A 288,358-nucleotide genomic window follows, 5' to 3' on the forward strand; every position below is an offset into this window, starting at 1 on the left:
ATGTTAAATGTCACAAACAGCACGGCGCTCTTTTCCCCATTCATGCTCACTTCTGTCATTTCTGTGTTGGTGTTAAAAGGCAAGATATCAAAATCTTTAAATCTTTGATTTATGCAGCCCGAACACTTCAGAGAACAAAGCAGCCCTGGGCGAGCTAGAGGTTTTTTTGACGGTACAGCCGCAATACAATGTTTGAAAAGGTCATTAATGACGGGCACGGACCCCCGCGGTCAAAACGCCGATATCTCTTTATAAGGCAAACAGGCCTGTGTCGGTCCCTGCTGCGCCTCTCTGTCAAACCCTGGTGTGTGTCACTTCACAACAATACCAAACAAAATCACACCCGTCACCCCCCATCTATCTAGTTATAAAAGATCAGAATCTCTGCAGCACTAAAGAGGAAAGGAAAAGGCTAAAATATATGCAAAGTGAGTGGAGAATGGGGCGTTTGATTCAGTCTGCTGCAACCTTGTTTCCATAGTGAATGAAATTCCCTCTCTGTTTGAAGAGAGGAAGTGGACAAAGAGAGCGGGTGAAGTGAGGAGAAGAGGCGGGAGAAGGTTGGTGCTGTCCACGAAGAAACGTTTTGGTAATTTATAGGTCCATAGATCTCTGTGAGGCTGTACTTAGGCACAGTGGTGTTTTGAGTTAAATGCTAATGTCAGCATGATAACATGCTTACAATGACAATGATAATGTTTGCTAATTAGCACTAAACACAAAAGTACAACTGAGGCTGATGGAAATGTCATTAGTTTTGCAGGTGTTTGGTCATAAACCAAAGTATTGGACAAATTATAATTATAATTGTCGGGTATTTATGCCTTTATTAGATGGTGCCAATCATAGACTGTATATAAGAAGTGGACGTAATCATTGTGACGTCATCTGTTGGGGTGTGAACTGCTGTTTTGAAGCCCTGAGTTTGACATTTGGGCTGTTGCCATCTTGGTCTTTTGCAACCAGAAGTGACATAAGAGGATGGATTTAAGTACAACCGAATGTTGAATAAGACATTTTTTAGTGACCAAAAAGGTTATACTGTAATTAACTTTCATGAACTGAAAACACACTGTGGTTAAAGGGTTAAAGTTGTAAGACGAAAACACGGACAACTCCCAGACCGGACAACTGCTGTATGGTCTATTTGACTCTAAATGGGACCATAATTTACAAGTGAACATCATGCTGTATTGAAGAAGTCTTGAAACTAGTGATTGAGACCATAAGATCATGTTTACAATGTTTACTGAGGTAATAAATCAAGTGAGAAGTAGGCTCATTTTCTCATAGACTTCTATACAATCTGACTTCTTTTTGCAACCAGAGGAGTCGCCCCCTGCTGGCTGTGAGAAATAATGAAAGTTTAAGGCACTTCAGCATTGGCTTCACCTCTCAGGCCTCGGAGTTACCCTCTGGTGCCAACAGAGAGATGCCAGGAAACCAGGGGGAAGATGAAACAAAAGTCCCCGACAGACTCGATCTGGGAACGCTGCAGTTCATCGTAACTCCTTCGCCTCTGCGGCGCCCAACAAATGAAAATTTTGACCTTATCATGCTGCTAGATAAAAAGATAAGGGATCATCAAAGTTATTACAATTCACCCAGAGGGAAACATGAATGTCTGTACTAATTTTTATTACAATCCATCAATTGTTGTGGATATTTCATTCAAAACCACAAACGTGAGCCTCATGTAGTGGCTCATTTGCAGAATAAAAGCCCGGAGATCACCAAAGTCTTTATAGGATATATCCTCTGGGAACCATGAATGTCTGTACCAGATGTTGTCCCAATCTATCCTGTAGATGTTGAGATGATTTAAAAGGATAATTTTTGACCTGCTGGTGGCGCAAGAGGAAAAGTCACAGTGAGATGGATTAATCCTCTGAGGACCATGAATGTCTCTACAGAATGTCAAGGCAATCTATCCAATGAATTTTGTCTGGACTAGGGGTGTCACAATAAACCGGTATTGACGATAACCGTGATATTTAAAAATTATATAATGATTTCATGTTAATAGAACACGTATGATAATACAGTGTAAATAATCCAACAACTCTTAAATGATTTGATACAGAGAGCGCTGCAGAGATGGCGTATTTTTGTAAGCCAACCAGGAAGTTAGCATCGCCCTGTGTTCCCTCGACAAAAAGCCAACAGGATTTTCCCATTGGATTATGGATTTTTGCAGGAAATAAGCTCTGTGGAAAACAAACGTTTATGATACACGCTTTGTTCAGCAAGATAATCTTCACAAATGAACACCACTTTTATGATTTTTGAGGCGTAAATGCAATCGCTAGAAGTCCAAAGCTAACGTTAGGCTATAAACCAACTACACCACGGTCTTATGACTTCAAGTCACCACCACTAAGCTAAAGGTAGACTAGTGTTCAGCGTGATGACGTTTAGTAGTCTCATTCAGTCTCATTTCTTCATTTTCTACAGATATTGCAATAACATCGTTATCGGATAATGGTCTAGTGAAAATCTGATATTATGACAGCCCTAGTCTGGACCAAAATGTTTGACCGACTGACTAACATTGCCACCCCTTAAAAACAGCTGTGCTTCGAGGTGAAACGGCTAATTTGGTGATAAAAGTTTAAGGTCTATTAAGCATTTACTGTTATTTCAACAGCAGTTCTGTGACTATTATTCAATGTGTGGTTATGACCTGCAACAGACTGAAATACAGTAATTTAAATGATGCATATATAATGTTATAATTATGGTAATATGTAACATAGCAGTCTAAAAAAAACCTTTCCTACCCATCACACATCTGAAACTTTTTCAACATGAAAAGAGAAGAGGGTGTCGCACTCGATGGCCTTGAATGCGGCTCCATTGATATTTACAGCTCTGTCGATAAGCACTTTCTCATGCATGTGTTTCGAGTCCAAGACACACTACTCCTGCTGTCTCATTGGATCTCTGTTTGACTGGATGGTCTGGATTTCCTCTTGAGTGAAAAGTGATGTTTCATTATGAAGATACCAGCTGTTAACGTCAGCTATCGTGTTGTTTCTGTTGCAGTTATGCTGCAGCTTTTATTGCTTTTGTTATTAATTATGTAGATGATAATGATGATGCTGATTAGTGACGGAGTTGCTAGCTGGGGTGGTGATGGGTGACGATAATAGTGTCAATAATGGCATTTAATCATACATGATCTAATGACATGAGAAACAATCCGTGACATTTTCATACCAGGAAAAGTCTTGTTTGCTGCTTTATTGCTGATTAATAAACAACGCAGTAAGTGAACAATGAACACTGATGCCAAAAAAAAAAGAAAACACATCACACCATCTGCAGAAAAGCTGTTTGAGTGACAAGCCCTCTCTGTAGAGAGCAAGAAAAAACATCACAGCAAAAGTTTATCTCACCATAATAAAAGAAAAATAATCTGATTTACCAGAGGACCGTCTTAGCTTTTATTTTCTGTCAGCACCGAGGTGCAATGCAGATTGTTTTGTGTTTTGTGATTTCGTGACCAGGGGTGCTTTACTGTGCTTGGCTTTTTCCCGAATTTGTACCTAAAGGCCTAAACACACCAACCCGACATCAAAGAACTAGCGGCAATGAAGGCTGACTCACGTTGTCTTTGTCTTGGCTGACAAGTTGCACTTGAACACACCGCAAAGACTACCGCCCAGTTAGTATGTACGTTCTGCGCCTGCATGAGAGGAAATAACTCTCCCTATCAGCAGGCAGTCTGTGGTCTGTATTTGTCATTCAAAAAGGGAAATCGGAAGACCGATGACGGCAGATATACAAAATATAAAATGAGAAAAGCCTTCTGTGTGTTTCCTCTTGACTCTTGTGCACTAATTCATTGAAGCTGAACAGCCAATCAGAGTGATATTATCACAGACGGGCTCCGCCGCCGATTCAACATGCCGAGTCGGCCAAAAGAGCTCCGACACAGGAACACTAGAGTCGACGGTGTGGGACACACCGACAAAACTAGGCCAACAGACGCTTACCGACGGCCCCAAACTGTCCGACAGCCGACTGTCAGCTCGGTGTGTCAGGGCCTTAAGTGAGTGAGTTTATCAGCACACACTAACACACAGTTTCAGTCTTGTTTTTGAAGCTGCCGAGATCATCAAACGGAATACGACACCCCCAAAATAAGCACTCACACACCGGAGCAACGTTCACAGGAGCTCATGAAACTGATGACGTGTTCGTGTATAACGATATTAATTAGCAAAAGAGAGAGGTGATGGTGAGATCCACCTAAAGCACAGAGGCGGAGGGGCGGGTCGGAGTACCGATATAGCATCCAGAGAAGAATGAGACGAGGCAGCGGTGAGGGGAGAGCTGAGGGATAGGAAAATCAGCATTTCAATTACATGAAAGCAATTGTTTTTTATCTTGAGTGCAAGTTAATGAAACTAATTAGTCTTTGCAGCATGAACCCTCTGGCACGTCAGATAATCGCCAGAGGCTTAGATAGTGCCAGTCAATTTTTAGCTTACTGCGGTGGAGGGGAAAAACAAACAAGGCCTTATCGCTCCAGCAGGCATTACACATGGGGTTTACATCAACTTCAAGACCTCTTTTCACCTTTCCAGGTTACTTACTGGCCATTTACATGAGGCATCCGCAACATAACACTTCACACAACTACAAGCCTCGGGGTCCTTAGAACAGCTCAATTAGCATTTGATTGAGAACTCCACCAGGAAATTTGAATATCTATCTGGAAATAGTACGTAGCAGCGCTTAGGAAAGCCGAGGCTCCTATCTGCTTTACAAAAGAGTGTGAATTTGATACATTGCTATTCAGCACAGGTAGACAAAGACCTGCACATTGCTATATCACAATAAGTGTATTAAGAATTTCACTGAAAGCCTGAACTACCCAGGAATGAAGACACCTGCAGCGGGCTTGTTTGTGTGACTCAAAGTGTCTACGAAGACGGTGAATCTGAGTCAGACAAAGCTGCGGAGCCGTGAAGGAGACTTGAATTCACAGCACACACAAGGTTAGACATATTATTCATGCTATTCAGGCTTGATCTTGGGAGGCTCTCAAATATTTCACTAGACAATTCATAATAATAATAATAACAGGGCTGCTCGATTATGGCAAAAATCATAATCACAATTATCTGACTTGATTACTCATTGATTTTGTAAACATCTTGCATTTAGAAAGAACATGTTGAACATTTTGAAGTTAAATGCATCAATCTGGTGCACTTTGAGAGCAAAATTAAGAGGCTAGATCTATGAAGAAATGAAGAAATTGTAAACAATTTAATCATACATACATTGGTTGTATAGATATGAATGGTGATGTCACGGCAAAAAAAAAAAAAAAATAATCACACCCACACAGCATGGTAAATGAGATGGGGTCCTTGTTTCAAGACGGGTCAGGTGGGCATCGCTGCACTGAGGAAGGGGACAGCAAGGAGACAGGGGACACTAAGCGGCGAGATCCGGGAGAGGGGATCCTCCCACACCGAGTGGCCGTCCCGCAGAGAGAAAAGGTACACCACAAGAAAGGAAAAGGGTGCGCTGGATCTACAGAGAGGCAAAGTCCGATTTGAAAAATGTTTTAGTGTGGGCCAGCCTTTAGCAGATCATAGAAGCAGGCAGTAGCCTGATCATTCAAGGCTTTTAGAACGAGCAGTAAAATCTTAAAATCAATGCTAAAAATCACAGCTGACCAGTGAAGGGCAGCGAGGATTGGCGCGATGTAGTTGCTTCACTTAGAGGGTGTTAAAAGCCCGGCGGCAGCATTTGTATAAGTGTTGCAGAGAATAAAGTGTGTTGCAATAGTCAAGTCTGGAGGAGATAAAAGCATGGATGATCTTTTTTAGGTCTATAGATGAAAAGGAATGACCTGATCGTGGTTAAATGTCTCAGTTGGACAAAGCAGGGATCACTTTAATCACCTGTGCGTCAGAAGACAACTCTGAGTACACCTAGGTTACGGGTCTCTTTTCTTTTTCTCTATTTTTTTTTTTTTTGGTAAACTGTCAATTTAAACATATTATAAGACCATTTGAAAAGGGTTCAGGTGGAACCCATCAAAGAGGTGTTGTGTGTGTGCACAGAGGGAAGGTCGTAATAACAGAAACGCAAAGAGCAAAGTGTTCCAGCTTAGCTTGGACAGGGCCGTAAGAGGTTAGCTACAAGGTCTGTGATGATGGTGTCTGGTCATGTAACAGGCCATGAGAGCATCACGGAGTCCGTCTCGTATCAGACAGTATGAGCAGAGGGAGCTGTCCGCGGTGCTGAATTCAAACTGCAGCATAAAGCAGCAGTTGGTGGAGAGCTGTCCGTGGTGCTGAACTACCGTACGCAGATACACAGAGGCCCGTCTCATTGGCAACGAAAATACAGACAACTGAAACGATAAACCTGACATCTAACATGAACTTTGGTTTATAGCATATTCATAAAACAGCTTCCTTACAGCTACATGGAGGATTCATGAATAATGAATCTCCTTTGTTGTAACCTAAGTTCATCTGGATTGTTATCCGGGCGTTTCAATGTGAATGTTAAAGCGCGTTAAATATGCTTCGAGCAAATATTTTATGCATTCAGTTTAATTTTTAAATTGATGCTTACAGAGAACTTGTTCAAAAACAGGCGAAAAAAAAAGAGGCACCCGGCGATGCAGAATTTAAGTGAAAAGGTCAGAACTGTGTGGAGTTACAGCAATAGATTGCCGGCACATTGATCCGACAAAGCATCACCTTGTGTTTCTTGTTTTAATACCGAGTATCGATCGGCTGACCTTCATGTATATAAATGGACACTACCCTCAATGTGGCCGGCATGGATTATTTCCACTTATATCTGTTTGTCAAAGCTCTTAGAACCCCCGGCTTGTCAATCAATAGTCAGAACTGCATGGGGATCTTTCGATCCACATCAGAAAGTAATGAAAAACAGTATTAAGTGCATCGGCTTCAGTCATATTGTTGAGTGCATGAGGGAGAGAGCTCTGTTTTTGCAATGCCTTTTATATAATAAAACGTTATTTCAAATAGCAGTTTGTGCAGAGATCTGAGCAATAGTATAGTCAAAATCTGTATTAAATTAATGACCATTAACAATGTAAGACAGGAGTTAGGGTTGGTCGATATGGTCAAAATCTTCTATCTCGGTATAGTTCATTTCATATCTCGATAATGATATATATCACATTATAGCATGTTTTCTGGTAATTCAATAAATAAATAGTCCATATTAACTACCACATGGTAAAGCCTATGCTTGTATACTCCTGTGTGAATTAAATACACGACAAATGAAAAGTACTCAGTACTTTCTCATTTAATTAAGGACTTTAGTGCAAAATTAACATTAAAATCAACAATTTTTTTAATAAATATTTCCAGCAATACACTGAATATGTTTACATACATGCACACAAATACAGAGTAATCAGATTAAGACAGTAGTTTGATTTAACTAATGTCTAGTTCACAGTACACGACTTTAACCCTGATTTTCCGCTCCCAGACAAAAACGCCAGATCAGAGGCAAATCAGCGTTGTCTCCCCGCTCGCACTTGCGGCACCTTGCAAACAAATTCCAGATATCTAGCATGCTAAATATCTGGACCTGTCCAAGACTCCGGCCACGAGCTGCAGCCAATGAGAGCGCGATACATGGGTTGAGGGGAAAGTTGTTGTTGCACCTCGAGGAATAAATAGTAAAAAAGAGTGTGGAAACCGGTGGGAACAGGCTATTTTGTGAACACGTGCAAACAAAAACATCAGCAATGTGTCTTTCGCATTGTACCACGTCATTTAAAGTGTATTTCTGTGTGTGTTTTCGTGACAAAAGTAGTTTGGAAACCTCATCAGGGATTCCTCCCGGTGAAAGATCTTGTAGTGCATGACCTCCTGTCGCCGGTCAGTCATGTAGTGTGAAAACTACAACGACTTAAAGACTCCCCATTACAAGACAGCAAGTTGTGTAGAGTGGACTTGGCTTTAGTTTGATCAGATTTTCTGAGAAATTTGAGTTAGAATGTGCTTGATTATCAACTAATTAATTAATTGTGTATCACGATATCTATATGATTTCATCACGATACGATAAATTATCATATTGAATTATCACCCAGCCCTTACAGAAAATTATATGACTATGTTTCAAATATTGTTAACAAGAAACCTTAGCTGTCCTACAGTGCAACTGCTTTGATTGGAGTTTATTATGAGCTTAGCTACAGACAGTAAAAAAACTGAGTACTTATTGAAGAGAACTACATAAAACGTTTAGGGTGATGTTAGCGAAGATATTTGGCTGTGAATCTAGAGGGAGATAGAAGTTTGATGGTGAAGTACAGAAGCTCCAACTAGGTCAGAACTATTCCTGGTCTCCCACCATATGCTAAAAGGTGCTCCAGCACACTGGCTGGTTGTGGAGAGGAAAAATATCAGTGAAGCTGCAAATTCATCAGCTGGCACGATGGGTAGTGCACACACCTCGGGGTGCTCACGGTGTCCAGCTGCTGGTCAGCCATCCAGCTCTATAATACCGGGCCTGCCTAAAACCCAGTCCCATAAAAACACAGAGAGATAGCCAGCATGCATCTACCACATGCTGGCTGATTTATCTATTCTTTGAAGCTGCGATATAACAACACGGTGCTATCTGAGTCAGAGCTTATTCCAAATCAATACATCAGGGGAAAAGTATCAGAAATATGCTAAAACTCTGAAATCTGAAAACGATTTCAACTTTATCTCTCTGGACTCGACTCATGTTTAAATCTGACATTAACCTAAAACCGCCGCTGCTGCTCCATCTCAAACACACGCACACACATGAGAAAAAGGATTGGATGGGATGAGATTGGTTGAGTCTATAAATGATATTCTGGAGCCAAAGGCCACTTCCATGTGAACCACAACCAGGTTGTTGTGTACAGAAGACATGAAAAGGCGGCTCATGCATTTTTATGTTCATGTTGTAACTGTGTAGGTACATTTCATGAATACATTGTGTTTTTCTACTATTAGTTATTTGCTGAAAAGCGTGCACAGTATACGATTAACTGTACGTTGACAGGAAAAGTTCAGAAATGAGAACATAACACTCCGTATGTAAATATGATATATGTAAATATGAAGCTACCACCAGCACGTCAACTAACTTAGCTCAGCACAAAGACTAGAAACAGCCTGGACACAGCTGTCCACAGGTAACAAAATCAGCCTAGTTGCCCAGCAACCAGCAGAAACTCCAGTAAGGCAACTCTCCCGGCACAAACATCTGTAAAACGGTGATTTGTCATTTTATATAAGATATAACGTGTTAATTAGTACACGTTAGAGGTGCTGGTGTCTTGTTAACTTTGGACAGAGCCAGGCTAATGGTTTCCCCGTTTCCAGGGGAGGCTGTGGCTCAGAGGTAGAGCCAACCAATCGGAAGGTCGGCGATTCGATCCCCGGCTCCTCCAGTCCACATGTCAAAGTGTCCTTGTGCAAGATACTGAACCCCAAATTGCTCCTGAAGGCTGTGCCATCGGTGTGTGAATGAGTATTTAGATGAGATCCTGATGGGCAGGTTGGCACCTTGCATGGCAGCCTCTGCCATCAATGTATGAATGTGTGGGTGAATGCTGACATGTAGTGTAAAGTGCTTTGAGTGGTCGACAGATCAGAAAGGAGCTATATAAATGCAAGTCCATTTACCATTCCAGTCTTTGTGCTAAGCTAAGTTAGCCAGCTGCTGGCTGGAGCTTCATATTTACCATACAGATATGAGATATCTTCTCATATAACGCTCGGCAAGAAAGTGAATAAGCATAATTCCCAAAATTACAAACTTTTACTCTCAACATAAGATGAAAAACAACAACATACGCTGTAGTGGTGGGAATCACCAGAGGCCCCGTGATACCATATTATCACGATACTTAAGTCACAATACAATCCTGTGATTTTAAACATTTTGCGATATATTGAGTATTGGGATGACATATATTCTGATATATTGTGATTTATTATCTTTTTTCAACTGCAAATAATGCATTCATCTGTTTTATTTAATAAGATGCAGTTTTCATTCTGTTCATCTCAGAGTTTTCATTCACATATCTTGAGGTCAGAGGTCAAGGGACCTCTTTGAAAATGGCCATGCCAGTTTTTCCTCACTCAAATTTAGTGTAACTTTGGAGCTTTATTTAGTCTCCTTCATGCCAAGCTAGCATGACATGACAAACCAATCGATTCCTTGGGTTTTTTCTAGTTTCATATGATACCAGTATTTTCACTCTAGCTTTAAGACTGAGCCCGCTACAACCTCTGAAAGACAGAATAACAGCTGAGCCCGCTGGTGGGCCATCGGATTGTTAGGAGGTTAATAGTTTATATAACAAAAGATCAATACTTCACGTCCGTGTATCGATATAATATCGTAATACTATGCTATGTCGGATTTTGCCCCCACCATTAATAAGTTGAGTTTTTTGTGTCCCTCAGACATCGTTAGTGACACCATGAACACAACAGTGTCTTATTATCCATGTACAATGCTGCCGTTACAACTGCCACCATCACAGAAACTAAACATTCCCATCAACCTGTTGTTTTCTCCTCTCTCTTGGTATCTCCCAAGATGTGTCCAGGATCTTTAATTAAGTCTGCAGTGTCAGGAGGGGATGTCCATATTACTCCTCTGACATTTCAGCTCCACTGATATGGAAACCAGAAGTGCACAGATTCCATTAAGTGTGCAGGGTGCGTGGCGGGAGAACACGGGGCACCCGCGGGATTCCTAAAGTGGCATTTCCTCGGCCTGTCATATCCGCTCTGCGAGTAATGAAATCAGTCTGGCTCCTTCACTCCTAGCTCAGCACTGTCTTGATATATTGTAGAGTTTTAGTGCAAAACTATAATGTGCAGCAGGAACGGTGATGAGGACAAAAAAAGTTAAAATGTTGATTTATACGTTGCTGTTTTAGAATTCAACAGCTTGCAATGATCGAGGCTATGATTAGATGGAAGATATCGCAATTGCTTAATTAATGAGGTGTTTCCACCGAAGTCTCATATTTTACTGTCTTGTTTATTTCTGCAGAAAAATTATATTCAAAGCACTACTTCTAACCAGACACCCACAAAGTGCAGCACACCTGACTGAGCTCTCCATCATTCCCGTTTCCAGCCCAACTGCCTCATTAGAGAAAAGCTTTCCTCACAGCTTCCATTAAATTATAGCATTGCCCGATTTCAGCCCAATTTAGAAATCATTAGATCCTCAGTGCTAGGGTTTTAATATTTACAGTGGAGAATCTTTCACCAGTACTGTTCTAAAACGCCTAAAACACGCCTGGTTAGCGTTCCTAAGTAAGAGAAGTCTGATGCATCGTAGTGTAAATCCCACATAGACCTGCTTAAGGTTTCTGAAGGGAGCCTCGTCTTTGTGTGTCAAGTCCCGACCAATAAATGAACCCCAACAACACCATCCTCAGACTAGAGGGCTGTGTCAGCCAAGCTGTCAGAGGAGCAGCTGGATCCTTTCTGAGCCGAATCTCTTGAAGACAATTGAACCCTTTGTGTGCTACCTCACCGGAATGAAGCTTGAAGTGGGATTATCTGGTTATCTGCTTATACCCTTGATATCTGCTGCCATGACTGACTCTGCAGCCAAAAGAGGGAAACAAAAATCTGAAGTGATGATAGCACAGAAAAATAAAGAAGACAGATTTTTGAGTCTTTCTCCTTGAAAAAAAAAAAAACAGCTGGTGCTACCTGTTCAGGCTGTTCTCATACACAGCTTGTAGTTATATCTCCAAAAAGTAACGCACTGTCATTCCTGTAATCCACGTACTCGTGAACCAGGAAGTATAAAGAGCGCCAAACGCCACATAGCAACAAGGTCGGGGTGGATAAGTGGGCCAAAAAACACTGGACTTTTGCCCAGAAGTCCGGTGTTCGTACCCCCTGTGAAACCAGAAGTCAATGTTGATTATTTGTTACATAACTTCTGTGCTTAGTAACGCCACTTCCGGTGTTATTTTAACCCAAATCACAATATTTTCCTAAACCTAACTAAGTAGTTTTGTCGCCGAAATCTAAGTAGTTTGTTGCCGAAACCTAACCAAGTTGATCTTTTCCTAGGACTAACTAAGTAGTTTTGTTGCCTAAACCTAAGTAGTCTTGTTGCCTAAACCTAACGAAGTCGATCTTTTCCTGAAACTAAGTAGTTTGTTGCCGAAACCTAACCAAGTTGATCTTTTCCTAAGACTAACTAAGTAGTTTTGTTGCCTAAACCTAAGTAGTTTGTTGCCTAAACCTAACCAAGTTGATCTCTTCCTAAACCTAACTAAGTATTTTTGTTGCCTAAACCTAACCAAGTCGATCTCTTCCTAAACCTAACTAAGTAGTTTTGTTGCCTAAACCTAACCAAGTCGATCTCTTCCTAAACCTAACTAAGTAGTTTTGTTGCCTAAACCTAAGTAGTTTTGTTACCTAAACCTAACCAAGTCGATCTCTTCCAAAACAAAACTAAGTAGTTTTGTTATCTAAACCTAAGTAGTTTGTTGCCTAAACCTAACCAAGTCGATCTCTTCCTAAACCTAATTAAGTAGTTTTGTTGCCTAAACCTAATCATGTTGATTCCTGTGAAGACAGAAATGTATTTTGAAAAGACTCTATGAATGTAACAAGCGGAAATTGACATATGCGTCACAAGTTGTTGGAAATTCATAGGAAAACGCATGAAAAATGAGGAATTACTTGTTGTAAGATATCATACAAACCGTTGTATGAGGATACGTTGAACTGCTAAAAGGCAGTAACAGCACAAAAGGATGACGCAGTTTTCAAGGCCACATGTCATTATACAGTAACAATTTTCAGTAATTGATTTTTTTCTAAGTGCAGTCAAGAGGATTTTATAACCATGGATTCTACAGTATGTGTATCTATGGTATGTTTACAAGACTTTACATAGCAGGTCAATAAAGGATGCCAACCTCATGAAGTTGCTGCTCAGTGCCTTAAAATATTCTCTACAAGGTGAGCAGAAATCTATCACTCTGTCCTGTTTTTACATGGAAACACTCCGGCTGGGTTTAAAAATGGGCTGCCGGCTCAGCGTCCTAAATTTCGCTGGACCTTGACAGGTCGCTGCCATATTTACTGTGTGAAATATAATGCAATGAGATGTGGCTATTAGAATGGCTGTAGCTCTTTTTGATCAGAGCCCTCCGCAGCACAGAGCTGTCAGCGGAGCTCGGCGAGTTTTTTATTGGGTCGGAGATGCACAGCTCATCAGGGAGCCGGAGTAACAGATAGATGGATCCTATGGGGTTCGCGTACACGAGTGCGACACAGGCGAGCTCAATAGGTTGTGGTTTCTGCGGCGTTGCTTCATTTATTGTTTAACGGCCCTTTACAGCGTGAAAACAGTCACAAACACACACTAAATTTCTTTCCCTCCAGTCAGATCTTTCTGAGTGCTTAAATGAGACGAGACATAACGTGAAGAATGTGTGACCTTGGGATTTTAAGTTTCTATCTGCAGTCTGAGTGTTGAGATATTGAGCTTTGAAGTTTTCACATCCTAAAAAGCAAAACACAGCAAAGTTCTATTTGTGAAAATAACAGGCACCCTGAAGGAACTCTTACAGATAAAACCTTCTAATGCCCCTAGAGGCAAATTTGTGATATTGGGCTGGATCAATAAAATTGACTTAACTTGACTAAAGGCCTTTTCACACCAGGGACAAAAGCAAAAACACAAAACGAAAGTGCGACATATTCACTGACGTTTTTTTGTGTTCAAACCTTTCACACCAAGGCTGACACGAATATTTGCGTTTCAAGCATTCCACCAAAAATGAAAGTTTTGCATCGAATAGTCCAAAGTTTCATAACGTTGACATTAAAATTATTATTATTAATAACTTACAGAAACAGTGCGTGCAAAAGTCCACCTTCTCTCTCTTACACACACTCACACACACAAAGAGTGAGCCACTTGGCGCTTGAACGAAATATTCTGCTTGAATCCAAATTTGTTGGCATTTAGCCTTTCAAAAACAACATTTTCACTGCGATCAAAAAACAATTTGTCCTTCGGCTTGACAATGACGTCAGAGAAAATCTATTGATCGCTTGAGTAAAAGTCATTATTTTATTGGTTGGCTTGTTTTTATCGGCATCTGAAATTCGCATTAATCAAAATAGCTGCAAAAAAAACGCTGCAATGCGAATTAGGAAAGTTTCGGATTTGGTGTGGATAGGCTCATAGAGATAGATGGGTTTGAATTTTTAAATTTATGTGTAATTTATTTGTACAAATTATTGGCATTTGGTCTGAAAAGATCTAAATGCTGTAAGGTAATTTTTCACTTGGAATTATAAGGGTCTATCTGCAGAGTAAGGCCTAAAATCAAGAGTTTTCTTGTTTTAATACACAAAATCAATGTATTCATTACTGAATATAGTTATTATACAAGATATTTGGGAACAGACAAGTCAGCATCAAGCTAAAATCAAAGACTTTATTTCTTTTTTCTGTTCCCAAATTTGCCTCCACTTTTCCATTTGGACAATCTAGAGTTAGTGTATTAATGTAATCCCTGTCATCAATGTATGTCTACTGAAATACACAAGTTACAAGCTAAACAGACAGGGACCCAGTAAGCAATGTTTAACTGGGTCTCTGGGTTTAACTGGGTAACTATTAGCAAAAAAAACCCACATCTGATCTTATATTTCTACATATTAAAACCATAATTTAATCAGACATAATTGCTTTCGTCTGAGTTATTAATGTTAACATTCATCTTTCTAACAAACATTAGCACGAGCAGTGCAATTAACTTTGTACTAACAGAGTAAGCTATCTTCCAAGCATGATAGCAAATGTTAAACATCAACTTTTCAAGTTCAAACAAAATAAAAAATGACTCTCAACTTAGTTGGCATCCGTAACAGTGTTGTTTACAATGTCTGTAATTCAATCAGCAAAGACTTAATTGAAAGAGATGCTTTAAGAGTAATCAAATTCAATTTATTGACATAGTGAGCTATAAGAAAAATGAGGAGTCTTTTGCGATTAGACTCCATCGTGATGTCATATTTTAAAGGGGTAATAATGCCATGAGCTGAACAACAGTGTAACAGCCTTTAAGAGACCTTTTTCAACAAGAACATTTTTTTTTTTGGAATAATTAACTCATATCAAGGAGTAAAGTGATACTTAAAAACTTATTGCATTATAGGTTTTGATTCAGGCTCGTCATCACTACTCAGAATATCCTCCATTTCTGTTGAACATTATGTGTATATAAGCAGTATGATGCATTATGAGCTGATTGTTTCATTAGAAAATCAAATTAGAACAGTCAGAATAAATCAAAACAGTATTTCTCTATGCGCTTCTGGTGATATTCAGACAGATGTTGATAAAATCCTGAGCTGAAGCTACAAATCTTGTGATATTTTGACATGTATAAGTAATATAACATCTCGTGTTTAATTCAAACACAGTTTAAACACAGATTACGTACTTTAACAGTAACTAACACAATTATTAATAGATTAAAATGCGCCTTCCTCCTTGCCTCGGTCGTGTCTAGAAGGTAACACACAAGTTGCGAAAATGTGTGAAAACTCTCGCAAGACTCGTTGCCCAACGACCTATCATAACCATAATTATTCAAGGTCAATGCTTAACCTTAACCATCTTGCGAGAGTTTCAACTTGTGGTTTACCTTCTAGACACGAGCCCTTGCCTCATGGTCGGACATGTTGGCTTAAAAAGAGGGTGTGGCTCTACCTGCAGTCCACTTTAGATGACGTTGAACACTGTGATTGGCTAATAGACATCCAATCAAATAAGGTTGTGCACTTGGGCGGAGTCAGATGAAATGACTTATAGATCTAAACATCCTAGAAATGTCGATTGGAACGGTCGGGGGATCTGAGCTTAACTGAAAGAGTGAACGCCCTCAGTCAGCTGATTGAGTTGGAGGGAAAACACAGAGAGTGAGAGTAAATAAATAGAGTAGGCATGAAGACAGTCTTCCTGATTGAACTTATGCTAAGCTTCATTAAAATCACCAGTTGTAAGATTTCACGCAATTTCATGAATTTTTCTGCTCCTTTAACCTCCGTCACAGAGCAGTGAGGTGACACAGTAAAGAGGCAGAACCTGATTGGTTCTCCTATAATCTTAACACTGATTGGTGCTTTGAACATATAACCTTTTCTTTTTTCAAATTAATAATGGATTTAACTAAAAAAACTAAAAACAGAAAATGTTAATTACTTGTCAAGGAACAGTTTCATGTACATAAAATAACTATAAAAATATCACATATAACCCTTACAATTCATAGATCTTGAATTGCAAACGTGTACTGTATTTTTAAGGAGGTCACCACACGACAGACATTCCAGTAACAACACCGCAGCGCCTCACATTTCTTTGGGGATAGTAGCCAGAGACGAAAAAGAACATCGTCTGAACCAAATAACAATGAAATAGGCGGCGAGTTCTCCAGCCCAGATCCAGCATCCATTGTGCCAGCTGACATTGACGGAAGCGCCGAGCCTTCCTATATGAGGAGCCTCTAATATCTCGCGGCCTGCTGATGACTGTGCCCTTTCTTCCCCTTTTCCCCATTGTGTCCAATCCACAGATTCGATTTACGGGCCTTTAAAAATGATTCAAACTTTTATTGCGCTGCTCACTGAACAGAACACCACCGAAATGAAAAATAGGAGGAACAAGGCAGACATATTTTATTTGAAAGTTTTACTCACCTCTAATGTCACAGCTGGTACACAGTGTGGGGTCAGCCTTTCATTGTTTTAGTTTTTTGAGCTCCATTTTTGGGAAGGCTGTTAAAACATGTTCTACTATTTTCACAGGGGAAATGGGCAGCGCTTTTAAAGGACACTGATATATATAGTAGACGGCCGTGAAGAGGTTTTGAATGAACAAACGTGTTTTTATCATTTCCCCTGCATCAACCGTCTCCTTTCACCACATTAATTGGATGAAAAAAAACCAAGGCTTCAGCAGGAAATAGCGTGAGGCCAGATATAGATTAATTTGAGACGAGATGCCAATAACCCATAGTTATGGTGCATTAACTTACTGTACTGGAGGTGATGGAAGTGGAGGAAAATGGTTTGAAAGCTACCTCTTAAGACGCGCTACATTATGTATATTAAGATAATTATTCAGACCTCACACTGCGTAAATACGGAGGAATTATTCTAAGAGCAGCAGACGATATCCAGCCTTGCCGAGGGGCACTGCATTATACATACACAGTATAGTAGGTTAGTAATGCATAAATGTATAGAGAGGTGTGAGTTGGTTGGTAAACTGCAGGTAGTGAGCAGTGAACACCTCTCATGGTGGCGATGCAGTGAGCTCATTGATCTGCTCACATGCAGAGGAGAGGGGCCGCCGAATCCCACTTGGGAAATCATCTTTGACCTAAAATGTCACCGTTGGAGTTTCCACGTATAAAATGGGCAGAAGGGAAATGAATGTTAAGGGAAGAGGACAGCCTTGAGAGGATTGTCAACATGGATTTCCTGGATTAGTGTTTGGGGGCAGTGGTGCGGAGTGACTGGAGCTGCGTTCGCGGCTACGGGAAGGTAATTAATTAAAAACATTTGTAACGCACCCTGCTCCATCTGATAACGCCAATGCCGATGCGATGTACTGAAGGGGGAGGTTATCTGAGCGGACCATGCCCAGAAACTCATTTCATTATCAATGCCTCTGCCATCTTTCCTCCACATCTCTCCGACTGTTATTATCTGCCTCTTCTGGAAATGCCGGACTGTGTTCCTTAACAGTCTCCGACCTCCACCACTTAAGATTCATCCCATTAAAGTCCAGAGCAGTCAATTTAGCAGCATGCTTTAATAGATGAGTCGGACTTAGCGGGAGATTGGAGCCGATTGCATCCTTGTTCTGTTCATTTGCACAGACCCCGGTTAATTGACTCCTGAGCAGCGATCCGTTGGACGCACACTATCTGCTGCCAGCCTCTTCCTGACCCCACTCACGGCAGGGAAACAAAAGAGCAGCGATTGTTTAAACAAACTCTTTGTTTTTCTCTGTGGCGTGCGTGCGCGCAGGTATAAACTTGTTTGTGTGTGTAAAACAGAGATAGGGAGAGAGACAGAGATGTTTTTATCTGCCGCGGGGATAATGAACAGGAAGATGAGATCAGCGGCAGGAAAGTAAGAGGTAAGATTGATGCGGATAGCAGAATGTGCTTAATGCAAGTCAGCAATTGATTCATATCTCTATAAAAGGAGAAAGTATGCAATGAACATGTCTAATTCTCAGCTGCAGCCTCTTATCTTACTAGTTGATGCATGACATGTAATGGACACTCAGAGAGCAGAATGATCACACTGTACTTTTCCAAAAGTTAGCTACGCTTTTAGTTCTGAAACGGTTTTACAAAAAAAACCAAGAGCAGTAAGTTGGAATCTCAGTTTACTCATGATTGGACAGTTTTGATGACAGTGATGCTTAGAGGCTGTCCTCAATCAAAGAAATTCTAGGTCGACTAAAGGCCCAGACACACCAACCCGACATCAAAGAACCAGTTTAGTCGCCTCACGTCGCCTTTGTCCTGGCCAAAAAGTTGCACTGGAACACACTGCAAAGTCTACAGCCGACGGCCAACAACCACGTACGTTCTGCACCTGTATGAGATGAAATAACTCTCCACATGAGCAGGTGGCAGTAGTCTGTATTTGTCATTCAAAAAGGGAAAACGGAAGACCGAGGACTGCAGACATACAAGTGTGTGATATATATGATATAAAGCGACGTCTGCCGACCATTTTTACACCACTCTCACTCACCGCTTCATTCCAGATGGCCATATCAATGTGAAAATATCCGTGTATTGGAATGATCAGATGAGATGAAGATGAAAACTGAGAAGAGCCTTCTGTATGTGTCGTCTTGACTTTACTCATTGGCTTGCTTTCCTCACTTCTGTTTCTCTTTTTGTGCACTGATTTGTTTAAGTATGAACCGCCAATCAGAGTAATTTCTCTCACCAACGGGCGCCGTCGCCAATTCAACTAGCTGAATCGGCCGAAAAAGCTCAGTCTAGGGTAGACTAGAGCCAACAGTACGGGACACACCGCAAAAACTAGGCCAACAGATGCTCAAAAATGGCCTCAAACTGTCTGACAGCTGACCGACGGCTTGGTGTGTCAGCGCCTTTACACTCATATTCATCGTGTTTCTCCAGAAAGAATCACACAAAAGCACCACTTTAAATCTTGTGTTTACCAGAGATGTGCTCACAATTTTCTTGGAAATAAGTCATTCAGCATGAAAAAAGCATAAAAAGTGATTAATCTACAAAATAAATCTTAGTTGACTAAGACAAAAACGACAAACCACTAATGGACTAAGAGGGGGCAGCCTTAGTGATGCTGCATCATCAGCGCTACGTGGACCCAAGTGGGGAAAACAAATTCCGGGGATGAAAGACAAGTCATGCAGCACATTACTGCACCTTATGTGTATATTTATCTTCTCTAGTGGTGACAAAGAGCTCATGAAAAGTGACTGATTATGAGCATTATTAGTTGAGAGACTGGAAATGGACAAAAACAAGAGACATTTATTACCGCAATATTACAGGAGGATCGTTACTGCGTGGTTTCTATGTCTCACTTATTTCACTCACTTAATATCCGGGAAGTGCTAAAATATAAGGAGTAGGACTCAGGATAGTTGTGCAGAATAGTTTGGGTGTTTTGAAGTGGGGTTGTCTGAGGTGCTTATCCATAGTCAGTATATTACTTACAGTCGTGAAGGTCGTTGTGCCTCCAGCTTGGAGAAACAGACAGAAGTACCGGCATGGAAGCAAAGCACTGCTGTGGACGGGGCAGTAGCAAAACGTATTGTAGCCACCTTAAAAAAGGCCCACCTAAAAAAACAAAAAACAATATCAGTTTAAAATCGCTATATTTAAAATATTTTCACAATTTGACCTTGCTGTCAGAAAGCCCTTTCAAACGGGGAACTGAAGCCACCTTATCCATCTATGCTCTCTTCAAAGCCACCAGACTCCTTTGACAAAAATAGCCATTTAAAAACTAACCGATCAAGGCAGTGGTAGACCAGCTAACTAGGTGGTTTTGTTGCCTAAATGTAAGTAAGTGGTTTTGTTGCCAATCTAACTGCGGACGTTTCCTTAGTTAACGTCAGGATAAAATGCGTCCTCATGACAAGCGTAATGTCATGCGTGCAATGTCATGCTATTTATACACCTTCCTGTGAGGCCCGATTTGGTGCTTTCACACCTAACCCGACAGCCCTTTCTGACGGGGAATTGAAGCCGTTAACTCTCTTCAAAGCCACCAGACTCCTTTAACAAAAACATTTCATTAATTTTACCTCGCACAACAAGGGAGTTGCTGGAAAGACGTCATGGTTCGGCTTAAAATGAGTACGTAAACTTAGTAAAATACGTACGGAAACATAGGTACGGAATAATACACACATCATAAACATCACTAAATACACGTGACAAACATCACTAACAAAAATTACAAAACAAAATACCGATCTTGAACACCAATCTCCTGGTTGAAAATCGTGTGTTTGTTGGGCCCATTCACCTCGACTCCACCCCGCCCGCCCAGTCTTTCTCACTTTTTATTCTACGTCACTAGCTCTGAGCATAGCATGTTCAAATGGATGCGTTTACATTGTACTCAGTACAGACTACATGCCGTACAAATGACACGCCAAAAGCAAGAAAGGCGTTCTTATTGCATGCTAAATGCCTTGCGTATTATCGTGGCATTCATTCGCCGTTTCGTGCAAACAGGCTGAAGCACCCTAAGCCTTCAACAGGGTGGTTACAAACAGAATTGTTTCCTTAAATCCCACCAGCAGCCAGCGACCTCTGTCAAACCACAACTGGTACGAAATTCTCTCTGACTGCAGCTCTACTGCCATGTACTGTAATTTTCACTCTTGCTTTCAATCTGAAAGCATATCATACAGCATTGACAGTATGTGAGTGTCCGGGATTTCACACATTGAGCCCTTGCTTAAATTTCTGCCAGGGGTCAAAGGTGACAGATGAGCTTGTGACAGGTGAAGCCGGCACTTGTCAGCAGCTGTGCCACAGAAACAGAAGTAACCATGGCAATTCGGCATGAACATGTCAGCTCTGGAAGCCTGAGCGCTCGCTGTTCTTCCTCTGTTATTATTCTGCTATGGATATGCCAGCTGGAGAAAGAGCCACAAAGTAGACTTCAAAACAACAACACATCTTGTAGAGTGAAACTGTAATTGATGTAGTTGTGCCGAGTCCAAATATTCTTTTTAACATGAGGCGTATATCTGGATCCAGCGCCACCGCCGCTTAGTGACTCACAATTTTGGAAGCAGGGCATTGGATTTCACTCATAAATGTTTTAGAATACAGCAATATTTATGATCATCCACTTTTATGGCTAATCTATAGCGGAGCCATTAGGCGTGCATTAGTGAGTGAAGTATATTTGACCTAATCCTGGTCCTCATGGAGAAGTCAATAGACTGCATTAAGCCTGCCTAAATAAAAACAATGGCCTGGCAATGTTTTTGCACCAGTTACTTGAGTACCTCTTTCAAGACCCTCTCCCTCCACCTCCTGCTAATTGGGACATTCATAACTTGAACATGATCCCTCTGTGACTATTTTAAACCTCAGGGACACAGAGGGAGAGGCAGGAGAGCGGGAACGAGAGACAGTCGAAGAGAAAGAGAGACGAAGAACAGACACATTAGGAACAGATGTATATTGCTACGAGTACAGTAAAAGGAAAAGTGACTATAAGTCCCTATAGCCGGTCTCCTCCACAGTAGTCCCAACAGTACGAGCAGGGTCCCAGATATAGCACCCGCCACCCGCCAAATGCAGGTAAATTGTAAGGAAATCATCAGGCCATCCGCCACTTTGGCAAACAGAGAAAGCACTAGGGATGGGAATAGAGAATCAGCTCCTAGTTGTCCGATTCCTTGTCATTTCATGCCTCTGTGACTAGCGATTCCTCTTATTGATGCTTTCCAAAAGTTACGCATGCACAGTAACGTATATGCACGCTATATCATGTTTCAGTTTATTTAGGACTGGAGCCACTGAAAATAAAAAAAGCGTTCAAAAGCATAACGCTATACTGCTAAACCTGAGAGGACGCACCCTATTTTTTTCCCTGATAATGCGACACTGTGAACAAAAAATCTGTGTTGGAATCAGCAGGAGGAGAGTTAGTTACGTTACCTGTTATTAGCAGGTGGAAAGCAGAATCCTGCTTGGCAAAATAACGGAGCTACTAACGTTAACAGAGGTGCCATTGAGTTAAGTTATGAGGCGATCAAGCTCTGTTCGGTAAAAATTACCATTGTGTTGTACTATGTGTTCAAATGTAATCTCGTAAAATGTAGTTTTTGGCAAGAAACTTGAATATATCCAGTTGTTTGTAGGAGATGTTTTCACATCAATATAAAAGAGATATTAGAGAGGGAATTATGAGCTGTTTAACTTCCTAACACTAGCTCTAAGCAGCTTTTAATACATCATTAAAACTACTAATGCCAAAATATACATTAAAAAGCAAACATTCAAATAATCATAATCATTTCAATTGTGTATTTTTATGCAAATAACCACTATAAATGTCAATAGCAAAGTACAGTATAGTACCCTCCCTCCCCCCAAAATAGGGCTCCCACGGAAGTTACGGTGTAATTATAACTCTGGAAATTACCATGGATATAATATTCTCCGGGAACCATCACCTTAACGTGGTGGAGAGGTTTGTGTGTCCCTATGACCCTGAGGGCTGTGTTGTCTGGAGCCTCGTGCTCCTGGTAGGGTCTCCCATGGCAAATTGGTCTTAGGTGAGGGGCCGGACTAAGAATGGTTCACAAAAAAACCCAATGACGACACGAGGCAGAGGAGGAGTTACCCGGCCCGGAGGAAGCCCGGGGCCCACGTCTGGAGCCAGGCCCAGACGGAGGGCCCGTCAACGAGCGTCTGGTGGCCGGGCTTGCCACGGAGCCCGGCCGGGGATACCCCGAAAAAGGAACGTGGCACCCCCCTCCTCTCCATCCTGTGGGCTCACCACCTGCGGGAAGAACCGCTTGGGTCGGGTGCGCTGCCACACGGGTGGCAGTGAAGGCCAGGGACCTCAACGGACTGGACCCGGGCGGCAGAGGCTGGCTCTGGGGACGTGGAACGTCACCTCTCTGTGGGGGAAGGAGCCGGAGCTTGTGCGGGAGGTGGAGCGCTATCAGTTGGATCTGGTAGGGCTTACCTCTACGCACAGCCTCGGTTCTGGAACCGTACTCTTGGATAGGGGTTGGACTCTATTCTTCTCTGGAGTTGCCCATGGTGTGAGGCGCCGGGCGGGTGTGGGGATACTCATAAATCCCCGGCTGAGTGCCGCTACGTTGGAGTTTACCCCGGTGGACGAGAGGGTCGCCTCCCTACGCCTTCGGGTTATGGGGGGGAAAACTCTGACTGTTGTTTGTGCGTATGCACCAAACAGCAGTTCGGAGTATTCGGCCTTCTTGGAGACCCTGAATGGAGTCCTGTATGGGGCTCCAGTAGGGGACTCCATAGTTCTCCTGGGAGACTTCAACGCGCACGTGGGCAACGATGGAGACACCTGGAGTGGCGTGATTGGGAGGAACGGCCTCCCTGATCTAAACCCGAGTGGTCGTTTGTTGTTGGACTTCTGTGCTAGTCATGGATTGTCCATAACGAACACCATGTTCGAACATAAGGATGCTCATAAGTGTACGTGGTACCAGAGCACCCTAGGCCGAAGGTCGATGATCGATTTTGTAATCGTATCATCTGATCTGAGGCCGCATGTTTTGGACACTCGGGTGAAGAGAGGGGCGGAGCTGTCAACTGATCACCATCTGGTGGTGAGTTGGGTCAGAGGGTGGGGGAAGACTCTGGACAGACCTGGTAAGCCCAAACGCGTAGTGAGGGTGAACTGGGAACGTCTGGAGGAGGCCCCTGTCCGAGAGATCTTCAACTCACACCTCCGGCGGAGCTTTTCTGGCATCCCTGTGGAGGTTGGGGGCATTGAACCCGAGTGGACGATGTTCAAAGCTTCCATTGCTGAAGCTGCGGCGGTGAGCTGTGGTTTTAAGGTCTTAGGTGCCTCAAGGGGCGGCAACCCTCGAACACCGTGGTGGACACCGGTGGTCAGGGAAGCCGTCCGACTGAAGAAGGAGGCCTTCCGGGATATGTTATCTCGGAGGTCTCCGGAGGCAGTTGCAGGGTACCGACGGGCCCGAAGAGCAGCAGCCACTGCCGTGACGGAGGCAAAGCAGCGGGTGTGGGAGGAGTTCGGAGTAGCCATGGAGAAGGACTTTCGGTCGGCACCAAAGTGCTTCTGGAAAACCATCCGGCACCTTAGGAGGGGGAAACGGGGAACCATCCAAGCTGTGTACAGTAAGGATGGGACACTGTTGACCTCAACTGAGGAGGTAATCGGGCGGTGGAAGGAGCACTTTGAGGAACTTCTGAATCCGACCAATACGCCCTCTATGGTAGAGGCAGAGCTGGAAGCTGATGGGGGACCATCATCAATTACCCTGGTGGAAGTCACTGAGGTAGTCAAACAACTCCACAGTGGCAAAGCCCCGGGGATTGATGAGATCCGCCCAGAAATGCTGAAGGCTCTGGGTGGGGAGGGGCTGTCTTGGATGACACGTCTCTTCAACACCGCGTGGAAGTCGGTGACAGTGCCTAAGGAGTGGCAGACCGGGGTGGTGGTTCCCCTTTTCAAAAAGGGGGACCAGAGAGTGTGTGCCAATTACAGGGGTATCACACTGCTCAGCCTCCCTGGTAAAGTCTACTCCAAGGTGCTGGAAAGGAGGGTTCGGCCGATAGTCGAACCTCAGATCGAAGAGGAACAATGCGGATTCCGTCCTGGCCGTGGAACAACGGACCAGCTCTTCACTCTCGCAAGGATCCTGGAGGGGGCCTGGGAGTATGCCCATCCAGTCTACATGTGTTTTGTGGACTTGGAGAAGGCATATGACCGGGTCCCCCGGGAGATACTGTGGGGGGTGCTGCGGGAGTATGGGGTGAGGGGGGCACTTCTCAGGGCCATCCAATCCCTGTACGCCCAAAGCGAGAGCTGTGTTCGGATCCTCGGCAGTAAGTCGGACTCGTTTCCGGTGGGGGTTGGCCTCCGCCAGGGCTGCGCTTTGTCACCAATCCTGTTCGTGATATTCATGGACAGGATATCGAGGCGTAGTCGGGTGGAGGAGGGTTTGCAGATCGGTGTGCTGAGGATCTCATCGCTGCTTTTTGCAGATGATGTGGTCCTGTTGGCATCATCGGTCTGCGACCTCCAGCACTCACTGGATCGGTTCGCAGCCGAGTGTGACGCAGTCGGGATGAGAATCAGCACCTCTAAATCTGAGGCCATGGTTCTCAGCAGGAAACCGGTGGATTGCCTACTCCGGGTAGGGAATGAGTCCTTACCCCAAGTGAAGGAGTTTAAGTATCTCGGGGTCTTGTTCGCGAGTGAGGGGACGATGGAACGTGAGATTGGTCGGAGAATCGGAGCAGCAGGGGCGGTATTGCATTCGCTTTACCGCACCGTTGTGACGAAAAGAGAGCTGAGCCAGAAGGCAAAGCTCTCGATCTACCGTTCAATCTTCGTTCCTACTCTCACCTATGGTCATGAGGGTTGGGTCATGACCGAAAGAACGAGGTCGCGGGTGCAAGCGGCCGAAATGGGTTTCCTCAGGAGGGTGGCTGGCGTCTCCCTTAGAGATAGGGTAAGAAGCTCAGTCATCCGTGAGGGACTCGGAGTAGAGTCCTTGCTCCTTTGCGTCGAAAGGAGCCAGTTGAGGTGGTTCGGGCATCTAGCACGGATGCCTCCTGGGCGCCTCCCTTGGGAGGTGTTCCAGGCACGACCAGCTGGGAGGAGACCACGGGGAAGACCCAGGACTAGGTGGAGAGATTATATCTCTACTCTGGCCTGGGAACGCCTCGGGATCCCCCAGTCAGAGCTGGTTAATGTGGCCCGGGAAAGGGAAGTTTGGGGTCCCCTGCTGGAGCTGTTGCCCCCGCGACCTGATCCCGGATAAGCGGTTGAAGATGGATGGATGGATAATATTTTTATGTAAAATATATCAAAGATTGAATGACATCAGATCTAAAATGTTATTCCTTCATTTAGCACATAGATTTCAAACGTGGCAGATAAAATGTCTGAGTGGCAGACGAAAAGAAATTTGCCTGACAGTGGCAGACAGTGAAAAAAGTTAATCTCCGACCCTGAGTACGAGTATATCTAATTACCTGACCTTCCAATGACCTTTATATTTACGAGTTTGAATATCATTTGAGCTACAGCTGGATTGTTAAAATGCTCCGAATGGGCTTATCAAATTTGTGTTTTGATAATTACATCAAAGCAAGGAGCAAATGTATAAAAACTGGATTAGCGGCGCCATGGCAGCTCCTATAAAAACAGCCTAATAGGCAATTTGGCGTCCAACTGAGTGCACTTCTAAGGTACAGAAATATGAATGCAACAGTTTTCAAATGCCACAATGTTCCTTTTTTCTTGTTATTTACTTCTGAGTCACGCAATATAACAAAAGGTCCAATCCCTGCATTCACAAGCAAAGGATGAAATCTTCTCAACTAACTCCTGATTTTCACTCTCGAGAAGAAAGAGAAGTCTGTCGGCGCGGTTCTCCGTTCTGACAGCTGGCTGGATGGTACAAACCAAAACTGTGCTGCAGTGTTGTAGCTTTGGGCGCATGTGCTGTGTTTTGGAGATAAATGGCGACATGTGGAAGACTCTCCACCTCCTTTGTCACCTAGTCAAACTCTCGGGCTGCTCTGGATCAGCTGTCTGGCTGAGGTGGATGGAGACATGAGGGGTGGGACGGCTGTCAGGAAGTGTTCCCAGCAGCCGTCGGCCACTGCGGCTTATCACACCCCCAAGTGTGTGATATCTGCGCTGCTCTCATCACGCCCAGGGATCTACTGAGAAGTACAAAGAAGAAACCTTCCGCCTCAGCTCCACCGAGATGTTTCACGTGGCTGCCTCCTAAAAAAATGCACCAGATATGTATCGGTTATGGCAACATTGTCAAGGCGGGCTAACGAGAAGAGACGTGTTAAACTGATTAAAATGCAAATGGACATTTTCTCCAGAGCTTTTAAATGTTTTTTTTTTCCCACAGTGCTTTTAAGTGGTTTGAGATGTTACATGTCTACAATTTGAATCCAATTTATAGACATATTGACCCATGAAAATCACATGCAAATGGGATCAGTCGCGCCCAGGTTAAGTGAGCGATCTTGGCAGCGAGTTCGGAACTTTACGGCTCACAAATAGCAAACGGATGGCTGGAGGTGGCCCGCCAGAGTCCCTCTTTCTCTCCCTCTCACTCTTCTTCCTCAATAACTCAGCCCTGGCATGAATATAAATGGAGACCGGCGAAGAGCAGGGGACCGGGTGCCGGTGAATGGCTTTCTGCTCGGCCTCCGACAGCAGCGCTCCCCTAATGGGTTCAGCCTGACTGGATTCAATCATGTCCCCTGATACCCTCTGAAGAGGATGCAAATTGTCAATCAGACCTCTCTCTCCCTCCCCTCACGCCGCCTCATCTTTCGCCGCTGCCTTCACCTCGTTCCCTGTGATCATCTCGCCATCATTCACCTTGCTCTTACTTCCCATTTCCCCTCCTTACATCCTTTTACATACTAGCCCCACCTCATGTTTTCCTGTCGGGCTTGTCTCCATCTGCCCAGGAGATATTGACACGAACTTCATCCAGGTTGAATGAAATAACGAGCGCGGAGAAGGTCGTGAACATGCAAGATTCATCAATCCATAGTAATGCGAGCTATAAAGAAAGCCTGTCTGGGAAGCATTTTTCAGTGTTTGCGCTGCACGTCTGTGGCATTTTAAGTAATAAAAGCATCCTTTCTGTCTAATAACATAATATTTTACATGAGCATTTCTATTATTTCCATTCAAGAGAGAAGAGTAACAGCCCAGTAAAAATGAAAGAGGATAATTATGTTTTTGTTTAATCCAACCATTTTGGGCAAACAGCTAGGAGGAGATGACATGTTTTGATTTGTAAAGGTTAATGTATTTATTGGATTGCCTCATAATGCAATCATATTTCATTAGCTTCATGTAAAAGCAATCAGACTGTGAAAGCTCTTGCTTGGGGGCAGACACAATGAGGAGAAAATTAAACATATTTGCACACCGGATGACAACTTATTCCACCCCGTGGGCTAACAGGTGCACCAGGCTTCCCTTCCACATAGAGGGACTTCTTCATGAGGCGTATTAGTTTGTGCCACACAATACTCAACAACAATGTGCACGCTGGGGTGTCCGGGACCTTTGTCTCCAACAAGTCGTCACACTTTCCCACTGCCTTTCAAAACAACCCATATACGTGTTTTCTGATCTGACGCCCCGATGGTTAAGGTTAGGATAAGTTTAGGCAACTAAAACTAAACTACTAAAACTACTTAGATCATGGCCTCCTCCCTAAAGGTGTCTTCTGGAAAAAAAATTAACAGATTTTTAGATGTGGCACACAAAGTCAATGAAGCAGGACGAGTGGGTGCGAACATATGCAAATTCGCTCTAGGCGCCACAAATTGGGGCGAAACACGTCTGTACTAATTGGAATTATTTCATCTTTGGTGTGAAAGATGGGGCTTTACGCCTCTACTTCATTAACAAACAAACGAAAGGAAAGAATAAAAAAAAAAAACAGAACTAAAGTTCTTGGTAAGTTCTGAAAGCAGTAAGAGAGTCGTCACACAAACACCCTCAAACGCACATTCGTTGTGTACGTTGCTTGCTATCTGCGGCGGATTGCGCGTGGCAAGTCTTTTCTTTTTGATTTGGTCCTGCAGTTTGCAAATCCTTTGTAGGGCGGTCTTTGATTTATTTGATAGGCGTGATTAAATAGTTCCATATTAAGTGTGGTCCAACACAACTCCATGGCTGGAAAAAAAATATGGAAGAGTTGGATGATGAGGAGGCTCCCATGCCTTGAATTAGTAAGGTTGTTGTTGTTGTTATGGATTTGAGATACTTGTCCGGATATGCCACCTCCACGGTGCCTGGCATGTAGTCACATTTTTCAGGAGGCGCGCGGTGTGTTTCCGCGGCGCTCTGCGAGCAAGCTTTTCCGCAAAAGTATAAATTAGGCATAACCGCTAACAGCAGCTAACGTGCAACCAAATTTGTGGTGCTAATAAAATGTCACCTATCTCACTTCTGACCACGATAGATTGCTTGTCAAGAAAACTTATTTTAAGTGATCAAATTGACCAATAGTGACATTTTTCTCTCAGGGGAGGAGACAAGGGTAGCCATTCGGTGCTGAGAAATGAAGCCAATGAAGAAGTGCCAAAAACTGCAGTTCCTCAAATGGCCACTTGAGGCTGGCTCCAAAAGTGAGTCAATCCCCAAAGACCCCCATGTTAAAATGTCCAACACTTTACAGCAGAAACATGTTTAACAGGCTGGTACAAAAAACTATTTTGGTCTCTATTGCTAATTTCACCACTCATGACAACTGTACGGGGGGTGAATTTTTACATAAATTATATTTTATACAGTCTATAGGAAGAGAGTCCCAATATCACACATATTTCCACTCTGGGTGACAACTGAATTTACCCTGTGGGTTACAGGTGCAGCCTGATTCCTTATGAAAGAATTCTTCACAAGTGTCTGTGCTGCATAATACAGAGGTCACAAGACACAGAGACAATAACTTATGACACGCAGGGGTGTCATTGTGCTCTACGACGAACATTTCTCAGCTCAGTTTCCACCAATTTCGCAGCTTGCACTGTCAGAAACGTTCACCACCGCTCCTCCTCCATCTACAACAAAGCTGAAATAGAACAAGATGCTGCTGCCATGATCGATGACGGTGGGTGATGCACTGCAATTAGCTGTGATGAATTGCAAGACTCTTTAGATGCTCTGTAAATAATTGATTTTTAAAAAGAAACATCAGATGTAGGCATTCCAAAACTACAAGCATCAGTGTCAGGAGGTGATGTATGGAAACCCAGTTAAGAGCCCATTTCCCTCCCATTCCACCGGGAGAGGAGAGGCCGCAGTAAATAACCACTACATCGCCAGAGGAGGGGAAAGGGAGCGAGGGGAGAAAATCCCCCCTGTACTCTCACCACCTTTTCTTTCTTTCCCTGCTTCCTACTTACGCTACTTCATGCATTCATTTCCTCCCCTCCTCCACCTTCCCTCATCTCTCCTCTGTATGTCTCAATCTCCTTTGCTTTCTTGCCCTCTCAATCCCGCTCCTTTCATTCCTGCGTGCCTGGCGGACGATTGCTGAAAGGAAGGTGGAATTGGATGCCTCCTTCACAGAGCTTTCCTTTGAGACTTGCAGGAGATTTTGTTTCTCTGGAGTGAGTTGTTACAGCTCGCCGGCTCATCGTCGTCCAAAACATCAACCGTGGTTCACGGTCAGCTGCGGCCCTCAAGAGTTCGAAGCATTTCAGGACAACAAACGTGCCTCCATCACGTCATTCACTGTATAGACTTGTGATATAACGCATGATGATTCATCTATGACATGCAGCACTATCGATGCTTTTCATTGATTCGTTTGCTGTTGTGATCGAAGGGGCTGAGAGAACATGTTGCATGCGCCTCTGGTCCTTTCCTGGATTAAATTGCAGTCGTTATTATCTAGATTTGGTGAGTCACTCCAGCAGATGTGCGCTCCATAATGCTGCTTTCAAGCATGGCTGAGTCATCCCTAGTACCTCTCAATGAAGAGCTAGAAGTCCCTCTCCAACTCCGCTAAATCGCATTGGAAAATGCAATCCTTTGTGGGTGGAACTCTTAGTGTTCGGCTGAATCTTTTCCTCAGGGCTTCAGCGCCACTTCTGACAGATCATAATTGTCAGCAGAGGAAAAAATGCTGGACACCCTTGTCTCATGGCTGATGTAAAAGGTCACCTCGGTTCCTCCATATTACCCTGACCTGCTGAGCCACCGGTACATATGGCGGCGGCGGTGGCTGACAACTCCCCACTTTTTCCTCCCCATCACTCCGCGGCGAAGCAACAGAGGGTTTAATCCCTTCCCACAGGTTGAACCCATCTCCTCTCTTATCTCCCTCTCTCTTTCTGCTTCTCTTTGAGTGATGGACAGGCAGCTTGAGCCGCCGTGGATGGCAGCCAGACAGGTCAAAGGTGAGCGAGCGGAATAATCCCTTTATGAAACCCCTCCTCCCCCCACTGAAGTAAAGCTGGCGTAAGGAAGGTCAGCGTGTAGGCTCCGTCCCTCCTCAACATCGGCCAAAGATTGTACTGCTCTATTCACTCTTACCTTGAGAAGCACACAGCTGGCTTATCGTCCTGGAATTGGCTGTGCAGCATGAATGCAGCAGAAGAGAGGAGCCGGATGAATGTTTGAATGGGGTTCGAGTGTGAATGCCTTACCTGTTTCACTTTATCTGCCGCCAGCTTCTCTCTGTCCTCTATCTCTTGTTTCTCTTGCTCTCACTTTCTATGACTGTGTGTGAGGGGGCATTGAATCTGTCTGTGCGTTTTTTTTGAGTGAAGAGTGAGTCCTGCTGAAAGGGATCATGCTCTTTTGTGCAGGTCAACTGAGGATCAAACCCGTTGTACTGCACCGCGTCCAGATGTATACAGTAAAAACCGGCTGAGAGAACATTCAAGCGACTCTAAACTTGTCCAGGTCTCCTCTCATGTCTGTTTTTGTTTTGCTTCTCCAATTTCTAAATGCAGGTACTAAACAAAACGGCAGACAGAAATAAAGACATAGAGACAAATGTGTTGCTTTAAAATTGCACTAATCAATATTTTTATATTAAAGTGGCAACAGATATCCCAACCCCTATCCTCCTAAGTGCGATGATTACTCTCCCTCTTTACTTTCTTTGCCTCCAGCTACAGTTTCCACAGTTGATGCTAACATTACTGCAGTTGTTTTTCTATCATTTAGATTCTAAAAACATGACAGTACTTGTTATTATGTTTTTACAGGTACAGGACTCAAGACTAACGGCGTCCTGTCGTCCTGGGGACAATAGAAAATGTGTTTGGGACGCAGTAAACTCACTATCGACCCGTCCAGGCACCCTATTTTTCCCCTGATAATGCTACATTGTGAACAACAAATTTGTTGATTTTGAAATCGGCAGGACAAGAGCTAGTTAACGTTAGCTGTTAGCTCGGTGCAGGACTGTGCTGCTTACCGGCTGCAAACAGCTAAAGTCAACTAGCTCTCGTCCTGCTGACTTCAACACGGGAGGTGCTATTGAGTTACATTATGATGCGTTCAGGTATTCAGAAGGTAAATTCTAATGTTATCATGATGTGTTCAATGTAATCTTGTAAAATTAAGGTTTTGTTGAGAAACTTGAACAAATATCGTTGTTTGAGGGAGATGTTTTCACACAATATAAAATAAATAATAGTAATAAGATACATATCTAACATCCCTAATTCCCACTGTAAGCTATTTGGTTGAGTTGCCTCTTAGCGAAATGCTCTCTGGCAAGCAGCGATGCAGTGTATATGTCTAGAGCTTTTATTGTGAAAGGTAAAAATGGATGAAGGGTAGCTGTAATGTTGTTAACAATGTGGGAGGCAATGAAGAGTTTGCCGTCTTGGTTCACACTTCATAAGTATAAACTCAACTCAAGCGCTATCCTCTTCCTTTGTGCCGTAAATCGAGCCTTTATTTTCCCAGAAAATGGCGACCTGGTTGTAGACAGAGTTGTATAGTGAAAGCGAAGCTTATAGGGAACCAATCTAAATGCCGATGGTGTCATTATTCGATAGCCATTACATTGTGCAATCAATATTTATATCATAATAATAAGTTAAAACAAAAAACTTGTCTATTGCCACTTTAACGATGTAATGAATTACTATGTGTAATGTGAAAGGGTATCTTGTAGTGATGAACCCATGCACAGAGAATTATCACACGACTGCACTTCCCCTCAGCACTACAGAGGCTTTGGTAATTGCTAAATAAGAAAGTTTGAAGGTAAAAGGAAAAACTTTTGTTCCACTCTCAAGGCTCTCATCAACACCATTTCCAGACACAGCAGGCAACTGTTTTGAGTGGAAAAGCTCTGACAAGCCCTCTGTACACCTATCCAGCACCAAACATCAGACAGACAGTTAGTGACTAGCTGGTGAACAAAGAGGAGTGAAAAAACAGCATCTTCAAATGAAAGGTAGTGCTGATCCATGTATGTTGGATGTGTAAATAGTAGGGCTGTCAAAGTTAATGCAATAATAACGTGTTAACGCAAATTTGTTTCAACGCCACTAATTTCTTTATCGCATTAACGCTGGTTGGCGTGGAGAGGAGGTCGTGTTGCTCTGGCTCTACCTGTTTGGCCATGCCAGGAAGCTGCTTGACATCCTCCTGAATCCAAACTTACACTAAATTTTGGCGAGGAAAAACTGGCATGGCCATTTTCAAAGGGGTCCCTTGACCTCTGACCTCCAGATATGTGAATGTAAATGGGTTCTATGGGTACCCACGAGTCTCCCCTTTACAGACATGCCAACTTTATGATAATCACATGCAGTTTGGGGCAAGTCATAGTCAAGTCAGCACACTGACACACTGACAGCTGTTGTTGCCATGTTATGATTTGAGCACATTATTTTATGCTAAATGCAGTACCTGTGAGGGGTTCTGGACAATATTTCTCATTGTTTAGTGTTGTTAATTGATTTCTAATAATAAATATATACATATATTTGCATAAAGCAGCATATTAGCCCACTCCCATGTTGATAAAAGTATTAAATACTTGACAAATCTCCCTTTAAGGTACATTTTGAACAGATGAACAACAAAACTGTGCATGATTAATCGCAAATAACTGTGGACAATCATGCGATTAATCACAAATATATTAATCGATTGACAGCCCTAATAAATAGGCAACGGTTTGCTAACATATCATCTTGTTAATATGTCGACGTCTTGTTTACAGCTTTTTGCACCCCGGGTGGCCAAAAATAAATCAATTGATGCAGGTTTAAAAATCAAGGCTAGTAGTTGGATGTGAAAATAAAGTAAAATGAATTTTTTTGCTGGGTAACTTATTATGGATGTTTACAAGGTACAGACAATTCTCCCCAAAAGGCTCACAGACTCAGCATCCGACTCTCCGTCACAATCTATTGTTAAGGTTTGAAGTTTGATTCATATGGTCGCTCTTAACCAGAGTTTTATCTCCAAATAGCCCGAATTATCAAGCAGTCGGATAAATCACTCACTCTTTAACACTCTGACTCCTTGATTAATTTGTGACCAGTGAGTTGAGGAAAATTGACAGCTGTCATTTTAAGGAAGCCTTGAGCAATTACACTTTTCCAATTTGAAAAGTAAAAAAACAGCGTGCGCATTTTATTTTATTTTTTGTCTCCTTGTTCTCATCAGCATTACTCTCTTTATCAGGCTTTTTTCTCTCAGCGAGTCCCCTGTCTCATCAGTTTAATAGTAGCGTATTGAGCAAAGCATTTCCACAGGTGGTCTCCTCGGGCCAGAACCCAACCCCACCGTCCCCGGTCCAATTACAGCAAGAAGGAGAGGACATTTTTATTGGTCTGCGAGGAGACATTTCCATGGCTGCCATCATCTCCAGGAGTAGAGTCGTCTAGCGCTCAATTACTCCTCCATCCTGAACTAGCAAGGGAAAGAAAGCGTCCCCTGCTGAGACTTGGTGAGTCCCAGCGCATTACCAGCACAGAATTTCTGACCTACTTCAAACACAAAAAACTCACAACTTATTTTCACTGTATATGATTGAATATGTGGCGGGTAATATTCCCTTGGAGTTTGGGTGGAGAGGCAGCAGCACACAGACTCTTTAATAACATACTTTTCCATACAACACATAAAGAAAGCATTTAAAACATACGTTTGAGCGCACCAATGCCACACGTAATACATTATCTCAAAGGTGCACATTAATAAACAAGTGAAGGGCCATTTAATATCTATAATAACTATAATCTGTATAGCACTTTACAAACAACATAGGCCTCCGAAAGTTCTTTATGTTCAAGCAACCAAAATAAATGAATAAATTCACGCTAGACTGGAAGTTTTCGTACGCAGATGATGTGGTTATTTCCTCCCTGCAGTGCTGGTTCCATACATTATGTGTAAAATAGCAACACATGTATGCAAAATGGCGATTTAGTTCCCAAAAAGAACAATTTAATAAGATGTAAAAAGAATGTAAAATGTATTTTTCATGATTCTACTTCAATAGAGTGTGTTAAAGGGAGCAGTGAAGTCAGATGTCTTTGGCAGCAATTTACATATGATTTACTGAATGACATATGTCAAAAATAAATTGCTCAGAGCAACACTTGTGAATTTCAATGTTCTCATTTGATGTCAAAGCGTTGCTTCTCCTGGTTTACTAGATGCTGCTTGGTGTGAAAATAACAGTATACAGAGGCTGACAGTGTCTGATTTGTTTGCCAAGATTTATAGCGCTAGTCATATGTTCATCAGCATAAATATGCCCACATGCCAGGCAGAAATAAGGAACCTCATTTATAAATGCATATGCAGATAGAGAACAATGTAATTGGTTTAAAGCAGCACACATTAATCTGAGATGTGGTGATGCTGGTGTAGGAGAATATACATTTCAAGAGTGGGTGACAACAATGGGTGAAGAGATAACGAAAAATATGATACCTGTAGATAGATAATCTAGATGGGATGCAAACTGCAAACAAATCTGAGCCTACTTCTCACTTGATTTATTACCTCAGTAAACATCGTAAACATGAGTTTATGGTCTCAATCGCTAGTTTCAAGTCTTCTTCAATACAGCATGATGTTCATTTAGTAAATTATGGTCCCATTTAGAGTCAAATAGACCATAAAGCAGGGTATGCTTTAGGGCGGGGCTACCTTGTGATTGACAGGTCGCTACCACGGCGTTGTCCAGTCTGGGAGTTGTCCGTGCTTTAAAACTTTAATCCTTTCACAGAGTGTTTTCTGTACATGAAAGTTAACCTTTATAGATGCTTAAAAATGTCTAATGCGGGGTTCGGTTGAACTTGGCTCCACTCTCTCGTGTCACATCTGGTTGCAAATAACCAAGATGGCAGCAGCCAAAAATGCCAAACTCGAGGCTTCAAAACGGTAGTCCACAAACCAATGGGTGACGTCACAGTGACGTAAGTCCACTTCTTATCTACAGTCTATGGTCTACCTGCCTGACACCATTGCATCGATGTCACTGAGGCCTGTCGCGGTCATACTGTCAGAAGTCCTGAAACAGGGGTTCATGTTTGAGCTGACAGTACAACGGCTGATCACAGAGCTGGAAACAAAAAGCAGACTCAAGAGACAGAGCAGCCGAGGTAAAAACAGTCCTCACCTTGTAGAGAGGCAGGCTTATGGTCGGGCAGTGTGAAGGCAGTCAGGACAAGCAAACAAATCGAACGAGATCATAACAGCAGGCAGAAGGCAACTAAAGCTCGAATGCCAAGACAACATACACAATCTGGCAGAGAAGCACCAGTGGCAACTATATATACGCTCTGCACTAATGGGATGGTAAGGGGCAGCTGTACATGACAGTTGATGCTTAGGGATATGAAATGGTATACTAAAAGCAATTTACCACTGACACACACATACCATCTAACCTAACCTCCTGTTGAAGACTTTATAAAGTGGTATAATGTCACACTAAGGCTGTCCCAAATACCATTTTTTGGGCTCCGCAGCTTCGGTAGTAATCAACAGCGAATATTCAAAACTTCGGCCATGGGGGGAACGCGGGACCGCCGTGACCGGAGGAGCGCTTTAACCTCTTGGTTAGCAGGCAGCACGGACTCCTCATTAAAGCAGCACAGTTCCTCTGTCACACAATCGGAGTCTTCCCCCACACAGGCTTTTTCAAACAAAAATATGTCACGATGAGTCCACGAGTGCTTCGGGTTTCGCTCCGACATAAGCAACGGCGACGAGGGCTCTGACTTGGCTCGTCTCTATGATATGGCTCGGGAAGGACTCAGCCAGACATTTCTCCATCCTGGGCTGAGCTGGACGGTATAGCGCTGCAACACGTGTCTTTAGGTTTAATTAAAGGCATTCTTTTTTAAGAATTCTGTTATTCTACAGTATTGTTGTTTGTATTATTTGATATTGAATAAGAAGCATTTTCCAAAAGTAGGGCTGTCAAAGTTAACGCATTAACGCAAATTTGTTTTAACGCCACTAATTTCATTAACGCAATCGATCTTCCGGAGGTTGTTGTGGGCTCCGTTTTAAAACTAAAGTGATGATACTGGCATCATATGAAACTAATAAAACCTAAAGAATTCATTGGTACCAACCATGTCATACTAGCTTGTCGCAAAGAAGGGTTTAAAAACACTAACGGAAAAACTGGCATGCCCATATTCAAAGGGGTCCCTTGACATCTGACCTCAAGATATGTGAATGAAAATGGGTTTCTCTGGGTACCCACGAGTCTCCCCTGTACAGACATGCCCACTTTATGATAATCACATGCAGTTTGGGGCAAGTCATAGTCAAGTCAGCACACTGACACACTGACAGCTGTTGTTGCCTGTTGGGCTTGAATTTACCATGCAATGATTTGAGCATATTTTTTATGCTAAAAGCAGTACCTGTGAGGGTTTCTGGACAATATTTGTCATGTTGTTAATTGATTTCCAATAATAAATATATACATACATTTGCATAAAGCAGCATATTTGCCCACTCTCATGTTGATAAAAGTATTAAATACATAACAAATCTCCCTTTAAGGTACATTTTGAACGGACAAAAAATGTGCAATTAATTTGCGATTACCTATGGACAATCATGTAATTAATCGCGATTAAACATTTTAATCAATTGACAGCCCTATCCAAAAGGTTTGTTGGGTTTTATGCATCCCGAGGGGTTAAAAAAACAACAACAACGAATATCTGACCAATTACCTATCCAACTAACGAATAACCGAATAGTCAAATATTCGGGTTTAGCCCTTCGTCACACTACATCTGCCTTTGCTTCTGAACACAAACATAAACAGCAGTGAATTCAAGATGGCCCAATTATAGAAGAGTGAAGTGTGTCAGTGACTAACTGACTTGAATTTGCCTCTTGATGAAAATGAGAAAGTAATTAGGGGCGCGGCAGCAAAAAATCATTTATATTTATGCCTATGAAATAACAATTTGCTCTTGTGTTGTTTTCCTGTTAGTGTTCGTACTGACATGTTATTCTTCCAGGATGTGCTGACAGCAGAGAAGATAAAGCCTGAGAGGTTTACGTGTGGAGAACTGTATATATATACTCTTTACACTTAAAATTCCTCTGTTACAAATCGACAATATCCTCAAAGCCAGGTCCCCTCGGTAATGAACACCTGAGAGCTAACGCAGGAAAAGGGACGCTCTGATAAATGTGAAATAAATTATTTCTACAGATCAGGCTCCTTCGTTTCATTAATCATCTTCTTCCCTTCACCCTCCACCACTGAGCAGGAGTTGCCGCTGCATACTTCTTCCAAATGAATTTTCTCTCCCTGCCTTAATCTTTCTTGCTATTTTCTTCCTCTCCCTCTGTGTTTGCCTCCCTGTGTCACTCTACTTTCCTCTCTCTGATAGAAAGTGTTATGGAGCGAGTGTCTATGGAGAGTAGCTTTACTAACACAACAGCTCCCCTCATCAGATGAAGAAACGCTTGGTTTGCTCCGGTGAGAAATGTTGAGACGTATGTGGGAATAATAGTGGACAAGGGCTCATTTTTTAAAGGGAAGCAGAAAGCGATTGAGGGAGGAGAGGGAGGGGGGGTTTAAAATGGTATTTTAGTACTGCTAACGGGTGCATATTGAAGCTTGTTGGCTGCACTGGAAGGAAGGGTTTTATTAGCCAGAGGGAGAAACAGAAAGAAAGAGAATGACAGAATGGGAAAGAAAGACAGAGAGCGAGAGAGCGGTATTGGCAAACCCCGCTGTTTAACAGGGCTGCCCAGATCCAAACACAGAGTTGGCCAGTGATTGGTCGGTTGTGGTTATGTCTTGGCACGGGCTGCAGCGACAGCTGTTTGGAAATGATGGAAGCCCCTGAGAGGGGAGACGGGGGAAGAGCGGGACCACGACAACAGTCCAGAATTACTGTGAAATTCTGTTGTCCCAGTCCATTCTCCCAACACGGCCCCGATTGTGTCAGCATGGAAAATAGGAGGCCGCGACAAATCAACAGAAAGGAAAAGATACAAATGGGGGGACTTGTGTTGGTGCCGCACATCGCTGAAAGCAACATGTAGTAATTGGATACCTTCAATCTTAAGTTCTCCTCTGAGGCTTGTTTGTGGACCTGTTTCATTTCACGCCTTCATCTCGGTCCAATGGGACAGATCGTAGAGACATTAAGCGGCGAAGACAAAATGAAATTCCGAGCGTGCATGCCATTAAAGCTCCATACAAAAGGAAACATCAACAACTACACGCAAATACCAATAAGCCTATTTATTGGTAATCAAGCCATTCTGTGCAAATATAGCTTGACAGTGTAGAAGCACTAATCAATGTGGTAATTACTCTGCGGTTCCTGCTTAATGTGAATCTGGTCACTTAACATGTGGCGCGCTTTAACCCAGCGGAGCCCAGATGGCAGCTTCGCTATCCATAACTCCATTCACATTAGATTATTGCAGAACGATGTGAATACAAAGGGCGCGGTCCAAAAGGCGAAAACAAATCGACACATGGCTTAAAACAGGAACCACACCACTCTTATTTTCTCGCCCAGTAAGAGGCGATCTTTGTTAACAACTACAATTTTGCCCACTCAGGTACTCACATCACACTTAAAGTAATCCAGCAGAGGGACTAACAATCTCTTTTTCCATTTCGTTGCATTGTGCTTTTCTACATTCAGCTCTTTTCTCCACTGCAGATTGTGACTCTGCGGGGCTGAGCACATCTGGTTGTCAAATCACACTATGGCGTGTAAAGAACAAGCAGAGGTAATAGCAGCAGCAGCAGATGATATGGTCCAGGATGCCCTGTGGCATGGCACAGTGACCAGCAATTTAAGGGCTTATTAACCATCTCAGTATCTATAGAGTGGTACAGAAATGAGTCATAAAACCTGGACATGAGTTAGTGTTTTAGCACCTCAGGTTCCCTCGTCTAGAAGTCCATGGGTTTTTAGTTACAGTTGATGCCTGAAATAAGGTCTGTGGTTAACACAAGCTTAAAGCTTCAGTAGGCAGAACATTTTTGGCATCATTTGGCAAAATAACATTTCAGTATATTGTAATGCAAGTCTTCTGAGAGAAAACTAGACTTCTGCACCTCCTCATGGCTCTGTTTTCAGGCTTTAAAAAATCGACTAGACTTTGGCAAATCACAGGTCATTTCAGAGAGAGCGTTTCTATTGAGCGTTCCTATTGGCTGTGCTCCGGCTGGTGGGAGGTGCTTGGTATTTCCTCGACTGGTCTCAACATGGCTGCTGGGTCACAAACTTTCTCATTTTACAGCTAAACAGTACACTACAAGATGTTTCTGAAAACATCGTTTGACCGTTTGGTCAGAGTTTGCGAGTGATTGACATCCGGCTCTCAGAGATGGCAGCTGGACGGCAGGCTCCAGCTGGTTGTTTTGTTCCGGTCTGTGAAATCCTGCAGATGTCATTAGGAGCACCGGAGGACACAGAGGCACATGATTTGTTTCAGATTACCTGTCTCATGTACTACTTTCAGGATATAGTGACTGTTTTATAAAAATAACTTTTTTTAATCATATTTGCTCCATTTCTATGCACTGCAGCTTTAAGAGATTTTACCGTTTTGTTCTACGACAAATATCCTACTCGTAAATTTTGAAACCTTTATGGGCAGTTTCTAAGAAGTGGCTAAATGAGACTACTAAATGTCATCACGCCGACTCGTCTGTTTTTACAGCCTCGTTGTCTATAGTGGCGCTCATGTGACCGTGGTGTAGTTCGTTTATAGTCTAATATTAGCTTTTTTACTTCTGGCGACTGCATTCATGCTTCAAAAATCATAAAAGTGGTGTTCATTCGTGAAGATTGTCTTGCTGAGCAAAAAGTATCATAAATGTTTGTTTGCCACAGAGTTTATTTTCTGCAATAATCCAAAACCCAAGGAAAAAATCCCATTGGCTTTTTGTCGAGGTAACCAGGGCGACGCTAACTTCCTGGTTGGCCTACAAAAATACGTCATCTCTGCAGCACTCTATTGTGCTAGGCAACTGCACAACAACCAGGAAGCTGATTATGTTGCACTATAGATATATATGTGTTCACATAAACCGTAACAACAGTTCTGAGACAAAGTTTCTCCAGATATTCATCATCAAGTTCATCTGTCTGTACTCCCCCACAGTACCAACGCTATCCTCACTGTCTGCCGGCTTATTTAGCCCCTCAGCTGTGTATTGTTGTGAGTAGCATAGGGTTCGTTTTCTGTGAAATGTCAGACTGTGAGTCAGCCATGGCAGGTGCGTGGGATTGGCACATACTGTAAATCTCTGGTTAACAGTATAATGAGTTAAAGGGGAGCTCCTCCACATGGAAGGAAATGTGTTGGAGGGAAAACATACTCCGCGCAAACAAAGACTGGTTGCCTTCACCTGCCTGCATGGCTCAGGTACAGAAACACACACACACACACACACACAAGCACACACAAGCACACACACGTGCATACACCCACACAAACAAACACACACGAAAAATACAAAAAACAAAAACACACAAAAGACAGTGGATGTCTTTCCTTCAGAGCCAGCAGGTTCAGATTGTGAGCATGTGACAGAAGGATGCTCACAGGCTCTTTCAGGCTGCTGATGCAAGTTGGTTTCGGTGCTGGGAAAACAAACAAAATGGGCAGGCTGTAAAAACAAATCCCCACAAAAACAGGTAGAAAGAAGCCAGCCGACTGTTGTCAGGCTATTAAATAGGCGTTATCAATCACCATGAGCCCCATAGATGTAGGTCAGATCACCAAAAGACGGTATAAAAGAACAAGACAGTGACTTCAAGTGACCTTAGTAATTATGACAGGAGCAGAAGCGGAAGTCAGGCGCTGTGGTATAGACAGTGTAAAACTCCATCAGGGGTGGAAGATGGGGACGATGGATGGGACACAAAACACAGGGCTTTCACCCAGGATACATGGAGTTTGCATCCCGTGTGAAACCGACAATGTGTAGTTGTCTTTGTGTTCTTAGTGGGGTTGTTTGCCTAAACCTAGAGAAGTTGTAGTTTTGTTGCCTCAACCTAAATAAATTGTAGTTTTGTTGCCTTAACCTAAAGAAGTTGTATTTTTTTGCCTAAACCTAAAGAAGTTGTAGTTTTATCGCCTAAACCCAACTGTTTTATTGCCTTAACCTAAAGAAGTTGTAGTTCTGTTGCCTAAACCCAAAGAAGCCTTTTTGTCTTCAAAACATGATGTTTCATGCAGTTTTATGTGTTAGAACGTGTTGCTTTTAAGTTTCACTTCCACTTTTACAACGTAGTAGGCCCCCTACTGAGCCACATCTAAAGGTGCTCATAGCTACTGATAACACCTATTTAATGGCCTGATAACAGTCGAATTGGGTGAAGAAGCACAGCCAGCTCATAATAGATAATATGGTGATTGCGGCGCCCTGATGAGGCACTCTGCCTTCTACTAAAAGTGCTGCGCTTGGAGCATATTTCACTCTCACCCCTCAAAGGCTGGCGGGCGATGACTAAAACAGGCGCACTCAGTCATCCTCCCTCCTCACCCTCGCCAACTCACACGCATACGTGTGCAGATGGATACACTCAGACACATTCACAAGTGAGCTGAAGGCTACGCTCGCGTGTCTTCCTGGCATTGTGGATGGGAAGGGGGGGAGGGGATGGGATGTAAAGAGGGGTGGGTTAATAAAGCATTCTTCATTTGCTGATGAAGTCTTGATGCAGAAGTGGGCAGTCTTGCTTTAAGACATGTGATCTCTCTCTCTCTCTCTCTTTCTCTCTCTCTTCCCAGCTGGGCTACATTGTAATACACACACACACGCGCACGTTCACTCACACACTCGCTCTCGCCGCTCTGACACACACTCTCTACTTAGTGCGCTGGAGAGAGGACTGAGGCTCACACTATCAGCGCAGCTTCTCAATGGGGGGACGCAGCCAAGAGCAGACAGAGCAGTCATTCCACTGGAGCCTTCCGCTGCACGCGTGAGAGGGAGCCGACAAGTGAGAGGGGCTAAATTAGCTCCCTGTCACCACACCACATAGGAGTCCTACTGACGGAGAGGAGGCACACACACTCGAGGAAGGAGAGGATGTTGCACGTATGTGGCTGATACAGCAGTGACATGATCAGCCTCAAATCCTGGTCAGTTTGTGACACAGACCCCCGGGTGTTTTGGTGACTGTGTTGGTAAGGATTTCAAAAGGAAGTGAGCAGCGGGGGGGACGGGGGACAGCTTTTCAGCCCCCTTTTGTGCGGTGGTCGGCTTATCTGGTACTGGAATTTCGGGCGGGAATCCCTGGCTTCAAAGTATGGATGGATTTAAGACAGAGGAGTGAGTCTGCTGGGCAGACAGTGATTCTGGCTGAGCTCCTTTCCTTCTGAACACACTGCTCAGGTAAGGGTGTGGGACTTTCGAGGAATACCTCTGGTGTTTTGAAGGGGCTCATTTACTAGGACATTAGGGATAGAGAATTGTGTCTGAGTTGAGTAAAGATGATGACTGGAAGACTGTAGTGAAATATGAAAAACAGCTTCCACTAAAAACACCCTCTATATCTCTATATTGACCAATGTTCTATAAGTTTTATTTGAAACTATACGTTGGCATACTATAGACATACTATAAGTGCACTGCATTTGATAAATTGCAAAAAAGTTCAAGATGGCAGCCCTGATAATGTTGTGACGCCTCAACCCTGAGTGCTTTCCTCCTGCTGTGTGACACATGCGTTTGTTGGGAGTCATCCCTGAAGTTGTCTCCACAGCAGAAGAATTAAAAGAAGAAGGAGAAGAAGTGCAGGCAGGGAGAAACAAAACGAGTCTCATTTTGTTAAATCAATGCTGCAGGCAGGTGCATCAGTGGGTTATTCTGCCTGCAGGTGTGTCTGCTGTTTTTACTCCTTCGACCGCATTTACCATCTCACGCTGCTGGACTTACCAATTATGCACAGAGGAGCTGTCCTCCCTCGTTCTGATGTGACAATACAAAACTGAGAGCTTTTAACGTCTTTCTTTTTCTCATGGAAAACAAGCTGACTATTTCTATAAAAGCTCTGAAAAAGAGGCTGCAACAGCGACTAGAGGAGTTGTTTTCCTGAAAGCTGTTCCTCCTGAAGTTCTTTTATAATGCTTGTTCCTTTTTATTTAAAGTCTGCCCTGCGTCTTTTTCTCTGGTAAAAAAAGAAACGCTGCTGGTAAGAACCACATTTTATTTTCGGCAAGAGTGCCTCCCGATAACCGGGGAGGAGCTCAGAGTATCCATGCAATATGCAGTTAACCATGCAAGCGCAACGCTTCTTATGAATATGAAGCCAGCCTCGGCGAACAGAAACACTGTGTGGTTTAAAAAAAAAGGAGAGGAAAACATACCCATGGGAGCAGTTCACATTTCCACAAAACCGCGGATTATGGTGGATTTAGTGCAGGGGAGGGGATTTACAATGTGCTGTTCATAATTATATGCTTAATTTTCGCTGAATATTAAGCAGTCTCAATGTCACCGAGGGCACAGAGCACATTTTAGTAGCCTAATGGCTTTAATCTCAGATGCACATCGAAACACAAAGTGGTCTAGCTGGGAGTAAGCTTTGGTGCTTTCTGGAAACAACTTATTGGATCAGGCCTGCTTTCATTCTTCACACATTTGAAACATATTATACAGACTCCTTGTTTAAATGTGATACTTCCACGGTTTGAAGTTCATATTGAAGAGACTCCCTGGGGCTCATAGTCTTGCTTCATAGTCTCCTGTGTATGGAGATATGGTAGAATCAAACATTAAAGGATTCACATTGTCACATTAAAGCATCAGATTCACTCAGAAAGTCACCACCTCGGTGAGGAATGACGAATGTAAAACAAATGCAGTCGGTGCCTGTGATATCTCAGTGATACAGTGAGTGAAATATATTCGTCTCTAAACTGATGATCAGTCCCAGGATTATTCATTTCTCTAAACAGTCTCACTGAACAGGATGTCGTCGACGGGGAGCCTAAAAGAGTCTTTAGAGGAGGTGGGCTGATGCTTTTAAATTTCCCACTGCGGAGTCCTGAATGGAGAGAAGCGCTAATAACACCTGGAAAGGAGGAGAGCCTCGTTATTCAATGAGGGGCTAAGGCGTGTCTCCATATGCTGGCCCTCAGCAGCCATTAGGCAGTCGCTGAACTCATCTGCGACAAGGCTGTTGGTGCTTAGAGATGTGATCTTTTAGGGCTGCAACTAACGACTATTTTCAGTGTTGATTATTTTCTCGATTATCGATTAGTTGTTTGGTCTTTAAAATGGTGAAAAATGTCGATCAGTGTTTCCCAAAGCACAAGATGACGTCTTGTTTTGTCCACAACTCAAAGATATTACAGTTTACTGTCACAGAGGAGAAAAGAAACCAGAAAACATTCACATTTAAGAAGCAGGAGATTAATTTAATAGTTGACAACTTATCAATTAATCGTTGCAGCTCTACAATCTTTTATAAACCTCAAGGCTTTAACGTTGCTGCTGTTGTTGTTAATAGAACTGTAATCTTCATACAATTATTGCAATCTGACAGAGGTTATTTTCCTTTTACTGCATTTCATTATTTATTTTTGGGTGGTATAAGTCCTTTTCAGACTACAGCAGACAGATATTGACAAGGTTAACTTTGTGTTTTGTCTGCAGGTTTTCTTTCATTGAAGCTTCTGTCTCCTCTTTTTCTTTTCATTCCTAGTGTTATTATTAAGAAAATACCAATGCACTTACCTTTAAATAAATCATGCTAGTGGGGATATTGGTCTGAATATTTCTTGGTTATATCAGAGGATAAAGTGGTATTGTTTCTTTTTGTTTGGTGCATTAAAGCGAACACAATGTGTTTTGTAAATATGTATGGAGACATGCTGTAATACAAAGTTCCCCTGTTTGTTTCCCACCTGCTGTGTGCCGCCCTGCAGACTCGGCCCTACCATGTCCTGGTTGTTGGCCATGTGGATTAGCCTCGGCTTCCTGCTGCTGTGCCAGGCCACGCTCTACCAGACCATCCAGCAGCACCACGTGGCACGGCCCGGTCGCACCGACATCCTCACCCTGGGTACGTTCACGCCTCTTTGTAAAGATTCCCGCTTTTGCGGCGCAGCGTTGCAGCGAGTGGAGACGTTGCCCTCTCGATGGGGCAGCAGCTCTCAGCTTTTGGCTGTTTAAAAAATCAACAGCGAGAGGCTGCTGCAGTATGTCACAATGATTTGTCGCGGTGCTGTACTGTAACATGATGATTCACCGCGCTCGCAGTCAAGCAAAGGAGACTGCTAATTGTGCTTCCAATTGCATGTTATGTACGTATATCAAGTCACATACATTTTGTTGCTATTTATGGAAGAAATATGTCGAGTGTCGCAGTGTTGGACTTTCTTTGGCTGAGCTGGACGCTAAATCTGAACAGGGACAAACACAAAGAGCGTCTTCAAACATTGTGAGTTAGATGTCAGGAGATGATTTGTGTGCAGCAAAGACTTCTTGACTACTACACCCTGAATCTTGCTGGCACACTGCTACGAGTAGGACAAGCTGAAGGCAAAAATCTCTATTACTGTGCTGGTAGCCGAGGGAGCTTTGATCACTGTGGCTTAGATGGAAATGACAATTATGTTTCCCTCTTTTGCACGAGGAACGTTTGGCAATTAAGCCCGGCGCCTTCTGCACCGTAGGGGCAAAAGGGGAGGGTAGACGCCGAGGCGGATCTAATTCTCTGATTATGGAAAAGCTTACCAGCGTTGCTTATGGTGTATGTGGGAGTGTTACAGGGAAGGCAAAAGGTTTTTCTTGAGCAAAGCGAAGGCTTTCTTTAAGCTTCTAACAATGAGTGCGACTCCCATATGCTGAACCCTCGTTCAGAGTGGGTCTCTCTTTCTCCAGAAGCCAAGCGGCTGTTAAACATTGATGCTATCTTCTGCTTGGTTCCCTTTTGTGTGTGTGTGTGTGTGTGTGGGTGTGTGTCGCATTGCCAAGCAAAAAGACAGTAATTGAAGCACAGCAAGAAGAAGAAGAAGAAAAAAAAAAGTCCAGCGTTGAATTCTCCGTGCTTGTGTTGAACATTGGTGACTTTAAGCGGCATGTCGGAGAATTGGCTTACTTTTGCTTTGGAACAGCTGACACAGGAAAATCCCAGCTATGATAGATAGAAAGTTCTCAAAGTATCCCGGGTCCCGTTAATTGGAACAAGAGGGTGAGGGATGAGCGACAGAGAGTTCCGGATGAATTTTTAAAGGCTGGCTTCCAGTTTTTCTGTTGTTTTTTTTTTTTTTTCCCTTTTTGACTGGTTGGCAAGTGGAGCTTGGTGCCAAAGATGTACAAGGAAGTGCAAGGCTCAGTAAGTGTCTCTTGAATAATGCAGTGGTCCCAAAGGGAAAGAGAGGAAAAAAATAAGAGCCCCCCCCCCACCCGCCCGCCCGCCCTTCCAACCACCACCCCCGGCGGTAGATCGAGAAGAGTCATCCAGGCAAAAGATAGTTATGGCTGAGGGTTCTCTGGAAGGTTCCCTGTCAGACAGATCAACTCATACAACACTAAGGTCGGTGCGGAGATGCACATGCTCACACAGTTATACACCATTTTCTCACCGAGGCCATTACGGTGTGGTGCTTTCATGGCTCCCTCTGGGGATACTGGAGCTGTGTTCAGGACACATCAGTCATCGTCTGAGAGGATGCGAGCTAACACTGTACAGACGGATGATAAACACTGTTGATTCGATCTTTTTAAGTCTCAGGTTTCGTTTATGTTAGTAGACCGATTTCAGCTGAGCCATTTCATTTTTAATAAAGTCACTAAGTAACACATTCTCACTCCCAACTCGTCAAATACCGCCACTTGGTTGGTGTCCCTCGACATCGGAGACCGACGCACACCCTCTTGTGTTACTTTTGGACGTGTCAGGGACGGCGTGTCAATAAACACGCGTTACATGTATAGTGTCTTTTCAATATAAAGCTGTTTTAACAGGAAGTTAGGTTTAGGCAACACAAAAACTTAGTTAAGGTTAGGAAACTGTGCCTCACACATGACTAACGAGACAAAATATGTCAACGTTACTTTTAGTTTTGCATGTGACACAAAAAGTGGTCTTCTGGTTAAAAGTCTTGTGTTTGTTTGACCCATCGGCCACCACTCCCGCCCACCCTTAGCAGTCTCTCATGCTATTAATCTCATGCTATTAATACTCAGCCCAGTCGCACAGCAGTTCGGGAAATAGTCACAAAATTGTATGTATTGATTTGTGTACATTGACACGAATTTCACTGTTTTTTCATAATGGTCAGCGCAAAATCAATTTGTATGTAATCCACGTAATTGTGAACTGGGAAGTATAGCGAGTGGCGAATGATGCATAAGGAGGCCGTCAGGGTGGATGGCTGGGTCAAAAAACACATGACTTTCGCCCAGGAGACCGGTTTTCGTGTCCAGTGTGAAACCACAAGTCAAAGTTGATTTATTTGCCCCGTAACTTCTGTACTTAAGTTACAGCACTTTGGGAGTTATTTGAACCCATGATCTTTTTTTAAATCTAACAAAGTAGTTTTTTTTTTTTTTAAACTGGACCGGAAATTGACATGGTTGTCAAGCGTTGCTGGACATTCGTAGGAAAATGCACGAAAAATACATTGTCGAAAGTCATGCTGAACGTCACGAAAAAAAAAAGGGTAATTCGTGTCTATGTACACAAAACAAATAGATTAAATTTGGTGACACTGCCGTGAGACTTCGTTGTGATACTACGTCCCTTCCTCCGACAGTCAAATAATGCTGCGGGTGGGTTTACATTGGAGTTAGTTGAAAGACCGGCTCATAACATACTGTTGCTAAAGGGTGCCTCAACTGACGAGTTGGGAGTGAGACCGGGTCACACTGAGAGGTAATCAAAGAGAGAAGTTTTACCGCCATTCCCACTGAGACTGATGGTCAGTGTTATGTTATGTTATACTCTCTCCAGAAAACTTTTAAAATCAAACAAACTGTGATGGATGACAGCCATAATTGGTGCTGACAATCATAAGCCGAGCGTATGTTGAGATATTCTACTCTCCTAATCAGCAGGCTTCCCAGGGATAATGGTCTATCACTGGGCGCTCGAAGAGAACACATCCCTGTCTGTTTTTTTCCCTCTGCTGCTCGGTTACTGTACAATTTACAGTATATCATGTTTTTTTAAGAGGATTAAACCGGCATCAATCTTACTCAGCCGCGGAGTGGCGTTAACCGATCTAACCAGAACTGCTCTCTCAGAATTGAAATGCTATGATGAATATTTGAATTAGAATTGATTTTATAATTTGAGAAGCTCTCTGGTTTCATTGAGGCCAGAACCCTCAGATATAAATAGATATGGCTATGTAGGACGTAGCAAAAAAAAAGAAAGAGATGTCTTGCCTTGAAAAATCCATTGGCTTTCATGCCTCGCTGTTTTTCCGTAATCAAATAATGTTTCTGTTGTTTCTAAAAGGACGATGAAAAGATGTGTGATATACTCTCTCTGCAATACAGAAAATTAATTGTAAAATGGTTTTGTTAATGAAGCATGAGAAATACAAGACTCAAAATGTCTGTGCTGATAAACAGATTAGTAGAAATAGTGTGTTATCTTAGACTCACACATGCCTTCCACTTGCTGAGGTTATTGATTCATTATCTTTAGAATTACTTGATGACAAGATAGGTAGATGTATTGTCTTCTGGACGGTCATAATCCAAGTTTTGATATAAAATAAGGGGTAGGCTTGCCGCGGTAGTCAGTGTGGTGTTATACGGTGGTTGGGCATACACCGATTACATTACTTGCCCACCGCCCCACCGTCGTTTTGCCTTTTTTTTTGTATCAGCGCCGTGTTATCAATACATATTGGGACGATGCCACTGTGAAAGTGTGACGAGAACGAGTTCACAGACAAGACGATGGCGGAGGATTTGGTGTCAAAGCGAAAAGCAAAAGCGCCTATTTGGCACACTTCAGATTTAAACCCAATGCTATAAGGAAACCATAACGTTAATGAGGTAATCGCCGTGCGGAGAACGGAGCAGTCAAAGCCGGTGTGTATGGTGTAGCAGCTCCAGGTGGAAACCTGTGGCCTCGCAGCGAAAGCTGGACCGGAGAGGCCAGACACACAGCGACCCCATCGGTAAACATCAAAGTAAGCGCTCTACATATATTGAGCGCCTTCTTTTCTTGTAAAATGTCCAGTGTCTGTAACACCGGTGTTGTCAGAAGTTTATTAACCGGTGGGAAAATTCCTCTCCGTGACATCCCTAATAGGGAGGTTGGTATTTTGTAAGAAAACATACATTACTGTGGATGTTGGCATGGAGCCCGGCTGACTGCCTGAGAGACAGAGTCTTACAAAAACTCACAAACCTTCCAACATAGACAAGGAGCTGTGCGGGTATCTGAGCAGGAAGTGAAGGTCATGTTGAGCTAGGTGCAGATGTAATCCTCCGGCCTGTTGAAGCATTTAACAATGTTTGAGAAATCAGCCAAATCCGCCTCCTGCAACAGTGAGCTGACGGTGCATACATAAATAAATAAATGTGACTGCCGAGATAAAGTTTCAAGATCGCATTTATATATTTATTTATTTATTTTCCTCTCTCTCAAACGTTTCCGTGACAAATCGGCACAGTCACCGCTGAGGCGGAGATTGAGTAACGAGTTGCCTGACTGCTTCGTCACCTGCTCAGGAAGCGGCGCCGCTCCCCCCCTTTCCCATGAGCCTCTCTGCTTCACACAGCCTCCCCTGCGTGTCCTGCTCGCGTGGCTGAAGATTGATGGCGGCCTGATTCTGGGCAGCCAATTCTGGTCTCTCAAGAAATAATCCACTACATTGACAGATGAGCCGAATGTGACATGACACACACACACACGGCCGGTTCTGCTCTCTCTCCACCTGCCAGCACAGCGAGCAGAAGTGCTCGCTGCCAAGACTGCCGCTGCATAAACCAGGCCACTCTTGACAGCACATAGTATTGGACTCCATCACAAGTCGGTAAAAGTGTAACCGATTTGCATTTTGGCAGTGCACCGCTGAAGTTACTGTAGATTCGGTGTTGAAATGAAAGGTGCTCCCTAATGTGTTGTCTGCTCAGTGTAATATAGTATAGTCACGCTTAGCAGGTGCTGTATTTATTTACCCTTGTTCAGCTGAAGTATGCATACAGTAGCCATGTTCATAATGTATCAATACCCAGAGGGGCAGTCTGAATATAACAACACTTTAGCTGCTGCTTTGTTTCATTATGACTCTGACAGGGCAGTTTAAGAGAGTCTCAGATCTAATAGAACAACACGATTCCTGTTCCAGGTGCAGCTGTAAAAAACTAACTCTGCCTCCCTGTTACACTTTGATGGCAGTCTGCTGCTGATGTTTTGTTTGACCTTTTTTTTTTTTGGCAGCCATGATGACAAGGCAGAGCTGTGTATATGTATGCACTGTTACAGAACTGTACTTCACATATTACCAAACCCATCATTGTGTAAATGAGTTCTATGGATACCCACGAGTCTTCACTTTGCAGACTTGCCCACTTTATGATAATTCTATGCAGTTTTGGGACAAAATCATGCACAAATGTATAAATGTGTTATTTTCACCTATTCTAAAATGATGTATTTGAATATTTCTGCATACTGCGGTCCCTAAACAGACTTGGAATTACATAAATTTGGTATGAGTGGAAAGCTGAGACTCTTGTGGATCCAATGAGTCCAACTGTATTCATGTTTAATGATGTTAGTCCCCATAGTAGCCATTTCACATTTGTTTTACTTAAATTCTATACATATGGTTTGTCTTTATACTATGACAGTTTTCCTAGAATTTGATTTTTTTTAGAAATCGTAATATATCGCCTTGCTTACAGTTTCGCAATATATATTGCAATATATTGAATCGTTACCCCTGTAACATGATACATATCGTATTGCCAGATTCTTGCCAATACACCGCCCTAAGTTAATCGCGATTAATCGCAAATTAATTTTATAAAATGTACCTTAAAGGGAGATTTGTCAAGTATTTAATACTCTTATCAACATGGGACTCAACATATATGCTTGCTTTATGCAAATTAATGTATATATCTATTATAGAGGAACAATTAACAACACAAAACAATGATAAATATTGTCCATATTGTCACAGGTACTGCATTTAGCATTAAAAATATGCTAAATTCATAACATGGCAAACTGAAGCCCAACAGGCAACAACAGCTGTCAGTGCTTCAGTGTGCTGAATTGACTATGACTTGCCCCAAAACTGCATGTGATTATCATAAAGTGGGCATGTTTACTCTCAGTATAATTAAAAGTGAATAATTGATAATTTCTTTTCAGACAGGATGTCAGAGTAGAGTAAGCTTGTATGCAATGGTTGGTACCAATTAGGTTTTCTAGTTTCATACGATGTCAGTATCTTCACTGTAGCTTTAAAACTGAGCCCACTACAACCTAAAAATCGCAAGTTGCGTTAATGCGTCAAAGAAATTAGTGGCGTTAAAACAAATTGAAGTGTTAACTTTGACAGTCCTAACTTATTTCTAAACCTGTGACAATTTCGGATGAAAAATACGGACATGTTTTGCAAAGGCCTTTTACACAGAACACAAAATGGGTGATAGCATGGCTGAAAAGGCTGATAACTAATGCAGCGGTGGTGGAGCTGCTGTTGTGTTTTCATCCACTAATTTGAAATGACTTGTAAAGTCTAATTACAGATGATTGGAAGGCATTTTAATGAGCTCATTGTTCAATGTGCCATAATGCTCCCTCAGTGTAAAAAACGCTTTGAGGTAGAAAAAAACATGTAATTACTTTGATTAGCCGGGATGCATCATATGGTCAAACAAGAGCTCATCGGCAATGACGTGTTTGGTAGATTAAGAAATGCATCTTCGGCTTTAAGAACACAACCTGTCAAAACACTGCAGCGCTCAACTTTAGCTTCTATTTAAGTTTCTTAACTTCAGATCTAAGGGAGAGGGGGAAAATCTGACAAGATACAGAGTGTTGAAATAAACCTTGAACTTGATTTAGGATAGCTGTCTTTTGGTAAATGAGGACGGGGGTAGAAGTCTGGAAGCCATACATACACACAGTATGAATTGATTTTTTTATTTGAATTATTTTTTTCTTTCCATTTGCCGAACGGATGGCTGCTTCAGAAGATTGATGATTTTTCTGGCAGTGTTTGGGAACGTGAAGAAATTAGCTCCACTGGCTCACAAACTGAATGCAACTCACACAACTCCTTTCCATCCGACTCCTCATTACAGATTGCTCAGCGTTAGCAGCAGAAATGCAAAAGTGAACACGCACTTTTTTTTCTTTTTTTTTACGCAGTCATCTTCAAAGCGTCTTAATCTCGCCGCTTCGCTTCGTCTGTGGAGGTGTAAGAGCGTTTACGAACGGCGAATCCATCCATACTACCCTGAGGAACAGCTGTAGGCTGTCTGTGTTTTTGTTTTGCCATTAAATCAGCTTTATTTACACCCCCATTAAACTGTGGGGACTAATTAGTGTGAGGATTGATGGTGAAAGAAAATTCAATTAAACTACAGTCACTTGAATGGATGACGCCGTAATCATATTTTTTTTTAACAGATCCAAGTCATTATGTCCAAGACTGAAGAGCCTTTTATGTGGCTGCAGTATGCATGTTTTCATTTATGTGTCATGTAAAACAGCTCTTTAAGAGCTAAAATATAACTATAGGGAAATGGAAATCAGAAATTCTCTACAACACAGATTTAATTACAAACATTTATATTTTTCCACATCTGCAAATCCTGCCAACAACGGGAGTGAAATCCCATAATCTACCTCCACATGGGATTATAATTGCTTTGAAAACTGTGGGCTTAGGTAGAGAGCTCATCGGCGCTATGTGATCTCACTTTCTATCACACAGCATGCCCTTCGAGGTAATGAAAGCAACCTTTCTAAAAACTAGGCAATAACTGCCTGATCATTCAGGTGCCGAGCAGCTCTTTCTCCGTGCCGGGCCTCTTCCTCCACCCCTCCATCGTCTTTCAACCTCCCCCACCCTCCCTCCATCTCCTCGTCTCTATCGGCCCCGCAGACGATTTGTCATGGATCAGATGAGACAATTTGTCATGGATTAGTGCACTTAAATGTCTGTGTGATAGTGGAAGCAGTCACTGGAAAAGCTTAGGAATCCTATTACATTGCGTTTTATGGCCGGCGAGAGGGGAGGTAGGAGTGGAGGTTGAATTGGCACTTTCTATGGCCTGTGTGCCATTTCTCGACTTTCTTCCTCCACACATTATCAGATATTCACTTAGAGGTGAGCTCCACGGATGTGTCTAAACTGGGAAAGTAGAACAGAAGTTATATGTTCTGTCTTGGTTCACCACTTGTTCAATATGTTGCCATTTAATTGACTGTTGGCTAAGCCCCGCCATGCCTCTCAAGCTTTCCTTCACATAAGCAGTTTACAATAGCTGTGTTTCCGTTAGAAAAAGCTGCATGGAAACGGCAAAATTCAATAAAACTTCCCCAATTGCGGTGGCTTGTGCCTTTTATCGAAAAATAGTTCATGCGCTTAATGTGTTATATATATTGCTGACGTAGATAACATTTAACTCACATGACTGATCAGCTGTTTCTGCTGTCGGCGTCTTCTCAGATATTACCATAACGTGGGAATGCTTGACTTCGTCTCCGGATAGTATGAAATTGGTTAATACTATCTGACGTGAAAGAACAATTACAACTTGCCCAATTGCTGAAACATCTTTCCATTTTTCTCTGGTAGATGGTTAGATGCATACACGGCCAAGCCAACTTGTTTTGTTTCCAGTTCGCATTCTCAACCTCTACTTCTGACCAAACTACGCTGTAGCCGACAAGCTGAGTTTATTCGCTCCAAACCAGTTGATGGAAACACATTTCAAAATTTTGCTTAAAATTCGCTCGACAATTGAATGGAAACACAGCTAATGATAACAGCGGTAGAGGTACCATTCAAAGTTTGTGGTCATTTTTAGAAACTATGGGTTCTTGATTTCACACAGAAGTGAACAAAAGCTGACTATGTTGAATTGTTTGCTAGCTGATTTGATCTAGCTGGCTAGCGTAAGCCAATATTAAAAAAGCCAGAGTTGTTTAAGCGAGCCGTGAATCAGGATGTGTTTTGCCTTTTGAAGATCGTTACACTACAAACCGTCTCTACCATAGACTGTATATATGTATAGATGGACGACACGTCTCCACTTCCTCCCACCGTAAAAAAGTGAAGCCAAAATATCCTGGATACTGGAGCTGCCATCTTGAGATTTTAATGTCATTTAGAGCCTGAGTCTGCACAGTAGTGATCGGGGGGGCTGGAGCCAGGGGAACAAGGTCCCGCCCACACACCCGCCCGAGCCAATCACAGGCCGAGCGCCGCCGCAGCTTGCTAGCGTGAGCCACCTAGCTACTACGTTAGCACCACGGTAACTGTTTGGCTAGAAAGACAACAACTAACCATAATATCTCTACATTTATGATCAAATTAACAGATGTTCTATTACAGTCCACAGACTGGTGACGGTTATGGAAAGATAAAGTTACATCTCTTTTCTCGTACAATTCCCGAGCCTCCGGCTCCGCGACTATTTCACTCAGAACAGCTGCCAATCATGACGTCTCAACCCCTTTTTATAGCATCAAATAACTCATTAAAACCAAACTTATCCGAAAAATGAACTCTTGAGCATGATAAGGGCTACCTAACTACCATTCTGACGCCTGTGTTCCTCAATATAGCAGAAGAGTAACCAAAGAACTTGTACTGCCAACATCAGCTAAGCTTCGCTTCCGCCAATTTGGACTGAAAGCGACTGCCGGACGCCAGTAAAACGTCCACCTACAAAGTGCCGTGCAAAAGTAAAACAAAATTATTTCTATTCTATTGTCATATTTATTGCCTCTAACAAAATGGCCTGTGTTGAACAATAAAATATTATAAATATAATAAGTGTTTTCAGTCCAAAGTTTCGTCTCTTTGCTTCTATACGCTTAGGAATAACTGTACATTTATGTGTAAACATGTAAAAAGTCCTGTTAGCAAGGTTATTAGGCCACGTCCGCCGTTCATGGATGTATTTATGCCTCCGTTGCACAACATGATGCCTCATTAATGTCGCCTCATAAAGGCACAAAAACTCTGTTTTTCCTATCCTATCTATACGCCAACACTGAGAACAGAGTTTCTGAAAATCCTCACCCTGGCGGGAGTCTTACAAGAGCTCAGTTTTCAGTGACCTAAAACACCGTTTGGGTGTGAACAAAAGACCAAAACGCACAGGAAAAGCTACATTTACAAAAAAAATACCCATGTACATGTGGACAAGGTCTGAGTCTGTGAGAAATAATCTGTTTCTCTCACTGTTTCATATTCTGTTTTAACAGATTCTGATTCACCCATGTGGCACCACTGTATCAATATCATTAGTATTTATTTACTCAGCTGCCGTTCTCATCTCGAGCCTTTAACTGCGTGTACTCTGGTGCATTTTCTGCCTCCTTGAGCAAGATTGGATTGCAGCAGATTAGATCCTATTCTTCTCTGATTTCAGATAATTGTATCAGACGGAGTGCACAGGTGCTGTTTAACACAGGTGGCTCATTCCCCCAATTATTCCCAATAAATGGAAAAAATATGAAAATAGACAAACCAGTCAGTGTTCAAACAACCCATCTGTCTTGCAAATACCTTGAGATACACCTCTGTGTGTCACAGCTAGTCTATTTTCAGCTGTCTGGTTTAAATAGTCCTCTATGTGTACTCTTTTTCTGTCAGATTTGATTCATGCCAACTCCCTCGCTGCACATCTTCAGAGCAGCAGCGGAAAGTTACTGTATCGTACATTTATTACCATCTTTATTCATACAAAAGGCCTTTCTTATGCAGCTTCTCCATCACCTCTAGGCCCCTCAAGCCCATTAGTAGCGTCTCAGTGAAGTGAAATAGCTTGCTTATGTTAATGGAGCAGAGAGACACACTGCCAGGTAATTGTGATGCAGCAGAGCTACTTTGTGGCATCATTTAGATCCACTGCAGGGGACAAATGTTACTCATTGAGTGTTTTGTTTGCAGAGGACTCACTTTGCCCCGGCAACTCATTTACCCAGTGGCAGTCAAATTAGGTTGTCTTAACCATACTACTAATTTACTTTCTAGATCGTTTCACTTCACTGCATTACTGTTTTTTCTTTTTTTGCAATCAGGAGCGCATCTATATATATAAAATTGATTTTTTTTATCACTTATATGTTGACCCCCATTGTCTTTCCCATATAGCTGGTTAATTCAGAGTGCCATGTTTTTCTCTTCGTTGAAAAGATATAGTGGCAGTTCACATGTTGCATGTTCCATCCTTTCATCCGAGGTGTTTGGGAGGTTGCGCTCCTGTCGCACCTGCGGTTACTAAGCAACAGTAGCTTTACTGCTTGATTTGTCTGTGTCAATTTGGTTCACCTTTGAACCGGATGTTGTGACGTTCTTGGACGGAAAGGGTGAAGCCAGTGAAATAGTCCGTGGGATAGATGGTGAAGCTCTAGGTAGCCCTGCACTAAAATGATTAACTTCTCCTCCATCTATTTACCATCGACTGATATTTACAGAAGAAAGAAAAGATGTCTGCAGGCTGTGATTGGTTGTTCTTCGTCATATGACATGTGGTGTGCGCTGCTGCATTACAAAAGTTTAACTATTTTCATCTCGGGGCGTAGCCGTCACGCCCTGAAAAATAAGAGCTTGTGTGCCGCTCTTGCCTTTGGGTGCACATTCTGCACGTCTACATTGACAACAAGGGATTTGAGGATGCAAACGCACCCCGTAGAATCATCGATTCTGAATTACAGCTTCTGCCTCTGGATTGATAAATTGTTTGTTCATTGGCATTTTAGCCTGTGAAAGTTTTATAATTAAATATCTGTATTTCTACTTCACAGCGGCTACAATAAATATTTTAATATCAATAATGGATCTCATGACTACTTGTATGTGCATATGGTTTCTCACAATGACAAACCCACAGACAATTATTACCCGATATTGGAGATTCATCAGGTGAACGATACAGACATCACTTCAAATGAATGCTAATGTTGCTCCATATCTCCAAAATCCCTTAAAGGTTTTCTATATGATATCCAGAGCATTAATATAGCAGCAAACAACTATTTCCTATGTAAAGATATAGAGGAGTAATGTCTACCTGAGCAGAGGATGAAGCCACTCTGAAGTCAGTGTGTTGTAATCCGAGCTTCTTGCATGCTTTTAGTGCATGTTTGTGCATGTGAGCGTGCCACACTGGCTAGCTCACGGCCGCTGCACTGCACTGCTCGCATACGGCGGTTACAGCCGATAACACCGTCCTGACCGATGGTGCCGTTGCAGAAGCGTAGCACCCACCCTCAGTTTCCCCTCCAGGTAAACACTGCTAGCTAGCTAGTTAGTTAGCTATGAGCCACCATGTTGAGAGCTGTGAGGAGGCAATAGAAATGCTCCCAATCTTGCATTTAGCATCTTTAACGCAGGTTTAAAGTTCATGTCTTTTTTTATCCCATCATTTCACCCCTCTAAATGAACACAAACAATGTGGGAAAAGCACTTCATCTTTGCACCTTCTGTGTTTCAGAATAGTTTTCACACTCGTGATAACATGAAATTCGAGCTGCATATATTCAGTTGGTTTAAGGTGACTTACTCTCTCAGTTTGGCCCCGTGAATCATTCATTCGAGCCCTGACAGGGGACAAAAAATGGATTACGGGGTTCGGAATTATGGAAACAGAAATCCTCTTGCTTGAATATGTCCCCACTTGTCAAGCGAATGATTGAAAGTCCGTCTAAATTTTCCACCCGGGGTGCTCTGTCAGCATTAGCCGAGGTCTATTTGTCTTGTCTGATGTGTCTGGATGAATCTCTGCGGCTGCTGTGCCGAGGCAGCACTGTATTGTCTTATCACAGCCTTATCTGACAGCAGACGCTCTAATAATGGAACTGGGGTTGAGATGTCACAGTTAACTGCTCATCGCTGCCATGCAGAACACGACACATGAGACGGACACCTGAATAAGTGGACAGGATATCTTATTTTAATCTGCATGTTGTGGTTTTCACACTATTGTGTATTCTGTATTAAATGTGACAGTCACTTGTACTGTACAGAACGAGAACGCTGACAGACCGGAGGACAATTAGTAGCCACTATCCCTGCAATGTATCTTCATTTGCCACAGTATCTCCGGCACATGTCAGGTTCAGTGAACATGGCTCGATGCCCTCATACCTTCACCAGGAGAGTGAGAGAATGAAGGATGAGGTGGCACTTGCATGTGTCTGTCTGTAGCCTAATGACCCAGAGGAGCTTTCTCTCTCACACATTGTCTCTCTCCTCACTTGTATGCTCTTTGTCTTTGTCGTTCTCTGGACACCTCGTCTGCCTATTAGCTCCGCAGCTCATCTGCCTCGGGACTTATCCCAATCTTATTCTTCTACTCCCAAACTCCTCAATACGACAGTTTCCTCTGTGGACTCGCCAAAAAAAGACACGTTTAACTTCAATTATCTTGGGAAACCGAGCAAAGTTGGCAATGTGTGTTCACAAGGAAATATTATTTAGAACCTCAGGCAGCCAGGCGAAGCTATGTAGGATTTTCTCTTCCTCATCTCACGTCCCAGAGGTTTAAGTGGTATGTGCTACCGAGCTCTTCCAACAAAAAGACCTTTTGACCCGCTTTCTGTAACTTTTGTGAGTTGAGTTTAAATGAGGATTAATGCCTGCTCTAAGGAACCCGCTCAACCTCTTTCCCTGAAGGCGTCAGAAGAGGTATGAGGATGGCATACGTGTGTACAAAATAAGAGTGTGATTGGAGCTGAGGTGATAGAGCTGAATACTTTTCCACATGCCGTCTTTGATCATGAAATCTTTTCTTGTGGATTTCAGCCCTCTCCAAGGCATAAACTGAGAGGCACACATGCATGCTAAATAAAGAGTGCTGGAACTGTACTGATGTATATAACTGGATCCATCACCTCACATTTTATAATTTTTTTCCCCTGTCCTTGTGGAGTTTAATCCACATCGAGGACTGGGAGCTTAAGCTCCTTCATGAAAGACAAACAAAAAAACAGCAGTTTTTATAATCTCACCGCTGAGCTTTTACATTTGTAGGACAAGTCAGGGTGCAAAATAATTTCATCCCTCGCATCCACAAAGGGGGAGCTGCAATGACATGTGCAGGATAATGCATGCTGTCCATTAGGGCTGGGACAATACACCTATCTCCTGCTTCAATACTATCACGATACTTGGGTGCCGATTCGATAAGTATTGCGATTTGATATTACGATGTAATGCTATTTTTGTTAATTTTTTTAACAATAGACCATGGGAAATTTTTTAATCATACAGAGACTTTTAATTTGAAAAATATCTAAATTAATACAGTAACAATGTTTGGTTTTCAGCATGTATATAGTCAGACAGTCAAATATATCAGTCACTGTCAGGAATTATTTATTAAATTTTTTCCCAGCACCCCAAAAATCAAAGAATAAAGACATTTCCCTCACAAATTAGTGGTATTTTCTTTTTAATATATAAGGGACATGTAATGTTTTATACTTCTGGTGAATATAATCCAGTAATCTGGAGTTGTAGCGTCGGCCGATTTGACCACGGAGATGCAAGTGGTGGCTGGCTTGACCGCACGTTACCGCAATACAATAACGTTTCCTGTCCATGCAGCTTTAGCCGTGATGTCCAGCTCTCCAAAGTGTTTCCATACATTACTGTATGTGTAGTGTTTACCACTTTGGATTTAATACGTGAGGGCGGAGGTCGTATCTACTTTCTCGTTTTGGCTCTCTGTGGTTTGTTTTGGTTGACGGATACGGAATGGATATGACGTCACGTTTCTCAGACTACAACAATAAAAGCGGTAACTTCCTTCTATCTCCACATAGACTCATATGAAGCAAATATATTGATTCAGGTATCACAAAAGCGATTTCAAAATCGTTAAAGAAAAAATAAATTGTGATACATAGGTGAATCAATGTGTTTCCCACCTCTCCTGTCCATACCACAGCAAACGTTAAAGCAGAAAAATCAATGTAGTGGACATTCATGTTTGATCCCCAGATGCTGATAGTTATTTCATGCTGTAAAATGACTTCCTCAGGCAAGCTGAACGCTGCTTTATGTGTCTTTTCTTTTTTCCCCGTTGACGGCCTACGCTCCTGTAAATGTGTGTGACTTTGGTGAAAGCGTGTAATGAAAAGTCTACACAGAGCCGAGCCAATGTGCTCTGCTCTCGTCGGGATCAAGGGCTTTAGTTTCGCTCTCAGCAGATGCAAAGGAGCACAGTAGCAGTGTGATGTTTCACTGAAGAGAGAAGAAGTACCTCTGGCTCACTTACTGTATATTAGCTTTTAGTATTACATTCCACCTCTTCCCCCTGTTTTGCTGAGTGCAAGCCTCGCGTCGAGCCACGCTCACATCTCCGACACGACTCCCCCTCTTCTCTTAGGTGCAATCAAAGCGCAAGCCTTTGATTTTAACCATGAATAAAATACTGAAATGTTTTGTGATACATTCAGTGGAGTGAGCAGCACCTCTGTCTGGCTTCAATGTTACACTTTTTCTCTTTTTTTTTTAACAGAATGTATGTCAGGCTGGCAGAGAAGGAAGACAATCTGTCACCAGTATTATTCGTTCACCATCTCCGCCACTTCTGTCACACTTCCACACCTCTATCATCTGTCTGATTGCAGGTTGGATACGCTCACGTGCTGTTGGCATGATAATAATTCTCTATACATGACAGAGCATCTCCTTTAACATTCTGCTTTTGCAGGAGTTGTTGCTTCTCACAGTTTGTTGGGATACGGAGGAGCTTCCTGTCAGGGCAGTCACACCACACCGGGTCTCTGTGCTGCAGCATTTTGCTGTAGTGATGTTATTACAATTTTGGATGATTCACATGAGAGGGCAGGCAGACAGACACCATCCCATTTTTTTTTTCTTGGCTCTTCAGCAAATGAGAAATGTCACCAACAGCTGCAGCTGGGGCAGGCTTGAGGGGGCACATATTCAAAGAGCTACGACTATTTGTTCCACTGGTGTGATGTAGATGGAGGTATAGCCTGGAGGGCAGGCAAGGTGGTGGTAAATAGAGATGCAGCGATTTATCGTGCATTGGAATCGGCCGATATTCGCCTTGTTGACTGCAATCGGCCTATTGGCAAATAAGATGACATTAACCGATGGCAGTGGCCGATGTTTATCTGATGTGCTGCATCAATTTTGCGCCGGCTAAATGTTGTGTTGGTTATTTAGTCGGAGAAGAAGCCACAAATGGGACACGACTTTGGCAGCTAGTGCCATGCGCCATGCATGACATTTTACAAGAAAAGATGACGCTCAATATCTGTAGAACGCTTACTTTGATTATTACCGTCGGATGGCGGTGTGTCTGGCCTCTCCGGTCCAGCTTTCGCTGCGAGGCTGCAGGTTTCCATCTGGCGCTGCTCCGCCGTGCACATCAGCTGTGACCGCTCCGTCCTCCTGATGGCGATTGCCTCATTAACGTTATGGTTCCCTTATAACATTGGGTTTAAATCTGAAATATTGCCAAATAGGCTTTTTCGTTTTGACAAATCCTCCGCCATCGTCTTATCTATCAAATCTCTCTTGTCCCGTGTGTGTGAAATCTGACTCCTGCTACTCTCTGCTGAGACTCCATACAGAGTAGATACTTTCACTTTCAATTTGTAGTATCCGTTGTCCGACTATGTATTGATAACACAGCGCTGAAATTAACTAAATGGGTTTTATTTCTATTAAAAAAGCAAAACAACAGTGGGGGCGGTGGGCAAGTAATATAATGTCCAACCCGGACAGGAGTGGAGCTCGTCATCAACTCCCCAACGGCGTTCAGCCGCTACTATTCCTCTGGTTAATCGATCGTGGATGGCGTCGTTCTCTCGGACAGATAAAAAAATAAAAATGAAAAATGTTAAAATGTACTTAGGCGGCCCACCAAAGTAAAGTTTATGTGTGAGAAACACTGCTTATGTTTTTAATCGCTCATTCATTAATATTTCACAAAACAAACATTTTGTTGGGCTGTTTACTGAAACATTCTTCTCATTGAGTAGGTAGTTGTATAGCAGCTGAAAATGCTTTTGAAGCAGTTATTAAAAAAAAAAAAGAATAATCTTTTTCATGTGAAAGAAGGTCATATTAAAGGTTCATAAAACTGTATGATTGAATTTGTGCTCATTCAAAGACGGTGTAATGAAATACTGACTGACTCCAAAACAGCTCAGTTATTTTCTATTTATAATGAAGAGGTTTTTGTTTCCCGACACAAAAGGGAATAAAAGACAGCAAAAACAAAATAAACCAAAACATTGGAATCAGCTATTGGACAAATTCTTATTTTAAACATCGGTATCGGCCAACAATTTTGCAATCAGTTCATCGTTAGAGGTAAAGGAATCTTTAGGAGGGCAGAATGGTGAAGCAGATGGAAACTCCTGATCAAGGCTAATTAGGGGCTGGAAGTATGAGTTTGACTCAGTGAATATCTGTTTCTTACAGGCTGCTCTCCGCTCCGACACAGTGACATCCGTCCCACCAAAATGTGTGTTGTGTACGTGCATGTCACCGTTTGTGTATCACATCATAGTGTCTTCGGTTGAGATGTGCAAATAGAGAAGGATCAGTTCCTCTCAAGCACCCACTGAGGTGCAACTGTGTTTTCATTTTCAATCTCGAACCTTCTGTTAGATTGTACCTTAGACTTTTGATAACTTGGTGTTAGATGTGTCACAGACTCCAGTCCACAAAATACTGTCAGACAAACTTACTTTTGTTGACTTTTCCTACACTAGATATAGTAGTGTCACTTCTGTTTGTGTCTAGTTACTATTACCTAAATACATTTTTAAAGTGAAAGCCACATTCAGATCTCAGGCTGTGCCATTATTTGTATTTACTCATGTTAAGTTGCTTTTACAGGACAAACTTCACAATGTTAAATCAATCTAAATGAACAGCTGTTCTGGCTCACGAAGACGCCTCAAATAAAGATAAAGGGATGTGGGAATAAAGTTTATGGCAGTATGTTTGAGGAGGGTTATTGCTTGTGGAGACCATGTCCTCCTTTGAGAGACTGAAAGAGCAATCACCGAAGATGTCAACAGTCAGTGTGTAGAGTATATTTAGTGCCAGGATGGGCTCAGATTTATCTCAATTCTCTTTTGTTTCGTCAAGTGGGGTTTCGTCTAATGATTATTTTTTTCTTATTTGACTTACTTACTAAAGGGTGAAATTTTTTACTCTGCTATAAAAGTGTAACTTAGTTCTAATTAAGTTTTGGGGCATTACATGCTGAAGAGGTTTGGCATCATGTCTGGTTAAAATTAGATCTATATTGGTTTTGACTTTGAACAAAATTCTACATGAAATATTATCTGATACAATTAGGTCTGTAGATGCATAAAGTCAAATATAATTTCATTAAAAGAATTTGAGGATTTTAAAATGTGATGCTTTTCTTTGTCATACGTGACCGTAAACTTGGGCTCTGGGAAATTAATAAGAATATTGTTCACTATACTCTGACACTTTATAGACAAAACAATTAATTGATAAATGAGGAAAACAATTGGCAGATTAATTAATAATTAAATTAATCATTATTTGCAAACTGTTTGACATTTAATGTTCATTTCTGCATGCTTTTTTTCCTTTGTATCACTGCTACGGCCGTTTTAAGGGCGCTTTCACAAGCCAACATTTAGTCCGTTTTAATCGATCTCTGGTGGAGTTCAACATCAGGTGCGGTCCGTTTGGGCGGTTGTAAAGGCAGTAATCGTACTCTGGTGTGAACCAAAACAACCGGTCCGGAACCGCTTGTGAGAGGTGGTCTCAGACCGTTACCAAGCGAACCAAAACACCGGCTGCCTGCGCAGGCATTTGTTGAGATGGACACAGGTAACTGACCTTCCGTAGAAGTCCGATGTTTGCTTGACATCCGAAGAGAAAAGAATATGCTAAACAAAGTCCACAAAAACAGTGGCGTTTATAAAGTAATTTGAGATAAACTGGAGGAGAAGAGATTCAAACACACGGTAGATCAGTGCAGTCAAAGTGAATTTCGACAGCAATTTATCAAAGTCCGCGATTCCTTGCTTAGAAGGGGCAGCTCTTGAGACGAAAAAGATCAATCCACTCCTTCGGACACGCCCCTCAGCAGATTAGTTTTTTTATTTGGTCCGCTTTAATTTGTGCACTATGAAACCGAGACAGACTAAATAGAAAACGAACCAAAGTAGCAGTTTCCCTCTGATTCGGACTAAACTAACCTATTGAGCAAGATATAAAAATTGTGTCGTTGCTCCTAAATAGCGGGATTCTCTCAGTATCAGAAAGTCAACGGTTTGTGTGATAAATGTTTCCTGCCACCGCCAGAATAAAATGAAGACACTTGGAATTAACTTGAGCACCACTTCAGCGCTGAATCAATGAGTGGAGATTTTCTGAGGCCTGAGGAGATATAAAATCCTTACAGTTTAAAATAGTTAATCGTGATTAATCGCAAATGAATTGCAAATTTTGTATCTGTTCAAAATGTACCTTAAAGGGAAATTTGTCAAGTATTTAATACTCTTATCAACATGGGAGTGTGCAAATATGCTTGACATATGCAAATGTATGTACATATTTATTATTGGAAATCAATTAACATCACAAAAAAACAGGTATTGTATTTAGCATAGAAAATATGCTGAAATCATAACATGGGAAACTCAACAGCAGTCAGTGTGTCAGTGTGCTGACTTGACTATGACTTGCCCCAAACTGCATGTGATTATCATAAAGTGGGCATGTCTGTAAAGGGGAGACTCGTGGGTACCCATAGAACCCATTTTCATTCACATCTCTTGAGGTCAGAGGTCAAGGGACCCCTTTGAAAATGGCCATGCCAACTTTTTTTATTTGTCCTCCTTCGTGACAAGTTATTATGACATGGTTGGTACCAATGAATTCATTATGTTTTCTAGTTTCATATAATGCCAGTATCTTCACTCTAGCTTTAAAACTGAGCTACTACACTAACTAAATCCCGATACAACCCAAAAATTGCAAGTTGCGTTGATGTGTTAAAGAAATGAGTGTCATTAAAACGAATTTGCGTTGACGCGTTATTATCTCGTTCACTTTGACAGCCCTAGTAAAAATATTAGGTAATTACTCGCCAATCCCTTATCGTCAGCCAGGCAGAATGCTTGTGCCTATGCTTTGTGTGAGTGAAGACAATTCGATTCATGTTTTCTGTTGATGTGATCCTGTTCATACTCCGGCTGCCATTTGGAGGAGGCAGCAATGTGTTTGAACAGTGAGAGAATTTGGCCGATCAATCTCACGTCCCCCTGCCCAACGACTAGACTACCATCGATCATCGTTTACATGTTACATCTCATTCCCAGCAAGATGCCAGTTGCCATCCCGGACATTTGCATGTTTGGCTGAATTCACCTGTTTGTGTGTGTGTGTGCAAAATAAAGAGGGGAGGGAAAGAGAATGAGCTAATGTGTATGCAAAAGAACGAGATAGGATGTGTCCATCTGAGCCAGCCAACCAGCTTGCTGCGGTGCTGTTGCTGAAGTCTGGCCAGACAGATGGCATCCATTTGATCAGGGAGATGCTGTAATGGTCGGCCAGGAGCGGCTAAGAGAGGCTGTTATTGGGTCTTCATGGGCAGGCCGTACTTCCAGTGTGCCAGGCAATGACAACTTTAACCTTTTTAAAAAGGACTTACCTTCTTTTCCACAACTACTCCACTGATTTGTTGGCTGATGTGCTAGATCGTTACCAGGACTGTCTCAGATCTCAAGGTGTGTATATTCCTCTAAGACCTCTATGAAAACAAAATCAACAATTAAGTTAAACTGACATTAGTCTCTCTAGCCGCAACCTGTTGTTAGTTATGGCTCCATTCCATAACCTATATTGTCCAACAAGACTAAGAGTCTACAGCCATGCCAGCAGCTCTGTGAAGCTGCACTTCAGGCGCATTTCCACCAGTACAATCCACCATCCAGAAACGTAATGGTTGGGCTTAAAATACGTATGTAAACCAAGTGCAATATGTACGAAAACAACGTAACATCAGTATGGAAAACACATCACAAATCTCACTAAAAAACATGTCACTAATTTAACTTTCAAAACACAACATTGGTCTCAAACACCGACCTCCTGGTTAAAAGTCCTGTGTTTGTTGGACCCGTCCACCTCCCCTGCTGCCCACCATAAGCAGTCTTTCTCAGTTTTTATTTGACGTCACTAGCTGTGAGCGTAGCATATTTACGCGGCTGTATTTACATTGCATTCAGTACAGACTACATGGCGTACAAATGACATACCAAAAGCAGGAATGGTGTTCTTATTGTATGCTTTTGCCTTGCACATTATCGTACCATTCATACACCTTTTTGTGCGACCGAGCTGCTAATTAGAACTTAACACAGCTGAGGCTGATGGGAATGCCATTAGTTATGCAGGTATTGCAATATACAACCTGAAACCTTTAGTGGTCCAAGGGGAACATAAATCTGTGTACCAAATGTAATCCATCCAATACATGTCGAAACATTTCACTTAAAAACAAAAATGCCAACCTCATGGTGGTGCTAGAAGTCAAAGGATCACTCAAGTCAGTAGCTTTCATCCTCTGGAGACCATGAATGTTGATAAGGATTGTCATGTTAATCCATCCAATAGTTTTTAAGATATTTCTGTCTGAACCAAAGTGGACATCCATCCCTAGAGTCACACTCCTAGTGTGGCTTAAAAGTATTAAAAGTGCATAAAATAGTCATACCTTTAGATCGGGGCTCACCAAAAGGAACATGGGCGGTGTATATTACTGCAAAACATCGCTGTAACTGCATTTCTGGAGAGTAGCTCCATGTAGACCAGATGATATTGAGCTGCTCGAAGACATGGTTTCTTGGTTTATGCTGCTGAAAAGAATGAACTATGCTGACAGAGCTCATTGTTAAAGAGAAACTCGTCTCCCAGACTCAACAGTATGGCTCTTTATATCTTCTTAGTAGTTCTTGGATGATAATGGAGTTGTATGGCATGGTATAGTACAGACAATACCATATGGATCTATTGTTTGGTCTTTTCATGGAATTTGTCGACAATAATAGAAAGATAAAATAACACTAGCCTTATCCTTTAGATGTGTTGACGTACTACTGTATGTGACACAATAGGAAGGTCATGCTGGATTTCTATGATTGATAAAAAGATTTAAAGAGAATGAATTTCTCTGTAAAAGTGAGATATCAGTGTGTCGTCACCCAAACCAGCTTGTTTTCACCGTTTTCCAGCAACAGCCCTTATACAGATGCTTTCTTTTAAAGGCGTTAGATTTTAACGGGAGTAGCTTTGTTCTACGTTGTCAAAACACTGAGTACACAGAGTATTAATTTTCCTCGTACCCACATTTGATATTAGATGAAAGGCATTACAGTAAGCACAGCGTTTTTCATTTTACTACGAACACTGCGATTGTCTCCTCTTCGTTTTTCTCCCTGTTGCTCGTCTCAGGGCGGGCGGAGACATTTTCAGGATCACATTCGGCCCTTATCTCGTCACACTTACAAATCCATTTTTAAAAGGTTAGACATTAATGGTAGGAATCCCCTCCTTTCTCCTCCTCCTCTCCCTCCCACTTCTCAGATATGAGATTACACATTTCACCCTGAACAGCAGACAGAAACTAATCCCCAGTCCATGCCAGATATTAGGCCTATATGCTCGCCGCGTGGCTGACAGCTCTGCAGGGCCGAGTTTTGATATTGGGCATTTAACAGGCCACTGTAAAAAAAAAAAAAAAATCCAGCTTCAGTCAGGCACTAAACCACACACAGATGCACGCACACTCCCACACACTTGCCTTTTTTCTACCGTCCATGTGCTCAAATGAAGACAGAGAAATACAAACACGTTTGAACTTCTTCCACACACACAAACCCAAAGCAGATGTCTCATCCTCGTGTTGATACAAAGCTATGCGGCGTGATTTCTTTTTCGAGTATAGCAAATGTTAAATAGCAAGATAAGCAGTGGGCCTATCAGAGTAAGTGTGATAAGTATCCCATTAAGTGCCCTATGGCTTCCACTTTCTCTCTGAATCAGTGGATCCTAAGTGGAGAAATTAATATTTAATGCCTCTGGTAGAGTGCTACAGACACTTTCTGGGTGATTGCATCAAACTCGCAGAAGGTTTGACAGAATCAAACCAACCTTTCCACTCGCCTTTTACAGCAATTGGCTTATCTAAAACTTGAGATACGTTTACGACCAACAATCCTGAGTGCTGCCCCCATTTTACATTTATTGCAGTTCTTTTTCAGTTAACGCATACATATATTTACCTAAAGCACATACAATGGGCAAACCTCTGAGGTGCCTTAAACTTGCATTCTTTCTAATAGCCAGCAGGGGGCGACTTCTCTGGTTGTAAAAATAAGTCAGATTGTATAGAAGTCTATGAGAAAATGAGCCTACTTCTCACTTGATTAATTAACTCAGTAAACATTGTAAACATGAGTTTATGGTCTCAATCGCTAATTTCAAGTCTTCTTCAATAGAGCATGATGTTCATTTAGTAAATTATGGTCCCATTTAGAGTCAAATAGACCATAAAGCAGGGGATGCTTTAGGGCATGGCTACCTTGTGATTGACAGGTCACTACAACGGCCGTGGAAGTTGTCCGCGTTTTCGTCTTAGAACTTTTCACAGTGTGTTTTCAGTTCATGAAAGTAAATTATAACATTTTGGTCTCTAAAAAGACGTCTTATCCAGCGTTCGGTTGTACTTAGCTCCACCCTCTCGTGTCACTTCTGGTTGCAAAGAAACCAAGATGACGACGGCCAAAATGCCGAACTCAAGGCTTCAAAACGGCAGTCCACAAACCACTCGGTGACGTCACGGTGACTACGTCCACTTCTTATATACAGTCTATGAGTAGGTCCAGTATTCACACTTGCATGTCTGCTATTCTTCATTTATACGAGAGGCTTTTTATGACGTGGACTGGTTGGGCTTGTTGAAAAATTAAACCAACACTTATTAAACACTTAAACAGTAAGTGCCTGCTTTTAATAGCACCACAATCAGCAATATCCGCACACAGTTTGAGATGCGATGACTAAAAGAAGGATCACGCTGATAGGAAATGTTACCAATGAACCAGAAAACAGGAAGTCGTTCTAGTTGTTTGTAATTAAGACTTATTCATCAGACTGGGTAGAAAACCACATTAAGCTGCTGTACTGTACTGCTTTACAACACTAATATCGGCAGCGGTATCAACACACACCCTCAGTACTGAGATATGAGTAACTAGTGTTCGCTCTGTTTAAATGAGAGACGGACTGGACTGCAGTTAGAAGAGCCGGGGGGGGAGGTTACTCAGCATTCATCATGCATGTCCAATTCATTAGCATCTAGCACGTTATAAGGGTTAAATACTTTTCAGATCTGGATCTTAGCCTTATTAACAAATGGCCACCTTATGATTTAGATCAAAACTAAAATGTCTGTGGTTTGAATAAATCAATGCAGGGTATTAAAACATAGCACGTCTTTACGTTGTCTCAGGACATGAGCATTTGCATGTGGATGTGTGGTTTTTGTGGTAAACCACCCAGCAGGGTCTGACGTTGAATCATTTAGTTATTTAAAAAAAATTCAGCCACGTTTTTTTAGTTTGACTCAGAAGTAAACAAGGCTTGTTGACATGACTCAGACCTCAAAACAGAAAAAAATGTGAAAGCATTCACTTATGCTTTCCTCTCACTATATTTTCCTCTTATTACACGCCGTGCTATAACAAAAGCCGCAAAGTGCCAAGCTCGTCCTCGTTACTGAGCTCACATTAAAAGCTGTTCACCGGATGTAAAACATCGTATTAGCAACGTGACTCATGTTTTGTCGTCTGTGGACATGTTTCTTTGAGACCCCGTCATTCATTGGTACCACACTGATGAGATTAAAGTGTCTTGTGTCTCTTTAAAGTACAGCACGCTCCCTGCTCAGCACTCTGTATACTACATATAGATGCCAGTTGATAGACAGCCAATTTCCTATTGTGCCTCTGTTGTAAATACAGCCGTGAGCTCTGGACCACGTTAATGAGTTACTATATGTTTGTGCGTTTGAAACACGATGCCAACACCGAGCCGACGCTACTCACCGAGTTGCAAAAGCATGTAGGGAGCGGGGGGGCTGTCAGCTTGTGTGCGTAGACCCTCCATTCACACCGGTCCGCTGGTTAAAATCCAATTCATCAGCCCTTAATGGACTGCACAAATTGTCTCTCTAGGATCTTAACTCGAGGAGTGGACGGACTAAGCAGGAACAGAGTGGGCGCATATGGCGCATAGTGTTGAGCACAGCATAAAGGCAATGGCTGCAGAATTAGTCATTAATGAGTAAAGACATCAAAGTTTTTGGATCCATAATTCAATTTGAAATGTGTTTTTTTTTTCAGAAAGAAGGGGCGAAAGAATTATTGGCTAAGAAATCAAACTTTCACTCTGGAGAAAGTCCCACAAAGCCCCTTGAGGCAAATCCGTGATATTGGGTTACAGTATATTAACACTCAACTAGACAATTAGCGTCAATTAGTTTCCCAAACTGACATTTTTTGTCTGCATTGTGCTTCACATTTGAACTTGTGCAATTGTCACGCTTCTCCGTTGCAATCACAGTTTGGAAAAGCGGAACGAATACACGCGTGGCTGCGGTCGTGTGTCTGAATGTCATTGCTCACATTTCCAGTGAACACACACCTGCAACTAAAATTACAGACGACACGTTTCAGTAGCAATGAGCATCTGTCGCGGAGCGGTCGGCGGATTCAGCTGTGAGCGGTGCGGCGAAGATCTGAGAGCTATCCTTTTCTCCTCAAACCCATTTGCTCCCTCCATTTCCCTGCATTTGAACATGATCACACAGCTCACAGGGCTCGGCGGCAGCAACAACAACACTAGTAAATTGTCACTTATTTACTCAGGGGCAGCAACACTTACTAGGGCACTCTGTTCAACTCCATCAGGCCTTTGATCTCATTTGTGAAAGGCGGGTGTTTACGTATGTGTGTATGAGCAACCCTGTCTCCTACAAAATTCCGTTACCATGCAACTAAGCTGCATTCTCCGTTACGTTTTGAAGGAAACATAGTTTCTCCTGGAGTTTTGCAGTTTTAAAGACGTGGTTAACATTGTAAATTGAAAGAATATGAAACAGAAAAAAACAAAAAAAAACACTCACCCAGCAGTCTCCTGGGGGAAAGTCCTGTGTTTGTTTGACCCACCCGCCCATAGTGGACTTTCTTGCTTTTTATACTCGTTATAATGCCACGTAACTTTCATTAGCGGTCGCTCGCTATTAGGTAAAACCCACGGTTTGGATCCTATCACGATTTCAAGTCATGGATCGGAAAAGGGAGCAAATATAACTTTTGGAGATGCCTTGATCACGTTTTTTTGCTGCAGATACAGACTGCCAATCAGCGATGAGCTATATCGGCGGATTCAGATCGTTTTTGTTGCTGTATTTAAATTTAAATGTTTTTTTTTAAATTTAAACGTTATCCTTTTACTTTGTTATAGTCATCTATAGTGGTTATTTGTACACAAAAAAAATTATTCAAATGACAAAATTGGAAAAAATGGGAAATAAAAGATTGCATTTGTACTGATTAAAAAAATCTTGCCATTAGTAGTTTAATGCTGTATTATAAGCTGCTTAAAGCGTGTTATAATAATATGTTATAGTTTACCTTTATCCAATACTAATATATCGAATATCACTTTTACTGAATAGAGCCTGAACGCACCATAATGTAAACCTGTGGAATCGATGGAACCTCCGTCTGTTAGCTGCTCCAGTGCTACCAACATTAACTAGCTCTCCTCCTGCTGATTTTAACACATATTTGAAAGCTTTAACGCCGAACTCCTGATTGCGTTTTTACTGAATATCGTCCAATAACAAACAGGCAGTAAAACTTTATTTCACAGTATGTTAAGTATTAATCCGTTCACATGCTCATCGTGTGGGGGGGGATCCGTACGGATCGCGGATCAACTACGGTTCATTACACCACTACTCGATATTCTACGTCACCTGCTCTGCGCGATGCTTGTTGTACTACGTCACTTACTGCGGCTTTCTTTACAAACGTGTTTGTGATATGTCAAAAAAAAAACGTGATCCTCGACAAAATGTTTGTAATTGAGGATACAATTTATTTGTATGGGAACGTCATTTTTAGGACACAGGGCTGGGATGAGTGTAATACATACCAACAAATAAATTACATTTCTCAGAGAGAGTCCAGGATAACAATAATATAAATATCAAAGCTTTTTAACAGGAGCATTTACTGTGGAAGTTTCATTACGAACACACCTTTAACTCTTTCGCCCCCACAGAGTTACTTTCTTTGTTTCTCCGCTTGGTTCATCTGTCCTCTCTCCAGCTGTCAAATTACCATCCCTCCTGACTTGTTTCACTACAATTGATTACTTAGTACAATTTGGGAAGAAGAGTAACACAGGTGGCAGACTGTCTCACTTTATCTCTTCTACTTCCCTCAGTGTGTTTTAAATGGAAAGGAGAGTGGGAGAGAATGAACCCATCTGCACCAAAATGACTCATCAGTCCTTTTCCAAGGTTGATAACACCCCTGACAATCTGGGAGTGCAAACAGCCCCCAAGCAACTGCTGCTACAACATCACCTGTTGTAAGAAAACACACCGCAAAATCCAGACTGCACCTGTCAACACATAAGCTCAGCAAGTGAGAAAACATCTCAGCTAATATTGGAAAATGTGAACTAATATTTTGACCCTATTATTAGGCCTAATCATAATGTTGCATTGTGAACTTGTTCCTGCTACTGTGTTATGAGATTCAGTCTAGGATGAGTGGTTTTTCTTTCTCTTAGAGTGGTGGAGCTTTCCCTTCTTTGAATGAGGGACTCACCTCTCCTCTTCTCTGCACTCTTGCATGCGGCTCTCCTGACCTTACTACACGCTCCGCTTGGCAGGAACACTTAAAGACTTCGCTCCATCCATCGCTATACTCTCCCTCCCTCTCCCACACCTCCGCTCTCCCCAGCACTCCCGGCATAACCGAGGGGATCCACTCTTCATGATTTTTTAATATCTCCTCACATCTCGGGACTCGGTGGCCGAGGTGAACGGTGTTTTGTGTGATCAGTGTTTTCCAGACCCAACATGTCGTTTTAATCAGGATATCATCTCCCCTCTCGGGTCTCCGGAGACAAGCGCGCCCTGTCCTTTCCGCTTTCCCTCTGTCACCTTTCGTCTTGCACTTTTCTCACCGCCTTTTCCTTCCTCTGAAGTGTGAGCGTGTTATTTAAGTCTTCCCTGCGAGAGGACTCCTTAGGTAAAGGGTAGAGAGATGGTATACGGTGTGAAACGAGGGAGAGGTTTGACTCCGAGGTCGGTTACGTGATGCAGAGTGGAGGGTAAGGCCGGGGCGACGCTCATTGATCCAGCTGAGCGAATCCTTTAGGGAAATAAAAATCATAAAATCATTGGCAAATCATAACTTCTTCGTTTTATTTTAACCCTGAGAAATTATTTGCCACTTTATTATCCACCCTGAAGGAGACGTTGACACCCACGAACAAGGCATACGGTTGGAAGCTATAAAGAAAAAGACACGTGTGAGATTTTAGTTTATGTTCACACTATGCTGCTATAACACCTCACATAGAGGTGCAAGGCTGTCATATTGGCTCTGCGATCACAATTCAGAGGCGCAGAAAACCAACAAACTTTGCTCCAAGTTTGATTAAAACTAAGGCATGGTGTTGCAGTGACAAGTTAAAACCTCTTTTTCCCCCTTTTTTCCTGTACTAACGGAGACATCTGTGGATTCACTTTGAGGTAAATATTGTCATTTTAGGGATCAGAGCGGTAATTTGTGTACAGTACCGTCTATCAGAGGCTTTTTTTCACCCCTCCGGGTCTCTTAGCGCTCCGGTGTGGGTTGGATCAAAAGCGCTCATCAGATCAGAGGGATGCCAGAGCGGGCCTGAACCCACACTGCAAAGGTCACGGTTCGCTCCATTATTCATCAGGCTCCCGTGCTAAAGCCGGGGAGTGTTAAGAAAGAAAAGAGAAGAAGAGAGGGAGATCGAGGGATTGATTTCGAGAGGCGTCCCCCTTTCTATACCTGTCCTCCCACAGAGACCCCCACCAAAAGTCCTCCTTAAAGCCCTCTCTGCTCTCCTGTGGATAAGGAACAAAGGAGGGAGGCCAAATGATTGAGAGAGCGTCAGAAAGAGAGAGGTAGAGGAGCGCCTTCTTCTTGTGTGGCCTGACACGCTACCTCTAACACACCCTGCTCTTGATTTAGTCATCTCTCCTGGCTCCTCTCACCGCCCCTCTGAGGTAGGAGACCAAAACAGAAAGATGCCCTTCATCTCCCCAAATGTGACGCCTACGATGCCACCTTGATGTCCACTTCACTCCAAGACCCTCGACCACTGGCCAAGATGAGTAGAGTTACCAAGAACAGAGAGAATATTCATTTGTTAGGCTCCCCTGCAACGCTCGAACCTTTTCCCCATCAACATCACCAGCAGCATGTAGTACATAAAGATGGACGACATCACAGCTCTCAAAATGTGAAGCCCAAACATCTGGATCGCTCCCTGGTGGCTTGTTGCAGTATCAGTCATAAAGCCCGCCTCCTGCATGTTAGTGGATGGGATACGGGCCAAACCAAAAAAGTCAAAGTACACGTCAAATACATTTTCCCCAAAGATAGTTTCTGGCATTTTAGGAAGTTCTTATCACGCTGATGTTTGTTCAAGTTTTCGTTTTACTGTTAAGTTCGGTTTTAAAAAGTTATTTGATGCTATGAAAAGGGGGTGTGATGTCATGATTGGCGGCTGTGCTTCTCTCTCACTGACAAGCTGCGGCCGCGCTAGGTTCGCGATTGGTTTTGGGTGGGTGACATCGATACTGCGGCTCTACCGCCCGATCATTTCTGCTCAAACGCTGGCTCCAAATGACGTCAACATCTCAAAATGGCAGCTCCAGTATCCGGGATGTTTTGGCTTCACTTCTCCACAGAGGAAGGAAGTGGAGACGTGTCGTCCATCTATATACATCTCTCTATGCTCAGCACCCACAAATCACTGCGTCATCTCACCCCTCTCTCAACCTGATATGTGTTCTCTAAAGGGTAAAAAAAGAGCTGAAAACACAACGCCTGATATGGGGTGAAAAAAAAAACACACATTCACACTTTGCCTGTGAATTCTAAATACGTCTGGGGCCCTTGTTGTACATTCTGTTCGGCTATTGTATTCCCCGCGGAGCATGTATGCTGTAGCCGTTCCGGGTTGTTTTATTTTATTTTTTTATGCGGCGGTGGCACTGGCCGTCAGCAAAGCTCTCTCTCTGAACAGTGACCCGCGCTATGCAGCCTCTCTAGAAAACCGTCCTCTGTACCCGGGGGAATGTTTCAGGAAGGGAGCACGAGAGGTGAGATCTATAACTGAACACATATCGCTTTCTTCTCCACCCTCCGCCCCCTCCGCTATCTCACACACACATACACACCTCCGCAGAACAATGAGAGGATCCTGTGATCCCCTGTTGTGCAAAAAATACCTCCTCCACTCAACTTTTTTTTTTTTTTAATAGCAGCATACAGTATCAGCAGAATTACTGCGGCTCGACGCTGCGGCAGCCTTGCTAGAGTGTGTCAAGCCCAGAGGGGTTTACGGCTTTGATCTAACGCACAATACCCAGTGTGTGAGGTGGAAAAAGCCCATACGCAAATGAGCGCACGACTCACCCGCAAATGCAAACACACACACACACACACCTCTGCACACACACACGCACACACATCCCCTTTGATATAGTTCCAGGCTTTTAGTGGGTGATTAGGAGAGGCGACCCAGCTAAGGTCTAGAGTGATAGGAGGAAGCAGGAGCCTGCTGCTCTTTAGTTAGAGGAAACCAATACTCTGTCTGTAGATAGAGGAGTAATTATGCTCAAGGGTTGAGAAGAGAGCATTTAGGAGTAGAAGCCAATGAGGGGAGGAGGATTAGGGTGAGGAAGACTTTGCTGGGGGGTTGATTTCAGATTTCCCACTGTGTCACCCCCACAGACAGCAATTAAAATTCCTCCAGAGGGATTTTACTGTGTTTTGCGTATTGTGTGAGTGTGAGAGAAAGGCTAAGCATATGTGTTTTTACATTATGGTGCAGGGTGCGGTTGTGCATGAATCCATCCAGTGCTGCATAAATGCAGTGGAGGCTGCGGTGCATGCACAGACAGATGTGTGTGTGAGAGTGCACACGGCTGTTTACTGAATCCACTCCAACACTTGTTGGTGGTCTAAGGGCTATGAAATATTAATGCAGCCCTCTCTCTTAATGATTCATAAATTGTATTCCGATACTCGCCATTCTGCTTCTCCTCGCTACTTTCCACTCCTTATAATTGGACCGTTGGCTTGGTTAAAAAAAACAAAAAAAACAGCGAGGAGTGTGGAGCATGAGAGGAAAATCAAGTTTTCCTCCCTCACACATTTTCAGCGAGCCACATGGAAGTGCTGAGGGATCATAATGTCAGTAAATAGTATTCATGAACAAATGCTCTCCCAGGCAATGTGTTTTTAGCATTCACACCGGCGCTGAACCGCGCCGTTGTGTTTGGCCGGGAAAACCGCCGCAGACTGCCAGTGACACATTACAAAATATCAGCTTTAGCAGAGAGGGAAACGAGCTTTATTTACTGGAATAAGCCCTCCATTATCAGGAGAAAGTTCACATATTGTTCTCTCTCTCTCTCCTCACATTAAGATATGGCGAGGCCTCGCTCTAATGTGTGCTAATCTAAAAGAAACAGATTCACATTATGTTTGCTTTATTTATTTATTACCCGGCATCGATCGGAGCCGCGGAATCACCACTCAGGACCAAATGAAAAGAAAATAAGCTCACTCTATGGCATCTTATCTGCCGTTTCTCTCGGCCCCCCAAGCCTTCACCTTGCTCTCTTTGTGATTCAATAACACTTTATAAGATGGCAACATTAATATTTGGACAGGAGGAAATCTCCAGTGGGAAGAGATTGGCTGCTTTAGATGCTCTTTCTCACCTCCTCACTTTGCCTTTAACACTCTCATACAACTAGCCCGGTCGCACGAAAGGGTGTATGAACGACAATAATGCACAAGACAAAAGCGTGCCACTTATGACGGAAGAAAGGGGAAGTGGATGGATCCAACAAACACAGGACTTTTAACCAGGAGACTGGTGTTTTGTTTTGTAAGTTACGTTTGTGACGTTAGTGACGTGTTTCCGCAATTATGTTATATTGTTTCCGTACGATTCGTACTTAGTTTACATACTTATTTTAAGGCCAACCATGACATTTCTCCTAAACCTAACTAAGTGGTATTGTAGCCCCCCTGCTGGTTCTGCACCTTCTTGAAGCCGTTACATACAAGATTAGATATAGCCGGTGCAGCGTTGACAGTTTTTTGGTGAAGAGGGAGCCGAGCCAGAAGGCAAAGCTGCTCCTTCACGTCGAAAGGGGTCAGCTGAGGTGGTTCGGGCATCTGATCAGAGTGCCCTCCCTTTGGAGGTCTGGGAACGCCTCGTGGGTCCCCCCAGGAAGAGCTGGAAAACGTTGCTGAGGAGAGGGACGTCTGGAATTCCCTGCTAAGCCTGCTGACCCCGTGACCCGGCCCCGGATAAGCGGAAATGGATGGATGGATGGATGGATGGAATTTGCACGTCAATATATTTTTGCAAACTGTTATTTCTGTCAGATGTACTATCACATGCAAATATTACGTTGCGAGAAAGCACAATTTTTTTGGGAAGACGGTTGATTTTCTGAGCTCTTGCACCGCGAATAAAGGCATCAACCAATCACATTGTGCGGAACCAGATGAGTTGCGTCTATATTTATGAAACAACAACACAGAGACTCTGTAGTCCGAACCAGGACGGCAAACTTTATTACTCCTTTCAACCTTGACAAAGGCAGCGCAGACCAGATCCACTCCTTCCGTTCTTACCTTTCACAATAAAAGCCCTAGACATATAATATTCGCAGGCGAGTATTTCGCATTTTTGTGTTGTTTAGTCATCACACCCCGCGTGGACAGGCGGGTCTATTACATGCTTTAGCGTGATATCGGGTTGCATACACACACCTAAACACACGCATAACCGGCTCATCTGCAAGACCAGCTGGTTGTCTGCTTACAATAATGGGTGACGTAATAAACCGTAGAGCTCGACTTATTCTCCTGTCTCAGTGTAACTCAATGGGCTGATTGGCTTTAGATGGGGACACGTCGACACTCAGTGAAGCATACATTTGAGTTTTAACGTAATCTCCCTCATTACACACACGTAATGAGGGATAAGCTGCTGAGGCTTTTGTAGCAGGTGGGTTGACAGTCTTGAACAAGTAGAGAAATCAAACAAACATGAATTCAGCATCTGGAGACCTCCTTGTAGATGAGATACAAGGACATGTACAGAGTGTTCCACGTGTATGTTCAGTCACGCTCACCTCGGTTCAAGGATACATCAGGAATTATCAGCACTGCTGTAATTCCCTCCTATATCGCTCTCATGAATAGAACATGTACTGATTATCGCTGATCATGAATCATTTACACCCTAGAATGATCTAATCATCCGTATCTGTAATTCATAGAAGGCGCTTCAGAATGTAGTTGCATCTAATTGTGATTTAAAAAAAAAAAGAGAGCAAGCAACTCAACAATCAGCCCAAAGATTTAGTAAGAAGCACTCAATAAACCAGGGCCAAGTGGCTCTTCAATCACCCCGCCAGCCCTACTGACTACAGCAAAGGTCACATCCTCCGAGAATCTATCGAAACGAACGGCCCTAGATATCTTCGCCGGTGACAGGAGCCGCTTTTTTTCCTCTGCGTGACCAATGACCAATCAAGAATGATCAAGTATATTATGGACATAACAACTGCCATGAACTAATAAATCCTTCCGGTGCTGTTGTAGACAGATAGAAAGGGGAGAAAGTGCGGAAAAAGAGAGCCGAACGGTTGCTGATGCACCCATTTTCTTCCCCTCCTGCTGCAGATGTTTTCCTTGGGATAGCACGGCGCTACGTGCGTCAGAGGCCAGAACTGCGCTGATGCGTGATGTAAGACCATGATAGTACTTGCTGCAGGGCTGGAAATGCAATAAATTTCACACAAGACCAAAACAAATAAATAAATAAATAACGGAAAAAAGAAAATATTGACACGGTCTGGCATGTGGATATGGCATCCACAACACGTGATCGCTATAATGAGCGTATCGCCAGCCTGTCATCACACCACATGTGTCAGAGCAGACTGACTAGCCTCCCACTTGTTCACTGTTTTCATGACAATGTCACCCACTCACGAGCGAGAGACGAGTTAACGTGGCTGCCAAGGAAAAGCATTTGAGTGTCCACCGACGGCGAGATTGATATGTACAATACATACAATTACTCCCTCGGTGCATTTAACACACAGCTGAACGGGGAAGCGGTGGACACGCACGGGGCCGGACACAAGCAGGCCTTCACAAAGCCATCTTCATTTTCACAGTATTGTTTTTTTTTTTCATTATAATTATTTTTTAATGAGGCTAACAGAACAGAGTTTCACAAAGAGAGGAAATAGATAGCTAGCAGGGAAATCTTTTTATCACTGGGACAAAAGTAAAGGTTGGCTGGCCACAAGCGTGATGCAATATGGTGACATTTTTATCATCCATCCATGAATACAGGAAGGTACAGTGCTCTCTTTTATTGAAACTCACTTTTCTACAGAACTCTTCTTTTTTTTTTTTTGCCCTGCCACACAGAGAAACACGTCTACGCTCTCAAGCGTGCGACACACAAGTCATTAACTGCCCCCGCGTTTCCTTTCCCGAAATGAGACACAATGCGTTCTGAGGCGTGCAACCATCTCCCTTCTTTTCCATCTAAGTGATCATATTCAAGCCAGCAGCGACCACCCCCGTTCATCTTTCCACCCACTCTCGGGTATGTTGTGATGGGTGGAGACGTGCGCTCGAGGCCCCCGGGCCCTTCCACATCTGGAGCCTGCCACTCCCGCTCTTGCTCTGGCACGGCTCGCGATGCCGCGACGATGACCACCACGTCCCTCGTTTCCCTGTCGCTGCCATCTCCTCTGGGGCGGGTGGAGAGGTGGTGTACCTCCGCCAGCTGACACGGATGCTGTCCATGTTTATGTATGTGTTGCTTCTCATAACGTTCGCTTCATTTACGCGCCGGGCTTAGACGGTGGTCGACCACCATCTTGCACTCTGACTTGCCTGTCTGCTACATCTCTGTACCGCCAACAAACAGCATTGACTGAGCATTGTCTGTTTATTCACTCGCCTCAGGGTGTTCCAGCACAAGCTGCTGCATAGACTGTAAATGCCTTTCCCCGCCGTTCCTGTCGCTGCCTCCCACCTCCACCCGTGTCAATATGTCATATTTATAGTATGCATTGCACAGCATAATAGCAAGTGCTAGCTTTTGATTAGGTTGATGTCTCGCGGTAAATGCAATTTGATGGTATGTATAGAGGGGGGAATCGAGAAGGACCAGTCTCCCAAGACGTCCTTCACCGCCAAACACTTAGTCCGGACTGATGTTTGGCCCCATGTTTAAGATAGCAGAGGAGAGGGAGAGGGAAGGAGAGGCCAGGAGCAGGGAAGAGTGGAAACCTAATAGTGAGGGATGGTTCCGTGACGCAGCCCTACAGAGAGAGATAGCCCTCCATCTCACTTATCTCCTGTTTGCTCAATTTCCTCTGTGTACGACAGTGCACCTGGGGTCTGGCTGCAGCTTCCCGATGCTCCTCAGCGGCAGCACCCGCGAGATAATAGCCAATCCCGCTCTCCCCACTCCCAAATCAGACGGGGCCAAAAGACCTTGTGCTTTGTTTAAGATTTCCAATGAACAAACCTGTGTCCCTGCGGCGGCAAGCCATTACAAAACCAGACAGACTTATATCAGACTGCTTTTTGCTCGGCTAATAGCACAGAGGGAGAAAATAAAAAAAGAAAGCTCTTTGGTCTGAGACTGAGGTCGTGTCAACTAAAAGGGGCTATTTGGCTATTGTGCGCTACAGGATGATTATACCACCGATGATAAAAAATTACCTTGAAGTCAATAATCCACAGAGTCACCTCAAGTCAGAGCATTACTTACAGTATGATTGGCTGTTAATGGGCGCGGATTGTGTGAGCGTCACGACGCGCCGATAACGGCGATAGCAAAGCACCAGTCTGTACACAAAGTTACAGCGCTGCATCTAATGCTTTGATGTCCTCTACCATTATCCTCCTACACGCCACCTTGTCTTTGTGTTCGTTGAAGGAGTCAGATGCAATTATCAGACGCCTCTCGCGGCGGTGTCAATCAGTCTCCCGTCTCCCAGACACCGAACTCCTCTTTCAACGGGGATGTCATATCTGTCATTATTAAAAACACAACTGCTGCCTTTCATGAAAGGTAGTCACACTTCTCAGAGCGAGCCTCTCCAATGCTTGTGACTGCTGAAGACCTCTACGTTTGCAAAAGGCTTTAAAAAAATAGCTGGTAATTGGATCTTTTTTTGTAGCGTTTATATCCAGAACCGTTGTGAACAACTGAAATGATTGGCAAGCATGAATTCTGAATTAGTTTTATTTCAAGACATGTTCAGTAGGGATGGGTACCGAAACCCGGTACTTAAAGAGCCCCGGGGCAAATCTTTTCAAGACCGTAGAATCGATAAGTTCGGTACTGGAGAAATTAAGATACTTGATTTCGTATTTATTTTAAGGCTGTGTATTTGCAAGGATCTGGCGATACGAAACGTATCATGAAACAGGGGTTACGAGTCAAAATATTGTGATATATTGCGATACTGTGAGTAAGACGATATATTGCGATTTTTTAATCTAATTTTAGAAAAACTGTCTTAGAAAAAAACACACCACAATATGCATAAAATCAGAGTAAAAGAAGTTTACTTTTTTATGCAATCAGATCTGCATTTGCATTTATCACAGTCCCTGTAAAATCCAACATCATAGCTCTACTTTGAGAGGACACGTACACTGAGAGGGTGCATCTCTTTGCAAATGAAATAAAGTATTAACGGAGTAAATCTTGAATGTAAACTATGAATTAAAATCGATACAGGGTTTTTGAGAATCGATGGGGTATCACGAGACATAATATCGTGATATTTGATTTTTTAGATATTTTACTTACACCCATAATTTATTTAGGCTACATAAACGTCATCTTGCAACTTTGATTTCACAAACTCTGTTTCTAATTTGTAATAATAATACAAAATTCGTCAATGATGCATTTTCCAATCCAGAGTCTGTCGTTTGTGTGCGAAGGAGACACACACAGACACGCAGAGATCGGAGACCCTGCTCTTCGCGACAACGGCAGGGAGAACAAACCGTTAGAAGGTGTGGTTACACTTCAGTCGTCTCGATGCAGTCAATGCTCGTTGCCAAAAATGCAACAAGTCTTTTGCTTGTAAGGACAGAAACACGATCAATCTGTCAAAACATCTAGTGCATCAGATACAGGTGCTTCTACATGGGGCGAGTGGCTGTCATTGACCCGCGAGTTGAATCCCACGGGCAGACTGTGAGCCCGCCGACCCCACCCGTTGAGAAGTGTAAAAATATTGTCGGTTCATTATGAAATTGTGGCGTGCGTAATTAATAGGAAACACTGCAGGTGGATCCGTGTCCCTCCAGCTGATCGATGAGAAATGATACCGACCTCCAGAGGGTCGGACTCATACACTGATTCAGATGTCCCAAATCATAAAAATAAACTATGATATCATAATGGTACTTCCTGCAGTAATAGGCCTACTGTATATGATAAAGTATGATGATAGTGAAGTCCGTGGAGAAATGCAGTTTTCGACAGACTAGCTCTTAGTTCATCCCTTGTTGCCTCATCATGTATAATAGTGATTTGTTCAAAACATGACCGTTTCTTATACAATAACTAATTATTTATTTATTTTACATTCTAATTATCATATAACTGATTTGTTTAAAACTATGCTCTTGCAGTTGCTACTTGTATGTTAATTCATATACAGTATATATATGGCAACATAAAGCAATGCTAATTCTGTTATTAATTTCTTAAATTATTTTGGTAACACTTACCTACACCTACAGGTCCGCACATTTCATGGTAATTAGGTGAGAATTAACAAGAAACTTATTTGATATTTCTTTGAAGTTACTGCCCCAATATTAAATACCCCAATATTTACCTCAAAATGTATCGAAAATTAATTTATTATAAGCATGATTTGATTACCATGAAATTTGTGGACCTGTAAAATTAAGTTTGTAAGCCCTGACGAAGACCTACAGTGGTCGAAACATGTTAGATTTCTAAATGATTTAGCCATTAAAATAAAGGCTTTTTTAATATATTCTCTTCCTCGTTGCTACTTCTTTTGATATTTTTTCGATATTTTGGAGTGCCTGGATCGCCTTCCTGTTTATCCTGTAAAATTAAGTGTTACCAATTTTTTCTCTTAAAAAAACTCCAAAAAGAACCATTAAGAGTACGGCTACAGTTACCGGATCGATGAGCAGTGTCGGTAAGAGTAGTAGTACCGTTAAAACCTTAACGATATCCATCCCTAATGTTCAGTGACCAGTTTCGTCACATTTTATCTTTATTTGTAACAAAACCACTGGTAGATGGGAAACGCTGATTGTGTCTGTTGGTGTTCCAGGCTGATGCTTTGCTTGGACAGATCTGTATTTCACGGTGTCCGGGAGTGTCTCACTGCCTCACTGCAGCAGAGATAGGCCCAACAGATATCGCCGATACAGCATACAGTAACCTCCCAAGGGTACACTCTTTCTGGTCAAAGAGGAAAAAGAACCGCAGGTGAATCGTTAGGAAATCCAAACCCTCAAAAACCCAAGCACAAATCAATGAGCAGAGCTGCCTGTAAGGAGCGGCGCGAACAGCCTTCGACTTCCCGATTGCCGCACTATCAACATTTCATGTTGATGTGACGGGATCAGCGGCACGCTGGGGAAACCACTTGGGCCCCGTCCGTCATGGCGGAGACATACGAGCCGCTACGGCCCCTTAGAGATGAAAACGCAGATATTACCTTATACGCACACACACATATTCACACTCAATCACATATACAGTCACGCTCGCTCACACACATTATGAGCAACAGAGCTATCAGAGCTTGTAAGCTGCAAATCCATTTGATATGAGAAATCCGAACAGAACAACAGGATAATCAGCAACAGCCTGATACGCAGCTCCTCTTTCACCGCTTCCACATTTTCTTCCTCTTCTCCTTAGTCGTCTACAATAAGCCTCACTCTGAAGGAATCCAATCTTAATATGTAGCATACTAGTGAGGGCTTTTAATGTCTCCTGTTTCTGCACTCTAAAATGCCAAATCATTGCTAACCTACTTAACCCAGCACCTCCGGAAAGGGTGAGAGCTTACACCAGACGTGTATCCCTCTAGTAAAAACCACACTTGGCAGGGAGAAGATCGGGCGGGGTGGTTCTCTCTTAACAGGCCACTCTCTAACTAATGCTCTTAAATGATAGATTAAACAAGGAGACTCTTGGTGGTACAGAGGGTGGTGGTGGTGGGGGAGATCCAAGAGATCCGTGAGTGAAATCCAAATTAGAGACACATGATGAAAGAGAGGGAGGGCGATACGAGCAGGAGTGGGAAGTCTCAACACAGTAAAGTCATTCAACACACTAAATCTAAATAATGCAGGTTCAAAGCTGTTTCACACCGAGCATTCGTACGGAAATTTAATATAAAAAACTGATTTTTGTGGGTTCTTATGAATGCTTGCACACTCCTGGGGAATTTTCGTGCAGGGGGCAAAGATATTCAGACGGACTTCCAGCTGCGGAAATATATATTTGACCAATGAGATCCTTTGTTCCAACTGATCATCATCATTCTGCATAGTAACTGGGGCGGCTGTGGCTCGGAGGCAGAGCAGGTCGCCCACCAATCGGAAGGTCGGCAGTTTGATCCCCATCTCCTCCAGTCCACATGTCGAAGTGTCCTTGGGCAAGATACTCAACCGCAAATTGCTCCTGAAGGCCGTGTGTGAATGAGTATTTAGATTAGATCCTGATGGTTGGCACCTTCCATCAGTGTATGAATGTGTGTGTGTGAATGGGTGAATGCTGACATGTAGTGTGAAGCGCTTTGAGCGGTCAGAAGATTAGAAAGGCACTATATAAATGCAAGTCCATTTACCATATAATCAGCCATGTGCTTCTGTTTGTTGCACATAGAGTGTGTATTTTTGGATCAATGGGCGTTCGTTTTCATGGTATCAGACTGTCGGACAAATGGGCTTTATTCGGTCTAATGGGACATTTTTGGGATTGTTGGTGTTTCAGAATAACAATGGGCTGTCCCCTTCTCAACACGCAATAATGCACGACAAACACTACTGCATCAACAACCAAATAGGGAACAATATATGGCTTGAGCTCGGATACGATGAAGATGGTAATGTAAGGTGAACACTTGCTATCGTTATATGTTGGTCACAGAACGGGGCTAGCCACAACAGCGATCGTTAGCATCAAGCCCCGAGGAAGAGCGCCGGGCTTTGAAGCAAATTTTCACAGTGGCCAAACGGCGGTACTACAACTTCCGTTTCCGTCGCGTGATGCCATTGGGCCCAAAAATACTTCTTCCCATAGACTTACATTGGGAAAGAGACGTCTGTAACTCAGCGGATCTTTTTTTTTTTAGGTAAATCCACTTCCCAGTACGAACACTTGAATAGCCCTTATTTAAATCATTAGGTACTAAAAGTTCTAAAATGCACAAATAGCCGAATCCATAGTTATTTCCCTTCCTCCGTTCCTTGTGAATGAGACCCAATCTGAGGCTGGACTGAGGCCAGGAGACGGGGTCAAAGCAAACGCTACTGCGCCTGCTCTATGGACCCAATGGATGCGGAAGATCGCCGGATGATCCGGGTACTTTATCACTTGGCAGTCAAACCATTTTGGCTTCATGCGCCACTGAGCAACTCTGATAGGAATGAATGGGAGCCTGTCTCGAACGCTATATCCAGTTCTCTTTAAATGCATCGATGGTTAGAATCAAATTTGGGGTCCTTTAGTTTTATGTGGTGTCGAGTAAACATTAGATGTTCTTAGACATTCTGTGGATAATTTTTTGTTGTGTGGAGTGGAAACGGCACTATTTAAGAGGAAACCCATTTGGCCTCATTGACGAAAATGGAACACAGCAACGCTCTAAATTTCCGTATTCCTGCACCACATTTTCACATCCCACTGGTGAGAAACAGCTTTTAAATGCACAAACCCCTCATAACGTTAACTAAGATGCTTCACCACATGTGGCCCTCTTACTAATCAATTACCACTTATGGGACGAACCGACAAGCCAGGTTGGGTATAATGGGAGGCAGCTTAAGCCTTTTATGGTCTTCTATGGTTTATGGTTTACAGTGGACGTGGTTCTTTAAAAGTAAGGCCTCAGTTTCAGACTCGTCTCTGGAGAGCTGCCATTAAGAAGGAAGCGAGAGAGGAGGTAGTAAGTTAGACCCAATCGAACCAGAGATCATAAAGAAACAGATGGTGCTAGGCTGCCTGTTTACACTACTAGCTGCGACATTAAACACTCCCACACTGCTACACTCACAGTCACTGACATTAGCGTGACTCAAACTTGAATTGGGCAATGTCAAGAGAAAGTCGAGAACGCTTGTGAGTTAATAGAATGTCTGGCGCCGTTGTAAAAACGCAGCGACGTATCATCGGATGTCTTTTGTTTCCTGCCGTTGCTCAGACTCAGCTACAGAGACACTGCAGTCGCTGCTCATGTCTCTTTACGACAGCCAGGAGGTGTAAGTTAACTTTTCTCCGTTGAAGAGAGGCACTTAACATTGATGTGTGCATGCTGAGATATTTGCTGGTTCATTAACTTGCGAGTGGACATGCTGTGCTCTCTCTCGTGTGATCCTGCGAGTGTGTGCGCGCCTGTGCACAGATGCATATTCATGGTAAATGTTGTACGTTTTTGCATAGTGATGCATGCATCCTTTGTAACTGCAACGTTTCAGTGCAGCACTCTGGTTGCACACACTCCCCCCCCCCCCTACTTCCCCCCTCCGTCAACCTCCTAAAGCTTGCTCTCATTCAGTCGGCGATACTCTGTTTGTTTGCACCTCCCAGCTCATCAAACGTGCCGATGTATTCCGCCTCACAAGCGGCGTTATCTCAGACGTGAGCAAACACACAAGTAATGACTCATCCACATGTAATTATATCAGATTATCATCAAATTACAGCCTATTTATCATATGTAATTTATGCAAAACCGCCATAACCGCCCTCCTGTTTTCACTTCTAGAAGGCATGTTGCTTTGACACGATGTAACATACAATTAAATATAATTGCCGATGTTTCATGCAGACCTTCCCCTCTCAAGAGCAGCCTGATGATCACTTGTTGACATACATATCTCTTACAACACCTGCCGCTGTGCCTGAATGTCACAATTTATTAGTCAGTCCAGTAGTCTCAATGACAGTCCTCATACTCAAATAACTCTTCATTATCCAGAGAGGATGCTGTGAATTCTCTGATGCTGTTATGTTGAGAGGAGAAGGAAGCTCTCGTGTAATATGGTGCTGCAGGAATGAGTCAGAAAACCCGTAAATGAGTTAGCATTTTAGCACTTCCGTTTCGCTCGTCTGGAAGTCAATGGTTTTTTTTAATGTGTTTTTAGTTAGATGCCTGAAATAATGTCTGTGAACAAAATCTGTAAGTATTAAGGCTGTGTATTGACAAGAATCTGGCGATACGATACATATCATGATACAGGCGTTACAATTCAATATACTGCGATATGTAAGGGATAATGTGCCGGTCATTGTTGTGAAAGAATCCCAGACAGGACGATGCTGGTCTCTCATCGCCCTGAAGGGGTTTCTTTCACAACAATGACCCGCTAGCTGTACATTATGCCGCTTATAAAATGGCAACTTACTGAAAAAAAACAATATTTTGACACAAAAACGGTCCTCCAGAGTCCGACATCAGAACTGCGCCCATAGCAACGGTCTGTTATAAAGAAATTACAGACCGCAGAATGCCGTGATTGACCAATCAGAATCGAGTATTCAACACATCGTGTAATAAATTGTGATACTGTAAGCAAGGTGATATATTGCGATTTTTTTAAATCTAGTATAGTAGTATAAATAACACACCACCATATGCATAAAATCTGGGTATAATTTTTGGGTTTACTTTTGGGATCTGCATTTTCTTTTATCACAATTTCATCCATTCACTCTGTATCTTTTACATCTCTATTTATTGTTTTTTTATAATTTTTGTACACCTGTAACTCCTGCGTTTCACTCTGTTTGCTATTTTCGCTGCTTTGACACCTGAATTTCCTTCCGGGGATTAATAAAGGTTGATCTTATTTTATCTTAATCTCTGTAACATCCAACATCAGCACTACTTTGCGAGGGCACATACACTGAGTGGGCGCATCTCTTTGCAAATGAAATTAATGAAGTACTGACTAACTGACTTTGCATGTAAACTATTAATTAAAAATCAAAACAGTGGTTTTGAGAATCAATGCAGTATCACAAAACGTAATATTGCAATATTCAATATTTTCAGTATTTTCTTACAAATCCAAATCCCAATGGAAAAATTGTCTGTTTAGGGAACCAGGGCGATGCTAACTTCCCGGTTGGCCTACAAAAATATGTCATTCCTGCACCACTCTATTTGTTTCTGAATGGTTTGTCCAGGGCGAATTATAAGAGCAAAATATTATTGGATATCAGGGTGAAAGAAAAAAATCCCTGATAGAAAGAGAGACAGGCCAGAGGAAAGTAAAGAGTGCAGAGACCAGAGCGTGTAGTCTATAAATGTTTCAGAACAACTGATACTGATATTGATCAAATGTTTCCTTGCCCGTGTCGGATAAAAGTCAGCACTGCGTTCTGCGTTTAAACATGAATCCTCCTACTTCCCACCCTCTATACATATTTAACACCATCACTATAAATGATCTAAACTCTACTTGTACGCTGCGTCAAAGAGGCAACAACACGTCACCTTTTATACTTCACAAAACGGTGTAAAAATACCCTGACTTTGCTCTGCTCTGCTCGTGTAGTCAGTTAAAAATAATACCACGGCAAACAAAAGTGTTCTTAATCCCTACTACGATTTTCTAAAAGGACATATGTGCCTCAAAGGGGCAGACTGCTGCTTTTGTGATAGTTAGAAACTTAAATCTATTAGACAGCCAGGCCTTGGAAGTGTAATTAGGCAGCTACCTGGAAAAATCCTCTCTGATGCCAAAGTTTTCAAAGCCCACCTTGCTTCAAAGCAAAGGACCCCTGAAGAAAGGAATCAATTAATTCATTATTTATTATTTACCGACTATACACCGGGATAAACAAAATCTTTTTTTAAGCACCTAATGCAACCTCTAAGCTAGGCTCCTCAGAGAGTAAACAATGGCTGGTTTTAGCCCTCCATTTCTGCATCCAGTCTTCCTCTCCATTGTGTTTGCTGCTCGCTGCACTCTTTAAGATAGAAATGTTGGAAGCACGCGTGCTGCAAAGCAAACAAAGCTGCCTGCAATTATGTGACGTATTCATAAAAATGTGTGAGGAAGAATGGATGGAAAGCATGAAAGAGACGAGTGGGGGAAAAAAAAGGAAAAGTGACTGAGACTTGGCACCATAGTAACAAATAGCAGCTCTGACTCTGACTCACCTTTGGGTGACGGCCTTGGTGGACACCGGGTGATGCTAATGTCGTGTGACGCACGAGCCCATTGGCTAATGGCTAAACAAAGCGTCTCCTTCACACATGCTCGGTGACCAGACAAAAAGCAAAGTCCTCCTTTCTCACCATGTCACACAAATATCTATAATTTCACAAAGAAGGCACTCTCATTTGAGTGTGACGTGCTTTGTAACACATCACAGCTCGGCAATAAATTAGTTTTCACTGTCTTAATATTTTTAAACCTACCCGGGCATAGATGTCACTGTGTCAAACTTTTCTATGTGCAAATAATAAGGTTGTTTAATGTGATTATTGAGGTGTCAACATGATAAATGTGTTTTTGCTCAAGTCTTGAAATATAACGGCCGGGCCACGCAGGCCGCATGAGCAGCGCGTGACGGCCACATCGCCGTACCGCTGCGTCTCCCACGCCTGTGGTGACACACCGGCAGTGTTTCTGCTGCCAACCCTTTCTTTCTACATAGAGTTTGCCTATCAAAATTGCCATTTCACTTCATTATAAATGGGATTTTATATTTATTTAAGACAGAAAAGGTTAAGATCATAAAGCTCTGTGTGTTTTTCTACCTCCACGATGAGTTTTGCGTCATCCATCGTTGATAAGCGGTCCGAAAAGCGAAGAGATGTACGCAAGAGGAAGTCACTTAGGTTTTGTTCACAGACAGAGAGCACATCGGAAAAATACTGACCTTTACCTGATGTTCTTTTAACTTATTAACATAACTTATTATATTTTTAGCATACGCGGGGTTTCTGCTATGACTGCTGTGTTTACAAAATTAAAAGCCGATACTCTATTAATTTATGGAGACCTGCAAGTAACTGCTTTTTCACAACACTTTCCTGTGAATATTTCAGAATAAAAGCATTTTTATTAAAGCTGCAGTAGGTAGAAATGGAGGAAATATGATTCAAAAAAAGTTATTTTTATAAAACGGTCACTATATCCTGACAGTAGTCAGACCGATAACCTGAAAAAAATCGTGTGCCTCGGTATCCTACGATGCTCCTAACAGCATCTAGAAGATTTCACAGATCGGAGGAAAACAACTAATCAGACCTGAGCCGTAGTCTGCCGTCCAGCTGCCGTCTATGAGAGTCGGCTGTCAATCACTCACAAACTCTGATCCAACGGTCAAACTAGGCAGCGCTGATCAAATATGAATCAATATTTATATATATATATATATCTATATATATATATATATATGAGACGTCAAATCTCTAGAAGAGCTGACAAACAGCTGCCACGTGCTGCTGACGTTCCCTGTGTGGCCCGGCCGTTAGATGTTCCACTGGCCATCTTAAATGTTTGTGGTATTAGAACATAACATAATAAAATTTAAAAATATGGGAAATACAAGACACATGTTAACCTTAAAATGAAACAGCAGCAGAGCACTGAGCCAATCAGTGTCTTCCGAGGTGAAGCAAACTTTGCCTCCTGACATTGCAATGCGTAAAGTCTTAATTCAATCAGCCCTCTCTCAGCACACATTTCTAAATCTGTTTGAAGATTCAGAATTAAGAATTAAGTCACATGCAACAAACGGCGAGCAAATGTGTGTAGGATTAAAAGCACGTACACAACACTTGTAACACGTTCAGACAAGATTAGGATCCACACATGACTGTGAGGAACTCCTTTCATTTCACACTGTAATTTAATGATTCACTGCACATGGAAATAGCATGAGCGCGACAGACAGTGTCAACATGCCTTCGCAAATGTTCGCTCTAAAGCCAGCAGGATTTGACATTATTGCTATCAGCTCCCACCGTCGAGGAGACACAGAGGAGTAAATCACTCTGCGAAGATGATTCACACAGATGATAGATTACGTCTTCAACATCTCAGGGAGAGTGCTGTTATTGTAAATAATGACCCTATCAACCTCCCGCGTTATGCATAAAACCTGTTCTTCAAACATTACAGCACGGCCGATGTTGTTATTCAACATCAGTAGCGCTGTCACACGGCTGCGTCAGAAGCAAAGCTTTCTCCGACAGCCCGTGCCCTTATTGCCTAACACTTAATTAGCTGGCATCCTCTGTCTGCCGTCTGATTTCAGCAGCTATTGAGCAATGAATATTTTCAGGAGCGCATCATTGGGCTTGAGCAAACACGACACCATTATCCCACAGGGGTCTTCACCCGATGAATTGCCAAGATAGAAACAAGGCCAGTGAGGTCCGGTGACACACAAGTTGAATACCAACGTGTGAGAATTTATTTATCTGACCCTGGACTTAAAAAAATGTCCATTCTTCCATCATCAGTTGTTAAGGAAGTGTGTTATAATTGTTGCCCTTAGATGCCGAGAACCATGCGATGCTATGCAGTGCTGCAGATACTATGCACAAGGGTTGAGGGTTGCCATGGAGACAGATATCTGGACTACCTAAGTTATGATTTATAAAAAATAAAAAAAAAACACCCTCAGGTATGTAGCCTAGATACTTGATGCTCTCAGAGGAAGGAGCTCACAAAGCGTCTGGTCAGTCAGGAATGGATTGTGAATCTCTCACAAACATAATGACATTTTAAAGGGGACAAAAAACACTTTTTCTGTGCTTGTGCTCATATATTTGGATACCTGGGCTGTCTACCAACCCTCAAACTATGAAATAAGACAACCCAGTCAGTTTCTTGTGGGCTGCCTAGAGCAGAAAACATGTGATTCTACAATACAAACAAGATTTGGCTCCCCTTCCTATGTCACATGCAGTTATCAGGCTATTAAATAGGCGTTATCGGTCACTAAAAGCACCATAGATGTGGGACAGGAGGGGCTTAAAACCCCAATATTAGGTTTTATCATCTATTTACATGGTAGATCACTGAAAGAAGATATAAAAGAACATGACAGCGACCTCTAGTTACCTTAGAGCTGTAGTATAGGCACGGTGAAACTCCATATGGGGTGGTGGTCAGTGGCGATGGATGGGACACAAAACACAGGATTTTCACCCAGGAGGCTGGGGTTCACATCCTGTGTGACATCAACAGTATGTAGTTGTCTTTGTGTTCAAAAGCTTTGAGTTTCACTTTTGAAACATAGTTATTTCAAGCCAAAACGCGATATATTTCCTGAAACCTAACTAAGTGTTTTTGTTGCCTAAATCTAAAGAAGCCTTTTTGTTTTTCTCAAAATATAACGTTTCATTCAGTTTTACAACGTGTTAGAACATGTTGCTTTTAAGTTTCACTTTTACAACGTAGTAGGCGTAGTAGGCCCCTAATGACCCACAGCTATGGTGCTTATGACGACCGATAATGCCTATTTAATGGCCTGATAACTGTCAAATCAGGTGCATGCAGGCTCATTAGAATATACCACCCACGGTTTGAGAACTATCAACCTCTTAATTAGACGGCTGCTAATCTGTTTTTCAGAGGTTGTAGCGGTCTCAGTCTTAAAGCTAGAGTAGAGATACTGATATCATATGAAACTAGAAAACCTAAGGAATCCATTGGTGCCAACCATCTCATGTTAGCTTATCGGAAATAAATAATACTTATTATACCAAATAATGCTAAATTTTGGCGAGGAAAAATTGGCATGGCCATTTTCAAATTGGTGACCTCTGACCTGAAGATATGTAAATGAAAACTCTGAGATGAATAGAGTGAAAACTGTATCTTATTAAATAAAACAAATGTTGACAAACTGCATCATTTGCTGTTGAAAAAAGGTAATTAATCACAATATATCTTATCTCAACACACAGTAAATCGCAATAAGATCGTATTGTGATTTGAGTATCGTGGTAATATCGTATCGTGGGGCCTCTGGTGATCTCCACCCCTAATCAAAACGAAAGTGACATCCTAGCTGTTGTTGAACTACGGAACTTGCCGTGTTGGTGTTGTGTCTATTCTGCTAACCTGGCAGAAAGTTCTACCAACAGTGAGAAGTGAGAGCAATGGATAATAATGGGTACAAAATCTGTCACGACTTCTGGAGTTTGAGTTGGCTCAGGGGCCGTAACCCAAGTGAACTGGAATCATTACGACCTCTTGGACCCGGCCCCGCAGAAATAAAGCTCCGTGCTCAGAGCGGAGAGAAAGGAGGTCAGGGGCCAAATGGTGGCTGGGGAATGGGTCAGTGATTACAGTAAGAGGCCCGGTCGCTCATCGATCCCTGGGCTCAGGCTGGAGCGGGTGAACGAGTGGAGCTCTCACAGACACTCGGAGACAAAAAATGGAGCTGATGCAAGGAAACAGGAAGAGATGGGGGGCCAAGGAGAGGCCAGGGACACTGAGGAGCAGAGGCACGCACTATGAAGTCTTTCCAAATGAGAGTAGGAAGGGCCGTGTCAGCGAGAGTAGTGTAGAGACAACACGAAATGTGTGAAGTGAACCTGAACTGAGCACCCCTGGAGAAATGTTCTGTTCTTGGTTTAGTGGTAAACGAAAAAACTTCAATGTATTAAATTTTATTCCTGGAGCGTTTGTGTACGGATGCACACTCTATAAATATAAGCTCTACCTTGTCATGCAAAATACTTTTGACTGCACCAAAACTTTAATTACTTTCAAACATGGCTGTGATTATCTGGCTTGCAACCATTTCTTACTGGGAATCACGGACTAATGTAGTCCAGTAATCACAGTGAGTAGGGCTTATTGAAAAGCTAATTGCCTATTAGGCTCAACTTGTTGCCTCGGATTTTTCCTAGCCCGGTTATGAGGCTGAGGACTAAAGGGCTTGAGAAAAATATGAGGCGATGTTTTCAAACTTCAGAGAGAAGCTGTCAAGCTGTAATGGAAAATGCCAAGTTCTGCAATGATGGTCTTAACACAGGCGGAGCAACAGAAAATATTTAGATAGTTTGAGTCACTCCATCACGCTCTGCCTGTGTGGAAAGACTGTAACAGAACAAAAGTGCTTTTTCCTAAAATGCTTACATTAAAATTAACATCAACATTGTGTAATAATATGCATTTGCATTTACTTATAAATACACTGAAAAATAAGCAAGGTGAAATATGCTATAACAGGCTTTAAGGAGTCTTTCTCACAGGTTTATATAGATGAATCCAGCGACCGCTTTGTGCGACTGTCAGCCGAAAGCGTCCGTGGTTGCTCGTAGTAACTTATGTAAATGGTCGGTGTATATAATAAACACAGATGAGTATGTAGTTAAAATAAATTAAATAAATCAAATTGTAGGCTTTGAAGATGATACTTACATGTTCTGTTTGTGTTTTCAACAGCTGCGGTCACTACGAGCAACCATGACGCATTCGGCTGAGTGTCAGTTAACACGGTTAAACACCACAGTTAGTTGATTGAGTTAAGACCACCACAGGCCCTAGACAGCGTCTATAGCCCACTAATGTTAGCTAATATTAGCTAAGCATTGTTAACGTAGCTGACGTGACTTGTTTCACCATGTCAGGCTAACGTGTGACAGCTGAGAACTCCTCAGGTTCTTCCCGAACTCCTAAACATCGTTGTAAAAAGTAACGTTACATAGAAAATAGGGCTGTCAATCGATTAATCGCACTTTTGTCCATAGTTAATTGCAATTAATTGCAAATTAATTGCACAGTTTTTATCTGTTCAAATGTACCTCAAAGGGAGATTTATTAAGTATTTCATACTCTTATCAACATGGGAGTTGGCAAATATGCTGCTTTATGCAAATGCATGTATATATTTATTATTGGAAATCAATTAACAACTCAAAACAATGACAAATATTGTCCAGAAACCCTCACAGGTACTGCATTTAGCATAAAAAATATGCTCAAATCATAACATGGCAAACTGAAGCCCAACTCAAGCCCCAAACTGCATGTGATTATCATAAAGTGGGCATGTCTGTAAGGGGAGACTCGTGGGTACCCATAGAACCCATTTTCATTCACATATCTTGAGGTCAGAGGTCAAGGGACCCTTTTACAAATGACCTGACAGTTTTTCCTCGCCAAAATTTTGCATAAGTTTGGAGCGTTATTCAGCCTCCTTCACGACAAGCTAGTATGATTGGTTGATACCAATGGATTCCTTCTTCTAGTTTTCTAGTTTCATATGATGCCGGTATCTTCACTCTAGCTTTAGAACTGAGCCAGCTACAACCTCCAAAAATTGATTGTTTTAATGCGTTAAGGAAATTAGTGGTGTTAAAACAAATTTCAGTTATTATTGCATTAACTTTGACAGCCCTAATAGAAAGCCCCTAGAAGAAAATTGTACACTTCTTAGGACAGCTTGCATTCAAATGTGTGCGTATTGTATTATTAAAACTGCAGTAATGGCAACCTGGTTACTTCCGGTATGTGCCCCGAATTGATCTATACCATCTATACAAACTAAAACAAAAGGTATAGTTCAAGTCAGACACACACACACACACACACGCATATACACACACGAAGTGGACAATCTCATCAAATTGTCCACCCACTCCTCGAGCCAACCCCACTTCTTCTCTGCACTATTATTTTCCTTTCCGAGCCCTCTTCATCCCAGTCCCCATGCAGCCCTCACAGTCATTTTACCCCCACTGAGTTAATCAGAGGTGGAGGCTACAGCACTATGCCCGCACACTATACACTATAATCTCCCTAAACACACACATACAGTACATACACAGCACCTGTACTTATATAGGTTACAATCAGGCTGCTTGGCTCTCTGCTGTGAGGAGAAGAGAGGGCTGGATCGGGCAGTGATGGGAGACTATATTGCACTGATGATGGCTATCACTATCTGATGGGCCCACTCAAGGCCTCGGCTCCTGGCCCCCTTACACCTTACTGCCGGACACACATTATACCCCCCCAACCACATCCATCATAAAAATGCAAATTGATGTATTTCGTGCTTCATACACCTTCTTTCATCTTACACCCTGAGATATCTCTGCCGTTTGATTCGGTGCCACTTAAGGACAAGAAAACGACTCCTGAAATTGCAGATTGCCATGCCTGTCGAAACGACGGTGTTTAAAAACAGCCACTACCAGCGTTTCATCCCCGTGTTCGCAGAAAGCAGTACGAGTTTGAGCCAGAGCCACCCCCAACTGAATGCTCGTGGGTATGCTAAATATAGAAACCATTTTCCATATTTCTTTTCATCGACACCGGGGCCATTGCCCAGCATATCATTTTCTCATCATGCAAATTGGCAGAAACCTGTACCATTTGCGTTGATCATCTATTTTGGCAGAGACAGACTGTTCAGTAGATGGAGCAACGTTATGAAGCTAACTGGAGGTTTCTGCTTATTTAACTTCAGTATGTGGCACCGTGGTGGAAAACTGGGATATATAAAAGTGAGAGACGAGGCTGAAGGAAGTTTGGAAGTGTGATTTGATCTGCTGATGCATATTTATTAACTTAATGGTGCAACGGCATGTGAAGAGTTTCACAGAATACGGCTCCTTGAGTTTAAATTATAATGGGAATAATTTCCTGCTGGGTAAAAAACATCTTTGTGATGAGAATATGAACAAAACTGCAAAAGAATCCAACTTGAACGATTATTATAAACTACACAAGTCTGCTGTCCTTCATTGTTTCTGGATAGGGGGATACTCTAACTTATAAATGTGTAAATTATTCATGCTTCAGCTTCAACAATGAATACAAAATACTTATATATTCATGTTAGGGAAAGAAGACAAACTCCAGCCAAACTGCCAGAGGCAGTGAAAAGTGTTTGCATAGTCTGGATGCTGTTGGAGGAAAATATAAATAAATAAAGAAGAAATATAAATAAAAGAAGTAGATGATGAAAAATAGTGTGATATGGATGAGAATACAAGAGGAGGAGTGTGTGTGCTACCGTCAGGATAGAAAAAAGGGGGTGAAACGTTAGAAACAGACAGATAGAGGAACCCTTTAGCTTCCTAATGGATCAGATCTGCTGCCACCGACTGCACCTGTGTTGTCACCATCACTTCTCTGTAAATATTTAAGGAGGGAATATGTAGCCAAGAAATCTAGCTGATGGACTCTAACCTACACTTAAACAGGCTGTTCTCATACACTGTAATTTGTATATAACCCACGTAATCAATTCATATATAATCCATGTAGCCAGATTATGATGATTATTGTATTAATTTCAGACACTTTAGATAATTGTACAGCACTTTTAAAAGTAGTAACTTTTTCAGTAGGGTACCAGCAGGATTTTAATATCTTAAGATGTCAACATACCCAGTAAAAGCCCTTTGACCAAGAACAAAATTTTATTCTGCCTCACGTCTTGGACTATATTGCTATTCCCCACTGCAGAACACACTTTTTTTATAAATGCCAGAGTCTCAAAAAATGTTGGATCAAAATCTTAAGTTAGATTTTATTTTTTTCCCCCAGCAAGTACTTTTTTTTGACGTGGGTAAAGTTGCCACAAACATCCAGACTTTCAGTGCTAGAAAATTCCAGCATAGAAAAGAACTTGTGTGTGCTCAAGAGGGAGAAAAAATGTCTCCAAGCATATTTTGTGAGGTGAATGATAAAATGATGCCCACAGGAAACGATGGAGTTGAAGAGTGAGCAGAAATTACGCTTAGATTCAACCAAAGTTATATTTTTCTTCCTGTGTTGGGTCCTTGGCGCTTGTCTGACACTTAATCCACAGCGATGTGTCTTTGAACATATTTCCACTCCTGCACTGCTCTCCTGATCTCCTACCGCTAAAAGACTTGTGGGTATTTTTTTGCTATGCGACCACAAAGGAGAGCAGCACTTCGTTCTTCTGTGTCTTCACTCTTAATTACTTGTAATCGCTCATCTCATTTCTAAAAGCATCTATTCGCAGCACCACAGCTTGACATAGACAACAACAGAGATGATGCTCTTATTGCAGGGATGGAGGAGCGAGGGAGGAGGAGGAGGAGTGTGTGTGTGTGTTTGTGTGTGGTATGTCAAGTCAAATTGTTTTTACATTTCATCTTGTCGGCTCCTTATCTATTCAACTGTTTATCTGCATCTCTGCTGGGGTATGTGCAAGCTCCTGGCGTGCGTCTCTGTGTATGTTTGTGTGCAGCAACTGCCAAAGTAAGGAGGCAGGCAGCTTGCTGTGTCAAGGGCTGTAGGGGGAATGTTCAAACCCCAGTCAGCGGGGGGATTGTGTGTGAAATACAGATGTTAGAAACGGCTCCACTGTTTTCCTATTGTTATCACTGCTCTACGGCTAAGAGAAGAGCAGTCTTGGGTTTTGACTTGACAAGGGAGAAACAGAATGATAAATTGTCCCACCAGCTTTCATCCGACCCACCGCCCCCACGCTTCCCCCTGCACCGCCGCCCCGCCCTGCTGTAGATGGCGTAAAAAGAAATAACAACAGATTACAAAGTAATACACAGACAGCTACACAATGAGCAGAGGAGATAGGAGTCCCCACCCTCTTGTCTCACCAGCTGCCATGCAAGAAAACAGGGCATCAGCTAATAAGGCAAAAAGAAGGTTATAACAGTTCTTTTCTTTAAATGAGTGATTTCAGGGGGCTGAATAGGAGAAATTAATAACTGATAGTTAGAAACAAAGAAATGTAAGCACAGATGTGCTTACATAGCTAGAAATGTACATGTGTCATGATTGAATTAAGGATGTACCGAGATCTAATACTTTGGTACCAAGTCGATGCGAAAAGTCTGAAAACGTGACGGTACTCGTGTTTCTACAGTACCGCAATTACCGTGGCTCCAGACTAATGGCGTCCCGTCGCCAAAGAAATGTGTTTGGGAAACTCACTATCAGCACGTCCAGGGGACGCAGCCTATTTTTTCCCTGATAATGCTACATTGCGAACAACAGATCCGTGCTGAAATCGGCAGGATGAGAGCTAGTTAACGTTAGCTACGTTCAGGACTGTGCCGCTTACCGGCTGCTAACAGCTAACGTTAACTAGCTCTCTTACATTATGATGCTTTCAGACTCTATTCAGTAAAAATGAGTATTGGGCGAAGGAGAATTCTATTACGTTATCATGATGTGTTCATATGTAATCTTGTAAAATGGAGTTTTTGGCGAGAAACTTGAATAAATCCAGTTGTTTGAAGGAGATGTTTTCACAGTAGGGCTGGGCAATATATCAATATTATATCAATATCGTTATACGAAAGTAGATATCACCTTCAATTTTGGATATTGAAATATTGTTATATAGCGTGCTATAAGTGTTGCCTTTTTGTGTTTTTACAGTAAAGTGATGGAATTTTCTGAACTTACCAGATTGTTCTAGCCGTTCTATTGTTTGCCTTTTTGTCATTATAACCATATTACTTTTTAGGATTATTTATCAAATATCTCATTGTGTAAATATTTTGTGAAAGCACCAGTAGTCAATCCTACAATATCGTCACAATATCGAGGTATTTGGTAAAAAGTATTGTTGATTTTCTCAACATCGCCCAGCCCTATTCACCAGCAATATAAAATAGATAATAAAGAGGGAATTATGACCTGTTTAACTTCCTAAAAAAACAGTATGCAAACAATAATAAAGGAGTGTCTGTTGAGGTACATGGGATTTATTGTTTTACTACTATTTTTTACTGTGTTATCAAATTGGTATTGAGAATCGTGGAATTTCACTGATATTGGTATCAACTACTAAATTTCTGGTGTCGGTACCCTAACCCTAAATGAAATTAAGACATTCGAGTTGTGGAGTATTGTGTAAAATAATCATGTATTCTGAGATTTATCCTCCTGATGATAATGATTTTTATAACACTTATTTTCCACTTGTGTATATATAAATATATAAACATGCTAATTAGCCAGGAGAACAAAGAAGTCAACTCTCTGATCTCTCTGGCTGAATGCTGACGATGGGCAGTTTTCCTCCAGCAGTAATTAAGTCCAGCATGTACTGTTAGTTGCTCAACAAAGTAACTTGTATCCTCTGTTGTTGTTGTTGGGTTTTGGTTTTTTTTCAGGGAAAAAGCCAGACACAACACACATTAAGGTTTCAGACACATGTTTAGCAGATACGTCACCGTTTGAACTGTTCGTGAGGCCTCTGTGCAGGCTGACACTGCATAAAGAGAGTACATAACAAAACAAACATGGTTGACAGTAAAAATAGCATTCAACAGACGTCCTCCTGACTAATTAAAGACCTGCTACATAACGAGAACAAAGTTAGGTGTTAGTCTGAAGGTGGGAGTGTCGATGCACTAATTAATCCGCAGGGACCATTGACATGGTTGTGGCCATGAATGTTGCAAATGAATCCAAGCATTTTCAGAGAAACTTATCATATTGAAAATGCTCTTATAGTGTTGCCATACGAGTGAAAATTGGAGGTATTCCTGAGACCATATGCCCATTAGGGCTTGGACGACTCACCCTCCCGATTCGATACTATCACAATACTTGGGTGCCGATTCAATATGTATTGCAATTTTTAAGTATTGCAATTCTACAAGTATTGCAATTCCATATTATGATTTATTGCGATTTTTGTTAACTTTTTTAACACTAGACTATGGGAAAAAGTTGAATTATACACTTATAGGGACTTTTACTTTGGAAAATATTTCCCTCACAAATAAGTGGTATTTTCTATTTCATTTATAAGGTACATGTAATTCTGGTGAATATAATCCAATCAATCTTATTTCCATATATGTATTTTGTATATACAGTTCCCTTTGTTAATACCTTATTTTGAAAACCGGACTTAGTCAAGTCCGTTGCTAGCTTTCCCATCAGCTCCGTTCTCTTTATATATCCATTGTCAACTCCACCGGGGCCGTTTGAATGCATTTAACATATACTGTATGTCGGTATACAGTATGGGTGCTCTACAGTTGTAGCGTCAGCCTATTTGACCACGGAGGTTACCGCAATACGATAACGCTTCCTGTCCATGACAGAGTTAGCATGCAGCTTTAGCTGTGATGTCTAGCTCTGCTTTTCTTGCAATGTGTGAAACCCAAAGTGTTTCCATACTTTACTGTATCTGTAGTGTTTACCACTTTGGATTCAACATGTGAGGGTGCAGTTCGTATCCACGCAGACCCTCAACCGTTTTCCGCTTTGACGTTTCGGCTCGCTGTTTCGGCTCGCTGCTTCGGCAGCGCACATCACAATCCTAACCCACACACATAAACACACAACTGTCACCCCACCAACCACCTCCCCAAAGGAAAAGTAAAATATCTAAATTCCTCCAGCTGCAGGAGCACTCTGGCTGATGTGTAACATTAATTTCTCATGATGTCAGTCAGCTTTCATCAGCGTTAAACTTTAGCGTACCCACAAGATGACCGTAGACGTGGGAAGACACCGGAGGGCTATGTGAGACAACGACTGTCCCCCATCCGCTCCGGTTGTGGCGTACCCCCACCCACCACCACCACCACCACCACCACCACAACCCCACTCTGAACTGCCGTCACAAAAAAAAGACAAAAAAAGGTGAAACTTATACATTTTAAAATCTTCTGCCTGGGTGCATTCCCCGAGCTGCGTGGTCATGTTTCCCAGAATGCCTTCACTGGCTTTCCAATTACAGTAGAGAGCAAAACAGGAGATGGGAACATAAGTGTGTAATAGAAACACACACTGCCTGGGTGTGTGTGTGGGTGAACGAGTCGGTGTAGGTGTGTGTCCGGGCTGCGTGGTCGGTGCTATATCGAGGTACCTTTCACTGGTGAGCATGTGCAGTATTTAGATACATCATTATATAAAAGTGTGATGTAAAGCCTTATGTAAATCCTAACAGTGATAGATGCTCTTCTGTTTAAGCCGCGATCATCTTACAACATATTGAGAGTACAGATAAGAAGGATGGTTGTAAAAAAAAAGTACATTTTGTCTCTGTGCATGAGGTCGAAAGTTAATCAGGATTCTGAGAGCGCATTAAGGCTTTTTCACGCTGCTTTTCACTGAGTGCAAGACAGGGAAAAAACTATATGTCTGATTATTCAACAGATGTTCAGCGTGTGTGATGAAGCAAGCTGCCATTGTGCGTTGAGAACACTCTGTTCACTCTCTTCTGAGTGTAATCGTAATACGTTTTATTCATATGCAGATTAAAGAGTTGGGGCAACAGTGCCCCCCCCCCCCCCACCCCCCTCTTTGCACCTGGCATTAAAATCTGTCTTGTATCCAGATTGTACCAAGATATGATTTAACCTGATTTACATTACACCTGGTATCAATATGTGTCTCAGTGTCCACATTAAGATCCGATCGTTCTGTCTGAAAGGGCTGAGAGGAAGGCTGCATTACTGTATGGTCTTGCAGCCGGGCACTGCCAGGGAGACGGCGCGCAATGCACAGACATATCAGCCTCCAAACGCCGCCCTTTAGAACCCGTAAACGTGACTTTGAAGTACGATAACACTTGCACACATAAAGGTATGAGAAAAGGAGACACTGAGGAACGACAGAGCGAAATATCGATACACATGAGTATCGCGATATTATGTTGTGCGATACTGTATTGATTCTCCAAAACAATGTGTTGATTTTGAATTAACCTTTTACAAATCCGACGGTCCAGTAGCGGGCTCAGTTAAAGCTAGAGTGAAGTTACTGATATGAGAAAATCCTAAGGAATCCATTGGTACTAACCATGTCATACTAGCTTGTTGAGAAGAACGCTAAATAACGCTCCAAATTTATGCTAAATTTTGGTGAGGAAGAACTGGCAGGGCGATTTTCAAAGGGGACCGTTGACCTCAAGATATGTGAATTAAAAATGGGTTCTATGGGTACCCACGAGTCTCCCATCTACAGACGCAACCACTTTATGATAATCACATGCAGTTTGAGGCAAAAGACATGCAGTATTTTGCATGCAGTATAAATGCGTATTTCGGGTGTGTTCTTTATACTATGACAGTTTTCCTAAAATTAAATTTTAGAAAATCGCAATATATTGCCTTGCTTACAGTATTGCAATATATTGAATCGTTTCCCCTGTATCATGATACATATCGTATCGCTAGATTGTTGCCAATACACAGCCCGACTGGTCACGGCGGTCCAGTGACCAGAGGAGGAAGAAATATTACATATTTCCGCCCACAAAGTTGTTGTATGAGGATTGAAAACGCAATTGCATTTACACTTGTGTTCAATGTGGTCACAATGCATCCCTGACCACCTCCGGAGGTGGTTCGGCCGATTGGATCACAATCCATCCTCAATGCATTTTGGGTGCATTTACAGTACATCCGTACTTTCTTGTGGTCAAGCACTATCAGATTGCAATCCAGTCACCCAAAACGTATCTTAATGCCAAGTTTAAAGGAGGTCGGATAGTTTGACCTCGTACCGTATAGGTAGCCGATAGCTCCCCCAGGAACGGAGCGAAGAATCGTTAACCAATAGTGATGTGGTAGATGGAACTTAAGAAGCTGTCTGCAGGGCTTAGCAGCCTCTTCTCTCCTCACAGTGTTCAGCCTTTGTGGGCAGAACAGTGTTTCCATCCATCATGCATCACCTTTCCATGATAGCACAACTTCCACAGCCAGCTAGTTTTACATTATGTATCGTGAGCCAAGTGGTCTTATGCAGGCTGGCTGCCGCTAAAGGAACAGCAAGCGCCTCTCTTACTAAAAGGTTTTTTTTCTTCTCCTTCTGTCTCACTTTGCCCTTTTTGCATTTCTATGAAGAGGAAGAGGCTTTTAATGTAGCACACACTGGTGCTACACAGAGAGAGACCTTCACTTTTCTAGTTTATCATTGGTTCAGCTAATCCAATTGGCCATGGCTAGACAGGAGCAGAAACATGTCTCTGCGTTATCTTACAGTACTTTGAGCTCTGAACTTCAATGATTTTTTTTCTTTTCGGGGCTGTGTGGAGGAGTGCGCTTTCATCTACCCCAGTGATAGTATTAGATCATTAAGAGCCTTGAATAAGCCTTAAGAAATCGTTTCCCAAATGCCCTGTCCCCAAAAAAACAGGAGGAGGGCAAAAAGAAGTAAAAACAGTTATTCCATTTTTCAGATGGTGGATTTTGTGATATCTTCCAGTTCACAGTTGAAAAAGCATAAATGAGCAATTCATAGTGGGGGGAAAAAACTCTGTTTGTTTCAGGCTGCTGTCAGAGAAGTCTTTGCTGTGGCACAGAGGAAAAGCTTCTCACCTCACACAGTTTCAATGAATGACTCAGTGGTTCACCACACAGTGTATAAATATTCAGTCAACGTGCACTCCCCCATAGGGATCTATGTGGACTATCAATATGATGGATTAGTCTTTGCCTACTGGAGAAAAAAAATAATTACTCAAAGCAATAATTACACCAGCCCCATGCTGAATCGCACAACACTCAGCCAGTAGATAAGATTTCATTGTCAAAGAGCTGAAGTGAATAACGCACCACTTGAAGGACAAGCAGAGATCAACAAACTTCACAGGTCGTCTGTGTAGATGCTTTTCTGCCTCTTGTATTTCTTGAATATGTGACAGCTTAATGCAGCTCATGTGGTACAGGTTAACCCACAATTCCTGTACTCAGTCCACTTAAAACATCAGCTCCCTGTGGGGAAACGCAATGTGGAAACTAGCCAATCACAACACCACTTTGAGCAAGCTGTTCTCATACACCGTTTGTTGATATACCTACGAAAGATAATGCACTGTAATTCATATATATATATATCCCACGAAATCTATTTGTATGGAATCCATGTAATCGTGAACCAGGAAGTACAAAGAGCGACAAACACTGCGTAGGGAGGACTTTCACCGATGTCAACGATGATTTATTTGTCACATAACTTATATACTGAAGTTAAGCCATTATATCCCAAACCACGATCTTTTCCTGAACCAGTGTAATTTTGTTGCCGTCACATAACTTCCGTACATAAACCTGCAGTAGGCAGTATATTTTTGGCATCATTGGGCAAATATTCCATAATAACCTTCCAGCATATTGTAATTCAAGTGATCTTAAAGAAAACTAGACTCCTGCACCTCCTCATGGCTCTGTTTTCAGGCTTTAAAAAATCTAGCCCGTGACGGGAGACTTTGTCCAATCACAGGTCATTTCAGAGAGAGAGAGCGTTCCTATTGGCTGTCCATTCAACGGAGGCAGCTGTCAATCACTCGTGAACGCCGATCAAACAGTCAAACTAGGCAGCGCTGATCAAATATGAATCAATATTCTGTTACTGTAATGTCTATTTCTCAATTAAAATGTTTTCAGAAACATCTTGTAGTGTACTGTTTAGCTGTAAAATGAGAAAGTTTGCTCCAGCTGGTGGGCGGTGCTTGGTATTTCCTCAACTGATCTCAACAGGGCTGACCCAGCAGCCCTGTTGAGATCATGTTGCGACCCAAGCTTTCTCATTTTACAGCTAAACAGTACACTAAAAACTAAGTAGTTTTGTTGCCTAAACCTAACCAAGTTGTTTCCTGTGAAGACGGAAGTTTAGTTTTTATACTGTATACATGTAACGAGCAGAAATTGACACATGCATCAAATGTTGCTGGATGTTCATAGGAAAATGCACAAAAACTGAGGAATAACCTTTTGCATGATATCATACAAACCAAGCCAGACGTGTTCACCCTATAGCCTCCGGTTTCCTCATCTCCCTGTTGAAGTCAGGCACAAATCATCCTTCCAGTAAATCCCTTAATTTGGTCAAAGTTGTCAGCGGGCAGTTATGGCTGTTGGATAATTGAGTAAAAATGTGAGTGATTTCTGAATCATTACAACCTCTTACAGTGCATTCCTCCAGTGAGCTGTTGGACTGTCGAGCATGTTAATAATGGTCACCACACTTGTGCTTTTGTGCTGCAAACAAGCGCACACTCAGCGTTCCGTTGCTGATATGTTTATTAAATGACTGAAGTCAACAACAGCAGTGAATTCAGTGGTTTAATAAGCCCTTTAATGGGAGAGAAAGCCGTTTGATTAGGACTTTCCAACTGGGGTTACGATGCTCTGTACGATCCTGTGTTTTCACATATGCACGCGAGTCCATCGTATGGTGGAGATAAACCTGAAGAAACAAGCAGTGCTCCAGTAATTAATTTATCATTGAGTGACAGTTAAGCTGTGGGGCAGAGGCTCGCCTGTCGCTGATAAACAGATAGGAGTTAATTTATGTAGAAGTCCAGGGTGTGTGCTCTCTCTTTGTGTGTTTCTCTGTCTGCTCGTTTCATTTCGCCAGACATGCGTGTGTGTGTGTGTGTGTGTGTGTGTTTATACATAATGCAGTCGCTACAGCTGCTGCCTCTAGCCATGTTTTTATTTAGGTCTTCTTGGAGTCTTCTAAAAAGTTGTTTCACATTGAGGAGATCCATCAGGCAGGAAAAACAACAGAGGAGCAGAGGTCAATTGAGAGCGGAGGAAACAATGGTTGCTGAATTATTGAGTCCTTCCTGTCCCATCAGCCATTTGTCCCAGGCCTAATGGGTTTCTTCTCTAAAAGGCAGCGTGAAAGAAGGGAAGGAATTTACTGCACTTTTTTTTCTGAAGGTAAAAAAAAAACAAAAAAAAAAAACTGGGCTTCCCTCTTTAATGCCGGGTTGACACTACACGAGAATCAAGCTGGTTTTCGGCCCGATTTGACTCTTTCCAGATATTGCTGTGGTGTGAGGTATGTTAAGAGTGATTTTTTTACATCCCTTAAAGAGGAATTAAAATGTCAGTATTTAATGTATCTGGTATAAAAACATAGAACGGAACTGAATAGATCGGCCCAATTGTCACCGATACCCAATCCAGCTATTTGAGTCAGTATCGGCCCGATTCAATATCTACGATTGTATATCCTGTTGTGTGCGGGGAACCCCGCGGACAGCCGATGACGCAGTCACATGGGAAAAAACAAAAGCCAATCGGGAGCCAAACTGACTGAAGAAGGAAGTACAACTGCCATCATGGCGGACGTGACTAATGCATGATCTAATGCGAAACGCGAGGCATAAAGTAGTCGTAAGATGGAGCTCAGAAATGGAGGAGCAACTTGTTAATTTGTGACAACAACACAAGTGTTTATTTAACGTGTCTCCATGACTTCATCCATTACTTTTCTCTTTTCTTCGCAAATTTTCAGTACAAAGTAGTGCAAAAACTAACATCGCTAATTGTTCTTGAGTGTTTGTTGACACTAAAGTCACGTTTTATCACGAGAGATTTTCCTAGAGATTTCCGGTTTTGAGAGTCGGGACTCTTGTATGAAATCAGTTAGTGTGTGGTGTTTTGGTCAAATCGTTGCTCACCACACACTATAGGAACAAAACTGTTTAAATAAACATGTCGTTATGTGTGGGGTCTCTCACATTTTAAACATCGGTTGAGATTTGAAAAATCTTTCAGTGTGGGCCGGCCTTGACAGGAGCCTCCTTCCTCAGCTTGTTTAAGAATGCTGCATTAAAAATTAACTCTTTCACTCTCTCTTGGGGTTTGGTTTTAACCACAAGGTCAGCAATTCGATCCCCAGTTACTACTCTCTACATGTCGTAGTGTCATTGAGCGAGACACTGAACCCCAAGTTGCTCCTCGGCCACTTTACAGCAGCAAACTGCTCCTGAAAATGCTTAGGATGAGTTAAATGCAGAGGTCAAATTTCATGTATATATCTGTACGTGTATGACAAACATAATAAAGTTTAAGTTTCATTGCTTCGAAGTAATAGATACATTTTAACTGCATTACTTATTCAGAGGATCGGAGCCTGAACTGGTCTGAGACACTGAGATTACACCACCATGGTGCATGGCGGTGAGGGATAGCAGGGAGTGGGTGATTTTTAAAACACACTCGCATACACACAGATATGTATTGGAAAAAGAGACCTTGACTGACCAGATGTCTGCAGCCGCAGAAGAATCTGTCTGCCAGCGTCTTCGATTAATCCACACTTCCCCGGGCTGCTTAGCTTTAACTCTCATCACACTGCGATCAGTCAATATGAACTCAGCGCACACAAACACACACACACACACATTAGAAAAGTGTCCAGTGACACAGACACACAGTTGGTAGATACACTGTCTCATATACACACACACACACACCTTTCACACCTTTCCAGAGCGTGTGTGCAGCTGTGGGTTTTATTGGGTGGGCCGCCATCCAGCCATGAGTTCAGGAATCTGGTCTGTCAGCTGGCAGTCAGGACTCGGCAGGTGTCTCCTCAGCACAAAAGCAAAGTCAAGGGCCAATAAACAACCACAGCAGGAGAACCCAGGGCCAAATCAATAGCGAGGCCGTGTATTCTCCTTCCCTGCACTAGCAGCGAGATCTTCTTAATCACATAAAAGCTGCTCCTCCTCGCTCACAGCGGTGCATTCACACACACCTCCGCTCCAGCGACATGGAAGTGACACGCCGTGGGCTGCGAATGTCTTCTCTGGAAAACCGTGGCGTCAGTCGGTTTGCGCTCAACGCCCAAAACTACAGCTGTTGTCTCCCAGTGTCTGTTTGGGGCGTGATTGCTGTCAGGTCATTCAAATCAACACATGGAAAAAGCAGCTCTTTTTTTTTCTCCCGCGCTGCTTTTCCCCTCAGTATTAGCAGCTCAACTAATTCGCTGAACCGGTAATATTCTATCTGGTTGCATGCAACGTTCTCAAATGGAAAGTTAAGCGTTCATGTCATTGAATGCCAACTTGGAATAGATGCATCGAAACATGTTGTGGGGCTGGATGAAGTTTGACGGAGCGACTTTGAGTGACTCACAGTGAACTCAGATGCACTCAGGCATGCGGTTTCTATGCTGATGTTGTTGAAAACAACTCTGCATGTTAACTCTGAGCTCTTGTGGAATATAAAGTGAGGTTCGTAGGACAATGAACCGAGCACCTATGAGGACTTAATATCAAATAAATCAAACAGTAACAATAGGTCATATAACCTCCCTCACAGCCATCCAGCAATTAGAGGGCTAACTAAGGTTTTACTGCACTGTATAGTTAGAAAAGTGAAAATAAATTTCAACTCCATTTACAGTTTATATTCAACTCAAAGACCTGATTTGTTTCATGGCATAAACGTTGCATGAATTCATTAAACTTAACTTAATAGCCAGGATATAGCAGCACAATGCAATTTGCCGCTTCCTCGGGTCGTTGTTGCACCTTGGAAAAATAATTTTACTGCTTTTATTAAGGTTATCTGGCTCCCCCACAGCTTTTAAATCACCACCATTAGTTGGTTTTTATACGGTGGCTGGATATGTACTTCCTCTGCCCTCTTTATTCTCTCTCAAGAGGTTCATACATTGGTACCACATGCATGTACACAAGCACCCTCAGACTTCAAAGACGCACGCCGTCAGCAGCAATCAGCGGACCAGGAGATGTTAACCAAGTATAGAAAGCTCCCCTATAGAGTCCAGTAAAGAGCTGCATGGGGTTGTAGAGCTGCAGAGCCTTGCCTTGTTGTCGCTGATTGGTGTTTCCTCAACCTAAATATCGGCCCATAGGTCAAAGCTTGCCCTCCTACAAAAATATTCGGCCCCCCCACAAGAGGCACGCAAAACCGGGGCTACTGTGCCTCAATCTGCATCAGGCTATGCATACTACTGTAGCACAAATAACAAATAATCCATTTCATTCAAATGACACAAGTACCACTTATATTAAAACACAGTTTTGACTCAACAGCTTTAGCCTGAATAGATTAGATTCATGTCAAAAACATTACTTTCATTCAACTATAAATGAAGCAGCAGGTCGCTTTTTTTTTGTCATACAGTACGTGGAGAATATATATCAGCTCCATCTGTAGTCTCTCAGTGTAACAAGGAAAATACATTTGCGTATATGAGTCTTTTTTTTTTTGCCAAATGAGAATTAACATAAGCCGCTGTAACTCTGTTCTCAAATGTATTAATGGATGAAATGACATCTGCTCTTGAATACAATCCTAGAACAAACTGTTTTACATATAAATGTTTTTTTTAAATGAGTTAAAAGATATAAAGAGAACATATTGAAAATACAGATCTGTGTTTCCACTGAGTGCACCTGTAAAACATTAATTCCCATAATGAAAACCCTGGTTGCTGACCCCTGACGGAGACCAACTTATGTTAAAAGAAACCAGTGGTGGTCGTCAGTAAATTACATTTTCATTTATTTATTGTCATACAGGAAGAGAAGAATAAATGGCAGACGGACGAGATGAGAGAGAGAGCAGCGCGATTGAGACAAATCCACGAGTTGTGGCGCAAAAATAATGCATTTAATGTGAGCAGAGCAGCAACAAAACACAAACGGCCACAAAGTACTTTGTATTTATTAATTAGGGTTAATACACTTATTGCCCCCACATTCACAACCGCCGTTAATTCTTACCTTTCACAATAAAAGCCCTAGACATATACGCTGCATCACTGCTTACCAGAGGGAACTAAAATTCACTCAGAGCATTTTGCTAAGAGGCAACTCAAAAAAATAACTTACATACTGTATGTATTTATCACAAAAAAATGCAAGTCGGTACACATCATGGATGGTTTACCAGCCGATGTTGATCTGGCAGGTTTTAATTGTGCGACAGCAATGACGTCAATGACAGCAATGGCGGCAATGGCGGCAATGACGGCAATGATGGCAATGGCGGCAATGGAGGCAATGGCGGCAATGGCGGCAATGGCGGCAATGGCGGCAATGGCGGCAATGACGGCAATGGCGGCAATGGCGGCAATGACGGCAATGGCGGCAATGGAGGCAATGGCGGCAATGACGGCAATGACGGCAATGGCGGCAATGACGGCAATGGCGGAAATGACGGCAGTGGCGGAAATGGCGGAAATGACGGCAATGGCGGCAATGGCGGCAATGGAGGCAATGGCGGCAATGGCGGCAATGACGGCAATGACGGCAATGGCGGCAATGACGGCAGTGGCGGAAATGGCGGAAATGACGGCAATGACGGCAATAACGACGCAGACACAATGACCAGAGTAGTGTCCAGAAGTGTTTTTTTCATTTCGCAGATGAGCTCACTATCTAGTCATCTACATAGAACTCCCTTGGTAGCTAGTAGGGAGTAGTGAATACATATTTAAATTATACCCAGCTTGTTATATTTAATAAATAATCCCCATTATTGTCCTCTGAAACAACAGCCCTGTTTTTGAAGTGAAATCACAAAATATGTGACACTCTTTTAAGCAGGAAAGATGAACCACTAACATTATTCATCATTTTAGTCTTTGTGTCAGCGCCTGATGTGCCGTAACGCCTCCCTGATTACATTTTCAGTGTCAACTCCGCCCTTTAAGATTAGAAGTGCTTGTTAAAAATTGCTAGCTCTGCACATAACATCACAGAACGCTTTAGTTCCTCGATTTAATGCTATGCAGAATATATATTTTATATTTTATATACAGTATTTATGGGTGAGAAAATGCTTTGTGGATGCGAGCCAAGAACTTCTAAGACGTCTCTTCTTAGGACAGAGAGGGAACTTCCCCGGTGTGGGAAGTGTTATACACACCATTTAACTGAGAAATTGTGTTTCCTTTTCAACACATCTCCGCAGCCATTAGTGAGGATTTGCCCCCGTTTGCGAGAAGTTTTGGTACCCTGGCAACACAGCCACATGGCTAACAGCTTTTATCACGACTTGGGATCCACCGGAGCCCGAACAATTACAAGGGCCCGTGTTCTTGTGAATATGTGTCACATTAAATTTGCTCTGACAGGAAGGAAGGAGGGAAGCGAGGACAGAAATGCTGTAGGGATTAATGTTGAGCTCGGAAGCCCATTTCTTCAAGGCATTAGCTGCCTGGTGGAGCGCTGAGGGCCTGACAGGGAACTATGACACAGCGCGTTGAGCCATTTGGGAGCGTTACAACTGAACACACACGTTTTCTTGAACCCTAAGTGTGTGTGAGTGTAAGCTGCCGCACAGATCACACACCTAACACTTGTACCTCAGAGAGAACAGGTAGCTCCCCGAGTACTCCGCTGTGCGTCCACACGTGACCGATGTCAGTGGCATTAGTACAGTAGGGCTGGGCGATAAGGCTTATAAGCAATATCTCAATATCTTTAGGCTATGCCGCAATATACAATATAAATCTCGATTAGGGCTGACCCGAATGCTTTGAAGCTTCCAAACTTCGACCTTTTCCATAGTAATCAACCTCCAAATCAGTATTGTAATGCTTCGTGTTTTTATATATATTAGGGATGCACCGATCCGACTATTACAGTCCCGATACCGATAGCGATGCCTGGGCTTTGGGTATCGGACGATACCGAGTACCGATCCAATACGTAAGGGATAATGTACAGCGAGCCGGTCATTGTTGTGCAGGTGTAAACCTTTTAATGCAGCAACAAATTGATCAAAACTTAAACAGAATTAAAATTTCAGTATATAATGTATATGGTATATAGACATAGAACTGAACTGAATAGATCGGCCCCCTTGTCACCGATACACGATCCAGCTACTTGAGTCAGTATCGGTCCGATATCCGATCCAGTATCAGTGCATCCCTAATATATATATAGTATATATATATATATCCCAAAATAGCCCACGAAATAAGGAATAATCCCACAACATTAAAAACATGGAAAAAATATGAACGGTAGTCAACGGCGAGAGACAAAATCACTTTTTGATCCCATTTGAATTGCGTTATGAATCACACACACGATGTTTGTCAATTTAAAACATAATTTTGCAAGTCAAGAAAGTCGCAGTTTGTTGTAGAACTATTGAAGTATCAGACTGTGAAAATACGGTCCCTTGGGTTCCACCAGAAGGGAATGGACTTCGCCTCTCTATAGATGTATCGCAAAACAATGTGCAGGACTAGTTTGAACATCGTTTTCAAAGTGGAGGCTGGCATCTTCCATCACCATTTGCACGTATATTCGCTTCACTTCTTTCGTTCTCTCCAGGCTCTTTCCCTGTTCGCTGCTTACCTCCAGATACAAAAACACACGTCCCATACGCACATCCATGCTCAAACGCCACACACACTCACCCAGAAGAGTGTGTAAGGGGGAGAGAGCCGTGGGAGAGGCGAAACGCCAAAGCGAGTCTCATACCGGCGGCTTAAAAAAATTGTGACAATTTGCACTTTGCGATTTAGTCATTTACTACATCCCACGTAGAACAAGCCACAATACATCGAGTGTATTCGATATATCGCCCACCACTAAGCATTAGTATGTAGGACACACCTTCAAAAGTTGAATTTTCAATCTAAACAAATTCGTAACAAATTAATTATCATTACAGAGTATGAAATTTGAATAAATGGGAGAGGACACATTGTCAACAGGACCCTGGGCCACGGTACACAGAGGAGAAGTAGAGGTTGATAAATGATGCAGAAACGCATATATCTACCCACAACCGTCTGTGTTGTATGTAAATAAGTTTGGCCTACAGGTTCGGTCTATTTGAAGGGACGCAGCTCTAAAAACAGGCCAGAGGATTTCAGATTGGTGTTTTAACGGTGTGACCTTTGAGTGAGTTGAATACATGCAGACAGCAGCGTGGAGCCTGATGAATAGCTCAGGTCTTTTCCCAGCTGGGAGAGCAGATGCTGAGAGGAGAAGCAGAACACGTTTCTCTATCCTCCTGCACTCGCTTTTTCTCCCTGCTTCTAATCTTATATTAGAGATGTGGGGAGGGGGCGGTGGTTGCTTGGAAGAGAAGGGGGGGCTCAGGAGATGACACACTATTAACTCTCCTGGCGTTAATCTTAATGCCTCATGCTAGAGGACTATACACAATCCATTTTAATGCAATTAGCTCTTGCCAGGAAGGATGAGTTATTCAATGGGAGCATAATTGCATCCTCAAGTTTTTACACTGCTTCATTCCAGGGATGTGATTACTTTCATACATGGTTTAACACCACGCCGCCACTACTGACACGTACGGTATGTACACATACCAAGGCTTTTCACGCAGACACGTACACAGTCGTATGAAATTAAGTCGACACGTAATACATCACACAATCTTTACCTGATTATTCTAAGTAGAAAAGTAGAATTGGCCGGCATCAGGGTTTCATCAGCGCTGGCATTCACGTAGAATTCCCAAGCAGCCGACCCAGACGCGCCGGGTCTGGAGATTGATGGGCCGGCTTTGGATGTGTCACCCTGAGGGGGACAACTGTGTCTTCCTGCTGCTGTCCTACAAAGCTCGCTGCTTTGTATGAAAATCAGGATGACAAAAGCTCCAAACGTTACTCTTTGATATTTCAGAGGAAGATAAAGTAGGATGCACAATACACATGCTGGCATTTATCTTCCTCAGTGTGTTTACCCCTTCTTCTTCTCTCTCACCATCATCACTCTTTTTGGCTTTAAAAGCCTGTTTTGTCTAAAGTATTTCCAAGAGACTTGGCAACGGTATCCTCAACACATCCCCCTACCCCACCCAGCTCTGCTTCCCTTTAGTTTTCTGTACATGTATTTCTGTTTTAACCACTTAACACTCCGACGGCTGGCCGGGCGCTATTCTGTCTTTCAGAGGTTGTTGTGGGCTGAGCAAGCTAGAGTGAAGATATACTGGTATCATATGAAACTAGAACACCTAGAAATGTCATGTTAACTTGTCAGCAAGATCGCTAAATAACACTACAAAGTTACACTAAACTTTGGTGAGCAAAAACTGGCATGGCGATTTTCAAAGGGGTCCCTTGACCTCTGACCTCAATATGTCGATATGTAAATAAAAATGGGTTCTATGGGTACCCACGAGTCTCCCCTTTACAGACATGCCCATTTTATGATAATCACATGCAGTTTTTTTAATGCAGTATAAATATGGTATTTCCGCCTATTCTAAAATGCTGTGTTTGAATATTTCTGCATACTGGGGTCCCTAAACAGTCTTAAAGTTGCATAAATTAGATATCACTGTAAAGCTGAAACTCTTGTGGATCCAATGAGCCCAACTGTATTCTTGTGTGATGATGTTAGACCCCATAGAAGCCATTTCATTGTAGAGACCATTTTTTTTTTAACACCACCTCATTGTATAAAATGACCTGTGGTGACCTCTAGGATAATCACAGCCTCATGAAACTTTACAGCCACAAACTAGAGACCTAGAGCATTCAGAGGATGGATGGTTTTCCTAGGTAGATTGACAATAAGTTTTTGTTTTTTTTGCAGTTTACACAACAGAAGTGCTCTCAATCCAATCATGGTGTTCCTCAAGGTCTTGCTGTCTTAATGTGGTATTTTGCAGGGATAATTGATATTTTTTAGCAATTCTCGAGTGGGAAAAAAATGATTAAATTTAGCACCAAATCTGTGTAACAAATGATATCAACCCCAAAATTGCTGAAACAATTTATGAGACATCATAGAGCATGGGAATGACACATAATGTTCTACGCTCTTATACACTTTCACAAGTTATTTTAATTCATTATTTTTTTTCTTATTAATGATTAGAACAACTTGTGAAATAGTGCCGAGCTGCATCTCAAATTAATCTTCAGGTTCTCAGCTTTCAGGTGATGTACACCACTTCTATGTGACACATACTGATGACTTTTTATCTCCCCTGAACACCCCCTGTCCCCCACCCCTCTAAAAACACAGAGCGGTATGGTAATGGGTTAAAGTTTGTCATATTTCATTGATTATGTTTTTGTTTATGATACGTGACAGATGCAAAGTTGAAGTTGCTTTATTTCAGAGATGATTTCTCTCTCCCTGAAGGGTAATAGACTTTGAAAACACGAGGACATTGCAAGATGATGACATCTAGTTGAGAGCTATTGCAAGGATACAAAGCACAAAGGGTTTTTCAAAAACTTGATAAATTCTCTTGCCGCTCACGGTGAATAGCTTAAGCACTAAGTCCCCGTTCGCTTTCCTTCATATTGTAGTATATTACACAGAAGGCAAAGACGGAGGGCTTACAGCATTGTCCCTGCGAGGCCAGTGCTTAACCAGTGATGTCTGTGTAAATAAAGGTTCTGTGTAATGGGGAGGGGAGGGGAGCGGAGACATAAGCCCAATGAGCTGCCGCAAGGGAGAATGTTCCTCTGCTCTAAGTCTATAAATAATGGAGATGAAAGGGAACTAGGCCTTGAAATTATGTCGAGAGGCCCTGGGCTGCCCATGGGCCTCTGTCAGAGCCGGGGGGGGAAGCAGGCCCTATGTCCACCCACAACTCCCGTCGCCTCCAGTTAAATTTGGCAAGACAGCAACGCTCTGCCATTTACAATGAGGGGGTGATCAATTGTTATGCAACTGTTTCACTTCTCCTACCGCTGTGTTTTATTGAGTTAATGCACAGCTGTGGAAGGAGATCAGAATAACTCACTGCCGTTTTAAAAGCTTAGAGTATTTTTTTGGGGGCATCCAGGAGCCACATCTGTCAACAAAATGTTAACAATTATGCATCTTGTAATTACATCTTGATTATACCATAGGGGTGGGCCCCACGATACGATATTATCACGATACTGAAGTAACAGTACAATCTTATCGTGATTTTAAACATTTTGCGAGTATTGCGATAAGACATATTGCGATTTATTACCTTTTTAAACCTCACATTATGCCGTTTGTCAACATCTGTTTCATCTAATAAGATACAGTTTTCACTCTGTTCATCTCAGAGTTTTCATTCACATATCTTGAGGTAAGAGGTCAAGCGACCCCTTTGAAAATGGCCATGCCAGTTTTTCCTCACACAAATTTAGCGTACCTTTAGAGCGTTATTGAACCTCCTTCTAGACAAACTAGTACGACCTGGTTAGTTGCGTTAATGCGTTAAAGAAATTAGTGGCGTTAAAACAAATTTGCATTAACATGTTATCATTGCGTTAACTATGACAGCCCTAATCTAAATAAGTTTGACCGAGTTCCTTCCTAGGAGGAACGATGAGAGGACAGGTCCACGTCTCCATGGGGCACGCACACACAGCTGAATCGCAGTTAAACACGGACTTTAACGGCGCAGATGCTTAGGTAGGCAGACAAAGTGGAGGTCTGAACTTCTCCCTGCTCCTCACTCGCCGGCGTCAGACGCCATGCTGTTTTGTGCACCTCATCATAAAGGGACGTAGCGGGCCCAGACTTCCAGAAAGCGGGTAAATTAGAGCCATCTCCCAGATTGACAGGACTGGCAGGTGTGTGGAGGTGAGTGAGAACAAAGAACAAAAACAAACTATAATATTTCTTATTTGGGCGATCGCCATACTTTGGAGCGTTATTTAGTGTTCAACCATCGACAATCGATTCATTAAGTTTTCTAGTTTCATATGATAACAGTATCTTCCCTCTAGCTTTAAAACTGAACCCACTACAACCTCTGAAAGACAGGCGAGGATTGTTAAGAGTTTAATAACTTATATAAGAAAAGATCAATACTTGACTTACAATATTGCCACGCAAAATATTATAATACTATGCTGTATCGATTTTTTCCCTCACCCCTTCTATACTAGCACTAAAAAAGCAAATGTTTTTGAAGTTACTCAGACAGCCTTTCTCTCCGGTCCTGAAAAGGATGTTTGCACTCAAACCCCCAATTCTCTGACGTGGCTGTCGAAGGTCGGGCCCTCTGTGTTCCTGTGATGAACCGCGTGCCCTTCACGGTGTCTCCCTCCCAACGCCCCCCCTTTGGTTCAGCGGTGGCAGCAGCAGGAGCAGCCTGTCCAGATGCACTGACCCCTGCTCTGTATAGCAAATTGCTGACAAGCCGCATTTTCAGGCAAACTCGACATATTCCGCGGTGTTGCCCGGAACCCTTTGAGGCGCTTTGACCCAACCCCCGCTGCAGCACGCATGACCTTGACTGCAGGAAACTGGAAGCTCGCTCGTGTACGGACAGATGTCAGAGCTGTCACGGCAGAGCTGCGGCTTTGAGGTCACTGATGATGGAGGCAGCGCACCGAACCCCCTAAGCATGTGAGGCACAGTGTGACTGACACCTGCACACCTTCAACCTTCAGGTAGCTGGATCTGTCGTCTCACAGGCCGACATGATCCCTTTCCTGCCCTACCACACACATTTCACCCGGATGAGCGATTATGGCTTGGCACTGGAGCATCAGATGTCTGCTGTTGGGACTAAAACCCACAGTGGACCACATATACAGTCTATAAATGTGTACGCATTAGTGCTGGGACGATACACCCATCTCCCAAAACACTATCACGATACTAGGGTGCCGATTCGATATGTATTATTGTAAGTAAGTATTGCGATTCTACAAGAATTGTGATTCAATATTATGATTTATTGCTAACTTTCTTAACACTAGACCATGAGAAAAAGTTGAGTCATACACTTCTAGGGACTTTTACTTTGGAAAATATCTAAATTAATACAGTAAAAATGTTTGATTTTCAGCATATATATGTAGTCAGAGATATCCTGAAGTCAAATATATCAGTAAAATAAAAGAATAAGGACATTTCCCTTACAAATTAGTGGCATTTTGTTTTTTTATTTACTATACTACAATTTATAAGGGACATGCAATGGTTTATACCTCTTGTGAATATAATCCAATCAATCTAATTTCCATATATGTATTTTGTATATACAGTTCCTTTTGTTAACACCGTATTTTGAAAACCGGACGTGGTAACACAAGTATACTTCCACAAACTTAGCAAGTCCATGGTCAGCTCCATCGGGGCCTTTTGAATGCATTGCACATAAATGTCAGTATATGGGTGCGCTGCAGTTGACCACGGAGATGCGAGTGACGGCTGCTTTGACCGCACGTCACCGCAATACGATAACGTTTCCTGTCCATGACAGAGTTAGCACGCAGCTTTAGCCGTGATGTCTAGCTCTGCTTTTCCTGGCAATGTGTGAAACCCAAAGTGTTTCCATACTTTATTGTATGTGTAGTGTTTACCACTTCAAGTTCAAGTCGTATCCACACAGACCCTCCGCCGTTTTCTGCTTTCTCGTTTCGGCTTGCTGCAGTTTGTTTTGGTTGACGGATACGGAGTGGATATGGCATCACGTTACTCAGACTGCAACAATAAAAGCGGTATCATCCTTCTTCCTCCGCATAGACTCAAATGAAGCACATATATTGATTCTGGAATTAAAAAATCAATTTCAAAATAGTAAAAAAAAGAAATTGTGATACATAGGTGAATCAATATTTTTCCCCACTCATAATACACATCGACACAGACAGTTGAGCCTCAACAATCTGACAGACAGTGCCTCATTGCCTTAATCCTCAACTCCAGTAAGCCATGCAAGTCATTACATTGACCTGCTCTTCCAGCCATGTTTCTCTTCTCCAGTCACTGCCAGGATTATTCAGATATGTTTCACCTCTAAGCCGAACGGATGCTGTGCGAATGCATGCAAACATGCAGTAAGTCTGTGCTAATATGTGTCTGAGCACAGAAACGTCTCCTCTGCCTTATTATTTCTCCGGCTGCCGCTGCATTTCACACTGAAAATTGGCACAGAGGCCCAACACGGGGAGAACAATTTACATGGCTGCTAGTGTGATTCTACATAATAACCCTCACCCACTTCGCTGGAGAAAAACTGACGCCCAGCCAGAGCTAGTCTGTCTATTATCGCGCTCTCTCGCCGCGCTCAGGCACGTCTCGTGATGCAGACATCCCGCCAACTCATTTATAAATGATCTGAGAGTATGATACAGCCTTAGGAAAAAAATAGAAAAACGTGTAACTGTCCAAGTGAATTTCACTGACATGGTGCTTTATATAGAGCAGACTGATCTTCAGAGTGGAGCGAGAGCGAGAGAGTGAATTCCGTTTGGTGTTGAACTCCTCTGTTGTACCTTTAGGCTACAGTCCTGGACACACAAGTCCCACTGTGACATTCACTTCATCGACTTGGTGCTGCGGTATTTACCGTTCTATTCCAGCACACAGTGTAAAACACACCTTTCCCAGTTATTGTCTCCTTCGCCAATCCTGCGGCAAGATGAAGAAAGGGCATTGCTGGGAGTTAACTTCCACCATGTCCCCATAAATCTTTCATTCCATCCGCTGTTAATTTACGGCAGCACATGTCTGCATAATGATAATGCTGTTAGCACCAGCCATCTCTGGAGGAGCTATGTGGAAGTGGAGCGCTCTACTTGTGTTTATCTCCGCGTGTCCCAGGGAGGCATGTGGGGGAATGTGACAGTGGCATCTCTTGTAAAAACTGCTAACCCATAGCTCCAGCTTTGGCAAGTATATAAATAAACAAGCTGATACACACATTAGCAGATTGACAGCACCAGAATAGAACAGAATGACAAAACGATGAGCATGGGAGTGGAAACAAGAGCACAGCTTCAAGTCTCTGATGAGAATATCTGGGTTCATCAGTGCTGCAACCAAATACTTTTCATTGCAGTGAACTTGCATTGTTCCTTTTTATTGTTTTAAACCCGTCAGATCCAAAGCCCAGTTCCGTCTCGCCAACTCCCCAGTTCTTAATTATTTTACAATTTACTTCTCACTCCTGAACTCAACATGAGAACCTGCTCTCTTGAGATAATCCCTGGTAAACACTTTCAATTTGTCAATGGCACAATTAGTCCCAGCATCCTCTCAATTAGGAGCTAACTGATAACTGGTCCCTTTCCTGTATCCTGAAAAACACACAGTTGTCCAGCCCCCGCCTTAAACAAGGGTACGCAGTGACCCTAATGAAAACAGCAGACACCACGAACAGCCAATACTCTCTCTGTTGTCTGAACCGCAGTGACAGGAAATAAGACTCAGCCGCAGCAGCTGCAGTTTAGAACTACGAATAAGACTGAATACTAAAACTTTGTCTTTGTTCTGTGTGTGCTGTGCAATGCTCTCATCTAATCCTACTACTGTACAACACAGATAAATTCCACTGCAAAAGGTTTCATTTTTAGATTGTCCTGGAGCTGTCACATCAAAGGTTTTCTTATAGTAGAGCTGTCAGGTCAGGTGGATAACGGCTGTATTCATTCAGCAGTTATATTATTGATAGATAGCCTATAGGTCTGTTGTATTTGAATCATACAAGAGCAGCTTTATTGTTCAATAAAACATTTACAGAAAAACCTTGTAGGGTGATAACTAGGGCTGCCATTCTCCAATGCCAAGGGGCATTTACCAAACGGTGGTATTTGTCGAGTTTGGAGTGAGAATGCGTTGGTTTCTACTACGACCACGATCGTTACCAAACCTTAACCGAGTGGTTATTATTGTAACCATGACAACGAAGCTGTCCTAGCCTTAACAAAATAGTTATTTCAACCCAAAACCACAATGATTCAGTCATTTTTGTGCCTAAACCTAACCTTTGTGAGATCACAAAACAGATTTATTTTTAACGACTCTGAACTACAACTCTGAAATGAACTACATTGAAATTGTTCAGAGAATTATTTATATATGTCAGTGTCTCGGGATGGTGCATGTACGTATATGTCAGCAGAGAAGAGGGAACATGCCCTGGCACCAAAGCCAGCCATTTACAAGTAAACAACCTTTTATAGAACGTGTTTTATTTATGGAGCAGAGCACGAGGTCGCAAATTAAGGTCAATCTAAATTTGAAAACCTCTCTACAACCTGCTTTGCTGAGTTTCAATCAAGCTGTCCTCTGTTAATTTTTGACAAGGCGATGCACCCCAGGGTAAAGCCATGCACATTAACCTTGCCCATCCTCCTGGAGCATCTGCTGCAGGGTACCCTCCATCAAGGCTGCCCTTCCACCAGAGGTGTGACGGCTCCTCTGTCACAACTCGGCCTCACAACGCGGTGCTGAAGATGGATTTGCGTGAGCCCCAGTGCCCTGGTGAACTACAGCGGGCCCTCTCTGCCGTAGTGCTGCTAGCTGCCAGGCCACCAGCTGACCATGCTGGAGCTGACAGCTACCTGGCCCCGGCACAACCAAGGATTAGGCAGGAGGGAGCTGCCAGCAGTCTTTTGGTATTAGGAACACAATCTTTACGGCAATTACTCAGCAGGTCTGATTCTGTGTTAAATTAAGGCCCAGTCTACATGTATACAGATTGTGAATGTGCAAACCGTTTTAACAACTGATATTTTCCTCGACGTTTTGGCCTCTCGTCCACACGCAAATGGTTTAAAGCTGAAGTAGGCGAGGTTGGAGCAAATATGATTAAAAAAAGTTATTTTTATAAAACAGTTGCTATATCCTGACAGTAGCTCATGAAACGGGTAACCTGAAAAAAAAATAATGTGCCTCTGTGTCCTCCGGTGCTCCTAACGCCATCTGCAAGATTTCACAGACCGGAGGAAAACAAGCAGTAAGAGCTGATCTGAGGTCTGCTGTCCAGCTGCTGTCTATGAGGGCCGGCTGTCAATCACTAGCACACTTTGACCAAACGGTCAAACTAGGCAGCGCTGATCAAATATGAATCAATATTATGTTACTGTAATGCCTATTTTTCTCCTCAGATGTTTTCAGAATCATCTTGTAGTGCACAGTTTAGCTGTAAAATGAGAAAGTTTGTGACGCCGCCGCCATTTTAAAATCTGTTGAAGGAACGCCAAGTTCCGGTCACATGACCGGAGCACAGCCAATAGGAACGCTCTCTCAATGAAATGACCTGTGATTGATCAAAGTCTCCCGTCACGGGCTAGATTTTTTAAAGCCTGAAAACAGAGCCATGAGGAGGTGCAGAAGTCTAGTTTTCTTTCAGAACATTTGAATTACAATATGCTGAAAGGTTATTATGGAATTTTTGCACAATGATGCCAAAAACATACTGCCTACTGCCACTTTAAGGAAACAAAAACGGGTATATTTGAAAAAAATTCTTGTTATTTTGTATCAGTGCAGACGTGTGAAACGGAGCGTTTGGGAAACGGTGACGTCCTCTCCTCATTTCGTGTATTGTTGCTTTGTGTCATGAGCATGCACCAAAAACAATAACACAGATGGTGGACTACCAGCTTTTTTACGTTTTGTCAGCACTGCTCGGACTAATTTACTACTGTACATTAGAAAAATGTTCCAGTCACTGGAGTCCAAAGCAGGAACACATTAAACATGTCGAGGCCGAGTGGTGATTGAAGGCGAGGTTTGGAGCACTCAGAGGAGCTATGGACATAAACCTGAATGACCTTTCTTTCATCTTTATGCATGTATGCATGTAAAGAGATGGTTGATGACAGTAGAGTGATGACATTCATGCAGTTGGACCAGGAATCCCAACCCCCCACCAACAAGAACTGTTATCAAACTGACTGTAATGAAGCCGAAGGAAAGGAAGTGAGAAGGGTGGTAATAAGATTCTTTGACCTTTTGTGGTGACATGTAAATATTAAGGCGAGCGTTTGTAGTTGTTTTAGTCGTGTGGGCGGAGATATTTTGTAAAACAAAAGGTCGTGTGGACAGATTTTATTTTTATTTTTTTTTAAACGGAGGGGAAAATATCTGTTTTTAAAAATGTCTGTATACGAGTAGACAGGGCTTAAGCCCACCTATAACATCTAACTACAGTACTACAGTGACTTTAAACACCCAAGGTGACTCCAAGGTGGTATCCCACTGTCTACAGTTGTCTGCAGGGTAATGAGCTAGCGTGATTGATCAGAGGCTGTCAAGGGACGTCAGCTGGAGTCTGGCCAGTAATGCTCAGCAGTCAGCATGGGGCCACCATCAGAGGGCAGCCGTGCTCGGACACAAGCTGCAGGGGCGTCCTGCACCACACTGCTCGCTGCATCAGACCTCCGGAGCAAGAGGATTGAAGGAATCCCACATACTGCTTTTTGTTTTGCAAGGCCGGCTGTGTTGTGTTCAAATACTTAAGTGTTGGTGTCTATGTTGTGGCAGACAGCAGTGTATTGTGGTGTTATGTTTTCCATTTTCCCAAATAACTATATGATGTGGTAATTGCATGGAGCCACAGATAATAACAGCTGTGAGAGAATGTTAGAGGAGAAACACATTTTCCTTTGTTTTCTTTGTCAGCTCTCTGCTGGCGTCTTTTTGCGCCATTTTGTCCCTTTTTCCCCTGTTGTTTTCACACTTTTATTGTGCGTGTCTCTCAGGAGTCTGTGTTTATAGGCACAGTAAGATTGCCTCTAAACGGACTGCTGGTTTGTCTTGGTAGGGGATAGAGTCGCCATTATTCAGGCCCTGGCTTCCTACCAGCTCGCCTGGCCACCCATCCCCAGCTGAGTGACAATGAGGCTGGGCAGCAGAGGTGGCTCAGGAAGGCGAATATGACAGGGAGCAGGCGGCTGTGAATATGGATGGAGGTGCTGCTGGGGAGGTGTAGGAGGAGGAGGAGGAGGAGGAGGAGGAGGCGAGCCAGAGAAGCTGCGGATCCAGGGAGCGTTGCTCGCCTGTCAGCGAGGTGGCAGAGCGGACAGACAGCCTCTGTGCTGAGCTCTACCCGCTCAAGAGCCAGTAACGCTTAAACACCACAGAACATCCACAAACGTTACTGCTCAGTGACTGCTCAGCACAGGACCAAGCATCTGAGACGCGACTTGGCCCGGGGGGCACAGCAGAGTGAAGTGTAACTAATACAGGAGATAATAAATAAATGTGGCCACCACCTATTTCACAACTCAAGACCTGTTAGGGTTCTGTCAGTTCAAATAAAAATCCTTTACTCCACACTGAATATTTGGATCAGGGCTGTCATAGTTAACGCAATGATGAAATGTTAATGCAAATTCGTTTTAACGCCACTAATTTCTTTAACGCATCAACGCAACTAACCATGTCATACTAGTTACGTTGAGAAGGAGGTTCAATATCGCTCCCAATTTACACAAAATTTTGGCGAGGAAAAACTGGCATGGCAATTTTCAAAGGGGTCCCATGACCTCTGACATCAAGATATGTGAATGAAAATGAGTTCTATGGGTACCCACGAGTCTCGCTACTTTCACTTTTGAAAATTAGTTATTTTAAGCCAAAACTAGGGCATCATATGAAACTAGAACACCTAAGGAATCCATTGGTATCAACCATGTCATACTAGATTGTTGCGAAGGAGGATAAATAACACTCCCAACTTGCGCTAAATTTTGGAAAAACTTGCATGGCGATTTTCAAAGGGGTCCCTTGACCTCTGACCTCAAGGTATGTGAATTAAAATGGGTTCTATGGGTACCAGCTGTTATTGCCTGTTGGGCTGCAGTTTGCCATGTTATGATTTGAGCATATTTTTCATGCTAAATGCAGTACCTGTGAGGGTTTCTGGCCAATATCTGTCATTGTTTCATGTTGATAATTGATTTCTAATAATAAATATATACATACATTTGCTTAAAGCAAGCTTATTGGCCCACTCCAATGTTGATAAGAGTATTAAATACTTGACAAATCTCCCTTTAAGGTACATTTTAAACAGATAAAAAATGTGTGATTAATTTAGATTAAATATTTCTGTCATAAAAATCAGCGATCTGTGGTTTACAGTTACTGCTGTAACCCGCCAGAAGGGCACCTCATTGTAATTATTAATTTTCCTTTTGAAAATTGATAATACACTGCCCTGGATCCATTCATATTGATGAAAAAAGATTCATGGCTGATGATGTCGGTTTTAACAATGACAGCAAAATTACAATTCATGTCTCACCGCCCTGGCTTCGGTTGCAATCTTTGTGGATATTGTGGGGAAACTCTTTGTGGCGGTTATTAGAGCTTTGTGTGTGTGTGTGTGGAGCAAATTGAGGATATATCTAGGATCTGTAGTCGATCTGAGCTCCCAAGAACCCAACTGCAAACCCTGTAATTATTGTCACAACTGATGTACACCCTATGGGACTCAGGGGACTCGGGGCGTGGGGGGGGTTGGACTCCTTCCTTTGAGGGAAACACGGTGACTGGACTCAATTCACAGGGAGCTGACTGTGTGTGTGAGTGCATCCATGGGTTCACTGAAGGGTTTCTTTGCTTCTTTTTCCTGTATGATGCTTTTCTTCTTGAAGGTTAATTGAATCTGTTGACCCCAGAAATACTTCTTTTTTTTTCCATTCAAGAAAAAAAAAAAAACATATTAGTTTCACTTCCAGCAAAGAGCAAAAACATACAAGCTCAAAGCGATACACCAACATTTTCTAGCCATACGAGGGGTGGCATTTAGAGTTTTGTATTCAGAGTTGGAAATTAACATTTTTGTCTACCTGCCTCTGTGGCTGGTGGATTCCTAATTTGACCAGCCACTCAATAGAGCGCTGCAGGGATGACGTATTTTTGTAGGCCTACCAGGATATTAGCATCGCCCTGGTTACCTCGAGAAAAAAGCCAATGGGATTTTTCCATTGGATAATGGCAGAAAATGAGCTCTGTGGCAAACACATGTTTATGATACTAACACGTTTTATTCAGCAAGATAATCTTCACAAATAAGCACCAGTTTTATGATTTTTGAAGTGTGAACGCAATCCCCAGAAGTAAAAAGTTAACGTCAAGATATAAACGAACTACACTACGGTCACATGAAGGTGAGTATACACAACGAGGCTGCAAAGGCGGACGAGTCGACGTGATGACGTACTGTAGTCTCATTTAGCTACTTGTTAGCAACTGACTTTTTTTAAGAAACATAAAGGCTTCAAAATTCACGAGTGTGGTATTTATTAGGGATGTGCATTACAAGCAAAAATACTATTTGAAGATAATATTTAAAGATATGCTCCGCTGCTGGAACAGCTGATCTACCTGCTGAAACTACTAAGTGCGCGGCGGCGCTTGCACACGGACACGACATTGGGGTGCGCTCGCGGCGGTGCGGGTTGGTTGCCCGGGGAGGGTGGTCCGGTGCCAACGGGCCTGGCCAGCCATTTGGAACCTTAAACCATGAGTGCGGCGCGGCAGCAACACGGGGGTTGAGCCACACACGTTTTACCGGTAGTAACGTTACTGCCAGGCAGCGCCTGCAACGGTTAATACAAGGGAAATATATATGTTTTAAGATGGGACGAATAGTCGCATAAACTATTCGATTTTGTACAATTAATGACTATTCAAAAAAACAAAATCATAACCCATCCCTAGTATTTATTGATGCATTTCATGTCGTAGAACACAACGTTAAAATCTCTTCAGCTTGTGTTATCCACAGACCTTATTTCAGGCATCTGACTAAAAACACATTCAAAAAACCCATTGACTTGATAAGGGGACCAGAAGTGCTCAAATGCTGACTCATTTCCAGGTTTCAGGACTCATTCCTGTAGCACACAATAGATTGCTATTATTTTTTTGGGCTGGTGAGTGAAGCAAATCTAGCAGCCACTTGCATATTTTACCACCATTTGGATGGGGGCTGGTGCTTAATTTCCAACCCTTGTTGCGTTGCCTTTAAAAGTCAGCAAAACAAGCTCTCTATCTGTCATCATTTATCACATACCGAGTGCTTTTTAATCCTTTACTGTGTGACACAACAAAAACACTCTGCATGCAACACCACACGTAACAGTGTGTTTGTGCAGCAGGTAGGAACATTTCTACGGGAACATTGGGTTTCCCTGAATTATGCTCCACTCCGCTACCATCGATCAGCACCTCTCTGTGTGACGGCAGGAAATCACATCATATTACTAGCCCTTCGCTAATGTCGTTAGCGGATATTGTTCTGAGGCGAAGTGTGGACTTGCCCAATGTGATTAGGCCCTATGATGAATTTGCCCTGTTGTTTGGAGACCGTTAACTGACTAGAATGATTGACCTGAACCAAGAGCCTTGTGGGCATTTATTGATGTTCCCCGAGTGTTATTCCTTTAATGACTGCGCTCTGATCATTGCCAGCTTTATGGCTTGAGGGAAGCCAAGTTGAGTTAGCAAAGTTAGACTAAATAGAGTTTTAGAGGTTCATGGTCACAAAGCAGGGTTACCGTGCACACATGTGGTTTAGCAGAGTGTTTATCCCCTCGACTGCTGCTTTTAGTGAATGTTTGTGATGACTGTAAGGGCTTTCAGATAAGGTAAAGGAGAGCCAAATGCCTGGAGGGCTCAGTTGTTATACATCTGAGGATGTTAGGTCTCTCCTGGGGTGAGGCCTGGCAGTTTTAGCTAAGACATACTGGTCATGGTGCTCCATGAGTCCTCTACGTTTATTTTCAGCAGCCTCTAGAGGTAGAAGAGAGGGGGAGAGGTCAGAGGGTTGGGAATTACCCAGAGTTTCAGAGACTGGTCAGAGAAAAGGATGTTTTTTGCCAGCAACTGTCTTTTTCTTCTTACCACTCTCTACAGTGTATCTTCCAGTATATTGTGTTTATGTACACGCACCTGCAATAGCCAATGCCCTACATAGGTTTAAGTGTAGTGTGTCAATCAGTGGGTTATCTGTGCACTCAAGCAGTCCCAGGAGTCAGACTCTTACCAGTTAAATTGACTCCCCCTGGCCATTTTGAGCTGGGGAATGGGAAGAAACATACAGCAGAACCATAACAATCCTCCCGAACACAGAAGACGGGTAGCAAGTGTATCATACACACACCTGAGTACAGTCTGCACAGCCAAGGACGGTTTAACAACAGCTGCGGTGCATGGCAAAATAATCACAGGTTTTAGATGGAAAACAAGAAGGCTAGATAATATTCACATTAGGGCTGTAAATTCATTAAAATATTTAATTGTGATTAATCGCATGATTGTCCGTAGTTAATCATGATTAAACGCAAATTTATCACACATTTTTTATCTGTTCAAAATGTAAGGTACATTTTGGGTGGATTTTGTCATGTATTTAATACTCTTATTAACATGGGAATGGGCAAATATGCTGCTTTATACAAATGTATGTATATATTTATTATTGGAAATCAATTACCAACACAAAACAATGACAAATATTGTCCATAAACCCTCACAGGTTCTGCATTTAGCATAAAACAATATGCTCAAATCATAACATGGCAAACTGCAGCCCAACAGACAACAACAGCTGTCAGTGTGTCAGTGTGCTGACTTGACTATGACTTCCCCCAAACTGCATGTGATTATCATAAAGTGGGCATGTTTGTAAAGGGGAGACTCGTGGGTACCCATCGAACCCATTTTCATTCACATATCTTGAGGTCAGAGGTCAAGGGACCCCTTCGAAAATGGCCATGCCAGTTTTTCCTCGCCAAAATTTAGCGTAACTTTGAAGCGTTATTTAACCTCCTCCGTGACAAGCTAGTATGAGTTTCCTCATAGTTTCATATGATACCAGTATCTTCATTCTAGCTTTCAAACTTAGCCCGCTACAACCTAGAAATCGCAAGTTGCATTAATTAATCTGTGTTAACGCGTTATTATCCCGTTAACTTTGACAGCCCTAATTCACAAATTTTCAGCATATGAACAATATGCTCTGGGTGCTTGCTGTTTGTGGTTCGACATTTGTTTGTTTATTGTTCCCCATCTCTCTCTCCCTTCCTTTCCTGTTATTTCTCTTCTGTCGTCCTCCTAATTAAGACATGAAATGCCCCAAAAAACAGCTCATGTAAAGCAATAGTAACATTTGTTGTTCTGTCGCCGGTCAGGCTTTAGGTGGACAAAGGGAACTATTGTTATATTTGTAGCTGTTTGAATTGTGCTACTGCAGTCCACTGTTAATCTAGACCCAGACAAGAGCTCTGTGTATTCCATCTTCCATGTTCTTTATATATTCCAATCCATGAGCCATCTGCGCACATATGGAACATGTTATACTGCAATTACATTTTTATTTGTATAACACTGTCAAAAGCAAATCTGTCTTGTAACATAAATGTTTGACTCACAGCTCCAGTTATCATCTATAATGTGTTGTTATGCCTCGGTGCCGGCAACAGTTGTGGCTGGAGGCGTTTTGTTTCCGAGTCGTCCCATTCTCGTGAATGCGATATCTCAGGAACGCCTGGGGCTAAATTCTTCGAATTTGGCACAAATGTCCACTTGGACTTGAGGATGAATTGATTAGATTTTGGAGGTAAAAGGACATTTCTTTAGCCTCCTTCTTGCTAGTATGACATGGTTGGTACCAATGGATTTTTTAGTTTTTTTCTAGTTTAAAATGATGCCAGTATCTTCACTCTATCTTTAAAACTGAGCCCGCTACAACGTAAAAATCACTGCGTTAATGCGTTATCGTGTTAACTTTGACAGCCCTAATGTTATATATTATAAGCATCATGTAGTATTGCGTGCACAAAATATCTTATGTGAGTAATACCAGTGGATAACCAGCTGCACGGTGAACTTGCACTCAACAAGAGGGCGAAATGAGAGAAGTGAATACAAGCCAAAGTGCAGAAGGAAATTATTATTTATCACTTGTATTCTCAGTGATTAAATGTGCATTAGTAAACACGGTCTGACTCAATACGCAGGCTTTTGTTGCAAAAAATCATTGAATATGACATTTATTATATATTCCTGAATACATTACACAAATGATGAATGCATGTTTGCCTAATGATGCCATTTGATTACAGTGTATCATAGATGCTGTCATTTAGCTCACATCCCATGTTCCGTAAAGTATAAAATGTTCGAGTAAAATATAAATGTGCGAGTGTTTTTACATTTTACTCTGTCGCTTTCGATTGTTGCACACACAGCAGGAATATTATGGCTACTCTAACAATGTAGGGATTGGAGAATCCATAAATACTTAATAAGTGTCTGGTAAAAAAAAAATATGATGTAACGGAGATGTAAGCCACTGAAAGCCATTAATCACAACAGTTAAACCTGAACCTTGTTTTCTGCTCCAGGTCACCCTTTGGTAGCATCCTTATGAGTCTTCAACGGTGTCAGTACATACAACATAGTGTGAATGTGGTTTAATGTGCTCCCGTCTGTGTTTGTGTCAGGAATACTTGAAGTAAATGAATGTTGAGAACCTATATGATGGTCCAGGACAAGTGCTTTTGGTATTCACTTTGAATGTCTGTTCAACACTGATGTCAGCCTTTCAACTGTTTGAATAAAACATTGTAGATCCCTCGCTCAGTAGTCCTGAGCTCCGCCATACGTTTGCATACTAGGATCTGAGCCTTAGTGGGGCTGACAATATCACTTCATGACTCACTGGTACGCACAGTGGCAATCCTTTGATCCCCATCACTTTGAGTGTTGGATGTGAGACACACACAGAGACAATGGGAGGCTCCCACCGCGGGGGACGCTGGTGTAGTGAAGCAGCGGTGGAAAGGAACCAGTTTTAAATACAGCGGAAACCGCTTATAGTGATCACGTCTGTCCGGGTCGTATTGATCATATATAAGCGGATGATTATTATAAACGAATTTGTGTTGCTGTGCTTCATTTCTCATGCAGATCTAATTGACATTTGTATATTTATTACATCAATACAAAGTAATGAAACGGACCGCTCCACTATTTACTGGCCCGCTGACAATTCCACTGCCTTTTTTCCTCTCACCGAGGAAGAGGGCATTGCCGTTTTTGGCCGGCTCTGCAGAGCAAGCGGTGGATGCAAATGAACGGAGCCCGCTTTTCCGGGGCTCCTCGCTCGCACACCCGGTAGTAGGGCTGCTGCATGATTATGGCCAAAATGATAATCGCGATTATTTATCATTGATTTTAGGGACAAAATATTTGTATTACACGTTCACATTTAAATAATAAGAGCACTGCTTTCACTTCCATGTCATGCTACATTCCTGCTAATATACAAATCTCTGCATCAAAATAAGACTTTAAAAAAGGTTCTTCTTCACCTGAATTCATTGCATTTTCATTTTGTCCTTCTGCTCTCTATTATTATTATTCTATCTGGACTGCAGCCACAACATTCAGGAAAGTTTTTCACCCCAAAGGTGAAGCCAAAACATCTCGATCGCCGGCTGGTGGCTGCCTGTTAGTTTAGGAGGTGCTTGATTTGATATGCAGCAGAGATTTCTATGAGCGGAGCACGTATTTTAAACGTCAATATCGCAGCCGATCATCTTCATTTAATGTGGGAATCCCAAATCGTGATCGAGATAAATGTTCGATTAATTGTGAAACCGCACCCGGTAGCGGCACAGAGGGAGGCGGGCACTGTTCGTCTGCATGTTCTGGCCACGCGCTGCGGTGGCGCAGAGCCGGGTGAGGATCACTGCTTTCCCCTGTGCGCATTCGTTTTTAATTCAGAGAAAATGACTTTCCTTTTCCCGTCATGAGCCTCAGGTATCCAGCCGGAAAGCAGACAGTCCACGAAGCAAAGTATCAAGGGAGTAAAGTAAAAAGCAAAACAAAAATGTAGTTAACGTTAGTCTAACGTAGTTTAAAAATGTTTTTCCATATGTTGCCATGTATGAAAGACCCAAAATAAAGCGTTCACTGTAACCGTGATCACTATAAACGCTTTCCACTGTACCGGGTTTCGATAACCATCCCTAAATAAATTGATTTTGCGATGTATTTATCGCGCGTGTTCATATTGCGATGCCAAAAATATGATTTATTGGTCAGTAATAGTTGCTATGTTTGTGTACAAGCACTGAAAAAGTGAGTTTTTCATATGTCCCCTTTAAGTAAAAATATCAATATGCATATTTCTACATTATGGTATTGCTACTTTTACCTCAGCAAAAGATCAGAGTTCTTCTTCTAGCACTTCTCAATGAAGCTAATTAGAGCTGGAGGCATTTAGTGATTCATGCAACATTTGACACGACCCGTTGGATCCCATCCTCTCTCTCTCTTTCTCTCTCTCTCTCCCTGCTCCCTTTCTTTCAATCAGTCTCTGTGTATGCACATGTCTCTTACTGGCAGATGAGAATGAGACTCCTCCATCCTGTTCAACTCCATTAAGCAGCTAGTGTGCCTCGGTTCACCACAAATCATAATCTGCTCATGGTGAGAGGAACTATTCAGCATGGGAGGGACTCGACGCCAGAGAGTCACATTGAGTTTAAGTGTGGGAGTGTGTTTATGTGTGAGAGAGAGAAAGACAGTCAAACTGATTTATTTGCATGTCACACCTAACACACATCATACCTACACTCGTGTCATCCGTGTACCAAACATGTTTTACTATCTCGCTGCTGATGTGACATTTCTTGCACATGGATGACTGCGTTTTCAATCTGTTCCACTCCTAACTTCTAACACGGTGCGTGCCGGGGCTTCCTTCACACCTCAGCATGGGATGGGGGGGGGGTCAGATCAAGACCTCCCCCTGTGCAGACCTCACAGTGGAGGACTTGTCAGCCACCACTGCAGCACATGTTACATTGATAAATCTCGCCCGAATTCAGATACGACAGGCCAGCGTGTCACTGCAGCAAAACACTATTCCCCACGTCTCCCAAGTCACAAAGATGGATCTATTGCTGTGTTGCTTTAGTCAAAAGCGTTCATGTTATTTTTCTGTTTTTTGGGAAGCTTGTCGCAGAATTTTTGTTTCTGGTAACAAGGATTGAGAGTGATTGAAGGAGAGGGTAGAAATACAGAAGAGAGTAGGGCTGTGTATTGGCAAGAATCTGGCGATACGATACGTATCATGATACAGGGGTTACGATTCAATATAGTGCGATATGTAAAGGGTTGTCAGCGGGACAGTCATTGTTGTGAAATAAACCCAGACAGGGCGATGCGGCACCCAGACGTGGAGCAGAGGTGTCTTGCATCACCCAGAAGGGGTTTATTTCCAAACAATGACTCGCTAGCTGTACATTATTCCGCTTATTACACGGCCACTTACTTAAGACATCAATAATTTGACAAAAAAAATGGTCCTCCAGAGTCCGAGATCAAAACTGCACCTATAGCAACAGTCTGTTATACGTAGCAACAGTAGAAAGCCGTGTAAGAAATTGCGATACTGACGATATATTTAAATTTTTTAAATTTAATTTTAGGAAAACAGTCATAATATACACGTATACAGATATTTTTAAAAAATGATATTTTCCTTGGAGTTTTGGGTGACAAAAACAGATATTTTTGAAGACGCTAAATCTCTAAGGTGCAGATTTTTAAAAACTCTGGTTATTTTGTGTCAGTGTGGACATGTAAAACGGAGCGTTTGGGAAACGATGACGTCCTCTCCTCATTTCGCACATGCCCATTGTTGCTTTGTGTAATGAGTATGCGCCAAAAACACTAACAAAGATGGCGGACTACCGGCTTTTTTTACGTTTTGTCAGCACTGCTCGGACAAATTTACTACTTTACATTTGAAAAATAATCCAGTCACAGGAGGCCAAAGAAGGGAACACATTAAACATGTCGAGGCCGAATGATGATTGAAGGCGAGGTTTGGAATACTTAGAATGGCTATGGACATAAACCTGAATGACCTCCCTTTCATCTTTATGCATGTAAAGAGACAGTTGATGGCAGCAGAGTGATGACAGTCATGCAGTTGGACCAGGACAGAGGGGAAAATATCCGTTTTTAAAAATATCTGTATACGTATAGACATGACCTGAGACGGCGGCGCATACTGTATCCTTGCAAATTAATTTAAATATTGACTCAGTTCATCTTTGCATGTTAACTATTAATTAAAAATGTGTAGTGTTTCTGGTAATCAATACAGTATCACAAAACATAATATTGTGATATTTGATATTTGATATTTTCTTACACCCCTAGAAGAAAGAGATTACGGAAGGCAATGAATTGATGAGCTGGCTGCTGCCTGTTTTTCTCTTTCTTGTTATTACCATCTTTCTCTCTTCCAGCCTCTCTGAGGCCATTATTAGCACGCATGAGTCTTCCGTTTCTCAGTGCTCTTTGGGAGGCTCTCGCCCAGCCGGTTCATATTTAGTCTCCTGAATGAAACATTCATAACTCAGGTATGTGGTCTTAAAAACAACGAGTGCTGTTGCTCCAGAAGGGCCCGCATCAATCACAAGCCCGGAGAAGCCAAGCATGAGAAAAAAACAAGCGCCCTTGTCAAAGCGATTTGGGCTCACCTCGGGGGGCGCCGTGGGGGCAACGGGCACACGGGTTCCAAAGGTAGGATCCGCAGGAACTATCAACATCATTTGAATTTTACGGGACCACCCATGTCTCGGTGGGATTATTATTTTTCTTGCCTTTCAGCTGGTTTATCTCTTAAATACACAGAGCCACAACAGTAGTGCAGCCTCATGTTAGCGCTGCCTGGTTTATTTTCAGACTTCAGCCTCCCTCGGTTGTGTAACCTACCTCTCAGCCCCTGCTATTTTTCTAAACACATTAGCGCTGAATTATGGGTATGCATCATGTAATTATTGAAGAAATGCCCACAGAAAAGGCTCTCCCAAGAGACTCAACTGTTGTTATTGTTGTTATTATTAACATCATTAGCGCTATCAGCTTGTCTGCAGAATAAATATTCCGGCTCTCAATTGTAGGACAATTGCTGATTAATCCAGTACAAACAAGGCCTTGCAATTTCTGCCTCCAGAACAAGCACAAAGAGTTCCTCTGCTCAGCGACTCCCTCTATCTCGCACCACATCGGCCCTTCCCTCCCCCGTCCTCTCCAGTGCTGTTGGATCGCTAATTAAACCACTACATGAGAAAAAGGGAGCACCCTGGGATGCCGCGACCACCCAGCGATAAACCTCGATGGGATACTAACAAGAACCCCCCCTTCTCCATCATCTTCCCTGCTTCTATCACTTGCAGTTGGAATCCAACTATTTGCTTTGATTATAGTGCATTTCCATTTGCGGTCCAATTGACCCTGTCAGACCTCCTACCTCTTTAAATGTTACACCCCTGTGGGTTTCCTCGCATGAGTAGAGAGAAAACAAAGAGAAAACACAGTTTTGATGTCCAGTGTACGTAGAAACCTCAGTGGATACATGCAGATACTGACGCCTTCAGTAAGTGGTGAACAGTAGCCTACCACTCACTGCAGGCCTTTCTTCTCTTCCTTGCTCCCTCTCTTTCAGTTTTCAAATATCAGACACGGCTGCCACACATTTAAGCATTCAATTCAGGTAGGTGCTGTTTGGATGTCTAAAGGCTCCCTGGTGCAACGTGATCTCACAGAAATATGTGAAACGATCAAGACCTCTTAACAATGTATTCATGGTGGTGGTAGATTAAGGCAACAAAACTACTTGCTTAGGTTAAGGCAACAAAACCACTTGGTTAGGTTTGGACAACACAACTACTTGGTTAGGTTAAGGCAACACAACTACTTGGCTACGTTTACGCAACAAAACCACTTGGTTAGGTTTAGGCAACAAAACGACTTGGTTAGGTTTAGGCAACAAAACAACTTGGTTAGGTTTAGGCAACAAAACGACTTGGTTAGGTTTAAGCACCAAAACTACTTAGTTAGGTTTAGGCAACAAAACGACTTGGTTAGGTTTAGGCAACAAAACGACTTGGTTAGGTTTAAGCAACAAAACTACTTGGTTAGGTTTAGGCAACAAAACTACATAACTAGGTTAAGGCAACAAAACCACTTGGTTAGGTTTAGGCAACAAAACTACTTGCTTAGGTTAAGGCAACAAAACCACTTGGTTAGGTTTAGGCAACAAGACTACTTGGTTAGGTTTAGGCAACAAAACGACTTGGTTAGGTTTAGGCAACAAAACGACTTGGTTAGGTTTAGGCAACAAAACGACTTGGTTAGGTTTAGGCAACAACAAACATAAGGCTTTCATCCAGGCGACAGCTGTTCGTGTCCAGTGTTCACAATGTTCAGTTTCATTTTCACTTTCACTTTCAAAACGTAGTAGTTTTATGTACAACCATGATAATTTTCAATTTTCAACAAAACACCAGTATGTGGTGAGGTAGGATAAGAATGTGTTGGTCGAACTTATTTGTCCACCACAAAGGATAAAGGACCCTAATTGACTTTCCATTTGCATTGTTTCCACAATGCCACCACAACATAATATGCTGTTAAGAGGTCGTGGTCATGTCATATATTTCTGCGACATGAGGCTGCTCATGTGCCAGAGAGACGACAGAGCCTCAAGGTCTCCTCTTCCAATAAAGAAGGGGAACAGGTGAAAAGAGAAAAAGGAAATTAGTAACAGTCTGCTCAGTCACACACACGTATTGGCAATTGCCGTGTCCCAGAAGAATACACACATTCTCCAAATTGTTTTGGCTTAAAAACACAAAACACAATTTTGAACAAAGTGGAGCAAAACAGGGGTTATATTGTTCATACTTGAAACTGTCTGGTAAAGTGCCAGCTGGTGTATCCAGCAGAGCTCTTCTTCCAATGAGATTGTGTTCCAACTGAGAGCCGGTGCACAGCTTCAATCAGAACGGGGGGTAAGGACGATGTAAAAATAGTGTTGGCAGTCAGCAAATTCACTTTTTTCAAGTCTGTCTTAATGCCAAATGTACTGTATGTTAAAGGAGTTATTGGTTATCTTTCATCCTCTCCTCTCTCTGTGTTTGATTTCTCTGGATATTTGAGGTGTTTAACCTACAATAAGGAGTTGTATAAGGAAGGGATCACTTCAAGGCCAGTATGGAGGAGGAATGATTACAGTGACCGGGGATGGGTATCGTTAGGATTTTATTGATACTGCTACTCTTTTCGATACTCCTTATCAGTTCTTTAACATTACTAAATAATTCCTTTTTAATATATTATTTAAAAAAATTAAATAAATTCAGAACAGGATTAGAATTAATTTATATTTTAAATATAACTAAATATTTCTAGAGCAGCAACAGTAATGTTTACAGCAAATCACTATATAAACGCGATAATATCCTATCCCGGAAACTGAGCTAGAATGTCAATAAAATAAATAATATTCCTGAGTGAAGTTTATAAAGAATGAATAACACAGTCAGTATCAGTCATTCCTCCTCCCTCTGCTGATGTGAATCACTGCTGCAGGTACTGTTGGTAGAGGGAGGAGGGGCTGCTTTGTCTCAGCCAGCAGATACAAGAATTTTAAGATACGTGGCAAACTCAGCAAAACAATTAGACTACACACAGACTGCTTTGTTTTTTGTAACTATTCGCTATTAGCCAAGCTTGCGCGCTGTGCTAGTGTAAAACATGGTAGCGGTGGATGAGAGACTGCGAACGGAGCCGATTTAAAGGTCGCTTTTCTACACATTTACATCATGTTTATGCTTATTTTACAGGTGTATTGATAAAGTATTGGATTTTTACTTGCCACGGTTTTATTGCACTTACAGTAACGAGCGTAGTTGTCATAGTTATCTTTACTTCACTTGGTTTACTTCCCTGTCTCTACCGCTGCCACTCTGCTCTGCTGTTTGCTGACTGGAAGAGTTAACAGATAGCAGAGGAGATGCGCGCTGCAGCGTGATAATAAATTACACCAAAACGTTAAAAAGCACAGATAAAAGAACTGTTAACGTCGGAGCTTATCAATACTCCGATGTGCCCGTTTAATACCGGGTTGCGGTACCAATCCTTAACAGTGACTATAGCTTTTTCAATGGTAGAATTGTATTAAGAAAGATTTGAGAATATCTAAATCTCTCCTTTAAGGCTGATAAATAAAGGAACGGCCATGTATTACTTTCTCCCAACAAAATCATTAATATGCATGTTTTCATATATACTGCATATGTCATGAATAAATACACCCACCCTGTGTTGGCTGCTATTTTCAGAGCGTGAATATACAAATTCTTAGTCAGCATCATTGACCGCTGCTATTTTTCCTGTTTCCGTGCGGGTTGCCTTCATGAAGCAGGCGGATGTCACCTTAGAAAGAGTGTAGGTGTTCCGGTGTAGGTGTTATTGAAAGAGGAGAGCGAGATAGAGAGAGAGAGAGAGAGAGAGAGATATGCAGACTGGGTCCGGTTGTGACAAAAGTGAGTCAGCCAATGGAGACGAGGTTGGTTGCTGCCTTCTTTCCTTTCTTCCTCCCTCCTCCTCCTCCTTCTCCTCCTCCTCCGTAAGTCTGTGGGGATTTAGTTATTGTGTATTTTCTCTCCTGTTCAGCAGGTAGTTTTGCCTGATAAATGAGCAGCATTTGAATTGAACAAACAGAGCAGAGGAAATTGCATTCAACAGTAAAAAAAAAAGTTTCCTTATCCTTCTCTTCTTTCCACCCTCGCTTTCTCTCCCCCTTTTTTTTGCTTCTCGTTCTTTGACGGTAACAGCTGAGCAGGATAGTTGACAGTGTGCGGTGATGCTACTAGAGCTGGGAAAAAGAGTGTAGGGGGGCATCTTTACGTCTGGCAAAATGGAAATGTGGAGAACTGGTACTCACATACTGTACCTGCTCTCAGTAGAAGAAAGCTGTAGAAAGCCTTCTCCCTACCGACGCCAGAAACAGGCTCATTTTCTCACTGAGATGAAGCAAAAAAGAAATGTCTTTCAACCTGCATCCGCTCCTCTATGCTGAGAACAAGGGACGCTTTCAGTTGAAGTGGAGTATTCAGGCGAAAGAGCGAGTGAGAGAGAAACAGACAGGGAGGAAGAAGGGAAAGTGAACGAGGCAGCGAGGTTGGTTCGGGAGCCATTTCATCACTCATTGTGTTGTGAGACTGTCCCACTGTTTGGCTCAGCGATGCCAACTGCTCGGAGGAAAGCCTCCTGCTGAGTGCTGTCTATTGGCTGCCACTCTGAGAAGATTTGAGGCAACATAAAATGGGCAATTTTGCATAATGCTAATTCCTTTCCGCAGGAGAAACTTCTCGGCTCCGTATCGGAAGTCAAACTGTCGTGAGAAATTGCCCCTTTCAGCCTTTTGGACATTAATGTTTCCACTAATGTGGTGCAGCGCCTCTGGACTGAGCTGCAGTTACATTGTCAAACCTGCCACTTAGCGTTTCAATTCCGGCCACTTTATTTCACTTCAATTCAAACACGGGACATTATAATTGAATAGCAGTTTCACCACTGCAGGTGACCTCCCATAGTGAAAATTATGTTTTGAATAATGACTCAAACAATAGTCGCCCAACTGTGTCGTGACCTTGTTTCTATCGTGCCGTGTCAGCATTCCTGGGTCTGATTTTGGTTTTCTTTCGCTTACCACTCTGTAGGGAGGAGTCACATGGGACTAAGTCTTGTCTAAAAACAGACATAAATGTTTCTCTAAGAAGTAGGGGTGTAAGAAAATATTGATACACATGAGTAATGTGATATTATGTTGTGCGATACTGTATCTATTCTCCAAAACACAGTTGATTTTTAATTAACCTCTGAAAAATCCGACGGCCCGCCATCGGGCCTGGCCGCTATTCTGTCTTTTGGAAGTTGTAGAGCGCTCAAAGCTAGAGTGAAGATACAGGCATCCTATGAAACTAAAAAACCTAATGAATCCATTGGTACCAACCATGTCATACTGGCTTGTCGCGAAAGAGCTAAATAATAGGGATGCACCGATCCAACTTTTTCAGTCCCGATAGCGATACTTGGGCTTTGGGTATCGGCCGATACCGAGTACCGATCCGATACCAGTGTTTAATTAATAAGCTGTATGCCTCACTGTGTGGAAGTGACTGGGATATTTCTTTTATGTGTAAGGCAACATCAGGCTTGACTTAAACATTGCTTTCCTAACTTTGTAAAACAAAACGTAACAAAGAAATACATGGATATAAATTTAGTGAATTGTTATTTATTATTCAAATAATAAATCGTACACCAGCAACTTGGCAAAAAAAATCGTCTAAATTAACAGGTATTACAGTTGAAGTGTAAACTTTTTTTTTGCGACAACAAATTGGTCAAAACTTAAACAGGAATTCAAATTCCAGTTTTAATATATATAAACCAGCTATTTGAGTCAGTATCGGACTGATATCAGATCGGTATCGGTGTATCCCTACTAAATAACGCCCCTAAGTTACACTAAATTTCGGTGAGGAAAAACTGGCATGGCAATTTTCACAGAGGTCTGTTGACCTTTGACCTCAGGATACATGAATGAAAATGGGTTCTATGGGTACCCACAAGTATCTCCTTTACAGACATGCCCACTTTATGATAATCCCATGCAGTTTTTGTGTTATTTTTGCCTATTCTAAAATGGTCTATTTCCGGTGTGTCCTTTAGACCAGCGGTCCCCAACCTTTTTAGCGCCAAGGACCGGTTTAACGTCAGACAATATTTTCACGGACAGGCCTTCAAGGTGTGGCGGATAAATACAACAAAATAAAATGATACGACCGGCATAAAAACAGTGGTATATTGTAAATATAATAATAAACGTGAATGCACTGTGTACTCATATGCAACTTTATTAGCAGCGTCCTCTTAACATCGCGCCAACAACATAACATGAGTATCATCCTCTCTGCCCCCTAACGTTCTCTGGTCGCTATGGTAACGTTTAAACATGCCTACAAAAATAAGATACAGATACACCACAAAAACGAATATAAAGTGCATGAAAAAATTAACTCACCATAACGCTAAATCAATGTGAGCCCTGAGCTTGTTTCTCTGCAACGAGACGGTCCCATCTAGGGGTAATAGGAGACAGTGACACCCGAAGTGTGTTGCTTATGTCCAGTCTACTCCGTAATTTAGTTTTGGTTGCTGTCACTGCAGAAAACCCCGCTTCACACAGATAGGATGTCGGAAATGGCAACAGGGTTTTCAGTGCTGTTGTGGCGATCTCAGGGTATTCTGCCGAGACTTTAATCCAGAACACCGGCAGAGTTGTTGTCTCGAACACACTTTTAAGGCCGCCGTCATTTGCGATCTCCAGCAGCTGATCTTCTTCTTGCACAGACATGCTGGATTCTCCTGGTTTGTTGACAAATGGGTCGCGGATCCATTCCTTGGCAGTTCGTGGGTCTTTTGTGGTTGGGAAGTAGCGCTCGAACTCTTTTAAAAGCAAAGACAGGTGATCGTGCACCAGCTGGGAGAATGAAGGCTCGGGCTCAGTCTCACCCAAAATCCCCGCTAATGTTTGAAACATGTCCAATATGCCTCTGTTCACGCGCCGTCCCCACAAATCCAGTTTGGCTTTAAATGCAGCTACTTTATTAACGTATCACTACGATGTAACGGAGAGAATCCGGTCATTTTTCAAAATAAAACATCATTCAGATTCAGATAATAAATAAAACGGAAATAATGTAAGTTATTTATTCTTTCTGTGCGGCCCGGTACCAAATGACCCACGGACCGGTACCGGTCCGCGGCCCGGGGGTTGGGGACCGCTGCTTTAGACGATGACAGTTTTCCTAAAATTAAATTAAAAAAATTGCAATATATTGCATTGCTTACAGTATCGCAAAATATCGCAATATAATGAATCGTTACCCCTGTATCATGATACGTATCGTATCGCCAGATTCTTGCCAATACACAGCCCTACTAAGATGTGTGTGTGCTCTAATTGCCCCCAGTGAAAGACAGATTCCTCGGCAGCCAGGAGCTTATCCCTGCAACATGACCTCTAAGTCATAACTAAAAAGGGTCACCAACACCCGACCTTCATTATCCCACAGCCTCCATGCAAATCAACCACACTGACAAACTCCAGTGTTTCAAAAAAAATAAAAACCCTTTCTGAAAAGGTTAGCAGGGGCCCCGTCCGCCCGTCTCCAAGTCGTCCTTCTCCAAGGTGAGCTCCCCAGCGCCATCATAATTGAAAATTAAGTATTTGCCGCGGTATAATTAAATGGTGACTTTTGAACTCAAATGAGACCTCAGACGCATATTAAGAGATTAGCGGGCTCGGATCTATTCACACACACACACATGCTCAAACACCCATACATGCACAGTCAAACGCGCACACATGCGAAGACAAGGTAACAAACGGTGACGGCTTCTTAATTATCACCCAGCCGAAGTCGTTAAAGCACAGCCTCCTACATCACCTTTCGATTTCTACAGCCCATAAGTTCAGGGAATATCTCATTTATTTTTAATTAATTATCAGATAGCACCATAAAGGTGGCAGTAATGACGAGTTAGAGGGCTAGACGAATCTTCGGGGGCTAATTCGGGGCGCTTGGTTTGTGAACTTTGAGTTTTGGGTGAGGTGGAATCAAAAAAAGTTGTTACTCTGTGTGAGTCTTATGAAAGCAATATCTATTTCAAACACTATTTTTGGTAACACGTGGATAAACATTGTTACAAGCTTTCATCTTGTCGACACGTACAAAGGGTCTCTGCTTTGCGGCTTAATTGAAACAGATTAGTCAGGCTTCTGGACCATCTTTTGAAAGTAATATTTTCATTTACTGACCACTTGCCATCTAATGTCTCAGTTCCAATTATTTCACTCTGCAGAAAACCGTGAAATACTATTATTACTTTCACTATTATAGATTTCTAATGACTCATAAATGAAAGTGGATTTTATTTTGATATGTGGAGCAGTGAGAAATGTGCCGAGAGCTTTCTCACCATTTCAACGAACGGATCCATCAATGGAGTTTGGTTAAGTATAAATCTTTTAGCAGTGTTAATATAAATATGATTAATGATTATGGATGTAGGCCTTTTTTTATTCACACAGAATTATCCATTAGTTTGATAGCTGCATCGCTTAAATTCATTTCATTTCACGTCTACTGCCTTCGACTCCTTTTCAAATTTGGATTTCCCCAGTCAAGTTTTGTTAAGATCACTGCAATGTTTACAAAATTTTAAAAAAAATCAGTTGACAGGGTGAGGATATCAAGTAGGGGTGGGGGGAAAGATTCAATACAGCATAGTATAGTGATATTAAGCGTGGCAATATTGAATTGATAACTTTACCCTTAAGAGGTTTTAACCTCTTAACACTCCAATTGCAGCTATTCTGTCTTTCAAAGGTTGTAGCGGGCTACGTCTAAAAGCTAGAGTGAAGAAACTTATATCATATGAAACTAACAAACCTAAGAAATCCATTGGTACCAATCATGTAATGTTAGCTTGTCGGGGAGAATGCTAAATAACGCTCCAGATTTACGCTTAATTTTGGCGAGGAAAAACTGGCATGGCCAGCTTCAAAGGGATCCCTTGACCTCTGACCTCAAGATATGTGAATGAAAACTCTGAGATGAACGGAGTGAAAACTGTATCATATTAGATAAAACAGATGTTGACAAACATCAGCATCATTTGCAGATGAAAAAAGGTAATAAATCGCGATAAATTCTAAAATATCGCAATACTCAGCATATCGTAAAATGTTTAAAATCGCTTTAAGATCGTATCATGACTTAAAGGTTGTATTTAAAAAAATGTATGTAGAGGAATAAGTTTTAAAAATTAATACATCCATAGAGCTTTAGCTTAGGTGCCAAATAAAAGTAAGGCTTTTCCTGAAAAAGTTATTATGATTGTGAATTAATCATTAACAAAATGTTGGCGGGTCCAAAATATTTTTTTTGTTTGTATCGGTGGAACAATACTCACGCTTGGTTCCCACTTCTAACAAGGCTTGTGAGCCAATAGTATAACCAAGTTGGTATCACGTGGTATCTCCGTGTCGTCAGCGAAAAAACAATCAATGGCTGAGAATGACGGAGAATGAGACAATTAGTGTCTGAACGTTATCAATGTTATCAATAACACCTTTAAGTATCATGATAATATCGTATCGTGGGGCCTCTGGTGATTCCTACCCACACATATCACTGATTTGATTTGTTCTATTTGCTCTGTTATTGATGGAGTATTTTAAGTAGTGTGGGTGAAACGGCGGATGGACTTCAGTCATCACTTAACCGGGATCAGCACAAAAACCACAACACTCTCATCAACCCCTTTACACAAACTGGGAGGGGATTGTTATGCGTGATGCTTTGAGCTCAGCAGTGGTTTAAATTGATTAGCACGCAGCCAGAGAGGAGGTCTGCATTTAAAGAAATCACAACAGCTCTTAATCTCGGCCCTGAATGAGGGCAGAGCAAAGGCAATCAATAGCATTAGAACGCAGTTATACTCCCACTTATCTTTGTCTCATTCTGTAATATAAGGAGTGGAGAGAACAGGAGTCCTGAAAAGGCTCAGTGCATAATTCAAGCCAAGCCTGGTGATGTCAGGAAATATGTTTCGGCCCGCAGCAGCTCTGGGAGCGCTTAGCGCAGCACAAGACCGGCCATTCAACCGAATATCCCAACTGGCTGCTTCAGAGATTGAGCGAAATCTTTTGATATCGACTGGATTTTGGACTTAAGTGTTTTTCCTTCGGCTCAACCTTATTCACTGACTGCACGGGAAATATTTCAATGACATATTACACTTCATTTTGTATCTCTCGCCTCTGTCCACTGCTGTATATAGCCGCCTACGCGCCAGGGATAAATCACTTCCCAGCCAGCTTATTACATGAAATGAAGGAATTCATCATGGTGACAGTCGGCCGTTGCGAGGCGTTCGCTGTGATTTATCTGGAAGGAATTGATTGATTCATTAACACTGAGTGAACAGTGCTTTGCTGTGGGGGCAGCATGGCATACCTCGCCGCATGCCGCCATGCGTGTTGGGGGAACACGTCTCCGGTGCGCGGGTCTTAGCTGGGGCGTCCCCTGTAGCGGCATTCAGGGGCTGCTATGTGGCCGGCTTAGCTCATTACCTGGCTGGTCTAGTCATTGGCCCTGAGCTGGGAGCCGGCACTTCGTGGCAAAGAACAGAGCGTTCCTAATTAGTCCATCCATATTCCTTCCACCATAATGGAGAATGCCTTATAATATGACAAGGCGTTCTGATCCAACAGAGTTTTTGCTCAGAGACACCGCAAAGTAAAGTGCAACGGGCTGAATTACTTCTGGCAGCAAGGCTGATGCAAGGCCTAGATATGACAGTTATGAATGCCCTTTGCAGTACAGTATATAACGATCAATAGTTTGAAGCTTTGCTTGAGTGAGTTGAGAAATTCCTGTTTGACTTTCTATGTGCACGCATTTTCATGAGAAAACTGTGTCGTTTCCAAGGCTGCAGTGTCTTTAAATGCATGACAGGAATGATGTGTTTAACAGTGCTTAAGGAGAGATTTGACAGCTGATAATATGATGGCTTAAGTAGTTTTTCATGCCTCTCTGTGTTCTCTCTCTTCCTCTTGGAAGGTGTCAATGTTGCAGGAAGCTTAATAAGTTCCTCCTTCCTTTTAATCACATTAATGAGAGAAATCTAATGGTTTCCTCAAGTTTTGATCTGAGGTATTGGTTTTGATTAAGGGTGGGGGGGCTTCTTCTTCGCAAGCCAGATTGTGCATCAATAGTTTTGCGATTGAAAGTCTTCAGGCATTCCAGCAGGGATGACCCACATTCACGGTCCTGTTTATCTCCTAAAAGAGGAGCGCTAGATGCAGCGGGAAAGTTCCGTTGTGTCCTCTAAGAAAAGTTTTAGTTACATGTTGTGACAAGGTCAGTGAGAGACCTAGTCTTGATGAAGAAAGGAGGAAAAAAAAGGATGCGCCTTGTGATGAGTTATATGAGGAGACACAACATTATGGCGAGCTTGCTGGCTGGCAACCTGTTCCATCTGTCTTCTTATCCGACTTCCTGTTCCTCCGTCTCTTTTCATCCTTTTCATCCGCCGCTCTCATAGGGCTGCAACGGAGGATTACTTTCATGATAGATTCATCTATTGATTTTAGGATTAACTAATACGCCACTTAATTGATTTAATGTGAAGTCTAAAAGAAAGATGACAGATTCCAAAAGCAGCTATTTGGCAATATTTCAGATATAAACCCAATGCTATAAGGAACCTTAACGTTAATGAGGTAATCGCTGTGAGGAGGATGCCGCAGCCGGTTGGAAACCTGCGGTCCCGCAGCAAAAGTTCGACCGGAGAGGCCAGATACACAGCCATCGGACGTTAAAGATCAAAGTAAGCGCTCTACATATATTGAGCGTCATCTCTTCCTGTTAAATGTCCGGTGAAATCGGTAACAACGGTGTTGTCACAAGTTTATTAATCGGTGGGAAAATTTCCTCACCGTGACATTGTTACCTACCAAAAAATGTTTGGTATTTCTAGGTGTGCTTGTTTATCCCGTGGCTCTAGAGATGACGATGTCAGTCAGTCAGCTGGTCCACCACTTTGGTCCAGCCTAAGGCTCTGTCTACACGTATACAGATATTTTTAAAAACTGATATTTTTCCCTCCTTTAAAAAAATAATCTTTCCACACGACCTTCGTTTTACAAAATATCTCCGTCCACACTCGAACGCAAGAACGACTCCAAAGGCTCGCCGTAATATTTACAGGTCAGTTGGATAACAGTTATTGTTGGTGCTGGGATTCGTGGTCGACTGTCATCACTCTGCTGTCATCAACTCTTTACACGCATAAATGACGAAAGGGCGGTCATTCAGGTTTATGTCCATAGCCCCTCTGAGTGCTCCAAACCTTGCCTTCAATCACCCAAAAGCACATTCAAGGCGTTTTCAATCATATCCGTTTTTGTGACCCAAAACTTGGGTGTGGACGAGAGGCCAAAACGTAGAGGGAAATATATATTTCTAAAAATATAATAAAAGCAAAACTAATGACTTTTCCTTCAACCTCCGCTGTACTTTTTTGTAGTGCTAATTAGTACAGACTGTGTGGGCGTCTCCAAGCCCATTTTGGTTTGTGTACTGTATGTGCACCAGTGCAAAGTGCAAAAGGGCCGGGTGAATCTGAGGGTGTGATGATTAATAAATACACTCTCAGCCAGACACATCGCCGGTCCTATCGCTCAGTCTGAAATAGCTGCACCGATCATCACAGGGAAGCATGACAACAATACCTCCACAAATGAAGAGACACTTCTTCAGGGAATCATATTGTGTCTGGACGGAGCAGAGCGGCACAATGTGAACACACAGGACATCAAGTCTGCAGCCAGAGGCAGATGGTGGCTTTTTTTTATTCAATTTGTACAATGATGATAGAAACAAGTAATAAAAATGTTGTTGTCGATATGATCGCATCAATCCGACGCTATTTCCGTTTTAATTCTACTGTGTGTCACATCATAAATGGTCACATCTTATTGTAAAATGTGATGCAACAACATTTAAACCCATAAACATTTGAGGAATAATAACTAAATACTAATTTTGCTAGAAAGTTGGAAAGGAGGACGCAGGATTTATGAGTTGCTGTGATCCAACGTCTCCAGCATGAGCAACTGAATACTAAGTTATAATGGACCAGTCTGATATGTGTAGAGGTGTGTGTGGTTATTCTGTAGCAGCCTGGTGTTATTTGCATGTGATTTAATCAAGGTAACAACAGTGGACGGCACACTTCTATTGGCTATGACAACAGTGTAACTAAAGTAATTACCAAAATCTGAGAACAAAGTGACTTCATTACAACAAGGTAAGACAGGGACAGATACACATTATTACTAGGGCTGTCAATCGCACATTTTTTATCTGTTCAAAATGCACCTTAAAGGGAGATTTGTCAAGTATGTAATACTCATTTCAACATAGGAGTGGACAAATATGCTTGCTTTATGCAGATGCATGTATATATTTATTATTGGAAATCAATTAACAACACAAAACAATGACACATATTGTCCAGAAACCCTCACAGGTACTGCATTTAGCATAAAAAAATATGCTCAAATCATAACATGGTAAACTGCAGCCCAACAGGCAACAACAGCTTTCCGTGTGTCAGTGTGCTGACTTGACTATGACTTGTGCCTAAACTGCATGTGATTATCATAAAGTGGGCATGTCTGTAAAGGGGAGACTTGTGGGTACCCAGAGAACCCATTTACATTCACATATCTTGAAGTCAGAGGTCAAGGGACCCCTTTGAAAATGGCCATGGCAGTTTTTGTTCGCCAAAATTAAGCGCAAGTTTGGAGCGTTTTTTACCCTCCTTCCCGACAAGCTAGTACGACATGGTTGAAACCAATGGATTCCTCAGGTTTTCTAGTTTCATATGATGCCATCATCTACACTCTAGCTCAAGCTAGCACGCTACAACCTAAAAATCACAAGTTGCGTTAATGTGTTAACGGAATTAGCTGCGTTAAATCAAATTTGCGTTAATGTGTTATTATTGCGTTAACTTTGACAGCGCTAGTTATTACCAATTGAAATCAAAAACTAGGACAAATAAAACCCAGGTCTTATTCAAACCAGATTAAGTCCTATTAGTTCCTCTGTAAAATATGTTGCTGTGCTGCAGTACATTGAGAGTAGGCATCGTCCATTCTGAGTGAGAGCCTCAAGGGTTTTCAGGTTACAAGCTAGACCCAAGAATATACCACAATCTGTATCTCGCGCCGTCCCTCCGTCTTATCGGTGCCCACAGAGGCGTGTAGGCCAGCGAGGACGTGCCTGCCTCCACTCGTGACAGCAAAAATCTGCACTATTCTCAGAAGGCCACGTGCCAAAATCTGAAGGTGATTAATTAAATTCCAAAGAGAACAGGCGGGTCTGAAGACATTTCTATTTTGTATAGAGTTGGCATCTGCCTCCGCCACAAGCAACCCTGAAAACGAAAGATAGGAGACCTTTCAAACACGTATAAACAAGCTGCCATTGTATGCAGCTGGATGAGTCTGCCTGGTTTAAAACACACGGCGGTTTGCTGCTACAAAATGCCATCAGTTGTGAAAATGGATAAATAATGGAGCTCTTCCAGAAAGGTCTGCGGAGATAAACACAGGAGTGTCATAGTACAGTAACTACTGGGGATTTACTCTCCTCTTGTTGTTGTGATCAACCATCTGTTGCTGAGTCTTGAGAGCTGCACTCTAATTTGATTTGTGTGCGAGAAGCAGCTGGCAAATATCGTTATTGCATTTTCCTCCGTTTAGAGTGCATAGGTGTTGACAGATCAGAGCAATAATGTGAAAATGAATGTACAAATTACCCCATGATGAAATTAATCAAAAACATACTTCTTTGCAGCAGTGTCGCGGAGAAGACATCCAGCACAATTCCATTAGTTGCCATTTAGGAGCATTTATGAGCGCCGTGTTGAATGCCTCCTTTGTGCGACAGACTTAATTGCAATAATTGTATATAATCCATAACACACACGTAATTGTCTTCCGTTCCCCTTTTGCATGTTCTCCATTTTCGCATGCATGCCTCACGTCTAGGGATGTCAGGGTGAGGAAATTTTCCCACCGGTTATTAACCTTGTGACAACGCCGGTGTTGCAGACGCTCAATATAGGTAGAGCTTTGACATTGGACGGCTGTGTGTCTGGCCTCTCCAGTCGAGCATTCGCTGCGGGACCGCAGGTTTCCACCTGGCGCTACTGCGCCGCGCACACCGTCTGTGACCGCTCCGTCCTCCGAATGGACTCCGGTTGCCTTGTTAAAATTATGGTATTACTTGCCCACCGCCCCCCACCGTAGTTTTGCTTTTTACACAGAAATAAAACCCATTTAGTTAATTTTGGCGTTTCAGCAGAATGTTATCAATAGACAGTCGGATGACAGACGCTACAAACTGAAAGTGAAAGTGTCTGCTTCATACGGAGTCTCAGCTCAGAGTAGCAGGAGTCAGAGTTCACACACACGGGACAAAAGAGAGAGAGTTGACAGACAAAACGATGGTGAAGATTTGGTGTCAAAGCGAAATCACCTATTTGGCAATATTTCAGATTTAAACCTAATGCTATAAGGGAACCATAACGTTAATGAGGCAATCGCCGTGAGGAGGATGGAGCGTTCACAGCGGGTGTGCATGGCGGAGCAGCGCCGGTCGGAAAACTGCGGCCCCGCCGCAAAAGCTCAAGCAGAGAAGCCAGACACAGCCATCCAACGGTAAAGATAAAAGTAAGAACGCTACACAAAGGACCAACATCTTTTTATGTAAAATGTCCGGTGTAATCGGTTACACCAGTGTTGTCACAGGTTTATTAACCGGTGGGAATATTTCCTCACCGTCACATCCCTACCAAAAAGGCGCTTTTGCTTTTTGCTTCGACACCAAATCCTCCGCCATCATCTTGTCTGTCAACTCTTTCTTTTGCCCCGTGTGTGTGAGATCTGACACCTGCAACTCTGTGCTGAGACTCCGTATGGAGCAGAAACTTTCAGTTTGTAGCGTCCGTCATGCGACTATGTATTGATAACACAGTGCTGATACACGACGATGAACTAAATGGGTTTTATTTCTATCAAAAAAGAAAAACGACGGTGGGTACGTAATGTACTCGGTGTATGCCCGAACACCGTGTAACACCGGTAACGCCGACTACCGCGGCAAGCCTACTCACGTCCCCACGCGTGTTTGTTTTTTTTAGAGCAAAGGCGCTTTTTTGATGCAACAGCTGCCAGCCACTGAGGGCCTCTGACCTCTGGTCAGTGAGTTGGGGTAATGAGAGCCCTTGCATGGTGCGATCTGCCCTCTTTGAACATGTCACAGTTCAGTCCGGTCAGATGCTACACCTCCCTCTGCTGCTGGAGATGTCTTTAATGAGGGAGAGACCTGAGACATGAGAAGAGAAGGCAGGCAGCGAGAAAATGGAGACATTCTAAGACAAGTATTAGAGTGAAAGATAGCGTTGTAGTGTGTTTGTGTGTGTGTGTGTGCGTGCATGCGTGTGTGTGTGTGAGACGCAGAGAGGAGTTGATGAGTCTCTAACAAGCGGCTTCATCAGAGTGAGGAATGAGCTGCCATGCCGGATCTTTCTTTTGACCTACCTTGGAGAGCGCTGGATGGATGGACGGACGGACGGACAGATGGGTGGATGGATGGATGGAGGGAGACGTAACAGAGAGAAATATAGGGAGAGCACATCTACTGAAGTGCTGTGCAGAGGCTCCTTTCTTCATTGCCTGTCAAGGCGGCTCTTCTGTCTGCCAGGAGACAATCACTTATCTCCCAGCTCTGATCCCACAGTCACGACTTGGAGCACCAACCAGTACACAGGCAATGACCAGGGAAATGATGCAGCGGATATGATGGATAAAGAGGATACACACGGTGACTGCTGCTTTTGGCAGCGCACCAGCCATCTCTCATCCCAAGTTGATGCGTTAAGGAGGGAGGGGGATTTTTGAAAGTACAATATATGGATGAAAGCTAGATACCGGCATGGAAAAGTGGACCTTTATGTACCTGAAAATTGTGTTTAACCTTATTTTTCTCCTGAATAAAATATTCACTAAATGTCAACACAATTCAGTTTTTCCAATATATTTATTTTTCTTTGAAGGGAGATTTTCTCTGCTTCTTGCTCTCTCTCTCTCTCTCCCTCTCTCCATCGCAGAGCTCAGTGCATGCATCGCTCTGGCATTAGTATGCACACTGAGTTCAGTCACACTTTGATGTGCAGCCACAAGATTTCACAGTCCAGCCTGGTGGCACAGATCAAATTTACAGGTATGTAGAGGCAAGACTGATGACAAGATTCAGGTTTTCATTTCATCTCTACTTTCACAGTTACCAGACAATATAATGCCAAAGGTGCATGCGTTGTTTGTGAATAAATGCTCATACGAGACTCTAAGAATTCATCATTTGGTCCGTTTTGTCACCGTAACTTTTCATAAGCGAATAATCATTCAATCAAATTTTATTTATATAGTACATTTCATACGATTTTATAGCAACCAGACGCGACCAAAGCACCTCAGCTGAAAAAAAAACGCTGTGCCTCATTGCCCTTCTGTGTTCTGCATTTAACAAGAAACAAGTCATTTAAAAAGTAACAATATACCTAATAATAGCCTAAAAAATAAAGCTTATTTATACAGCACTAAAATCAGGATAAATAAAGTAATCTGCTTTAAAAACAAAAACTAATAATAATAATAGCCTAAATATAAAGCTTATTTATACAGCACTAAAATCAGGATAAATAAAGTAATTCGCTTAAAAACATAAAATAAAAAAATAAAAATAATACCCCAAATATAAAGCTTATTTATGCAGCACTAAAATCAGGATAAATAAAGTAATTTGCTAAAAAAAAAAAAAATAATAATAATAATAAAATAATAGCCTAAATATAAAGCTTATTTATACAGCAATAAAATCAGGATGAATAAAGTAATTTGCTAAAAAAACAAAAAAAAAAATTTAAATAATAGCCTTAATATGAAGCTTATTTATACAGCATTAAAATCAGGATAAATAAAGTAATTTGCTGAAAAATAATAATAATAAAAATAAAAATAATATTAACCTAAATATAAAGCTTATTTATACATCACTAAAATCAGGATAAATAGTGTAACTTGCTAAAAAAATAAAAATGTTGCAATAATACCGCATATTGAGCCAATCATTATCACCGCAGGGGAAATTCATTCACCTCGATAGCCTTCCTGATTTCTAAAATAATAAAAGTAATAATAATAAATAATAAAAAGTTATACCCGTTAACAACACACTAAACATAACTAAAAGCTTGCGAAAAAATGTGTTTTGAAACAATGCATTGGAAACTGTGTTTCGTTGCAATTCAAGTCCTCTTCTAAGAGAGAAAGACCTTGAGAACCAGCATGGGCACGAGTTCAAAACAAAGTCATGATTGTAATCTATGTAATTAATGGGTACAAGAGCCGGTGTCATTCATTACGGCTGATATTTAATCTCCTAGATAGGGGGATAGTTTCTGTGACTGAATCACGGCATATTTCAATTCATGATTGATTCCTCTCTGCAGACGATTGCTATGGAAGATGAAGTAATCACTCTCAGTCAAAAAAAAAGAGTTAAACTTTTTTTCTTGTCACAAAACTACAGCATTCAGCAAGACTTATTCAGTGTGTTCCCAATGTTACGACGTCTGATAAGAAGCCACAGGAAGCTTTAAAAACGTGATTGCAGTATTATCTCTCACAGAGAAAACATGCGATTCGTATAAAAACACTCTTAATAAACACCTCCAGAATATAAAAGTACTGGTTCAAAGAGACTGAGGAAAGTTTGTAGTCTTTCTTCTTCTCTCCGGGGATGTGAGATAACGGCTCGTTAATGATAAACTCGTCAATCATTTCTGTAATGAATCATCTCATCTCATTGCTCTGGCACGCGGTTCATTTTTCTCTGTTGTGGCCTCAACAATAGGAACAGATGAGACTGAGACTCTTCTCCCACTTGTGTTACCGCATCAAGATGTTATCTCCAGCTTAAAAGCTTATCAAGCCGACAGTAATGATGTTGAGTGACTGAATTGTGTGTTTTGATGGATATCGCTGTGAGTAATCTGATGCCAAATTGTGTTCCAGTCTTCATATTGTTCCGATTTTAGAGTCTGCAAATAACTACGCTCCCCTTCTCCTCTCATTCTCACCCCCACCGCCCATCTCTCGTCTCGCTTGTCGTCATTTGTCATCGCTGTGATTCTTTCCCACAGGTGGAGGAATAGGTTGAAAACCCATTTTAGTGCTCCGTGACACAAAAAATAGATTATCATTGTCCGATGTCTATTTGGCCCCTGGCTAATCTGTTGCACATTGTGTACTGTGCTGGATTTCCAATAGTCTCCATTCTGCTCTGTGATAGGATTGAGAAGGCGTCTCTAAAGGTATCTGCAATGCTTTATGAGGAGGATAATTAGCTTCTACAGTAAAGAAGCACCACTGAGGATCGTGAGAATTAACAGTGGAGACTCCGCTCGTCAAATCATTTTCCACACAATCGCTGGCAACAATTACATTTAATCATGTGTTGTGAATGTGTGAAAAGGGTCCTCTCTTTGTGATGCCTCTACTCAAGGCTGGGTTGTGCTGGAAAATAATTAGTTTGTTTGACGACGTGTGGTCTGACCGCGTTGGAAGGGAAAAGTGTTTATACGTTGTGTAAATGCTCCAAATGGCGACACTTGAAGGTGAAAAGACGGCTGTCATGGAGAGGGGCGAGACGTGGTCGTTTTAAATACTTTAAATATGGGAATAACAGCCCACATTTTCAGACAGTCTCTCCTGGAGGACATTCATCATTTGTACATGCAAACAGTGACAGAAAGAGAAAAGTTCAAACCCGACAGTACTTTCCTGGCCAGTACAGCCAATACTGCCAGTACTGCCAGTCATTTTTAAAAGTTACAAAAATTGTCGGACACAAACGCCCCCAATTCCGAAATAAGAAAGGCGTAGAGGGAGAGGGTTTCACTATCATTTTAAGCATTTGCAGAGTAGAGGTGAATTATATGTGATGTTATATTGTGATATTGATGATATAACACTTGCCCACCAAATCCACCATCGTTTTGCTTGGTTCATAGAAATAAAACCCATTTAGTTAATTTTCTCGTACCATATCAATACATAGTCGGACGAGGGACGCTACAAAATGAAAGTGAAAGTGCCTGCTCCGTACGGAGTCTCAGCACAGAGCAGCAGGAGTCAGATTTCAAACACACAGGACGAGAGAGAGTCGACAGACAAGACGATGGCGGAGGATTTGGTGTCAAAGCGAAGAGCAAAAGCGCCTATTTCCCAATATTTCAGATTTAAACCCAATCCTAAAGCGGAACCATAACATTAATGAGTCAATCGCCGCAGCCGAGCCGGGTGTAAACCTGCAGCGTCGCAGCAAAAGCTCTACCGGAGAGGCCAGACACCAAAACGTTAAAGATGAAAGTAAAGCGCTCTACAGATATCGAGCGCCGTCTTTTCTTGTTAAATGTCCGGTGTAATCAGTAACACCGGTGGTGTCATGAGTTTATTAACCGGTGGGAAAATTTGCTCGCCGTCGAATCCCTAACCTGATGTCTGTTTTTGGTTTAATCCAGCTATTTAAAGGTTGGGTCGGTAATGCTGTGAAACGAGTATGAGTACACTAGATTTTAAAAATGATCCAACTGAAAAAAAACAGCCTAATGACAGTAGCTAGCAGCACTAGCTCCAAAAAACGCTAAATCTAGAGAGAACGTTGGGCCGAATGAAATGACCAGACGGGCTTATTACAGTCCTGCAAAAGCTACAGTTACCGGATTTTTTTTTTTTTTTTGTCACAGCATATGATTTATTGATTGATGTCCGGATGTTATGGGAATTTAAACAAATATGACGAAAAATATTTGAACGGCACTACCAAAACTACATTTAAAAACCTGACAAGTCAAGATACTCGCATTGGTGCTACACATAAAAAAATCCAACACTGCCATTAAACAGTCCTGTAACATTTCCCATAATTATGTAATACAACCAGATATATTAAAAGGATCGCTACGTTGTTATGGATGATAATTTAAATAACCTTGCATTATAAATCATCATATGTCACACCTAGTTCAAAGTATATACTGTATATGAAATAGCAAAAGTAAAGAGCTACAGATTCTTATTCAGGAATAAATATCCACCAACGAAATTTGGGGAATCTGATGACAAAAGGTGGTTATCTTATTGAAATAACCTTTGTTCTCTTTATTTGGTCCATGGATTAATCTAGAGATTTTTTTAGTGTATGACCTATCATCTCAGTAGGTATAAAAAATGGCTGTTACATGATCAAATCTAATAAATTGTCTTCCGTCATGATGAATTACAGCTCTTTATGACAGCTTCACGCTCCTGTCTTCTGTCCACAACACACTCTTGTCCTTGTCGCTACCGCTGAGCAAGGTCAGCCGCTTAATGCCACATCTGACATCGTTATTCCGCGTTGTCAAACAGGAACTAAGTGCTGAGCACATTGATTCCCCCCCATTTCGCTCCTGCTTAGATTGATCATCACGTAGAAGTCGGTCTTTGAGAAAGTGATCAGTGCTCTGCCATACAATCATCAACTCACGAATGCGTCATTTAAACGCCAATATCCGTTTTAATACGGTGCTTAGTAGGAAATTCTTTGTCGTGAAGGTCAGGCCTATGACACTGAACCTAAAGAGAGAATCAGTGAATCATAGAACATGTCCAAGGGCTGTAAGCTTTCATTAATAGATCCTCGGCATTTGACACATCTGTAGAATATGTAGTTAGCGAGAGATGGCATATACTGTACATCAATGAGACCAGGCTGCTTTGGATCAGATGGGCCTCAACCAGTTGCTTGCTTCTCAGCATGGAGTCATGTGTTTGTACAGCACGTGTGCTAATCATAGAGCCTATATAATCATAGAGTGTATATAAGAAGTGGACTTAGTCACCATGATGATGTCACCCATTGGTTTGTGGACTGCAGTTTTGAAGCCTCGAGTTCGGCATTTTGGCCGTTGCCATCTTAGTTTTTGGCAGTCGCCATCTTGATTTTTTGCAACCACAAGTGACACAAGAGGGTGGATCTAAGTACAACCGATTGCTGAATAAGACATTTTTAGGCGACCAAAATGTTACAATTAAAGGAACAGTGTGTAGGATCTGGCGGTGAGGTTGCAGATTAGAACTTCTCCCATGTGCCAAGCATGTAGGATTGCTACGGTGGCCGACGCAAAAACGTGAATGGCCCTCTCTAGAGCCAGTTGTTGTAAGAGTAGAGTGCGCAGAGTGTGTGTGTACATGGGAAGTGAGTGGTGAAGCAAGAGAGAGAGAGTGGTGGCGATGGGTGCGAGCAATGTTATCGACTTTCAAAAACAGTTTTTTGTCTGTTCTTGGCTACTGTGGAGAGGACCTATGTAGATACGTAAACTCAAATACAAATACAATGATTCTTATTTTCAGGTGATTATACACTAAAGAAAACATACTTATTAATATTATATTCCACTTCTGCCAATAGATTCCCCCTAATTGTTACACACTGGTCCTTTAACTTTCGTGAACTGAAAACACGCTGTGAAAGGGTTAAAGCTGTAACAGTAAAACACGGTCAACACCTAGACCCGGACAACGCCGTGGTAGCGATCTGTCAATCACAAGGTAGACACGCCATGAAGCATACCCTGCTTTATGGTCTATTTTACTCTAAATGGGAGTAAGATGTTGTTTGTTCCTGCAAGTATTTAGAATAAAATAAATTAATAAATAAAAGAGGACATTAACAGACAGACCTTAAGCTTTAGCCAACTAACTTAATGCTCAAAGGCACCATAAAAACCTGCAAACATGTGATATGAGCTCATTAACATTTATTGCATATGGGGCCCAGTTATGCAAAATCATGCAACTCCCTGATTGCCCGGGCTTCACAGAAGGCGGGCACATTATTTGCACAGGAAAGTGCCCTTTCTCTACATACTGCATGCATCCATAATTTGATGTTAAGTGCCTGCTGATGCATTATGTATATTAGATAATGCATTGTGTGTAACCCAGACAGACCTCGCCTGAACCCAGAGCGACATATCATTCCGGTCCCCACACGCAGAAGCATCCGGTATGGCGTGATTGCTCGTCGAGACGGCCACCATGTTCTCTGCATCAGACCTCCTCCGCTGTGTCATTCTGTGTCACACTATATTCAAAATACACCTTCGACCAGAGAGAAGCTCTGATGTACTCAATAACCCCATATAGCATTTTTTATAACTTTATTATTAGCCATTTTCAGAACTTTTTCCTTTTTTAGAAGAGATGAACTGAGACTCATGGTCTGTATTCGAGCCATTTGCCAGGGCTCACAGCATCCAATTGTTTCCTACCAAGGAATGTCACTTTTTGAAGGCTGCTCTCTGGTGCCGTTCAAAAAGTCCGTTTTGTGATTTTGAATGGACAATTTAGTTTCTCATTTCACCATCCGACTCTCATTTAGAGCGAGCAGTGACCTGTGTCGTATGGACATTGGATAGAGGTCAGGCGCCGCCAACTGTACTGCAGGGTGCAGTAAAACACGGAGAGTTGCAGCCACACCTGCATGCCTGGATCCCACGGTTGTGCTCAGACACACACCAGAAGAGAGGCATAAAGCAAAAAACAAGAAGCGATAAATAGAAGTTTGCTGACTTTATCTAATGCGTCTCTTTATATGACTGTGACGGCGCATAGTAAATTCTGTACAATAGTGTTACTGCCACTGCACTACACTATTTCTGGCTTCGCCCTCCTGTCATGGAAATAAGATAAGCGGGATGTAAGTGAAGGGACGCGAGCCGATACCACATTTAAAATGCAACGAAGCCCGTCTCCAAACAAAATCTAACTGTCATGCTTATAAAAGAGTATCCAACAAAGTTATCCTTACACCTGAAAGACCACAGAAGTAGGTTACATCCTGCATATATTTACCATAATCAGCCCCTTTTCTCCATTCATCTGTGAGGTAACTTCTGAGAACTTTTAATGTGTTTTCTCCAAAGCCGTGTTGTTGGTGTTTTTTTTTAACCTGCCAGATATTAGTTTTTTCTGAACAACCATGTGGGTAATAAAAGCTTGAATTGACATTTAAGCTATAATGGCTGTCAGCAGCCCCTGTGGCGCCCCTCCCTTCGCTGGGCTTTAGCTTGGCAGTGGGTCTTCTTGCGGCGGGCTGAGTCCATGACACGGCGAGTTATATATGCCAGGGCATTACAGAGCCCTTCTTAATCCGGTTTGTCACGCTGCTCCCTCTGGACTGGGGTAATTTCATGGTGCTGAACTGGTATTGATAGAGCCTTGGTAAATGAGGCACGCAGCAATCGTTAACTTTAATAACCATAAAGATGTGAGCATTGGAGTCATACAGGCCCACGAGAGGAAACCCATACAGGTGATTAAGAATCGACCAGGGCCGTGGCCAGCAGCACCTCGCATCTCTTATTCGTACTAATGGAATTACCTGTTAAAGATGTCAAGACTATTACCACCAACGGTGCAATTGCTCCACTATACTTTTCCTATTCAGTAAACTGGAGCCTATTTCCATGTCTCCATGCATGAAGAATGTCTGTTAAAAGCAAACTGAATACTAAGATTTTCCTTTTTCCATGTCTTTTTTTCTGTCTTTCTCCTTATGAAACCCATTCATAAAAGGTTTCTCTAAGGGGTGTAACAATCCATCGATCCAGATCGATATATCAAGTCAATGATCAACGATCCAGCGCCATTAGCGATCAGCCGAGAGAGAGAGAGAGAGAGAGAGCGTGTGTGACAATGAGTAGCAGTAACGTTATAGCTGTGAACGTAGCAGTGCAGTGTGTGTAAGTCAGTTTATTTGTTGGTCACCGTAGTGAAGCCGGCGCAAAGTGCGCGCGCCAGAAAATGACGTCATTGCTGTTTTCGCGTGGTGCACGAAGGCTCCGCAAGTTGTCACGGCGTTTGGTGCATCTCTTTATTTTTGGAACTACGCGCATATTGCGCCTTTCATTTCAACATGGATGCCTTCGAGGGAAGATTGGCCAAGCAGGTACGCCGGTACAGACATCTCTACAACTGTTCATTGAGAGACCACAGGGACAGTCACATGACATTAAACTCTTGGAAAGAAACAGGCAACACACTGGGGAATTTTGCCGCAGGCTGTGAAAGAATAAGATATCGTTTTATAAAAGCTAAAAAAAAGAGTGGCGAGCCGAGGGGAAGTACCGAGAGACGGAAAGTAATTTTGAAAAGGAGGTAAGCGACAATGACAGTACACAAATGCAATGTTTTGGCGGCCCGTCTGTGTTTGCTACTGTTGCCAGGCAGCCTACTTTCCTTTCTGGTAACACCCATTGTCTTCTTGCTTAACCAAAGACTATTTTGTTCATACGCCCCCTGGCGAACAACGCACTGCATAAACACCTCTGCGTATACTCGCAGTGCACGCAACATCCACGAATGCCTGCACCACGGTGTTGCGAGCGAGTATAAACAAAGCTTAAATGCTACAGGCCCTCAAGACCCGAGCCAAGCTCCTGTGTCTTGCTTGCTACCTACTGGTTTAAAGTGAAAGTGAAGGGGGTTAGCCCTGAAGTTAGCAACAACTTCAGCTTAGACTCACTTAAGGTGGGCTGTTAAGGTGGACCAGCTATTCTCATTTTATAAACAAGCCGTTCACCAGCATTGACCAGCAACCAGACCCCAAACAACAACAGGTCTATTTTTATTCTTTTTATTTAAATGTCTGGAAGAGCTCGGTAATAAAATTGTCAAATCATATTTTAGTTGCTTTTTGTGAGTTGATATAAATGCAACCGATTGCGTTAAATAGTCATATAATATAGTCTCATATCGATCGCAGGCACCTGAATTGAATCGAAATGGTATCGTGGCAGACTTTGCGATATCGGCAAATATCGTATCGTTGACCAGAGAATCGATATAATCATTGATGAAACGGATGATTTACACCCCTAGTCTCTGTACGTTGGAGCTACTGTAGTAAAGCAGTATTTAGTATTCTGTATGACTGCAGCTGGATCCAGAGGTGAGCCATACCAGCAGAGGGGGAAAAAAACAACATTGATTCGTGTGACTCCAGTATAGCTGGGTCAGTGGTTCCTGTCAGTCAGCTTGAGCTCTGGAGTATCTCTCTCCCCCTCTCCCCTCCTCTCTCCCCCAGGTTTGTGGTAGCTCCAGGCGCTACTATAGCTGCTATGTCCACCTGTTTGTCTACTCCCATTACTGTGGGTGATGCTGCCTCGGGAGGAAAGTGAAATCCAGGCCACAGAGGGGTCAGAGGAACCAGCCTGAAGCCGTCACACTGGCTGCGGCCAGAGAAACCATATGGATTGCTGCAACAGGGTGCTGATGGGCACTTGATAAATGGTGAATCCACTCCGGCTCCTGATGCATTAGCTGCACCTGGGTCAAAAGGTTTTTAGATTGGATAAACAATGGTTAACAAGGCCTGAGATTAATTTTGTTTGTTATTCTTGGCGGCAGTCCGCACTGTAAACCCCCGCCCTCCCCCCCACAGCTGGCTTTCCTCCCACCTCTTCTTTAGATGTGTTTTAGTGGCAAATTGTGCGAGCTCCTCTGGTAGCCTGCCTCCTTGAGGCTACCTTTTATTATTCATCGGTGGAAGGCAGCCCGCTGGGAAAGGGCTTCAGAGTGAGAACAAGTGGCTTGGGCTCAAGCCTTAGTGGACGATTTACTCTCAAAGGCCAGGAGAACTTCAAAAGTACTCCATGTCCAAACCATAAGAGGAATGTCGCCTCTTTTACCAACAAAGGGCTCTTTATTATGTGGAATACACACAGTCGGTGTCCGTGTTAACACCTCCAGTCAGTGACATGCTTAACAGCAGAGCTCTAATGCGGCACATACACCGATATGTGCACTATGCATGCAGTCTCTCTCTCTGCCTCTATTCTTCACACTAGTTCACACACCTCCTCCAAGCTCTTTAAGGTGTTATTCAGAGAGCGATAGCACCACAGACGTGATACACTCCATCATGAAAATATAAAAAACGATTCACCTAAGTTTTTTTTACGATTTTGAAATCAATTTTTTAAAACTAGAATCAATATATTTCCTTCATTTGAGTCTTTACGGAGGTAGAAGGAAGTTAGCGCTTTTATTGTTGTAGTTAGAGTAACGTGACGTCATATCAGTTCTGTATCCGTCAACCAAAACAAACCACAGCCTGCTGCAATGAGGACGTACAAAACAGCGGAGGGTCCGCGTGGATACGACTTGAACCCTCACTTTTTAAATCCAAAGTGGTAAACACTACACATCCAGTAAAGTATGGAAACACTTTGGGTTTCACACATTTGCCAGGAAAAGCAGAGCTAGACTTCACGGCTAAAGCTGCATGCTAACTCTGTAAAGGACAGGAAAAGCAATCTTATTGCAGTAACGCGCGGTCAAATCAACCGCCACTTGCATCTCCTTCGTGAAACTGGCCGACGCTACAACTGTAGAGCACTTATATACTGACATTTATGTCAAATGCATTCAAACGGCCCCGATAGAGCTGACCATGGATGTATAAAGGGAACGGAGCTGAAGTATGGTTATCGGAAGTATACACATGTAACTACGTCCGGTTTTCAAAATAAGGTGTTAACAAAGGGAACTGTATATAGAAAATACATATATGGAAATAAGATTGATTGGATTATATTAACCAGAAGTATAAAACAAATATGTCCCTTATAAAAAAAATTAAAATACCACCAATTTGTGAGGGAAATTTCTTTATTCTTTGGGAAAATTTTGATAAATAATGTCTGACTATGAATGATATATTTGACTTCAAGACATCTCTGACTACATACTTGCTGAAAATCAAACATTTTAATGTATTAATTTAGATATTTTTAAAATTAAAAGTCCCTAGAAGTGTATGATACAACATTTTCCCATGGTCTAGTGTTAAAAAGGTTATCTGGAGATAGGTGTATCGTCCCAGCCCTAGTAAATATGTGAAAAAACTGCAGCACGGCTGTTACTATTAACTCTGAATGAATGACATTACATTTACATTATGGTGCAGGCTACTCCTCCCAAAACACATGTACTGTCTGCCTATACCTCATTTTCAGTCTTATTTGGAGCCAATAAACACGTTTAAAAAAAAGAGTATCATGTTCAGAGAATCATGTTTTAAGTGAAGTACCCCTTTTAATTTTGTAATACCGTGATATAATACACACCATGATATACATTTTAGGTCATATCGCCCATCCCTGCTGTATAGATTTCTCTTCACACACTATTCATTTTATCTGGTCCTGTTACTGAAGTAGAGGAATTTCAGCAATAAATGAGGGTTGTGTAATTTCTGATAAAATATATAAGCCGTATCAGTCGCCAAGAGGAAGGACATGAAAAGTTGTTCCCTGGCGCTGCCTCTGAGGCCTCCATTTGGAATCCACTCAACGGCGCTTTGTAGCGTGTTTAAACATTATCCTAAGTAATCAGGGGGAGTGTTCATGAAGTTCTAACTTGATGTTTAAGTAATGGAAAGCTAAATTCTGATGAGCATCATTAAACATATATGCAGTGGGACAGCTGCCCCACAGCCACTTTGATGCCTTCGCTTCTTGAAACAGATCATTAATATTCTGCTACTTTTTTTTTTTTCGGGACAAACAGAATAGAGCTTTTTTTCATTTTGGACATATCTGACGACTTTTCAATCAGATGCATTTTATATTATATTTAAAACTGTGCATCACAAGTCGTAAAAAAAAGGGTCATTTTCTATTATGCATGATTTCACAGAAAGAAAAGTTGACAGATAGGAAAAAAAAACAACTCTAACAATCTGCTGCTTAATAAAACTTTACGGGGGTTTGAATTGACTTTTTCTGGCGCGCGCCACAAAGTAACTTTGTTCACTTGTAAAAAAGGAATTTGGCGAGCGCTAGAGTCTCAATTTGTCTTTCAAATGTGCATCATTTGCAGCAATGATTTGAAATGCGGCTGCTTCTCGAGTGAGAACTGTGTTGAATTTACATTTATCCGCTCTACACATGTCTACGTTTATTTACTGACAAACGGAAGCCATAATTCATGTAGCCACCTGAGATGTAAATTGACAATTAGAAGTGCTAAGACGCAGAAACGCTGGGGAACAACAACAAGGAGGGATTGCGAAGGAAGATGGACTCTGGTTGATGCAGCAGCTGCGTGTCTGGCAAAACAAAACAGGCACTCCAGCACGCAGGCGGAAACGGCTCATTTTCACCTGAGCGTGCACTGATTAAGTTGTTACGACGAGTTCTTGAGAGGCTTAAGTTTTCCCGGCTGCTGTGTTCCATCCCTCGGCCATATGTCATTACTTAATAAGTGTAGCGGTGAGAGGAGCGGTGTGAGAGAGAGAGAGAGCGAAAGAGAGCTGGAGAGAGAGGAGGTGACAGAAATGCTTGCCGATGGTGAGCCAGTGATTACTGCTCTTGGCCACTCTGCATAGATTATAGTAGTTGACGCTGAAGCTGAGCCAAGATGTAGTGGGAAAATGTTTGTTTCGGGAGCGGGGGATTTGTGGTGACATTGTCACAAGCACCTGCATTTATCTCTGTGTGTTTAAAAATTGCCAGATGCAGTGAGATCAGAAGGCAGTAGAGTATGTTATTTGTCACTCAGAGGATAAAAGGAAACTGTCACTTTCATTCCTGCGAGCGTCGAGTCTTTGGGGGGAATAAACTGTCATGGGTTTGTTACGGTGACCTTGAGTTTATGCGCAGAACGCAGCCCCATCATGCGTTTGTGGCTCTTGATGGTGATCTGCATGGGGGAATTAAGCATCTAAAGTTTACCATATTGGCCCAAATAAAAAAAAAGGACCCATAAGACACCTGTTTTTTTTTCAAACACTACTTCTGTGGGGAATGTTTCCCTGAGATACTATTAATCCAAGGAGAAGTGAGTCCTTATCCTTGAAGCTTTTTCTCTCTCGTAGAAGTGAAACATGAAATAATACCATTAAAGCATACACACACACTTCTCCTGTCAGGCTCTCGGAAGCGGTCAAAATTATTTTCTCCGGCAGTCTTTTTGAGCTCCTCATCAGCTGTGACAGCAGTAATTCTGAGCTGCTTGACAGATGATTCGGTCTTTGGTCCGTTTCTGCAGTTAGGACGCCTGGAGACGCTTTGGACTCGTTTTCACTCGTCATGAATATATTTTGGGTGGTGGCACAGTGGTGCAGTGGTTAGCACTGACGCCTTACAGCAAGACGGTCCTGGGTTCAAACCTGCTGATCGGCTTGGGCCCTTCTGTGTGGAGTTTACATGTTCTGCCTGTGTCAAGGTCTTTGCACACAAAGTCCGTTTTCATATATTTTTATTCTAATCCGTCATCCGATAAAAAACGTTACGCAAAGAAACCTTGCACACTGAGTCCGATGCATTTTATAATATTTGTTATGAAAATTTGCAATACAAGACAAAACTAAATTAACTACGTGGGTGCAATGGATAGCGCTAGTCCCAAACGGGGCTACTGAATGAATGATATTAGCAAGAAGCTATCGTTTAGCAGCTTAGTGCACAATCACTACTGTCTAATCTTTTGTATATACTTTGTTTTACAACCATCTCCAATTCCAAGCTGTTCTGCAATCACCTGCCACAATCTGTCTTTAAATTCTGCATCTCTGTATTCTTTTATTTCTTTATTGTATACATGTTTTGTGCTGGGAGACTGAGTGAATGTTTATCATGCCATTTTGGATGATGATGTTTGCACGGACGGTGGCTCTGAGAACTCAAACAACCCTATTTTGTCTTTTGACGGATGCAAAAAAAACATAGATAATTTAACCTGTTCGGAAAAGTTTTGGAGCCGGTGTGTAAACGCGATTGACACAACGTGATTGACACAACGTGAGGTTGTATTTATTTTTAAACGTGAAATAATTTTGGACGAAAAATACAGACTTGGTGCGCAAAGGCCTTTAGCGTGGCTTTCTCCCGCAGTCCAAAGACATGCAGGTTAACTCTAAATTGCTCGTAGGTGTGAACGTGAGTGTGAATGGTTGTCTGTCTCTGTGTGTGAGCTCTGTGATTGTCTGGCAACTTGTCCAGGGTTTACCCCGCCTCTCGTCCCAATGGGATCTGCTCCAACGCCGATCCCAGCTGTAACCGCCTGTAAAGGATAAGCGGTTACAGATAATGGATGGATGGATGGCTGGATGAATTTATTTCCTCGGTGGCAGCAAAACAAAAGCTTCCAGAAAGTCTTCTAGGTTAAAACTGGCCTAACAAAACACTGACTTTCTCTAAAAGTCACACTATAAATTGATTTAAAGATGCTATATTAATTCTACATACAACCCATAATGCAACACTCTCTGTAGGAGTCGTGTTACAGCGGTACTCTCTCCATTAAAAAAAGAATAGCTGATGATATGACTTAATTGTCATAAAAGACCACACTTTTTTACGGTACATTTATGTAAGTTTAAAAATATATGTATATGTGCATTTTTCCCAGTCTACAAATCTCAATGTCTGAGTGCTCTGCAGAAAATACTCTTAATATGAAGTATGGCTTTTTATCCTGAGCTCCCAGTCCTTCTCCCCCCCATCTATCTCCACATTTTACAGCCGTACCTCATTAACAGCCCCTAATTGGCCGTTGGGCTAAGCTGAAAACAATGAAGCATTGATTTCCTTAAACATAATCACCTCATCCAGTCATTTAATGGCTGCTGTCACTGTGGGCCGCCGAGAGAAAAATGACCAGTCAGTGGTCCCATCGATGCCCTTCACCTCCTCTCACCAAAGGCTAGAGTGCATCGCCACCCACTCCATCTTAGCAGGTTGGTTTAACCCCTTTAGCTGCCTGACGGGCTCCGAGCACTACATCCATCACGACCCGCAGTCTCCAGTTGTTGTGATCCCGTATCGCACCGTAATGCACACACAGTTACTGTTGTGCACTTGAGCGTTTCAGCACAAGATATATATTATGGAATGCCACAAAATATCGTATGCGTAAATACACACACACTCATACAGACACACACACACACACATATACTCAGACACAGATAATGGATGGTCATTTACCCCACCCCGAGCTCCCAGCTACCTGAATGAAATTATGTCTCGTCCAAGTGGCCATTTGTCGTCTAAGTGGCTCTCGTGACTGGCCCAGTAGAGTCATTGTGGAGCCATTTACACTGCTCTCTCTTCCACAGACCAGATGGTTCATACTGATCACACCTAATGTCCACCTGGCTGATGGCTGGACCTCACCCCATGGCTCACACACACAAGCATGTGCTTATGTGTGTGTGTGTGTGTGTGTGTGTGTGTGTGTGTGTGTGTGTGTGTGTGTTAGGGATAATCCAGGATTCTGATGGCAATAATTATAATAATGATCATAATGATCATAATAATCAAAATAATTTGTTCTGTCCAAATTACATGTATTCAGTCAATGTCCAACAGTAACACAAACACAACCGTATTCCACTGAAAGATCACTTTTGGCATTTTTATACAAGCTTAAGCCCCACGGACCGTTTATTCTGTACATTACTGATGATCATTTTGCAAATTGTAGTATATTTATGTACAGCAGATTGTTTAATGTGCCTTAAGTTTAACCATCGGCTTTGATTTCTTTCAGTATAAGTTAAAAATCAACTGGCTGCGACTCAATACTTGCTTGATTTATTAGGTTATTATTGTTCTGTTTTTGCTTTGAGTTATTATTATAACTGTTTGGGCACATTTTTTATCTCATGCTGAATTGGCTGTCAAGGTGAATCCTCCCGCCTTTCCTTTGTGGTGGGATTCATAATTTAAAAATGATGCAGTTTTTCAAACATCTGTTTTATCTAATGAGAAACAGTTTCCACTCCGTTCATCTCAGAGTTTTCATTCACATACTGTATCTTGAGGTCAGAGATCAAGGGACCCCTTTGAAAATGGCCATGCCAGTTTTGCCTTGCCATAATTTAGCCTAATTTTGGAGCGCTATTGAGCATTCTTCCCGACAAGCTAACATGACATGGTTGGTACCAATGGATTCCTTAGTTTTTCTAGTTTCATTTGATGCCAGTATCTTCACTCTGGCTTTAAGACTGAGTCCGCCACAACCTCTGAAAGACAGAATAGCAGCAGGCCGTCATATTGTAAAGAGGTTAACAGTTTATATAATAAAAGATCAATACTTGACGCCCGTGTATTGATACAACTTTGCCACGCAAAATATTGCAATACTATGCTGTATTGATTTTTACTGCACTCCTAATCAGTTCCCGATATAACTCTTCTGATACCTTCATGCCAACACTCCTTGTTGCCATAACTCCCCCAACACCTCAACCTCCTTTATGTAACTGAAGCTTTGGTATTGTTGACTTGTATGAATGTGTATGTTTACAGCTATCCCTGATTATGTATTATTATGTGTTAAAAGGGGTTATTTGTCCTAGCAGAATAAATGTTGCTGCTCAGTTTCTCTCAAAGAGCGGAGCCTTGTTCGCTGAATCGTACTGTGTAATAAATTATCACTTTATGGACTGAAGTGTTTCTGGCTAAAATGGGGAAAACACACAATTCTGAAGATACACAAACTTGCTTCTGTAACTTAAGTCCCGCTGAAGAAACAAATCTAAAAGTCCCAGATCAGGACACATTACATCACATTTAACCAAGTGATATTAGTATGATTGGGGTTTCCTTTAGTTGTCCCTTGTTGGTTACACCTCTGTTGTCCTACATGTAACCTGCAGATCAGGCTTTGAAGCTAGCAGAGGGGATTCAACCTCATTCGGTATTCTGTGATGCAACGTAAAGTCCTCACTTATTCAGAGATCTGCTCTGACTTGAAAGCAAGTCTGCAGGTCAGGAAGCTGTCGGTGAAATATTCAACGAGCCAACACATTGTGGGGTTTGGGGTTTTAGCACACTCGGGGGACTTTTCTCCTCACTTTTATAGTCTGTGTTCTGCCTCCTCCTGCCCAGAAATATCTAACAACAAGCGCTGAGAGAGTGACATTAATACTGCACGACAGCACGGTCCCGGCAGGACTGCAAATGTTTGCCTTTTAATCCGGGACTCGGCGGCCTTTGGTCCGGCCGCGGCAGACATTGATGGGAATGGGAGAAGAAAACTGTTGCCAAACTTGTCTGGGCTGCTGGGAGCTCAGGTCCGTAATTCATGACCCGAGCCATTTCAAACATTTGCACAACCGACCCAGCTGGAGAAACACACACCGGTTGTTGTCATGCCGGTGGAAGCAGACGCATCGTCTGACCGCAGAAGGACGTCCTCTTTAAAACTTAGTAACAGCCGAGTGAAATAATGCGCAAACAAGATGGAACGTGGCATTTGGTTCTCTCCTCTTCTTCTTGCACTCTATCCTCGATCTATTCTGTGGAGAGGATAAGTTCAACCCTCCTCCTCTCCTCTCCTTTCCTCTCCTCTTCTCAGTCCTCTTCTCACTTTAGTCCTCTCCTCAGTCCTCTTCTCAGTGCTCTCCTCAGTCCTCTCCTCAGTCCTCTCCTCTCCTCTCCTCTTCTCAATCATCTCCCCTCCTCTCCTCAGTCCTCTTCTCAGTGCTCTCCTCAGTCCTCTCCTCAGTCCTCTCCTCTCCTCTCCTCTTCTCAATCATCTCCCCTCCTCTCCTTAGTCCTCTCCTTAGTCCTCTCCTCAGTCCTCTCCTCAGTCCTCTCCTCTTCTCAGTCCTCTCCTCTCCTCAGTCCTCTCCTCTCCTCAGAACTCTCCTCAGTCCTCTTCTCAGTGCTCTCCTCAGTCCTCTCCTCTCCTCTCCTCTCCTCAGTCCTCTCCTCAGTCCTCTCCTCTCCTCTCCTCTTCTCAATCATCTCCTCTCCTCTCCTTAGTCCTCTCCTCAGTCGTCTCCTCAGTCCTCTCCTCTCCTCTCCTCTCCTCAGTCCTCTCCTCAGTCCTCTCCTCTCCTCTCCTCTCCTCTCCTCAGTTCTCTCCTCTCCTCTTCTCTCTTCAGTCCTCTCCTCTCCTCAGTCCTCTCCTCTCCTCTCCTCTCCTCCTCTCAGTCCTATCCTCAGTCCTCTCCTCTCCTCAGTCCTCTCCTCTCCTCTCTTCTCCTCTCCTCTCCTCTCCTCTCCTCTCCTCTCCTCTCTTCTCCTCTCTTCTGTCCAGGGATGAGCTCCAGTTTAATTGTTGGACGCTGGTGTCTGTTGCGGTGGCTGTCAAGGGAAGATAAAGAGTTTTTCCTGGGGCGTAAGGAAAGGGGAGAGCGGTGATGGAGGGCCTCTCTCCTGCAGCTCCGCTGGCTGCATTAGCCCCACGCTTTATAATTGTGTGAAGGGGGCACTTCCAGTGGCTCCCTCATTACTCACTGGCATGGCCAGTCCCTGGCAGCCAGACACACCTTGTCCTCTAGCTCTCTCTCTCTCTGCCTGTCTCACTCATTTCAGGATGTCCCTCCGCTCCATCACCCCCTCTCCCTCCCGTGGGCAATCCTCACTATTGTTATTTTGACCCAGCACCGCCATCGGCGCATATCGCCTTCTCTTTTCACAGAATTTTTTTGACATCCTCCTTTGTCAGACTGGGACCTATTGTACAGCATTTGCTCTGACTGATGTCACCTATGCTTTTGAGTTAATGCTTTAGTGTAGCACAGCCTAAGACTGTATTGGCTCTGTCATGAGCCTCAAAGGTGTCAGCCATCTAAGTGTATGACTGAAGCCTGTGACTGCCAGGTCTTCCCTGGAGGAGCGTCGACAAAAGGTTCATCCCTTTTTAATCACATTGACAACATACGGAAGACGTCAAGGGTGCAAAGGCAGGGACATTCATAGTGCATGATGTGATCTTCATCATAGGCTGATTGGTATGGAGTGAGAACAGCCAGCACTGAGTGAGAGGCAATTAGATGACATAATTGAGATGCCTCGAGGGCCAATTTGTTACACATACTTACAGTGTAAGTGCCCACTGATTGTACTGCAGCGTCCCTCACATCATGTGATGTGAAGCAGACAAGTTTCCCGAAGCCCATCTTTCATTCACAATGTTGCTTATTTGGATTTCTGATGTTGGTAAAAACACATGTAAGATAAGATAAGATGATCCTTTATTAGTCCCACAGCGGGGAAATTTCGGTAACACTTCCTTTTACAGGTCTGCAAATGTAATGGTGATAATTAGCAAGTAAACTTTTTGAAATTTCTTTGGAATTACTGCCAAATTACCCCAATATTTACCTCAAATGTTATCGAAAATTACTTTATTATAAACATTATTCAATAATTATATTCTGCTTTTTCTCAATAGCTGGTGATTTATTTAATACATTTCCAGGAAAAGAATACAAAGTTAATTGATAGGCCTTATTTCAAGGTCTGCTGATAAATTGAATTAATAATTAGCAAATAACTTATTTGAAATTTCTTTAAAAAACTGCCTGAATCATGACATTAGCTACCAGGTTACATTTGTGAAGACAATAAGTCACACAATGGTGAGATTTGTGCCTGATCAGAAGTGTTTTCTATTAGTTTTGGTTTTCCACCTCTGATGAAGAGCAGCGCACAGCCGCTTCTCAAGCCTGAGGGCGATATTTTAGAATATAATTATTAAATAATGTTTTAAAAAAAACAAGAGGCATCAATAAAAAAAAAAAAACAAGATAGAATAAATATGTCAAATAATAAATAAATAAACAGTAATTAAGTAAACAAAGATATAATAAGTAAAGAGTGAAAAAACTGAATATAATAGTAGACAGACTGAATGGTTGGGTATGTGTGGACTGTTAATGTTTAGTCTGTTAATGAAAAGTTACGGGGCCATCGTGGATGCTTCAGTTAATTATCAGTGGCATGTTTCCTCTCACATTAATCTCATTCATGTCCTGACCGTGTACCGCTGTGTCTGTCTGTCTCTCCACAGAGGGAGGTACGTGTGAGGTGATTGCCGCCCACCGATGCTGTAACAAGAATCGTATTGAGGAGCGTTCTCAGACGGTCAAGTGCTCCTGTTTACCGGGGAAAGTGGCCGGGACGACACGCAACAAACCCTCCTGTGTGGATGGTGAGGACGTCTCATGTGTTTTAACATTGTGCTGCTGCTGACTGTTGATTACTGGAGGCTCTTGTGAGGGGAAAAGTCCTCGTCTTACCCAGCCAAGTATCCCAAGAAATGATGCACAAATTACATCCAACATGCCAACATTCAGTGCCAACGCAGGAAGTAGCGTGTCCTATGTAGAGAGGCAGGAAGGAACAGTATTGAGGTGGTTTTTGGCCTTGTAGCTGACTTTCATGCAGGAGGCCGGAGTTTGCTTCTTGATACAGACAGCAATCAGCATTCACATTTTTATTAACAGTAACTATTACCTGATTATTTGCCACAACTACAGTCTTTCCCTAAACCGAATAATACCATAGTTTTCATGCAGCGATATTAGGGCTGTGTATTGATCAATACACTGCAATATATTGTGATACTGTAGGAAAACTGTCATAGTATAAAAAAAACACCACAATATCTATAAAATCTTGGAAAAAAAGTTTTCTTTTTATGCAATCAGAAGTCCATTTATCAGAGTCCCTGTAACTCCAACATCAGAGCACTACTTTGAGGGTGCATATCTTTGCAAATGAATTAAAGTATTGACTGAGTTCATCTTTGCATGTAAACTATTAATTAAAAATCAAGTATCACCAAACATAATATCTCAATACTTGATATTTTCAATATTTTCTTACACCCCTAACAGATATAATATAGCAAGAATTTTAAAGATACTGGCATTGAATGCAAAAAGAAAATTGTAGTTTAACGCAGGGGTTCTCAACCTTTTGTAACTTGAGGCCCACTTCTGATTGTTAAAAAAATTTCCGAGGACCACCTTCCCAAATAAATGACAAACTGGGCTATAATTATCTGTTATGCCACTGTCAGGTGTAATGACCCACATACTGTAAATATCCAGGTTACCCACACCCATCACTGCCTGCCATTATGAATCCAAAGTATTCACAACACGCTTGGGAGCTTTTGTGGGTGCAGGTTTGTCTTCAACATCCCTTTTTCATTTCAAGAACTGCTCCATTTTGTGACATGTTATGTCTGTAAAGAGGAGATTCGTGGGTACCCATAGAACCCATTTTCATTCACATATCATGAGGTCAGAGGTCAAGGGAACTCTTTGAAAATGGCCATGCCAGTTTTTCCTCGCCAAAATGGAGCGTTATTTAGCCTCCTTCCTGACAAGCTGGCATGAATTCCTAAGCTGTTCTAGTTTCATATGATACCAGTATCTTCACTCACGCTTTAAAACTGAGCCCGTTACAACCTCTGAAAGACAGAATAGCGGCTGCCGGATTTTGAAGAGGTCTACCCATGTAACTATTGGACAGTACCTCCACAGCCATCTAGGTGGCACTTTGAGGCCCACCAGTGGGCCCCGGCCCAGTGGTTCAGAATAGCTGGTTTAACGTAATATAATCATTTATAAGGACACTTTGCACATTTCTGGTATGAAAAATAGCATTCACGTCAAATTAATGAATTGAATGAATGAATGAAAACAATAAATAGGACACTGCTATGCAAAAAAATTGGATATTACTCAAATGTTAATAAAGTTATATTTGCAATAAAAGACCATCTAAATAACAGTTGTGTAATTTGTAATTAAATTACAATAAATTAGGATACAAATATGAGATTATTGCAAGAAATCCCAGACTTTTACACGAGAATAAGTAAAGAAACCTGAGAAGAGGTTTTGCATAACAAGTAATCACACTGGAGATCACTGTATATACAGTATCTGCTAAGTTTAATTAATTATTACCTTGATTATATATGCATTATTGAATTATTATATAGGAGATTTCTTATTGACTTCATTCTGCCAAACTGCAGCTGTGTACAGGACATGTGCGGTATAAACATAACAGTTCAGAAACAGGATGGTTCAAAGGCGAGCATCAGGTTTAAATGAATTATTTAAAAAAAAAAAAAAAAAATTATGTTTTACATAAACACTTTAGACAAAGACCTACAGCACATTCCAATAACTTCCTCTGCTATCTCAGTGATTTTTCTATTAATAAAAATACATTCAACCTTTAAGAACCCAGTAGTGCTGTGCTGCTAGGCATCACGGGAGTTAAAGGATGATCCAGTTGGGCTGTTGAACACCTGAGCAGGGAGCACGTTGCAGATCACATCGCCTAAGGCAGCTCAGGCTGATGGAAATGAATAACTAATAAACACAAGTCAGGGAAGCTCCAGGCTAGTGCACCTGAATTACCTCAGCTGAGAAAAACAATCAGGCAGAAGCAGCTCCACGGGAGGAAAAAAAAAAAAAAAGCCGACAGGAAGTCACAAGTCTACTGAGACAGAACTGCGATGCCCCCCTTCACTCCAGGAAGCTCATTTATTGCTCCTCAGCCTCGATCTTTACACCCCCACCTCCAGCAGAGATCAAAGTCATCCCTCTGACTGCCCTCTCGACAAGAAGTGACACCAAAATATCTTCATTATGAAGGATGTTACATGAAGGGCCAGACAGGCCTGCTCAGTGGGCTTCACAGGGTTGGTTAGCCACAGCTGACACTCAAGAAAACCCTAGAATATAAATTAGATATGAGCCACGGATGACACAAAAAACTTTCTCTCCATTTACTGTAAAATGACCTAAAGCCTTATAAAACTTTTTTTTTTGCGTGGAACAGCTACATTTTGAGTCCTTGAGACATTTTTGTTCAAGAAAGGAATGTGTTTGCCCTGTGGTCGGACACATCTCCTGAATGAAACATTTAGAGAGCTCTGACCTTCAGATGGAGACTGTGTTGTCCTTGTACAAAGAGGCAGACAACCAGACACTCTCTTCCACAGCACCAAACAGCCAGAGGACTCCTTTTATATTCACTCACATTGTGTCTTTTCACTAAACATGGCCTTAAGACAAACCTAATAAAAATTCTGAAAACCTCAACATCAAACTGAGACATTTTCTTGACCACAACTAAAAATTACACTCCAGTCCATAAGATGGAAACCATAATAGTTAGAGATGGGGCCGATCCGATCCAATATCGGTACTGGCTTCACAATTCACACAATAATGGTGCGTGGTGTATAGTGATGGTGTACTAATGTTGGAGAACGTCCCTCCGGCTGTGTTACGGCTGCAAAGAAGTTAGTTAGCTACGCTCGCGGCTTTAGCATGGATGTCGAGTGGCTGCTCCAAGCCCAGAACAGGAGATAAACATGATAAACGACACATTACTATCGTTTGTATTTTCACAGTAACGGTCCTCTGGCTCTCAACTAGGTAAACACGATCAGCCTATCATTTTTTTAATCATAGTGATGGTCTTTCAGCTCTCAATAAACCATTCAACATGTAGGCTACTTCTAGTGGGTATTTATAATCTAGCTTGTCGTATATGAACCGCTATTCCATCTGATTACTACCTCTGCTTGGTAACCATAGCAACCTCTCATCACTTCCTTTATTCCATGTCCTCTGGTCTCGCCTTTTTATTACTTGATCTAAATTAATGTATGCATAAAAACATCTGGTCACACACACCACACTATTTTATAACAAAGCAGATTTAAGGTGGATATTTATTTCTCTATACAGTTCTTTCAAAACCTTATGAAGACTTGTCAGTTTGCCATTGCTCTCTTCTTTGAAATGATCCTATTACTTCTGAACTCATGTATAGAAATCTACTAGGAGTTGATAATGGCTGTGCACTTCATATGTTCTAAGTTTTTCAAAACGTTTAAGGAGTTGCCATAGCAACTTGGACTCCTACACCTGTTATTATGTGAAGCCTACTAAACCTATTGAGTTCAAATCAATTGTGTTGGAATGCATTTAAATTTAATGCAAAATCGGAATGCAATGCAAACTGATATCATATCGGCTAAGGGTGTTACGATACCTCGATGTAGATCGATATATCGATTCAATGATCAGTGATCCAATATCATCAATGCACAGTGAAACCATCAATACTTGTCGTCATCTTTAAAGATACGCCTTTATTTTGAAATTCACATGGCATGCCTATGTCACCATTTCCGTCCAAGCGCACCTCCTCCCTACAGAGCCCAGTAATACAACTGTCAAATCATACTTTAAAAATAACTGATTATGTTAAATGGGCAGATGATATCGTCTAATATTGATCGCAGACCACTGAATTGAATTGAATGGAAATCGTATCGTGGCAGAATCTGTAATATCGGTAAATATCGTATCTTTGTCCAAAGAATTGACATAATATTGTATCGTGATTAAACTTGTGAATTACTCATCTAGTATCGGCAGATATCCAAATACAGATATCCGATCGGAACTGAAAAAAGTGGACCGGTGCATCTCTAGTAACAGCAGAAGTTACCAGTAGAAGTAGGACGAAGATAAACAAATTAAAAACTAAAGTACATGGACAGAGGAATGGAAATGAAGTTGGAGATGTTGTTAACACTTCATGCCTCTATGCTTCAGGCTCCTGCAGCGAGAGTCCTTGCTGTTTGTGTATTGACTAACAAGCTCTTATAGAGAGGAGTGGTGATAAAAATGGAAATGACAGGCCGCTGAGCAGCAAGCTACACTATTGAGCACCACTGCACCACACTGAAAGTGTTAACAGGACCTGACCTCTTAATAATTTTATTTCCTTTAGTCGGGGCCTTTGCCTCCTCTCTTGGATAATTTCCACCTGCTTAGAAGTGAGTCAGACTGTTATTTATTTAACACAGAAATCACCACGGGATGAGGGCTGAAGGGCAGACGCAATAATTATGTTATTATTCATAAGAGCTCATCTGTAGTCGGAGGTGTCACGCTTTGCAAACACGCCATTTAATTAAAGGATCTTTTTTTTGTAAGTGTGGAAATAAATGGACACAGGGTGGGGGTGGGCGGCACTCCGTTCGAGGGTTTTGATTATCGAGGAAAAGGTATACGCGAAAGTTGCATGTGTTTCTCAACCGGGCCCCGCGGGCTGCGGCTGCACCATGTGAGGGATTATAGACTTGTGGAGTCAGTGGTCTGTCCCCTCAGCAGCGCACCGGCCTGGCCCAGATGGAGCTTTCTCCCCAGGTCCCGGCGTTATTAATGTTCCGTCCAGATGAGGAACGATGCCGCAGCCCAGCTCATCTCGCCACACCCCTGGGGGACACCTGCCGCCCCTGTACCATACACAGGTTATGTTCCAACAAAAAAAAAAAGAGAAAAGAATATAAAGAATTGCCAGTGCTCTGATAGAACAAATCAAAAGTATGTCTTCCTCAGAGGTCATCTGGTTTGAACACACATACAGAGCCTGGAGGAACGAACACTCCTTTATCTTTGGCCAAATTTTGCAGAAACAGGCAGTCTCCCCGACGTGCTGTATTATCGGTCATTAGCATCAAACTCCAACATCAAAGCACGCAGCGAGGAGCGGCGCCATTGTCGAGTGTTTACTACCTCGTGAAAGCGGGCCTCGTGGGGGTTATTGCAGTTGCTATTGGTAACTGTTTGGGCTGTTATTAATATATGGGGATGTGACGACAGCTTGCGTTGGGAGGTGTCGTGCTCGGTGGGGGTCTGCTGTCAGATTATCCCTCTAGTGGGAATTGATTATTAGCTTTGACAAGGAGAACTATGTCCCAGATATGTCAGGGCCAACGAGGCTCTTAGTGAAGAACATCCCTTTTAACAAGTCAAACGCTCATATCTCTCTCCAGCCTCGCCGGGCCGATCACATGCGCTCGGATTAGGCGCTCATCACTGCACCACTGCCTTTATCCCAGTGTATGAGACATGTAAGCCCTCAGCCACAGTATGGACACACATACACACACATACACTCATTTACTCAACACATGCATGCAGATGCCCTCCTAAGCACACATGCTCCGGCGTTGTGTTGTCATGTAGCCGCTGTAGCAGTAAACTCTTTCTACATGAGATGCACGCAGATGCCCGCTCGCTGCTGATCACTGATGGGGAATGAACCCTTCTGTTTGGCTGCGGGCGCGTATAGCCGAGCATGACAGGTTGTCATGGTACATTTGAGATACATCCAGGGGGGGAGACACACATGGACTAGGGGAGGGACAAGAAGCGCTGCAGTTCTTCCACCTACATTACTGGTCGAACAGCTGCAATCAGAATATCATACGCATGTATGAGTAGGATGCACAGCTTGACACGGTCTTTAAAACATAACTTACATTACAAGGAAGGTCACCATTGTTATTAGGGATGTCATGATACCAGAAATTTAGTATTGTCCATACCGAATAGAGCTTGAATAGAGCATCATAATGTAACTCAATGGCATCTCCCGTGTTGAAATCGTCAGGAGGAAAGCAAGTTAACATTAGCTGTTAGCAGCCGGTAAGCAGTACAGTCCTGCACGGAGCTAACAGCTAACGTTAACTAGCTCTTGTCCTGCCGATTTTAACACAGATTTGTTGTTCGCAAAGTAGCATTAACCGGGAAAAAATATGGTGCGTCAATAGAGAGTTTACAGCGTCCCAAACACATTTTGAATCGTCCCCGGGACGACGGAGTGCTGTTAGTCTCGAGCCCTGACAGTACCCACGGTACCTGCAGTACTGTTGAAAAACGAGTACCCTGACGTTTTCAGAATTTTGGCATTGACTTGGTTCCAAAGTTCAGATCTTGTGACATCCGTAATCAGCGGGAATGTAGTGTATCAAACAAAAAAACATGTCCTTACATGTGTTTTGTGCATAAATTAGGGCTGTTAATAGATTGAAATAGTTAATCGAGATTAATCGCAAATTAATTGCACATTTTTTATCTGTTCAAAATGTACCTTAAAGGGAGATTTGGCCAATATGTAATACTCTTATCAACATGGGAGTGGGCAAATATGCTTGCTTTATGCAAATGTATGTATATATTTATTACTGGAAATCAATTAACAACACAAAACAATGACAGATATTGTCCAGAAACCCTCACAGGTACTGCATTTAGTATAAAAAATATGCTCAAATCATAACATGGCAAACTGCAGCCCAACAGGCAACAACAGCTGTCAGTGTGTCAGTGTGCTGACTTGACTATGACTTGCCCCAAACTGCATGTGATTATCATAAAGTGGGCATGTCTGTAAAGGGGAGACTCGTGGGTACCCATAGAACCCATTTTCATTCACATATCTTGAGGTCAGAGGTCATGGGACCCCTTTGAAATATGTTTCATATGTTACCAGTATCTAAAACTGACAGAAACAAATTGGCGTTAATGCGTTATTATCGTGTTAACTTTGACAGCCCTAGTATAAATACATATCTGGTCTGCAAAACCAGAGTTTATTCATAGTTGTGCTTGCTTGCATGGATAGCAAAGTCCAAACTGATGACACCCAAGAACAGCCCAGCAAACATCTCATCGTCCTATTATAAAATCCCTGCCTCCCCCCCCACAGTTCGCCTCTCATATTGTTCTACAGCCCCCTGCTACTGTATGTGGTTGGCAAGACGCAAACCTGCTGCAGATCCTGCCTGAGGGGATGGACAGAAGGAGCATATTATACTGCACAATAGAAAACAATAACTCCGTTCTCTTACTGACAAACACACACACACAGGCAGACATAACGAGAGACTGACAAACAGTGAAATCCTCCTGGGCCAAAAAAAGATGTTTGTGTCTTTGGAGAAGTTGAAGATAATGATTGTGAAGCAGGTTTTCTCCTCCATTTTGTCACATCCCACTGAGCTCTCACAGCATCGACGATGTGATTAGACTCTCGACCTTTAACCTGCCAGGAGACGATCTGACCCTCCGCTGCAGTTCAGAGGTTTCCTTAATTTGGTTTTTCCTCTCCGTCTCTCTCTGTCTCTGTTTCTTTAAGGAACATCATATTTCCTTTCTGCTCTCACTACTGGAGAGCAACAAGTGCAGAGTATAGAGAAACATAAGGTAGATCTCTGTCAGCTGTGTGGGAGGTACGTTTTCGTAAATGGCTTTTGTACCCACATAAAGGAAATAACCACACAACAAAAGGAGTCATTGTTCAACCATTAACAGGTGCGCACGCACACACCTACTCACACACACACATTAAGTCCACAGGCACAAAGTTACACTCACTCATGGATGCTCAAAATGCACACAGACACACTCAACAGTAATCACATTCAATAATTCTGATACTACAGTTTTCATCATAATAATATTACAGAGGAAACCGCTTATATGATGTTATATGATCATGTCTGTCCGGGTCAAGTTGATCACTATAAGCAGATATTCTTTGTTTCTCTTTATTTCTCGTGCAGATTACCATCTAATTGACATTTGTATATTCACTACATGAATATAAAGTCATGAAACGGGCCACTTCACTATTTACAGGCTCGCTGCCAATAGAGTGCAACAGGAATGAGTCCTAAAACCAGGAAATGAGTTGGCATTTTGACACTTCCGGTTCCCTCATTTGGAAGTCAATGGGTTTTTAGTGAAATGCCTGAAATGAGGTCTGTGGTTAACACAAGCTGAAGAGAACTTAACGCTTTGTTCTACGATATAAAATACATCAGTAAATATCCCACTTGTGAATTTTGAAGCCTCTATGTGTCTTAAAAAAGGCGGTTGCTAACAAGTGGCTAAATGAGACTACGAAACGCCATCACGTCGACTCGTCCAACTTTACAGCCTCGTTGTGTATACTCCCATTCATGCAACCGTGGTGTAGTTTGTTTACAGCCTAACGTTATCTTTTTACTTCTGGCGATTGCATTCATACTACAAAAATCATAAAAGTGGTGTTCATTTGTGAAGTTTATCATAAACATGTGTTTCCCACAGAGATTATTTTCTGCAATAATCCACAAGCCAATTGAAAAAATCACATTGGGTTTTTGTCGAGGGAACCAGGGCGATGCTAACTTCCTGGTTGGCCTACAAAAATATGTCATCCCTGGAGCACTCACTTCTTCTGCCTTTTCCCCCACCAAGGGCTCGCTTGGGGTGAGACTTTGCTGTTTCTCTGCTCTTTCACTGTAGCGCAGGCGGTGAACAGCGGCCCTTTGCCTGGGCTCCTTGTTCACTTTTTCAACAGGCAAATGGACTGATTTCCGGGAGCTGGCGGCATGAAGGGAGACGGGCCGGGCGCCGTTTGTTTGCATGTGCTGGCCGGTTGAGGATCGGCAGAATTTCACTTTAAGCGGGCATTACGTGACCAGGCATTATCAATCCACTTGAGGGCGGCATCAACCGAAGGTGTTTTCCCCGTTCGCATTCGTTTTCTGTAAGGTAGCCTGAGGAACACCACGTTTCTCGTTTCATTCAGAGAAAATGACTCTCACTCTCAGTCATGATTTCAATGTTTACGCAGCGCCAGCCTCTGGTAGCCAGCTGGAATGTAGACGGGTTACCGCGAGCCGCGAGGCAAAGTAGCCTGTCAGGCTACTATCATATACTTTATATAGAATTACCGTAGTTTTAACAATTTTTCCACATGTCTGTATAAAAAGACCCAAAATAAACACTGTAAACGGACCACTTGATTACTATAACTGAATTATTTGAACCGCATTTATATAGGATTTCTCTCTCTTTACCATCCCTTTTAATATTTTATTCTCTTTATTCTTTATTCTCTTTATTTATTCGCCCCTCTGAGGGTTTTCTGCACCATGTAATTTCAATTTGTACCTTTTTTATATATGTAAATCTAATGATTCTCTGCCAAGCTTTTAGATCCGTATACAGTAAGTGGTTTCCACTGTAATAGCAAATACCACTATACCACATGTATATTTTAATTATAGCAATCTTGACCCAGAATTATTCCACACGCTGTGTTTGCCTCATGACTGCCAGTACCGTTCAGTGGCATTTCTGAGAATTCATTTTAATTAAAAAATATACCATGCTGAAAATAATCAAATGAAAACACAGGAATTATTCTTCAAGTCTGCGGGTGTCCATTACAAGTTCATAAATTCAGAAAAGCTGTGTGATTAGAAAGCCAAACGATATTTCCTGAATAGCTAATCAAACCTCGGCTCTCTCTTTTCTGCAAGGGGCAAAGATTAATGCAGAATAATGACTCTCTGAAGCTGACCTCTGGTTCAGGGGTCCAAGTCTCAGTCCCGCTGTAATTACACACTTGCTTCATTTGCTTCATGCACCCGTGACCCTTTCAATACTTTACCGCTGTTGCACAATGCCTGCACTCATAACTCTGTCTCATTAGCAAGGAATTGTGTTTTTTTTTCTAATCAAGCGGTTCACTTTAACTCTGTTTGCTTACGTGCTTGATTATATGGTGAATGATTGATTGATTGGCTGTTTGTTTGGTTAATAACCGGTGATCGGGGCACTTGGAGGACTGACGTAAACTAATCAGGTGAAAGGAAGAGACAAAAGAACTTTCTGGTAGTAGAGATAGATGACCTGAATGAGTCAGTGAATGAAAAGAAGCAGGGCTGTCAAAGTTAATGTGATAATAACGCCTTAACAAAAAATTGTTTTATCGCCACATGCAATTTTTAGGTTGTAGTGGGTTCCGTTTTAAAACTAGAGTGACGATCCAGGCATCATATGAAACTACAAAACCTAAAGAATCCATTGGTACCAACCATGTCATACTAGCTTGTCACAAATAATGCTCCAAACTTAAGCTAAATTTTGTCGAGGAAAAAAATGTCACAGCCATTTTCAAATGGGTCCTTTGACCTCCGACCTCAAGATATGTGAACGTAAATGGGTTCTATGGGTACCCACGAGTGTCCCCTTTACAGACATGCCCACTTTATGACAATCACATGCAGTTTGGGGCAAATCTAGTCAAGTCAGCACACTGACACATTGACAGCTGTTGTTGCCTGTTTGATTTGAGTTTGCCATGTTATGATTTGAACATATTTTTTATGTTAAATGCAGTACCTGTGAGGTTTTCTGGACAATATTTGTCATTGTTTTGTGTTGTTAATTCATTTCCAGTAATAAATATATACATACATTCTTTATAAAGCAGCATATTTGCCCACTCCTATGTTGATAAGAGTATTGAATATTTGACAAATTTCCCTTTAAGGTACATTTTGAACAGATACAAAATGTGCAAATAGTTTGCGATTAATCTCAATTAACTTTGGACAATCATGTGAATAATCGCGATTAACTATTTTAATCGATTGACAGCCCTAAAAAGAAGTGATGCTGGTTGTTAACCGTGATCTTGTGGGAAGCATCGATCCTGCATCTAAAACTGTAAATTCAACCAAACAAAATGTCACAAGCATTTAAAGCCTGATTGCTTTCTGCTCCAGATCTTGGCTGAAGGCGACTGATTTCAGTGACTCACCAAAAAGCAGACACTACGGCTGACATCACTGGAAAGCCATCGTTTTGCTATGATTAATCTAAGTCCACCGAGTGCAGTGCATGCCGTTCCAAGTTAAAAAAAAAAACATTAACTATTCATTGAGCCCACAAATTCACATTTTGACAAAGACAGAAATCAATTCACTTCCTCATCAGTCAAGGTGTTCAAACATCCTGCTACCTGGCAGGAACGTGTCAGCGAGTTCAGTCCATCACATCACAGTGTGCGCTCACTGCTGATCTGACAGATGCACTTGCAAAAAGGTCCATCGCTCCGTGTTTTTCAATCAATTCCACTCTTGGTTGTTTGTCCATCAAGGCTGAAGACTACCAGCCTGCTACATGGCTAACATCTTGAATCACTTTCAGTCCTTGTTTTCTTATTATTTCAAGCCCATCTGTCATCTCTGACAGTATACAGCAGCTACTTTATGGTAACATGTGAGGATCGTGTTAATTGGTGTTGGTGCTTTAAACCACATCCAAGGCTTTCAGCTTGTAAACAGATGGAAAATGAATAATCGGCCCAAAAGGCTTAGTTGGGATAGTGGTCAATTGTAAGTCCCCCTTCTTCCTCCTCCTCCTGCACTCCCCAGCAGACACCGAGGAGGAGTAAAGTTTGCCGATAGTGGAACAAAGGTTATACCCTCCGTGCTGACGGCTGCACTGGGAGTAGTTAAAGTAAAATGACTGTTGGAGGTCAGTGGTTACCAGAGAGTGATGCATGGATCTCGGCCCAGACATGGCTCTTCTCCAGTGGTCAAGGTCAGAGCCAGATGTCCTGGCCCGGGTACAGCCACGGACATCAAGCGAGTGTGTTAACATTAGGCTCATTAACAGTCTGCGCCGTCAAGTTTTCTCAGATCGACCTGCTGTATTCCACATAGACCGACAGAAATAGATATTTACGGCAAAAATCAAATTTGAACATGAATATTTATAAGATGTATTTCACATTCACTGCTCATTAAAGTTTTACTCTCCTTTTAGTACAAGATGGGAAGCTGTCAAGGTATTAATTAGGGTTGAGCAAAAGTGCATTTTTTGAAAGATGGCACGTTATCAACATCATCTGGTCTGTGTGCTGTGGAATAATATTACAGTAAGGCTTTTCCGTTCTTAACACAGCACTGCTCTAGTTTACAATTTATGGATGGTGACATATTTTCTGCTTAACAATGCGATTTGTCAAGTCTCTGGTAATCCATCTTTGATCTTGTGGGTGTGATATGCAGACAATAAGGAGGTCGCACTCTCTGTGCTTGGAGAGTTTATCTCCAAGCTAGGGAGTCATGAACGCCTCTTAAGCACAACTTCATGATAATAAAGTGTCTACAACTTTAAAAATGTCGGAATTAGGCAAATTTATTGACGTCACATGCATCATGTGGTGATCCATGCTGCAAGCTTTAAGTTTTTACATTTAAAGATCCCTCCAGATATCTAACTATAAAGCAATGAATCTCTGTCTGTATGTCCTTTGCATATCTCTAGAACCGCTCATCCGCTCCATTTCACACTTGGCGGGTGTATTGCAGGGGACCCCATGGGGTGCAGTGTCGAGTTTGGTGCAATTTGGACACGTGACACATTCAATGTTAATATAATATGAATAAACAAGCAACTAGCGCTCTCTTCAGCAGTGGGTGAGGAGCTTCAGGGCTCTGCAGTCGAGCATGTTGTCCGCAGGAGGCAGAGCGCGGCTCCTGCAGTTCACTTTTGCTAATGGATATACTGTACTAACGTTACAACAACCAAACTACCCATCACTTCCTTGGAGTCAATGAGCGATGAGTGGTTCTCGCTACTGCTGTAAGCAGCACTTGGAGCATGTACATGGGAGCAATTGGCCCGCTCCAAACGGCCACGTGTTCTGAACGGGCACGAGCCCCCAACAATGCTGCAAGCAGCAATACCGGGAGGCTACCGGGTGACAAGCAATCGGCCTGTTCCAAATGGGCACGTGTTTTAAACAGCCACGCCACGAGCGGGCACTGCACTAGTATTTTAAAAAAACATAATTTGATCTGTGTTTTTTTTTCACAAAGAAGTTTTTTCCTTAATTCAAAAATATTGTACAGGAATTTTATATTGATCATAATTCGGGCTGTGTATTGGCAAGAATCTGGCGATATGATACGTATCATAATACAGGGTAACGATTCAATATATTTCAATATATAGTGATACTGTTAGCAAGGCGACATATTGCAATTTTTTTCAAACCTAATTTTTGGGGGAAATTGTCATAGTATAAAGACACACCATATGTATAAAATCTGAGTTAAAAAAAGTCAATATGTGAAATGGGATTAACTACTAAGAGGGCTAACATCATCACACATGAATACAATTGGACGCATTGGATCCACAAGAGTCTCAGCTTTACAGTGATATGTAATTCCAAGACTGTTTAGGGACCCAAGTATGCAGAAATATCCAAATACACCATTTAAGAATAGGTGAAAATAACACATTTGTACTGCATGCCCAAAACTGCATGTGATTATCATAAAGTGGGCATGTCCATAAAGGGGAGACTCGTGGGTACCCATAGAACCCATTTTCAATCACATATCTTGAGGTCAGAGGTCAAGGGACCCCTTTGAAAATAGCCATGCCAGTTTTTCCTCGCCAAAATTTAGCGTAAATATGAAGTGTTATTTAGCCTCTTTCGCAACAAGCTAGTATGGCATGGTTGGTACTAATGGATTCGTTATAGTTTCATATGATGCCAGTATCTTCACTCTAGCTTTAAAACCTCTCACAACTTCTGAAAGATCGATTGCGTTAAAGAAATTAGTGGCGTTAGCGCGTTAACTTTGACACAAATCAGAAGTTCTTCCCTAATTCAAAAAAACTGTACAGTAATTTAATATTGATAATCATAGAAATAAATAATGAAAACTATGAATAATTCTATGAAAAACTTCACAGGTCCATGTAATGCGGCCGTTTCCTGGGCTCCCCTTGTATAAATTATCCATGCTTCATGTGCACACATTTCAGGGCACAGAGGGCGAGGTGAATTCAGTTCTGTGAAGTACAGTAAATATCATTCAACTTTCATGCAAAACGGCTCTCATGTTCCGGCACCTTGTGTGAGTCAACTCCCGCCTCGCTTTTGCTTCCCTTTTTCCTCTCTCCCTTTCCCTGCTTTCTCTCTGGCTCCATTTGAAGGAATTGATTTTTGCTTTGCAGGTATTACTTCACCATTTTCAATTTCAAGTGGATTCTGCATTCACACTGTTGAATATAAATCCTCCTCAGTTGGGTGATATAATGAAAAACAACTTCTCCATTCCCCCCTCCACCCCCGCGCTCTGTAGCGAGAAGAAGAAGGGGGCTAAACAGAGTGGCGGTGTCGCGGCACGTCATCGTCACTCGGTGGAACTGATTAAAACCCATCTCCTCAAGCCTAGTCATAATTTGCCACTTAACAAGGACTTCCTGCGTAGTTATGGTGTTGCACCTAAACCACAGCTGAATGTAAACATGATTAATGATGTGAAACGCATATTTAGCCCATGGATGAAGACGGAGGGAGAATAAGCAAGGAGCACAATGCATGATGGGCCAACATGTGGTAATTAGTGGATAAGGTAAACAGCCATGGGGGGAGCCAAAGGGCGGGTTCGCAGCCTGTTAGTGGATGCTCTCGTTGTGGCGCTGAGTATCCTCAGAGCTCGTGGAGGGAGAAGCGAGGGAGGAAGTCAAGAAATGCATCAAGTTCACTGAGCAGCAGTGGGGTGTTGCTCTGTGTCCAGTCTGGTATATATGTGAGTGTGTGTGTGTGTGTGTGTGTTCACACAGAACGGCAGCACGCTCTGTGCTGCGAGGGACTGCACTTTAACCGTCTCCTTTCATCAGTCGGACGGCATGTTGCTCATACTCACAATTGATTGGTGGTTGGCCTGTAACCTTGGCAACACAGGCTGGAGGGGAAAGTATATTTTTCCAAATGGTTCAGAAAATGGGTTTGGAAAATGAAATGATACTGGTTTAACTCATTGCATTCAGTCTTCTGACCTTCATGTCCTCTTTATGTTAACATGATAAAAAGGACATTTTTAGAAAACATTATATGCTGAAAAATGTTTTGTTGGGGAGTAAAAAGAGGATTTTATTTGAAAAACTGCTTTGAACTTTTCACGTTTTGCTGTGCACATAATGGTTAATAAATGAATCAGAACTTGTCTTTTAAAAAAATGGTTTCGATATGTGTGCTATGAATTAATTCAAAGAGCGGTTCCCACTGCAAGACATCTGGATTTAACAAAAAGAATAAAACTATATCAAATGCATTTTTGCAAAGGTGCTTTTTAGCTTGCTTGATATAAAATACTGTTAGAAGTAATACCGTCGTTTACTTCAAATACATCACAACTACGCGGATGTGGAAGAGCAGGGAAGCTCACTACCTCATGTGATTAATTGAACATATGGCCGTGGTATTCATTTTACCTTCTGCACGATGTACAGAAGATTTCAATCTAACACCTTTAACATATTTAGTTTTTAGAAACATACACACGTATAGTGTACACCCATGCATATAGAGAAAAGAGGAAAGGAGGGAAGGGGATCTTGATGAGAACATATTTGTTTTTGTCGGATAGCTGGAGGAAGAATTCAGTCGATGTTAATGAGAGGCAATTAGTTTTGATTAAAAATGAGATTGCTCCCCTACATGCAATGTAGCTATATCAAAACAAAATAATGATTAATTTCTGTTTGTATAAGACATTATTGTCGACAGCAAAAGTACCCATGCAGCAACGCTACAATCGCTCTGAGGCCGAAGAGGAGGGAAAAGATCCATTTAGAGGCTCGGCTGGGTGTTATAATATAGTGTATGCGTGCACATATACAAGTATCCCTGTGTAGAACATGTACACTAAATGTGTTTGCGTGGGAGGTTTCTGCATGCATTCAACTTTTTGTGATGATTCTGCCTTCTTTTTAAACACTGGTTTATGTTTTTTAATTGTATGCTATAATTATTGTTCAGCTTACTTTTAATGCTCATTTAAGGTTCTTTTTTAATTACGCCCCTGAAATTCTTTTTCATTTTTATCTACTAAATGCACTACTTTTCTTCTATCACTTCTTTTTTTTCCTTTTTGTTGGTATTACCAGTATTTGTATGTATGCATACTGGGGCTGGGACGATACACCTATCTCCTGATTCGATACTATCACAATACTCGGGTGACGATTAAATATGTATTGCGATTTTTAAGTATTGCGATTCTACATGTATTGGGATTCAATATTACGATTTATTTTAACACTAAACCATGGGAAAAAGTGGAATCATACACTTCTATGGACTTTTAATTTAGAAAATATCTAAATTGATACAGTAAAAGTGTTGAATTTTCAGCATAAATGCAGTCAGAGATGTCACTGTCAGGAATTATTTATTCCAGCAACCAAAAAAATCAAAGAATAAAGACATTTCCCTCACAAATTAGTGGTATTTTCTTTTTAATTTATAAGAGACATGTAATGTTTTATACTTCTGGTGAATATAATCCAATTAATCTTATTTCTATAGATGTATTTTTTATATTCAGTTCTCTTTGTTAACACCTTATTTTGAAAACCGGACGTAGTCACACATGTATACTTCCGCTATCTTCGCCAAGTCCGTCGATAGCTCTCCCTGTCAGCTCCGTTCTCTTCATACATCCATGGTCAGCTCCATCGGGGTCGTTTGAATGCATTTAATATAAATGTCAGTATATGGGAGCTATGCAGTTGTAGCGTCGGCACGTTTCCATACTTCCATGTGTAGTGTTTACCACTTTGGATTTTTAATGTGAGGGTGCAGGTCGTATCCATGCGTACATGAATGTGTGTGCACAAAGGTGTCTGCGTGATAAACTAACCTGCTTTGTTACGTATCTGTTCCCCCCAGCGTCCATTGTAATTGGGAAATGGTGGTGTGAGATGGAACCATGTCTGGAGGGAGAAGAGTGTAAGACTCTGCCTGACAACTCTGGATGGATGTGCTCCTCTGGGAACAAAATCAAGACTACAAGAGTGAGACCTCACACACACTTGAGCACAAATGCATTTACTTGCATGCACAGACCTACACTCGCAATGTACAGATGCACACGAACATGTACAATATACGCACAGAGCTGTTCTGCACGCACATTTAACCCCGACATACACACAATTGCACACATATCCACTTGTGCACAGTATATGATCAAATACCAGACAAATTTCACTTTACTAGTCAACCTCCCTTCTTGGGCTTGAAATGAGGAAATCACTAGATATAACAAGAGGCTGTGTTTGAATACTTTGATTAAATGCTTTAGCAAAGCTTTTCTGCCAACTGCCTGCTTAATTTTTAATTAATCTTCTGCCATTTAACAATCAAGCCAGCACTGTGTCACAAAGCATGTGTCCCACCGTATAGAGAATACTCAAAGAGCGCAGCACATCTGTGCCCTCTGTATAACAAGATGGACTCTGTTCGGTGTAAGCAACCTATCTAAGGGCCCATAGTAGTAAAGAACAAACATAAAGAAGGCAGTAAACAAACAGGTGGGCTCTGCCTCAGGCCACACTCCTCTCAGAGATAAACTTAACTGCCACTCTGCTTCTCCACTGCCTTCCGGCTCTGTAAACTGACTGCGAATGCGCCATGCAAAAATAATGAAGGGAGTTAAGTCCTCGAAGCCAGCAGTCCAGCACTCTGTGACAGGTTGATCACCCGATTTGTATTCATTTAATTGACTCCCCCTCCCCACCTGCTCGCGATAAGCAAACCCCCGTCTTCTCTTAGTCCTCGGTGACAATGACTTTGAATGGAAGCAGAGACTAATGTGATGATAGGGGACAGCCAGTGAAGGTTAGACCACACAGGGCTTCCCGAGGTTGTTCTGCAGATTTATACGTCAGCAGATAGACATAAAGCTTTCACTGGACCGCTTCACAGCCACCACAGGTCCAAAATGTTCACAAAAGAAGTTGATCGAATGGAGCGTTGCCCTCCTGTCAAGGTAAGGCGTAGTGCTTGGTTCACTCTAAAGAATGCATCTCTAATTCTCAATTCAGTCCTTTGCACAATTTGAAAAAAGTAAAGTAAGCTGTCTTTATAGAACAGATTATTTTATTTACAGCCCTGTCTCCTAAAAATGACTTTCCCGTACAACAAAACTGCATTGTGAATTACGTTTCAAGGGGACGTTTTTTTGTTGCGGATTACGTTTGTATTTGACGTATCACAAATACGTTTCTAATGATGTGTAGAGGAGGTCAGGGTGGTCAAACAAACACATGACTTCCACCCAGGAGACCGATGTTTGTTAGGAAAAAATTTTTACAGCATAGACACGGACATATTGATCTGTTGATCTATAACCTATTAACCTCTTAATAATCGCCCGACAGCCCGACGGACCGACGGCGTGGCCCGACGGCGGGGTCAGACTGCTATTCTGTCTTTCAGTGATTGTAGTTGGCTCAGTCTTAAAACAAGAGTGAAGATACTGGGATCATGTGAAACTAGAAAACCTAAGTAATCGATTGGTACCAACCAGGAAGAACGCTAAATAAAACTCCAAAGTTACGCTACATTTGAACGAGGAAAAACTGGCCATTTTCAAAGGGGTCCCTTGACCTCTGACCTCAAGATTTGTGAATGAAAACTCTGATGTGAACAGAGTGAAAACTGTATATTAGATAAAACAGTCATTGACAAACTGCATAACTTGCAATTTGAAAAAGATAATAAATCGCAATATACCTTATCACAATACTCATGGGGCCTCTGGTGATTCCCACCCCTACTGTTAAGGGATGCACCAATACCGTTAACGGATCGTATATCGGGCCAATATGGACTCATATATACATTATATACTGACATTTTAATTCCTGTCTACATTTTGACCAAATTGTTGCTGCATTAAAAAGGGTTACACTTGAATTGTAATTAATGTAAATAATTCCTGTTAATTTTAAAGATTTTTTTATCAAGTATCTGGTGTACGATTTATTATTTTGATAATAGATAACAATTCAGTACATTTATATCTATGTATTTATTTGTTACATTTACTTTTACAAAGTTAAGACACTAATGTTTAAGTCAAACCTGATGTTGCCTTACACATAAAATAATGATCCCAGTCTCTTCCACACAGCAAGGCATACAGCCTATTAATTAGACACTGGTATCGGATCGGTACTCGGTATCGGCCGATACCCAAAGCCAAGGTATCGCTATCAGTATCAGGACTGAAAAAGTTGGATCGGTGCATCCCTACTACTGTTGTGTTCCATATGAAACCAAAAATCAACGTTCACTTAGCTTAAATAACGTAACAAACAGTCAAACCATGATGATTTTTACTAAACCTAACCAAGTAGTTTTGATGCCTAAACCTAACTTTTTCTTTGTTTCAATTTACAACGTTAACCACGTGTTTAAAATTGCAACCGTAATCTGGGAGAAACATAATTGAGAATGCAGTTTAATTGTATGGAACGTCATTTTGTAGGAGACAGGGTTGTTTATTTATTCTCTTGAGACACATTAATCCACATTTTACATTTCTGCACACAAACGGAGGAGGAGCATTAATACGTATCTCTGAGTAACACGGCTTTGGTCTGATATTATTAAAACCATAAGAGAAGAGGGCCAAAAGGTCAGGCCGGAAGCTGCTTTTCTACCCAATACACACGTGTCCTTTTTTCTTGACCCTCTCTTTGCAGAACACCCAGCCATACTCCCCTTTTTAGCTTCCGGAAGCAAAATGCAGAGGATGGGTCAACAGAAATTGAGCTGCATTCTTGCTTCTGTAAAGGTTAGTCCTTTTCTCAAAGCTGTTCTTTGTTTTTTGTTTTCCCGTCTCTCTCTCTCTCTCTCTCTCTCTCTCTCTCTCATCACTGTAATGCACTTGAGTGTCGGGCGGTAGGAGCGGGACCAACTCATGTTCAATGACTTCTCATTAACCCAAATACTCAGTGCGAAATAATCAAGTGTGTGTTTACATGCTGTGCATGATTAGGCAGGCGTGACACAAATACTGAACGCACCGCCACCCACTGTAAATATTTATCACCGAGCGCAGGCGGTGCACGCATGAATAAAAAGTAAGTTTTCATATAAACGGTTGCACGTGTGCTAAAATATATCCGTCAGTACATCGATGGGTAAACATGCATGTACTGTAGCAGCACACTCATGCAGCACTGTAGAAACACACACACACACTGCCAGGTCCAGCCCTTAGCAGAACCCCGCTGTCTGTGAACAGTGTAATGGCAGGATCAGTCGCACTTCCTTTCATTGCCTCCTTTGTTCCATGTCCTGTTTTCGCTATCGGCAACTGTGTGGGCTTGATTACAGTGCCTCACACCGCTCTGCCAATCCCATTAGTCACTAATCTGTGACATGCTACTTGCTCCTCTCTGTGTGTGTTGTGTATGAACTCACGTGTTTGATATGTTTGATATGCCTGTGTGCGTGTGTGTGTGTGCGTGTGTGTGTGCGAGACCCCCGGGCAGGCCTCTTCCCCTTTCCGTTGTGTGGCTTCTTATCAGAGGCCACTTGATATCCTGATCCTCCTCTGAGGGTCTTGTTGAAGCGGCTATCAGTGCACAGCATAGCCCACGGGCTACATGAAAGGCCTTTCATCCTGCACTCTGCTCTCTTTTTTTAATCAACATTCCTCATTCACCTGCCTTTCAGGCCAAATTGCCTCATTTGTATTTTTACTGTCACGAGCCAGCAAGCACACAACGCAGCATTGTTTGTTTGTTTTTTTATTCTCCGCCATTTTATAAAGTGCTCCGGGGATGACGTATTTTTGTAGGCCAACCAGGAAGTTAGCATCGCATTGGGTTCCCTCAACAAAAGCCAATGTGATTTTTCTATTAGGCTTTGGATTATTGCAGAAAATAAGCTCTGTGGCAAACTCATGTTTATGATACTTAAGCGCGGGCCACACAGGGAACCTCAGCAGCGTGTGGCGTTTCGGTGTTCGGCATATTAACAGGTTAGAGCAGCCACACTGCCAGCGTGAGCAGCGTGAGCGTGAGCAGCGTGAGCAGCGTGAGCAGCGTGAGCAGCGTGAGCAGCACTTCTCGGCTGCGTGTCAGCTGCGTCTCTTTCGAGATTCGAGTTCTCGCCTATTTCTAACCGTGAGCCGCCCGCGGTTCACAGCAACAACAGACAGTGAAAGTGATCTTTTGACAGTATAATGACATCATACCAGCAACATTACTACAGTTTCAATGTCTATATCTGTAAAATATGTCACGGACATGAAAAAAAGCAAAGATTTATTGTTATATCAACACTTCCTGCTTCCATTTCAAAATAAAAGCGCTCTAGCGTTTTTCTGTGGAGAGGATTCCTTCATTTGTTAACACAGGATAGTGTTGTAGGAGATGCAGTGACTTACACGGTTCCATGAATGAATAAAGTACGGGGTTTTAATTGAGGATTATTACTATTATTTATAATTGAGCACACGCTTCTTCCATTTTTTCTGTCTGAAATAAATATAAATGACATTTATAATGAAATGAAATGGCCATTAAGAAAGGCAAACTCAATGTAGAAAGAAAGGGCTGGCAGCAGCAGCACAGCACCAATGTGGACTTCACACGCGTGAGACACACAGCAGTTCAGCGAGGCAGCTGTCAAGCACTGCTCATGCGGGAAGTGTGTCCCCGCCGTCACACGTTTTGTTCAACAAGATAATCTCCACGAATGAACACCACTTTTATGACTTTTGAAGTGTGAATGCAATCGCCAAAAGTAAAAAGCTAACGTTAGGCTATAAACAAACTACACCACGGTCGCATGAACGTGAATATACACAACAAGGCTGTAAAGGCGGACAAGTTGGCGTGATGACGTTTAGTAGTCTCATTTGGCCGCCTTTTAAATGCCAAATAAAAGCTTCAAAATTCACGAGTGTGATATTTACTGACGTATTTTATATCATAAAACAAAACGTTAAAATCTCTTAAAGTTGTGTTAACCACAGACCTTATTTCAGGCATCTAACTAAAAACTCATTGACTTCCAGATGAGGGAACCGGAAGTGCTACAATGCGAACTCATTCCCTGGTTTTAGGACTCATTCCTGTAGCGCTCTATTTCACCTGCAGGTTCTCATTTTGCTCTGAAAAGTGTCAGCGTAGCACGATGAGGCACACACACACACATGTTCAACAAGCAAACCGATTTCATCTCAATAAATTGGCATGAAAAGTAAGAAGCCAAAGCAAAGCCAGTGCCTGACACCCGTGTTTCTTCTTTTCTTTCTTTATGTCTTTCAGAGAGGGAGCCCTTCATTGCCTGTTCTGTAGCAGCAGACAAGGCAGGCCCTTTTGTTTGTGGAAGTCACAGTGAGAGCGAGACGGGGCGGGAGCTCGCCCACCATAGATCTGCGTTACCCGCTCCACTCGCTAAATAGACCAATCCATCGCTGCTCCCTCCAAACAATTACACACCTTAAAAGAGACAGGCAGAATGAGAGGGGATGTAATGAAAACATCTTTTGTCCCATTCATTCTTCTCCCCTGCTTTTGATAATAGTGAGAGGAATGATGTTGATTTCATAACCCCTCTGTTAGTGTGCTAGATTGAATATGAATTTGTCATCAAGGCGGGAATGTGGCAATACAACCCTCGATGAATTTTAATGGCTTTTTTTTAAGTTATTTCACACTGCAACATAACTCATGTACAGTAGTTGTTTTAACTGTATAAGGACACAGCAGCTCTACTACGTAATTCAGATTAGTGAGCATCAAACTCAAGTGGACACACCATCTTTCACACTTTGCCGTGTGTATCCCATTCAGCTGGTCCAACATGATTTACATGCTGTTCAGAGACCCACGTGTCCTTTTATTAAAAGGAGCGGAGGGCACTTTTTCAAGCAAACTAGCACACTGTGACAGGATGTAGCCCATCTGTGAGACAGTTTCAGAGCAAAAGTGACCTGCCGGCAGACGCATCGCCATCTAATTTGTCAAATCGGGAGACCGCACTCCGCAGTCGATCAAAATGAACTCGGCGAGCGACCATGCCACATACAGTTCAACTCCGCCGAGAAATCATCTGCCTCCATCGCTGTGCTTGACAACACCTCTCCTCCTCCTTCACTCCTGTATAAAGTCACCATGATGATAAACATAAAAGCATACACAAATGGTAAAGTAGTGTGTCGTTTGAGATAATAAAATACTTTTTTTTTCTTTAAAGTATGAAGTCATTAGCTGCTGGGAATGGCCAGATTGTCATTCTTATGGCATTTTATACAACTTTAGGGGGAGGAGGAGTGCTACTGATTAATTTACACCCATTTTCTTTTTCCATTGTCAATGTCACATTAAATGGATCTTGATGTATTTTGTTGTCTGGAGTCTTCTGTTTTTAGAGGGTGCTCTTTAGTGCTGTTTGAAGAGGGTTTCTCTGCTGGCATGATTGATTTGTTCGGCACTAAACAAGAAAAGGGGGAAAGGGTAGGCTGTGTTTGCACTAAATTATTTTGCTAAGGCAGTTGTCCTTGGCTCCTTTTACTAACTGAAGTCTGAGCAAATTGCAATTTAATGCGGCCGGCAAATTAGAATGCGGCCGGCTTAGTTGCCAGCAAAGACTGGGATAGGCAGGAAATCCTTGAGCAATCCGCTGCTACCTGCTGCACCGTTCATTTGAAGAGACAGAGGACAAAAAAAGAACAGAGGGCACTTATAGTCTCACACACACACACACAGCATTTGCATACAACCCCTCTTCTCCCACTAACAAACCTCCGGTGGATTGTGTCTGAGGTAGAGAGTGAGCCGTAACGTGTAACCTGTTACTGCTCTTGTTCTGACAGAGGTCATCCAACATTTCTGATATGTCGTCGTACAGTAGATGATACAGATGCAAATGCCGGACAGATGAGCCCGGAGGATTACTGTGTTTAAGCATCATGGGGAGGAAAAAAGGAGTGAATCTGTGCAAAGAAAGACACTGTGAAAAGACCTGGAGGTGAAATCAACATGTGAAAGCTATTTAGAGCACACACCCAGAGAGGAACAGCTGCAGCGCAACTACCTATAGGCGTGATGCATTCAGCAAGGGGGAATACGTCAGTACTGCTAAGTGTTCCCTTAACACAGCGCTGTGAGACAGCTCATTTTGACATCTTTCTTAACAAGTCATTTGGTCCTCAAAAAAGATTTTTCTTCAAAAATACATCTGCCAATGGTGTTCCACTTATTATTAGTGATGCTTCCCTTGTTTCAGGAACTTTTCCAGCATCCGTATCCTCAAACGAGATAGATCTACAAAGTACTCAGCACATTCCTTTGCAAAAGCTGTGCAATCCTGTGCATGTGTTATTTTAGTAACAGGATATGTTTGAAGATTATTAATCTGCATCAGGATCTGGATTTGCATCAAAATACAAGGTGTAACAAACAATTAGAGCAGTGAATCTTAAAGTGAGAAGTTTTCAGATTAATTCATTTGATTTATAAATAAAATAATAATAAAATAATTAATAAATTAAATAAATTATATATTTTTTATTATTTACAAAAGACTTCATAGTTCAACGAATAATTTTTCACTTTTCAAATCTATAAGAATCTGCAAAAATGTTTAATACGTATTTTCTAATTTCTTTCTAATATATTTCTCTTGTATTGTTCTTCACATAAATAAGACTATAAAAGTGTAAAAAATAGGCTACGTCAAATTGTTCCAAGGGACATACATGAGGAGGGCCCCGGTATATTCTCTGTCTTGTCCTCGGCTGGAAAAAAGTGTAAACCTCTGAATTAGGGGACACATTTTTAATTCAAGTAAATGCAGACGTTTGTGTGAAAATGGTAAAATTCCTAGATCTGCACCAACAAATAATACCTGGTCTGTGACCTATGACCAAACTTAACTCCTTTACAAAGACATCAAGTTTCTTTTGAAATCTTTTAAAAGCTTTTTGAGATCGGTCCTGCTAACAAACAGGACTGAAAACTCGAATGCATGATAGGTATCAGGCCGATAATGGGAGATTTATATTATTATGTATCATTCTGAGAATGAAATTATAGCCAATAAATTATCGGCTGATGATACAAAGCCAGATTGCTTTCAGTGACTTAAGAAGTGCAGCATCTAAACATCCGATACAGTAGGTGGTAGTATGCACAGATATAGACATTGAAACTGTAGTAAAGTTGGTTTGTGATCCGCCAATAAACACAGAAAAGAAGAAGAAAAACAAGCGCAGCACGCCGACTAGAGAGCCAAATATGTCGTCCCCAATGTGGATGTTTTTCACAGTTTCAGAGGAAGACAACACAATTGCAATTTGCAATACAAGTTTTTTGATGCACTTTACGTTATCTTATCAGCATTGGCTGAAGAAAATCCATATCATGCATCCTTACTGAAAACATGCTCACCTTGAAGAAAGAGAAAAAGGCTGCAAATGATACTTGATCCTAGAAAATACTTTATTAACTTTCATTAAAAACTGGTGAAACAAGTGCAACCCATTGGCAAAGAAAAGGGTTTATGACCAAAACAACTCGCTAAAAATTAAGACTTTTCGTAGCGTACCAAATGATTCTGTCAAATCAAACACTATCTCCCAACAATATAACTGCACTGCGTTATGTTTTCAGACTTGACGCTAAATTAAACCCAAATTAAAATGCCTGAGAGTCTGCTGCTTCTCTGATTGTTCTCTGAAGCATATTCTCAAAATAACACACAAAATACGGTAGTTGAATTATACAGGTGCACATAATTCTACCCACAGAAAATGGTTTTTAAAATCACTCTCTTGCCAGCATGTTCAACATATTGGAGCTCTGAGATGCTCTATGTGCTACGGCTCACAGAGTCCCAAGCAGCACCCTTCACAATCAAATCCACACACCTGGCTACCACCTGCCAAGCCTGCTGGAAATGTCATGGCTGTATTTCTTAGTTGAACAGGATTATGGGATTTCTAATTGGCCCCACGGTGTGCTGGGAACTTCGTATTTCTTAGCTGTAAAATATTAAAGCAGTAAATTAACTGCGCTGAAAGTGAGGTAAAGAAATATTCTGTAAAACGTGAGCATGCTTTTGCTGCATAGATGGTCATGAGAGGGCAATGAACTCGACCGTTGTAGACGTTGTGCACACCGTTTTTATTCAGGCTGAGCAGGATGCTGAAAAGCGAGACATTCAATAGAAGTCTCAAGGTTGCACAATGTACCATTTGAAAGTGTCCAGGTCTGCAACTCAGGCTGAATAAGAGTCCCTGAACCAGAGTCACACAGAAACAGCTCAGACACCACGGTGGGAGCCCAAAAGACCATCATTCTATCGGGTTGAAGGGAAAATCCTCAGCTGTGATTGGTTTGAAGGTGCAAAGAAGGGGAGTGAATGTGGCTAAAATGGTTTGAGATGAAGTCAAAAATATCAATTTGTGAATCAGACATACGCAGCATGGAAACACACCAGGGGTTTTTCGCACAAAGAGCTTTCCTGATATATCCCGGTATACCTATAAATTGCCAAACACGCCTCCATTTTTCGTTTCCACTCGTATAAGCTGTCTGTTTTTAGTAGCAGCGGGAACCGGGAGGTGAGACTGTGCAAAGCCTCCACAGTTCAAAAGACTCCCCCCTTGTTTTTGAAACACGCGAACGGAGCAATTCCTCTGGGTGTAATCCTCGCACACTTGTATGCCTTTGTTCTATCTAAGTGTATGTGTGTTTTCTCTCCTCTCCTCTTCCTCCTCTGTGTTGCAGATTCATCCCAGGACCTAACAGAGAGCTCACCATTGCAGGGCTGCGTGCCAGGCTCTTCCCTTCATCTACCCTTTCTCTTCCCGCCGAACGGACTAAAACTATTACATCCACGTCTACTGACTGGATTACCTGGGACCACAGAAAGGATATCCACCCAGATAAAACAGCTTTGCTCGCGTGGTGCCAAGGATTTGAAACCAGACTAATCCCCTGTTTGATCAATGAGCCCCATGTTGGTGACTCTCCTCTTCCACACAGCTGTGGCCAGTTTCCGACCTACTCTCTCTCTCTCCGTTTCCCCCCTCATACACACTCTGTGTCCCGCTCAAAAACTGAAACAGCTTAGCAGGGGTTATTTAGAGGTTGTTAAAACATTATTTGAAGACATTCGCCCCTGCCTGAAGGTAAACCGGTTTAGGAGCTTACATGGACCTGAACATATGGGATCCACAGAACTGAGGGGCAAAAGGAGGGAAATTACCTTGATATCCTTGTGTTTCTGTGTGGAAGGCTATTGTGTTTGACTCGCTGCCGCAGCTGGATGGCCTTTGCTGGTTGAAAAACCCTGGATTTTCAGTGACGGAGACCACTAGCAGCCTATAATGAGTTAATGAAGAGTCCTCATGGCCTCACCTTCATCCTTCACGATGGACATTTTGACTTTTATTCGTGGGCATGCCCGATGTAAATCCATGAGCACTTCTTTTTCTTTGTATGTAAGATAATTTGTGTATATATACATATATAAATACATCACATATAAGACGACAGATCCAAGAAGCTGAAGAATATATTTAAGACTCTATTAGGAGCTCGAGCCCCCCCGGTGGATTATTGACCAGCCACTGAATATAAGAGGCCCAATATGGTGTGTGTGTGTGTGTGTGTATAGGACTATGCTTGCTTTGGAAAAAGCCACAAACAGAGTCATAAAAATAAAGTATTGGTCACTTTCGTCATTCAGCAATGTCCTTGGTTGAGCCAGAAAATGCTTGTAGTTTCAGTAAAGATGAGGAAAACACTGTATAGAACTGCCTCACAGAAGAAAGCAGCACTAACAACGACCCCTGAGCTTTCCACTCAGATACAGTAGGGTCACGGAACAGCAGCCGGACCATAATCGGACAGTTAGTGTCTATTTCTGCTGTAGGAAAGTGGTCATGGACGACTGTGTCTGTCGTGTAGATCTCCCGCTCACACACCGGAGAGAGATGATTTATTCCAAATGACAGTGAGAAAGTATAGTCACAATGGAGAAACATACAGTTATCCCCCCCAGTAGATATAAGTACATTACAGGACAGCCTTATGAGAAATAAAAATGGTTTTCTATACTGATATGCTGTCTCCCATTCCTTCATATTGTAACTGATACTGTGAAAAATATTTGATATGTTGTAATATGTGGGTGGAAGACCTTGTCAGACTTTCATTTAAATGATATGTTAACATTGTGAACGGAGTTTTTGCTTGAGCAAACAAGCAATCAACAACAGCGCGAGGCGAGTGTGAAAATGACTCACGGGCAGACGAACACACACACACACACACACACACACACACACACACATGCAGTAAACACACAAACGAATCTGTGATGCTTCATTTATACAATTCCCTTTGTGGCGCCGAGGATTTATCAGAACAGCACATTCAATTCATTCGTGCAATTAGAATAAAGATTTCCAATATCGTGGCAGGCGAAATTCCAGATGATTTTCAATATCAACCTCCTCTCTCGGGTGATATGAGATTCGTTTCTTCTCCCGGTGGACGCGCTAGTGTACATTCATCATTTAGGAATTTGGCTAGTTTCATGGAGCCCCGGCGCCTCGCTGAGCAGTCACAGAAGGTATGAAAAAGACAGACACATCAATCTCCCAGCGGTCTTGCCAGAATCGGGAAGGAATATGCAAAGGGAGAGCGAGCGAGAGCGTGTTTTTTCCTCCTCAATGAGCCGTTCCCGTCTTTGTTTTCTCACATCTAATAGGATTCACTGTCCTGCAGTCTTATTGAACTTGTGCGAAAGAAAATGAGTCAGGGAATGAGTTTGTGTGAGTGTATGAAAGTGTCTCTGGGTGCTTTTTGTCGCTGTAAATGAATGTGAGTGTATGTGTGTCTGTTTTACTATGCTTGTGTATGTATTTTTAGGGTACCCAGAGTCTGTGAGACAGGCGTCCCGCAACGACACACTGTGAAGATTATCCTCCAATTCAGTGCTTGTGTAGAAAATCAAGGGATTTCTCCCTCTCTACTTATGCAAGTTCTAAGTGGATTTTTTGCTTAAAAGGTGCTTAGGGATCAGAAATGGAAAAGGTGCTTTTTCTTATTCTCTTTTATGCACTCCTTAGCTCTCTCCAGAAATGATGGAGTCGTGCTGTGGAGGGAGGTCCTGCTCCATTTTAGGCAGAGCAGAAAGGAACACAGCATGAATAGATAACAGGGGCCGAGTCCTCCTCCCTCTCCGCGGTGCTGCGCAATCTCAAAAGAGAGACATCCATCAAGTCCTGCCGACCTCCCACCGAGACACAGAGACAGCCGCGTCCACATCACGCTGGACGGCTAATCAACGCCTGACAGCAAGGACAACCTTTTTCATACAGCCAAGAAGATGACGTGTGCCGAAGATGTCGGACTGTGTTGTGTTTATAAAACTTGCATTAGTAACTTCCAAGGGTATCTCAAGTGAAATGCAAACTTTTGCCCGGCGTAGAAGCTAAATGCTTGGTTGCTTTTAGGAGCTTTTAGTGGGAGCCTCCACTCCTCTTTGACACCACTTCCTCATCTTTGCACTTTATCGCATTCATAATCAGTTTGCATAGAAAACTATAATCTGTGGAAAGGGCACCTTCCTTACCTGTGGGGGCTTTGCGGCCTATAATTATAGTCATTATGTGGCATGAGTCACTGTGAATGTCGCCTTTACAATTAACATTCACTGGAGATGGACAACTAAGAGCATCTCAAAATCATCTCGGCACTCAAACTTGGTCTCACGATAGCTGTTCAGACACTTTGGGCATTATTGCCATTTGAGTAGATTCTTGATTAATCATTTTAATCATGTCATTAAAACACAGTTTACAAGCTAACTAGCAAGTTGATGATGAAGACAAAGAACGTACATTGCTAAGAAGTGAAAGTCAATTGGTCGTTCCATTGCAACGTCAGCACCCAGCAGCAGACCTACGCTTCCGCCATTTTGGACTGAGAGCAACTACCGGACACCAGTAAAACGCCGGTAAAAAGTCTGCCTATAAAGTGCCGTACTAAATTTAAACAATTATTTCTATTCTATTGTCATATTTAATGTACAGTATCTACTGAAATGGCCCGTGTTGAACAATAAATATATTATAAATATACATACTATTATAACTATTTAGTTTATTACTTATTTATTGATTCAACTTTTTTGCCTGGCCGCTTCCCATAGGAGCATAAAGTGAGCGATGGACGTAAGCAAAAAACAGCACACAGATTTTGAGAGCAATCTCAAATTTTTTCATGTCAAGGACCTCAAAAATCGATGTACAATAGACCACAGATCATGGATGTATAAGAGGTTGTGTCCTGTGCTTTTGCCCTGTGTGTTAGTTTAAATTCTCTTTGTGTCATGCTACTAGCGCGACTAGATACTGGCCGATAGCCGGTTGTTTGGGAACTGAGACATCCACCACGGTACAGGCTCACAGCATACAGATCATGGGTGTATTATAAGATAATAAAAGTGATGAATTACAGTCAATATATCCATTATTACAGCCGCATACAGCTAGCAGGAAGCTGGCAGAACCGGATATGTCATATAAGCGAGCAGGGCGGTGCAGTCCCGTGGGTCTGATGTACGTTCATTATGCCGAGGAAAATAACTCTAAATTCGGCTTTTAGCTAATTTACAACTTTTATGAAATAATGATTTAAATGAGGAGTATTTAAGTGTTCATAATGGGAAGTTGATTTACCTAAAAAAAATGATCCTCTGATTTATAGACTTCTCTTTATACATCTATGGCCATGGACTTTTTCAGTCCAAAAAAGCACCAGAGTTTTGTTTCTTTGCTTCTTTACACTTTGATGAAGATGTGATACTTTTCAAGACCACATAGTCATCATGAAGATCAAAAAGTTGATACAAAGAAGCCTGCAGCTACATTTCCTCTACAGTCTGTAACTAAACAGCGAAACAGCGAAACAGTGAAACACTGCTGCTTCGCCGTTGTTTGTAACAAATGAACACACAGACTGATGGGTACACAATGCATCACTGTCATAGTCCCATGACAGTACGCCATGACCGCCAACCACCAATACACCTGTCAGCTAAAAATGCCTTGGCAGTCTGTGATTGTCAGCAGCTGCTATAATGATAATTTATTTCTCTGCTGCTTTACCGTTTTCCTCACCTCATCTTGCATCATGTTTCAACCCAAAGTGGAGCAACTGGCCTCCAGCAGGGACACCAATATCGTCACAGACCAGCCTCGTTGGAAGATTTCAAACTTAACACTTTCCCGTTTAACAGAGAGCGTTTTTCATAGCAGTGTCTCCACACAGCTGGATCGACGTCTACACACAGGTTCTCAACTGTTTGCCACTTGCGACTGAATGATCGGAGAGCTGGATTTTCAAAAAGAGAGGTAGAGAAAAGAGCTAATGACACATTGTTCCGAGCCTGAGGGGAGCATACAGGGTTTATTTTTATAAGTCACATATATTTAGTCTTATTCCATCACCCAACTATACCTATCACACATTAAAGCTGGGGGAGGCAGTTTAATTGTGGCATTATTGGGCAAAAATTCCATAATAACATTTCAGCAGATTGTAATTCAAGTGGTAGCCCAGGGTAGGCAATTTTCTGGAAAAAAAAAACACCAGAAATTGGAAATACAGCCCTCATACTGCAGGTTTCCTCTTTCTCCCCTTTCTGTCCTAAGCCCCATCATTCAGTAACCTGTAGGAGTACTAGTCATTCATTTCACACATCAATGTGATCCTGATGCCGTTATATAGCGGCAATTCTATGTGATAGAATACAATAATATAGAATAACACTAGATAGTGTTCTTTCAAATTATGTTTAAAATATCATCTTCCTGCTTAAACAAATATGTTCTCCTATTAGTACATTACAGGTATAATAATAACCAGGAAGAGAGTGTACTGGAAATTTTTTTTATAGCAGAAGTCTGATGAAATTTCATGTTGTCTATCCAAGTTTGTATGGAGAGTTCACAACAGCAGCCTGGCCTTCAGGCTTCCTGCCAGAGACAAAGCACTGTGCCATCAGTCCATACCTGCCCACACACACAGCGTGATGCAGTGAACTTATCTCAAGTTTGAATGATGGAAAGGAAAACTAGAGCATTTGTCTTGCCTACACACCAACTGAAAAGTTTTGCCATGCCACTGGGGTCATGCAATATCTCTCTTTCCCTCTCTGTTAAGTTACCTGTGTTTCTCAATCGATAGATATTATTCTGAAATGCGAGTACATTTTTAACCAGCAGTGATGTTTAATAACGCCCTCAAGTCATATTGAGATCTTTATATAACTCCCACATGGTTGCCAGTTTAAGCAGAAACGTGCGGTGAAAGTGAGGCATATGGTTATGTCTACATTACACATGGATATATAACATATAGTCTACGTTAGTTAGGCAGACATGCAACAAAATAAAAGCCCAGAGAGAGAGAGAGAGAGAGAGAGCTTGGTGTCAGTGCACCAGTAGAAAACAGCTTATGGGACTTTCAGACAGAAAGCCGTTGTTGCTCCGCGTAACGCATTGGAAATAATGGGGTCCAGAGCGCAGTAGTGCCATTGCTGCGTTCTGTGTGAAAGGCCCATTATTCACTCCTACAAAATGTGCAAAAGTGCACCCACTAACAATGAGCATCTGGTGACTAGGATAAAGAAAAAAGAGAGAGAGAAAGACTGAGAGAAAGAGAGAGAGAGCTTGGTGTCAGTTTACCAGTACGAAACCGCTTATTCACAAAATGAAACCAGTAGAAAAACGCTTATTCACTCCTACAAAAATGCGCAAAAATGCACCCACACACAATGAGCGTTTCTGGCAACACCGCACCAGATTAAAGAAAAAGCGCACCAGTAGAAAACAGCAAAAATTAGCAAAAGTGCACCCAGGATAAAGAAAAGAGAGGGAGAGAGAGAAAGAGAGAGAGAGAGAGAAATCTTGGTGTCAGTGCACCAGTAGAAAACATCTTATTCACTCCTACAAAATAAGCAAAAAGTGCACCAATAACCACAACAATGAGCATCTGGCAATGGCGCACCAAGATTGGAAAAAAAGAGAGAAATCTTGGAGTCAGCACACCAGTAGAAAACAGCTTATTGGCCTTTCACACCGAACGCAGTTTGTGCTGCGCTCGCCGCTGGTTCAGCGCACATTACAGTACGCTGCGCTCTGCTCGGAAAAGCCATTGTTGCTCCGCGCAAACCATTGAAAATAATGGGTGTCAGAGCACAGTAGTGCCTTTGCTGTGTTTTGTGTGAAAGGCCCATTATTCACTCCTACAAAATGGGCAAAAGTGCACCCACACACAATGAGTGTCTGGGGACGGCGCACCACGATGAAGAAAAAAGAGAGAAACCTTGGTGTCGGCGCACCAGTAACAAAACAGCTTATTCACTCCTACAAAACCCACACACAATGAGCGTCTGGTGACGGCGCACCAGGATAGGACAGTAGCCTAACACCAGAGAACAACACAAAGTCAATTAACAGGTTAAAAAAAATATATATATATACATTTTAGGGCTGTACCAAAGCTTCTATTGAGGTTTTCGAATGAAGCTTCAAATGTCTGTCGAGCGCTGAGTCGCTCGCTGCGTGTGTGTGAGAGAGAAGGTGGAAGGTGTAGGCAAACTATTGTACTCAATGTTTCTGTAAGATATTAAAGGTCCCATATTATAAAAAAGTGAGATTTTCATGTTTTTTTATTATAAAGCAGGCTTAAGTCCTATATAAATACTGTGACGGTATCAAAACACTCAATCCACAACCCAAAAGTACACACAGCCCGTATTCAGACACACTGCATCTGAAACAAGCTGTCAGGATTTCAGCCCATTCGTGATGTCACGAATATACAATATTTAGACCCTTGACATAATTTTAAACGTAAACATTCTAAATGAGTCCCAGTTTATTCCTGGTTGCAGTGGATGTGAATGTCATCAGCTGACAGGAAGTACACATGGACCCAAGCTGTTGCCTAGCGACCCAATTCTGTTGCAATTCCGTCAAAATGCGCTAAAACGGAGCGTTTCAGACAGAGGGTAAATACAGGCATATTCAGGCCGACAGTACGAGGAAAATAAAGTTTTTTTTTAACATTAAAGCATGTGAACATGTTCTAGTAGAAACACAAAATACAAGTATGAACTTGAAAATGAGCATAATATGGGACCTTTAATAATAATACTGTAATTTAAATGTCAACGATATGATTAAACCTTTGACCTATTTGGTACAGCCATATATATATATATATATATTATTTATCTATTTAGATTTTAAAAGGAGGCACTTACTATATTTGTAGATGAAGTCCATGCGCCTATCCCTCTGGACGAAGATGTCAGTGACTTTGTTGTAAAAGTCCTCCTTGTTAGGCTCAGTTTCATAAGTCTTTCCTTTTTAATGGAGCCAAAGAAGAAAGCCTGTTCTGTTCCATTCTGCTGCTGGTCTTTATGTGCTTTAAGACTGAAAAGGTCCTCTCCACAGCTGGTGGTATCAGCTTTTAGAGTGCTGTGGCCTCTTTTACAGTGTCCTGCTGATCATTATCTGTCACCAAAGTAAGAAGCTGCACTGGCCTCCATCCTTGGACTGTTGAGAGCAGTATAATCCCATGAGATTAGACTTTAATCTAACCACATAAAAGACTTTTTGCATATCTGGACAGACTCTTCAATTTCTAATGTCAAATTTCTCAAAAAGGCTTCTTTTAACTCACTTGCAACTTTTGACATCTCAACACCAGGCCTTGTTTGTGATATCCTCCATCTCATCCACTTCCACAAAGGATGCATTTTTTTATATGACTCCTGATAACCTTGGCTGCTGCTTCAATTAAATCCTCCTGAATACCATTTGATGTGCCTTTGAAGAGATTAAATATGTGGCTATCTTGTCATCTGTTTCTGCAAAACACATGCAACATAATTTCCATGACTGACAGAGCTAGGCTGAGCTCTTGCTTTGCAAAGTAACAGGTCAAATCGATGAGGCTTTTTTAATAATCCACTGTTTTCCTTTACCTTTGCATTGTGTACGATGACAAGGAGAGTGGACATGTGCTGTGAAGGATGCAGAGTGGAGCCGAGAGGAAGTGGGTGTCACGTGACATGAGAGCTGGGTCGTCATTGGTTGTTTCTAAAAGGTAACCCCCAGAGGCGGTTCAGAAAGAGCATCTTTGGTAACCCACAAACTGCGACAATTTGCCAAAACAAATGACGACTACGCATGCGCAAATCTACGTGGACGTTGCAGACAGATAGAGCCTTGAACTTGCTGCATTCAGGGTACAGTATTTTTAAGAGCAATTAAAGGTCCCATATTATAAAAAGTGAGATTTTCAGGTCTTTTATATTATAAAGCAGGTTTAAGTGCTATAAAAATACTGTGAAAGTATCAAAACGTTCAATATACGGAAAAATACACACAGCCCGTATGCAGAAATGGTGTGTTTGAAACAAGCCGTCAGGATTTCTGTCCATCTGTGATGTCACAAGTATACAATATTTAGACCATTACACGGTTTTAAACATAAACATTCTAAATGTGTCCCATTTTATTTCCTGTTGCAGTGTATGTAAATAACATCAGTTTACAGGAAGTGAACATGGATCCAAGCTGTTGCGTAGCAACGCAATTCCGTTGCAATTCCATTGAAATGCACTAAAACGGAGCGTTTCAGACAGAGGGTAAATACAGGTATATTCAGAGAGACAGTATGACAAAAATAAAGTTTTTTTTTAACATTACAGCATGTAAACATGTTCTAGTAGAAACACAAAATACAAGTATGAACCTGAAAATGAACATGATATGGGACCTTTAAAGGAGCATACTATTCTGACTGGTATTACTGGAGTATGTGTAATCTGAGACAAATTATAAATGATGAAAATTTAAATGTAAATAAATACATACAATTCATAAAAATATGAATTACATATGAAGAAATTATCAATAAATACAACTGTCATGTAATCTTAACATTTCCTTTTAGCTTTGGTGAGGCACCGCCTACCCTGATCGCACATCAAGTTGTTGACATATTAAAATAATAGGAAAAAAACAAAACACTATGGGGCTTACATATATAAAAGGCCAAATTCAATTAATTTAAACTTTCACCATCACACAAAAGCTGTTAAGATGAATGCCAGTGTTCATTCATTACCTGACTGTATTGTCTACCCTTCACCTCTGCAAATTGATTTGAAAAAAATAATTAAATGATACCACTTGAGAGGGTTCAGAGACATCAGCATTGATCATTTATAATAATTTGTAATTAACTGCTAAACATGTTGATGGAGCACTCTTTTCATTATGCTTTGCAAAAAAAATAGGTACTCAAATTCAATTGGTACATTGACTCTGATATGGATTCTAGCAGTTACCTATACAAAGTTCAAGGTTCTTTTATGTCAATTCCAGCAAAACAGTCATTGGCAATGAAAGTCTTTGGTCTCAGGTTCCTTCAACAATGCTCATAAAATATGTTTATATAAAAGGGGAAATCACAGAAGTATAAATGTAAAAGCAAAATGATAATCTAAGTCATAAAATAGTACAGTTAAAATAAATATAAAGACAAGTAGATATAAAATAGTAATGTAAATGTAAATTTGGAATTTAGTTGATGACAGTATTTCAAATGGGAAAACTGAATATAAGCAGGATGTAGTCGGTATATGCATGATGAGAAGTAACATATACATTTACTACTTCTCTATACATACTACATCATTACATTGCAAACTCAAGCCCAATATGCAACAACAGCTGTCAGTGTGTCAGTGTGCTGACTTGACTATGACTTGCCCCAAACTGCACGTGATTATCATAATGTGGGCATGTCTGTAAAGGGGAGACTCGTGGGTACCCATAGAACCCATTTTCATTCACATATCTTGAGGTCAGCGGTCAAGGGACCACTTTGAAAATGGCCATGCCAGTTTTTCCTTGCCAAAATTTAGCGTAAGTTTGGAGTGTTATTTAACCTCCTTGGCGACAAGCTAAATATGTATGTATGTATGTATATACACACACACAGAGATGTGTAACAGTTTGTTAAGCAGTATGTAAAGTATATAAAGGTAAATAAAGGTAAAATGTCAAGTGATGAGCTCAGGAGCTCAAGAGTTTGAGAAGCATTGTAGTGTTTAATGCATTACCTGTATTTACTTTAGCTATGTATACATCCATTAATAGCATATTAACACAGTGATGCAGTAGAGTTAGAGACAGCTCTCTGCAGAGTCTTTAGTCTGGGTTAATGGTAAAGGTGACTGTCTAATGGGTGTAGGATGGAACTGCTTTTCCCAATTCCATCCTCAGCCAATGAGCTGCTTCGCTCTCTGGTATGCAAATGAGAGGCACAAGGGCAAGCAGGGATGGTGAAGGACAAAGTCTTTGGACCAAGAGGAGACAGAGCTACCCTGGAGGGCCAAGCAGCATGCCTCATTTAGATTCAACACTATCATTTCACTTAGGCAGGTGAAATCTAAGTGCCATGCTTGCACGCCATACAGCGCCAAGAACGCAAGCAGGCGTTTCCTTGCACAAGCCACAGAGACAATTGTGTGTGACCTGTAGTTGTTTTGCAAGTCTAGATGAGGCTATCAAACCAGATTTTACTGTGAATTACCATAATGTCCTATCCAGGCTCTAAATGCATATAACTCAGCCTGTTTAGCCAATCACCATAACCTGGCAACAAGAACAGAGATACACAAGCACGCTAAAGGGCAGAACACCTTCCTCTGTCTAAGTAGCCAGTATAGCAAACCTGGCTGCTATAATGGAAAGTTAACATGAGCATGGTGCAGAAATCAATTTAGATGTTATTCCCACGACAGGGCCTGAGTATGACTGTCCAGAGTATTTCTATTTTGTATTACCTTCCTTCACCACCTTGTTTTTCCCCAAGCTATCATCCCAAATAGAATGGTGTCTGTGTCTCAAGGCGATGGCCATTGATCCATATTGGAAGTGAGATACTACTGCCTGAGCCATCAGCACAATGCATTTTATTCTTCAGGCCACATTGATGAGTGTAACCAGAGAGACAGACCATACAAAAAGGGCTGTAGCACATGGCTTTGTTAAAACCGGCTGCTCTGCATCACAAAGGGCTGCCAATTACCCAAATTACACTGCAGCAGCTCTATAGATAACCTGCTTATTCGTACAGGTATAAAATTAACCAATTAGAATTAATCTACATCAGTGATTCTCAAAGAGCGGTCAGGGGGTCTGCGAAATAATATGCTATAAATTATAAAATTGACGTTAGCTTTGGACCAGTAGAAACTCTGATATGGTTGTGACACATCACGTCAATCTGAAATGTCACTCAGAGCGCAACGAACCGTTCCTGCTGCTGCTTAACATAGCTTGCTAGCTGGCGAGCATGGAGAAATATAATATACTAAATTTAGAAAATATGACAACAGTTATCGAGTGACAGCGATGGGAGACCAAAATGCGTCATTTGTCTTCCGGTGCTACTGAATGAAGCCATGAAGCCGGCCAAGCTAAAGCGACATCTGATTACAAAGCACCCGGAATATTAGAGCAAAACAAAGTGGTGTTTACATGATTCAAATTGAAATGTGTTTCTTTTTATCACTATCAAACAGATCTGAAGTATTTAGGTTGAAAAGTTTTAGAATACAAATAACTCCAATGGCATCTAAGAGTACAGATGGTAGTACACATTAAGCTTAATTGGTGTTACGATCACGAGGGGGTCGTTGGAAAATATTCTCCCCTTTAGGGGGTCCCTGGCCCCAAAAAGTTTGAGAACCCCTGATCTATATGAATAATAATGTTATAGGTTCACATCTCATAACACCTGATTTGACTGTTATTGTCATAAGCACCATAACTGTGGGTCATTAGGGACCTACTATGTTGTAAAAGTGAAAGTGAAACTTAAAAGCAACACGTTCTAATACGTTGTAAAACTGAATGAAACTTTACGTTTTGAACACAAACAAAACAGCTTCTTTAGGTTTAGGCAACAAAACCATTTAGTCAAGTTTAGGGAAAAACATTGTGTTTTGGCTTTAAATGTTATTATTAGAATCATCATATACATACAGGTACATACATGAAATTTGACATCTGCATTTAACCCATCCTAAGCATTTAGAAGCTGTGGGCTGCTGTAAAGCGCCCGCGAACAACTTGGGGTTCAGTGTCTCACACAAGGACACTTCAACATGCAGACAGCAGGAGTCAAGGATCGAACCCCCAACCTTATGGATAAAAGGCGCCGTGCTCCATCCACTGAGCTACAGCCGCCCCTGAAGGAAGAGAAGGAAGACAAATGAGAAGGACAGTCCATCATCTCTATTAATCTTTTAAGGCATTAGCATGTTCATTCTGCCTCAATTGGGTCTTGAACTCACAACCTCAGACATCAAGGGCAAGTCACTACCTTGGTGGCTTTTATACCTTATTTCGGTGATCTACCATGTGAATAGAAGATAAAACCTAATATTGGGTGTATTACACTCTGTTCACACAGGGAACGCCGGTAGCGCGTGGCGGCTGCCTCGCTGAAAGGTTGCGTATTTCACGTGTTTGGTGTCCACACCAGCTGCGTTTCTGCTGCTGCTGCCAGCCCTTTCTTTCTACATAGAGTTTGCCTTTCATAATGGCCATTTCATTTCATTATAAATGTCATTTATATTTATTTTAGACAGAAAAAACTGAAGAAGCATCTGCTCACTTGTAAATAATAGTAATAATCCGCAATTAAAACCCTGTACTTTATTCATTCATGGAGCTCTGCAAGTCACTGCATGTTCTACAACACTGTCCTGCACATATTTCAGAAAATAAGCCTCGGCGGACACGCCGTTAGGCTCCTACTGTCCCACATCTATGGTGCTTACAGCGACTGATAACGCCTATTTAATGGCCTGACAACAGTCTAATTGGCTGGTATTCTGTCAACAGTTTTGATGAATGCACCATAATATGCTGCATGGTCATAGTTTTTACATACTACATGACGACTGTAGAAAATAACACCAATTCAAAATGGCACTGATGCCTTAAAAGATAATATTTCTAAACACATGGATGCATAAGAATCGATGCAAAAACATCCAGATTGCTAAACAAAGTGTGCCCTGTTCACTCTTTGTCCCTCATGGATCTATTAGGGAGAAATAGTTGACAGCGCTCTGGACTGACGCAGTCCTCCAGGACGTCTCATTATTATCTCATATACCGTAGTTTCATATTCCAACAATACTTGTAGCACTTTCACAGTCATAACTACTTACACTCACCCACATACAAGAGAATATCCAGCATCCCTGCAGTACTTTACATCAGACCTGCCAAGAACAGCCTCTTCAAATATACTGTAGTTCTGCAAAGCTTCCATTAGAGGTTGGAAATTGGTAACTTTGGCAACCAGGTGACTTGAAGCATTAGTATTTTTCTGTTGGCTGTCACAATGTTAACGATCCTGCCTTCCCTAGCAGACAGCTGATGGAAGACAAATAGAGCAGTGTATACATAATACCTGTAAGTGACATGAAGCTGTCATAAAGCAAGGCACTGAAATATAAAGGTGAGTTACTGTTAACACTGGTTCATCAAGAGGCAGTCAGCGTACACTGTCTCCGTTCACATTAAGTGATGCTCACTTGACCAGCGTTGCATTAAGCTGCTGCTGTGGCTAATGCACTGTAAAGTGAGTGTGATATAATAAATTATCTTTTGTTGGTTAATTTTTCACTTAATGGTCTAATTTTTCTACGGCCGATATCAATATTCATATAAGAATGCTTTACCAAAGACGAATGACATATCAAAAGCAGAAGTGCTTTGCTCTTTGTGTTCAGTCTGGTGTTCAACATGATGCTCCAGATGTTGGTTGTGAAGTTAATTAAGCCTAATGATGTATTGCTTATGTACTTTTATACTCTTCCATAATTTGCCATAATATCCCGTGTCATTGTGGCCCAGTGAAGGTCAGTTTATGCTGAGCTGCTCCCTCAAATGACCTCTGACATGAGTTCTTAGATTTTTAAAGCTATAACATTATAATTGGATCTTATAAAAATAATAATTTCCCCTCCCTTTTTGTGTCAATGAATTAAAATATTTAATCGCGATTAATCGCATGATTGTCCATACTTAATCATGATTAATCGCAAATTAATTGCACATTTTTCATCTGTTCAAAATGTTCCTTTAAGGGAGATTCGTCAAGTATTTAATACTCTTATCAACTGGACAACTGGACAACTGGACTTGACTATGACTTGCCCCAAACTGCATGTGATTATCATAAAGTGGGCATGTCTGTAAAGGGGAGACTCGTGGGTACCCATAGAACCCATTTACACTCACATATCTTGAGGTCAGAGGTCAAGGGACCCCTTTGAAAATGGCCCCGCCAGTTTTTCCTTGCCAAAATTTAGTGTACGTTTGGAGCGTTATAGCCATCTTTGCGGAAAGCCAGTATGACATGGTTGGATTCCTTATGTTTTCTAGTTTTATATGATGAGTATCTTCACCCTAGCTTTAAGACTGAGCCCGCTACACCCTGTGAAAGACAGAACAGTGTCCGGACCCGCCGTCGGGCGGTCGGATATATAATAAAAGAGCGATACTTGACGTCTGTGTATCGATACAATATTTCCTCGCAAAATATCACGATACTATGATGTATCGATTTGTTCCCGACCCCTAACAAGTAGGTGACATTGAAAGAGGACCACACTTGTGTACAAAAATACAAACACAGACAGACGTTCTTCTCACCTTGGTGGTTTTGACTTTGTTGCCAGTGCTGCAGGACCAGCCAGTCAGGTCAGGCAGGACCTTACACTCCTCTCCGTCCATACAGGGATGCATCTGGCACCACCACTTCTGGGCTACGATGGAGGCTGGAGCAGTGAATGGAGGTTCATAGAAAAAGAAAGACAGCAGGTTAGTAAATGGATGCTATGATATGATGAAGAGCACTGAATTAATGACAAAAAGCAAGAATATGGTGGTATTTATTCACTCTAGCTTTAAAACTGAGCCCGCTACAACCTCCAAAATATTGATCGCGTTACTACATTAAAGAAATTAGTGGCATTAAAATACATTTCCGTTAAGGGAGGGGTCAAATAGACAAGTGGGCGGACGGAGGGTAAAGAGTTATCTAAATTACAATTAGGAGCTTAGGAGGTTTTAATGGAGATAAAAAAAATTGTAATAAACTGCAATCAAATTTTATTTGAAAGTTTTGTCTGTAGGCTATAGCTCACCAATGTCCTTATCCTCCTATTCTCCTGGGTATACACTCTATTTCTGTATTATTCCCACCATATATTTTTGTATTTCATTCCATGTTACTATGTGAATGTAAATCTATATTTATTGTGAATATGTGATTGCCTTTAGTGAATAAATGTAAATGTTTCATGCAATATCAACACAATATTTCAGCTACTGATTGCACATAAGAGTGTGCATCATGATAATATAAAATGCATTTACAGCAGCTACTATGCTTCACTGAAGCCATCTAGTACATATGAAAGCAGTTATGTGTGCTTTACATGGAGTCATTTACAGTATGGCAAAGCTTTAATGTGAAATGTTCAACCAGAGTGAAACTGTAATCCCCAGATACAGTAGACTGCAGGTCGGTACGGGGATGTCCCCTGCCACCGCTCTCATTTCATATAACACTGGCAGTGCATTTTCCTGCTCTGCTCAAAGCGAAACTCTTTAAACTCGCTCCCCAAATGAACAACTTAGTAAATGAATGCCTGGTCTGTGTCATCGATTAAACAGCACAGTCCTTCTCTTATGATTCATAGGCAGCGTGTGTGCACTCAGCCACATAATCTCTCTTTTTCATTTCAGCACCTCCAGAATTGCCTTCTAAACACAAATAATGACGGTGGCAGCAAAGCTCTGCGAGCCTATCCACGAGCTCATATGAAATGTGTTGATCATTTGGCTGATTCATAATTTTTTCTCTACCCGGAAGCACAGCTCTGTGCTGCAGCAGTCAGACATTTGTTTTACTGCATGCTAAATAGCAATATATTGCTATTACGCAGGGTACGTGTGAGAGATAATGCAATTACACCCTTTAAGGATGCTGCGGTAGTTTTAAAACATGATATTTTGTCACTGTGTAGAGACACTAACACATACTGTAAAGTCTAAAGCAGATCATTTTTGCCTTTTTTTAATATCCAGCAAAGACATCTTAGGATATTCCTGCTGTTATTACCACAATTCATTCACTTTAACCCTCTGAGACCCACAATAGACCCACTTTTGTCTTTTTTGGGGGGGGTAAAGGGGGTCTTTGGAGGGAGATAGCACGTCAACAGTAGACGTCACATAGAAGTGGTGTACATCATCTGAAAGCTGGGAACCTGAAGATTAATTTGAGATGCAGTTCAGCAATGTGTGGCAAGTTTTTCTAGTCATAAATCAGAAATAACATGAATTCATTCATTCATTCATTCATAGAAATAAATTGTGAGAAGTGTTTAAGAGTTTAGAACATTATGATAGAAGTATGTGATGACCAGCATGCTTTAATATGTCTCATATGATGTTGCAGCAACTCGAGAATTGATAAAAATGATCAATAATCCCTCCAAAATACCACATTAAGACACCAAGACCCTGAGGAACTTCATAGAGAAAGCCATGCTGTGATTTGGCATCAAAAACTTTTGACATTTGGAGATTTATGCAAGAACTGCATTTTTCAGCGATTGGATGGCGAGCGAGTCTGTTCTGGAAACTGCTCAGAAACCCCCTTATTGTCAATCTATCTAGGAAAGCCATCTATCCTCTGAATGCTCTAGGTCTCTAGTTTGTGGCTGTAAAGTTTCATGAGGCTGTGATTATCCTAGAGGTCACCACAGGTCATTTTATACAGTGAAGTCAGATTTTTTAAAAATGGTCTGCTTAAAAACTGTCTACTATGGGGACTAGCATTATCACACATGAATACAGTTGGACTCATTGGATCCACAAGAGTCTCAGCTTTACAGTCATATCCAATTTATGTAATTCCAAGACTGTTTAGGGTCCCCAGTATGCAGAAATATTCAAGTACAAGCAATAAACAAATACAATGCAAAAAACTGCATGTGATTATCATAAAGTGGGCATGTCAAGGGCAGACTTGTGGGTACCCATAGAACCCATTTTCATTCACATATCTTGAGGTCAGAGGTCAAGGGACCCCTATGAAAATGGCCACGGCCGTTTTTCCTCACCAAAATTTAGCCCAACCTTAGAGCGTTATTTAGCGTCCATGAGCATGACATAGTTGGTGTCTATGGATTCATTAGGTTTTCTAGTTTCATATGATATCTGTATCTTCACCGTAGCTCTAAAACTGAACCTGCTACAGCCTCTGAAAGACTGTAAAGTCGGTTGGGATCGCCGGCGGGTCTCGGGGCGTTAATATCGCAAAAGTGAAGGTTACAGTAATCACTAATTCCTGACGAACACTGACTCAAACGTCACGAGATGATGTAATGCCTATTTCCGCCATGGTGGGTAAAAAGGGGGTGTAATTTTCGAGCCTATGAAACAACTGAAAACCTTCCACCTGCACCGACCCCCTCTTTATTACATTAATCACACTCACCTATAAATGAAATCCATTTAAATACCCCTAGTTACACAAATAATTTGTGTAGCCAGGTTGAAAGTGTTGGGAGTCAAAGGCGGCATAATTAGACGGGACGATTCTGAAACCTAATACAAGATGTAATTAAGGAAATTAATAAGGTGCCAGCCCCCTTTCACTGGGTGCTCCGCCTGATGATTAATCACAGCCTGGGCTAATTTGATTTGTGACAAGGAAAGGGATGACTTGGTGAGTCAGTTAGGAGAGCCCAGTTCGACAGCATATGACATTAATAAAACATGAATAGTGGGGGCTCGGCGAGGAGCGAAAATCCACTCGCGATCCACATGAAGCGATCAGATTAAAGAGGACTTTGGATAGATAGCCTCGTGACAAAGTCACTGACAGGAAGTTAATCAATGTCTCTAATGTTACGTTATTGTTATCACTGAATAATTGGACTCAACACCTTTAATAAATAAACGAGTGTTGACCAGAATATTCTCTCGTTGAGGTGAAGACGAGGTAAAACACATCCACAAGCGTGGAGATTAAGGTTGACCTTGTCTATTGCTATGCTGTCATCGTAATATGACACAGTTCACCTCCTGCTCTCTCCGGGTGATGCGGAATGAAAAGCTGAGTGGAGGCGAGCAAACAGTATATTCATTTCTCTCGTGAATTCAAATAGATTCGTCTGATGTTTGGGTAGATAAGTGGGAGGGGATGTGTCTATATTGTTTGTTATTGTGTTTTTCATAACAGGAACACCTGTATAACATGATGCAATCCTACATCTTCATATTAAATTCTATCTTTTGAGAAGCACATGATGTTTGATTTTGAGCTTATTGAATTGTGTTGAGGCATTAAACCCACATTATTGTAATATTTGAAGTTTGAGGCCATGGTACAGTATGTGGTGGTGCTGCTGTACAGATGTTCCTGTTATTGTATCGCCTGCAGAAATGCATGCAGGAGCAAGTACATTCACATGTAATGCATTATTAAATGTCCATCCCGGTCGCACAAAAAAGGCGTATGAATGACACGATAATGTGCTAGGCAAACGTGTGCAATAACAATGTTGTTGTTGCTTTAGGCATGTCATTTGTACGGCATGTAGTCTGTACTGACTGTAGTGTAAATGCATCCATGTAAATATGCTACGCTCAGAGCTAGTGACGTAGAATAAGAAGTGAGAAAGACCGCTTATGGTGAACGGGACGGGAGGCGAAGGGGTCCAACAAACACAGGACTCTCAACCAGGAGACTGGTGTTTTGTTTTGTAAGTTACGTTAGTGACGTTTGTGACGTGTTTTCTGTACTTATATTATGTTGTTTCCGTACATATTTTACTTATATATGCACAGTCATACCATTCCAGCAAACCCTGATTGGTGATACTGGGACAATCCCAGCCAAAGCTGCCTAAAAGTAAGTGATTACATTCATCATAGACCTTCATATTTGATATTTCTGCTTATTGTTCTTATGTGTTTGTAGTACTGTATTCCCTCAATGCATCAAGATATTCACTATATCCACTATCACACCAAATTCAGGATCAATCAGAACTTGCATTATGAAATTACATGAGTTCAGGTGTATCATCCATTTGGCCTGGCTTTATTTTGCACTTCTTTTATTTATGGGGTGTGTCACAATATCTGTCTTCATTTGCAGTAAAATATTTTTATACAAGAATCCATTTCATATGTAGGAGAACTAAGAGAATATGAAGAACATTGTTGTGCTTTGTTCTACCTCAGGTAGAGATATCTCAAGATGTTAAGTGCCTTCCCACTAGCCTAATAGGTTACAACTGCAATGAAAGCAATTATCCATTCGCAGACGTATACATACACACACGGACACATTTATAAACACCATCCTTATTTTAAGCACAACCATGATGTTTTTCCGGAACCTAACTAAGTAGTTTTGTTGCCACAGTAAACCTAACTGTGGACGAAAACTCAATTTTGTTGTAATTACATGCGGAAAGTATTTATTCGCCTTCCTGTACGATCGGGTTGATATGCCAAATGAATGCATCCATGTGATGTGTTTGTGTGCCTGTATGTAATTGCAAACACATGATTACTCTCTCTCCCAGGAGCTAGAATATCCCCATTGTTACCAAATCACTAGTCCCCCCTCTCTGTTTAATCTCCCAGGTGGGTAGGCTTGACAGGGTCATGGCCTGACCCCGGGAGTGTGTGCAGGTGGGGGAAACCAACCCTCGGAGGACTGCAGTGAGACCGGCCGCAGAATGAGAAATAGTCAACAGCCATTATAGAACCAAGTCCCTGCAGACTGCGGTGACTTGGGGAGTTTATCATACACACTTACTGCAGTGATCCAGCGCAGATGCTGCTAATTAAGACGTCATAAGCTGAGAGTGTTATGCACAGCAACACCAGCTCCTTATCCGTTTCATATACAGGATGTCATGCATGTGCCGAGACGTGCCCGTGGTGTGTTGTAATTGCATATTCATAGGTATTTATAGAAAGGACATTTATCAAGGTTGAATCAAAGCCTTCTGTGATCAAGAGAGGAAGAGTGTTCATACTTTTTTATACTTTTTTTCCCTCTCATCGTTAAAACATACAGAATGTACGCTAGCCTTTCATATTAGATTCAATGTTATAAGCAGGCTACAATTATCAGAACATTCAGGCTCAATCATGTGGCTCAAAGGTGTACTGCAGGTATAAATGTTAAAAGGGACTGTTTGTAACTTGTTAAACGTATAAATCAATCCGGGTCGGTGTCCCGTGCGCGCTCGTGTGTGGCTAAGCTGTTCAGACAAGACTCCAACACAAACTATATGGAAGCACCAAAACCGCGAAGTTATATCTAGTGAAGCCCGTCTTGCAAAACAGTGTTGGCCGCGGTCGAAGGACATGGGGGAGACCGTAGCTTTGGTCTCCAGGGCCGGAGTCTCTGCTGTACTCTGCTCCGCTGCCTGCCTGCCTTCACTCACACACCGCGCTCGTTCTCGCTCTTTCGCTCCACCTCTCACATGCATGCACGCACAGTACACACTTCAGAAGAGTTAGTTTAGCTCTGAGAATATCTAGTGAATGTACAGTGGACGTTTGTGAAAAAAAAAAAAATGCTGCAGCTCCTCCAGACCAACAGAGGTTTCCCGTGTCTTGTGAAGTGACGGGGCTCCACAGCGAGAAACGTTATCGTCTCTGACCAAAACTCCCCTGTTCCCTCCAGCCGCAGTCGGGAGGCTGAGGCAGGACAAGCCAACACTAGGATCAACGCTGATTCATGGAGAGACCTTCGTCTGGTCAGCTAACATTACTGCCAAGCAGGTGAACTATAGAGTGATATTGTAGTTTTAGCGTGTGTCGCGTCACTGTTTTGAGCGATGCTCGTTCATATCTATGTAGAGTGAGCACAAGCGCGAGCTCGAGCAACAGGACGCTGACTTTCATTGACTTAACGGCCACAGGTGTCGCTGTTAGAACCAATTTCTGATTCTTACAAACAGTCCCTTTAAATAAAAGATTATGGAAGAAGTGTTAACATCGTGACGTGGAACTTTAAAACTTAATTTACATCTATTGAAACTACGACTGTATAGCGCATTTCCTGTCTCAATTTATTCATAAATTGAGTCTGATGGACACTTTAGGAGTAATTTGACAGCAATGCCAGAGCATCAAACTATGTATTTATTACAGTTTGAACATCGGATGAGGACTAATAAAAGCCTATTTCACCCAAACGCATGTAGGAATGGTTCGTGTTGATGTCTGTGTGAAAGTATCACTCACCTGTTATACAACCCATCTGAAATTATATGTCTGGAACTTATTTACCCATGGCCTTGGCAGACCTCGTTGACAGAGGCAGGAGTGTGGGCTGGCTTTGACAAGGCTAGAAAGGACGGTGAAGACTGTGGAAAAATAAGGGTGACGTTATGAGAGAATGATGGACACAATTAACTGTGTAGAACTAGACGTGATGATACACATTGTACGTCTCTGTACACATATTTCCACCGAGAGAACGGATGGAGCTGGAGGTGGAACAGGTCTGGCTGTCAGAAATACAGCACACAGGATGTGAGTAGGTGTAAATAGCAGTCAGGCTATCTGGCTGAGTTGTGTCGTGCCCTGCCAGTTGTAATAGAGCTGTGAACATCCCGCTGACAGCCATGTAGCTACCTGGCCACGGCTGCTCATGAGGGGAATATTCAGTTTGAGGGAGATCTACAGCATCAGTCAAACATAGTCATATCTCTAACATTTACGCTGAGCATACGGCGAGAGATATGTCCCATGAATAAAAGTCAATATACCTGTCTGATAGAGTGGCAGACACACAGTCCGATCTCGCCGTGACTCCGTCCGCTGCCTCAAACAGCTTTCTGCAGCGATGCACAAGATGTTCTGGCAGAAACTAAAAGGTCAATAGAAGTAATGACTTCTGCTGGCAGTGAGGAGCAGCGATGCTTCAAATTAGGATGTGAGGAAGTGAAAATAAACTAAACTTTAGGCTACACCGGCTTCACTGCGGACTCCCTGGGCAGCGGAGGAGCATCGTGATTACAGGGAGCCATAATTCAAAAAGACAGCGCCAGTTTGAGCCCCTTTGACAGTAAGCGTCCTCCCTGCTGCTGGATTTCTACATTCACTGACTGTCTGCAGTCTGTGCAGGGCTGTGAATGTCTATTTCCTCCCCCCTTCTATCCCAGATGTCAGACACCAGAGCGGCCGCTTGGCAGTGGATGCAGATGCTGCCATTGACTCTTTGGTCACCGCCGCCAGCTGAAGCCCTTCACCAACCAACACAGTACTCTTCCTGGCAGCGGTTGCAGGTGTTGCCCTCACTGACACGTACAAAAGTTCTTCCTCCTGCCAGACGGTGCATCATTACACTGGTGATGTTGTTCAGGAGGATGTTGTGCCATGACCTCGTCAGAGACTCTTACTATTTTTGTTTCTTCTTCTCTGTTACGTCTTTCTTTTGCTATTTTGATATATTCTTCACTCATCAAAGATTTTTTATTTTTTTATGTAGAATGGTTATTCCGATGTCATGCCCGAGGCGTTCTTCAGGTTGGGGTTGTGATATTGCTCCTTGTCCAATGCCAGCCTGTGAAATCCTTTGAGATAGAAAACTGTGATGGAAATAAACTTGAAAAATGAAGTACCCTTGATTGAAATATTGAATGCAACAATGTGCACAATCCAGACCGAAGGAGAGGGGAAGGCCACTGGGAGAGCATTGCAAATGCATTCTACACAGAGTTGCTTCAGTAAATCCATGTTCAATAAATAACATAATTTGTCTTTTTTAAAAGGACCAGTGACCAGCAATCCTTTAGAAAATATGGGAACAGCAATGTGTTTGTTTCTCTAAAAGAATGAATTGTAAAATTAGTTTGACATGTGTCTAACAAAACATGTTTTAGATGTTTTCAAAGATTAGTTATATGAATGGTCTTACATATAGTACTGTACAGAAATGACCTGCTTGTCCTCTGCTCAAATAGCCTTGATGATGTGAACAAACAGCTGGTCTATGTGACTAACATCGTCTCTCATTGGCTGGCATGAAAATGAGTTATTGTTCATACAGTTAATACAACATACTGTCCTATTCCTAGAATTTTATTTAATTTATAGCTCCTTCAATTTAGTATATACAGTATGTTAGGGCTGTCAATCGATTCAAATATTTAATCGCGATTAATGGCATGATTGCAAATGCACTTTAAAGGGAGATTTGTCAAGTATTTAATACTCTTATCAACATGGAGTGAATAAATATGCTTGCTTTATGCAAATATATGTCTATATTTATTATTGGAAACCAATTAACAACACAAAACAATGACAAATATTGTCCTGAAACCCTCACAGGTACTGCATTTAGCATTAGAAATATGCTCAAATCATAACATGGCAAACTGCAGTCCAACAGGCAACAACAGCTGTCAGTGTCAGTGTGCTGACTTGACTATGACTTGCCCCAAACTGCATGTGATTATCATAAAGTGGGCATGTCTGTAAAGGGGAGACTCGTGGGTACCCATAGAACCCATTTTCATTCACATATCTTGAGGTCAGAGGTCAAGGGACCCCTTTGAAAATAGCCATGCCAGTTTTTACTTGCCAAAATTTAGCGCAAGTTTGTTATTTAGCCTCCTTCAAGACAAGCTAGTATGACATGGTTTGTACCAATGGATTTCTAAGGCTTTCTAGTTTCATATGATACCAGTTTCGCTTTAAAACTGAGCCCGCTACAACCTAAAAATCATAAGTTGCGTTAATGCGTTAAAGAAATAGTGTAAAAGAAACAATATGGTAAAAAAAATCCCGTTAACACATTATTATCGCGTTAACTTTGACAGCTCTATTTCCTTTATTTTGAAGATTCTTTCCTTTTCCTTTGATTTACTTATTTTTTATATTGTTCTCCAAATGCAATCCTGTACATTTTATATTATCCGTTTCATATTTGTGAATACAAACGAATGTAGTTCTGTGATTCTTTTGTGCAAATGAATATAAGCATTGACACAATGGTGAGCTGAATCCTTCGCTCAATAAAACATGTTTAAAAGAATACAACATAATGTAGCCTATTATGCGTAAATACAAAATAGAAAATACATTTTGGACTATAGTCCCTAAATGTCACACAATAATATTGACTATAACTCTACAGTAATCCTTGTTGTTCTGAATGTTAAGGTTATTTCACTTTTTTTGGGGTATTTTCATTCTTCTTCCATGTGTGACGTGTTTGCCTCTTGAATGCTCCAAACATCGGTGATCACAAGCAAACATGACAAGTATTTCAAACAAAGCCTCAAACTCTCTCAAGGACTCTTCATTTCCTCCAGCTTACATCAGACATCGCCACACATCCTCCAGCCCACTGGAGGTTTACCCAAGGACAAGCGCTCACATGTTGACATCTGTCGAGGCGTCTGAGAACGGGGCAGACAGTCTGATCTCAGGGGGGGGGGCTCTCCGTGCGTTAACGCTGCTGCGGACTACACCGTTTCACACAAGCAAAGGTGTGCAGAGGTAATAATGAGGAGATGGTTTATGACTTCCCCTGTGGACATCTTATGTTTATACACTTTCTAATGAGCGGTTATAGTTCCCTTGATCATGGCCCAGGGTTTCATGTGCATTATCTGCCAAGCATACAACAATCAATTAAAACGGACCTTCCTCTCATGGGTTTAAATTAACAGCACTGCAGAGTGGAATGGTAGGATTCATCAAGAAATGCCAAAATGTACAAATATAATAAGTGGTATCAATTAAAGGATTTATTTTCGCCATTTCATATGGAGACATCAAGAAAGCGTCCTCTCATGCTGTTATGTGGGCTTTAAATCTTGTCTGGAATGGCTGTTTAAAGACTGAAATCGCTGTGGGGCATCGGTAAGAACGCACATGGACCTGGCTTTAACTCTACCGATTAATCTTTGTTCCAAATAAGTTTTCCTGTAACAATTGTAAACTTGAATATGGCTGTAAAAGGAAAAAAATACAGAAAACAAATCACTTCCCCTGCATTAACATGCTGCAATGATTGTATTTCTACACTGATAAAAAATGATTAAACTTAAATTAGGCTAAATAGGTGTTTGCAGCAGATACATGCAAAGCACACAAACAAATGAATACTGTGATTAAACCAAATGCAACCAAATGTAATTTTATATAGTATTGCCACAATTGTTATTTGTTCATTAAAATCTGCATCTTGTACACACTCAATCAGCCCAAAAAACTCCTTAAAGGTACAGTGTGTAGGATTTGGGGAGATCTAGTGGCGTTGTTGCAGATTGCAACCAATTGAAAACCCCTCCGCTTAAGACTGCGTTAAAGTGAGCCGCTAAGTGTAAAATCGTGGTAAAACCGTTACGCTCAGAGTCCATCCTTACCATAATAACACTACTTTAGGAGCAACGGAAGTCAGATGGTGGCTGGCGGTACCACAGTTTTACACTCTGTGGCTCACGTTACCGCAGTTTCACAAGCATGTCGGAGAACTATGGTGGCCTTCAGGTAAGATAAAAACGCAAAAGGTTCTCTCTAGAGGCAGGGTTTGGTTTGTCCGTTCTGCACTACTGTAGAAACATGGTGGATTCTTTGAAGAGGACCCGTTCCCTATGTAGATATGAAGGGCTTATTCTAAGCTAACAAAAACATGATTCTTATTATCAGGTGATTATACTCTAATGAAAACATAGCTATGAATATTATATTCCATTTCTGCTAATAGATCTCCCAAAATGTTACACACTGTTCCTTTGAATAATAAAACTATAACAGGCAGAGCAGAAAACTGGGTGCTGAGACTGTACAGGCAATTGGTCTCCTCATCTGATTGTCTCTTAACTTGCTATTTAAGCTGAACAAGGGACTCTGACTAATATAATATTCAGAACACATGCTCAGTAGCTCTTTGCATATACAATGAATACAAAAATGAACTGATGGGCCCATTTAGTCTGGAAAGATCAGATACATACTACTCTAGCTTAGGGGCTCCCAACCTGGGGTCCGGGCTGACCTTAGGGGACGCCTCAAATCACAGGGGGTGTGCCAGGTTGTCAAAATTAGATTTGCACATGTTTAACTAAAATCATAATAACACACTGGTAAATTTATACAAAAGTCTGTACTGTATATAAAACTATTTTAAAAGATATATTTTTGGCTACTTAATAGTCCAAATTCTGTTTGAACAGCTTTTGTTTGAGGATTTGTAAATTTTGGGTGATGACGTCAGAAAATATGGGGGGAAGCCATCAGCTTTTCTTAGATACAAGTAGGGGGGGATTCGAGGAAAATAGGTTGCTCTAGTATATGGTTTACTTTTAATTAAAGGGACTGTTTGTAACTTTTTTAGTGTATAAATGTACCGGGTCGGGACACATGCGCGCTCGCGTGTGGCCGGAGCCTCGTCTCCTCTGCCTGCTTGCCTTCACTCAGACAGCGCACACATTCTCGCTCTGCTCGCTCCACCTCTAGACGTGAACGCTCGCTCACTCCACACTGCAGAAGAGTTAGTTTAGCTCTGAGAATATCTAGTGAATGTACAGTGGACGTTTGTGCAGAAATAACTGCTGCAGCTCCTCCAGACCAACAGAGGTTTCCCGTGTCTTGTGAAGTGACGGGGCTCCGCAGCGAGAAACGTTATCGTCTCCGACCAGGTGCCGGTGTTTTCACTGTTCCCTCCGGCTGTGGGCGGAGACGGTAACGTTACTCGCTGCGGAGCCCCGCTGCCTTAGCCGGGGCTCCGCAGCGGCGGGGCATAGGCAGGAAAAACCAACACTAGGATCAGCATTGATTCATGGAGAGACCTTCGTCTGGTCAGCTAACATTACTGCCAAGCAGGTGAAATATAGAGTGATATTGTGGTTTTAGCTGACGTGTGTCGCCTCACTGTGTTGAGCGATGCTCGTTCATGTCTATTTAGAGCGAGCACAAGCACGAGCCCGACGCTGACGTTCGTTGATTTAACGGCCACAGGTGTCGCTGTTAACAAGCAATTCTGAAAGTTACAAGTAGTCCCTTTAAGTAATGGCCAATTCAGAACATTTTGGTATTTATTTGATTTAGTCTTATTTCAGTGCATACAAATATTAAAATATTTTTTTTAAAACACAACCTGTGAACTAAATATAAATATACTCTAGACCCACCAATTCAAAATAAAGGAGAAGGAGCCTGCTCACTCCCAAACTGATTGACAGTTCGGCCAACGCACAAACTAGAAAACAGGGAAAACTAAGTCATTGGCGTTGTATTCGCCACATGCGTCATTCTCTTTTGTACTCTACAAGCTCACCAACTCTTTACTGAGCCACTGAAATGTGCATGTTCTTGTTTGGGCCAATCAGAACAAACCCACCACAGCCCCACCCAGGACCAGCTGTGTAAACATCTGTGCACCTACAGATGGGATCAACATCTTTCTCAGCTGAAAAAGCAGGACGGCAGCTAAGATGACTTTACCTGCAGTGACCTTGTCTCCTGCCCGAGTTTCACATGACGTCCGCTTGGGACCCGACGTCGGCATTGAGGCGCCTTCAGGGTATTGAACTGATGAGCGCTTCCCTCATTTCGGCAGAGACCTCCCTGATGAGGTTCTCGGATGTGTCTGTATGATCATTGATGCTCTCGTTCCAGACTTTGTCACCTTCAGTGTCCCCATCAAGTCCCTGTCTATCAGCAGAGGACAGAGTTGTGAAGGTATAGGGCAGTACTGCATCGCAATATTCATTTCAGTTTTTGCCTGTGTCCCTTGTTGGTCTCAGACCTCAATATCGTTGGGTGTATTAGCACAAATTAGCTGGGTTCATATTCCTGTTTGCTACAATGATGTGTTAGCTTTGAGTAAACATGTAAAGTAATGTTAAAGGTGCTATTGATAACATTGATAACATTGATAACATTAAGCCACTATATGTCACACCTTGTTAGAAGTGGGAATCAAACGTCAGATATCTTCCACAGAGATAAACAAAACATTTGGAACTGCCAAATTTTTTTAAATGATTAATTCACAATCACAATTTTTTTATAGCAAAAGCCAAACTTTAGTTCGGCACCTTTCTAAAAGCTCTGTGGATGTATTACTATTATTATTATTTATTTTTTGTGACATTTTTTTCATGAAAAGTTATTTTTTAAATCTTCTGTGTGGAAAAGACTGAATTCCCTCAAAAAGTAAATAAAAGCAGCAGAAAGATAAAAAGATACACAAGCCTTAATTGTGACATGTTGGAACAAAACGCAGGACGAATAGCCAATTAATAAACAAAAACAATCTTTGTATTCATACTAATTATTTAATCAAGAAAAACCAGCAAACATCCGCCGGTTCCAGCTTCTCCAATTTGAGGATTTGCTGTTTTATATATGATTATATTTTGGACTGTTTGGCCAAAACAAGACTTTTATAGACGTCAACTTGAGCATCAAATCAACTTTTTTTAATAACTTTTCATTCATGAATTGCAAATAATATTTGACAGATTAATCGATAAAGAGAATAAACTTTTTAATCAGCAACCTACTGAGCTAAACCGCAGCTAAACCAACTCCTGAACCAACTCGACTGGACACAACAAGGATAATATTAATATTTAGATCTGCCTCAGGTCCAAAAACAGCTGTCTGACCTTCAGCAGCAGAGGTCGGATGTATTATTTTAGAAAAAAATAAGCTGTTTTGAACAGAATAAGCTGTTCAAAACAGACTGTCAAATTCGTCTTGTGCACTTGTGACATCCGTCCCCATCGTGGGGTTGGTTGTCCCTGTGTTATTTTAAATAGAGAAAAACAAAAAATGGAGGCAATCTTAAAAATTAATTTAAGGTTCATTTCATTGAAATGCTACAACCTAACAACATAAACACGAAAAATCCTTCCTATAAGTGCATTTTTTTATCCTTATATAATAATAATACTCAACTCATCCTTATGTCAGTCACTCACTATCAGTTACATGTGACAAGCATCCCAAACTGGGATTGTTTTGCTAGCATTAAATATAACAACCGCATGTTGAAGCCTAGCTAAGAACTATGGCTCTCCCTTCATACTTTAAATGGTAATACTTTTTATATATATATTATTAACCCATTGTGTAAAAGCCTAGACATTAAAAAAAACACTAAAAGTCCTCTCACCTCAATGTTAAGTGTCTTACTCCTGAAATGACCCTGAAGGTGACCTCTGACCCCAATTCTGGAAATTTCAGTTCCAACATTTTTTTAACAGCGCCCTCTATAGGGAGGAAGATCTAATGAATGTGACAGCAAGCCAGTGGGCGACCTCCTTAACTTGCATTCTTTCTAAAAGCCAGAAGGGGGCGACTCCTCTGGTTGCAAAAATAAGTCTGATTGTATAGAAGTCTTTGAGAAAATGAGCCTACTTCTCACTTGATTTATTACCTCAGTAAACATTGTAAACATGAGTTTATGGTCTCAGTTGCTAGGTTCAAGTCTTCTTCAATACAGCATGATGTTCATTTAGTAAATTATGGTCCCATTTAGAGTCAAATAAACCATAAAGCAGGGGATGCTTTAGGGCGTGGCTACCTTGTGATTGACAGGTCGCTACCACTGCGTTGTCCGGTCTGGGAGTTGTCCATGTTTTTGTCTTACAACTTTAACTCTTTCACAGTGTGTTTTTAGTTCATGAAAGTTAATTATAAGCTTTTTATTATACGGCATTATCGGTTGTACTTAGCTCCACCCTCTTGTATCACTTCTGGTTGCAAAAAAACAAGATGGCAACGGCCAAAATGCCGAACTCGCAGATTCAAAACGGCAGTCGACAAACCAATGGGTGACGTCACGGTGATTACGTCCACTTCTTATTTTACAGTCTATGCAACCAGCCCATGTGACAACCAACCCCGTTCTCCCCTATGCTAGTTCATTGACGACCATGTGTTTCTTTGACTCTTGGGAATACATCCTGATGTTAAACATCTGTCACAACAGTCCCCCATTTTTGCCCAAGTTTTCTAGCTCTGTCTTCTCTCTCATTACAGAATTGCTGATTGTATCGACTCAGTAATAAGCTATTAGCTGATGATTGTGTTCTCAACGCTCCTTTTGTTACAATAAGTGTATTAATTATTGCAGATGTAATTATCAGCCCATTGTTCCTCCGTAATTAGGCTGTCACTAATGAATTTTAAGAACCTCGCCCCATCAAAAGCTAATTGATTCCTCTGACTCTCACTAACCCCTGTAAACTGAAAACCTTGCTGTGGCTGTGGCCGTAAACAGCCTCCGCACCCCATCTGCTCTGCGGCTCCACAGTGACAACAACCTCCATTTTGTTACGCTCTCGCTTTCAGTGACCCAGAAATGTTTCCAGGCTGCTCAGTACTCCTGATAGGCAGCTTTGTTTAAGCTGGCCTCGCAGCTCACCATCATCGCCCACCACAGAGGTTAATGAAGGATGTCCGTTCTCACTGGAAACACACGTCAGCAGCAACGTCTGGAACATCGGCCCCTCTGATATCATGAAAGGTTCCTTCAAGTTTAATGTCATTGGTCGTCACTAAACTGCTGCCGTAGTGTGATTTCCCTCTGAGATTCTGTGACTCTGCGAATGGAAGGTGAGCCGTGATGCAGACTTTATAGTCTGCTACGTGCTTTACTAACTGGCTGTGTGCATGTTTCTGTGAGGACCCCAGCTACGGTGGAGCCTCCCTGTATGAGCATAGTTCTTGTTAATGAGTCTGGCTACGGCCAGTTAGGGAAATGAAGCAGATGCTTAATTTTCTCTTTCTCCTCTCCACAGTGGATTGGCTGACTTTGGGATATTACACCCAAATTAGCGCTGTGAAGTGACAGTTTTTTCTCTCTCATTAGCACAGTGTCAAGTGTGAATCAAAGCCTCTACAAAATACCCTCTCAGTTTTATTCAGAAACAGCCGTCCACACACATACAAGGACTCCTGAATCCAACATTTTGACCTTTGGCAGGAGGTGTGATTTATTCTGGAGCCACTTTTATGCACATTCCTACTACCGAGCTAACCTCTGTGGATACTGAGTCTGCAGCAGTAGCAGCCCTAAAGGGCCGTGGCTCAGATATCCTTGTCATGTAACACCTAAAGACAGTCAAAGGTCAGGTGGTGAAGGAACAGAAGGGCCACAGATGGAGCTGCACCAACTGGCCCTGCTCTTGCCCCAGCGCTGTCACATCACCACGCACCTAGCCCACCATCTCACCCCCCGGGGGGCCAGACCAGCTTCTTCACACACACACAAGGACACACAGGGCCATGCATGCACTGCTGGCTACACACTACCACAAGTGCACACATTGCTGCACACACATGCTGAGTGGATTAATGAGGAGAAACGTGCGTTTCAGTCAGATTCAGAGGAGTTTAAGTGGAGGTCTGCTGAGTGTGTCCACGGTGACCTAAAGGCAGGATGGGGGAGCAGGTGGTCAGGGGTCTGGATAGTATGGCATCTCTCTCTCTCTTTATATATATACAGTATATATGTACAGTATATCCCTCTTTCACAATGTCAAGCTCATGGCTTTCTGCCAGTGTGAAATGCATATTAGTCCATTAGTACGCTCGTCTCCAGGACATTTCTCTTTGACCAAGAGACAAATGTTTATTACAATTTAAACCAACAACTTAAAGGGTAACTTTGGTATTTTTCAACCTGGACCCTGTTTTCCCATATTTTTGTGTCTTAGTGTCTAATGAGGACAACAATTTCTGAAACTGGTCCAGTATTGAGGAATAACGCTGTAACTGGCAGCCACGAAACGAGCTGCGAGGGCAAGTGAGCAGCATCAATGTAATGTTACATTCACTAAAAGTGTTTGTTTTTGCCACTGACAGGCTCAGATTGTTATTATAAGTGTTTAACATCATTATGGAAAGGACCCTACAGAGACATAAAATGTTTTTCTTACCTTTCACTTGATCTGGTCTGTTTGTTATTGTGTCCAAGTCCCGCTCAAGGAAAAGTCTTGTTGTGAAATCTGAATATCCGTTTACTCTGACTCAAATAAATACTGGCGGACATCTAATTAAAAGACCTCAACCACATTGTCGAAATCATCTAAATATTCAGCCATGACATTGAAAATCATTTAGATAACACTAAGCTACGATTTCTGTACTCCAACACAACAAACTCTGCCCGGCTGGCACTCGTGTTCCCACCCTGGATGTATTCTTCTATTCCACTGTTGTCTTCCGGCAACACGTCCCTTCGCCAGATTTCAGAACAAGACTTCTTCTTGAGCGAGACTCTTCCATTATGTCTGATACTTATTATAACAATCAGAGCCTGTCATGGCAAAAACAAGCACTTTTAGTGGACGTAAATGACGGTGCCAGCTTGCCCCAATAGCACCTTATTGCAGCCCGTGAGCAGCTGCCGTCTACAGCGTTCTCCCTTAATACTGGACCAATTTCAGAAATTGTCCCCATCAGTCAGTTAGACAAAAAAACATCGGAAAATAGGGTCCAAGTTGAAAAAAAAGTTACCCTTTAAAGAGCTTTGGCTTCAACACTGGACAAATACAGAGTAAAAACATTGTATCTGCAACAAACATAGCAAATAAAAGCAACAGCTGTGAAACTCTTATTATAGCTGTATCATTTAGACCAGTTCGCTCACTAAGTTTGAGGTTTTCTGCAGTTTGCATAATTCCAGAGTGATTAGTCAGCTGTCCAAACTGTGGTCAGTCCAAAACCTCTCTGAGGACGTGTGTCTCTGTGCACAAGCTCCAGGATGTAAATCAATGATAGATTACCGCTGGCTGACTAACTGACATGGAGCTTGTTCCACACTCTCTTATTTGAAGTGTAGTCCGGACTACATGTGTCAAGTGCATTTATCATTAGCAGAGGGCTTAAGCTGTAAACAGGCCACATAATTACCAAGTCTAATTACATTTGAGTCCAAGGTCTCACTGCAGACGGACACCGGCACTCACACAAGGGCACACTTACAAACACATAGACACAGAGTGCAAGAAACAAACAGCGTTGACTTAAACAATAGTTAAAGGGTAACTTTGATATTTTTCAACCTGGAACCTATTTTTTTTTTGTCTAACTGACTATAGCAACAACAATAACTGAAATTGGTCCAGTATTGAGGGAGATCGCTGTAGACAGCAGCTGCTCACAGACTCACACAATATGGTGCTATTGGGGCAAGCTGGCACCGTCATTTATGACCACTAAAAGTGTTTGTTTTTGCCATGACAGGCTCTGATTGGTATTATAAGTGTCTGACATTATAGAAAGAGTCTCGCTCAAGGAGAAGACTCGTTCTGAAATCTGGCGAGGTGACGTGTTGCCAGAAGACAACGGTGGAATAGTGGAATACATCCATGGTGGAAACGTGAGTGCTAGTCGGGCAGAGTTTGTTGTGTTGGAGTACACAAAGCGTAGCTTAGTGTTATCTAAAAGTTTTCAATGTCATGGCTAAATATTAAGATGATTTCGACAATGTCGATGAGGTCTTTGAATTCGATGTCTGCCCATATTTATGTCAGCCAGAGTATACGGATACTCAGATTTCACGAGACTTCTCCTTGAGCGGGACCTGGACACAATAACAAACAGACAGGATCAAGAGAAAGGTAAGAAAATGTTTTATTTCTCTGTAAGGTTCTTTCCATAATGCTGTCAGACATTTATAATAACAGTCTGAGCCTGTCAGTGGCAAAAACAAGCACTTTTAGTGAACATAATGTTACATTGACGCTGCTTACTTGCCTTCGCAGCTTGTTTCGCGGCTGCTGGTGTTACACTGAAATCTGTGACCACTGAAATCTCTGACCGCAGAGAGCCAGCAACACATTAGGTCACCATTTCTGATGACAGCTGTCAGCCCACTGTACCTAATGTTTTACCTTTCTTTTAGAGTTTTGCGAATATATCTTTAAATTAAAAGTAAAATACATTTATGTTTATAAACAATTTAGTTTTGTGTGTTTTCTGTCACGTATTTGCCTCATTTATTATACAGGTACAGCGAGGTTACAATTTCTGATGACAGCCGTCAAAAATGGTGACCTCATGTGTTGCTGGCTCTCTACGGTCACAGATTTCGGTGGTGACAGATTTCGGTGCAGCACCGGTTACAGCATTATCCCTCAATACTCGACCAATTTCCATAATAGTAAAAACATGCGAAAATAGGGTCCAGGTTAAAAAATACCTAAGTCACCCTTTAAAAGGGTACATTTTTAAACTGGCTGTGGGAGAACTGGAAACTGCACAGTGAAGCTAGAGTATTTCTACCTACGGTATATTAACTTTTTCTTCCCCCTTAGAGTGCTGATCCTAATCTTATAAGCAAGAAGAAATATTATTTTCTGACATCATTTGGAGTTGCAACCGGGAGCCAATATGTGTATCAAGCTAGAGATTGGAGTGCATTAGTATGAAATATGAAGTCAGTCAGTGTAACTGTGGAACACCTCAGTTTGATGCTCACACATCCCAGTGGCAGCGCTGACTCTCTTGGCAGGAACTACAGTTCAAGCAGGTGACACCGATAGAACCGGAGGCAGGGTTTGACAGGACCGTGCTGTATTACACCTCGGACTTCATCAGAGCGGAGGGTCTGGATAATGATCTGATGCACGAGGATCAGCAGCACCATGATCAGCACTGACAGCCTGATGACAAGAGTACTGTGACAGCAAAAGCTGTGGTGAGAGACTCTGTGAAAGAAAGACAGGGGGAGAGTTGAGTATAGACACATAGAGAGAAAGTGTGAAGAGAAAGAGAGAGGAAGAGGTGTCTGTCACAAGTAGACTGTATATAAGAAGTGGACATAGTCACCGTGATGTCACCCAGTGTGGACTGCTGTTTTGAAGTTATGGCTAGAAAGGATCCGTCTAATGTAAAATTCTGAAGGGAGTTTGTGTTAATGTGCTCTGCAGGCAGCCTTCATTAATCCTGTGTCTCTACACTTGTAAGGAAAGTTGCATTTGCAGTTCTGTGTGACATGTTTACATGCTAATTTGAATCCAGTGTGTAATTTATTTTAGATTAAAGTTCTAGTAATGTAATGAAGTCATGAATCAAGGTCAAGGTTAAGTTGTGTTTTTTATTATCTTAAAGTTACTATGAGGAACTTTCATTATGTGTTGATTTTGGCGGTCCCTACAGACAAAAGCTGTAGTGCTCCCGAGCACCAGAGTCCCTTTAGAAAACCTCTCCTTTTACTGCAGCAGGGTCTGACAGTCTGCCCCGCTCTCACTCAGTCGAGATGGTTAAGGTTAGGTATTGATCTTGAATAGTTAAGGTTAGGCATTAATCTCGAATAGTTAAGGTTAGGTATTGACCTTGAATAGTTAAGGTTAGGCTAGGTCGTCAGGCAGCGAGTCTCGCGAGAGTTTTTGCAAGTTTTTGCAGATCTCAGATCCGATTTCACAATTTGCAGGTTACCTTCTAGACACTACCGCATTTTGGTCGTCACCATTTTGGTCTTTTGCAACCAGAAGTGACACGAGAGGGCGGAGCTAAGTGCAACCGAATGCTGAATAAAACATTTTTAGGCAACCAAAAAGGTTCTAATTAATTTCATGAAATGAAAACAAACTGCGAAATGGTTTAAGTTGAGACCATAAACTCATGTTTACAATGTTTACTGAGGTAATACATCAAGTAAGAAGTAGGCTCATTTTCTCATAGATTTCTTCTTTTTGCAACCAGAAGAGTCGCCCCCTGCTGGCTGTTAGAAAGAATACAAGTTTAAGGCACTTCAGCATTGGCTTCACTTCTCAGACCTCCGAGTTGCCCACTGCAAGAAACAAGAATAGGTCCTCTAACAAAGTCTGACATGGACATGTCTTAATCAATGAGAGAAAGTGAGAGAAAGAGTGATTGGGAGAGATGTTTATGTGGCAAATACAAATGTCCATTACAGCAGAAAACACAATCAATATGCTCTTTTATAGAGGCAGCTTGCAAACAGTGAGACGTTCCCTGGTGCTTGATAATGCCACCAAAATTATTTCCCCCCTCCATCTTCCTCTTTTTTTTTCTCCAGTCCCTCTCCTCCTTTCCCCCGTCTCATACACCCTCGCCGCGACAATATGTCATGCAATGGATATAATTGCAATAATGCAATTTGGTTTGGAGGCGGATTGAGAGAATAATTGGACTCAACCCCAACGAAGTGACAGGCTAATGATTTAGCATGGCCACTGGCTATTGTGAGAAGCGAGCGCTTTCAACGCTACTGAGCTAATTTCCTCTGATGATGGTCTTAGCACGTTGTCTTTGTGTCGGCACAGAGGAGCGCATGGCCATGAGGCGGACAGCTAGATGATGTAACCCACCCACCCAGTGCCAAACAAACACATGTCTCTTGTCTAGGAGAAGCCACCCACTGTTCTCAGTTACTTCATGCACAAAATGGGCCTCATTTGAACTAAAGATAAAGCAAATCCCGGAGCAAGACAAAGTCCAAAAAATAAAAAAAGAAGCCTCATCTATATTCACTTTCCCCAGACACATGAGCTCTGTAGGAAACCAAAGAGTTGCCAAGAGGAGGGAAAGCATTAGCATAGCCATCATAGATAATTGCAATACGCTAAGGCAAGACCAGGACTTTAAATTACTGCAGCAATGGCACAAAAATGTGTATGACTTTGAAGTAGAATACAATATGCAAGCGCAATGTTTGTGATGTATTCTGATAAAAAAAAACAGGCAATATACAGTCAAAGCACCTCACGGTACAGCTGTTCAAAGAGAAATTTCCATTTGAATGGAGCGAGCGCCCATCACTAGAGCAACAATAACAAGGCGGCGGCGCTATAACCAGTGACCAGTGTTGAGAAAGTGTCACATCTTGATACCTCTTCTGTCTGATGAGACGAGGAGAAGACTTCAAGACATTTTCTCCTGCTTTCTGCAAAGTACGGCTCAAGTGAAACAACCACAGATAAGCTTGTTTTTCAGTCTGCGGACATGATGCGAATGTGAAGCGGGCAAAGTCAAAAGAGGCTGCGAAACAGTGCGTGCTTGTGTGTGTGTGTGTGTGTGTGTGTGTGTCTGCACCATTTTGTGTGTGTTTGTTGGCAGACTCAGGCTTGAAACCAGGCTGGTGAATTTATTTATATCAGCTCGTTTTATGAGCCCTGCAGCTGGCGAGATGAAAGGGTTACCACAGCACAGGCGGAGTGTGTGTGTGTGCACATACGTATGTCTCGGTGTGTGTGTGTGAGAGCGGATTATTAATGACTTTCATCCAGGTAAAGTGAGGAAATCTCACACACTTAAATTAGTTGTTTTCTGACATTTTGCGCCAGAGGCAGACGGAATGAAATGTTTTGCTATGACAGTGTTCCTCTCTTTACCCTTTCACTGACACACCATCATTTTTTTCTCCTTCCTGTTCCCTCTTCTTCTTTTTCTTGCGTAATTTCTCCTTCATCTTTTTCCCATTCTATCATTTCTGTCTTTTATTTCTCTCTCTTGCTCTTTGCGGCCATCTGCTCTTTTGTTCCTCTCTCTGGCTATGTTGTTGTCATGCACTGGCATGATGGCTTATCCACCATTTCACACAGAAAAAGCATCACAAAAGGAGAGCACAGAGAGAGAGAGAGGCGGAAAAGGAATGGAGGCAGGCAGGAAAAACTATACCTGGCATGCATGGAATCGGCACGGCTGGCCGAGGTGAAGGCTGAAGGAAAGAGAAAAAGCATTTTGTAAAGGTTAGCACCAGGAAAGCCTTTCTCTCTCCCACCTCGCTCACTCCCTCTCAGCCAGAATCAATGCTCCAAAACCCCCCAAAGCCAGATCCTCTTACATCCTATCAATTATTCAACCTGCCTCTTTTGTACAACCACTCCTGTTTACAAGGACTGCCTGGCCAATTGTAAATGTTTGCGTGCCCGCTGAGCCCCCATCGCATCCCAACCACACACGTTGATTACACAGTGATTTAGCTCTATTCTGCCATGCCCGCCGCCACCCCCCCCCCCAAAACACCACTCACATCTGCGCTGACGGGGCATCTGTCAGGCTGGCACAGAGGCAGCCGTAGAGGCGGATAGCCCCGAAGCTCTGAGGGCAAACAGGGGTAGAGCAGGACGAGAGACGCCAGTACACTGCCTGTGGAGCTTGTCGTCTGGGCTGAGGTCTGGCTGAGGGCACGGCATCTGGCTGCCAGTCCCGGCAGATGTGCAGCCACGCTCAGGAGGCTCTGAAAATATGTGTCTGCATATCAGCCTGATCTATGGCACCAGCAGGTTAGCTGGTGGACAGAAACTACAACTGTCACTTCTCAATGCATGCCTTTAATATATAAAGAGATGAAGGTTCACCCCCTCTACTAGCAAGATGTCCCTATACATTGGACACCTTGCGAGAACATAAGTTGCCGCCATGTTCGAAAGAAACACAGCAAAAATACACTCTTGGATGCTTCTATGGTAGATAAAACATGATAAATTCCCCTTTAGGGTGCCTTTCATTAGAGAAAACGTGATAAAATGGCCTCTAGGTTGCCCTTCCAGTAGAGAAAACGAGATAAAGTGGCCTCTAGGATGCCTTTCCAGTGGGGAAAACATGATAAAGTACCTTATAGGGTGCCCTTCCATTGGAGAAAATGAGATAAAGGGCCTTCTAGGATGCCCTTCCAGTAGATAAAGTGGCCTCTATGGGTGCCCTTCCAGTGGAGAAAACATGATAAAGTGGCCTCTAGGGTGCCTCTATGTTAGATAAAACAAGATAAAGTGGCCTCTAGGTTGCCTTTCCAGTGGAGAAAACATGATAAAGTGGCCTCTAGGATACCCTTCCAGTGGAGAAAACATGATGAAGTGCCTTCTAGGGTGCCCTTTCAGTGGAGAAAACATGATAAAGTGGCCTCTAGGATGCTCTTCCAGTGGAGAAAACAAGATAAAGTGGCCTATAGGATGTCCTTCCAGTGGAGAAAACAAGATAAAGTGGCCTATAGGATGTCCTTCCAGTGGAGAAAACAAGATAGAGAAAACATGATAAAGTGCCCTCTAGGGTTCCCTTCCAGTAGAGAAAACGAGATAAAGTGGCCTTTAGGATGCCTTTCAAGTGGAGAAAACAAGATAAAATGTCTTCTATGATGCCCTTTCAGTGAAGAAAACATGAGGAAGTGCCTTCTTAGATGCCCTTCCAGTGGAGAAAACATGATCTAGTGTCCTTTTAGATGCCCAATACGGTAGATGAAACATGATAAAGTGGCCTCTAGGTTGCCCTTTCAGTGGAGATTCAATGATTTTTCTTATAGAGAACTTTTTCTCATCAGTCTTTCTGAAAAGCTTAAACATGTTCCTCACATTTTATATCTATATTCTAAACTAAATGGGTATCTACTTTATTGGATAGTAGACTTCGAGCAGCCATTGTTTTCAAAGCTCGCCTATTGTTCTTTTGTTTGCAACACATTCTGATGGCAGACTACAAACCCCTCAAAGAGTGTGTTGTTCCAGCAGCCTCTGTGTAATGCAGTCTCTTATTGAGGGTTTCTTTCATCTGCTTTTCTAAGCCAGTAATTTTAACAAAAAAAAAAAACAATAATTAATTTGTTAGCCAAAAAAAACTACAGCTCCCTTCAAAGTTTTCTATAATCTACAAACACCCTCATGTCATTTTCCCAGCTTTATCACAGTAATTTCTGCTCTCTAACAGACTGCCATCGGCCCTGTCTGTGGCCAATTTAAACTATAGATGGCAGCTTCATTATATTTTGCACTGAGACCCAGAAACCACCCAGTGCTCCTATACTGATATACGTCTCTAAGCCTCAGGTTTTTTTGTATGCCAGTTAGTTTGTTGAAATTTAATGAAACCCAGATTGATTTAGTAAAATGCACCGGACACAGGGCCCTTCTACAAGACAGGGCCAAAACATCAGCGTGTAATACAGGACGACGTTGATTTTGTACTAAACTGGTGCAAATTACGAAACAAATTTTCGATTAATGAAAATACTAAAAACCAACCGACACAGTGAACCTGCTTTTGTGGCAGCCTCGGCCCGGTCTAATCTCACAGCTCGTCTCTGGACTGGCCTCAGTTGGTTTGTTAAAGGTACAGTGTGTAGGATTTGGCGACATCTAGTGGTGTGGTTGCAGATTGCAACCAACTGAATACATCTTCGCTCACTCCTCCCTTTCCAAAACCGTGGTAGCGCAATTCACCTCACTCAGAGGCCATCCTTACCATAATAACCCAACTATAGGAGCAACAGAAGTCAGACGGCGACCGGCGGTACCACGGTTTTGCACTCTGCAGCTCACGTTACCCCAGTTTCACAAGCGTGTTGGAGAACTACGGTGGCCTTCAGGTAACGTAAAAACGTGAACGGCTCTCTCTAGAGCCAGTGTTTGCTTTGTCCGTTTTGGGCTACTGTAGAAACATGGCGGACTCTGTGAAGAGGACCCGCTCCCTATGTAGATATGAAGGGCTCGTTCTAAGTTAACGAAAACACAACAATTCTTAATTTCAGCTGATTATATACTAATGAAAACATAGTTAAACATATTGTATTCCATTTCTGCTAATAGATCCCCCAAAATGTTACACACTGTTCCTTTATGGCCACTAAAAATTCAAATATTAAACAAACATTACATTGTTTTTTTTTTAAAAATGGGCCATTCCTGTTTAGACAAATATGTGAAATACATCACATAATGTTCAGTAAGTTATGATCCAGTGCTGGTTGTAATTTTCATTATTACAAAAGTCAGTGTTAGTTTTCTTTCTTCTGGAATAAAAACCCAGAAGTTCCTGTTTTGTGTCAAAGTCTGTTCCCCCTTGAATAATGTTTCCCTCCCGTTAGAATTGTCTTTCCTATAGCGCCCCCCTCTGCAGTGATGTTTGGACTTAGGTTATGGTTGTCAAGGGGCAGGGAGCAGAACAGACAGGAGGGACCCAAATGCAGAGACATGCAGATTCAACAAAGATATTTTGATAAAACAAAAAGTCTTACAGTTATAAAAGGCAGGCAGGTACAGCTAGCAGACACAGGCAAAAGAAACTCCTTACAACAAAAGATGAACCGGCAAAGAACAAAGGAACCGAGGTGGTAAAAATAGTGACCGACTTACTGGGGAAGTGAGAACAAGTGAGCAGGAGGTGAGGCGAGTGCAGGACTAATGAGGGAGAGGTGAAACTGATCGGGGCAGACAATCAAAAAGGCAGGAAACAAACAATGGCAGGAAGCAAAACAAGACAAGACACAAGAGGAGAGGACTTTCAAAATAAAACAGGAAACTAAAAACCCATGCAGGACCTGACAACGGTCAGGCATAGCAGAGATAATCAATTGAGGTTAGGGATAAGGTGGTTTGACTTTGGCTGTCTGTTGGTGCAATAGACTGTATATAAGAAGTGAGCGTATTCACCATGACGTCACCTATTGGTTTGTGGGCTGCCATTTTGAACAAGCCCCCAGGAAGAGTGCCGGGCTTTGAAGCAAATTTTCCATTTGATCCGGGTCCTTTATCACTTGGCAGTTGAGCCATTTTGGCTTCATGCACCACTGAGCAACTCTCATAGGACTGAACGGGAGCCCAGCTCCAACGCTGTATCCAGTTCTCTTTATACATCCATGGTTTTGAAGCCTCGAGTTCGGCATTTTGGCCGTCGCCATCTTGTTTTTTTGCAACCAGAAATGACATGAGAGGGTGGAGCTAAGTACAAACAAACGCGGAATAAAACATTTTTAGGCAACCAAAAATGTTATAATTAACTTTCATGAACTGAAAACACACTGTGAAAGGGTTAAAGTTGGAAGACGAAAACACGGACAGACTACCAGACAACTCCCAGAATGGTAGCGGCCTGTCAATCACAAGGTAGCCACGCCCTAAAGCATCCCCTGCTTTATGGTCTATTTGACTCTAAATGGGACCATAATTTACTAAATGAACATCATGCTGTGTTGAAGAAGACTTGAAACTAGTGATTGAGACCATAAACTCATGTTTACCATGTTTACTGAGGTAATAAATCAAGTGAGAAGTAGGCTCATTTTCTCATAGACTTCTATACAATCAGACTTCTTTTTGCAACCAGAGGAGTCGCCCCCTGCTGGCTATTAGAAAGAATATAGTTGTTGAAAGCTAACAATAACTACAAGAGGAGGAAAAGCAATAGCATAGCCACTACTGTAAGAATCACAACATGTTTTATGATTTAAAAATGACAAGGCACTCAAGTTTCACTATCCAGTGTCGCAGCAGATGACCATTTAGCTTTAACAGAAAACCACAGGAACATGTTTTTATCAGGCTATATTGGCTCTCTTTACTACAACTACCACAACATTTTAGAACTTGTGAGGTCTCTGCTTGTAATGATTTTAAATTTGTAGCAGTGGGCGACGGAGACAGTGGAACTAATGGTTTCTGTGTGTTTGATCCTCCCTTGTTGTGTCTCATCACTCTCTCCATACCTCACCAACAGGGAAATGTATGAGGGCGTTGTGTCTCCACCCAATGTACCAGACAGGACACATTTCTCAGGAAAACAAACCATTAATTTGATAAATAAGGAAGGAGTAGAACATTTGGATAATTAATTATGAATAATGCATGCGTGCTTAGCTGTTTTTGTCATTGGTGTAAACACTGAAACACTTCCTACTAGGCTATTTCTCTACTTAGCATAAATGGGGGTTGTTTGTCTGACAGTTAAATTCATATTTATGTGGATTCTCTCTGTTGTGTGTTCTCACATGTCAGGGAGCTCGCTACATGGCTGACAGTAATACAGCATGACAGACAGTAAAGTAAATGCAATTTCTACAAATTAGAAACAGGCTTTAAATAGCACTGTTAGCATACCATACTCGCCAGCTGAGTGCCACAGGCCACGCACCACGCTATGGTGTCTATAGTCGTATGATCAGCAGTGCCAGCGAGCAACGCTTTTCCCCCCGCAAGCACAGTCTGTAACTCTTTATTGTCTTGTGTATATATGTATGTGTGTAATCTCATAGCTTCAGTAGGCAAAATTAAATCTGTCACTTCTGGCGCGCGTGTGCAGCACATACTTTATAATACAATGATATCGTGTATTGAAATGTATATTGCTGGAGTCTGATAGCTGCTGTCTATTATCAGTGTCACTGCGCATTCAGCTCTTTTTTGCATGTTGTGGCATAAAGGCAGACAAAATTACATTTACACACAGATATGAATTGCTTACATTGACCATTAAGTTATTCACACCCCCCTTTGTGCGAACAATACTACAGCGCGCACACACACACACACACACACACACACACACACACACACACACACACACACAGAGTCATGTTTCCATCACTATAGAGGACATTACATTGACTAACATTCACGTCCTGGAGACTTACGCCTCATTTCCACAGGGTATACGCAAGGAAATGCATCTCTTTACTGATGGATAGAAACACCACTGCAGATATAGGGGAGAAGTTACTAATGTCTGTTTTTTGCGGTCCAGTCTAACGTTAGACGAGTCACATTTATACATTTTTTCTAAGTGAAAAAAGTGCCACGCCATATTTAGCTAATATTGGTAGCATGCTAGCTGTGTAACATAAGAGCCCATACAGTGGTTCATATGTCTTTTAACAAAATAGTTCACAAAACTGTAGAATATGCCATCAAACTTTTCACTTGTATTACATAAACTGTATTGCATTTATCAATCACTTTATTAATTCGCTAATTCCACAGGAAGTTAGCATAGCGTTAATTTCCTGTGGCATATGGTCTGTCCGTAATCTGCCGCAAAAGTAAAACATTTTCAACATACTCCAGGCAAATTAGCAAAATGCCCCCTCTGTTTTTTTGGTCCGTAATTTGCCCCAAGTACATTAAAGAAAATAATCTTTTGTGACAGAGAACAGATAAGAGACAATAAATAATAAACTGATTGATGAATGTCATGCAGCTGTATTTATAAATGTTTTTCTAAGTGAAAAGTTTGACTGCATATTCAGCAGTTTTGTGAATTATTTTGTTAAAAGACGTGTGAACCACTATAAGCACTTACACATCTAGCATGCTAACAATGTTAGCTAAATATGCCGTCGAACTTTTCACTTAGAAAAAATGTAACGTTTTAAATGTGACTCGTCTAGACTGGACGGCGAAAATAACAGACAGTAACTCACAGATATAAAAACAACATAGTAACTTCTCTCTCATATCTGCGGCGGTGTTTCTATCCACCCGTAAAGAGATGCATTTCCTTGCATTGAACACTAGGGGGCGTAAAACAAAACACAAAACATAACTGTGTGAAAACAAAGTGTAACTATAACCATAACCGCTACTTGCCTGATCCTAAACCTTACCCTAAACTTACCCTAACCTTAAACCAAGTCTTCACCCTAAAATGTAATGCTTTACGTTATGGGGACGTGCATTTTGTCCCCAAAAGGAAGGCGAGTCCCCACAATGTGAGTGTGCAAACAGATTTATGTCCCCACAACATCAGTAAAACACACCCACACACACACACACATACATATAGTATCGTACACAAATACAAAGAGTGTATAGTGTAAGTGCTCAATAGAAATGGCTCAATGGTAATTCAGTTAATATGCATGTATGTAGCTCATGTACCGTCCCAAACACACACGCGAACACGTGCACGTGCACACCGCGGGGCTCCTCTTTATCAGCGCTGCTCACATTGGCACCGACACATGCATTGCCAAGGCTGCCAGGCTACGGCCATGCTAATGCAGCCTGTTAGTGTAACAAAGGCTCAGGTCAATGGAGCCTCCAGTGGCTAATTGCTTCAGAGAGATAAGTGAGTTTGACGACGCAGCAAGGAGCGGCTCAGCGAGAGGAAGCAGCGAGGGAGGAGATGTTAATGAATCCCCCGTTCACTCCACCGTCAATATCGGGCCGTCGCAGGCCTGCCGCAAAATGAATATTAAAGACACTTTTGATTGTTTGATGTTTTTTGTTTTTTTTACTGGTTTCATTGAATTTTAATGGGCTGTGTTGTGGGTGTTTTTGTCACATATTCTATGCTGGGTAAGAGAGTGGAGCTAATGCAATTAATCCCCACACCATCACCTGACGGCTAACCAGCTGTGGTAGCCAATACATTCACATGTCCGTGTTGCACTAATGGTGCTGCATCAGAATACTGAGTGACTGCGAGTGAGCTGAGTGATGATAAAAAAAAGGTCTCAATGCAATTAAATGTGGTTTTAATAATGTATTTTTGAGAGCACACGTTTGAGTAATTATATGTCGTGGTTATTGCACTAAAAAGATTTGATCTATTGAAGGACACGTTTTTGGCTCGAGTTGATTTGCTCCCTCTGAAGTGACAGTGACAAGACCAGCGACTGCCATCCGGCGCTGATAACACCGATCGGATCTTCTTCGTCAGCTAATCTCCGTCTGACTTATATTAAATCAATGTCAGTTTCAGACAGCAGGAGGTGGAGCCCGGCCGTCTCCTCTACAATGGCAGAAAGCTCTCTTTCCCTCGAGCTGACTCAAGTTGTCACACATCTCTCTACCTCTGACTGACTCACTTCATCTGAAGATTACCATTCTCACTGAACATGAATCCTGAACCCATATTTCCTGGATATGGCTGGAGGCTAATACAAATTGGACTTGACAAAAGATGATGCATAAGCCAAGACAACGGTGTTTCATCCCTTTATTTCTCCCTCTCTAGGTAGCGATTGTGTGAATTGCCGACGAGTGTGATGATGGACTATTGGAGGCGTTTGGTTTGACGATGCAAGTGGCCTCTCGGGAGCCACCCAGGCTTAGCGCATAAACAAAGACATACTTAAAAATACTCTTCACACGCTCACACTCTCTGCTATACCTCTCTATCTCTGTTTTTCTCCTTCAGACAGCTCTGCCTATCATCTCTCATTAGCATCTTCTTCTGCACTCAAGTCCTCCAAGCGGTTTGTTTGCTTCTGTAGGTCCTGCCCTCTGGGTCCCACCAGTTGCTAACCTGTGGAGATGAAAGCAACCAGTCTCCATGGGACGTTTGGGAGGTTAGACGCCTGCTGACACATTACAGAGACATTTCCTTCCAGTTAAAAACAGGAGTCTGAAAAGTGAAGCCAATGCAGAAGTGCCTTAAACTTGCATTCTTTATAATAGCCAGCAGGGGGCGACTCCTCTGGTTGCAAAAAGAAGTCTGATTCTATAGAAGTCTATGAGAAAATGAGCCTACTTCTCACTTGATTTATTGCCTCAGTAAACATTGTAAACATGAGTTTATGGTCTCAATCGCTAGTTTCAAGTCTTCTTCAATACAGCATGATGTTAATTATGGTCCCATTTAGAGACCATAAAGCAGGGGATACACCAAGCCAACATCAAACAACTAGCGGCAACGAAGGCCAGAAGCTGCGTTGCCTCACGTCGTCTTTGTTTTGACCGACAAGTTGCATTTGAACACACCGCAAAGACTACAGCCGAGGGCTAGTCAGCACATACGTTCTGTGAATGCGTGAGAGGAAATAACTCTCCACACCAGCAGGTGGCGGTAGTCTGTATTTGTTATTCAAAAAGGGAAACCGGAAGACAGAGGAATGCGGATATACGAGCCTTTGTTATGATACGTACATGAAATAAAGCGGTGTTTGCCGACCATTTCCACACCACTCTCACTCACCACTTAGCTTCATTCCAGATGTCGCTGTGAAAAGATCCGTGTACTGACTTTACTCGTTGGCTTGCTTTCCACACTTCCGTTTCTCTTCCCATGCACCGATTCGTTTAAGCTGAACAGCCAATCAGAGGGATTTCTCTCACCGAAAGGCACCACCGCCGATTCAACATGCTGAAAAAAACTCAGACACGGGGAGACTAGAGCCGACGGTGGGGGACACACAACAAAAACTAGGCCGATGGACGCTCACCGACGGCACCAAACTGTCCAATGGCCGACTGGCAGCTTGGTGTGTTGGGGCCTTTAGTGCGTGGCTAACTTGTGACTGACAGGTCGCTATCACGGCGTTGTCTGGTCTGGTAGTCCATGTTTTCTTCTTAGAACTTTAACCCTTTCACTGTGTGTTTTCAGTTCATGAAAGTTAATTATAAGCTTTTTGGTCACCCCAAAAAATGTCTTATTCAGCGTTCGGTCGTATTTAGCTCCACCCTCTCGTGTCATTTCCGGTTGCAAAAAAACGAAACTGCGACGGCCAAAAACCAAGACAAAATGCCGAACTAGAGGCTTCAGAATGGCAGTCAACAAACCAATGGGTGATGTCACGGTGACTACATCCACTTCTTATATACAGTCCATGGTTAAAAACAAGATTATTTTGTACACTGGAGAATTGTGTCTGTAAGCACAACTCATACAGTGAACGGATTTCTTTCATCATTTTTGAGGCCAGCTGCTAACAAGGTTGTTAGAAGCTTGTTTTTCTTTTTACACAACAACAGACAACGTATAGACCCGTGGATAGACACTGATGCTTGCTAAATTTGCATGCTATGTAACATCTCATTAAAGGTGAATATGGTAATACGAAATCCCTCCAAGATACCTTGAGGCCTCTTAGTTCAGTCGTCTTCCGTTCTCATAAATTGGCGAAGGTGGAGGAGTGTGTGCTCTGCTGCAGGGCCGGCCAGCCTGCACACAGCGCTTGTAGCTAAATATATGTACGTAGGTGCACTTTGCAAGATTTCCTTGTTAAATAGCAGTGACCTGAGACGAGCTGTGAATCGGTTCCCCGGCAGGTCTTCTGCTCTGTCTGTTGTTGGAACTGAAGGGTGGAGCTGCAGCGTCGAACCCCGGCCACCAGGGAGCATCGCAGCGCAAATTGTCCTCAAATATTGATTCTGCTGCAGAGAGCCATGTAGGACGGAGGGAGCGAGGCGCCAGGCTCATCTACAGAACACCAAACCTCTGGGGGAGAGAGAGAGAGATGGAAAGAGAGGGAAGGAAGGTAGGAAGAGGGGGGGAGTAAACAGAGCCAACATATTCTCATTCTCTGCTGAGTCCGGTTCTCCCACATTAGTATGTTTGTGGGTGTGAGTGGGTGGCCTTGTGAAGTTTTTGTGTGAATGTAGGTGTATTTTTGCTTGTGTGCGAATGCGGCTGCAGAATGGCATCGTATCCCCCACTCTAAATGGACCATTGTTGCTGCTCGAGGAAAGAGGGCATTGTGGTGTGACTGGCCTAACTGCAGTGCTGCACCGTAGGCCTAAAAATATTCCATGTCAGTGGTCCCGAGAGGAGCCCGGCGCTATCCAGGCCTCTCAGTAATGAGAGAGTGGAGCTGCCTGCCACTGGTAGCCCTGCTGTCCCCCAAGCTCCCTCTGGCTCAGAGCTCAGCACCGGAGCTGGAGAGGCAGCGGCTCAGCTCCCACAGATTTATCATAGCTCACAAAGCAGCGTGTCTGAAAGCAGAGGCTCTCATTCGCAGAGGAGCCGCCCCCCCGGCGGGCTAACCCCTGGGCACACTGACCCAACACATTCACATATCAGAGAGGCAGACAGACGCAGTTTTGAGAAAGACTCGCAACTTGGATGTGTGTCTACGAGAGGGAAAAATGGATTTGGAAAGCGTGAGAGCAAAAAAAGCAGCACACTGGTAAACAGCAAACAGCTGAGAAATAAAGATAATACGGTGTACTTTAACTGTTCCATCTTTTGTATGATATGCAATGTGGCAGAAAAGAGAGGGAGAGAGAGAGAGAGAGGCAGAAAGATTCAAAGAAAAGGCGAGAGTGAGAGGGAGAATGGACGGAGATAATTGAGAGATTTAAGGTGGTTGTTTGGGGCGCTACACTATTGTACTCAGTGCAGTAATGATCGAGCCCTGTGGGGGAAAAAAAACATGTTTACAAAGGTTTGAACTGCCATTATCGATGGCAATTATTTCAGTATATCTCACTGAGGCATTGATGTGGAGGGGGGGGCTCTAAAGGCAATCAATGGAGCACAAAAACAGACTGCATCTCCTATTAAAGGGTAGTTAAAAAAGACAATTGTTTAGTATTTACAGTGCTTTTAAAGAGTACGAACTTGAACATTTAGAGAGACAGAAAGAAGAAAGCATTCTCAATAAAATGAAATAACAACATAGAGACAACTTGTCCTTCTTGTTTGAACATTTTATGGGCCTCCTTTTTAACAGTTAACATAAGAGATGTCACAGACTGAATATAATAGATCAAAGATATATAACTTTGAAGGCTGAGCTCGGAAATGTTTCTGGGCAAAAATGAGACAGATGAATCACACTTTGCTAGTTCATGTTGTACCAAGCTGTATGGAAGTGAGGCTCAATAGTCGGAGTCGTTTTTAACCAATAACTACTCAGGAATAATGGGGCGTCATATATATATATTTATATATTTATCTACTTCAAGTGTTTTACAAAATGCTCACCTTCAATTTCATGTGACATCCACAGCAAAAGATGGGAGATATCTAGAAAAACAAAACATTCCCAAACGGTTTCAACTAGTGCAAATATCTTACATGAATTTTTAATATGTTGTTATGATCCTACGCTGCAATTCCTAATTAGAACTGCAAAATGACTCTCCGCAAAACAGTCTTCATGGTAGCGACTTGACCCACAAGAGCAATTTGATGCTAATTTGCTATTTGCTAGTTATGAGCTGCTATCTGTTTCATTCCTCCCAAATCGTCTCCGCCGTCTGCGGTGTGAGCTCTACATATCGACGACAGGTCTGGACTGTGTCCAGCAGCACTCACAGCTTTTAGTTCACATCTCGCACTCATCCGCAAATGCTTTGTTGAAATATATACTTTGAAATGCTTAATCGCTCTTTGAATTCGACCGTTTCTTTCCCACGTTTTGTCCATCATGGGAAAATAAAGAGTCCATTAGTGTCCGGATTTACCCTGGGCGTCCATGATTGTAGTCCGTTGGTCTCAACAACCAGCATACTGTGTGTATGCTGTATGTGCGGCTTCCGTGTAGCCGAGTGTACGTAGTTTGTGATGAGTACATTTTATCCCATTGTTTTGTGATGGATGACCTGACAGTGGTCCTTTCCTTGATATGCTCCCCATCGTACAGTAAATATGTGTGAGTCATCCATCCTTTCCACATGGAGAGTTTCAGGTTTCCTCGTGGCTCGGCGGCTCTCTTGCTATCGTGTGACCTAAAAAAAAAAAAAAAAAAGCAGCACAGATAAGAACAAGAGGATCAGTGTCACACAGACGTGTAATTACACGGAGTGACTCACACTCGCTGAATGAACGTTTCCATTTGGACGAGTCAATCAGAGGTCAGAGAGGAGAATATGCCAAATCAAACCATTTCCTCTATTTCTGGGCTCTTTGTCATCGGATTGAAAAATGGCTGTTTGCGGTCTGGCCGGCTGAGTGTTTGTGGGGACCGACAACGTCTCAACTGCTAAAGCTGGATTTCACATGTCTCGGAGCGACAATGGTTTGTTTACACTTAGTGTTGAAGGCGTATAATTGGAGATGTACAGAGCTTGTTTTCCATCAACAAAACCTTGTCCAATGTGCATGTATAATAAAGAGATATGCTCATATGGAGAAAAATTCTGTTTTAGTCCTGTTGCTGTAAACACATATGAAAAGGGACATGTGTGTCTTTGCCGTTCCTTGTTAAACAGTGTTCTGGTTCCTCAGTCAGTCAGGCAATCTATGCATCTTTCTGCAGCACACCTACGCTGCGTGGGAGTGAAAGAGATGGACAGATACAGATCATCACGGTGAATGGGCCGCAGAGGTGGTGAAAGGAGGTCACGGGGATAAAGAAGAGAGACACACGGAGGAAGCGGGAGAGCAGGGCCGAGCGTGCAGTTGCCAGGGAATCGATGTCTCATTGCAACCATCTTCAGCGGCATCTGCCACCAAGTCTCCAAGTAACTGCTCCCCGGTCCCAAAGCACCTTGCAAATGCACAATTAATGTCCACTGATGCAGTCAGCCATCGGCTCCTCGCTCCTCTCTCAGCTGATCGGCGAGTCGGGAGAGGGTGGGAGAGACACAACAGAGAGAAAAGGGAGAGAAGAAGAAGAAGAGAGATGGCACCATGCAACAGAATGAGGATAATTGCACCAACCAGTCCCAGAGTTGGTGTTAGGCCCAGGGTCATTAATTCCACTGCCTGTGACTGAGCCCAGCAGCGCCTCTGTTCCTCAGTCTATCCCACTCACCAATTTAATTATGACTCTTAATTGTAAAGCCTCTGTGGAAGGCCCCCGCCATAATGCATTCTAATGAATGCGACAGATGTTGTGCTGTTATGCCATCTCCCGAGCAATTACTCTTATGGCGCCTGCGCCGCTTTCCCTCACAAATGTTTCGTTTTTTTATATTTCACCTGTAAATAAACTGCACCTGCTCCATCCCACGACAAGCGCTCTGGCACGCACATACGCACCCACGCCCCCACCCACCCCCAGTCGTCAGTCCCGCAAATTAACTTTCACACTTCAACAGCTTACAAAGGGCCATGAAGGACTCTCATTTAAATCAATTTATCTCATCTCAATGGCGGCAGTTTACACGGCGTCACACAGCGGTTGTCTGGTGCACAGAGGTCTTGTGTTTTCTCCATCAGTTTGTCACCCTCGCCCGATGAGATACAGTTACAGCAGATTAACAAACAAGGCTCGCTGGGGGGTGGGGGGGGCGGCCTTGCTTGTTGATTAGCTCTGTATCTGTTTCTTTGTAATTTCTTATTGATGTGTGAAATCAGTGCTTAAATTAGATTACACTCATTTGTGGGCATCTTGAAGATCCAAACAACCCCTCCGTTTATAAGATTATCTTTAATTTGCTTGGTAAGCACTTCTTTCTTTTTCATACGCAGTCACATACAGTATGAGAAAAAGCAACAAGAGTCATCTAGTTGAAAGTCTGTTTACCAGATACACTAATCGACGCAAGATGTTTCACAAGGAGAATAAAAATCAATTCAGTTGAAGATCAAGGTCAATTCTAGCTACAGCAAATATTAGTCAAGCTGGAAGATGCTCAGCAGTATGTTTATTTATTCTTTCTGGACATCATGCGTCTCTCAGAGGACTTTCTGATGTGAACACTTATAAGTTTACATGCTTTGTTGTTGCTTACAAAGCAATAACTGGAGTTGGCTAGATACACAAGTAGTAGGAGTAGGAATCACCAGAGGCCCCAAGATACAATATTATAATGATTTTAAACATTTTGCAATATTCTGAGTATCGTGATAAGATATATTGTGATTTTAGAGATGTTAATAATCAACTGTTTAACCGTTAACAGACATTAAGAATATTACCGATTAATGCTATCAGTTAAACGGTTAAAAGAAATATTTAAATTAAATAAAAAGCTGAGCAAAACTCAGAGGAGCTGCTTGTAACTTAAAGGAGAATAGCTGGTCCATCTTAACAGTCCACCTTAAGAGAGTCTGAGCAGGTGTTACAAATACAGGAAGTTGGCTCGGGTCTTGAGGAGTTGTAGCATTTATTCACCGACAAATAAACTGTACACACACTGCACAGCTATGTTCACAGCTATAACGCCACCGACAACCCCACACTCACTGCCGCCACACGCCATGGCCCGCCGGACACTTGCTAACGTTATGCCGTGCTGACAGACGATATGTGTGTCACAACGGCGAGGACGAAGCCACCAGCAATGCTACAGTTGCGTATACGTAGCACATAAACAGACACGCGGTCTGTTGGACACTCGCTAACGTTACGCCGGGCTGACAGAGTACGTCAGGCAGACACACAGCCGACAACCTCGCAACTTAACTAAATGACGCGGTTTACTGGGAAAGTGGCTGAATGTGTCTTCAACAATACATGCTGCACCGTGGCTGCTAACTCTACCGGACGGGTGAACCGGGGATTCAGTTGTCTGTTTTGCTCATACACTGCAGCTGGCGATAAATGATGGATTTAACCTGTTTGTGCATGGGTTTATCGTTGTTGCTGGGTGGCTTGTTAGGCACTACAACCACAGCACCACTGCATGCAAGGCACTAATCTTGTCAGTTAACAGTTAATAATCAGTTAACGAGGGTCGGCTATTGGTTAAAAATTAATAAAAAATTAGCATCCCTATTCGATTATTACCTTTTTTCAATGCAGTTCGTCAACATTTGTTTTATCTGATAAGATACAGTTTTTGCTCTGTTCATCTCAGTTTTTAGTCACATATCTTGAGGTCAGAGGTTAAAGGACTCCTTTGAAAATGGCCATGCTAATTTTTCCTCACCAAAATTGGGCATAACTTTGGAGCTTTATTTAGCATTCTTCCCGACAACGTGACATGGTTGGTACCAATCGATTCCTTAGGTTTTCTAGTTTCATATGATTTCAGTATCTTAAGTATCTTATCTGAGCTCGCTACAACCTCTGAACGACTTATAGTGTCCGGGCTCGCTGTCGGATATATAACAAAAGAGCGATACTTGACGTCGGTGTATCGATACAATATTGACAAACAAAATATCACGATACTATGCTGTATCAAGTTTTTCTCCCACCCCTAACAAGTAGGTGACACTGTAAAAGCACAGAAAAACAGCACAGGCAACAAATGGAAGGATAAGAGCAGCATGTGTGAGAGACAGGCATGCAAACAGGACCACACAAAAATACAAACACAGACAGACATTCTTCTCACCTTGGTGGTTTTGACTTTGTTGCCAGTGCTGCAGGACCAGCCAGTCAGGTCAGGCAGGACCTTACACTCCTCTCCGTCCATACAGGGATGCATCTGGCACCACCACTTCTGGACTACGATGGAGGCTGGAGCAGTGAATGGAGGTTCAGAGAAAAAGAAAGACAGCAGGTTAGTAAATGGATGCTATGATATGATGAAGAGCACTGAATTAATGACAAAAAGCAAGAATATGGTGGTATCAATAACCCAAACCAGCCATTACCTACAGAATAACTCAGTAATACTGTACGGTTATAATTTACTTTATATCCACAGCCAACATGAACTTTTATTGGCCAAAAAATGGTAGTAAAGATTATTTTCATTGTCGATTAATCTGTTGATTATTTTCTCAATTAATCGATTAGTTGTTTGGTCTATAAAATGTCAGAAAAATGTTTCTTAAAGCCCAAGATGACGTCCTCAAATGTCTTGTTTTGTCCACAACTCAAAGATATTCAGTTTACTGTCATAGAGGAGTAAAGAAACCAGAAAATATTCACATTTAAGAAGCTGGAATCAGACACTTTTGAATTTCTTTTCTTCAAAAAATGACTCAAACTGATTAATCGATCATCAAAATAGTTGGCGATTAATTTAAAAGTTGACAACTAATCGATTAATCGTTGCAGCACTACATATTTTTACAATGTAAATGCCTGGAGCGCTGTCCGTGGTGCTGATCCTACAGCAGGGGCTGCTGTAGGATCAGCACCACAGACAGCACTTCTGTTCAAATCGCCAGTATCTCTGAGCAGTCGTGTGCTTTTTCATCTGTAATATGATAAGAGCTAAAATGTATAGCAGTTACCTTTTTTTTCATTTTAATCAGATTAATGTAATCCCTCAACATGGGATCTTAAAGCCGGTGCGGAATGGATAAGTCTGGCACCCGCAGGAGACAAAAATGAAAAAAGATAGAACAGGGGAAATATGACACAAGATTTCCCTGTCATACCTATCAACCATACCTACCATGACTAATACAAGTCCTTCTATACTGTATATATCCAATCAGATGTAGTTCTGCTGGTGTTCTAACAGGGCGGAGGTCTTTGAATGAGATTCAGAGGTGATTTTGTGTGTATTTTGTGCAGAGTCACTTATATTACCTATAATTTAAACGAAATGACTTCTTATCGCCCAACTTCCCTTTTGTTTCTGGTATAATCAGTAGAACACAAAGCACATTTAGACAATGAGCCAATGAGTATTATTATTCCAATTGCGTAACACAGAGAGCAAGAACAGGATTATGATGAAGCTATGCCATCAATTATAAAACAGTCTTCTCTCGAGTATTTCAGACGAGTCACTAATGTTTGTGATCTAGTGTATCATTTTAAAGCCCTGGAAAGGGCTGTGTAGAGTTTTTTATTGATTAAAACTAGGGCTAACTAACGTGTTAACACAAATTGATTTTAACGCCACATGCAATTTTTAGGTTGTAGCGGGCTCAGTTTTAAGGCTGGAGTAAAGAGACCAACCATAGTCATACTAGCTTGTCGTGAAGGAGGCTAAATTTTGCAGAGGAAAAACTGTCATGGCCATATTCAAAGCGGTCCCTTGACCTCCGACCTCAAGATATGTGAATGAAAATTGGGTTCTATGGGTATCCACGAGTCTCCCCTTTACAGACATGCCCACTTTATGATAATCACATGCAGTTTGGGGCAAGTCATAGTCAAGTCAGCACACTGACATACTGACAACTGTTGTTGCCTTTTGGGCCTGTTGGAGTTTGCCATGTTATGATTAGAGCATATTTTTCATGCTAAATGCCAGGGCTGACCGATAAATCGTATTTTCATCGTCATCGCGATATGAACATGCGCGATGAACACATCGCAAAAGGCCGTCTGAAACGTGATGAATAAGAAAAATCATCATATTTAGGGATGGTTCACAAAACCCGGTATCAAACGGGCTCCGGGGCTAAAGACTGTAGTACTTATTATCACGCTTCAGCCTCTCCTCTGCTCTGTGTCCGAGCTCTCCACACACATAAACACACAAAGGGAAGTCAGCAAAACTTATTTTATTATTATTATAGTTTATAATAATAGTATATTGTAGTTTATATGGTGACTTTGCTGTTGTAAACATTACTGTTGTTGCTCTAGAAACAACATTTAGCCAGGTTATATATAAAATATATGCATATGTATAGCTAATATGCACTTCAATATTTGTTTATTTATCACAAGTCATATCATCATCGCAATATTGAACAATGTTATCACACATCGCAGATTTTCCTTATATCGTGCAGGCCTATTAAATGCAGTACCTGTGAGGGACAATATTTGTCATTGTTTTGTGTTGTTAACTGATTTCCAATAATAAATATATAAATACATTTGTATATAGCAAACATATTTGTCCACCCCCACGTTGATAAGAGTATTAAATAATTGACAAATCTTTAAAGTACATTTTGAACAGATAATAAATTGTGTGATTAATTTACGATCAGTCAGGATTAAATATTTGAATCGATTGACAGCCTGAATTGAAACCAAATTTCCCTCTTTCTATCTACATTTTATAAAATGAGGTGATGATTTGCTGTATATCTACATGCAGGAAAATGAAGAAAACAGAGTTTCAGAACTTGGTGATCTACAGTTAATCCAGAGTTAAAACCCAAAGTTTTCTCACGTCTTGGCAGCTGACACTCAAATCTTCCAGCTCATCTGACCCACTGTCTAGACAGGAGACAGCCCGACAGCTGAGAATAACTCCCTCTCTCCAAACTCATCATCCATCCATCCTCCTGTCTCAAGTGTGGACGCAGGGAGGGAAGAAAGAGTGCACCTATTTCTCCAACTTCATTACACTGGTGGATTGATGGTGTTTGGAAGGATATTTAGTGACTATTGTTTTCAACAAAGGGAAGAGATGAGGTGGTATTGGCAGGACAAATGGGCTTTCAGCTGCATAATGCCAAAGAACATGGACAAATCCTCTCAAGCATCATGTAAGAATATAACACTGTGACTGAGACAGAGAGGGGGAAGAGGGAGGAAGACGAGGCTAAATAAAAGGGGTTCACCAAGAAAACATCTTTGTAGTGTGGAGATGAGCGGCGAGAGGGACTGAGAGTGAAGGGTGGGGAGGAAAAGAGGCTGTTTGAGAACGAATATCACCAACAGAGAAAGGAGCAGATTAAACAAATAGAACAGAGAGAAGAAGGTGAGTAACGAACTGAGGCAGAGTTGAAAATAGGCGGCACAAATGCAACGACTGAGACAGGAAGACGTGTGGGGAGAGCCGACGCCAAGTTGCCCAGTCAACACAAAAGAAGTCGCAGCGATCGCGGGGCGTAATGTTGAACACACTGTTATGATGCATGAGCTCAGTGGCAGTAAGCGGTTCTAAAAACCAATGGCTGTGTAATGCTCGTTAATGTGGCCATTATGGTGTCTACGACGGTGCTTTGCACTCCAAGAGTGTTATTTAGAGCTAATGGGCATGGCCTGTGAGTGCTATTATGGAGTTAGCGTTCCCTGCAGCTTATCTCATGCTATACGGGGAGGGGCGGGGCGGGCATGACACATAAGCACCTGTCTGTCAAGTCAGACGATGAACAGGAGCCGGTTACAAGGCCTGTGATGTCATGGACAGTTCAGATGTTGGACAGCACTCGCAGAGATTACAGAGGTACTTAGCGTTTGCTGTAGTTCATTCTGAGATCATCACCACGGGGAGCGTATACTGGAGACTGGCGGTGGGTGCCAGTTGGATTCACCCCTGTGATGCCTTCAAAGTCAGCTACTGTACAGACGGCCTGCAAAAGTCTCTTTTTCCGTGACCATTTACTGAAAGCAATTCATTCCCATTCTGTCTGGATGGACATATTGAATTCTACTTTAAAGGAATAGTTCAACATTTTGGGGAAAATACGCTTATTTGCTTCATTGCCAAGAGTTAGATGAGGTGAACGGTTCCACGCTGTACGGTAAATATGAAGCTACCAGCAGCAGCCCGTTGGCTCTGTCCAAAGAATAACAAGTGGTACGTTTCCACCGAGTAGTCCAGCTCAGTTCATTACACATTAGAACGGTTATTTTCACGTTTCTATTAGCAAAAGTTGTGGATGGTACCAATAGAACCACTCCATACTTGGTACAACCTCGCTCGAGGCTCCAAGCGAGCTGAGCCGATACTAGAAGTTGGAGTTAAAACACTGCAGAACACTGATTGGTCAGAGCGAATCATCACGAATCACTAATTAACATGTTGTATCTAGTTTGTTAATTCGTACAAAAACCAAAGTGTAAAAATGACATATTGTAGTTTTAGAGGGGGTTATGTGTGAAACCACAACTTGTCATTTTACACTTAAATATAACGTGTTAATTAGTGAGCTTTAGAGGTGCTGGTAGGGGGATTTTGTTACCTTTGGACAGAGCTAGCTGTTTCCCCCTGTTTCCAGTCTTTATGCTAAGCTATGCTAAGTTTGTATTTACTTTACAGTCTTAGATCTTCTAATCTAATTTAAAATGTTGAACAATTCATTCATCAATTAACTGCTTCATCCCACCAACACCGTCGTGACTCACATACACAAGCTGTTCATTATTCACACTGGCCGTCTCTTGAAGAGCAGCAAACACTTGAAAAGCATTATTAGCTCAGTTGCTTTTACAATGATTGAGCTAAGTTGATATTGACGGCTTTCTGCTAAAAATGCTTAACAAGTAAATGTGAAAATGAATCATTGCCAAGTTCTCGAAATAGAAAGAGCACACATATTCTCCAGAATAAAAAATGTGCATAAGTAGCTCTCAGCCTACCTTCTCTAATTGCACCAGTCTCATTAAAAGTGTACATTTATATTCACAAAAGGTGCATATGCTAATTAAAAACAGGTTTACAGCGCAGGCATGCATTTCATCACAGTTACTATCGGCTCATTACAATGGAATCTGCACTCAAAATGGCTCCCTTTAAAGTTCTCTCTCAAACTTTCAGAGCAGTATCATCTGAGGGCAAAACGTCTGCTTTGCTTAAGGTGCAGGTGATTAGGCAACACAAGGGACTGAGGCGATGTTATTCCCCAGCTCCTCGCCTCGTCTCTGGGGTTCTCTAAATAAGTTCTGCGGAGGTTTGGTGCTACGAGGCTGCCTACAGCTCTGTCTCTCCTCCCACTGATCACGTCAACCGAACGCACACCTGATGAATGTCACTCATCGTTATAACTTCTCACTTTTTGTTGGCTGGGTGAGCATTCATCCCAACACACAGCCTCTGTTCACTTCTCCCTGCAACGCCGCCTGAGTTGTCATTGTAATGTTTGTGACATCAAGTGGACAAAGTTGAAACTGCAGGGTCCCCTCATCCACATGTTTATTCTGTACACTTTGTATGAACACATAATTGGTGTAATGTTCAGATTCCTGTGACCAAATATAAAGCGAAGAAAGGAGGTTGGACACGCTTCAACCGTTTCACGAGGATTAGTAGGTCTGTCCGGTGCTCACAGAATAGGGCAATAGGAGAGACTTCAGAGACCAGGTCCCAAAACACACTGGAGCACACGGACTTAAGGCAATCAACTTTATTTAAAGACTAACATTTCAACGCCAACTGAGTCTTCATCAAACCGATCTGAAACTCATATTGTCTTAAATAACCTCCCCTAGTTGGGAACTGATTCAGCATAGGGTGGAAAAATGGGGAGGGAACAAAAAGCTGCATGTAGGGAGGGTAAACAATCATACATCATATCATAATAAAAAGAGAGAAGTTAATATATAAATAGTTATTTGTGACTTTTCATCAGTGACAACATCCATGTACCTGTATCAAAAAGGATTTAGTTAGAATTAGGGCTGTCAATCAATTAAAATATTTAATCACAATTAATCACATGATTGTCCATTGTTAATCATGGTTAATCACAAATTAATCACATTTTTATCTGTTCAAAATGTGCCTTAAAGGGAGATTTGTCAAGTATTTAATACTCTAATATGCTGCTTTGTGCAAATGTGTGTATATATTTATTATTTGACATCAATTAATAACACAAAACAATGACAAATATAGTCCAGAAACCCTCACAGGTACTGCATTTAGCATAAAAAATAGACTCAAATCATAACATGGCAAACTGCAGCCCAACAGGGAACAACAGCTGTCAGTGTGTCAGTGTGCTGACTTGACTATGACTTTCCCCAAACTGCATGTGATTATCATAAAGTGGGCATGTCTGTAAAGGGGAGACTCGTGGGTACCCAGAGAACCCTTTTTCATACACATATCTTGAGGTCAGAGGTCAAGGGAACCCTTTGAAAAGGGCCATGACTGTTTTTTCTCGGAAACATTTAGAGTAACTTTGGAGCGTTATTCAACCTCCTTCCCAACAAGCTAGTATGACATGGTTAGTACCGATGGATTCCTTAGCTTTTTTAGTTTCATATAGTAATAGTATCTTCACACTAGCTTTAAAACTGAGCCTGCTACAACCTAAAAATCACAAGTTACGTTAGAGTGTTAAAGAAATTAGTGGCGTAAAAACAAATTTGCATTAATGCGTTATTATCGCGTTAACTTTGACAGCTGATCGCCCTGAAGGGGATTCTTTCACAACAATGACCTGCTCGCTGTACATTATCCCGCTTATTACACGGCTACTTACTTAAGAAATCAATATTTTGACACAAAAACGGTCCACTAGAGTCCGACATCAGAGCTGCGTCCATAGCAACAGTCTGTTATACATATCAATGGTCTTCTTTACATAGCAACGGTGTGTTATAGAGAAATTACAGACCGCAGATCGCCGTCATTGACCAATCAGAATCGAGTATTCAACACAGCCGTGTAATAAGTTAATGTTAATATTTCCTCCATTAATATACATAATTTATTTTTACAACACACTAAGGCAGGAAATGTGACATCAGATCAGCCAACTTACTCTACCTTCCAACAAAGACATGGGAAATGAAATTCATGTGATGTAATCGAATACGCCACCAACTATACAAGTTCAAAGGGACTTCCTTCACCTCTAACCCTTTCATGTTAAGTCCCATGATAAAGAATAATAGATGAGCCTAAAAAAAAACCTAATTCACAGACTACATATCCCATTGTTTGATGTAAGGCAGGGCATACTAATACAATATGTGCACTCAGGCGTCTGTCTGTTAGAGTGCTTATTAATACTTCACGAAGGCGCCGCCTGAGCTCGCTCTATGGAGCAACACAAACTGCAACAGGGAGTTTACTTTTACTTTGCATGTGCGCCTGTTGTGCGCATATAGACGCCTTTGTGTGTTTTGTGTGTGTGTGTGTGTACATATATGCATTCCCCACTGTGCAGTAAGTGTCAGGCGTAAAAGCACAATAACAAGCAGTCCTGTGCCCTTGCTCCCAGGTCATTACTATTTAAAGGGAATATGATGTACCTTCACACACACACACACACACACACCAACACACAAACAAGGAGTTGGGGATGGACCCAGAGGTATGGATACCCTCAGGCATTGTAACTGTTCCACTCAGTGATCCTGGAGTGCAGAAGCAGTTGGAGAGAGGCATCCATCTCTTTCTACAATGATTTACTAACACACTGTATCTCTGTTGCCAGGGCTCACACAGCCACGCCAGCACACCCAGGTATGCATGACGAGAAAACACAAGTGGAAAGTGGAGTGGAAAAAACTGTCAGAAAAAAAAAGATACACGGGGAAGAGTTACACACTGCAGGAACAGACTGACAAAATGACATATTATAGAGCAGATATTACAGTAAACAACAGCAGGTTGATGTGTGCTGAAACTAGATTTCTCTTTCAGGTAATGAAACATAGTTTGTCTGTCGCAGAGTAAACACACCAAACTAAATCCACTCATCTGCCGTTTCTATCAGGTCGCTGTACTCTCTGTCTTTCTCCACCACCAACCACACTTTAAAGGGACAGTTCGGGTGTTTTGAAGTGTAATTTTAGGAGGTACTTACCCATAGTAGGTGTATTATTTACAGTAGATGACAGTTGGCGTGCCCCCTGTTTGGAGAAACAGACAGAAGTACCGACACCAGAGCAAAGCAATACAGTGCTGTGGATGGAGACGGCAGAAAAATGTATTTTAGCCACCTAAAAGAAAGACTCACCTAAAAAAATTCAATGTTTTTATCTTGCCGTCAGACAGCCCTTTCCATCTCCTTTCCGACAGGGAACTGAACTGAAAGTGAAACTTATCTATACTTTCTCCAAAGCCAGCAGGCTCAGATGACAAAAACAGTATAGATACGATTCACTTTCAGTTCAGTTCGCTGTCGGAAAATATTCAAAATATAGCATAAACTTAAAGGGATATACTTTTTTTTAGGTGTCTAAAATACGTTTTTCTGCCGTCGCCGTCCACAGCACTGTACTGCTTTGCTCCCATGTCAGTACTCCTGTCCGTTTCTCCAAGCTGAGGGCACACCAACCGTCATCTACTGTAGGTAACACACCTACTATGGATAAGTACCTCATACAACCCCACTTCAAAACACCTGAACTATCCCTTTAATGCAAAGTCTGATACTCAAAAAACTCACATAAATGCAGAGCTGGCATGTTGCTCTTTGAGTACTGTACTGTAATTTCAGGGTATTTATAGTTAATTTTGGTATTATGTGCAGCTTTCTACTTTTACTCCACATTTCAGAGCTTGTACCTTTTGTAAAAGGTTGCAGTCACTACTTTGCAGACAAAAAGCATAGGGGTTCATTTAACGTGACACATTGTTAAAGGTTAAAAGGACCAAGCAGTATATAAAGTGCTTCCATTCAGCTCTGCATGCATCAGCTACAACGCTAAATGCTCCTTACACGTTAATGCGTCGATAATTTGACACTATGAAAGGGGTCACTCCTCATAATGAGTACCTTTACATTTGAATGCTGGCCGTCTAATAGAGTATTTTATACATTGTTGTACTGATAATGACATTTAGTAAAGAGTCTTTTTTTTTAACTACTGCAGGCTGTTATACGTTATGTGTTATGTTATGTGAGGATAGCTTTCTTTTTTGGACTTTGCACAAACATTCATTCCCTAGAGGTGCACACAAGCCTGGGCCGTAACCAACACATTCCTAACCGGCCGAGTGAGCTTAACTAAATTTGGCAGAAGCCCCAATTGAGACAAAAACAGTTTATTTACCCTGAATGCTACTGCAGTAAACAGTGGACACACATTTTGTCTACACTCAGACAAGGTAGTTTTTTCCTCCAAAATTCGTCTCCGAATGGGAAATCTATGAGACGCAGACAAACAAGTGGACCCAGTGCATTTCTCCTGTAGAGTATTCTAAAAAACAGATTAACCTCTTGACGTTTATCTATTGGTAAATGGTTGATGGGCTGCATTTATATAGCGCCTTTCTAGTCTTCTGACCACTCAAAGCACTTTACACTATATACCAACATTTACCATTCACACACATCCATACATTGATGGCAGAGGCTGCCATACGAGGTGCCAACCTGCCCATCAGGATCTAATCTAAATGTTCATTCACATACCTATATCACAGCCTTTGGAAGCAATTTTGGGGTTCAGTATCTTAACCAGGGACACTTTGTTTGTTTTAACAGGGTTGGAATTTGCATGTGCACATTTTTTCCACCCAAAGAGATGCTATTTATCACGTTTAAAGTTTTTGCATGAGGGGGGGTCTTAAGTAACGGATAATGTACAGCTAGCGGGTCAGTGTTGTGAAATAAACCCCGAAAGGGCGATGCAGCATGGACCCCGACCCCTTCATCTTCCCGAAGAGGTTTATTTCACAACAATGACCTGCTAGCTGTACATTATCCCGCTTATTACACGGCTACTTACTTAAGAAATCAATAATTTGACACAAAAAACGTTCCTCCAGAGTCCGACATCAGAACTGTGTCCATAGCAACGGTCTGTTATACATAGCAACAGTCTGCTATGGAGAAATAGCAGACAGTAGAACGCTGTGATCGACCAATCAGAATCGAGTATTCAACGAAGCCGTGTGTTGACGACATGTTGAATGTCATGTGGACTGGAGGAGCCGGGGATTGAACCGCCGATCTTCCGATTAGTGGACGATCCACTCTACCTCCTGCCCCCTATAATCAATTATCTATGATCAATTCTACCTCTAAAAACTCTTCACACTCTGATTTACACATTTACAAATCACCTCAATGTTTACGGTTAAAGCTGCAATGATTAATCGATTAGTTCTCAACTATTTAATTAATCAACAACTATAATCGATTAATCGGTTTGAGTACATTTTTAGGGGGAAAAAAAGTCAAAATTATCTGATTCCAGCTTCCTAAATGTGAATATTTTCTGGTTTCTTTACACCTCTATGACAGTAAACTGAACATCTTTGAGTTGTGGACAAAACAAGACATTTGAGGACGTCATCTTGGGCTTTGGGAAACACTGATCGACATTTTTCACCATTTTTAGACCAAACAACTAATCGATTAATCGAGAAAACAATCGACAATTGACAACGAAAATAATCATTAGTTGCAGCACTAACTCTTCATTCACACACACAACACTCCCACCACTGATCCTAATAGTAAATAAAAACAAAAGCATGTGTGTTTCATGATTAAAAATCACGGAAAAGAATATTGTGAGGAATGGAGCTCACTTGAAAAAGTTATTCTCACAGTAATGGCAGCCAGTAATGGGACCTGCTGCCATTTACTCCTCTTTCACCCGGCATCAATAATGTAACTCCATTTACACTGTGTGGCTTTTTCTACTGAGAGGGGTTTGTCTCTTTCCATCAGTGCTCGAGCCTAAAAGGTGAGAGTAGCATGCGTGGATGTGTAAGAGAGAGTTAGAAGAGGTGAGATATTTTGTAACTGTGAACTCAGAGGTCAAACATGACTCATGAGATAAGTGCTGCTGAGCACCGGATTTGGAAGTGAGAGGTGGTGAGACTCAGAGGTGAGATGTGAATAGGAAATTAGAAAACCTCATGACTAGTGTGATGGAGGAACTAAGCTGCTTGTGTGTAATATTATCAGGGAGAAAAGAGGAGCAGTGATTAAGACCATCACAAAGAATTTATCACTGAATGAGTTTCAGTAATAATCGTCAAGTCTATTAGCCTCTCATCAGCGTCGTTCATTCCTCTTTGCAAAACTATACCAAGTCTTTAAGGAGAAGCGAACAAACAAAATCAAAGCATCAGCCTATTCTGAGAGGTTAGCAAAGCTTCACATGATTCCTTATTTATCCCAAATTTCATTACAAAGACAATCATCTTTGCTATGGTTGTCTGATTTTATCATTATCAAGCAATTGTTCCCATCTGGGAACTCATCAAAGAGGTTAAACAACAAATCTACTTTTGTATTGGGTGGAAACAGTGCTGAAATGATCCAGCAGTGAGCGACTGAGTCATTTGAATGGGAAAAGCACCGTCTACTGGCCACATGAGAGAACAGCAACACACTGGATGGAGGCAGTTATGGATAGTTGTGATTACTAAATACGGAAGGTGCTCGGACACTTAGAGAGAACATGCCTGCAGCACAGGAAGTCAGACGTGATTCATGCTGAAATGCAAATGCGTGCTGGTTTCATTTGAAAGGAATAAAATGACTCACTAGTAAAACTAAGAGGCATGTTAAAGTGTGCAGTTCAGGGTGCAAATGAAAAAGAAGAATGAGTAATAGTTAATTAACCGAATTGTTGTGCATTGGGTCCAGGACACACTGGGCTCTTTTTTAACAACACAAAAAAACATATTTAATATTGTTTTATCAGCTTTGATACTTCATGACTTCTCCTAAATTTATGAGAATTTATTATAAACATGATTGTGGTTACATATTATATATGGTATGTCTTAATGCAAATATTTGTACATGTTTTAGATAGATAGATGGATAGATATAGAGATGCACTTAGATCTATCTATCTATCTAAAATATGTACAAATATTTGCATTAAGACATACAATACATAACATGTAACCACACTGTTATATGTAACACATATTTGTACATATTTCTTAGCTTCTCATTACTTATTCTTATTATTTACTTATATTTCTCTACAAATACTGTCATATATTGTAGCATTACGTACATCATTTACATGCTACATACTCCTTTATTTCGGATGTCCGGCCGATACTGACTCAAATAACTGGACCTGGTATCAGTGACAATGGGGACGATCTATTCAATTCAATTCTATGTTTATATACTGTATACACATGACTTATTATTCCAGTTAATCCACTCCAACCTGCGTAATTTGGGGGTAATGTTTGATCAATCCTCGATGTTTTACACCCACGTTAAGCACCTGACCAAATCTTGTTTTTTCTACTTAAGACATTTGAGTGAACTGAGATCTGTTGTTTCAACGGCTGAGATAGAGATGCTTATACACGCCTTTATTTCATCTCGCATTGACTACTGTAACACACTTTTCTCCTCACTCAGTATGTCTGCTCTCAATCAATTAAGAAAACTGCCACTAGACTACTCACAAGGTCAAATAAACGGTCTCACATCACTGATACTCAGATCTCTTCATTGGCTCCCAGTAGTGTATAGGTATGCGTATAGCATATGTGTCTGAACTACTTCGCCCGTACTCATCAGCCCGCTCTCTTAGGTCAGGGGTCAGCAACCTTTACTATCAAAAGAGCCATTTTGGACCAAAAACAAAATCTGTCTGGAGCCGCAAAACATATTTGAGCCTTATAATGAGGTAACAGCCTATTAAGTCTAATGTAGTGAGGACCCAAGAGCAAATAAGAGGCAGGACATTGAAGAACGTCTCGATTTGGCTGGACTGAGGTTCGGCAAAATTACAGGATAAGACGCCGGGCTGTGTAAACGTACAAAGGCTATGACGCTCATTTTAGTTGACTGCAATGATAAAACTTGTTTTCTTTTACTCTGTGTATAGGCAACATATTTTTCCAATTGGAGCATGTAAGAATCACTTTTGGCCTACAACTATGATAAAGGAAAATTGCTGGTTGCTGACTTCAGTCTCAGGTCAAACATGCAAAATCTGTTGCCTGTCTCACGTACTCGCCTTAAGACCCGTGGTGGTCGAGCTTTCGAAGTCATAGCACCTAAACTCTGGAAAGCTCTGCCGGCACCTTTACAGTCTGCTGACTCTGTGGATTTTTTAAAGGTTAATTAAAGACTCACCTGTTTAAGACAGGCATTTGGGTAATTTGTATGCAACAGGCCTACACTTTCTGTATGTATTATGTACTGTGTTTTTTTCTCTATGTATTGTGTTTTATTTGTTCATGCTGATACCGAAAGCCCAGGTATCGGTATCGGTATCTGGACTGAAAAAGTCGGATCTTTGCATCTCTATAAATAACTCTATTTGGATTTCTATTGAGAGTTTTATAACAGTTTGTTCATAAGAGGTCAAACAAGGAGTAAATCCTCTCTTGTGGTCAAATATAAGAAACGTCACTATGTAGATAGCATAGTGTGAATGTCAAAACAAAACCGATAAATAGGGGTTCGAAATAAGGGTTATTATTTTTCCTCAAACAGCAGAAGGGTCTGTGAGACCCCAAACACTGAAGAAGTAACACCAATGTCAACAAAACAAAACATTAAATCATTACCCAAATACACAAAAATGAAAAATGAATGCTAAGTAGTTGTTTCTTTTTACACTTTCTCAAGTAAAATCACCTTTTCGTTTTTATTTACCAAACTAAATAAGTTTAATTTCTTCTCGTTACCATAGTGAGTCTGTCAATAGAAGAGAACAAACTAAAGCTAGGGCAGGGTGAGTGAGGTGTCTATTTGTTTTGTTTATTTCCCTCTTGATAATTACCATATCATTCATTTGCTGCATTAGCATGATAATGTGCTGATACTCATATTTTCATTGGAAATAAACAAACCAAAAAACTGCAAATCTGATCTCAAGTTTCAAGTCTGGGGAAAACACATCACCTCATCTTTGTCCACACATCTCATCAAAGTCTGTGTTTGTGTTGGTTTATTACCAGTCATTCAGCTCCGTGTGAGAGTGGGTTCAGTGTCCAACCCCGGCTGACCTTAACAGTTTGAATAACCCCGCGTGCTTCGGAGATTCACTGGCGTATGAGACGACTATGTGTTTTCCTCTGGTAGGGGGCTAATACAGCGTGATAGGATCGAGTGGGCCGACACTGTGTGTGTGTTTGCGATCTCAGCGGAGCGTCTGTGGATGATAGGGGTCAGTGACACTGCTTGTTTCTTGCTGGGCATGAGCTCGCGGAGCGGACGGACGGGTGGAACAAAGGTCCATGAAAACGACTCGTAGCCTTCATCTGTCTATCATCGCTACACTCACACATACACAACACACACTGATACATACACTTGCTGTATATACGCGTGAGCAGAATTCCAATTCCAAAACGTCCCTCTTGCCAATGCTTCGGTTATCACCCAAATGTCATGTTCTTTAGTATTCTTTATTTAGATCCCCATTAGTTTCCATAAAGTGGTCGCTAGTCGTCAACAGGCCTAATGCAGGAAGCGATATACGAACAAATCTCTTATTTTTATTCTTATTTCATAACCACGATTTGTTCTTATGTTGTCAAAGTTAGGGGATAATAACACGTTAACGCAAATTGGTTTAAACGCCACTAATTTTTTTAATGCATTGCGACTTTTAGGTTTTAGCGGGCTCAGTTTTAGAGCTACAGTGAAGATACTGACACCACATGAAACTAGAAAACCTAAAGAATCCTTTGGTACCAACTATTTCATACTAGCTTGTTGCAAAAGACAAAAAATGCTCCAAACTTAGGCAAAATTTTGGCGAGGAAAAACTGGCATGGCCATTTTCAAAGGGGTCCCTTGACCTCTGACCTCAAGATATGTGAATGAAAACGGGTTCTATGGGTACCCACGAGTCTCCCCTTTACAGACATGCCCACTTTAAGATAATCACATGCAGTTTGGGGCAAGTCATAGTCAAGTCAGCACACTGACACACTGACAGCATGTTATTGTGTTGTTAATTGATTTCCAATAATAAATATATACATTACATTTGCATAAAGCAGCATATTTGCCCAATCCCATGTTGATAAGAGTATTAAATACTTGACAAATCTCCCCTTAAGATACAGATAAAAAATGTGTGATTAATTGACAGTCCTAGTTAGTACCCATTGATTTCTGGGATTCATCAATGTTTTCTTATTTTTGTTCTTACGAATGGTCGAGAGCACTCAAGATAAGAAAAAAAAAACGTCTTGTTTTCATAGTCCACGTATTGGGGGCGTTACCTTCGCTAATAATAAACAATCAGCCACACGCCTTTAATTTAGGATCAAGTGGGATTCATCATTCAGAACACCTGGTAAGAGCAGATTTCGAGCATTTGGTGCATCTGGAGTTGACTTCTCTTATTTTTTCTCTGAACAGAAAATTAAGAGAAATTTAAGAGAACGTTGCAGCATGAGAACTAGTATTGTTATATCCTGACATATAAAAGGATCAGAAGAAAATACGGTCATCTGTCGTATACTCAAGTGGCCCGTCTAGATATGAAATGGAACGATGTCCCAAATAAAATCCGGCCTTTTAAACTGCAGTTTAAATTTCCAGTCTTGAGGCCGACAGCTGTTGTATATTTGCTTCTCCTTCAGTACAGCACGGGGGAATAAGGAGACACTGGTGGTCGGGCTTCCATTACCTGCATTAGTGGCTTTAAGCTTTCATGTTACATGATCTCCTTGAGACATGATGAACCACACACTGTTGGACTAGAAGGGCACAGATGTACAGTTTTACTTCATCCACTGAAAGACATACTATTTAATGTATATTAAAACAACTTTTAAATTAACTGTGACTTATTGGTATGATTATCATAAACAAAAGGAGACCCCGCTGGACATTTAATCACGGTCTCAATTTGATTTTCTTAGGGCATTTTATTGTTTCTGCCTTTTGATATTTGTTCATCTTCTCCTCGTCTCACCCCTTGTGGGTTTCTTTACTGTGTGGCTTTGCTAACAAGGACAGAAAGGCCAGATGTTATTTGCAGCTTTTCATGTTTTCAACCAAAGGTTTACCTCTGTTTGTGCTAGAAGAAGAGCAGTGTCCTCCTGTTTTGTGCCATAAGAAAATCAATTTCCACACAGGAATCTAACCTGGCAGCAATTTGAAATAAAGTGCAACCTATTAATCTTTCCTGCAATGGACTCATTTATTTATGTCGTACTGAATCGGGTAATGATTTGTTTTAGGTGATATGATTCATGTAGCAAATTTAATGATCCAAGATGATTAAAAACATTTTTAGCCTCTTTGACCCTGTCGGACTCAGCGGTGCGTCGATCATTACAAAAACATGTTGTGCAGCCGAGCGATGTCCAAACATCATTTGGAATTCTAGTCGTGTTCATTAAGGTTTCTAAAAGATACCAAACATGTCCGGCAGAAAAAGACCTTGCTAGAGAGTTTTGGGGAAATGCGTATAAAATGATGCAAAAGACATCTCGATTATTTCTCTTTGATTTTAATCTATAAAAACACAGCGTGTTGTGGGTTTGAATATTTCCTGACAGTACGTGTCCTATAGCTTTAATGAAGGGTTGGAACAGAATACACAGTATATTTAGTGGAAATTTAATGTTACTATATACACACTATCCATGTCTATTTAACCTCTTCTGTTGATGCAAGGACGTATTTTTTGTTTTAGTTTTATTTTATGTATGAAATCAACGTGCACTTTGCATTTTAACTTTGCTGCCTTCTTGGCCATATCGCAAAAGAGATTTCTTCTTAAAGTACCAGTGTGTAACCATTAGGAGGATCTATTGGCAGAAATGGAATATAATATTAATAAGTATGCTTTCTTTACAGTATAATCACATAAACTAAGAATCGTTGTGTTTTCGTTACCTTAGAATGAGCCGTTTATATTTAAATAGGGAGCGGGTTCTCGCCACAGAGTTCGCCATGTTGCATCGCCATGTTTCTACAGTAGCCCAAAACTGACATCCAAACACTGTTAACTTTTCCTGCTTGGGCCGGAGTCGATAACATTACTCACTCCCGTAGCTGCCGCTCTCTCTCCCTCTTGCTTCACCACTCACTTCCCACATCTGCTCCAAACGACCCACGCTACTCTTACAACAACTGGCTCTAGAGAGGGCCATTCGGGTTTTCGCGTCGGCCACCGTAGTTGTCCTACACGCTTGACACACAGGAGAGGCTTCAGTTGGTTGCAATCTGCAACCTCATCGCTAGATGCCGCCAGATCCTAATGACTGCACCTTTAAATGGATTTTATCTGGGTAAATAAAGGTGAAATAAAACAATAAAATACTAGTTAATGGTAAATTAAATGAAAAATTAAGAGCTGCAGTTGAAGCTGACCAGTATAACCAGACTTAAAAGACTTAAAAGATAAAAAGACTGTTGGTCAATGAGCAGCTCTACTAGAATCATTGTCATGTAGGTGATTCGCTCAAGGGAAAAGTTGTCCTTTAAAATGGGGCGGCTGTGGCTCAGAGGTTCAGCGGGTCGATCCCCGGCTCCTCCAGTTTACATGTCGAAGTGTCCTTGAGCAAGATACCGAACCCCAAATTGCTCCCGAAGGCTGTGCCATCGGTGTGTGAATGAATATTTAGATTAGATCCTGATGGGCAGGTTGGCACTTTGCATGGCAGCCTCTGCGATCAGTGTATGAATGTGTGTGTGAATGGTTGAATGTTGACATGTAGTGTAAAGCGCTTTGAGTGGTCGGAAGACTAGAAAGGCGCGATATAAATAAAAGTTCATTAACCATTTAAACCATTGTTCTTCACACATACTGTATATACAAAATTGATATTTTTACAAGAAAGGAACACACAAGTTGTCACCCTATAATTTAAATTGTGTGGATAAATTTGCACCTTTGGGAAAACAAACCGAGTACGTCACCGGGATATATGAATACACACATTCTCTCTCACACACAAACACACAAGGTTGTGTAGTTTTTTACCTTCCACACAGGAGGGTCTGGCTCTGGTGGTGCCGGCGACCTGCCCAGGGAAACAGGAACACTTGACGGTTTGAGAGCGCTCCTCAATCTTATTCTTATTACAGCAGCGATGGATGGCCACCACCTCGCATGTCCCCTGCTTCACCTGGTAGGCGACTGAGAGACAGAGAGAAAAGGGAGAGGTGAGGGGGGGATTATTCGCTAGAAATTCATAAGACTTTTTAAGACGGCTTATTGTTGACGGTTTGTTGCTGCAAAAGTTTAAATTCAAATAAATTTGTGCTGCAAGTAACAATCAGATACACACCACGACAGCTTCTCTGAGGATTAAACAAATCTGCTGAATTATTTACTTTTGTATAAACTCCTCAATTTATTCCAGTCTCACACTCTTTGATTCATAAGTAAACACTCTTTAGTGATGCTTTGCTTTTATTCTCAGCACAGTGCCCTCATTAACTTAGACACCGAGGCGGCTCTGTTGTTGTCATCGTGTGCAGGGGGAAAGAAATGTTGAAAAAATAATCATTTCTTTTGACTCCTTTAAGACATTACAAACCACTTGATCTAAGCAAAGAACAGACAGCCACATATTATGAGTCATGTGGTAGAGCAACCCACTGGTAGGATACACTTAAATCTCACTGTGTATGTTTGCATATGTATTAGGACTGGCTGACGCAATAACCGTAATATTGCAATACCGCGCTATTGACAAGCCAACCGCAGGGGATGGCAAGCAGCCGCCACATTCACGTTTTTTCTTTTCTGAATTCTTTGCAAAATGGGAGCGTTGCGTATTTACACTACCCTGCAAACGCCAACAGCGTGACGAGGCGCTGAGCGTCTATTCTGCTCTGAGTGCTGCACGTTTCTGGTCACAGAGAGTTGAAACATGTTCAACTTTGGGTAAAAACGTTGCGCTTGTCACTGTCATTTTTCACCCAGCCGTCAAATCACAATGGAGGAGGGGCGGGACAAATACCATAAAGAACAACTAATTGCCAGAGCGATGAACACACATAGACCAGCGGGTACATCCTCTCTCCCTACGTGCTCCAGCCTTCCATTCATCCAGAGCAAGTGCTCTCCTTGTGCCGACATTTTGGGCCCTATGTAAAAAAATCTATAGCGCATGGTCTAAAGCGCATGGCGCAAGTGCATTTAGGGCGTGTCCAACTCCACGTTTGCTAGTTAAGTGGCGCATAATCTGGGCGCAAAGTAAGGCACAAGGGGCAAAGGGGTCGTATTTAGTCTCTTAATTAATGATAGATGTGTTTTGGGCGTAACAGGAATTAAACCAATCAGAGTGTCATCTCCCTTTCCCTTTAAAAGTCAGGTGCGTCTGCACATTGGCGTATTGCTATTTAAAAGGCAGATTCGACTACTTGGAGAAGCGAGACGTTTTTGGATCTGCCCGTGCATGAAGTGAAAGTGCGCGAGCAGATGTATGTGGGCTATAATAACGTATATCCCGCTGTTGAGCCAGTCATTATCATCACAGGTGAAATTTCTTCACTGCAACAGCCCTGGTATGTACATTATACTGTGTGTATGGCTATGTGGACAGCTGCTATTCACACATCTCACACATGTGTATGTGTTATTCTGTCCATTTGTGTGTGAGTATGTGTGTGTGTGTGTGTGTGTGTGCGCGTGTGTGTGTGTGCGCGCGTGTGCGTGTGCGTGTGTGTGTGTGTGTGTGTGCGTGTGTGCACGCGTGTGCGTGTGCGTGTGTGTGTGTGTGTGTGTGTGTGTGTGATCCTGAAAGCCATAATTTATATGAGGATAATTGCTTTTCACCTGACACCTCCAACACACAAACAGCGTCTAATCTCCCATGATTATCTTCACACTTCCCCGGGGACCTTGGTCTGGTTAATTATATCACTCTCTTGACAGTAATGGGACAGAAGGACACGCTTAACTTAAAGTACATTTTAACCCAAAGCTGTCTGTGTGTGATGTTACTGAAACGATAGGCTTTCTAGGGCAGGGACAGTCGTGTATGTAGCAGTTTACAGTATATCTTATTACATCTGCCACGTGTGTTTGTGTCTGTTTTCATACAATACAACACCATGAGGATGCTGTGAGGGTAAAGTGTGAATAGGCTTATGTTAAATGTTCATGTTTAGCAGCGTGTACTGTATAATGTCTATGCTAATGTTACATTTCACTCAGCACATTAAACCCATGAATAGGAAGAGGGCTTTTTGTGGCCCACCTGAAGGTAAAAGGCGCCGACCACAAATGTTGTGGGAAAATGTTTAGTAAATCTAATCTTTGCTTATGGCTTCTGAACAGATTCCAGCCGCCTTATCTTCCCTCTCAAAGCTTGTTGTGCACTCCTGAGAGTCTCTGGCACCGTTTCCCGAGCACAGCAAACCCTGCTGGCGACATTACTACCTATAAGCCTCTTTACAGCCCTGGAAAAACCTTGGTTATACTGTACCATAAGCCCAGATTTCATTTATGTGCGTGACTTTACCCAGACTCCAAAACTTTTCATGCTCAGCTGAATGAGCTTTGCAGGCAGACACAAAAGTTCACACACACACACACACACACACACACACACATACACAGCAGCAAACACACAAACCTGGAGCGCACACACTCTGTCTAGGGTTCCATTTCTGCAGGCCATGGCCCCTCTCATCCTTTCTGATTTAAAGTTTGTTTGTTCTCTTCTCCAGAGAGCCCCATCAATGATCCCAGGCTCTCTGAGGGCGCCCCTCCGCTATCATCCCTCCACTTTCATTTCCCTCACTCCTCTGTCTCAGGCTCTCCTGAGGCTGGAGCAGCTGCCGGATTACCACACACACACACGCACACACACACACACACACACACACACACACACACACACACACACACACACACACACACACATATATAGCCTATATCTACTGATAAAAATCTACAATATAATAAAATTGAACTAATCAGTACTAGGGCTGTCAAAGTTAACATGATAATAACGCAAATTTGTTTTAATGCCACTAATTTTTTTAACAAGTTAATGCAACTTGTGATTTTTAGGTTGTAGCAGGCTCAGTTTTAAAGCTAGAGTGAAGATACTCACATCATATGAACCAAGAAAACCAAAGGAATCCATTGGTACCAACCATGTCATACTTGCATGACAAGAAGGAGGCTAAAAAACGCTCCAAATGTACGTAAAATGTTGGCGAGGAAAAACTGGCATGGCCATTTTCAAAGGGATCCCTTGACCTCTGACCTCAAGTTATGTGCATGAAAATGGGTTCTATGGGTACCCATGAGTCTCCCCTTTACAGACATGCCCACTTTATGATAATCACATGCAGTTTTGGGGCAAAAAACATGCAAGTACAAATGTGTTATTTTCGCCTATTCTAAAATTGTGTATTTGAATATTTCTGCATAAACTGGGGTCCCTAAACAGTCTTGGAACTTTTTTTTTACTCAAACTTTACACACATGGTGTGACTTTATATTATGAATTTTCCTAGAATTTGATTTGAAAATATCACAATATATCGCGTTGCTTACAGTATCGCAATATATTGAATCGTTACCCCTGTATCATGATACGTACTGTATCGCCAGATCCTTGCCAATACACAGCCCATACTCATTATTATTAATCTCTACTGAAAATGAATTCCATTGTTAGTGCAGAGCGGCGACGGGTCCATCGGCTGCCCCCAATCTCAGAAATAGGCAGCTTGTTAGTGAAAAAGAAAGATAGAGAGAGAGAGAGAGAGAGTCATACAGGAGGAGGTGAAGTGGCGTCACAGGCAGCAGAGAGAAGAAAGAGCGGCTCGCCTCCTGCTGGCATAATGAGGTCAGAGGGTTCACAGGTCTCCTCTCTTTACTGCCTACATCAGACCGCAGTGGTTTCTATTTCAAAACTGTAACGCTTTGAGATGTGTGTGACCAGTTGAAAGTGGGAACAACCTGAACTTCATTTATGTTCCTTTTTTTGTGTCCAGCTCTGTATCCTAATTTAAATCTTAATGAAGTGAGTATGGCGTAAAGTCAGGCTGGTGTAATGTATATAAGGTTGACAGGGTGCGTTTTTTTTTTTTGCGGTTTACAGTCGCAGCTTAATGAAAAAAAAAGAGCGCTCAAGGAGCTCTTCAAGCAAATATTCTAAAAGCCGTTCTTTCATGGCCAGTTCAAAAGGACACTCAAACAACTTGAGTGTGTTTCTTATGTTGCCTGTGTGGCCTTAATCAGGGACAATACGCTGCATGCACAGACACATTTTTTACATTGATGAGGATTCGTTGCCTTGTAACTACCATTAACTGGAATGAAATATGAGTACAATATGACAAAGATGTGGCTTTTTGCAGTTGACAAATATTTCTGAAATGTCATCAAAACATTTACATTCTTCTGACGTGAAGTGAAGGAGTTATATCAGCCTGAAAAAATTCAAGTAAATCATATCACGCAGATAAAAAGGCTGTAAAAGACGGTTAAAGTTGTTCTATCATCCACTTTCCTGTGCGTGAGGCCAGATGCCTTTTCCAAGCGTTATTGCAGATATGATCTAAAGCCCCAACAAATTATTAATTTCTTCAGATCTGCAAAAATAAGCTACTTTCAACATAAATATCACATCATATCTCGAAGTATTGATGTAACAGTCTCGGGTAATTGCAGAGTTGGTCCCAAACGCAGATGGATTGATGAGGAGGCAGCAGGAAAAGATCAATGATTAATTTTCAAAAATGGCTTACAACCAGCTGAGGGAAGGCAGGTAACGGCAGACAAGTAGCATGAAGCAGTTGGCAGATAGCAGGTAAATCCAGAACACTAAAGCTTATTGAAATACGCTGGGACACGGTCTTGAGCTATGGGATTATGACACATGCGCAGTGTAACTGGAGCTGCGGTCGTGCGTTGCTATCGACTTAATTTCGGCGAGTGCAGATCCGATTTTACTGCACAGGTGTTGTACTCCAAAAGATATGAGAGATCATAAGATCATAATGCCAGGCACAACTTAGTTTAGTCTCCACAGAAAGTCTGAGGGCATCCGGACACAGAGCCAGACTGGGACAATTGATTTCTTTAACCTCAGAAAATTGAATATATTATAATTACATTAAGTCTGTTTAGTTTGTGGTTTTGCTCTCAGCTTCTAAATCAAGAGCAAAGTCAAACTATTTGAGAGTGAAAAACAGCTGTCGGTCCAGTGATGAGGTGGCGACATTTGTATGTGGTGTCACAGAAACGTGAGTAAAGAAAAAATCCAAGGTGTGTGCAGTGATAAAAGCCTAATCTACGTTAGTGTTTTGTTATGTCAATGGCATCCTGACCTTCATTGTGTCTCCTTCTTGCTTTAATTAATGGACAGCTGCCCTTTTCTCTCATGCAGAGAAAAGTTTTATCATGCTGCACCAATTATAATGTGCTGGGAAATGATGATAAAAGTAGGCAGATACGTCAATATGTGCATCAATTTACTGTATGTCTACATGTTAAGTTTGTGAGAGAAGTGTGGGGTTTCAAAGTAGAAATGTAAATCTTTGAAGGAGCAGCATTGCTATGAATTATACCCTTGAGCAAACTATGTAACCAATCAATAGAGGTTAGAGACAAAATCTATCTAATGTGGGAGCAATAAACTCAAAAACACCCACTCCAGTTGTACAAGCGGTGTAAAGCAACTTCTTCTCTTTATAGCAAACACTCCTGTAAGACTCTCATAATGTAATGTTAATCATTTAAGTGCACAGTAAACATATTTCCATGTATTATTTGTGATGAATTACAGTACACCGATGTGGCTGGAGCATTTCATAATCAATTCAACAACACTAGGAGCCTAAAGCCACGACAGCAGTATGGTAACAGGCTCACTTTTAAAGCTAGAGTGAAGATTCTGGCATCATATGAAACTAGAAAAACCTAATGAATCCATTGGTACCAACCATGTCATGCTAGCTTGTCGGGAAGGAGGCTAAATAACGCTCCAAAATTATGTTAAATTTTGGTGAGGAAAAACTGCCATGTCCATTTTCAAAGGGGTCCCTTGACCTCTGACCTCAAGATATGTGAATGAAAATGGGTTCTATGGGTACCCACGAGTCTCCCCTTTACATACATATATGTCACAGATGCAGTGACACAAAATCAAGCAATTTTTGAAACCAGTAAAAGTGTGTGGTGAGGAAATATGACCCTGAATACTTTGGATTCATAATGGCAGGCAGTGATGGGTGAGGGCAAGCTGAATATTTATGTGGGTCATTACACCTGACAGTGGCAACACACATATTTATAGCCCAGTTTGTCATTTATTTGGGAAGGAGGTCCTTGGACATTTTTTAACAATCGGAAGTGGGCCTCGAGTTACAAAAGGTTGAGAACCCCTGCTTTAGGGTGTAGCTACCTTGTTGTACTTAGCTCCACCCTCTCATGTCACAGCTGGTTGCAAAAAAACAAGATGGCAATGGCCAAAATGCTGAACTCGAGGCTTCAAAACGGTCACATCTGGTTGCAAAAAAACAAGATGGCAACAGCCAAAACCCAATACGGTGACGGCCAAAATGTTGAACTCGAGGTTTCAAAATCAAAGTCACGGTGACTACCTCCATTCATATACAGTCTACGGTCTGTATGTAGGAACAGGCACAGCATGTTAACACTGACAATGCTAACATGCTGATGTTTAGCTGGACCAAAGTGGTAGGTCACCCAATGGACAAACCAACTGACAGATCGACGTTGCTATCCCTACAGTGTTCAAATTGCCGTACAAATTAGATTTGTGTGTTTCATTTAGAACAAACTGTTCATAAACGTTTCAGAGCATACTAACCTGCAAAAAAGAAAAACGTCAACAGCTGTCATAGTAGGAAGGAATGTATGATTTTCTGTAGTGAAATATCGCTGAGAAGTGAGTTTTCAGAAAATGCTCCAGGTGTGAACAGCATAAAGTTGGGTCAATAGCTAACTGTGGCCCAAACCAAGAAGTCTGAATTGAAATAGTACAAAACCAGGACCCAAACATCAGAAAAGTGGTCTGGAGTGCAGACTGAAGTGCTGCAGCTTGACTGTGAGCACTCTCAGTTTTGTCTTCCCTCCACCAGCTCCCTGTTCAGAGAGCGCTCACCTCTCACAACTCATCTGCTTAGGATTCATGTGTGGAGCAGTCAGCCTCCAGTTATATACACACACAATAACAGTGTATCTAATGTCTCAATGTTGCCTTTAAACCATTCTGTTATGGCCATCTCAACGTAATAGAGCCCAGCACACGCTGAGATGAAAAGACTTCTCAAGCATGGCTAAATGCTTTTATTCCCGCAGCAGGCAAAAGGGGAGGTGGGGTGGGAGGTAAGGTGGTGGTGGTGGGTGGGTGGCAACAGTAGCTGGGCAGCCAACAAACCGAGCTACCTTGAACTGATGGGTTAGCCAGGCGATTGATGTATTCTGACAGACACAGTGAAGCAGGAGCATCGTGCAATTTATCAAAAGGCTGTGTCTTTCCCCTGTCAATACCTGACAGGCATGTCCACGGCTATGAAAGACCAGATATCTAGAAAATCTGTCGGAGGCGGCAAAGTCAATGTGGAGGGGACATACTGCACGTCTCAAGAGAGCAAGATTACAACGATCAATTGTGTGGAGCGAGCTGGGAAACCATGTCAAACATCTTCTCATATCCTTTCTACTACAAATCAGCATATGTGCATATTACACCTTTAATTTAAAATTTCTAACCCTTCTTCCTTTCTTTCTTCATTTGCCCTCTTTGACCTCCACTTCGCTCCATCCCCTCCTCACCCTGGTTCTACACAGCCCATCAATCCTCCTGACATTATCAGTGTTTGAGAGGCCCACAGGCTTTATGCTAATCATCATAACGGTACGACTGAGTACTCCTGTGCAACAAATCTATCCCCAATAAAACCTGCCCACTAAGGAGACATCTTAAAAGCATCCTCGGATAAGGACGCACAGACTGGGGAAGGGAATGCTCAAATATAAACATGCATGGACGCACATGCACACAGTTGTGTCTACAAAAAGCTTGTATTTTAAGTGCACATGAGTACGACAGTAGCTCTTTTTGTGCAGAAAGAGACCGGTATGTTGACACTTTGTTACGGCAGTCCGCATTCAAAACCGTCCCACACGGTACCCTTTCATTGCGTTAGGAGACGCACCGGGCTTTCAATTAACTACAATGTAAACCCATCCGCAGCAACAGTAAACGCTCAGAGAAAGTAATTTCAAGCCCAACCAAGATGTTTGTCCTAAACCTAACTAAGTGGTTTTGTTCAATTCACAACATTAAACCTGCAGTAGGCAGAATGTTTTTGGCATCATTAGGCAAAAATTCAATAATAACCTTTCAGCATATTGTAATTCAAGTGTTCTGTGAGAAAACTAGACTTCTGCACCTCCTCATGGCTCTGTTTTCAGGCATTAAAAAAATCTAGCCTGTGACAGGAGACTTTGGCCAATCACAGGTCATTTCAGAGAGAGAGAGAGAGAGCCTTCCTATTGGCTGTTCATTCAACGGAGGCAGCTGTCAATCACTTGCGATATCCGATCAAATGGTCAAACTAGGCAGCGCTGATCCAATATGAATCAATATTCTGTTACTGTAATGCCTTTTTCTCACCTCACATGTTTTCAGAAACATCTTGTAGTGTACTGTTTAGCTGTAAAATGAGAAAGTTTGCTCCGGCTGTTGGGCGGTGCTTGGTATTTCCTCAACTTATCTCAACATGCCGGGTCACAAACTTTCCCCTTCTTACAGCTAAACAGTACACTACAATATGTTTCTGAAAACATTTGAGGAGAGAGAAGAGGCATTACAGTAACAGAATATTGATTCATATTTGATCAGCGCTGCCTAGTCTGACTGTTTGATCGGTGTTTGCGAGTGATTGACAGCTGCTCAGAGACGGCAGGCTCCAGCTCGGCTCTGATTGGTTGTTTTCCGCCGGTCTGTGAAATCTTGCAGATGCCATTAGGAGCACCGGAGGACACCGGAGGACACCGGAGGACACCGGAGGACACCGGAGGACACAGAGGCACATGATTTTTTTTCAGATTACCTGTCTCATGCACTACTGTCAGGATATAGCGACCGTTTTATAAAAATAACTTTTTTTTAATCATATTTGCTCCATTTCTATCCACTGCAGCTTTAAACATGTGTTTACTGTGACCGAAAAGTGACCCCAAGAGATTGTTAAGCATGTGTTTAGTGCGACGGAAAGAGGGACGCCGAGGGGTCTGACAAAGTGACATACTGACATACAGTATGTGACGAGTTGGGATGAGAACGTCTTGGTTGTTCCTCACATGAGCCAAAGAGAGCACAGGAGGGCCCACTAACTAACATTTCATGAATTCATGAAGACATGCATCTTTCTGGGAATTTAAGATCTCATTTATAATCTACAACCTACTAGCAATTGGTCCTGGAAGCCAAAAGAAAATGTGTTTGGTTTGCTACGCATGCTATGACGAGGTGTGAAAAAATACAATACTAGTTTTTCACACTTGTGCAAGCTTGTTGAATGAACCGCTGGTCTCGGATAATCGAATTTCAAGCATTCAAACAAGAAAAGAAAAAGAGCATGGAAGACGATTTCACTGTCTAAACAAAGTTTGAATGTTGCTCAGAGTTGTAAGAGCACTATTATATAAGAAACCACACATACGGTTGGAGTGCATACATGTTTGTGTTGCGTTACCTTGAAAGCTCCTGGAATGCAATTTATTGTGTGACCTGCTGCTGTGAAATTGTAAAGAAATGCAGCAAGAGTTTAAATGAATGGCATTAAAGATCTTATGGTGTGTTGTTTGTCAATAGGTTTCATATTTTTCTACACAGCCTTGTCGTATTAGTGAGAGGGTTAACTATGAAAATGGCAGGATGAGTAATGAATAGTTGATCATTTTTGTGTGCTGAATGTTTCAGAGTTAAGATCTGGAGAGAGGAGAGCTCTTTCCTGTGAGGTTCCTCAGAACGTGTCATTTTAAGTTAAGTTTTTATTTACATATATTTTCATAAGATGTATCCGGTACTTGCAGGTCAAGATGAAACACAACTAGAATTGGCATGAACTAGTTTACCTGCCATGTGCTGAAAACAAAGACGTCACAGCTGTGAGCAGGAACACATTTTAGTGGCTCATTCTATATATTTTTATTCCCGTGAGAGTGCTGCCAGAAAATAAAAGGAAAGCAGATGTTATTTTTTTTCCACATCTATTTAAAGTGACAGCTGTCAGTCATATTGTGTCTGCATGGTTAGTTGACATTCATTCCATCCAGTCCCATTATAGATTTGTTTTTTTGACGTGAGTTTTCTGTAAAATGACAGATTGCCTCTGAGAATGACTAAGATGAAGAAATAAAATACATATTTCTAGAGGAGCATTTTTTGACCTCTAGAGCCACCATGTGGCAGCAAATGGTACATCACCACAAAATGACACAAATGCCTCACTGACCTGCCGACAGAACAGCAGTAAAAACACTTAAGAAGAAAATGTATCTAGCAGTCATAACGTACAGCCAATTATTTCTCAGCCTCAAACCGCTGTGTGTGTGCGCCACGTTGTATTCACAAGTCCTAAACTTCCACCAATTAGAGTAAACCCTCTAATATAAAGCACCAGTCGGTTTGGGAGCGAGTCATCTTGTTTCACAGCGAGAGTGAAATAAGAAGGGGGCGAGCACCCACGCTGACCTTCACAATACACGGGGCCTGCAATTAGTAGTGTCCCTGCCGTAAGCAGGCTGCCTCCTCCTCCGTCAAAAGGGAAACTAATACCATCACTCACTGCACGGACTGGATGCTGGTAGCATTTCTGTGGCACATAAAGGTCACCTTGCAAAACACGAGCAGTGAGAGCGCAGAGACCAAGAGATAATTAAGGAAATTGTCATAATTAAGTGTGAGGAAGGAGGAGGAGGAGGTGACTCGGGAGGTTGTCGCCAACAAGTCGAGGCGCAAGATGCTGTGACTCAGCACAACTGTCCCTGCAGCTGGCCCCGATGAAATATTAATAAGACTGTGTTGGTCATTTTTTGGTTCGGTGGAAGCTTGTCTCCATGACTTATGGAAATTAAGGCTAGAGAGTAGATTTAGCTTGTGGGCCTACATTAAGTCAGCGTTGGCTATCTTTTTTTCGATGGATTTCTCAGGGAATAAGTGAAGTGGTGCTTTGGTTAAAGGGGGTACCGCAGAGCTATGCATATTAATGTAGGCGCTGACAATTAGGAGCCTGAGGATTAGAAGTCATGAGCCTACATGGCTTCTTCTATACACCCTATTTTATAGCAACCTTAAACCCCAAAGAATCAGACGGCTTGAGAACAAACAGCCCTGAACTGCTGGATGTCTGCAACCACTCTGAAGAGATCAGATCACACCCACACTGATCTATTTGTGTTGACAGCTGCTGACAGCTTAAGTGCCATTTGTATCTGAATGGACTCGATCATTCAGATGGGGTTGTGTTTGCATCCAAAGCCCAAAACGAGGTCTCGTCTAGATTACATTATGTCATACTGAGGGACGGAGCAAACTGTACCCGCTCAGGCTCCCTCCCTGTCCTCCAGGAGCGACGGGCTCAGGGAACATGTGTTGTACCTTTGCGGTGACAGTGTAATTAACCTCTTGTGGTGTTGGAAGGGGGGTTCAGAGCAAGACCTGGTGTACCTGTCGGTCCCCGGTGGTTACGGCTGCCAGCGGACACCGGGTCAACGCAGAGCATCACCAAGGCAACGAGGAAGGCCACCTGCACAGGCCAAGCTGACCTCCCCCACAGTTTCATCCTGAGAGAGGGACAGAGGACAGAGAGGGACAAAGAGAGGAGTAGGAAGAGGGCATGAGAAGAGGTTAGACCCCCCACACACACACACACACACACACACAAAGCAGAAGAGCACAGCAAACAAAACATATTGCTTTTCAAACAAGCAGAAACAATATAAGAGGCGAGCTGGCAAAGGTCAAAGGAAAAAAAAATGACAACCTCAAGAACAAAATATTCCTCCAGCACAGACACACATAATGTGTGAGTGTAGCTAACTCACTATAGTATGCTACCAGCATCCTTTTATGCCTATTAGTATCACATTAGGATTAACTCTGCCAATTTTCTTCTGGCAGCAGACAATTACAAAAAAAGTCGACTTTATGAGTCATGACAGGTTACAGAGAAACATGAGGCTCGGCTCAGAAATAATAATATGAGGATTAGGGCTGCGACTAATCATTATTTTCACCATTGATCATTCTGTTAAATATTTTCTTGATTAATCGTTTGTATTTAAAATGTTTAAAAAATAGTGAAAATTATCCATCACATCATTTTCCCAGAGTCCAAGGTGACGTGTTTAAGTTGCTTTGTCCCACTAACTGTCCAAAACTAAAAGATATTCCGTTAAAGGGTAACTTAGGTATTTTTCAACCTGGACCCGATTTGTCCATGTTTTTGTGTCTAAGTGACTAATGGGGACAACACTTTCTGAAATTGGTCAAGTATTGAGGGACAACGCTGCAGCTGTCAGCCGCTAAACGAGCTGTAATGTAATCATTTGGGGCAACCAGTTTACGTTCACTAAAAGTGCTTGTTTTTGATAGGTTGAAAAATACCAAAGTTATCTTTTAACTATGATGTACGACGAAGAAGAGCAGTAAACTTTCACATTTGAGCATCTAGAACGAAGGAAAACCAAATACCACTATCAAAATGGTTGCTGATTATTTTTCTGTTGATCGGCTAATTGTTCCCGCTGGATGTTGTTATTGCTGAAACGACTAGTTGATTAATGGATTTATTTGATCGACTAAATTATTAGACAAAAATTTTGATAATGGATTAATAACTTAAGTTATTTTTCAAGCAGAATTGCTGGTTCTACGTCCTAAAATGTGAAAAATGTGCTGCTTTCGTCTGTTTTATATCCATGAAGATCATTTACCTTTGGGTTTAAACTGCTGGTTAAAACAAGCAATTTGAAGATGTCATCTGAACTTGTGGTGAGCATTTATTGTAATGGACTCAATATGAATCATTTAATTTTAAAAAACAGGCTGATTAATTGATAATGAAAATAATAATTATTTGCAGCCCTAGATGTTTTTTTCTTGTTTTTGTTTTTTTCCCATCTGCGCAGGATGTCGTCTCACCTGTTGGTCGTCTCTGTCTTCTTTGATCTGTCTTCCACTCAGTAGCTCCTCTATGGACAGGGTGTACAGGCCATGGCTGCATTCACTCACACCTCAGCCGACCCTCCTCCTCCTCCTCTTCTTCTTCCTCTTCCTCCTGCTTCTCCTCTTCCTCACCTCAAACAGAAGAAGCCCCTGGAGAGAGGAGGTACAAAGACACTCGGTCAGAGAGGCCAGCCTGCCCTGGGGTTCCTCAGTGGCCTCCAATGGCCTTGTATGAAGGTCTATACACACACGCACACACAAACACACACACTCACACAACACACACACACACACACACACACACACACACACGTAGAGATGTGAAGGCCTAGATTCTGTTAGATCCATTGTTTACAATAGGTTCACCTACCCCCAGGCTGAATGTGATCCCCACTCTAGATCACACACAGCTCTCTCTCTCTCTCTCTCACACACACACACACACACCCTTATACTCTGTCACGAGCATACACACACACACACACACAAATGGACACACTAAAACAGTGTACATAACACAATAAACTTAAATTGAATCCAAAATGGGTGTACATAAGAATAACCTGCAGAATAGCCTCGGAGCTGAAACATTCACCAGCAGCAAATCAGATGATCAAACAAGCCGTAAACACAAGTTGACGTTCTACACACACACTCACACACTCACGCACTCACACACACACACACACACACACACAGTACATTTGCACAGTGTTTGCTAGGTAAATTCAAACAGTGTCGGAGGACAGCAGGAGAGGCTCTCCCTAATTACAGCTGAGTGACAGCTTGTGATGTGTGTGCACTTCTACACACACACTCTCACTCACACACACACATACATACAGAGTAAATTACCAAGCCGCCGTAAGAGTGTGTCAACACACCTCTCTTTGCAAAGGGACTAACTCCGCAATCTAAATGAAAGACAACAGATTCACATTAATAACAAAATGTTCTCCTCTTCGAACCTTCATTATTCATCATGACTCATTGATATGCAGCTCAGAAACTTCCTGGGAATGTGTCAGAGGCTCCATCCGAGGCAGCACACTGATGCCTCCGCTGAGCCATCAGTGTAGTGCCACTGCCCCCTGGTGGGGAACAAACCCACAGCATGTGCCACCAACGAGTCAGCCATCGAGAGGAGATGCCTCAGGAACAAGCACATGTTTCTACATAAGTGAGAAACTAGCAGGGCAATGAGAGTGAGGTTAATGGCTACTGTTTTGGTCTATTAACAAAGATAAATAACCTTCTAAAACAACATCATGGGGTGACACAGGCCAGAGAGAAAGACATCATAAGGAGAGATAATGAGAGGGAAGAAAATGGAGAGTGGACAAAAGGGAGAGTTTTAGGAACGGTGGGGAAATGTAAAAATATCAGTTTAAACATATACTGGATTAGGGATGCACCGATACTGGATCTGATATCGGGCCGATACTGACTCAAATAGCTGGATTAGGTATTGTGACAATGGGGCTGATCTATTCAACTCAATTCTATTTTTATATACTATATACATTATATACTGTAATTTTAATTCCTTTTTACAGTTTTGACCAATTTGTTGCTGCATTAAAAAACTTTACACCTGAATTGTAATTCCTGTTAATTTTGATTTTTTTTTGCAGAGTTGCTGGTGTGCAATTTATTATTTAATAAATAACAATTCAGTAAATGTATATTTATGTATTTATTTGTTACATTTTGTTTTCCAAAGTTAGGAAAGCAATGTTTAAATCAAGCCTGATGTTACCTTACAC

The 288,358-nt window shown here is 42.0% G+C and overlaps 2 protein-coding genes and 1 long non-coding RNA gene across 20 annotated transcripts; 1 reads left to right on the forward strand and 2 right to left on the reverse strand.

Moving 5' to 3' along the window:
* Positions 1 to 43,159: 43,159 nt before the first annotated feature.
* Positions 43,160 to 202,639, forward strand: LOC119492394 (chemokine-like protein TAFA-1). 3 transcript variants are annotated; one of them, XR_005207768.1, is made up of 6 exons: positions 43,162 to 43,725; positions 46,263 to 46,399; positions 174,064 to 174,204; positions 191,433 to 191,557; positions 194,255 to 194,346; positions 196,835 to 197,200. XR_005207768.1 is itself a non-coding variant. In XM_037776817.1 (5 exons), the coding sequence occupies exons 2-5, from the start codon at positions 46,276 to 46,278 to the stop codon at positions 201,317 to 201,319; spliced, it is 408 nt and encodes a 135-aa protein (XP_037632745.1). In that variant the 5' UTR covers positions 43,160 to 43,725; positions 46,263 to 46,275; the 3' UTR covers positions 201,320 to 202,639. The 3 variants fall into 3 exon arrangements, 1 of the variants encoding a protein (XP_037632745.1); XR_005207767.1 differs by lacking the exon at positions 196,835 to 197,200 and adding an exon at positions 201,302 to 202,639 and having other exon boundaries at positions 43,163 to 43,725; XM_037776817.1 differs by lacking the exons at positions 194,255 to 194,346; positions 196,835 to 197,200 and adding an exon at positions 201,302 to 202,639 and having other exon boundaries at positions 43,160 to 43,725.
* An 11,035-nt stretch (positions 202,640 to 213,674) lies between these two features.
* On the reverse strand, positions 213,675 to 229,542 carry LOC119494007. Of its 2 annotated transcripts, XR_005208082.1 has the most exons (5): positions 229,207 to 229,542; positions 222,988 to 223,109; positions 217,871 to 217,973; positions 216,352 to 216,476; positions 213,675 to 213,869 (listed from the first exon to the last, which is right to left on the reverse strand). It is a non-coding gene; the product is annotated as an uncharacterized LOC119494007 (long non-coding RNA). The 2 variants fall into 2 exon arrangements; XR_005208083.1 differs by lacking the exon at positions 217,871 to 217,973.
* Positions 229,543 to 247,372: 17,830 nt separating this feature from the next.
* On the reverse strand, positions 247,373 to 286,701 carry tafa4b (TAFA chemokine like family member 4b). Of its 15 annotated transcripts, none has more exons than XR_005208076.1 (9): positions 286,569 to 286,701; positions 285,093 to 285,208; positions 273,398 to 273,553; positions 255,345 to 255,469; positions 252,605 to 252,668; positions 251,757 to 251,843; positions 251,098 to 251,139; positions 249,409 to 249,609; positions 247,373 to 247,750 (listed from the first exon to the last, which is right to left on the reverse strand). XR_005208076.1 is itself a non-coding variant. In XM_037779524.1 (6 exons), the coding sequence occupies exons 2-5, from the start codon at positions 285,205 to 285,207 to the stop codon at positions 252,639 to 252,641; spliced, it is 426 nt and encodes a 141-aa protein (XP_037635452.1). In that variant the 5' UTR covers position 285,208; positions 286,569 to 286,701; the 3' UTR covers positions 250,671 to 251,843; positions 252,605 to 252,638. The 15 variants fall into 15 exon arrangements, 3 of the variants coding, with proteins under 3 accessions (XP_037635452.1, XP_037635500.1, XP_037635520.1); XR_005208075.1 differs by having other exon boundaries at positions 251,718 to 251,843; XR_005208071.1 differs by having other exon boundaries at positions 247,373 to 247,698; positions 251,098 to 251,843.
* Positions 286,702 to 288,358: the final 1,657 nt, after the last annotated feature.

Source organism: Sebastes umbrosus, chromosome 1 (assembly GCF_015220745.1).
Source record: "Sebastes umbrosus isolate fSebUmb1 chromosome 1, fSebUmb1.pri, whole genome shotgun sequence".
Taxonomy (NCBI): Eukaryota; Metazoa; Chordata; class Actinopteri; order Perciformes; family Sebastidae; genus Sebastes; species Sebastes umbrosus.

Coding starts and splice junctions, on each gene's coding strand:
- tafa4b (XM_037779524.1), bottom strand. CDS start 285,207: ATGAAACTGTGGGGGAGGTCAGCTTGGCCTGTGCAGGTGGCCTTCCTC. Junction 273,554..285,092: donor TAACCACCGGGGACCGACAG/GTACACCAGGTC, acceptor TCTGTCTCTCAG/TCGCCTACCAGGTGAAGCAG. Junction 255,470..273,397: donor CAGACCCTCCTGTGTGGAAG/GTAAAAAACTAC, acceptor TCACTGCTCCAG/CCTCCATCGTAGTCCAGAAG.
- LOC119492394 (XM_037776817.1), top strand. CDS start 46,276: ATGTCCTGGTTGTTGGCCATGTGGATTAGCCTCGGCTTCCTGCTGCTG. Junction 46,400..174,063: donor CACCGACATCCTCACCCTGG/GTACGTTCACGC, acceptor GTCTCTCCACAG/AGGGAGGTACGTGTGAGGTG. Junction 174,205..191,432: donor CAAACCCTCCTGTGTGGATG/GTGAGGACGTCT, acceptor TGTTCCCCCCAG/CGTCCATTGTAATTGGGAAA.